This window comes from Melospiza melodia, chromosome 28 (assembly GCF_035770615.1).
Source record: "Melospiza melodia melodia isolate bMelMel2 chromosome 28, bMelMel2.pri, whole genome shotgun sequence".
Lineage (NCBI taxonomy): Eukaryota > Metazoa > Chordata > Aves > Passeriformes > Passerellidae > Melospiza > Melospiza melodia.
Genome location: NC_086221.1, coordinates 3072701 through 3302169, shown reverse-complemented (window position 1 = coordinate 3302169; position 229469 = coordinate 3072701). Strand labels below are relative to the sequence as shown.

The 229469-nt window shown below is 50.5% G+C and overlaps 2 protein-coding genes across 2 annotated transcripts; both read left to right on the top strand.

The window, feature by feature from the left end:
• The first annotated feature begins 6061 nt into the window (after positions 1-6061).
• On the top strand, positions 6062-179201 carry LGR6 (leucine rich repeat containing G protein-coupled receptor 6). The gene is made up of 18 exons (XM_063178014.1): positions 6062-6258; positions 71886-71957; positions 84597-84668; positions 97487-97558; positions 120801-121016; positions 130756-130827; positions 148501-148569; positions 150277-150348; positions 152058-152129; positions 153149-153217; positions 154211-154282; positions 157804-157869; positions 160265-160336; positions 163011-163082; positions 164133-164258; positions 168282-168442; positions 175101-175181; positions 176667-179201. The coding sequence occupies exons 1-18, from the start codon at positions 6062-6064 to the stop codon at positions 177902-177904; spliced, it is 2871 nt and encodes a 956-aa protein (XP_063034084.1). The 3' UTR covers positions 177905-179201.
• Positions 179202-199025: 19824 nt separating this feature from the next.
• On the top strand, positions 199026-228998 carry KLHL12 (kelch like family member 12). The gene is made up of 12 exons (XM_063177720.1): positions 199026-199109; positions 199359-199556; positions 206445-206598; positions 207382-207599; positions 210735-210884; positions 213105-213219; positions 216600-216706; positions 218212-218407; positions 219877-220035; positions 221561-221659; positions 225858-226044; positions 227461-228998. The coding sequence occupies exons 1-12, from the start codon at positions 199026-199028 to the stop codon at positions 227585-227587; spliced, it is 1794 nt and encodes a 597-aa protein (XP_063033790.1). The 3' UTR covers positions 227588-228998.
• The last annotated feature ends 471 nt before the right edge of the window (positions 228999-229469 follow it).

Below are 229469 nucleotides of genomic sequence, written 5' to 3'. Positions count from 1 at the left end.
CAGAGTGCCTTTGTCTGTCCTGCTGAGTGGACCTCAGCTGGACAGGAGAAAGAATTTTATAGATAAAATACAATAAACAACCTTGAGATTGAGAACTGAAGAGCTCTGACTCCTTCGAGCACCAGGCTGGGAAAAGAGACTTTCTAATGCATCTTGGGGTCACTCTGAGCAGCTAGAGTCCCAAGACAGACCTGGTCCAGAGCAGGTGCCATTTGTCCAGAGTCTGGAGCTGACAGGTGAAGTTTGGAGCTGCCCAGCAGCACAGAATCTCCCCAGTGCTGGGGGTCTCAGCCCAAGAAGGAATAGTCCCAAACCCCTGTGTCCTCAGCTCTGGGCTGATGGCACAGGAGGGAGGCTCAGGATGGGACAGAATTGATTCCATGGAGAAGAGCAGAACATCAGCCTGGGCACACTGCAGGCCATGCCCTGATGGCAGTGCCCAAGCAAGGGCTGGGCTGAGCTCTGCTGGCACCACACCAGCCTCACCCTGGAGCTCAGCACAGCACAGGACTGTCCATCCTCCCCATGGATGGGCAGGGCACCAGGAACCTTCACAGTCCCTTGGAAATGGTCCCTGGGTGTCCTGTGTGTGCACAGGGACACAGCCCCAGGACAGGGCACGGGGTGTCACCCACAGCTGGTGGCACAGGGCTCCAGGGCACTGGCCTGAGACAGGAGGAGGGAAGTTAAAGCCATGGTGGGGGTGCTGTGGTGCTGCCCACAGAGCTTCCATGGGTCCAGGAGTGAGTCCTGCCTCAACCCTCACATCTGGCCAGCACATCTGCATGGTGCTCCCAGCACAAGGTGAGCCTGTAGACACCTCCAGTGAAGCTCCTCCAGCAGCTGTGGTGGGAGCTCCTCTGTTGTAGTTGAGACAGAGACAACACAAAGCAACACACTCCATTTCAAAAGGCTTCAAACTGTTTTTATTCCAGCATTCATGCTTTTCATGCATTCTTACAAAACTCATCAGCTTACACTTTACTCATTGATCAGGAAAGGCAAAGTGCTCATTGGAACAGGCACTTGCAGGTTTCTCTTATTTATCCTTTTTTCTTTCTTGGTTTCTGTGTCAATGACCTTGTTAGAACATTCTTTCGGGGTAAACATGGATCCACTCCTCAAACTTCTCTGTGGCTCACAGGAGTCACAGTAAAACCTCTCCCACCCCTCATCCCAGGGCAGCCCAGGACAGGGATTTGTCCCCCAGGCTGTGCCCAGTGAGTGCCATGGCTGTGCCACCAGGGTGTGTCTGTGGCACAGCCTGTGCTGCTCCTGCCTGACAGGAGGCCGGGCTGGTGGTGATGATGATGATGATGATGATGATGAATTTATGGCCTCCCACCCAGGGCTGCAGTGGAGTCTGCAGCCACAGATGCTTACAGAGGGTGTTGTGGGAGCTGTGGTTGAGATGAATAATTTTCCAGCCCTGCAGCTCAAGAGCCACGAAACCCAGAGGGGGACAGAAAGACAACAGAGCACTAAAACAAAACAAACCCCTGGCTTGAGCTGCCCACTGAGTTCTGGGCCATGTTGTTCTTCATGTTTATCCTGCTCCAGATGTGCAGCATCCAACCATTGCCCTCCTCCATCAGTGCAGGGGCCAAAACAGGGCAGATGAGTAAGATTTGCCTGTTTGGGGTGCCCTGACTTTGACCCTCATTCATGGAGAAAGTTTCCCAAATTTCAAGGCAGACTGGAATCCACAAAATTGTGAAATAGATTACAGAGAGTAGTGCAGGTGTATCACTTGGTGAGAAATTGAGGTTTTGGAATTTTTAGTATGTTCTGGATGGAAGCAAGATGGAGGGCACAGGGTGTCCTCCTGTGTTTCTTCTTCATGCTTCTTCGTCCTTCTTCTCAATGGTTTTGGGTGGCATTTTGTAATTGGGCAGAAAAGTCCCACTGCAGGCTCTGTGGGATCAGTTACTGGGTTAAAAGGGGAAATAACCCAGTTGTCAGCTCCTAATTGGACAGTTTAGTCTTAGAAGACCTTGTAACAAGAGATTGTTGGCCATTTTGTGCCTTCTAATGGAAAGCTGCAGAACTCATGGTTGTGATACTGTTTTAATAAGAAATAATGAACACCTGAGTCTGAACATGAACTATTGTCCCAAGTGCCTTCAATCCAGACCCAGAGAAACTGATACCACCCCCAGGAGAACACTGCATTGATCTGAGACCATGGAGAAGCTTCCAAAATTGATTGGTGAAACTGGGATTGTGGGTGTGGAGTTTGAATAGAAGTGTGTGGTATCACAGGGCGAGAAAATTAGAGTTTAAGGGTTTGGAATATAGCAATACCTATGGAGCAAGATGGAGGTTGTAGGGCAGAGGATGCTCCTTCTTCTTCACCTTCTTCTCCATGGGTTTGGGTGGTTTTGTGTAATTGGACAGAAAATCTGCATTGCCAACTTTGAGTGATTAGCTATTGAGTTAAAACTGAAAATAATCTAGGAGTCAGTTCTTCATTGGATAGTTTATCCTTAAAAGACCTTGTAACAAGAGATTGTTGGCCTTCTAATGAAAAGCTGCAGAACTCACAGTAGTGAGACTGTTTTACCGATAGGAAATAACGAACACCTGAGTCTGAACATGAGCAATAATCTCAAGTGCCTTCAGTGCAGACCCAGAGGAACCCGGCAGGGGCAGCGCTCTCCCCTCGCTGCCGCTAGAGGACAACACAAACACGGCTGAGCTGCAGGAAAACCCCAACCCCGAGCAGCACGGATCCCTCTGAGCTGCAGCTTCAGCCAGACAGGGCTGGAAATTACACTTCCACCCCCGGGGAGCTTATTCGGAAATTCCAGGTTAGCCATGTGTAGTGGTTTTGGTTGGTTAATTCGAGATTTTATTAATTTTGAGATTAATAAATTTGGTTTCTTGGGGTTTTTTTTTCATCTTTAACATGGGTCTTTCATGGAGGTGTGTTTAGTTTTTCAGGGGTTCAATACTTATATAGATAAGTATATATATATATATATATATATGTATATACTTATATATATATGTATACATATATACTTATATATATGTGTGTGTATATATATATATACACTTATATATGTGTGTGTATATATATATATATACACTTATATATAGTGTGTATATATATACTTATATATATATAAGTATACTTATATACTTGTAGTATATGTTACTTATATAAAGACTTTTTGTATAACTTCTTTTAATTTTTTCCTATGTTAAACTATGAGACCATGGAAGCATCCAAGCTCTGTGGAGCAAGTAACTCAGTCTGCAGACCCTCAGTTTTGCCAGGATCCAGGTGACACGCTGGAATAAGTGATGCTTTGGATGCTGGCTGGTGTTACAAGATCTCAAAGAAATAAGACATGGGTATGAACCACCCCAACCAGCCTGGAATAAAAAGCAAACAGAGAAGTCAAAGTGAGGCATGTGGAGAAAAGCTCTGCAATGTCAAGACCTGCAGCTCCACAGAAATGTGAAAATTGCAGTCAGAACCTTCCTGAGGAAATGATCACCCTCAGCTCCAGCTCAGGGGCTCTGTCCTCCCTGGAGAGGACATGAGGATCCAAGGGAGTTCTGAGCTTTGATCCAGCTGCATTTTCCAGGGAGGATGAAATCTTGTTTGGGCCATGAAAATCCACCTGGATTTCACCCCCAGCTCCAGCTCAGGGGCTCTGTCCTCCCTGGAGAGGACACAAGATCCAAGGGAGCTCTGATCCAGCTGCAGTGAATCCATGAGGATTCTAAGCCATGAAAACCCACCTGTCCTCCCTGTAAATGACATAAGGATCCAAGGGAGCTCTGAGCCTTGATCCAGCTGCATTTTCCAGGAAGGATGGAGAAAGGAGGATGGAATCTTGCTTGGGCCATGAAAACTCACCTGGATTTCACCTCAACCTACAGCTCAAGGGTTCTGTCCTCCCTGGAGAGGACACAAGATCCAAGGGAGTTTTGATCCAGCTGCAGTGAATCCATGAGGATTCTATCTAAACCATGAAAACCCACCTGGATTTCACCCCCACCTACAGCTCAAGGGTTCTGTCCTCCCTGTAAATGACACGAGGATCCAAGGGAGCTCTGAATTTTCTCCAGCCCAAATCCCAGTTCCTGGCTGCTGCCAGAGCATTTCCAGCCTTCCCAGTCCCTGCCAGTGTCCCAGAGCTGGAGGGGAAGCTGAGAGCCCCAGGGACTCATCCCTCTGAGGAGGGCTCCTGTCTCCCCACCAAGCTTTTGTGTTTTACACTTGGAGCTGTCAAAAGACATTGCAAATGTTTAATTAATGACATCCCCAGCACTGTTCATGATGGAAGCGGATTAATTCCAATTCAACCAGTTCCTGCTCCCAGACCAAAATCCTCTCTCTGCTTTGCTCTGCTCTGCTCTGCACTGGGGGATGATCTCTCCAATGACTGCAGCAGGCTCAGGGAGTCCTGGAGCTGCAGGATCTGAATTTTGCAAGTGAAATACTTCAGATCCAGCATCATCCCAGCCAGGAGCCCTCAGAAGAGTCTGTGCATCCGCCCTGAACCCTGAGCTCCATCTCAGCACATTTTTGGGGAGCGGATCCTGCTCTCACAGGGCTCAAGGCACCCCAGCCCTGTGAGCTGGAGCTGTTTCAGTCTCCCCCTGTGCCAGTTCCTGACCCCAGATAACACTCCAGCCTCCTTTATCCTGCGGTAATGGGGATGTCAGTCAGGAAACTCTCATGCCAGAAGGAAAGGCCTGTTCAGAGGAAGCAGGGCTGTGAGAGCACCCTCAGTCTGTGCCTTGGCCATGGGGCACTTTGCCATTGCATGGGTACAGGGGGAGTGATTTTCTGGGTGCACTTCGCAGCCACCCAAACCTGGGCCCTTCTTCCTGTGCCCCATTCACCTCCTCCATGCAGGGTGAGAGGGAGGAACAAACCAGGGTCCAGATCCCCCTAAACCCCCATGGACAGCTTTTTTCTGTCTTCAGGTGAGACCCACGTGCAGCTGCTGTCCCTGTCACAGAGGAGGTGCTTGGCTCTGTACAGAGATTTGGGGTGGTTCAAGCTGTGGGGCCAGGCTCTCCCCAATCCCTCAACCCCCTGCCATGGGGTGACAGCAGTGACCCCTCCTGAGGGCATCACAGTGACACTGACAGTGACAGCCCATAGGTGGCATGAGAGGGGACACAGGGTGTCAGAACCCTTTGCTGGGCAGGTGTTTGTGCTGCCCCAGAGCTCAGCAGCTCCTTGGCACAGCATCCTGGTGTGGTGCCCATCCCACACGTCCCAGGACACTGTGAGACCCTGGCAGTGCCCCCTGCTCAGCCAGGCTGTGACACAGCTCCAGGTGCTTCAAACCCCCTCTCAATGGGTTATTTCTCCACTTTAGCCAGGGTTAGGAAGAGCTCTGGAAGGAGCCCAGCCCCTCTCCTGCCACCAGTGCTGGGCAGCTCCTGCAAGCACAGCTCAGACACCTGGGCAAAGCCAACACAGCACTGTGTCCCCCATGGAGCCCTGTGACACTGCTGCTCCATCCCAGGCTGCTGGAGAGGGACAGCTCAGGACTGACAGACAGACAGACAGACAGACAGCCTCGGGCATGGTCCCTGCCAGCAGAGAGCTGCTCCTGAGCTCCTCAGTCCCTTCTCCCCTGACGTTCCCGTCCCAGCTGAGTTCAGCACCCAGCACAGACACTCAGTCCTTTATCTGGGGTTCCATTTCAGCGTCCCCGAGTCCGGAGCCCCTGAAGTGCCTTGGGTGCTCCTGCCTCGCTGCTTCACTCCCCTGCCCTGCTGGAGGCAGCTCTGCCTTCCCCTGCCCTGCTATCTCACAAAAACACGCTTACAAAACAACCCTGCGTCCTGGAGCTATGAACAGGTCTTTATTTGTTGAGGTTCCTTTTGACTTTTTTTTTTTTTTCCCTTTCTTCCCTTTGAATGAAATTCCTGCCAGCTCTTAGAGAGAGAGAGAGAGAGAGAGAAGGAAAGAGTAGAAAGTTTAACTCCTCCCATTGGAGTGTCTCACGCCCCTGCCCAGCCCTTGAAACCCAATAACCAAGATCATTCAGCGATGCCTGCGCATCCCCGGAGCTGCCCGGTGCCCATGGACGGGCTGCTGCTCTTGTGGGGCATTGTGCTGGCGGGCAGTGCCCGCTGCCAGGCGGTGCCCGCCGAGCCGGGCGCGCCCTCCTGCCCGCCCCAGTGCCACTGCGAGCAGGATGGCATCGTGCTCTCGGTGGATTGCTCCGAGCTGGGGCTCTCGGAGCTCCCCGCCAGCCTGAGCCCTCTCACCGCCTACCTGTAAGTACAGCCTGACCCCAAACCCTCGCTGCTGCTCTTGGCGATGCTTCCCCCGCAGCCCTCCGACAGTTTGCAGCTTTCCTCCGCGTTGGAAGCTGGTGCCACATATTCTCGAAATTAAATTTCCTGTGGAAATTAGAAACCAAGCGAAATAACGAGGGGAAAGGCAGCTCTAAGGGCAGGAGCTGCCAGGCTCCCCTCCTCCCGCAATGTTTGCGCTGCGATGTTCTGCTCGCTCTGCTCCGGGATTGCAGCGGACCCTGAACTGACTTGCCGGGTCGATTGTGATTGTCTGAGCACATAATGGAGCGTTTTTACACAGCAATTAGCGCGAACTGCTCTGGGATCCTTCTGTCAAGCGTTTCAATAGCTGCAATAACTCAGAGCTTTGCGGGGTTCGGGTTGTGCTGGCCACCAGCAGTGTCCGAGCTGCCTTTTTAAAACGAGTATTAAAGGAAGAGGTTTGGGGGGTTGGTAAGTGTTGTGATGATTTATGTATAAATTTTATTGAGGAATTATTGATTATCTGAATGTTTCATGCCCCGAAGGGTTAATTGACAGAGACTGCTGCGTTCATTTCTAGCCCCGAGGTGGTCTCGGTGCCATCATTCTGGTGATGGCCGAGGATCCTGATAAATGGCTGTAGAAAATCTCGGGGTTTAAGCGGGAGAGGAAACATCCCTCTCAGGGGGACAGGTTATCCCTGATGCTTTCCGAGCTCGTACCCAGCGCTGCAGCCGCGGCTGTTTGGCAGCGGGCTGGGCAGGAGCGCGGCATTCCCGGCCCGGAATGCTGCCAGGGCAGTGCCAGGGGAAGCCGTGTGTGCCCTCGGGGAGCAGCCCCGGGCAGTGCTGGGCATGGATGTTCATGCTGTGCTCACTGCCTGGGGTGGCACACAGACCATAGGGATGCTTTTCCCAGAGACGCAGGTGCTCAGCTGTCAGAGCACAGCACCCAAGCCCGCCCAGGAGGGGATTTTGCAGAGCCAGGTGAAGCTGTCGGTGCAGGGTGAGAGCTGCTCGGTGCCAGTGCAGGGTGAGAGCTGCTGGGTGCCCCTGCTGGGTGCCCCTGCTGGGTGAGAGCTGTTCTGCTCCTCCCGCTCGCCTGAGGAGCGCAGTCTTGTGCAGCCACTGGATGGCCCGAGCTGCGCTGGCTTAGCTGGGAGGGAAATAAGGCAGGAGAAGGACGATGCTCGCTGGAGACCATGAAAGATGAGAGAAACATGCAGGCTGTATTTCCCCTGGGAGAGGGAACCACTTGTGGCATGAGGTGTGAGTGCACAGAGCTGTCCCTGGGGCTGGTTTGGAACCGGCTGCCCCACGAGTGAGAAGTCACAGGCGAATGTGGGAGAATGCACAACCTTGCCCGTTCCTGTGGGGACAGGGGCAGCCCCATCGGGCATCCCCTTCACCCTGAGGTGCCGCAGGATGGCACAGGATGGCACAGGATGGCACCCCGTTCACCCTGGGGTGCCACAGGATGGGGCGCGCGTTGGTGCCACTCCTCAGAGAAGGTGCTGCAGGTCGTGCCCGCAGGGCTGTCCCTTGGGCTGGGAGCTGCACAGCTGTCCCACGAGCCCAGGGACATTCCGGTGCTCCCGGAGCTCAGTGCCGCCGTCACCCTGCCCACGGCGGCAGGAGCAGGGACACGGAGCGCTGGGACACGGAGCGCTGGGACACGGATCCCCGTGCATGGACCGGGGGGATGCTCGGAGGTGCTGCCGGCCCGGAGCGGTGCAGCCGGGCGCTGTCACAAATGCTGGATTTCAGCGGGGCTGGACCCTCGGGACAGCCTGGGGCACCCCGCGCTTCGGGATGCTGCCGGTGCTGTCCCTTGGCCGCGGCCCCGTTCCGGTGTCTGTACCGGACCCACTCCCCCATGGGCTGTACCGGCTCCGTTCCCGTGTCTGTATCGGCCCCATTCCCGGTGTCTGTACCGCTCCCGGCGTCTGTCCCGGCCCCGCTCTCCGTGTCTTTCTCCCGTGTCTGCACCGGCCCCGTTCCCCCATGGGCTGTACCGGCTCCGTTCCCGTGTCTGTATTCCCCATGTCTGTCCCGGCCCCATTCCCGCGTCTCTTATCTCCCATGTCCGCGCCGGCCCCGTTCCCCCATGGGCTGTCCCAGCCCCGTTCCCGGTGTTCCAGCCCCGTTCCCCGCGTCTGTCCTGGCCCCGCTCCCCGTGTCTGTATCCCCCGCGTCTGTCCCGGCCCGTTCCCGGTGTTCCAGCCCCGTTCCCCGCGTCTGTCCCGGCCCGTTCCCGGTGTCCCAGCCCCGTTCCCCGCGTCTGTCCTGGCCCCGCTCCCCGTGTCTGTCCCAGTGGCGTCGGGGGAGCCTCAGTGTTCCTCCTTCCTCTTTGGGGAAAACCGACCCGTCTGGTGCTTCCCCAATAACCCTGCCAGGGAGAGAGAGCACCGAACGGATGGGATGGAGGTGGAGAGTCAGGACGAGCTGGGAATGGCTGGAGCAGCCCTGGAGAGCTGGGGTTCCTCCCTGCGCCTGCCACTACTGTCAGCGAGTTGTGTGAGATCAGCACCCCAGGTACAGGTGGGGGGTTTGTCACAGCAAATCAGCATAAATTTTGTAGGAAGTGTGGATATTGGAGTGAGATCTAAGTTCTTTGTGGAAATACAGGCTTGAACTCCACATTCAAATATGTAAAGAAATGCTGGAGTGCTTGGAGAGCCACAAGGGCTGAAGAGGGAGCCCTGGGAGGGCAGCAGGAGCACGGAGCTGGTGGGCAGCTGCTCACAAAACTTCCCGGCTTCTTTGCTCCGTGCCCTGTGCTGTCAGCAAGCCACTGGCACTGTGAGAGCAGCATTTCCTCTGGAGCAAAAGAAAGGATCAGTAATCACCCTAGGTTAGACACTGCCTCACACTAATGAGCTGGTGTCCCTGCCCCATCCTGCCGGTGCTGTACCCACCCCCATGCCCGTGTCCCTGCAAGAATCCCGACCGTGCTCACTCCTGCACCTCTCTGAACATGACCCCGATCCCATCCATCCCAAACCAGGTGTTTTCAGTGTGAAAATTCCACCACTGGTGAAATTGCAGCTGTGGTCCAGGAGAGGGGGGAGATTTCCCCTTTAGCTGAGGTGCCGGTGCCATCCTGCGTCACCCATCTCTGTCCCTCAGTGTGTGTCAGAGCTGCTCTGGGGCTGCAGCACAGGGGGCTGGAGCTTTTGGGGCTCCCTGGAGAGAACTGCAGCAAGCTGGGGGTGCAGGAGAGTGGAGCTGCATTGGGGAAGGTTCCTGTGCAGCAGAGAGGCCAGTGTACTAAAGGGCTCACAGGAGGATGGGGAAATGGGAAAAGCTTCTTGGTGCTTAAAATATTGTCATAGCTGGGATCCCTGGCACCACTGCCCACCCTGCACGTGAGCTGGAGGAGCAGCCCCAGCTCAGATTGCCCAGGGAATCACAGGGTCTGGTGCAGTTCTGTCCCCATGGCTGTCACCAGGAAGGTGCCTGAGTTGGGTGCAGGTGCTCAGGGCAGCCCCTGCCCCAGGAGGGGTGAGGAGCAGTTAATGAGCAAGGAAAAGTGGCAATGATGCAAAACGAACAAGCAAAATTAAACCACCAGCCAAGGGTTTTCTAACGTGAGGCAGCTGGAAATTACCTGTTCCTCATAGTCACGTGGGAATATTTAACATTCAAAATATGCTCAAAAGCAAAAAAATCAAAATTAACAGAGAGTGGACTCTTTAAAAATTAACACCCAAGAGGAAAAAGAAAATCAGAAATACTTCACCTGCTTTGTAACAATTTATAATCCTGACCCCCTCAGTCCCATGTACCTGGCTACCAGCCCCTGCAAGGGGGACAGGTGGCAATGCTGGGGTGTAGTAAGGATCTCAGCTTGCTGAGGCTGCTCCTCTTTCACAAAAAACCAAAAGACACCGTGTTGGTTGTGCCTGCCAGGTCCCCCCAGGGATGTGCTGGCCTGTCCAGCTGTCACTTGCAGGAAAGAAAGGGAGAATCTGTCTCAGCAGAGAGCACCTTGGGATGGAAAGGCAACACCAGTGGTGCCGTGGCCACGAGTGGACATCAGCTGGGCAGGGAGCACAAACGCCCTGACCCTGCACAGGTCTAGAGGGATGGGACAGGTTCTTATCCCCAGCCACATACATGGGGAGGTACTGGATGGATTGCCCAGATATCCTGGGCTGGAAGACACTTCTGGAGGTCTCTTATCCACATTCTAATGGGTCCATCTTGTGAGGCTGGTCAGGATCTCATCCAGCTGGCAAACCTACTGAATAATCTTAGGAGTATCCCGAAGAGTCCCTCACCTTTTTCTCATTCTTTACAATCCCATGTTTCCTAATATCAAATTGCAAATCCCTATGGTTCTTTTGTGCCTATTACCTCTCATCCTTGCCCTGCACAGCTCCTATGAGATGTTGGCTCCAGCTTCTCTGCACCCTTCTAGTCAATAGTTAAAGAGAGCAGTAACACACTAACTATTGCTCCTGGTTTTGTGAAGACTGATCAAATCTCTTGGTGTGGGACAGAGTGGGGCAGAGTGGAGATGTCTTGGTTTGGAAAGCCAGAAGTCTGCTAAGGAAGGCAGGAGCCTCCCCTGAAATGGAGAATGGAAACCCTCCCCACCCCTCGGAATTGCTATAAATTTTAAATTAAGGAGTTCTCAGGCAAAAATATGGGAGCAGGAAATAACAGTTCTTTAATAGGGAAGGAAATAAAAAGATAAAATAAACAATGCAGTAAGCCAAAACAACACTGACAGAGTCAGAACCCAACCTGACACCCTGTGGGTCAGGGTGCTGGCAGCAGTCCCATTGGAATTGTGGCTCAGCCCTCCTGCAGTGTCAGGGCTGGTTCTGCTGGAGCAGGGATCCTGTAGAAAGGTGCAGTCTCTTCCTCTGAAGATCCAGGGGAAGAAGAGGCAGCTGCTGTTCCTCTGGGCAATCCAGTGCAGAAGCTGTGCTGGTGTTCCAGAATCTCCAGATTCTATCCGGGTAGGAATGCTTGGCTCCTCCCTCTGGGCTCCCATCTCCCAATGGGATGCTGTAGTTCTTATCAGCCATGCACTGACATTCAGTAGCTGTTATCAGCAGATGTCCCCCTGGCAGGAGGATTGGGTGTGGAAGAGATAAGGAAAACTGCCCACTGAGCAGAAGTCAACTGCCATACAATGGCAAATGGAATCCAACTTGCTTGGCAATCCAGGACAGGGGAGCACAGCCCTGTGGGAGAGGGGAAGGCAGATGTTGCAGGGGGAGATGAGGGGCACAAACCTGGAGGGTGCCACACACCAGAAGCCCCATGGCTCAAAGCTCAGCTGGAGGAGCCATCCCCCCTTCCCAGGGGTCTCAGGTCTCCCCAGCCCCACAGAGGGGTCAGTTCTGCTGCTCTGAGCCCATCCCCAGAAACACCAGTGCCTGCTGTGATCCTGGCCCTGCACACCTTGCTGTGGAGCCAGGCACAGCCTGCAGAGCTGTTCTGTGTCCTGGGAAACCAGCAGGGACCTGGGACAGGACACATCTGATGGGGCTGGCAGACCTGGGGCAGGACACAGCTGATGGGGCTGGCAGACCTGGCAGGACACAGCTGATGGGGTTGGCAGACCTGGGGCAGGACACAGCTGATGGAGTTGGCAGATGTGGGGCAGGACACAGCTGATGGAGTTGGCAGATGTGGGGCAGGACACAGCTGATGGGGCTGGCAGACCTGGCAGGACACAGCTGATGGTGCTGGCAGATGTGGGGCAGGACACAGCTGATGGGGCTGGCAGATGTGGGGCAGGACACAGCTGATGGGGCTGGCAGGCCTGGCAGGACACAGCTGATGGGGCTGGCAGATGTGGGGCAGGACACAGCTGATGGGGCTGGCAGGCCTGGCAGGACACAGCTGATGGGGTTGGCAGACCTGGCAGGACACAGCTGATGGGGCTGGCAGATGTGGGGCAGGACACATCTGATGGGGTTGGCAGATGTGGGGCAGGACACAGCTGATGGGGCTGGCAGATGTGGGGCAGGACACAGCTGATGGGGCTGGCAGGCCTGGCAGGACACAGCTGATGGGGCTGGCAGACCTGGCAGGACACAGCTGATGGGGCTGGCAGACCTGGCAGGACACAGCTGATGGGGCTGGCAGACCTGGGGCAGGACACAGCTGATGAGGCTGGCAGGCCTGGCAGGACACAGCTGATGGGGCTGGCAGACCTGGCAGGACACAGCTGATGGGGCTGGCAGACCTGGGGCAGGACACAGCTGATGGGGCTGGCAGATGTGGGGCAGGACACAGCTGATGGGGCTGGCAGACCTGGGGCAGGACACAGCTGATGGGGCTGGCAGGCCTGGGACAGGACACAGCTGATGGGGTTGGCAGACCTGGCAGGACACAGCTGATGGGGCTGCCAGGCTGCTGCTGCCACAGCCGGAGCTGGGGGAGGGAAAAGCAGCAGGTCCTGGCTGCTCCCAGGTGTCACCAAGCATCTTGTGTGATACTCCTCACTCCCCACACTCTTTCCCTTGAGCAGAATGGGACCAGGAGCCTTCAGGGCTGTTCTCACCTTGCAGAGACATTTTGAGACCCTGTCTGGAATTTAGCATCCCCCTGGGAGTCTGGGGCCCTGCTTCACCCTCTGAGGGCATCTCCTCTGAGCTGCCCTCTGGAATCAGGTGCCCCAGTGCCCTGACAGGGATGTGCAGGAGACAGGGATGCTTTGAAGCTGAGAAGACACTTCCCATGTCATACAGTGCTGGGTGCAGCACAGGGCAGAGTGAGGAAAGGTGCCTTTTTCTTGATATTTGCAATGCCTAAAGGGCCACAGAGCAGCAGGTGGGTGAGGCAGCAGGATTGCAGGCTCACACACAGCTGGTGCCTGCAGCAGCACAGCAGCAGAGCTGAAGGAGCTCCCCCCAGCCCAAACCCCTCCCTATGTGCAACATCTGCCCCTTGCAGCCCCCCTGTGGCAGAAACAGCCACCAGAGCCCCCCAGCATGGGGAGCACCCAGGAGCTGCCCCAGGAGCTGGCACAGCAGGATGTGGGGCTGCCCTGGGGAAGCCTGAGCAGGCAGGAGAGCCCTGGAGGGTGTTGGGGCTGAAGGGGTGATTAAAGCTCCCTGGGGTTCCCTGCAGGGGTGACAGGGACCCCTGTGTGCCTTTAGGACACTCACACACCCTAGGGAGAAGGAGGGAGAAGCCAAAAATGCAGAGAGCACAAAATCCCAATGCAAAGTGTAAATAAATCCTTCCTGGGGTCAGTGCTGCCCTCCTGCCCCAGGTGATTGTGTACAGACCAGTGAGCCACCATCCTGTGCCCGATGCATGCCCAGTGCCAGGGCCCATCTACAGCTCCTTCTTCATGCCAAGGTCACCACAGGAGCCCCAGGTTGCACCAGGATCCATCCAAACACACCACAGAGGCACAGACTCACTCCCAGACCCTCCCACTTCTCAGGCCACAATGCAGCCCAGGACTAACAAATGCTGCCACAGCTGGCACCAGACTGTGGGTGCTCTCTGACAGACCTTCCTCCTGCTGGCAGACTGATAGGAAGAGCCATTCCTGCCCTGTTGTGTCAGTTTGGAAAGCCAGGTGTCTGCTAAGGAGGGCTGGAGCCTCCCTTGAAATGGAAAATGTAACCCCCCTCCCTCCAAATTATTATAATTTGGAAATTTAGGGGCTCTCAGGAAAAGATATGGGAGCAGGAGTAACAGTTCTTTACTAGTGAAGAAAATTTTTAAAATAAAATAAAAAATGCAATAGTACAAACAAACACTGCCAGAGTCAGAGCAGTCCCTGCCCCCTGTGTGTCAGGGCAGTGTCCCAGCCCCATGCCACGGGGGCTCAGCCCTCCTGCAGTGCCAGCTGTGGCTCTGCTGCAGCAGGGATCCTGCACAAGGGGGGAGTTTTCCTCTGCAGCTCCAGGGCTGCTGCAGATGGGCCTGGGCTCCCTCTGGCCATGCAGGGCAGCAGAAAGCTGCTCCTCTGGCAGTGCAGGGGGCAAAGGCTGCTGTGCTGTGCCAGGCTCAGATTGGATCCAGGCAGGAATGCTTGGCTCCTCCCCTGGGCGGAGCATCTCCCATGGGATGCTGGGATTGGATCAGCCCTGCAGGGACACGCAGTGGCCCATTAAGAGAAGATAATAAATAATGGCCCATTAACAGCAGATATTTCCTGGAGGGAGGACTGGCTGTGGGAGAGATAAAAAAAATTGCCCTATGAACAGAAGATAACTACCCCACCTCTAACAGATGATGATAGAATATGCACTTATCTTACACTTATACACAATCCAGGATGCCTGTACAGTCCAAAGCCCACAATCTCCTCCTTGGGAATGCCTGGGAGAAAGGAAACCAAAGCAGGAACAATGGGAAATGTTTATGGGCTTGGGATTGTGGATGAGGGAGATAAAGCTGGTGAGGGACACTTGAAGAGCTGGGCTCTGCACACTGCAGTGCATTCACAGGTTTATATTCACCATTTATCAGCTTTGAGGAGCTTTTTTCCCCCCCACACCTGAAATATCAAGACTAAGAAGGGTTTCCTGCTTTCAGGGATTTGGGTTCCTTCAAAGGGACTCTAGAGAGTCCATCTGCTGACTCCATACAGGCACTCCACAGGGACACAGGTGTGCTCTGCATCCTTGCCAGCAGCAGCCCAAAGACTTTAGAGGCAGGCAGGGATTCAGCTCCCTTTGCCCAGCACCTCAATCACATCCTCAGGCTCTCCCATGGGTGACAGTGGCTTTTTGCTGTGAGTGCCCCAAGGGGGAACATCTCCCAGCACTCCTGCTCAATGGCACTTTGGGATTCCTAAATGGGCAGGTCCAAACCAAGGACTGACTTCAGGGAGAGCTGCTGGCACTGAATCCAGGGCTCTGGCTGGTGTTTCCCTCTGGAGCAGGGAGATGGGCACTAACCAGAAACAGGAATTCCTGTCCTGTGCTCCCCAGCCTGCAAGGAGGAGAAAACCAAACTGAGAAAATCTGAGACCAGGCACAGCTTGTGAGAGAACCTGAACAGCACCAAGGGAACAGCACAGCTCCTCAGCAAGTGTTTCCAAATGTTCTTTTGTGTCGTCTGGGCAAGTTGGAGCTCCTAGGCCAGCAGGAGCTGAAATGCCCTGGTCCCCTGGCAGTGCTCAGTGTGCCTTCATCCCTGCACTGAGGATGATGAGCATGATTCTGCAGATGCTTGGTGGCTGTGAGTCTGGACTCCAGGCTCAGGGCAGTGCAAAGACTCCAAACTCCACAGCAAGCAGACAAAATAGTGGTGAGGGAGCCCAGCTCAGGGGGGCTGGAGGGAGTGAGGGGTGGGTGGGAGTGCTCAGAGCAAAATCAGAATTGCAGGGCCATTAATCACAGAGTCCCAGAACAGTCTGGGTTGGAAGGGACCTCAAAGATCATTTCATTCCACCTTCCACCATCCCAGGCTGCTCTAAGCTCCATCCAACCTGACCCCAAACACTGCCAGGGATGGGGCAGCCACAGCTCCTTTGGGCACCCTGTGCCAGGGCCTCAGCACCCTCACAGGGAAGAATTTCTTATGAACATAAAATCTAAATGTGCCCTCTGTCTGTGGCAAGCCATTCTCCCTTATCCTGTCACTATCTGCCCATGTAAAAGTTGCTCTCCCTCTTTTCTTTAAGCCCCTTTAGGCACTGGAAGGGGCTATGAGGTCTCCCCAGAGCTGCTTTTCTCCAGGCTGAGCCCCAGAGCTCTCAGCATGCCTTAATAGTGAAGTCAGTCCTGGAGCAGCCTGAGGAGCATGTTTGGTGGGATGGTTTTCCAAGCAATATCTCATTGAATTGAAAAGGAAAAGCTTAATGAAAATGGACAGTGCTCATGGGGCTGTAAACGGTAGAAATGTAGTAACAAGTTCAGTCAGGAGAGATCATTTCAATGTTTTCATTTCATGGTGTCTTTCTAAAAAAGGGTTTCCATTTACATATTTTCACCTGCTGCTGTTACATTTACCCATAGGCCATTTAATATTCACATTGCAGGACTTCAACACTACCAAATCAAAACATTTTGCTGTTTTTTGAAACACAGTGTGGTTTTTTTGTTGTTGTTGTTGTCCTATGCTAAATATTGACATGCTGGCTCTTTGTTCTAGGCCCAAGGGAAAGGAAGTTCAGAAGTCTCTGAATTTCTAGTGAGTTTCATGACATTTCTTCCCATTTCCTCCTGCTGCTTCATCTCCCAGGCCTCTTTTCTGCCACAGGCTCTGCTCCCTTCTGCTCTTGATGCCACGAGGTTTGGGTCCAGGAGTGTTCCCTTTACCTGGCTGCTGTTTGCCCAGGGTGGGTAGGGCTGGCATTAAGGGGATGCTGGGGAGGAAACTGGTCCATGAACAAGGGGTGTGTCACAGACATCTTTTATGAAAATCCTTTCCTTAGGATTTTTCCTCCTGAGAAGCTGGGAGGCCTCAGGAACAAAATGTAAACAATTGTTATCTGCTGCTGTGGAATGCAACAGGTGCATCTGTGATTGGTCTCATGTGGTTGTTTGTAATTAATGGCCAATCACAGTCAGCTGGCTTGGACTCTCTGCCCGAGATGCAAACCTTTGTTATCATTCCATTCTTTTTCTATTCTTAGCTTAGCCAGCCTTCTGATGAAATCCTTTCTTCTATTCCTTTATCACAGTTTTAATGTAATATATATCATAAAATAATAAATCGTGCCTTCTGAAACATGGAGTCAGATCCTCGTCTCTTCCCTCATCCTCAGACCCCTGTGAACACGGTCTCAGGGGTGCATCCCTCAAGTCCTTCCAGATACAACACGCAGTGCTGCAGGTGATAATGCAGGGGACAATGCAGATAACAATGCAGGTGACAATGCAGGTGACAAGGGCTGGGCCTACAGTGCCATCACACCCGAGACCTCCCCAGGATCTCAGTTCCAAAGCAAAGAGGCTTCTCTTGCAGGGCTGGTTGAAGTGGTGGTGAGCATCTGGATGTGGGCAGATCTCTGACTCTTGGTGGGGACACTTTCAGATACCACAGAATTCTGGAATCTTCTGAGCCAATGAATAGGACAAATAGGAGGTTGGCAATGATTAGGATGAATATGGCGATTAGGAAGAATAGTAGGTAGGTGAAAAATTTTGTAATATAAGAGTCTGAGGCCATATATCAGGTTGCAAATTGTAGCATAGATCATGGTATCAACAGTGCAATGGGGAAGAAGGTAAGGGAGTAGAAGTCTATTTTTAGGCTGATGGGGATTTTGAAGTTTATAATGAATTTTCATTCTCAGAAGGAGGTGAGGCTTTCTGTTCTGGAGTGGATGTAGCTTGCTATTGGGATTAGGCTGATCAAGAAGGGAGGGACCCATGAGAGAGGCTGAATTCAACTCCTGCACGAGGGGAGATGCAGGACGGCTCTGCCTCATCCCAAAACCAGCAACTGGTGCCCAGATCACCCTGGGATGGAAGAGCCAGGGGACGGAGAGAGGGAGGGAGCCAGGGATGGAGGGAGCCAGAGGATGGAGGAGCCGGGGGATGGAGGAGCCGGGGATGGATGGATGGATGGATGGATGGATGGATGGATGGATGGATGGATGGATGGATGGATGGATGATGGATGGATGGATGGATGGATGGATGGATGGATGGATGGATGGATGATGGATGGATGGATGGATGGATGGATGGATGATGGATGGATGATGGATGGATGGATGGATGGATGGATGGATGATGGATGGATGGATGGATGGATGGATGGATGGATGGATGGATGGATGGATGGACGGATGATGGATGGATGGATGGATGGATGGATGGATGGATGGATGGATGGATGGATGATGGATGGATGGATGTATGGATGGATGGATGGATGGATGATGGATGGATGATGGATGGATGGATGGATGGATGGATGGATGGATGGATGGATGGATGGATGGATGGAGGAGCCGGGGGATGGAGGAGCTGGGGTATGGAGGGAGCCGGGGATGGAGGGAGCCGGGGATGGAGGGAGGGAGCCGAGGGATGCAGGGAGCCGGGGGATGGAGGAGCCGGGGATGGAGGAGCCGCGGGAAGGAGGAGCTGAGGATGGAGGGATGGAGGAGCCGGGGGATGGAGGAGCCGGGGATGGATGGAGGAGCCGGAGATGCAGGGATCTGCTGCTGGCCGGTCCCAAGCTCCGGGCTCCAGCCCGCCCAGCCCCATCCCGCTGTTCCTCTCCTGCACCGCCCGGCTTTCTGCAAGGTCCTTGCAGCTCAAAGCCTCCCTCGCTCCCCCCGCTCCCTGCCCGCCCCCCGGGCTAAGCAATGTGCCACAGCCTCCCCTGTCTCCCGCCCTTTCTTGAAGAATAACCTCATAAATCTGCCCGGGGCAACGCAAACACTGAGCTCATGGCCCTTAGATGTGTGTGGGAGGAGCTCTCGCCGGCGATTAAAGCAGTTGAAGGTTTGCTTTGAAAAGCGCTTTGATTCTGCTGGGGGCTCCGGTGCCAAAGGCAGCGCCGGGGCTGCGAACGCCGCTCCCCCCCCGCACCTGCCTGGGTCAGGGAGCAGCGGCGGCCCGGGGGAGGAACGGGAGGGACCGGGAGCACAGGGACCCCTCGGGGAGCACAGGGACCCCTCTGGGGACGGGGGGGCACAGGGACCCCTCGGGGAGCACAGGGACCCCTCTGGGGACGGGGGGGCACAGGGACCCCTCGGGGAGCACAGGGACCCCTCTGGGAGCGAGGGGAGCTGAGGGACACCTCGGGGAACAGGGGGAGCTGAGGGACCCCTCTGGGGTGCAGGGGGAGCACAGGGAACCCTTTGGGAAAGGGGAGAGCCCAGAGACCCCTCTGGGGAGCCCAGGGACCCCTGTGGGGTGCAGGGGGAGCAGAGCACTCCTGGCTCTGCAGTGGGAGCCCAGGGATCCCTCAGGGAACAGGGGGAGCCACGGGACCCCTCGGGGAGCAGGGGGAGCCCAGGGAGCTCTTTGGGAGCAAGAGGAGCACAGGGAGCAGGGGAGCACAGCGTTCCCAGCTCTGCAGTGGAGCCCAGAGACCCCTCTGGGAACAGGGAGCATCCTCTGCCCACGGCAGGGCAGTGCCTGGGACACGCACACACAGCCAGGGTGTGGAATGGCTCCCTGCCTCTGGAACTCGCTGCTGCTCCTCAGGTCCTGCCCCAGGGGCTGGGCTGGGCTCAGGGACGGGGTCCTGCCCCTGGGACAGGGACTGGAGGGACAGGAGAGGAGACAGGAGAGGGGTCACTCTGAAAAGTGATGGGAAGGGAGAGGGCAGGGATGGCAGGGCTGGGAGGGGATGGCATGAGTTTGGTAGGAGCAGGAAAGACATCAGGAAAGGTTTTTGTGAGGAGCAGCAGGACCAAGGACAAACGTCCTGCCAGGCTGCAGCCCGTGGGGAGGCAGGAGCTGTGCCAGAATGCAGAGCAGGGGCAGGATCCAGGGAAGCTCAGGTGATGCCTCCAGTCCTGCAGGGATGCATCAAGGACCCACAAAGGGCTCATGTAAAACCATTCCCAGCTGCACCAGGCTTTGCTGGCAGGGATGAAGGAGGGCAGCTCCCACTCTCCTCCCCTCCATGGATGGACAGGTCTCTCAGGCTATCCACAGCTCTCTGTCTCCCTTTGCCTTGTTTGCAGCCTTCCTGTGGCAGTTTCAAGCCCTTTGAAGGATTTGCAAATGAAAAGCAGTGCCCATGGGAGTGGAGCAGTGGAACACACCTGTAAGGGCAGGACATGCTGTAGGGACAGGCTGTCTGTTCTGGTGAGCAGCCACAGGCCCCACTACAAAGAGAGCCCGGGAGACAGGATGGTTTCCAGCTCTGAACATCCCCGTGGGGCTCCAATTAGGAACATTCCCTTGCTTCAAAGGGAGGGTGAAGCCCAAGCACCACGTGTCATCCCATCAGATGTGCCATGGTGGGAACAACAGGGCTGCAAGGGAGCAGAAATTTGGCAGGGAGGCCAGGGGCAGGCAGGCATGGGCTGCCCTACACCCAGGCTGAAAGGTTTGGTGAGGTGACACTGAGTCCTGAAGGCCTTTTGGGACATTCCCCCTTGTTTTTGTTTGGAAAGCCAGGTGTCTGCTAAGGAAGGCAGGAACCTCCCCTGAAATGGAGAATGGAAACCCTCCCCACCCCTCTGAATTGCTATAAATTTTAAATTAAGGAGCTCTCAGGAAAAAATATGGGAGCAGGAAATAACAGTTCTTTAATAGGGAAGAAGAAAAATAAAAGAATAAAATAAATAGTGCTGTACACTAGAACAACACTGCCAGAGTCAGAACCCAGCCTGACACCCTGTGGGTCAGGGTGCTGGCAGCAGTCCCATTGGAATTGTGGCTCAGCCCTCCTGCAGTGTCAGGGCTGGTTCTGCTGGAGCAGGGATCCTGGAGAAAGGTGCAGTCTCTGCCTCTGAAGATCCAGGGGAAGAAGAGGCAGCTGCTGTTCCTCTGGGCAATCCAGTGGAGAAACTGTGCTGGTGTTCCAGAATCTCCAGATTATATCTGGGTAGGAATGCTTGGCTCCTCCCTCTGGGCTCCCATCTCCCAATGGGATGCTGTAGTTCTTATCAGCCATGCAGGGACATTCAATAGCTGTTATCAGCAATGTCCCCTCCTGAGGGAGGAGTGATGGTGATCACTGAGAGAGAGATAAGGAAAACTGCCCACTTGACAAAAGATAATCTGCCATACAGATGGTAACAGAATAGATCTTGCATTGCAATCTGGAACTCCCCTGCCTGTGCCACCTCCCAGCACTGGCTGTGCCAGCATGGAGCAATGGGGGCTGTGGCAGTGTGAGGTGTGGAAGCACAGGGATCTCAGGGACCTGCAGGGTCAGAAGGCACGAGTCACCTCCCCAAGGATGTCACCTGATGTGGGGATGGCTCTGGGTATAATTGTGTCTTGAAATTTCAAGAGAATTCATGTTGTGGGTATTTCTCAACTTCAGTAAAGCAAATATTCATCTTTGCATGAAACCTGCAGGAAAGACATTTGCACCTTTAGATAGAAATTCATCTTCTGTCTTTCCCTGAGGATGCAAGAAAAAATTCTGGTCACAGGAAACAATCTCTGCAGTTCTGCTTTGTCCCTGGTTCTGCGTCCCTGAAAGTGTCCCCCTGCACCAGCCCTTCAGGGCTTGGGGGCTGAGAAAGGAAACAGCCATGTGAGCACTTCATCTTGGAATGACAGAATGGGTTGGAAAGAACTGGAATGCTCATCCTGTTCCACCTGACTGCCACGGACAGGGACACCTTCCACTGTCCCAGGTTATTCCAAGCCCTGTCCAGCCTGGCCATGGACACTGCCAGGGATCCTGCCCACCCTCATAGGGAACAATTCCTTCCCACTATCCCAATATCTCTGGCAGTGGGAAGCCATTCCCCCTTGTCCTATCATTCCAGGCCCTTATCCCCAGTCCCTCTCCATCTCCCTTGGAGCCCCTTTAGGCTCTCGAAGGGGCTCTGAGCTCTCCCTGGAGCTTTCTCAGGTGAACACCCCCAGTTCCCCAGCCTGGCTGCAGAGCAGGGGGGCTCCAGCCCTGTCAGCAGCTCTCAGAGCCTCCCCTGCCCTCCCCAGCATCTCTGGCTCACCCTGGCTCAGGACACAGCCAGGAATTCTGTGCTGCTCACGCTCAGCTGGCTGCTCCCAGGGAAGGATGAGATGCAGATCCACAGAGCTGCTCTCTGGATCTCTTCTCCTGGGCACAGGGGCTGGCAGGGGTCAGATCATCCCAAAACTGGAAGGTCCCCTCATCTACCAAAGGACAGAGATGCACCTTTAGGCTCAGGTGTGTGAGCAAAGGCACCACAGCCAGGACAGGACCCTGAGCAGAGGTGCAGGTGAGGTTTGTGCGCTGCCCTGATTGCCTGTGGCAGTGTGCTCCATGGATTGATGAGGTCCTGCTGCACAGAGAGATTTGATGTGTGCCCTGGTGTTCCCTGTGTGTCACCATAGGACATGAAATAACACGATGCCCACACACTGCTGTTTTCAAGGTAAAAAGAGAAGTTTATTTTCTGACTCTAACATTTATAGAATTCTAAAAGTGACAGTAGATTAGAAAGTGAAGGTGCTGCCTCTCCAGTGACACTGAACAAAAGCCAGGACAGGACCTTGATTAGAGGTGCAGCTGAGGTTTGTGTGCTGCCCTGATTTCTTGTGGCAGTGTGCTCCATGGATTAATGAGGTCCCGTTGCACAGAAAGGTTTGATGTGTTCCACGTGTGTGTGCCCTCATGCTCCATGTGTGTCACCAAAGGACACAAAAACCACGATGTGCACACTGTTTTTTTCAAAGTAAAAAGGGAAGTTTATTTTCTGACTCTAACATTTATAGAATTCTAAATTCTAATTCTTGTAGATTAGAAAGTGAAGGTGCTACCTCTCCAATGACATTAAACAAACAGTCTATCAAATTACTCTTCTTTCATAAAAGAATACAAAACAATAACTTACTTACAGAAAGTTTGTTACAAAAATGTAAACATCAGAAAGCCTAAAAAATCTTTAATAATCAAAGCAACATGTGCTTTCTAGAGCATGGAGCAGCCCTCCTTTACCTGTAAGTTCTCTGCAGCTCAGGGCCAGGCAGCAGGTTCCTGTGCTGCAGGTTGTGTTTGCAGCTGCTCCTGTGCAGGGAAGTGCCTGCCAGTTCAGGCATTGTTGTGCTTTCATGTGGTGTAAGACAGCAGAAGATTTATTAGTGACAAAAGCATGAATGCTGGAAGCTGTGATTTATTGAAGAAGGGGGAGAGGAAATGTGCAGCAGCCCATGCTGGTTAGTGTGGTGTGCCTGAGGTGAGCTGTGAAAACCGCCCTGCTCCTCCATGGAGAGCTCTGGGGAGACTGTGGGGTGCATCCAGCCCCCTTCAGGGGAGATCTAACAGCACACAGATGCTCTGGGGAAAGGGTTTCTCCTGGTGAATGTCAGAACTCAGTGCATCCCTCCGGGTGTCCAGAGTTGCCCAGGACCCCACTGGGGGGCTCAGAGACCCTGGCACACAGCCCAGAGCACCTGGGGATTTGATTGTGACCCCTGGAGCAAGCTGCCAACTTTGTATGAGGACATGAAAGTCACAGAAGTTTAAATAGTATAATAATAAAATTATCACAGGGTGAAAATGTAGATGTTAGGATTTTTGGTATGGGGGTTATGGGGACAAGATGGAGGGACTTGGGCATGTCCAGCCTTTCTTCTTCTTCTTCTTGTTCTCCATTTTCTGCAGTGATGTTGGCACTTTGGGATTGGTTCAGAGTAGAAGTGCACTGTCTAACACAGGTGATAGGTATTGGGAATTAAGTGTAAATATGTTATATGTAGTTTGTAGTATAAAAGGACAACACAGAGTGCCTGTGGCTGCCCTGCTGAGCAGATCTCTGCTGGGCAGAAAGAAAATTTTATAGATAAGAATTAATAAACAACCTCAAGACCAAAAAGTGAAGAGTCCAGACTTGTTCTTCAGTTGCACGTGCTGAAGCAGAGACATCCTGCACATCTCAGGGCAGTGATTAACAACCAAAACCTGAGAGATGAAGGCACACAAGGACTCAGAGTTTTGGGGACAGGTGTCCCACAAGCTTGTGTGCTATAGCTGGGAGACACAAAGGACAGTGCAGCATGAGGAACAGGTCTTCAGTTCTGTCCCAGCCTTATGGTTGACCCCAAAACTCTTCTTTTCCTGTGCCTCAGTCTCCCCATCTTTAAAGCACTACTAATAACCCCTTCCCAACATGCTTTGAGATCAATTGCTCAAACTGGTGCTCTGGAAGAGCTAGAGACTTTCCAGCCACATGTCAAGATAAAATACCTTCTAGAAGTTTATTAAAAAGTTCTTGAGCTTTCCATTTGTTCAGCCACAAAACGAAGAGAAAAGCACCACTGAACTCTCAGATTCAGTGGCTGCCTTTCATGTGCACTGACCTCATCACTGACGGAGCAGCCACAAGTCAGAGCAGCTGCTCAGAAACTCCTCACAGCCAAGGCAGCAGCTCAGAGCAGGGAGAGAAGCTCTCAGAGATGCTGTAAAGCCCAGTTCTGTTTTCTGTAGGAAGCTCCCTTATTGCAGCACAATTCCTCCTGCATGGATGGGGTAAATAGCAGCTGGTGCAGCTCTTTGCTGAGCCTAAAAAGGAGGGAAAAGGCTGGCTCAGGTTAAACAAGTAGGGATGTTCTCTTCAGGTTTCCCAAGCAATTAAAACTAAACCAAACCAAAACACAGCAAGTTTTCTCTGACTATCCCCAAACCATTTTGCTTTGACCCAAACCAGAGTACTTTTCTTTTTTGAGTCATCTGAAAATCTTTGAACCCTTTAAAAAAAAAAAGGTCTTACAATGAAAAATGCCACCATTTCCCCCAGACTCACTGATTTTTTTAGTGGAACACAATTTTTCTGTGAACTTACTTTTGACCAAAATGCTGTGGGCTCCACCTTGGCTGGAAGTCGCAGTCACCCAGATGAGTTTGTGCTGTCACTTGCTTTTCCTTTCAACAACATTTCTGTCTTTTCCCCTCCCACTGCACAGACACAAAGGTCCCATGGGAGCATCACCCTCATCCCAGGGCTGTGCTGAGTTCCCAGGGACACTAAAGAGGGGCTGGGAGAGGGAAGGGAAGAACCCATGAAGGCTCTTTTTAGCTTCAGAGAGCTGCTCTGACTACCTCTGGCTACTGCCAAGGCACCTTTGAAACACCTTTGAAACATCTCCAGCATGTTGGGCACCATGATTGGGCTGCAGGGGAAATCCACATTCCCTTTGAAGTCTGGATACTTGAACAGTCTTAGAATTATAGGGCTGTAATGTGCAGGAATGTGTGGGGCTGTAATTGTGACTTAGATCCTTGGATGAAAGGTGCTATGTACATACAAAAGGTATTATCATTATTGCTACCATTATTACGATTATTATTACTATTATTATTGCTATTATTATTATTATAGGCCTGCAATATGTGGATTGGAGATGAAAGTAGCACCAAAAGATCCTGAAATACAAGATGTGTCTTAAGGAAATTTCAGCTTGGAGTTGGGTTTTGTCTACACAGGAAAAGTGGGGCTGACTGTCTCTGCTGCACTGACAGCTCTGGGGTTTGATGGAAGAGCTCCTGAATGCAGCCATAATCCCCAAATCTGAGTTCCTCTGGCCTTTGGAAGGGTGTTTCCAGTCGGAGCAATTCCAGAGCAGTTTCAGCATAAAAAGTGAAAACAGACATTTTCACCATTCTTTACGAGACGCCCTGATTGCTCTGTAGAAATCACAAAATCAGTCCCTGGTGTTTGGGCCATTCAGTGTGAGAAGTTTGGGAGTTGGTGTCCTCACAGGCCTCAGTGTCAATTCCTTGTCTTCTTCTCTGCCTCTGTCAGGGTCAGGATTGAAAGCACTTAGAATGATATTTTGTGTTAGGACTCAAATGTTTATTATTTCTTATCTATATAACAGCCCCAAAAGCAGTGAGTTCTACAGCATTTCACTAACAAGCTGCAAAATGGCAAACTATCTTTCTATACAAGGCCTTTTAAGGCTAAACTGTCCAGTTAAGAAAGGACACCTAAATTATTTTTACTTATAACCCAATAACTAATCACACAAAGTTGGCAATGCAGACTTTTCTGTCCAATTACATAACACCACTCAAACCCATGGAGAAGAAGGTGAAGAAGGATCAGCCACCACCCTAAAACCTCCATCTTGCCTTATATATGTTACTATAATTTAAAACCTTAAACTAAGTTTTCCACCCTGTGATATTACACACCTCTATTCAAACTCCACACTCGCAATCCCAGTTCTATCAATCAATTTTGGGAGCCTTCTCCGTGGCCTCAGGTCAAATTCTCTTGGGGGTCAGTGCCTGTCAGCAGAGAAAGTTTAAAATTCTCAGCGACCAGGGCTGAGCAGCTCAGAGGCTGCAGTGGAGGCTGGAGCAGGCTCCTGGTGCCGCTGGGTGTGGAGAGAGCTCCTGTGCCCTGCTCCTCCTGCACTGCAGCAGGGCTGGGCCCAGAGCTGTGTCCTGCCCTCTCCAGCCCCTTCCAGCACCCAGCACGCTCTGCCAGGGCGGTCTGGATGCAGCACATGGAGAATCACAGAATCACTGGGTTGGAAGAGACTTTCAGGATCATCGAGTCCAACCCAGCCCCAGCACCTCAACTCAACCCTGGCACCCAGTGCCACATCCAGGCTTTGTTAAACACACACAGGGATGGGGACTCCACCACCTCCCCGGGCAGCCATTCCAGAACTTTATCACTCTTTCTGTGAAAACTTTTTCCTAATATCCAACCTGTATTTGCCTTGGTGCAGCTTGAGGCTGTGACCTCTGGTTCTGTCAGTGCTGCTGGAGAAAGAGCCCAGCCCCAGGTGAGCACAGGCACATTTCAGGAGCTGTGCAGAGTGATAAGGTCACCCCTGAGTCTCCTTTTCTCCAGGCTGAGCACCCCCAGCTCCCTCAGGGGTTCCTCACAGGGTTTGTGTTCCCAGCCCCTCTCCAGCCTCGTTGCCTCCTCTGGACACACTCGAGTGTCCCAATGTCTTTCCCCAACTGAGGGGCCAGAACTGGACACAGCACTCAAGGTTTGGCCTCACCAGTGCTGAGTAGAGGGGGAGAGTGACCTCCCTGCTCCTGATCCAGGACCAGCTCCATCCTTAACATGCTGTGGATCTGCGCAGCCTTCTCCATCAGCTGCTCCTTGGTCCTGCCCCATTCTCATTAACAGGGGCCATAAGTGAGGCCAGGCACTGGAGGGGACTCCCCAGGACAATCCCGTGGGGGTTTTCTCCTGTCACAGGCTCTGCAGAGCATCAGGTTTCACTTTCTACCTGAACCACAATACCTGACTCACGCTGGGGAGCGGGGGAGGATGAGTCAGGTCCATCCGCAGCAGTTTTTCCATGGCTAAACTCCCACAAGAGCGACCTGGTTCCTCGCAGGAAAAGCAGCACCAAAAGATCCTGAAATACAAGATGTGTCTTAAGGAAATTTCAGCTTGGAGTTGGATTTTGTCTACACAGGAAAAGTGGAGCTGACTGGCTCTGCTGCACTGACAGCTCTGGGGTTTGATGGAAGAACTGGGTCCTGGGGGTCCAGCAGTGCCAGGGAGGAGATTATCATGGCAACAGTCCCCTGAATGGGGAATAATTGCCATTATTCATGCTAATGAGTCATAAGCATTGACTTCATGATTGCAGAAGGCTGATCAATTGCTTTATTAAGCTATACTATATTATATTATACTATTAAGAAGAACTCCTGTCTGCAGGCATGATTCCCAGATCCGAGTTCATCTGGCCTTTGGAAGGGTGAGATGGATAAAACAAGGGAACTTTCCTCACAGGAGGTTCAGCCCTGCAGCCCCACGACAGAAGAAGTCGAGATTCCTCGGTCGTGCTTTTCAGGGTTTATTTTTCCTTATCAATTCCATTCCTTCTCTGACCTGCTGAGATCTGTCCAGCAGGTTGGGTTGTGGCACAGTGACTGCCCTTGGGGTGGTGTTGGTTTTTTATACTAAGAACTACGTGTACTTTATTTACAATAATTTTCCAATACCTATCACCTATGTTAGACAGTCTGTCTCTACTCTAAACCAATCCAAAAGTGTCACCATCACAGCAGAAGATGGAGGACAAGAAGGAGAAGAAGGACAGGACATGCCCAGATTCCTCCATCTTGCCTCTTGAACCTCCATTCTAAAAATCCCAAAATTCTACATTTTCACCCTGTGGCAAATTCACTATCAGTCTACTCAAACTCATGTGGCTTGTAAATCTTCACACAAAGTTGGGAATTATTTCTATGGGTTAAAATCAAAGGCACAGGTGTTTGTGACTCTGTGCCAAGCTCTCTGAGCCCCTTGCCAGGGTCTTGAGCCATCCAGGACAGCCAGAGGAATGTCCTGGGATCTGACCACCCACCTAAGGATAAGACAAAGCAAGAGCTCTGATGCCTTGTGGGTTCCTGGTGGCACCACAGAGTCTGCCAGCTCTCTGCTCAGGGGAGCAGACACGGCTGAGAGGAGCCAGGTCCCAGCATCCCTGACACACAGCCTGGCCTCCCGAGGGGCTCCAGCACTGCCAGACCACGGCTGGGCTCGGCTGGAGAGCCCCTCAGCCCAAATCCCTGCAGGCAACTCCTGGTGAGGAATGCAGCTGGGATCCATCTCCCACCTTGGGCTGTAAGCCCCAGCCAAGCAACGAGTGTCAAACAGTAATACCGTCTCAGGATTTGGTTGTTAATCGCTGCCCCGAGATGGGCAGGATGTCTCTGTTTCAGCCCACACGTCCAAAGAACGAGTCTGGACTCTTCATTTTTCGGTCTTGAGGTTGTTTATTAATTCTTATCTATAAAATTTTCTTTCTGCCCAGCTGAGATCTGCTCAGCAGGGCAGCCATAGGCACTCTGTGTTGTCCTTTTATACTACAAACTACGTATAACATATTTACACTTAATTCCCAATACTTATCACCTGTGTTAGACAGTGCACTTCTGCTCTAAACCAATCCCAAAGTGCCAACATCACTGCAGAAAATGGAGACCAAGAACAAGAAAGGCTAGACACAGCCAAGTTCCTCCATCTTGTCCCCATAACCCCCACACCAAAAACCCCCAAATCTACATCTTCACCCTGTGAATGTTCTGTTATTACGCCATTCAAACCTGTGTGACTTTCAGGTCCTCATACAAAGCTGGTAACTTGTTCCAGGGGTCATAATCAAATCCCCAGGTGCTCTGGGCTGTGTGCCAGGGTCTCTGAGCCCCTGACAGGGTCCTCAGCAACTCTGGACACCCAGAGGGATGCACTGAGTTCTGACAATCCCGACTCCCTCTGGGCTGATTCACCCTCGAGCAGGCAGCACGGGCTGGATAGCTCAGTCCTTCACAGGGACAGAGTGTCCAAGTACCCAGGCTGCTCTCAGCCCCTGGCTACCTTAGCAAGCATAACAGATATCAGCTCTTTAGTGATTATCAGCTCTCTTGTGATTCCAGCTCTTTGCTTGCTCAGGCACCCAGGCAAGTTGGGAAGCAGATGTGAGAGAGGACAAGGAGAGGTCCTGGTGGTTCCACAGCAATGGTTTTATTGAAGGGTCTGTGAAGGGTTCCAGGATGGCTTTTCTAACCTGAATGGGCTAAACAGCCCCTTTTTACAGGGTATAAGGGGATCCAAACTTGTCCAATAGTAGGGGTTAGGGGAAAGTGACCTATGGGGTTACAGAGATAAGCTGGGGTCTGAGAGGCAGAAGTCAGGAGCTTATTTTGCTATTTCATCATGACTCAGCACTTCCTATCTTTAAGCCTCAGCCCTCCATGGGGCCATAGCAAGCTCGGAGCCTGCTACCAAAGAGCACGGAGCTGCTCCCCGCTCTGCTGTCCCAGACTCTGTGCCTGTAAATCATGGCTGGTTTTTGGGAGGCAGGGCTGCAAGGCTGCCTGGCCACAGAGATCCTGGCTGTTCTGGCTGAGGTGCTGGCAGGAGCAGCATCTCCCCAGGGCAGGGCTCAGAAATGCCTGGATTGTCAGCACTGGCACCACAAGGGACGTCTGCCCGCGTCAGAGGGGAGGAGTGACAGCATCCTGTCTGCCGTGCGTCCCCACAACCAGGATGCATCCTCTGGGTTGGAGCCTCAGCTTCTTCTGGCTGAACTTCACAGCTGCTGTTTTTGAAATGTCCTCTCGAGAAGGCCAGAAGTCCAAAAGGCATTTTTCAAAAGCTTTCAGCCATAATGTTTCTTTTTGGGAAGTCTTTGGTCTGAACACAGATAATTATCAGCCAAAAATTGCTGAAAACCACCAGCAATTTTCAGTTCTGATAAAAATGCTATTCTCCATTTTACAGTGTCAACAACTGTTTTTTGCTCCCTGTTCATCACATTTCCTGCAAGAGGAGTCAAATATCTCCAGGCAGCTCTCCCCTGGGATCCCAGCAGTTTACCCATCTCTGTCACCCAGCATAGTCCCTTCTCCAGGACTGTTTCTGTTGCCTCCAGAGATGCAGAATGCTGCTCTGGCCCAGGGTCTGAGCTCTGTGGGGAAGGCAATGACATTTATGGAACTGGCTGGACTGTGCTTTGCTGCACACTGGGGCTCAGCTCAGAGAGGAAAGGTGAGCTCAGAATGGTGCTGGCTGACAAAGTCATGGCAGCAGAGGGCAACAGATTAGGTGGGGAAATCAAGTTATAAAGCCCATGGGTACACGTGAGACTGCAGGAGCAGGAAATCTTGCCTGATGAAGCTGATGGGGAGCAGTCTCTCCCTCTATGCCATGAGCTTTTCTTTGCAGGCAGCCCTGTTGAGACAAAGACAATACAGAAGGCCATTTTCAGAAGGCTTCAAACTGTTTTTATTAGAGCATGCGCGTTTTTTATGCATTCTTACAAAACTCATAAGTTTACACTTTACTCATTGGTCACAAGAAACAAAGTGCTCATTGGAACAGGCACTTGCAGGTTTCTCTTATTTCTCCTTCTTTCTTCCTTGGTTTCTATCCCAGTGACCTTGCCAGAAAATTCTTTCAGGGGTAAACATGGATCCTCTTCTCAGACTTCTCCATGGCTCAAAGGAGTTGCTGTAAAACCCCTTCCACACAGCCCAAGATTGGGACTGAACTGCAGCTGATGGAGCTGCCCAGAAGGAAGGCAGGTGGGATGCTGAGTGGCTCCTCAAGGGTTATTGTGCAGCAGTCCAAGAAACAGAAGAGCTGGTGTGGATTGGGACTTCTCAGAAGAGATCTCCAAACAGGGCAGCACAGGTCTCACTCTGGCTGCAGTGCTGCCAAGATGAGCTGCAGCCAATGCAAGGCTGACTGGACAGGGTTGTCCTGGCCCTGCAAGGCAGCTTGTGCCTGCTGATCCCTCTCCCCAGCAGGAGCAGGGAGTGTTGTCTTACATATCGTGAGCTCTATTATCATTATGGTACAAGGATTTCATATCACCAGAGTTTTGTACCTCCTCAATGTTTCTCACAGGCAGCTCCTCTAAGCAGTGACTGCTCCTAGTCCTTGCAGTAACCATCTGACTCCAGTTCCCACCAATCCACTCTTTTATACCACTGTTCTTATTTGCTACAGGTGTGGCCTGTTATCATCAGGCCTGCTCCTAATCTTTAGTAATTGTTTCAGCTGCAACTCTTTAGGGGATAACATTACATTCTATACCACCTTCATTTACCCATACTGTATCCCCCTACAAGGGAGAGAATCAGAAAGACAACGCTGAGAACTCCCATGGGTCAAAACAAAGGCAATAGTTTAGGAGGGAGAGCAAAGTTGGGTGTGCAGGAAGAACGAACCAAGGGGATCTTGCACTGCTTCCCACGCCAGGCAGGCGTTCCCAGGGGAGCAGGGCTTTGTCACACCTCAGGGCTCCTTGGGAAGACAAATGTCAATGTCAGAGCCACAAATGTGCCCCCTTTCTGCCCTTTTCCCCACAGCTTTCAGTGTGAGCCTGGTGCCAGAGGAGGTGGGACACCCTTTTGGCCAGCTCAGGTCACAGCTGTCCAGCTGTGCTCTGTCCCTCTCACATGCACCCAGACTGCTCCTGGGGGAGAAGAGAGGGGGAAAGCTGCTGTGCAAGCCCTCCTCAGCACAGCCAGGGCACTGCTGGGGTCTCAGCATGGTCACAAACCCACACTGCAGCACCCCATGGGCTGCTGTAGGAAAATTCTCTCCATCCCAGCCAGGACCAGTTCCTATCCCCATCAACTCACCCAGCTCCAGCTGCTTGCACTTCTCCACAGGTTTCTGCAGGCTGGTGTGGAGATCGAGGCTCTCTTCCCAGATCCTGTTATCACCATGTTAATTCATGGCCACAGCAGATTAGAATCAGGCTTTAGCTAATCTGATTGTTGGTCTTGATCTTCCAGAGCATGGCTGCTGTGAGCAGGATTCTTCTCAATCTTGATAAATCAACCCATTTCTGATAAATCAATCTGACTTATTCACTTTATATCTCCTTCTTTCTGTAATGATTTTCATCAGCTTTGTGACACCCTCCCTGGCTATTTTTCTCACAACAGTAGAGATGTAATATTGATGCCTGTAGCTCAGTCCCACAGTCTTGCCCAGAGTCCCATAAAACATCACCAGCCTTCTGGGGTAGGGCCCAGACATACCATCATTTTTCTAAAGGTCCAAATAAAAATTAATATTAAGTTATGACATTCTTCTGCTTGGCAGATGTGAGGGACTTTTGGATCTGTGCAGTTTTGTGTCTGAGCTCAGAAATTTTCCATGGTTCCTTGGCCAGCCCTTCTATTCCTGACAGAGACTGAACTTTCACCAGACCCACCAGGCTCATGGTGGGACATAAAAGGGCTTTTTGTACCCTGAGACATTGAGGAATCCTGGCAGGGGGTGACCTGTGACAGGGTTCACAGGGGTTTCAGGTTGAGGGAAGAGATGAGGATCTGACTCCATGTTTCAGAAGGCTGGATTTATTATTTTATGACATATATTACATTAAAACTGTACTGAAAGAATAGAAGAAAGGATTTCATCAGAAGGCTAGCTAAGAATAGAATAAGAAGGAAATGGTAACAAAGGTTTGTGGCTTGGACTTTCTGTCCAAGCCAGCTGACTGTGATTGGCCATTAATTAGAAACAACCACATGAGACCAATCACAGATGCACCTGTTGCATTCCACAGCAGCAGATAACCATTGCTTACATTTTGTTCCTGAGGCTTCTCAGCTTCTCAGGAGGAAAAATCCTAAGGAAAGGATTTCCGTAAAAGATGTCTGTGACAGTGACCTCTCCCAACCTGCATGGCTGCAGCTCTTAGCACAGGACAGAGCCCTCAGATTGTGCTGGAGGAGCTTTGTCCCCCTTTTGTTACCCATTGTTTTTCTCACAACGCTCCTCATTTTAAAGTTCCCCCTTGGCTAGCCCAGGTCTGGGATGTGGGACAGATCTCCAGGGCTGGGACCAATGCTCTCTGTGCTCTCTGAAACAGAGCTCCAGGTGCTTTCTGGCAAGGCTGAGATCTTCAGAAGGGAGAGCACGAGCAGAGATGCTGCTGTGACCCAACAATGCACCACAAGGGGAAGGGTCTGGGGCAGCAGCTGGTCAGGGGTGGCTGAGGGGGCTGGGGGGTCTCTGAGGGATCTGGAGCTAAGGAGGCTCAGGGGGGCCCTTCTGGCTCTGCACAACTCCTGACAGGAGGGGACAGCCAGGGAGAGTTGGGCTCTGCTCCCAGGGAACAGCAAGAGGAAACAGCCTCAAGTTGAATATTAGAGAATACAAGGCTGAATATTAGGGAGAAACCCTCCCTCAAAGGGTTGTCAAGCCCTAGCAGAAGATGTCCAGGGCAGTGCTGGACTCACCATCCTTAGAATTGTTCAAACGATGTGTGCATGTGGCACTGGGGACATGGATTAGTGGTGGCTTTGGCAGTGCTGGGTTAATGGCTGGACTTGATCTTAGAGGCCTTTTCCAGCCTCAATGATTCCATGCTTCTGTGATCAAGCAGACCTTAGAGGAGAGCTGGTTTTGCCCTGGCACAGCACTGAGGCTCCTGTGAGGCACTGGAGTGCCCATAGCTCAAGCAGACAGAGACTGCACATGTCCAGAGCAGCTGGGGGGCTGGAGGACAGACTGTGACACAGACTGTGACAGTCACACCTGGCAGGACAGACTGACACAGACTGTGACACCCGGCAGGTCACCTGCAGAGCCACGAGCTGTGTGCCAGGAGCCCTTCCCCAGAGCTGTGGGAGAAGCCAGGAGCAAACTCTGCCTGCTCAAGGAGGAGGTGATAAGACCCAGATCTTCCAATATGGGCTTATCCCTGTGCGGTACAGGCAATTCTGGATAGCTCAGTGCCTCTTGGAGACAGAGTGCCTGGATACCCAGGCTGCTCGTAGCCACTGCTGCCTTCAGCAAGCTCAGTGGATTTCAGCTCTTTAGTGATTATCAGCTCTCTTGGGATTCCAGCTCTTGCTTGCTCAGGCGCCAGTGGGCTCGGGGGAGAAGCAGCGAGAGAGAGGAGAAGGAGAGGTCCTGGTGGTTCCACAGTGATGGTTTACTGAGGGGTCTGTGAAGGGTTCCAGGGACGGCTCTTCTTCTTCTGAATGCCCTAAACCAGCCCCTTTTTATAGGGTACAGAGGGATCCAAACTTGTCCAATGGTGGGGGTTAGGGGAAAGTGACCTATGGGGTTGCAGAGATAAGCTGGGCTCCGAGGGGCAGAAGACAGGAGCTTATTTTGCTATTTCATCATAACTCAGCAATTCCTATCTTTAAGCCTCGGCCCTCCATGGAGCTCTTGCAAGCTCATGGAGGCTGCAACAAGGAGGGAGCAGGGAATCCACCTGCCCAGCATCTCCTCAAATGCAGGTCCCAAGCTGCTGGGAAAGGAGCAGGGAAAAGCCTCTGAGAAAGGAGCAGGGAAAAACCTCTGGGAAAGGAGCCTCTGTGGAGGCCAGGGATGAACCACAGCAATCCTTGCCCTGTGGCCAGTGCAGCAGGAGCTCAGGGGGACAGAAGGGGCAGGGAGCAGCGGAGTGCCCTCCTTCCTCCTCTCAGCCTCTTGGGTTGTACCTGCAGGGGTGGAGGTGCCTGCATTAACCCTCCCTTGGCCAGCTGCTACTGGGACGTCCCCAGCTGGCACTCAGCAGGGTGAGCAGAGCTGTTTGCCCTGTGGATTTTGGAGTGGTGAGGCTGCAGAATGTGTAACCTCCATCAGCCAGGAGCCTGCCATGGTGTCTGATGGCTTTCTCTGTGACAGGAAAGGTGTTTCACTGCCCACATTCCTTACAGGGTGTCCACCAGATGTTCCCTGGGAACACCTGGGGGCTGTTTCCCACAGGTGGATCCTGTCAGCTCCAGCCTCTCAGATATTGTTATTTTGGAATATTGCTGCCTTTTGCTGTTGCTCACTCTGGTGAAACTTGTCTGGACAGGACAGATGATCTTTTGGTGCATGAGCAGAGGGAATGCCAGTGAATCACCCACAGGGCATCTGATTTCCAGACATGGCCCACATGCTTCACTGCCGTTCTCCCAGGAGACCAGGCCACAGGTTCTGGGCTCGTTGCACCATCAGTGGAAGGGAGGGAGCAGAGCTGGCACTCAGGGCTTTCCACCAGAGCAGGCAAAGGCTCCCACATTCTGCAGCTGCCACGGGAGCAAAAGGGGCTGGTGGGATCTCCTCTCTCACTCATGAGGAACATCTGGGCCAGCTCCCTGCCTGGAGCTGTGGGAGGAATAAACAGCAGGAGCAGCCTGGTGTAGGGGGATACAGCGTGGGTAAATGAAATTGGTATAGAGTGTAAAGAGTTGCAGCTGAACCAATTACTAAAGATTAGGAGCAGGCCTGATGATAACAGGCCACATCTGTAGCAAATAAGAACAGTGTTATAAAAGAGTGGATTGGTGGGAAATGGAGTCAGATGGTTACTGCAAGGACTAGGAGCAGTCACTGCTTAGAGGAGCTATCTGTGAGAAACATTGAGGAGGCATGGAACTCTGGTGGTATTAAATCCTTGCACTATAGTGATAATAGAACTCATGATATATAAATATGTATAAGACAACACCTGGTGCTGTGGTGGGGAGGGTCCTTGGCAGCTCTTTCCACCTGAGAGCCCTGCAGGTCCCCTCTTGGTGGTTGTCAGTGGTGCCAGTGTCCCCAGCACTGTGAGGATGGCCAGGGCTCTGGAGGGCAGCTGCATGTGGCATTAGGCACATGGGGACATGCAAGGGCTGGGTCAGAGCATGGATCAGGCAGGAACTGCCTCCCCCCAGAGCTCTGCTCCCCACTCCTGCTCTGCCCCACTGCTGTCCCACCCAGTTTGCCCTCCCTGCACCAGGAGGAGCTGGGTAAATCCAGTGCTGAGCCCTCGGGCCCTGGTCCAGCACGTGGCAGCCAGAGGTGGGGAGTTTGCACAAGTTCTGCTCGTGATTTCCCAACCCAGGAGAGCACTGGGGCCTGCCCACAGGTCTGCCAGGGTAACCCCCTGCAGTTCCAAAACTCCCTCTAATTAGTGAACCTTCCCATTACCAGTCACAATGGAACAATTCATTATTAGTGATGTGTGCAGGCCCTGCATTCCTCTGGCTCTGCTGCCTCTGCAGGAATGTGGGGACTGATCTGAGGAGATGAACCCATCTCATCCGCGTCCTCCTCGGTGATTTAAGAGTTTGGCTCTCTGAGTCTTTGGCAATTACCTGCTCCTTAATCCTCCTCATCCACCAGCTTCCAGGTCATGCAGCCAAGTGGATTTGCACTGAATCACATCTGTCAAAAGAAGGAATTAGAAATACCCTGCTAGAGGGTCCCTTCACTGTTGACCCCACAGCAACCAGCAGGGGTGTGAAAGCATGAGCTTCCAGCCTTCCTGCCAGTGTGAGCGCTCACACCCAGGCCTGCTGTCAGAAAATCCTGTTTCCCCCTAGAATTCTCATGACTTAGTGGTGCCTGTGAATCTCCTCTGTTTAAGTGCATTGTCTTCTGCAGCTGTGAGGGAGCAGGTTCCAGGATGGGTGGGATGGAGGGGAGCAGGTCCCAGTGCTGGCAGGCAGGATGGGCAGCCCTGGGTGCCCTGAGGGGCTGCAGCTGGGTTTCCAGAGGGAACAACATCCTCTGATCACAGCAGGGAGCTGTGTCCCAGGAATAACTTTATTTTCTCTATGTAGAGGGCACCATGCCTAGGAAAGAGCAAGGTGACTTATTTAGTGTAAAAGTTCTGTTCATTTGCACTCCTCCCATAAAGGAATTGCCTGTCTGGCTTCTCCTCAGAAAGGCATGGCCAAGGACTGGCTTTGCTAAGAGTGCTTGTGTAGGCAGCTGGCCCTTCATACTCCTCCTTTCCAAGCATTTTAGACGTTTCTAAACGTCTGAATGTGGAAAGGGGAAAAAAGCACTCCAACATGGACACATGGGACCTTTTGGCCACGGGGACATGGACACTTGGGACCTGATGGCCATGGGGACATGGACACTTGGGACCTGATGGCCATGGGGACATGGACATTTGGGACCTGATGGCCATGGGGACGTGGGCATTTGAGACGTGTTGGCCATGGGGACATGGACATTTGGGACCTGTCTGTGGTCCTGGCAGCCTGACACTGACCGGTGGATCTGCCTCAGCCCTGTGTTCCCAGCTCAGGGCCCCTCTCATGCAGAATGGCCCTGGAGACAGCAGAGTCACTGCCGTGGTTTCCTCGGGGAGCTGTGGCTGTGTCAGGGCTGTTCCTCAGGAGGGCTTTTACCTGTGGGACAGGTTTGTTTGTGTTTTACTCCTTGTGCCCCAGAGCCTGGCTGCCTGAGGGGTGCAGGGGCAGGTGGATGCCCTTCCACCAGCCCAGGCTGCTCCAAGCCCCATCCAACCCAGCCTGGGACAGTTCCAGGGATGCAGAAGCAGCCTCAGTCCAGCTCCTCATATGAAGTCCCTCTCTGGCAGGTGGCCACCCCTGATTTATTCCCTCTGTCACTGCAGGAGCTCATGCACTGCCTGTGCCTGCCCTCAGAAAGGCATGGCCAAGCCTGGCTTTGCTAAAACTGCTTGTGTAGGCACCTGGCCCTTCATACTCCTCCTTTCCAAGCATTTTAGATGTTTCCAGTCTGTTTTCCTGAACGTGGAAAGGGGGAAAAAGCCTTCAGGACCTCATCTGACACTCCCATGCTGTGCTGTGGGTCTCCACTGGAGCAACTGCTGAAACCAGAACAAAATAGAAACAGAGATGGTTTTCCAGGCAGAAATAAGGTCTGTGGGACAGGGAAAGGCTGGATTAGAGCTCAAAGCAGGGATCAGTAAGAGATGATTAATTAATTATTAAAAGAGGGCAGAGATTTGAGGAGCTGTTGGCAGCTGAGTGTAGGAAGCTTTTGGGATTATTGGCCCATTATTTATCATGCAGGTCCTGCATTGTTGGTAGGAGCTTCCCTGGACATGGAGGCTCTGTAGAGACTCCATCTACCACAGTGTGTCCTGCATTTCCCAGTGTCTGATGGATGGCAAATTTTCATGAGATTTCAGTGCCTTTTCATGAGTTCTCCAATGTGCACAACTCTCAAAGCAAAGAAATGCTGCCCTGTGAGCTCCCTTATAATCAGTATTTTTTTGGATTTGACGCTCTGGAAGGTCCCCAAGGTAGATGAGAGGGAGGGAAGTGCTTTTTCATGGGGATTCATGAAACAGAGGAAGAACTCAAAGCAGCAAAGATGTAATTTATTGGGTGGATCTGGGCAGAAATTGTGAAAGGTTCCCCACAAAAACAACAGTTACATTTTTAGATGAGAGTGAAGTTTGTAGGTGTTTTGTCTAGACTGTCTCTTCTTTTGATGAAGTTGGAGACTCCAAACAATGAAAATCTGGCTGGGCTTTAAAGACTCCCTTTGATATTTTCAGAAGGGACTGTAAACCCTTCTGAAGACAGAAGGGTACAGAAGGCACAGTCTGGACTAGGTGAGAAATCTGGCCTTTTGTAATTTAGTGTGCCAGAGATGGAAATAATTGATAGACCTCAACCTGTCAGTCCAGACAATTGTAGAGATAAATGAAAGGAGGAATGCTATGGGAAGCAGGATAAAATACACCTGGTCAGTCAAACAGTGCAAACCAAACCATCACCCCAGAGTTTAGTTTAGTTTCTATATTTACCCATTACCTTAAAGAGAATACATAGCATTTTAAGGTAATAAGATAAGAAGTTCTTTCCAAAACATGGATTAAATTAATGCAGCGAGAAATCCCAGCAGACAGCAAGTTTACAAATTAAGGAAAGCTGAGCTGCTCCTTAATAGCAGGAGGGTAGGTACACAGTAGAAGGTGCATTATCTTAATTAAGCTGATTAATAAGGCCAATAAAAAGCCATTCTGATTCCATGGAGGTAGGAAATGTAAGCTTACATCAAAACATCAGCTAAAGAGAGCTGGTGTGATTACAGATGCAGAGGCACCTCCAGCTCCTCAGCCTTGATCTATTGGCAGGGTTTGGCCTATAAAACACAGTCCTGGCTGTCCCCAGGCATGCTAGGCTGGTCAAAAATAATAGAGTGAGAAGCTTCTAATCTCTGAACAACCTCCTGGGTCAGAAACGTGGCTTGTTCATACCTTGAACCAAGCATTCCACTGCGGGCTCCCAGCCAGGGCTAGCAGGCTGATGCGAGCATCACACACCACAGAATCAGGAACCTCCTGGGCTGGAAGGGACCCACCAGGACCATCCAGTCCAGCCCCTGCCCTGCACAGACACCCCCAAATCCCACCCTGGGCATCCCTGGCAGTGCTGCCCAAACACTCCTGGAGCTCTGGCAGCCTCAGGGCTGTGCCCATTCCCTGGGGAGCCTGGGCAGTGCCCTGTTGAGAGTTTTTTGCAGATTGAGGTGTTCTTGCCAGACAATGGCTATATTCAGCCGATGCACAATCCAGCCTGCTTGTGCTAATGGACAATGGACACGTTCACAAACAATGAATAATGGACATATTCAGAAATGGGGTCGGTATATCCTTGAAAGAGATACAAGAAGAAGAATCATCAGGACTCAGCAAGTTTGTCAGCAAGCTCAGGAAAGTGAGCCATGAGTGGGCCAGACGACCACAGCAAGACGTGTGAAAAATTAGATGATCCAATCAGCATTCTAATTTAGACATGTGAATAGCTAGGATTAACCAATCATGTATTAGCTAGAGACACGTGAACAGTAGAGATTTGTTATAAATATAGTCTTTTTAGGGATGATAAATTTGGCTTCACTGGATGATATTGGTTATGGTGTGATGTCCCTGAACCTCCGCACCCCACAGTGCCAGCACCCTCTGGGGAAGAACCTTTCCTGAGATCCAGCCTGACCCTGCCCTGGCCCAGCTCCAGCTGCTCCCTCAGCTCCTGTCACTGTCACAGAGAGCAGAGCTGCCCCTCATGAGGAGCTGCAGCCTGGGATAACCTCTCCCTTTAGTCCCCTCTCCTTCAGCTGAGTGACCACAGCTGCTCCTCATGGGACCCCTACAAGACCCTTCACCATCCCAGCACCCTTCCTGTATATGCTAACAGATTTAGATTTTTTTCAGATTGTGCTGCTCAAAACTGCCCCAGCACTTGAAGTGAGGCTGCCCCAGAGCAGAGCAGGACAATCTCCTGTGGTGATCACATATCCTCTGAACAGAGAGAGACAGAGTTCTCTCCCAAGATTTTCCTGGGAAGGTGTGAGAAAGCTCAGAGAAGAGAATGAGGAACAATTCTTATCTCCACTTGCTGCACCTGTGTTGTTGTGCACATGTGGAATGTGTTATGGAGATTGTTTATCAAAGGGTGGTTTCTTAATTGGCCACTGGATGGTGTTTGGATTGATTGACCAATTAGGTTAAAGCTGTATTGGACAGGCTGTAAGGGTTAGGAGTTTCTTAATAGTATAGTATAATATAGTATAGCCTAATAAAGGAATTGATCAGCCTTTTGCAATCATGGAGTCAATGCTAATGACTCATTAGCATGAATAATTACAATTGTTCCCTGTTCAGGGGGCTGTTGCCATGATAATCTCCTCCCTGGCACTGCTGGGCCCCAGGACCTGCTGGCCCTTCTGGCTCATTGACTTGCCATGGCCCAGGAGCCCAGGGTCCCTTTCCCTTCCTGCTCTCCAGCCCTCATTCCCCAGCGTGCCCACACACCCAAAGTGCTCCATCCCAGGTGCAGAATCCAGCACTTGCCCTGGTTAAAACTTCGTTGTTCAGCACAGAGGAGGAAGGCCATAACTGAGGCCTTGCAGTACCTTAAGGGAGCCTGCAAGGAAGATGGAAAGAGATTGTTTATGAGGGCCTGGAATGACAGGATGAGGGGAAACTGCTTCAAAGGGACAGAGATTAGGTTTAGATATTAGGAAGAAATCCTCTGTGAGGGTGGGCAGGCCCTGGCACAGGTGCCCAGAGCAGCTGTGGCTGCCCCTGGATCCCTGGCAGTGCCCAAGGCCTGGCTGGATGGGGCTTGGAGCAACCTGGGACAGTGGAAGGTGTCCCTGCCCATGGCATGGGGTGGAATGGGATGATCTTTAAGGTCCCTTCCAGCCCAAACCATTCTATGATTCCATAATTGTTCTGCTCACTCATCTGCTGAGCTCTCTGCAGGCCCTATGTGTCCTCCCAATTTAGTGTCACCAACAAACTTAATTATACCTTCAATTACTGCCTCTGAGTCCTTTATGAAGCCATTGAATGGTGCCTTGCATGGGCAGCTGGCTTTGCTTGAATACTGTGAGCCATGAGTCAGCAAAATCTTCTTTAGGGTGGCTGAACAGTTCACAGTGACAAACCCCAGGTGGTTTAACTCTGACCTCCAGGACTGCAGACCAGAGCTGGTTGTAATCCAAACCCACTTTCTGCATCTTTCCAACAGGCAAAAGGCAAGATGGTGAGCAGAAAGATGATAACCAGGAGAACAGAGTGGGTTAATGGTGGCTGAGTTTTGTGACCATGGTGCTTTATCCTCCCCAGTGTTCCCACCCTGGCTGCAGGAACTCATCAATTGCTGCTAATTCTCCTGAGTTCAGCTGCTGTCATCACCAAGAATAGCTCATTTGGGAGCAACATGTGGCTGAAAGGTCTTTACCTGGCTGGAACTGCTCCTCCAGCACAGTGAGAAAGAGCTGCTTTCACAATGACCTGGTGGGAAGGGTCTGTGGGTATTATGAATGGGACAATTATAAAAACCTGTTCAAAATTATCCCATATTTCCTCAGCAAGCAGGGCGTGATTTACCTCCACCTAAAGCTCCCATCCAAACCAGGCAGCATGAATCACACAGTGAAAGGACTGGTTTCTCCCCATGGGACAAGAAAGGAAATCCAAAGTCTAGCTCAGATGTAGGCATGTACATCCTAAGCTTCTAAACTGAGGTGGTGACATTCAAACATCCCCCTCTTTAGTAAGTCCAGAAATGGGAAGATTATTTGGTGAAGTCTTTAATTAATTGGTGATAAAAGCTAATGAAGCTAAGAAAGCACTGGAACCCAGTAACTGTCTTTGGCGTGGCCACGTCTGTGATTTCTCAGAGCTCATTTCCATTGCCTCTGGGGAGCTGAAGCAGCCCAGGAATTTCATGGAAAACCTTTCAGAATTTTACCTCTCTAATTTGGCATATGAATTTGTGACAACTCAAGTATTCTGGGACTGATATTACAAGCTGCTCTGGTTGGTTCATGTCCTGTGAAAAGTACAATGCTGTTGTCCAAGAACATTATTATAAAGGAATATAGTAAATCTCCAAAAAACATAATTAAAAATTTTGCAAGGTAACTGCAGCACTACACAGGCCAAAGGGCATCACCAAATACTCAAGTTTGTTTCTGGTCCAAAAGATAATTTTTGTTTTATCTTCTGAGGATTCTCTTGCCAAACTTCAGATGTCTCTGAGCTGCAGTTTTGTAAAGACATACCCTACAATCTAATTTTCAAGATCAAGAGTAAAGCTCTCTTTTCTCATCACTCTTAGCTGATTTCCCAAACCTTGATGTACAATGGAAATAAGCCATCCTCCTTGCCCACAAAGAGAATGTGGCACAGCTGAGGGACACACAACCCCTCTGGCTCTCAGAGCTGTTCTCCAGGTGCTTTCATGCTGGTCTGACAATGGATAAAGGAAGCCAGATCTCCTCCCAGGGCAGTGTGGTCACCTGCCCAGAGGTGGGAGGAGCAGCCTTGTGTCTCCACAGCCAAGTCCTGTGTTGGCAGAAAGAAGCAGGACTGGTCTGACTCACCCAGGCTGGGGCAATGCCAGGGACCTTCCTCCCCAAATCCTGGCTGGGGTGACCTCACTGCTGATGACAGGCTGATGGAGACAAACCTCAAACATCAATGTTATCCCCTCACTCCTAATGGCTTTGGGAATTTTATGATTGTGCAAAGGGAGTCAGTCCCTTGTACCCCTTCACATGATTGGGAAATGGGGCAAAGGAGCCAGACAACTCTTAATAGCTAATTGCTTTTTCTCTGTAATTGCAGCCACTAATAATATTTCCAACACAGGAGGTGCAGGCAATCCAACAAGCCAAAAGGTGGCAGGGATGGGAAGAGCTGCTCAAACACAAGGCCATCACCATAAAATTAAATCATTTTCTTAGTTTTCCCCTGAGAACAGGCTGTGGGTGCTTCCCTCAAAGTCATTCTTAATGTGGACAAATGTGAAAACAAATGGGTAGGGTGAATAACAACAAATATCAGGTGGAATTCACACAGCTCCTAAAGGCATCCAAATTTGAGGGTATTGACCTCCTAACCATTGTGCTTAGCCCAGTGCTTAAACCTGTTCTGCTGCCTGAAAAATGCAAGGGGACAAATTCAACATCAGCTTTCAAAAAGCCTCCAGGGGCAACCCAAAGAATCACAGATCCTTAAGCCCATCAGATGGAATGAAGGTAGAAGCAAGGAATAGAATTAGTAGACTAAATTATGAAAGGTAAATTGGTACGAGATAAAAAGAGGAGGATCTGAGAAAAGGAAACCATTCATTGAAGGTGCCAACAGGCATCTGGTCCAACAGAAATTAGTGGCTGAATTTACAGAGTCTCCAAAATGAGCCCACATCAAACTCTCGTAAAGGGATTCAGTTGGTATGGGCTGGTCACTGGTAAAGAGAAAGGAAATGAGAAAATGATCAGGGGGCATTTTGGGAGCAGAAGGCAGGAGGAACCAAGAACTGGGAGAGCATCACAGAAATCTGTGCCTGTTCCAGGTGCCAGAGCTCTGCCAGGAGAACAGATGAGGGAAAATCAGTTTTGAGAAACCCAGAGAGCAACTGGCACCTGTGTGCACCCAGCATGGGCTGCAGGGCTGTAATGGCCAGCCAGGAGCAGTTCCTGCAGGCAGGTTGAGAAATGTGCCAGCTTGGTGCTCAGGGTGATCAACAGGCAGGTGTGGAGGGCTGGGAGGAAGCCACAGCAGAGCCAGTCTGTAAAGCCTGGGTTGTGGTCTATAAAACTGTGTGGCAGCTCTGCTGAAGTCGTAAGGAATGACCCAAAGTGGTGCCTGCCCTCGTCCTGATCTGCAATTAAATCCAAATCTCACAGGCTCAGGGTCCAGAGCTCACAAAGGACATGGCAGAAGAAAGAGAGAAGTTGTAATTCTCTGTCATCCCCATGAATCAGTTCCGTGCTCTGGTCTCAAATCCCTGCTTCCCCTGCTGACTCCAGCAGGTCCTGCTGTACTGCTCCAGCCAGTTCCACATGCTTTTGACTCAGGAGCTTAGGAAAATGTTCATTTTGCCAGGCCTTTCCTCCCTTTGCCGCTCAGAGCAAGTTCCCACGCTGGGAAGCACTTTTGTCAAAAAATTCAACTTCAGAAGTTTTCAAGGCTGTTCTGGGTGCAGGGTTCTCTCTCTCTCTGTGTGAACTGACAGTGGAATGATCATAAAAGTGAATATAACTGAGATACAGAATTGGTATAAATGAAATTATAAAAGCATGGGTTACTGATCCCATCATGATGATATTACAGACTAGTTCTGGTAAATTATGTACCACTTCTCTGACTCTTCTGCCTTTCCAAAATATCATTAACTTCACAGGAACCATGTCCTGCTTCCTTCCTCCTGTTCCATGCTGGGTCAGACAGCCCCAGGTCCCTCTGAAGGATCTCTCTCTGGGTTGTGTATTGGTTTTTCATGGCCTGGGTTTTGGTATCAGGGGGCTACAGGGGTGCCTTCTGTGAGAAGCTGCTGGAAGCTTCCGCCATGTCTGGCAGAGCCAGTCCCTGATGGCTCTGGAGATGGACAGGCTGCTGGCCAAGGCTGGGCCAGTTAGAGAGGCTGGTGACACCTCTGTGACAACAGATTTAAGAAGAAAGATAAGCAAAAACGTTGATTGAGCAGTTTTAATTTCAGCCAGAAAAGAGCCAAGTGAGAATATGGGAGAACAACTCTGGAGACACCAAGGGCAGTGGAGAGGAAGGGCCAGGATGGGCTCCAGGCACCAGAGCCCAGATTCCTCTGCAGGCTGTGGTGAAGCAGCTCTGCCCCTGCAGCCCATGGGGATACAAAAAGATGCAGAGATTCCCCACAGCCCATGGGGATCCACAGGGATGCAGAGATCCACCCACAGCCCATGGGGATCCACAGGAGGTGCACAGATCCACAGGGGATGCAGAGATCAACCAGCAGCCCATTGGTATCCACAGGGATGCACAGATCCAACCACAGCCCATGGGGATCTATGGGGGATGCAGAGATCCACCCACAGCCTCTGAGGATCCACAGGGATGCAGAGATTCCCCCCTTATCCCCTGCAGGAGCCCACACAGGGGTGGGTGGATGCCTGAGAGGAGGCCAGGATCCCCTGGGAGGTCTGTGCAGCAGGAGAAGCCACAGGGCACTGACTGACCCAAACCCCCATTCCTGATCTCCCTGCACTGCCAGGGTAGGAGGTAGGGCTGGGAAGGACAAAGGGTGGGAGGAAAGTATTTTTAAGGGCTTATTTACTGCTCATTATCCTGCTCTGGTTTTGTTTGTAATAAACTAATTTCATATCTCTAATTAGAGCCTGTTTTGCCCATGACAGCTACTGATGAGTGACCTCTCCCAGGGCATGCAGTCTGTGAGCTGCCCAGCAGATGTTCCTCTCCAGCCATGGAGAGAAGGGCAGCCAGCTGTGCAGGTGGGGGACACGGGGACAGTTGTGAAGAGGGACATAAGGAGGTCTGAGAACCACTGGCTGGCAGCAGAGCAGGAACTGGGAACAGGACAGTGTGGGCTAAGAGCAGAGGCAGTGTGGGTGTCTTGACTTGAAAAGCCATGTGTTGGGATCTTTGGCTTGTCACAGTGACCCCAAGATGTGCTGGAAAGTCTCTTTTCTCAGCCTGGCACTTGAAGAAGGAGTCAGGGCTCTTCATTTCTCGGTCTCAAGGTTGTTTATTTGATCTTATCTATAAAAAATTTTCTCCTGTCCTGCCCAGGTCCATCCAGCAGGACAGTTCCAGGCACTCTGCCTGCCCCCAGGGCAGTGTTATGTCTTTATACTAAAAACTACATGTACAATGTTTACAGTCACTTTCCAACACCTATCACCTGTGTTAGACAGTGAGCTTCTACTCTAAACCAATCTGTAAGTGCCAACATCACAGCAGAAGATGGAGGCCAAGAAGAAGAAGGAGAAAGGCTGGACATGCCCAGATCCCTCCATCTTGCCTCCTGAACCCTCATACCTAAAACCCCAAAATCTACTTTTCCACCCTGTGATAAAACTTCACTAATATTCTACTTAAACTGTTGTGGGTGGCAGATTTTCATACAAGGTTGGTAATTTGCTCCATGGGTCATAATCAAACCCACAGGTGTTTTGGGCTCTGTGCCAGGGTCTCTGAGCCCCCTGGCAGGGGTCCTGGCCATCCTGGCCAGCCAGAGGGATGTCCTGGGTCCTGACAGCCAGGTGTCTGCTAAGGAGGGCAGGAGCCTTCCTTGAAATGGAAAATGTAAACCCCCTCCCTCCAAACTGAGATCAGTGTGATCTCAAGCCATAAAACCTTCATTGAATTGTCTCTGCCTGTCCAGCTGCAAAGGGGAGTGGGTGAGCAGCTCCAGTGGGTGCCAGGCCAGGCTCAACCCATGACAGCTGGATTCAAAGTGCTCGGTATATTTGGTGCTGGGGTGCTCAGAAATTGAGTCACTATGTCAACAGGAACCGCTGGTGCTACTTCTTTATGAAATCCAGACTGAGCTGAGGTGCCTACAGGGAAGCTGAGCTCCTCTGAGAATCTGGCTCCAAAACAAGCAGCTCCTGGCACTGTTCCTCCAGGCAGGAGCTGCTCAATGGGAGAGGGAAGTTTCTGGCTTAGGGATTTTTTAAGTGGCAAAATGCACTTTTGTCCTCAAATTGAATATTTCCTTCAGAACATGGTGGTGTTTGCCAGAACGTCTCAAGTTTCCATTGGGAAAATGAATCATGAGGAATTGACTGGTGTCCAGTCAAGGAACCAGGCTGGGTCAAACAAAACCATGTTTGACTTCACAAAGACACTAAAATATATAATGGGAATCGCTTGGACCTGTAGCTCAGATAATCCTGCTAACAGGTTTCCTAGTTGGAACCCCAGAGTGTCTGTGATGTGATAGACACATTGCTGCTGGAGAACTGCTCTCTAGGTAGAAAACAGAAAGCAAATGTTGTATTCAAGCTTTGCTGTTGCTCTGAAAAAGACACTGGGAATATTTCAGTCAGCCTTGATCAGATTAGCTGGCTTTTCACCAGGTCCTTTCTGATTCCTGGCTGGTGGTCTTTGTAAATGGAGATGGACAAACTGTAGGAAACAGAAAAATAAATCCTAGAACAATATATTCCAATTGTTCTCACAAGCTGAAAGGCAGGAGCATTTTTTCTCAGCTGAAGACAGTGTTTTGTCTGAACTGATTTCAAGCAATTCAGTCTATTTTACTATGTCAGTTTGCATGAAGAATAATGTTTTCCAAGGGTCTTTGTAAAACCAGAGCATTTTAGTATTTCCAGAGTTTTGCAGCCTGTGCCTCCACAAATTAGAAAACATAATGCTCACTTGCCAAGTCTTGAATTATCATTCTACAAGAGCATTTGGCAAAGAAAATATCAGTCAACCCCCTTTTCTCTGTCTCTGCAATGGGTTCATTGCTTTGTCCCATCCTCTGGTGGCTCCCAGCACAGCTCAGAGGGAAGCAGTGACTGCCCAAATATTCTCTGGTGAACACTGGCGTGGGCATGTGGAGCTCCTGAGCAGAGATTCCTCATCAGGAGCTATAGTACAGGACAAGGAGCCATGGGTTTGAGCTGAAAAGGGGGCAATTTAGGTTAAATATACTGAAGAAATTCTCCCCTGTGACAGTGAAGAGGCCCTGGCACAGGATGACCAGGATGAGCAGCTGTGGCTGCCCCATCCCTGGAAGTGTCCCAGGCCAGGCTGAATGGAGCTCTGAGCAACTTGGGATAGTGGGAGGGGTCCCTGTCCATGGCAGACAGGTGGAACAAAATGAGGTTTAAGGTCCCTTCCCACCCAAACCAGTCTGGGATTCTGGGATTCTGTTGGGGCACTGACAGATGGAGAGGCTGTGGCACATTCCCAGCCCCATTTCACAAAAACATCCATGAAAAGCAGCTTGATCCAGCCCTGCCAACTGCCAGGAACAGTGTGGGGAGCACTCCTAGGGCCCTTCAGGACAGTGACCTTTGGTTGTGGCTGTGAGGAACAGCTCAAGGTGATGTGTGGGCACAGCTGGCTCACAAATGGGCACCTGTGCAGCCTGCTGAGGAGACACCAGCCCTCATCCATCACTCAGCAGGTGAGACTGGGCTCAAACTGGGTTCAGACTGGGTTCAAACAATCACTCTGGGGCTGTGTTGGTGGTTTTAGATTTCCCCAACAACATTCAGCAGTTGGGTGGGTCATGGTAGCTGTGTCAGCTCTCAGCACAGTGTAGAGGCTTTCTCTTTCTCTGTGCCTAAGTCTGTTGGGGCAATGAAATGCTTCTGATCGCAAAGCTGAGTCCAAAACATGGGGAGGAAATAACACAATCGCTGTTTTCCCCCAGAAACATTTTGCACAATTGAGCTGCATGAGATAAAACCGGCAAACTGGAGTTGGGTGAGAGGGCTGGCCCAGCCTAGGGTGATGCTCCTTGTCTCATTGGCATCCAGAGTTTCCTCCTTCCACCCTAAAGTGCCACAGGGACCTGAAGCAAGTCAAGCCATGGCTCTAAAGATGGTTTATTCACAATCTGGCTGCCGGCAGCTGTTCCAACCATGATAAGGAGTCTGCCCATATCCCAGGGTGCGTGGCCACATCCTGAGTGGGAAGGCAGTCAAACCCCAAAGCATTCCCTGGATTGCCCACACAAATGTCAGTATGTCCAAGGTCAGCTCCACTCAAACAGGGCAGAGGACTCACCTGGAGTTGGGAATAGAGCAGAGCCTTCCTGTGCCTCCACACTGCGGGACCCCACTCCTGTCTGCTGCCCTTTCTCTGCTGCCTGGGGGCTACAGGAACCCCCCCTGGCCCAGGCTGCACAGAAAGAACAGCCAGCAACACTGGGGATTATTCTGTGTCCTGGGGAAAGCAAAGAACAAGGTAGCACAGTGCTGCAAGGGGGGCTGCAGAGGACAAGAGGTGCCCACTGCAGCCAATGCCTGTCAAAGCCCCGAGCAGAGAGTGCAGCAGTGCTGGAACACAAATGAGAAACACAACACTGTGCCTGCCCCACAGGCCTGTGTCCAGCCTGCACCTCCTGCACACAGAGTGGCTCCCAGGGCACAGCAATGGGGATGTGCCTTGCCAAACATGTATGAGGGATGTGCCCTTCACACCCATCCAGAAGCTGCTTCTCTCCTGCACCTCTGGGTTTTTGGTTGTTGATTGCTGCCCCGAGATGTGCAGGGTGTCTCTGCTTCGGCCCACGCATCCAAAGAACGAGTCAGAGCTCTTCACTTTTCAGTCTTGAGGTTGTTCATTAATTCTTATCTATAAAATTTTCTTTCTGCCCAGCTGAGATCTGCTCAGCAGGGCAGCCACAGGCACTCTGTGTTGTCCTTTTATACTACAAACTACGTATAACATATTTACACTTAATTCCCAATACCTATCACCTGTGTTAGACAGTGCACTTCTACTCTGAACCAATCCCAAAGTGCCAACATCACTGCAGAAAATGGAGAACAAGAAGAAGAAGAAGAAAGGCTGGACATGCCCAGGTTCCTCCATCTTGTCCCCATAACCCCCATACCAAAACTCCTAAAATCTGCATTTTCACCCTGTGAACATTTTATTATTATACTATTCAAACTTCTGTGACTTTCACATCCTCATACAAAGCTGGCAATTTGCTCCAGGGGTCACAATCAAATCCCCAGGTGCTCAGGGCTGTGTGCCAGGGTCTCTGAGCCCCCCAGTGGGGTCCTGGCAACTCTGGACACCCGGAGGGATGCACTGAGTTCTGACATGCACCCAGACATCAAACACTCAGTACAGGGCTGGTGGGCAGCAGAGCACCTGGTCTGGTGGTGCAGCAGGGCAGGGAGAGGTCAGACATCACCCAGGTGTCCAAGGATCCAGCAAGCCTGATCTCTGCTCCTCACTGGGTTATCCTCAGTCTCTCATGGTCTGCACAGCTCTGGACTCGCTCTGTTTGCTTTAAAGAAATTCTTTGCTTTCATTAGGGCTTCTATCTCCTGCTCTCAGTAAGCTGGTCTAGCAAGACTGGGATCTGGAGTCTTGCCATAGCTGGGCTTGAGAGAGAGGGCTGCAGGTGGAAGGACTCACACTGTGGTGCACTCCAGCACTATCAGCTCGCAGGTGCAGCTCCTGGCTCTTCCAGACTATGGAAAATGCCTCAGAATGCAGACACTGCTGCAGTGCTCCTCATCTCCCCACATCCACAGAGCAGGATAAAGTGCATGAAACATGGACTGGGCAGATTTTTAACTCCCCAGAAGCTTGGTCTTTCCTGGGAAGAACCAAAGGAAAGGTGAGGGTGGCCCCAGCAAGCTTCAAGGCTGGACAGTGCACTGGCCCATAGCATCCACTGGCCCATAATCAATGCAGGACCATCAGCTCTGATGGCAATAACAAAGAGATGTTGCTCTGTGAAAGTCTGCATCTTGTTAGCACAAAATACTTTCTTCTTTCCATTTTCTTCTGGTGCAGGTCAGTGCCTGGCAGTGCAGTGGGGCACCACAGAGGGAACCAGCAGATGATCCACCAGCCCTCAGGGGCTGTTTGCCATTTAGCTGCCTGAACACTGGGCAGCTTGGCCTCAGGGAAGGCAGCTTTATGGTACATGGACAGGGTTTGGACAGTGCTGTGGGCAGCAGAACCCCTTCTCTGAAAGCCCTGAGGGATCCCAGCCCTCTCCAGCACATCTCTGACTATTGGATTTGTAGGGTGCCCCGTGGCAGGAAGGAATGATGAATCTGACTCCATGTTCTCAGAAGGCAAATTTATTATTTTATGATACTATGTTATATTAAAGAATACTATACTATACTATACAGAAAGAATACTTACAGAAAGCTAAAAGGATAACAAAAATTCCTGACTCTCTCCAGAGTCTCAACACAGCTTGGGCCTGATTGGCCAATGAGTCAAAACAACTCACAGCAGAATCCAATGGAACAATCACCTGTGGGTAAACAATCTCCAAACACATTCCACAGGAACAAAACCGAGGAGAAGAAAATGGGATAAGAATTGTTTTCCTTTTTCTCTGAGGCTTCTCAGCTTCCCAGGAGAACAATCCTGGGTGTTGGACAAGATGAGACAGGAAAGCCTTATAAATATGATTGGCTGGCTAAAGATTTTAAGAATATGGAAACTATAAGTGACATTGAAATGAAAGCAAGCTTTGAGATCCCTCAGTTACTGAACAACTGGAAAACAATGGTGTGGCCAGCTGAAGGTGATCCCCTTTTGATGGAACAACACCCTCTGCTTGCAGACAGGCCCAAGGGTCAGAGCAGAGCCTGCCAGCTTGGCAGAAGGGGCCCAAAGAGGAGTTTTTAGGGTTTAAAATGTAACACAGTGTGGTAATGTCATGATTCTTATAGGCTGTATGGAAATGCTATAGGATTTGTATCTTGTACTAGATTGGTTTAGTGAGAATTAGAATATTCAGCACAGAAAAGGATTTATTGTATTGTAATGGGAACCTTGCTCTCTTACAATCTCTTACTCTCTTATCCTCTCATCCCCTCTCTCTCTCTCTCACCCTCTCTGCCCCTCTCTTCTCTCAGCCCTGCTCCAGCTGTGGCTGGCAGCTCCCAGCAGGGCCCTGCACCCAGGCCCTTTGCAATAACCCACAAGTTCCCAGCGCTGGCTGCAGAGATCTCTCATCTCCATCCATCCCCACTGTCCTACCCCCAGTGCTCCGACAGCTGGGCAAAGGGATTTTTCAGAGAATGTGAATGTGACACCCTGACCAGCCTGCAGCCTGAATGACACCTGCACCAACAGGCTGGAAGCAAAGCTGACACCCCCAGCATCACAGCAGCCCCTGGAGATCTCCTCCCCACCCAGCTCTCCTTGGCCCTTTCCTGCTTTATTCTGTGTTTTAATGCATCGGATGTTACACAAACCCACAGATTGTTCTCCCCTTTGTGCTGGGCAGACAGACAGGCTCCCCAGACAATAGACAGGCTTCACCTGTGGCTGGGAAGGAGAGGTGGAAGATTTACTGCCATGAGGTAATCGGCTGGAGGAATTTGAACTTTCTTTGCTTCCGGAACTGCCTCCATTGTCCTGCCCTGCCAGCAAAGCAGAGCCAGGGAGGGTCCCGAGCACGGGGTGCTTGCAGCAGGCAAAGTTTGCCTTTTGAGCACCAAGGTTTGCCTTTTGAGCACCAAGGTTCACCTTTTGAGCAGCAGCTGCATTCACAGATGGCAGCCAGAGCCTGAATTCTTGTGCTGGGAAGGTTTCCTGCCCCTGGGTGCAGCTTACCCCACCTGCTTTGACACTTCTTTTGCCAGATTTCTCAACCATGGCTGGTTGGTGACCCCCCTCTTCCTTATTCAGAGCAAAAAAATGTCCCAACCCTCTTTCATTTACCTCATCAGTAAGAATTAAACTTCTCCTTGATGCCTTTGATAGTGCATTAGGACATGACAGGCAGCATCACAAGCCAGATCACACAAGTGTGTGGGTGCATGGTGAGAAAGTCAGTGCAAGAGGTGAGGTCCTGTGGGCTGTGTGAGGTGAGGAGGGATCTGTTTTCAGCTAGGAAAAAACACTTTTGCAACTCTCAACTGCCCGTGGTGCTTTTGAAATCCCTTCCCTTTGTGGTGTGGGTGCAGCAGGCACAGACCAGGAAATGCTCCAGCAGCAGCACCAACACCTCATCATCCTTTCAGGTGCAAACACCACTTGGTTGGCACCCAAAACTTGAGGCTGCCACATTGCTTGGGCTCTGGACTGCTCCAGCCAGGTGCTGTGTCTCTCCTGAGTGGCTGATTTGGCTCAGTATGCAGCTGCACAGTTTTATCCACCTTTACAGCCCCTCCTGACAGCGCTGCCTCACCGAGTTTTCCAAGCTCTGGGTTGTGGCCCTGGACACAGCTGAGAGAGCTGGTGAGAACACAAACAGGGAGCTGCAGGGTGATGTGTTAGGGCCCTTCAGCACAGCTCTGCACACACACTGCCAGCAGGAGCACTGCCATTATCAGCTGGGCACAGCCTGGCAGACAATCTGGGCAGAGGGCGGCAGTGCCAGGGGGAAATGCTGGGGACAGCCCCAGCCTGGGGCTATGCACCCCCCAAAGTTCTGCAGCTGGATGCTGGGGGGAGGCAATGGATGAAATCCATGTCCAGACTGATGCTATGGCCTCTGACAGCCCTTCCAGGGGTCAGTGGAAGATGCCCAGGGATATCTCATCTCTGCACCTCACACCAGCCTTGTGGTTTTCCACACCAGGACCAGCAGGAAAGCCAGTGCTGCTCAGCTCTTGTAAAACTCTAGATCCAGGACTTCATTGATACTTAAAGAGCTATTTTAAATTTTATTTGAGCTTCTGAATTGTGTCAAATTCTGTTTCTTTTTTCTTTTCCTGACTCTGTCCCCATATGCAAGCTCAGCCACTAGAATTCAGGCAAGGATTGCCTGTGAATCCCCCAGAGCCTGTTCTTCTTCCTTAAGTTAAACTGATACCTCCTTCTCACTCTGCAAATTCATCCTCCTACACAAAATAAAGGGAAGGCAGAAACATTTGCAGGAGCAATTTTATTTTTTTTCGAGTTTTCATTTACTCAGAGTCTCATGATGAAGGAAAACACTTCATGCTGGCCTGGCCACCAGCAGAGGCTTGTCCATCCCCATGGCTCTGGCAGCAAGGCTTTGTCTAACAGGCTCAAATCCAGGTTCCAGAGTGAAGTGGGCAAGCTGCTGAGCACAGCGTGCCCCAGCCCCTCCACACCCCTCCTGTGTGGGTGTTGAGTGGCCAGCACTGGCTTCAGGAGCATTAGCCTTGTCACAAGCTGACACCAAGGGCTGGTGCAAAACCCATCCTAGGACAGCCCCATGGACAAGTTGTCTGTCACAGTGCTGGAAAAATGTGGCCTCAGTTGGCCTTTCAATCTCAGTGCTCTCCTCTGGCTTTCAATTTTCAGTGCTCTCAACTGGGATTTCAATGCTCAATGGTCTCCTCTGGCTTTCAATTCTCAGTGCTCTCAGCATGGCAGCACAGGGGGCTGGAGGGCAGGGGAGAGGGCTGTGGTGTCAGACCTCAATGCATCCCTCTGGGTGTCCAGAGTTGCTGAGGACCCTGTCAGGGGGCTCAGAGACCCTGGCACACAGCCCAGAGCACCTGGGGATTTGATTTTGACCCCTGGAGCAAGTTACCAGCTTTGTATGAGGACCTGAAAGTCACAGAAGTTTAAATAATGTAATAATAAAATGATCACAGGGTGAAAATGTAGATTTTAGGATTTTTGGTTAGGTTTTGTAGATTTTAGGATGGGGGTTAGGGGGACAAGATGGAGGAACCTGGGCGTGTCCAGCCTTTCTTCTTCTTCTTGTTCTCCATTTTCTGCAGTGATGTTGGCACTTTGGGATTGGTTTAGAGTAGAAGTGCACTGTCTAACACAGGTGATAAGTATTGGGAAATTAAGTGTAAATATGTTATACGTAGTTTGTGGTATAAAAGGACACACAGAGTGCCTGTGGCTGCCCTGCTGAGCAGATCTCAGCTGGGCAGAAAGAAAATTTTATAGAAAGAATTAATAAACAACCTGAAGACTGAAAAGTGAAGAGCTCTGACTCTTTCTTTGGACACGCGAGCCAAAACAGAGACATCCTGCACATCTCGGGGCAGCAATTATCAACCAAAACCTGAGACTGGGGCAGAGCAGGAGCCCAGCTCTGGGTTCCTGCCACTCCACCCAGATATTTGGGGCAGGATGTTGAAGAGGCTGAGCTCTGATCAATGTGTCATGCCTCTGGCAGCAGGCAGCACTGCCCAGCTCCCAGGAAACAGAAGAGGGCAGTTTTGTGCACTTCTTTCCCAACTGACCTAGTTAATAGTTGGCCATGCCACGAGCTGGAATGGTTTGAACAGCTTTTGGGACAGGTTGAATACAATTGAAAACCAAACTTCTGGTCCATAAAAGCACCTGCCAAGCCCAACTCTAAATATAAATCATCTTCTGTGCCAGACCATCCCAAGGCAGCCCTGCTCCAGAGTGAATTATTGCCTTCCCTTCCTGCTTGAGTGCATTAAATGTACTCAGCTCTGTCATGACATGGTTGTTCCTTCTCTGCTCTTTTTGGCACAGAGAATTCCACCTCCAAGACAAGGGGCTGAAAGGCAAGCCCTGGGCACTGCCTGGCTGCTCAGCAGATGTTGGGTTAGGCCAGGTTTTCTCCTCTCAAGGCAGCCGTCCTGCAGTTGTGCTGCTGCTGCTCTTTGCAATTTTCAGGGCCTTACTTGAGTGTCTTTGACAATCCCAGTCTGCACAGGTAGCCCTTTGTCTAAACAGCTTCTTCTCACACTCGTGACTAAAGTCATGACACAAACCAGACTAAAACAGCAAAGTGCAAACCTTGAGGGAGGTTCTGCTGCCCCATCATTGCAAGGGGCAGCTCCTGTCAGGGCAAAGCAGGGGATTAGAGCCACAGGATTGTAGAATTACATAGAATTGTAAATCACAGGCTGACTTGGTCTGGGAGGGACCTTAAAGCACATCTGACTCCAACTCCCCTGCTGAGATCAGGGTTAGGGTTCCACCAGCCCAGGCTGCTCAGAGCTGCACCCAGCCTGACCCATCCTGTATCCTTGTGATACTCCTCCCTGCTGGTGGAGAGCATAACCTCAACTGAGGGCACCTCAATCCATGACAAAAGGCACAGGCACAGGGCTCTTATTGCCCCACAGCTCTTCCTCACCTGTCCTGTTTCTCTCAGCCATTCTGCCCAGGGAGGACCCTGCTGACCTGGCTGCTGGGGTTCAGAGCATACAGAAGACAAGAGAACAAATGGGATTGAAAGACAAGAGACACAGTTGGGATTGAAAGACAAGAGACACAGCTGGGAGGTGTCTCTGCCAGCTCTGGGCTGAACACAACCATTGCTCTTTGTTTGCCCAAAGTTTTGACCAAGTCTTTGGGACTGGATGCAGTTTCTCCCCTAGGGGAAAGCTCTAAGTGCTGTCTGGGAGAGCCTGTGGTGTCACAGATCTCTGTGGCCACAAGGCAGGATCAGCTCAGAATCAAGACCAAGGTTCCCTCAGTGCCTCTCCTACACTACCTGACACCCAGAAATGGTAACTTGCTTGTGAGCAGCAAAAGGATCCCCCTGCAATGCCAGGGAAACCAGGCTTTTCTCTGAGTGAGCTTCCCAGAGCAAAAACTGCTCTTCCTCAAATGCAAAAGTGTCCAGGCAACAGAGATATTAAAAAATTCTAGTTTTTGAATGAAAACATATTGGAGATGTTTGAATCTGAAGTGAAGGATTTTGTTTCAATTGGGGTTTCATTTTACTTTTGATATTTCCAAATTCAGCCTCGGGTTAGTTTGTGCAGGTGCTGCCTGTCATTAACTATTGCATTGTCATGGCTTGGCTTTTAGTGAATGAAATGTTTTGATGTGAGCATAAAGCATTTCAATCAGCCATTCAGACATTTTCAACTACAAAATTTATTAGATTTGGTCCCCTGTAGGATGTTTCCAAATTTTGCCTACTTCCAAGTAGTGTATCTTGGTTTGGAAATACAGGAGTCTGCTAAGGAAGGCAGGAGCCTCACCTGAAATGGAGAATGTAAACCTTCCCCACCCCTCTGAATTGATATAAATTTTAAATTAAGGGGCTCTCAGGCAAAAATATGGCAGCAGGAAATAACAGTTCTTTACTAGGGAAGAAAATAAAAAGGTAAAATTAAACAATGCAGTAAACTAAACCAACACTGACAGAGTCAGAAGCCAACCTGACACCCTGTGGGTCAGGGTGTTGGCAGCAGTCCCATTGGAATTGTGGCTCAGCCCTCCTGCAGTGTCAGGGCTGGTTCTGCTGGAGCAGGGATCCTGGAGAAAGGTGCAGTCTCTGCCTCTGAAGATGCAGTGGAAGAAGAGGCAGCTGCTGTTCCTCTGGGCAATCCAGTGGAGAAGCTGTGCTGGTGTTGCAGAATCTCCAGATTCTATCCGGGTAGGAATGCTTGGCTCCTCCCTCTGGGCTCACATCTCCCAATGGGATGCTGTAGTTCTTATCAGCCATGCAGTGACATTCAATAGCTGTTATCAGTAATGTCCCCTCCCGAGGGAGGAGTGATTGGGAACACTCAAAGAGAGAGATAAGGCAAACTGCCCACTTGACAAAGGTAATCTGCCATACAGATGGTAATTGAAAACAACTTGCATTGCAATCTTCAACATAGTGACAGGCACAAACTGCACTAAGATTCAGCAGTGCATCTACTCCAACCCTCCAGTTCTCCTTTACTGTTCACTTGCCACTCTCAGGACTTTGGGATCAGCCTGTCCCCAGGGAGTTGGTGCAGATGTGGTACTTTGCCATAATATGGTTCAATAGTTGTTTTTGGTTTGCTGAAGGCTGTGTTTTTGATAAACATTCGGGCCTTGATGGGTTTGCCTAGTTCCTTTCACAGGTTTTAATTTTTCTCAATGGACACTCCTCTGTCGGGTTAACAAGATATTTAATACTCTGCTTGTTTGATTTGTTGTATATTGGGGATTTGTTAATAATGTACGGATGCAAGCTTGCATCGTAGAGGGAGGGCCTTGGTTACTCATTCTAGCATTAATTCTCCTATTTAAATATAGGTTGGTCTGTTAATGAGGGGGGAGTCATAAAGTTCTTATATTTTTGCAGTGTGGAGCTCTAACACACTCTTTGTTGATGGCTGCTTGACTGCCCACAGTGATATGGTGGCATTTGGTTCAATGGACTTGATGATCTTGGAGACCTTTAATGACTCTGTGATTCCATACATGGTTTGGTGTGACTTCATGCATGGTCTGGTGTTACCCCCACCAAAATGTGGCTTCCAAGGGGAGAGGCAGCCTGGCCCAGTAGTACCTTCTCCCAGTTCTCCATCTCAGCAGCTTTTCCCTCACTGCTGTAGCCTTTCCCCACAGTGACTGACACCTGTCAGAGCCTTCCTCTGATTTCCTGCCGGCCAGAGAATGACAGGAGGAGCTGTGTGCTGCCAGACTCCTCCGTGTGATGGAAGTGAGCACTCTCAGAGTGCTGATCTGCACTTCTGGCAGTTCCAGGCTGTGGAGCTCCTGCCCTGCAGCCACAGCCTTGGCCAGCAGTTCTCTATGGTCACTGGGGCAGGGCTGGGGACAAGAAGGATCAGCTGCAGGGATGGGACAGCCCTGGGGTTCAGGGCTGGCAGCAGAGAGGTGTGACAAACATCTTTTATGGAAAATCCTTTCCTTAGGATTTTTCCTCCTGAGAAGCTGAGAAGCCTCAAAAACAAAATGTAAACAATGATTATCTGCTGCTGTGGAATGCAACAGGTGCATCTGTGATTGGTCTTGTGGTTGTTTCTAATTAATGGCCAATCACAGTCAGCTGGCTCAGACACAGAGCCTGAGCCACAAACCTTTGTTATCATTCTTTTCTATTCTATTCTCAGCTGGCCTTCTGATGAAATCCTTTCTCCTATTCTTTTAGTATAGTTTTAATGTAATATATATCATAAAATAATAAATCAAGCCTTCTGAAACATGGAGTCAGATCCTCATCTCTTTGCTCATTCTGGGACCCCTGTGAACACCCTCACAGAGGGAGGATGTGAACAGTGAAGAGAAACAGGACAGATGTGGCTGCTCTGGGCCAGATGTGCAAGGAGCTCTTGCACAAATTAATGGTGGGCACACAGAAGGAGTGCACGAGGGCTTCCAGCTCCCAGTACAGGTGGAACTCCCTAATCCAAGTTCTGCCTTTCCTTAGGCTTCCAACTGATACTTCTCCAGAATATGTGGGGCCAGATCTGCTCTGTGCAGAGCTGGTGCAATCACAGGGAGGCTGTGGGTGACAGTGGCTGCAGGAACCCCATGTGCAGCTGGAAGCTTGTCTGTGTGCAACCCTGTGTGTTCCCGCCCTCAGCCTGCTCCCCAGAGGAGACCCAGAGCTCTCAGCACAGGTACCCAGGTGGTCTGCAGCCAGCCCCAGCCAGGTACACACCCAGGAAGCACTGGGGCCACACCAGGTCTCCAGCACAGCCAGCCTGTCACTCTCAGGTGTTTGCTCATGGAAATCCACCCAGAGCCTCTGGGAGCCACAAGAAGACAACTTTCAATAACCTCTGCTGCTGTGCTGCCCTCAGCCTGCCTGGACACACTGGCTGGTACTGGCAGTCAGTGGTTTAGGCACCTTTGAGCCAGATGTAGCACTGAATAGCCAGAGAGAGATTTATTCTGTGTTATTTTGTCTTGCATCTTTGTCTTGTGTCTGTATAGAGAGACTCTATACAATTCTTTACCAGCAATTTGTACATAAAAAGCACATCCTCCTACTGCACATTGTCCTACTGCATCCAGCCAGCATCCTGCCTCTGTCACACCCTCCTCAATCATCTCCTGCAAGCAGAGGAGTCCTGCATGTGTACATTGGCCCATATCCTTACACCCTGTCCCATCTCCTGTTCCTGTCTGCTTCAGTGTGGGGGTACCAGTTATGGGTTTCTCTGGCTCTGGACTAAAGGCACTTGAGATGATAGCTCATGTTCAGACTCAGGTGTTTGTTATTTCTTATCAGTAAAACAGTCTCACTACTGTGAGCTCGGCAGCTTTTCATTAGAAGGCACAAAATGGCCAACAATCTCTTGTTACAAGGTCTTTTAAAACTAAACTGTCCAATTAAGAGCTGAGACCTAGCTTATTTTCCCTTTTAACCCAATAACTGATCCCACAGACCCTGTAGTGCAGACTTTTCTGCCCAATTAAAAAATGCCACCCAAACCCATGAGGAAGAAGGAAGAAGAAGGATGAAGAAGAAACCAAGGATGACACCCTGTGCCCTCCATCTTGCTTCCATCCACAACAAACTAAAAATCCCAAAACCTCAAATTCTCACCAAGTGATACACCTACACTACTCTCTATAATTTATTTCACCCTTTTGTGAAATCCAGTCTATTTTGAAATCTGGGAAACTTTCTCCATGAATGAGGGTCAAAGTCAGTGCTCCCCTGGGGGTCAGAGCAAACAGAGAAATATTCTTGGTGCTCTGGGTTTCCGTACATCAGTGTCTGCTGTTTGGTACCCTTTAACAAGCCTTGCTCTCTAGGTGCATCAGTTCTCTCCCACGACCATTTCCACAGGAATTTATTGCTGTTCCCACCATGTGGCTCCGAGAGTGGTTGGACCATTGTGCAGGTGGCACCAGGTGGGCTGTAAATAAATCCCTTTATTCTGAGCATTGGGGCAAGCTGCCCAGAGAGGTCTGGGAGCTGTGGGCAGGACCCAGAGCAGGCAGGGCAGGCTGTAGTGGGTAAGCTGCTTTCTGAGGTGCTGTGGTGCCAGAACAGCTCCAGTCCGTGCAGGAGCCTCTGCCAGGGAGCTTCTGCCTGCCCAGAACAGCCCTGTGGCTTAAACCATCCCTGGCTGATCTTGAGCTGCTCTCCTGGTTCCAGAAGTGGGTTAATCTCTGCAGTATTTGGGAGGGCACACATTTCCAACACCCGTTTGGTTTCAAGGATCCTTGCGTGGGGAATGTTAGAGATGCACCAGTTGTGTTGATTTGCTGTTTGCTGCTCCTTGTCTTGTTCAAAAGGCTTTGGCTGGGCAGCAAAGAGGAAGATGCTGCTGGGTTCGCCTTCCCTGGTAGCCGTTCCAGGTTAAGACAATAATTCCTCCCACAGAAGGTATTTTGTGCTCAAAAAGTCTGGCAAGGGGGGGATCTGAAATGCAGCAGAGACCTGGAGGAGGACAGGGAACAGGCCCCCAATCTGGACACAAGGGGATGTGAGGTTCCTTTCATATTTGCACTTTCATTCTTTTTCATTCATGCTTTTCTTGAATGAATTTCTTCCTTCAACAAAAGAATGAGGTTCTTTTCATTCTCTTTCAAGAGTCTCCACTTTTCATAGTGGAGACCATTTAGTTGCCAGAAGTCAGGATGTTGCTGGGCTGTGGCTGCTCCAAAGGACATGGTGGGAAGAAAGGACATATACTTGCAATCTCATTTTTTTTGCTTTAAAATATTGTTCCTTGCTCTCATTCAGGCCCCAATATTTCTTTGTAGTTTAGAGGTTCTTTTAGAATGAAAATGTTAAGATTGACCCAGCTCATCCACTTACCAACTCTGAACCCTATTAAGTTAGGCTGACATGTAAAAAGAGTTTTAAAGAGTTTGGGAAGCCCTGCTTTGACATTTTCTGGACAGAAAGCATTTTTCTTTCAAATTACTTCTGGTTTACAATGCCCTTTCTGGGATGATTTTTTTAATGTCAACACTGAAGGGGGGGAAAAAAACAACATGGATTTTATTATTTTGATCAACCCAAACCAATTCCTTCTGGACCTCTCTTTCATGGCAATCACCAAAAACATGAACTTGCAGAATGGTAACAGAAAAGAAAAATTGTGCTTCTTGCCCAACATCCAACTCAAAGCAGACTGCTGCCCTGGCTGCTCTGTCTGGAAGTGAAAGAGGGAATGGCAGGGGCTGTGTCAGCCTCTCCTGTTTGGTGTGGAGTGTAGGAGCATCGGGGGTAGGACGGTGGGGATGGATGGAGATGAGAGATCTCTGCAGCCAGGGCTGGGAACTTGTGGGTTATTGCAAAGGGCCTGGGTGCAGGGCCCTGCTGGGAGCTGCCAGCCACAGCTGGAGCAGGGCTGAGAGAAGAGAGGGGCAGAGAGGATGAGGGGGTGAGAGAATAAAAGGGTAAGAGAGTAAAAGGGTAAGAGAGCGAGGTTCCCATTACAACACAATAAATCTTCTTCTGTGCTGAATATTCTGATTCTCACTAACCAATCTAGTACAAGATACAAATCCTATAGCATTTACACACAGCCTATAAGAATTATTACATTACCACACTGTGTTACATTTTAAACCCTAAAAACTCCTCTTTGGGCCCCTTCTGCCAAGCTGTAGGGTCTGCTCTGACCCTTGGGCCTGTCTGCAAGCAGAGGGTGTTGTTCCATCAAAAGGGGATCACCTTCAGCTGGCCACACCATTGTTTTCCAGTTGTTCAGTAACTGAGGGATCTCAAAGCTTGCTTTCATTTCAATCTCACTTATAGTTTCAATATTCTCACAATCTTTAGCCAGACAATCATATTTATAAGGCTTTCCTGTCTCATCTTCCCCAGCAGTGGGAGATTCCCCATGCCCAGCTCTGTGTGATGGCACAGAAGCCACCACAGCACTCACACAGGCCAGGGGGTGTCAGTGCCTCTCGTGCTCCCCAGAGCTGCACCCAGCCAGAGAAGCCATCTGCTCCCTGCCTCCTCACAGCTCCAGGGCTGGGATTGTCTCCCCTGGGATTGTTCCTTGGGAGCCAGGACAGCTACAGACAGGAGACAGAACCAAGGGGAAAACTTCCATGGGTTCAAGGAGTGTTTGGACAATTCTCAGGCACATGGGGAGATCCTTGGGGTTGTCCTGTGCAGGACTTGACTCCATCCTTGTGGGCCCCTTCCAGCTCACGATATTTTATGATTCTGTGATTCTATGACACACTGTGCAAAATTTACAATTTTGCTATTTAGGAGGAGTGCCCTTATGCTCTGATCCAGGTCTCATTCCTGCTCCTGGCACAGGGGCTGCTGTTCTCATCCCTCTCTCCTCCACCTGGCTGCAGCCAAGTGCCCTGAGCTTCCACCTGCCCTGGGCTTCACCCCACATCCTCCTGCCTCCCCCTGGCAGCCCCTGGGCTGCAATAGCAGCCCTGACCTGGCAGAGGTTTCTAGAAGTGATTTCTTCTGTTTCCCTCACCAGCCACTCCCAGGGGCAGAAAGGCACCAGTGCCCTGCTCAGCCCCTTACTGCTGCCCTGCTGGAGGGCACAGCCAGGCACAGGGCACAGCCAGGGCAGGCACAGGGCACAGCCAGGCACAAGGCACAGCCAGGGCAGGCACGGGGCACAGCCTGGCACAGGGCACAGCTAGGGCAGGCACAGGGCACAGCCTGGCACAGGGCACAGCCTGGCACAGGGCACAGCTAGGGCAGGCACAGGGCACAGCCAGGGCAGGCACAGGGCACAGCCTGGCACAGGGCACAGGGAGAGGTGCAGGAGGAGCAGCCAGGGTGGCAGAGCTTTACCTGCCCAGGGTCACTGCTCCCACTGCACAGACCCAGCTTCTGGTACAGGAATGGCTTTAATCCCACCCTGGCAAACTGGCCTTGGCTGAGAGTTCATTATTGAAATGTTGTGGAGATCTGGGCTAGGGCCTACACGTGGGGGATGATCTGAGATGACTGATCTATTTTCAGACGTGGAGAGGTGGGAGTAGAAACACGTTCAGCTCTTGCCCATTGCAGTGATACGGGATTGAAGCAGTGCTGGTGCCTCCAGATATAGTGTGATGTAAATGAGCTCTGAGTGCTTTGATCTCTTTATCTTCCCTTTCTCCTTCTCTTTTGGAGACTACCTTTAGTGTAGTTTTGAACCTGCAGGCTGTTAGGAAGAATTTCAGCTGGTTCTATGGCTCCAGGTACCATTTTACCATCAGCCCCAGCTTTGCCCCAGGCAATTCAGGCATTTGTGGTGACCTTGGAGATTTCAAGATAAAGAGGAAAAGAGATAGTGAGAACCTTTATGAATCACTCTAGTATAATGTGAAGTATTTCTGAAACCATCATTTATTGCCTTTGGGCTTCTTTTCTGGTGGTGTAACTGTGCATTTTTACTGGATGCTAATGAGAGTGGCCAGGAGAGAGGCACAGACAGTGCTCAGCACCCAGGGATTTCAGGGTGCTTCATTCCTTACAAGAACAGGCCTAGTGCTGGGCCTTTCCAGGATAAGGATGGGAATTTTGGTCTGGTTTGTTCAGTTCCCCATGAAATCAGACTGCTGGACTGGGAGGTCTTAATGCTGTAATTGTGCAACTAATTAATCGAAAGAATAGCAGGTCATTAGCTTCTCCTCACAATCACAAAAATTTCTGCTCACCTGCCTGACTGTGAGGAAAGAGATTTTCATGGTCCAGGAAGCCACAGCTTCAGCACCAAAAGTGAGAGGAGCTGGGTTGAGCCTGGACTGGGGAGAGAGCACATTTATATCCTGAACATCTTGGAAAATATGAACATATTCATCCAGCAGAGCAATTTAGGGGCTGAGAGGACAGTCACCATCTGGGATTCTCAGCAGCTTCAGTAGGCTCAAACCAGGATCCCAGTCAGATTTGTCCTTTGGGGTCACTTTGCCTCCTTACAAACAGGAAGCAAGAGTTTCATTTCCCAAAATACTGGAAGTCTTCTCCAGTGACTGGGGCCATGGCTGCCCTCATTTCCAGCTGTAGCTACACACCCTGGAATTCACTGAGGTACCAGGGAAGGCAGAGGCCCATGGGGTGCCCCACTGTGGGCTCTGTGAAGGTCCAGGAACAGCAACCTGAGCTTGCAGAGACCTTGCAGAACAAAATTCATGAAGGCAGCTGCAAGAGCAGTAAGACAGAGGCTTCCTGCTCTGCTGAGTGACAGTGAGACCTATGTGGGGCACCTCAGGGGACTGAAGATAAGGACCAGAACTTCTGCCCCTTTGGAGTAACAGAGGTGGTTGGGGAATGTCTTCTCCCAGGCACAGGCAGGAGTTGCTCTTTCTGTAGGAGAATCTCTCTGCCAGATGTGCAATTTTCTATGGACAGATGCACATCTAGCTCTGAGGTGTCTCTGCTTGGCCTCAGCCAAGCCCTACACCTGCAGGTTCCCCGTCAAACCCTCCTGGCTGAGCACCCTGGTCCTGTTGTGTTGTTCTAGGGGGGCTTCAGCCTGTGTTGCTTTAGGTCTGTTGGCTTCTGCTTGCATTAATTGTGCTTGCATTAATTAATTGCAGCCAATCTCTGAGGAAACACTTTGCTTTGTGCCTGGGAAGACACATCAGGAGTGTCTTGGTTTGGAAAGACAGGAGTCTGCTAAGGAAGGCAGGAGCCTCCCCTGAAATGGAGAATGTAAGCCCTCCCCACCCCTCTGAATTGCTATAAATTTTAAACTAAGGGGCGCTCAGGAAAAATATGGGAGCAGGAAATAACAGTTCTTTAATAGGGAAGGAAAAAAATAAAAGGATAAAATTAACAATGCAGTGCACTAGAACAACACTGACAGAGTCAGAACCCAGCCTGACACCCTGTGGGTCAGGGTGTGGGCAGCAGTCCCATTGGAATTGTGGCTCAGCCCTCCTGCAGTGTCAGGGCTGGTTCTGCTGGAGCAGGGATCCTGGAGAAAGGTGCAGTCTCTGCCTCTGAAGATGCAGTGGAAGAAGAGGCAGCTGCTGTTCCTCTGGGCAATCCAGTGCAGAAGCTGTGCTGGTGTTCCAGAATCTCCAGATTCTATCCGGGTGGGAATGCTTGGCTCCTCCCTCTGGGGCTCACATCTCCTAATGGGATGCTGTAGTTCTTATCAGCCATGCAGTGACATTCAATAGCTGTTTTCAGCAGATGTCCCCTCCCTAGGGAGGAGTGATTGTGATCACTCAGAAAGATAAGGCAAACTGCCCACTTGACAAAAGATAATCTGCCATACAGATGGTAATTGAAAACATCTTGCCTTGCAATCTGGAACAAGTGGGCAGCTTTAGATGCCTTGGGTTTGTGACAGGGGCACCAATCCTGCTGTCCCCAGAGGAGCATCCTCGGGATGCTGCTTAGGCAAAACTTGCAGGGTGTCCTTCATGCAGCCCCCTCAGCATAAATTCCTGCCCTTTTGGCCCAGAGCCTGCAGGTCCACCCAGCCCTGCAGGTGCCTTCTCTGCCTCCTTCAGAGAGGCTGCACAAGGACATCCACAGCTCCCCATAGGGACATCCACAGTTCCATTAATGCAGCCCCCAACAGGTTTTGGGATATCCCTGGGGGGCTGCAGGGCCCTGGATAGCCCAGCCCTGCTCAGCACAGCCTGTCCCAGTTCCCAAACAGCTCCCAGCCACAGGCCGCCTTAGCAAGCTTGGGTGATATCAGCTCTAGTGATTATCAGCTCATTTGGGATTTCGGCTCTTTACTTGCTGAGTGCCTTATGGCAGGGAGAGAGAGGAGAAGGCTGTGTGAGGTTCCACAGGAGTGTTTTTATTGAATCTTCTACCAAACTGGGCAAAAGTAGGGGTTTTTATAAGGTACAGGAGTTTTAGAAATTGTCCAATAGGAGCGGTCGAGGGGACTGTGACCTACAGTCCTACAGAGAGATAATAAAGGGTCTGGAGGAGCAAGAAGGGCTTCTAAGGTCCAGTCATCATCACTGGGCATTTCCTAACTTAGGCTGCTGAACACCATGGGGGCATGGGTGATATCAGCTCTAGTGATTATCATCTCATTTGTGATTTCAGCTCTCAGCTTGCTGGGTGCCTTGGGCAGACACAGGGAGAGAGGAGAAGGCTGTGTGAGGTTCCACAGGAGTGTCTTTATTGAATCTTCTGTGAAGGTTCTCAGGGACAGCTTTTCTGCCAAACTGGGCAAAAATAGGGGTTTTTATAGGGTACAGGGGTTTTGGAAATTGTCCAATAGTAAGGGTTAAAGGAAAGTGACCTATAGAGTTACAGGGAGATAAGCAGGGGTCTGGAGGAGAAAAAAGGGGCTTCTAATGTCCAGTCACCATCACTGGGCATTTCCTGTCTTGGGCTGCTGAACACCATGGTGGCATTGCAGGCTCTGGGTCTGCTATACCCCATGGCTCAGAGCACCCCACACATCCTGCCCAGCAGTGATGCCAAGGCACCCTTTTATCTCTTTTCTCCTATGACCCCTGAGCTAAAACTCTGTGCTCACCATCTCACAGCGTGGCAGGCAGTCCCAGCAGTGAGCCCAGCACCGTGTGTGTGTCACCTCCTTTTCTGGTAAAGGAAGATCAGCTAATCAGTGAATAATCAAAGGTTGTTCATGAAAGAAGGTGACATCAAAGCAAACAATTTAAGGAAGCCCTCGAGGGCCAGAGGAGTTGTAAGGTCTGAGGCTGAATCACATGAGTTCAGTTTCCATGAACTGTGTCTCAGTTTTCCTGCAGGTACAAGTTAGAAATGCTTACGATAAATGTTTAGAATGAGTTGGGGAAGGGGGGAAAGTTAAATCACACTAATTATAGCCATGATGGCTTTGGTGCAGTGCCATTTGAAAGCATAGGTGTATCCTACACCCAATGCAAGAGGTATTAAAAGGCTTCTTGGGTAAGCAGGGTGATACGAGAGCAGAGTTTCAGTTTTGGGAGTAGTAGAGTAGTTCACTCTGCTGGCTGCATTCCCGACCACAGCCATGAAGGGTGATTTGACAGCAAAAGAATTCCTGCTTTTATTTGATATTTTGTAGAGAGGACAGACATGGCAGTGACAGGGGAAGGAGAAACAGGGGAGCTCTGGGACAGGAGAGGGGTGGCTTGTCCCAGAGCACCAGTGCTGGGAGGTATCATGAACTCCAAGGCAAGAATCTGACAACTCCTCTGCAGGTCCTGTGAGCCTGGGTGAAGCTGCAGCACCCCATTTCTTCTCCTACCTTTCTGATTTCTTTTAGAGTTTAAGGGACTTTGATTTGAATAATTTGTGCATTTCTGTACTGTGTGCTCTGGTACAGAGCTCACCTTTGGAATGGTTTCTGCAGTGCAAATGGCAAGGGCCATGCACAGACACGAGCAATCCAGAACTTATTTGGCTTCCCTGGAAGGGCTCTTCTTCCTTCTTCAGTCACTCAGAAGAGAGCCCTAGCTTGGAAAGCCAAGGTCACTGACACAGCTGGGAAAGGTCAGAAGAGCTCCTGACCCATTTATCCATGGATCCCTCTTTATTCTGCTAGGTGCTGCAGAAAAAAAATAATCCAACAAGGTTCAAATACTGTGGGTTCCTTTTAAATGAACTGAATGTGGCTGACTGAAGTAACCACCCCCAAACACTTGAGGAGATAAACAGCTCCTCTGATTGCTCTGACAGGAAGCATTTCCACCCTTGCATGTGTTGGGGATGTGCATAACATAAGAAACCTTACTAAGAGGAAAATCACAAGCTTGGGAAAACACAGCAACAAGTCAACAACATCTTTAAATGAGTAATAAGTCAAATATTTACTCCCACAACACTTCAGGCAAGAATCCTGTGCCTCAGCTTTCACACAAGCATGGACAGCCTGTGGAGAAACATCTCGTACTTTTGTGGCTAGAAAAATCACCAGGTCCAGGGCTGTGCTTGGGAAGTTTATTTCCAGCCCTTGGAGGAATTTGCTCCTCCTTCACACCATTTGTCCTTGCACATTCCCCGCTGTCCTCACGCCAGGGCCAGGCCAGGGATTGCAGCACCCCAGGTCGGGTGTGATGTCCCCTGCTCTGGGGGTCCCTGCAGGTGTCACAGTGCAGAGTTCATGGCAAAACTGAGTCCCTGGAACCTTTGCCTTGCTGTTCATTAGCTGGCAAAGCACTGCCAGGATCTGCCCTTTTGGGGTGCCCCTTCCAGGGCTGTCAGCGGAGATGTAATACACTTGAATCCTGCAAACCACCAGAGTGTTCAAACAGCCAAAACAGCAGCGACTTTTAAATAAATTTACTCAAAATATTTTCTATGTAACAACCTTGAAAAAAGGCTGGGCTCTTCTTCACTACCCAAAGAGATGGTGGGAGAGACCCCCTTGTCTCAGACCTGCCCGTGGCCAGGAGGGGGGCTTGGAAAGGAAAACAACATTCTGTGGAGCTGTGAGGCTGCAGGGTGATGGGATAAGGGCATCTCTCCTCTGCCTTTTGGAAGATTTTTTCAAAAACCAGTGTATTTTGTTCCTTTTAGGTCTGGATTTTCTCCTTTTAGGTATGGATTTTCTCCTTTAACTGTGGATCAGGGCAGGAGGAAAGTGTCCAAGGCCAGGTTGGATGGGGCTTGGAGAAACCAGGGAGAGTGAAGGTGCCCCAGCTATGACAGGGGTGGAATGAGATGAGCTTGGAGGTCCTTTCCTGCCCAAACCATCTGGGATTCTAAAAGATAATAAAAGATATTTTATTATTTAATAAATTATAGATAATATAAATTATAATAAGATAATTACAATAAGATCAATTATTATTTTATATTCTCCCATATCCTCAGCCACCCAGAGCCCTGCTGCTGTTTGGGACTGATGAGTCCCATCCTGATGGGTCCAGACTGATGGGTCTGGACATCCCTGCAGCCACCTGGACCCAGCCACTGTCCAGCTGTCCCCACCACACCTGGGCACACAGAAATCACTTCCATGAGGCTTGGAAAGTGCCAGGCAAGGGGTATTCTCTATACTACCAGCAGAAGGCAACTTAAGGAATATACCTCAGAGTTTTGAGGAGATCTTGGATGTTTCAGATCTGTGTTTTCTCTCACAGTCTTTCACTTTACATTATTTTTCGTTATTTTCACATTGTTCCACAACATGTCAAAACATCAGACAGATTCATTACAACACAAACAGGAGACACTTTGATGTAGGAAAAAAAGATGTTTTAATGGGTGCTAAGTAGCAACTGCCCTTGGGGGTTTTAAAATAAAAATAGAAGCAGCACAAAATAATATTTTAACCCTTGTGTCCCAGGATCACCAAAATATGGAATGCAGCATTACACACAGAGCACTGCAGGCAATAATTTTCTTTTAGCACTCATTCTGAAAACAGAATTTTGAATTCTCATGAGTTTTTGGTGAGTTTTCTACTACTTCTTTGGAGAAGAGAAAGTTATAAAGGAAAAAGTAAACTTCTTCAGGAGTATTTTTCAAAAGGGCTCACAAAAGTTTGTGGTTTTGTCACAGGACACCTCTCCAGAGAATATGCAAAGACAGCTTCCAACCTTCCTGGGGTGTCACCTGCAGCGACACCAATGCCAAATGGAGCTGGTTAGAACATGGTGGTTTGGGTTTTTTGGGGAAAGTGGTCAAAATGTAGAAGCCTATGCCCCCCAGGTGTTCTGCTCTTTACCAGCAAAACTCCAGCATTTTTTACTGAGGAATACAAAGGATCTCAGTACATTTTTCAGTGAAGCAATTTCCTCCCCAGAGCCCAAAGCCAGCTGAGATGCTGCAGATCATTTGCTATGAGACCTGGGGGACCTCAGGTGCTCTGAGCAGGTGGAACAGCTCAGAGAGGTCCCTCTTGCATTGCTGGGCTCTCCTGAGGGGATTTTCTCCTTCGTGCTTCTGTCCTTGTGCTTGGCATGAGCCTCTCCAATGCCAAGGCATTCCCAGTGCCCTGGCAGGGCAGGGCAGGGCCTTCCTCAGGCTCACAAGTCTGTGAGATTCACAGAAGGAAAGAGTAAATAAATTGCCTTTATTTGGTTGTTGTTTCTGCTCATTTTCCCATCACACCCCTCAGGCTGTGCTGTTCAGTGCCAGGAGGAGCTGAGCTGTGCCCAGTGACAAAGAGCAGCCCCTGTGCCTCCCACAGGGCTCTCAGCACCCACAGACACTGCCCAGGTGCTATGCTCACCAGGGGATATGCCCCATCTATTCCCATTGGGTTTAACCACCCCAGCTTTTAATTCTGTCTCATCTTACCTCAGCTTTAATGGTCAGTGCTCCCTTGCTAACCTGGACCCAGCCTGGTCTAGGCTGGGGTGAGCAGTGTGGGTTTCTTCATGTGCAGCTGCTCATGAGGGCTATCAGACCCCAAGAACAGCCTGGAAACATCCCTGTTTTCCCCAAATACCAGCTTGTGCTCTGACCCCAAGAACAGCCTGAAATATTCTTGTTTTCCCCAGATACCACCTTGTGTATTGACCCCAGGAACAGCCTGGAATATCCTTGTTTTCCCCAATACCAGCTTGTGCACTGACCCCAAGAACAACCTGAAAATATCCTTGTTTTCCGCAGATACCAGCTTGTGCACTGACCCAGAACAGCCTGGAATATCCTTGTTTTCCCCAATACCAGCTTGTGCATTGAATCAGCTGGGACAGACTGAGCTGCTCTCACACCCTCAGATGGGGAGAGCTCTGCTCAGGCAGCTCACAGTGACTGTAATGGGCAGAGGACTTCAGCACCACCCTGGACCCTCTGGGTACCAGCACAGCCTCCTCCAGAGGCTCTCTGGAAGCCAGGCAGAGGAGATGAGCCCTTAGCTGGAGATGGTAGAGTGAGACAAGCACAATCAGCCGGGTTCCTTCACCTCCCAACCTCAGTTTGTCACCCACAGAGCCAAGCTGTGCCCCTCAGTGCTGTGTGCTTCTCTGGTTTGTGCAGTGTAGAGAAAGGCAGTCCAGTGGGATGGACACCTTCTCTCATGGGCTGCTGGCTCCTCAAAGGCAGATGTGTGTCCTCACACTGGAACATCTCCCTGTGGGGGCTGGCATGGCCATGGTGACAGAGAGATGCTCCTGGGCCCAGGGACATGCTGTCCTTTCCAGTGTCACGGGGTGTCCTGTTCCCTCTCCAGAGCTTGTGAGACAGCAGGACTGCTGATGCTGTTGGGAAATGTCCTAACTTGCTTCAGAACTTGGAGGAGCTCAGGCAGACCACCCTGAAGGAGCCAGCTCTCTCTGGCTACTCCTCTCCATCCATCCCTCTGCAGGCAGAGCCTGGGCTGTGATCAGATGTTAACACTGAAATGCTGCTTGCAGAGGCTTCTCACCCTCCCACCGAGCACAGAGGGGACCCAGAGCCTGGCACTGAGGTTCATTCTGTGCAAACTACTGATCAGAAACCTCTGTGTTTGCTCCCTGCCAGAGACCTGAGCATGAACAACATCAGCCAGCTGCAGCCGCGTGCGCTCCGGCACCTGCGCTTCCTGGAGGAGCTGTGAGTACGGGGTGCTGCATGGGCAGGGGGTGCTGTGGGGCTGGGGGGACACTGCACAGGCTCCTCCAGCACTGCCACCGCCTCCAGGGCTGCTCCTGCAGCTGCAGGCTCAGCTGGGAGTAGCCTGTGTGGGACAGGGTTTGTTTGCTGCTCCAGTTATGGGGTTCTGCTGAGGTTGTCACCTTCCGGCTGAGGTGGTGCCAAAAGCCAAATAAAAAAGGACCTCATCTCTCATTCAGAAATCAGCACTGTACCCTGGGGCAGAGCCAGCAAACAGAGAGTTTCACTCACCCTTCAGCAGCCAGGGTCTCCCTCACAGCCTCCTGCAGCCCAGAGACACACAAGCCCCTGGGTGCTTCACAGGGTCCCTCAAGGGTCACACACAGTTCCCAGGGGTGTCACACTCAGTCCCTCAGGGATGTCACACTGAGCCCCCAAGGATGTCACATGCACCCCTCAGGGATGTGACACGCAGTCCCTGTGTCCCCAGGGATGTCACACTCAGCCCCCAAGGATGTCACATGCACCCCCCAGGGATGTCACACACAGTCCCTCAGGAGTGTCACACTGAGCCCCCTGGGGATGTCACACGCAGTCCCTGTGTCCCCAGGGATGTCACACTCAGCCCCCCAGGGATGTCACACAGAGCCACCCTGCAAAACTGAAACCCAAAAAGCTTCCCCCAGAGGCTGAGGTGTCCCACTGAGGTCTGAGCAAACACACTCAGGCACAGCAGCAGTCCCAGTCCTGGGGATCAGCATGTGGCTGTGTGTCAGTGAAGGAGTGGCCCCACTTCTGAAAGTGTGAAAATTAACCAGCAGCACAAGAAACCACTGGAATCCTTTGTGAGCCCCAAAAAAATGGGAGGCCAGGGGGCAGAATGTTGAGGTTGACCATTTCTGCATGAGTAAATTGCACCTGTATGGTCTTACTCCACTTGACCATGAGAAATACCTCCAGGTGTTATTCTCATGCTGTTGGTACTTTCAACACAACAGCTTCTGTTGGAAAACACAATTTCTTCAAAACACTGTTATTGCATTCATGAAATCCTAATATTAATGCTTCATTTGATGTGTGTTGTGAACTTACTGTGTATATAAGTTACTGCAACTCAATCTGCCTAAATGAAACAACTTTCACTTCTCTGAATCAGATCTTGCTGCCACCACAAGGCACAACACTGGCATTTCATAAACGGTGTTTTCCAAAATGTCAGAATTATAGATATCACCCTCACACCTGTGGCACAGGGTGCTCAGAGAAGCTGTGGCTGACCCTGGATCCTTGGAAATGTCCAGGGCTGGGTTGGATGGGGCTTGGAGAAACCTGGGCTGATGGAAGGTGTCCCTGCCATGGCAGGGGTGGAATGAGATGATCTTTAAGGTCCCTCCAAATCCAAATCATTGTAGGATTCTGTGATTTTATATTACAGGTTTTTACTTCAAGTGGTCTTGTAACTGATCACCATCTATCTGTATTTCAAATTCTTTGGAATTGTAAGGACCACAGCCACCCCAGCAGGCATTTGCAGGCTGGAAACATTTTTGATCGTCTTCTGGCTTTGGAGCCAGAGCTGCCCACAGAAGTGGGTTCTTCAGCACTTTGCACCCATCTTGCAGCCTTTCTCCTTTCATTTTATCAACATCCACATTGAAATGTGGGCACCCAGCACCTTCACTGGGGGTGTTGAGGCTTCTCACACACTCTGTGCACAATTAGCAGTTGTCTTGCTGCAAGCAACCGTGTCCTGGTTACATCATGCACAAACAGAGCAGCCTCAACCAGCAAGGAATAAATATTCATAGGTTCCAAAACAGCCAGCTCCCCACAGCCAAAAATAATTATGAATGAAACAGGCAAAGGGGAAAAATTTAAAGAGGAAAATCTGAAAAAATAGTTGGAAGTTGTTAGATAATATTTTACTGGAGGTCCAGTGTGTCACAAGTCCTCCTTTGGAAAGGATTGACATCACAGTTAAGGGAAGAAATGCAAACTGCAGCATCATATACCTGTGCATAGCAAAGTGTCTGCTTGGATTTGATAGCAGTAAGATAGTAATCCTATTTATGGAAATCAAGTAATTTATATTAAATCAAGCAAGGAAAAAATTTTATATATTATGGCAAATTAAAAGTGATTCAACAACAACAGCTGGACAGGGACAGTTTGTACAGCATTCACAGGGCTGTCATTGACCAATAATGCAACTTGCCTGGCATTTCCCCTGCTCTTTTCATTTATATCTTCACCAAATTTTCATCCCACAACATTACATCAGGACCATGACATTCAGGCTGGGATCACCCTCTGTGCCAGGACACGCATAAGAATCAAGCAAACAAATCCTGCTTGTTTAGACATCCTCAAGGGAAGTTTGCTCAGGTTTCACAGCTCAGATCTCTGCTGATTTCATCTGCCTGGGACACATTCCCAGTGTCTGCCAGGGTGACACGTAACACACCAGCCCAAGCCCTTTGTCTTCATCCCCATGGCAGAGCTGGGACATGCCAGAGGAGTGAGGAGCAGAAAGCTCTGCTGAGCAGCAAGGGACAGCCCAGGTACCCCAAACCCACCATCCCAGGGTCTCCTGGGCAGGAGGGAGCTCTCCCTGCCTGTCCCCTCCAGCAGGGAAGGGCTGACAGTGAGGAGGGCTCTGCAAGTGCCTGTGTTCAGGTAGATGGAAAGCCTTCAGCAGGTTTCTCACCCCTAGGGATTTTGGGTGGCTTTATGGCCCCAGTTTGCCTCCTGCACAGAGTCACAAAGGCACAGAGTGGTCTGAGGTGGAAGGGACCCACAAAGATTATCAAGAATGGTCTGAGGTGGAAGGGATCCACAAAGATCACCAAGTCCAACCCCCAGCCCTATACAGCACCATCCCCAAGAGTCACCTTGTTCCAAATGCCTTTTGAACTCTGTCAGGCCTGGGGCCATGACCAATTCCCTGCCCTGACACATTATCAGGCCAATCCTTGGGTCCTGTCACTGCTGACAGAGAGATCAGTGCCTGCCCCTCTTCCTCCTCTCTGGGGACTGAACAGAACAAATGGCCCCAGATGCTCCTCACACAACTTCCCCTCCAAGCCCTTCATCATCCTCACTGCCCTCCTTTGGATGCTCTCTGATAGTTCAATATCTACAGCCTTAGGTTCCCTATTACCTGCTGGAGAAACCAGGTGAGTGACAGGCTGGAGCAACCAAAGACAAAATTTACAAAATTCAGTTCAAGGTGAACTAAAACTGATGTTCTGGGGCTTTGGTCAACCCCAAAAATTTCTTTTAGCCTGAGAGAGAAAAAATAGTTTAATCTTCAAGTTACCTCTTAACATTTAGTCTTTTACTTTGGGAAAAGCCCTAAAAGAAACTGGTATTTCAAATTATATTTGCTTTATTGCCAAAGATACCTTAGGTGCTTGAACCTTATGAAAAAATCAGAGGTTCCTCAGCAAAAAATTTGCCAAGTTTAACCCAGATTTTCAAATCTCCTTTTTGAGATTCTATGAAATTATCAGAAACATCCCAGGAACTCTTGACACCTCTTGTCCTTTATAACCTTAATCTTCTTCAAGAGTCAGAGAAAGCCCAGGTTCCTCTGGCTCCTCCTCATGGTTCTCCCCGCCTGCTCTCGCCCATGATTCTCTGATTCCATCTTCTCTCTCGTTAGATTTAGCCACAGTAGCCCAGGGTCCCATGGAGGAGAGCTGGTGTTTCACACCTTTCACCACTTCTCCTCCTTCTGTTCCTCTGTTTTAACACCCCCCCCAGGCTCCTCATGCAAGTGAAGTTTCCCAGAAGTCAGAGATCAGCTGGGCTTATGGCTGAGCTTGTGCATTCAGCTGAGGAAAAGGAATTAACGGGAAAGGGGAAGAGAGCTGCAAAAATGGGTGGATGCAGCCCCTGTGTCCCATGGACAATAAAGACAAAATGTGCCAGGCTTCACTGCTGTGGAGCCCTGCAAACCAGGCTGTGAGCCCACCTGAGCACATTTTTCCTCTGCACACTGGGTGGAGGCCTGTGAGGATAAAACCAGAGCAGGGTCCTGAGGACAGCAGAGCCATCCCCCAAGAGTGCCACTGTGACACCCAGCCAGGCTGTGTCCCACAGGGCATTTCTGCACTGGTTCCTCTCTGCTCTGCACACCAAACGTGTCCCCATGGGATCGAGAGGATGCTGTGGTTAGGGCACAGATGAGGGCACAGGGACTGCTCCAGCTCACTCCATGTGTGCTCTGGGTAAAGCTGTTTTCACTGCCAGAGGTTCACTGTCCAGGGATGAGAGCAGGCCCTCAGGTGTGCCCTCTGGGCCGTTTGTATTCACTGAGAGCTGCCCAGGAAGGTGTTGTGAGTGCAATTGGTTCTCATACTCAGGAGATGCCCAGAGACCAGATCCTCCAGGCTCAGCTGCCTTTGGTGAGGAGTGGGAGAGGGGCCTCAGTGGCCAATGCACCCCTCTGGCGCCCAGCCTCCCATCCAGAAACAGGAGAGGGTGCATGAGCAGGCACAGTCCCAGCCCAGGCACTCACCAGACATTCCCTCCAAAGAAAACCTGCACACATAGAGGTGTTCAGAGCTGGGCCTCACACAGGCAGGGAACAGCCCAGAGTTTAGTATGTCTCCTCTTTGTTTCTTTCCTTTTTTTCCCCCCCTTCTTCTTTTCTTTCTCTCTTTTTGGCAGCAGGAAGATTGTTTAAAGTTGCTAATAAATTCCACTTAATGAAGCCTGAAAAGCCAGAGCTGGGAGCCAAGAGAAACAAGAGCAATCAGTACAGAAGGAATAGAAAGAGATCTTGAAAGCCGGCCTGGGAATAATAACATGTTGAAATGTGTTCGCCGGCGAGGGCTTTGTTACCGCGCTTTGAATCCAAGCGCGAGTGCTTGGTGCCAAGAGGGGAAACTGCAGCCAAAGGCAGGTGTTCATTGCCATTCACCTCTTGCTTCGGGGCACAGCGGCAAGATCAGACCCCTTCCCAGCCACTGGCTCTTTCACCTGCCTGTTCTCGGGCCCCGGGGGCAGAGGGACTCACCGGCATGGGGAGCAGGCTCAGCACCGCGCTCAGCACCCGCTGCTGCCTGCTCTGCCAGCCTGGGGAACAAGAAATGGCACAAAAGCAAAATGAATTAAAATGCAGTGTCCTGGTTTAGGGCAAATTTGGGAGAAAACCTCCAAAAGGGGGGCCCCTCCAGAAAGCAAACCCACGTGGCCCTTCCCCACAACTGGGTCGGGAAGGATTCCTTGGAGAGAAGTGGAAAGAATCAGTTTTTTTAACAGGCAAAGCGCCCCCAGCACACAGAATGAACAATAGCAGGTGACAACACTCTTTTACTGCTCTGAAAAAGATGACAACTTCAGAAAGTCTCTCTTGGGGGTGGCCTCTCTGTTATCAGTCCCTCCAGCATTGGGAATGGCTGCTGCCCAGAGCAGGCCACGCTAGGCCACAAAGTGCAAACTCTCGGTGTTTCCCAGGTCCCAGTCCGGAGCAGGCTTGAGTAGGTCCAAAAAAAGGGAAAGGAGAAACCGTCAAGGGAAAATTTGGGCTGCTTAGCTAAACTAACTAATGAGCAGAAGCAAAAAGCAAGAGCAAAGCAAAAAGCAAAGCAAAAAGCAAAAGCAGTACCATGTACTGCCCTGTCTGTGTCCCACCAGCCGTGGGGGAGGGGCTGATAGCAAAACCAAAACAAAACATTCGCTCTTCAGAGTCAGTCTTGAAGACACAGGACATGATATCCAGCATAAACAGAACACAGGAATGGGGATACAAGCATCATAACATCACCCTAGGACATGCAGGCATGGGAATGCAGCAGCCCTCCTCTCCTGCTTGTACCTGTGAGGGAATCCCCCTCTCACTCCCCTTCCCATGTGGTCCAATGGAGCCATCACAGCTTATGGGGCACCAGGGCTGCTCTTGGCTACCCTTGCCTGCTGTTAGAGCACCCCCAGCCCCCCATCAGCCTCCAGGCATCTGGAACATCCACTCTGGGGGGCTGTTCAGCACAGGCTCTCACTCCAAGGCACTGTCACACCTGGAGGAGGCAGCACTGTAGTGGGGCATGGCTCCTGTGAGAGTGACAGCTCCTCTGTGGCAGCAGGGCTGGCATTCCTGGGCAATGCTCACATGTGCTGGCACTGCGCTGAGCAGCTGCTTCTGGAGCAGTGCAGTGTCTGAAGTAGGGGACTCCTGAGACAGCAGCTTTGGTGGGGTTTCCATGACACATCATGCTGGACAGGTGTCATGGAGACACAAATGCTTGTAGGGCCATGAAATTATTTTGCCATGCTGAGATTTGGAGGCAGAATCCACAGCAGAATTCACTGCTCCCTTGGCAGTCACCTTGCCTGGCATAGCCCTCCACTTCCAGGTGGCCATAGCTAAAGAGCTGCAGCTCTGAATTCTTGGCCTCTGTGGTTCCCCCAGGACTCTGCACAGCTCCTGTGCAGAGAAGGCAGCAGGGCACAACTCATTGTCATAAAGGAGACCAACTCTGGTTGATGCAGGACTTTCTGGCACCAGTCCTTGGCAGAGGATGGTGCTGCTCCATCAGTTCAGTGGGTGAGCAAAAGCACAGAGAGAGTTAATGGATAATTCCTCTGATGAAGCCTTCCAAAACTCATCCCTGTGCATGGGGTGAGGACTGTCCTTAGCAATGGCCAAGGTGCAGGAGAGAAGGGCTTCTAAGGGGTTGTCTATCATGAACATTGACCAATGAGGCCAAGATATTGCAGCTCCCCAAATGAAATTCAAAATATTTGGAAATTTTAGAAATTTCCATTCTATTTCTACTCCATTTAGACCAGGGAGAGTGTTCAGCAACTGAAAAATCCTTGCTAGGTGGGATAGCTGGCCCCAGTTTTCCTGAAAACTGCTTTCCATGTGACTAATTATGTTCTGGGTACCCCAAGTGGGGCACCAAAAGTAGAGTCAAAAGTGAAAACTGCTCTGAAGGTTTGGAGGGAACAAACAGAAAACCTTTGCAATTTATAATATAAAGAGATGGAGTGAAGGTTTTCAGTGTCCTGTTCATTAAGGAGCTGTGTCTCACTAATATTACTTGGCAAATGAATGCAAACTGGCTTGCATATGAGCATTCATGTGGGTTGAAAACTGGCTTGAGGACCATAAACAAAAGAACAAATGCGATCAATCTATCGAGTTGGAACAGGCACTGAGGGGGCACAGCGAGCAGGGCTACAAACAGGCACAGTCTTCTCCTCAGGGATGGAGTGAGACAGCACAGACCACATTAGAGGCATCTTCAGGAGATACCACACTAGGACCAGCTGCAGATTCCTGTGTGAGAAGGAAGAGTCCAGGCCTGGCCCTTTCCTCAAATGCACCATGTTTTCACTTGTTGACTTAATTGGCTTCATTCCTGCTTTGCACCAGCACAAGAACAAACCCAGGCATGACACGGGGCCTGTGGTCCCCTGTGTGCCATGGGGAAGGCCCAGGCTTGGCAGGATGACACAGTTTAGGCAGGAGCATGGAGTGTCTGGGCACACTGCCTCGAGAGGTGAGTGCTTGAGAAACCACCCTGAGCAGGAGATCAAAGGGGCGGCCGACACGCTCAGTGAAACTTTGGCAAGGGGAGAATTTCACTGGGATATGGACACACATGTTTGTCCTGTCCTGCCAATGGGCAACGTTCCTGCCTCCTAATGTGAGTGATAAGAGCATCCCTGAGCTGCCTGAGCACCTGACATGAGCCATCTTGCCCAGCACAGCCTTCGGGCGTGCCATGGAAGTTGCAGCATGACCAAGAAGCCCAAGATACAGGAGGGTTGAGCCTGTGGTAACTGAACAGCAGCAACCATACAGTGGTAAACCATGAGTTTGTTCCAACTTGGAGTGTATTGGGAATGCAGATCAAAGCCTGGAGGAATGTTCCCAGAAATCACGGGAGTGGTGGAAGGGGAGGCGGGGGGGCAGGATCTAAAATCCACCACGAGCTCTCTGAAGCAAGCCAGCCATATCCAGCTGTCACCCTCCCCTTCTACCTGCCCCTTCCCTCCTTCTTCTATCAGCCACTTTTTAAACGCAGAGCTTTCTCTTTCTCCCAACCCCATGTCACAGTGTAAACTTCAGGAGAACAGGACATAACACTGAATGAAGTCTGTCCTAAAAAGAGCCCTGAGCAGGCCTAGAGCTGAGCCCATGTGGACCAGAATTTCAGCCCTGCAAGAATAGCTCCTCTTCCCTGTGCTTAGGGCAAAGGCAGTGCCTTTCTGTCCTCCTTGGTGGGGTTATTCACCCAAGCTCCTCCACAGAAGGAGTGAATTAGGAGCTGTCTCAGGGGATGTCACACTGGCAGCATCACTTCAAATGTCATTGTTCCATTTTAAATGGAAAGGAAAGAACCATTTCACTGCGTTTCCTGTGGGATCTGAATCCTGCAGATATATTCAATGGGTGCCTGTCTGCCAAGCAGGGGGATTTCTGGAGAGTTTGAGTGAGAGGGACAGAGGGAACCATGGACCTGGAAGAGTGCCAAGTGACCATGGACAGAGGAAGGGTCACACACAGGAAGATTTTTATGTCTTGGGTCTCTGACATGACCTGGCACAGGAGTTAATGGCATGGAAGCAAAGGATGGTCAGGAAGAGGCTCCAAGAACTGGAGCCCCTCTGCTCTGGAGCCAGGCTGGCAGAGCTGGGGGTGCTCACCTGGAGAGGAGAAGCTCCAGGGAGAGCTCAGAGCCCCTGCCAGGGCCTAAAGGGGCTCCAGGAGAGCTGGAGAGGGACTGGGGACAAGGGATGGAGGGACAGGACACAGGGAATGGCTCCCACTGCCAGAGGGCAGGGGTGGGTGGGATAATGGGAAGGAATACTTGGCTGTGAGGGTGGTGAGGCCCTGGCACAGGGTGCCCAGAGCAGCTGTGGCTGCTCAATCCCTGGAAGTGTCCAAGGCCAGGATGGACAAGGCTTGGAGCACACTGGGACAGTGGAAGGTGTCCCTGCCATGGCAAGGAGTGGAATGAGATGAGCTTTAAGCTCCCTTCCATCTTAAACTGTTCTGTGGTTCTATGATATGTTTCCAGTGCTCACCCTTGACAGGACACCCCAAAAGGCTCACCCATTCCTGGTCTGCTCTCAGAGAGGTGGCACAGCCATGCTCCCCTGCCTGGAACACCTGGAACACCCCCAGCAGCATCAGCACCTGTCCTGGAGGTCCAGCAAACCCCACACCTCCAGACCCTGTGTGCACAGCCAGCCATGCAGCCCTCTAGGAAAGGGAAAACTCAGCCTGTGTGCACAATCACAGAACTGTCCCACCTCCCAGCCCCTGCACAGAAGTGGGCAGAGCCTATGTTGGACCCCAGTGACACTGTCAATGGCCTTGGGAGAAGAGTTCAGAGACGTGGGTGGGGTTGGGGCCTCCCTTTGGGCCTGCTCCTGGCCTGGCATGGACCCTGACCCTGGGGAGAGGAGCTGGGCTGCCCCAGGGGCAGGGAGGAGTAAAAGGCATGGAGAGAAGAGCCAGAGACCAGAGGTGAGCCAGGGACAAGGCACAGCCTGGTGCAATATGGCCAAGGACAGAAACATCTGCAGCAGCAGTGAGGCACGGGGCCTTATCTGGGGCTGGGGGTGCTTTGGGCCTCTAAATTCACCTGAGAAACCTCTAATTTCACCCAGTGAAAGCAGGGCATCTGCTTCAAAATAACACAGAGTTATTTCTCCCTTATGTTCTGTGTTACCCACAGAGCTGAGGTGCCACCAGCTGGCTCTGCAGTGTCCCACCAGCATCTGGGGCTCCCTGGCACCCTCTGAGGCTGGCGGCCCCAGCTGGGGCTCCATTTCAGCTCCACATTCCTCTCCTGTTAATCCTGGAGGTCCCAGATCCATTCAGGGAGCTGGCAAACCCTCAAACACACCCAGGGAAGTGAGCAGGGAGGCACAGAGTTGCCAGAAGAGGCACTTTGGGCCTGGAATAGGTGTGAGCAGCCTGGAGCTGCAGGAAGGTGAGGACAGGCAGGCAGGGAGGAGAGGAGGATGCAGGAGCAGGCTTCTAATCCTGGGGGTCCCAGATCCATTCAGGGTCCTGGCAAACCCTCAAACACACCCAGGGAAGTGAGCAGGGAGGCACAGAGCTGCCAGAAGAGGCACTTTGGGCCTGGAATAGGTGTGAGTGGCCTGGAGTAGGTGCGAGCAGCCCAGAGCTGCTGGGAGGTGAGGACAGGCAGGCAGGGAGGAGAGGAGGATGCAGGAGCAGGCTTCTAATCCTGGAGGTCCCAGATCCATTCAGGAACCTGGCAAACACTCAAACACACCCAGAAAAGAGAGCAGAGAGGCACTTTGAGCCTGGAATAGGTGTGAGCAACCCGGAGCTGCGGGGAGGTGACGACAGACAGACAGCCAGGGAGGAGGAGGATGCAGGAGCAGGCTGAAGATGCCTTGCAGGAACACCTCCCCTCCAGGCAAGCACTGCAGCCTCCCGGACAGCACTCCCTCCCTCCCATGTGGAAATCAGCAATCAAAAGCAGCAATTACCCCAAATCACAGCCCCTAAGTGACAAATAGCCCAGCCTGCCAGGCGGATCATGTGCTGCAGGAGGCAGGTTCCAACCTGCTCTCACACATTAAAGAGACGACCCTGTGCTGTTTGTGCTGTCAGAGGCCTCATTATGGGAGAGATTTTCTGCAGATTCCCGAGGGGAGGGAGAGCTCAGACACCCACACGGGCTCTGCCACCGGTGAGCCTGGCTGCCCACAACACCTTGGTCCCCTCGGTGACCTCTGCAGAGCCCTGGATCCCTGTCAGAACCCAGGACATCCCTCTGGCTGCCCTGGAGGGCTCCAGCCCCTGCCCAGGGGGCTCAGAGACCCTGGCACAGAGGCCCAGACCCATTTGCCTTTGATTTAGCCCTTGGAAAAAACAATTACCAACCTTTATATGAAGGATTACAATCCACGACAGTTTAAATAGAATGACAGTGAATTTATCACAGAGTGAAAAATAGCTTTTTGAAGTTTTTAGCATGGGGGTTCAGGGGGCAAGATGGAGGAATCTGGGCATGTCCAGCCTTTCTCCTTCTTCTTCTTAGCTTCCATCTTCCGCTGTGATGTTGGCACTTTTAGATTGGTTTAAGGTAGAAGCTCACTGTCTAACATATGTGATAGGTGTTGGGAAGTAATTGTAAATATTGTACACGTAGTTTTTAGCATAAAAAGATAACACTGGCCTAATAATACTAATAATAATACTAAAAAGTTTTTATATTTTTTAGTATAAAAAGATAACAGGGGCAGGCAGAGTGCCTCTGACTCTCTTGCTGAGGGGACCTCGGCAGGGCAGGGGAAAGAATTTTATAGATAAGGAACAATAAACAACCTTGAGACCGAGAACTGAAGAGTTCTGACTCCTTCTTCGAGCACCAGGCTGGGAAAAGAGACTTTAACACATCTCAGGGTCACTGTGAGCAGCAGAGATCCCAAGAGTTCCCCTGCACTCCTCCAGCCAGGATTGCACTGCTCAGCCTCCACACCTGTCTCCTTCCCCTAAAAAATGCCTGAAAAGAAACAAGAGTTTAATGAATACCTTTGCCAGGTCTGTGCTAAAAATCTTGGGTTGTTTGTGCCCAACCTCTTGGGCCTGGTTTGGACTTTCTGTGAGAATGCAGATGAGCCTGGTCACAAATGATATTCACTGTCTCTGTTTTGGAGATGCAATATTCCACTCCAAGTCAAGTAGACAAGATTCTTGCCCAATTGTAGTGGCAATTTGGGGTCCTAATCAGGTTGTTGAACTGTCTTTATGATTTCTGGATGATGGGGGCTGGGACTTCATCCATGTTTGTCCTCAAAACAAGAGGAGAAAGAGAAAAGTCACCTCTTTTCTAGATCAAGCCTAGATTCAGAAGTTCTGGACTTCAGTCCTGGCTCAGCCACATGCTCCCACCATAGTCCTGATGGTAACAGTGATCCAGTTTCTAATGGCAATGAAAAATGCAAATACCTTTTAATTCCTCAGCTTGCTCTGGACCTTGTTGAATTTTGAATTCTAAGATCAGGTGATGCTGTACAATGGCAAATCCCACAGGTTTCCTTCAACAAATTCTTTCAGGAAATTCTGAATGTTCTCCCCTGCTCTTTTCTCTATGTCCCAGATACGTCCCATTTTCCATTGTGATGCTGCTCTTTGCTTCCTCACCCATCCCTTTGGCCCTCATTCACCAGCCAGGATTTAGGGACAGTCCTAAATCCATGAGCAGAAGCAGCTCTGCCCTGCTGCAGTCTCTCTGCCAAGGCTGGCATGGAGCAGGGTCTGTGGGCTGCTCACTGCTTGTGCTGTATTTCTGTGCTGGGCACCTGTGTCTATCCAGGAAATAGCTTTGAGCAATGAGCTGTCTCTGGATGCTGAAAATGCTGGATTCAGGTCTGGCAGAGCTGAGATTTTCTGTGCTGCTCCTCGGGCTGGGCCAGGGGATGCGCTGGGATTTTCTTTGCTGCTCCTCAGGCTGGGCCAGGGGATGATGCTGGGATTTTCAGGGGATGATGCCCAGCTCAGGCTTGTGGCCCAGCTTGCAGGTGCTGCAGCCTCCCCTGGAGGGGACAGTGCAGCATGGAGGAGTTGTGAAGCCTCTGCACACAAGGACTGTCATCACAAGGATGCTGACACATGACTGCCTCTTCTTTCCACTGCAGGCGCCTCTCTGGAAACCAGATCTCCAGGATCCCAGGGGAAGCTTTCTCTGGCCTCTACAGCCTGAAGATCCTGTAAGTAACTTATTCCTCTTTGCAGGGCAATCCCTGTCCCTGCCTCTCCCCAGCCCCTGGCCATGAGCAGGGACCTGCAGCCATCCCGAGGGGATGCAAAGCTTCAAGGTGTGGGGTCAGGTGTTAAACCCACCCTGGCAAACATGCCCTTGGTGATTGAGGAGCTCTGTCCCACTCCACTGAGGAGCTGTGTCCCACCCAATGGGGAGCTGTGTCCCCACCCAATGAAGAGCTGTGTCCCACCCCAATTGGGAGCTGTGTCCCCCCTCAATGAGGAGCTGTGTCCCCCCACAATGGGAGCTGTGTCCCCCCCAATGAGGAGCTGTGTCCTCCCCAATGAGGAGCTGTGTCCCTCCACAATGAGGAGCTGTGTTCCCCAAAATGGGGAGCTGAGTCCCCCCCCAGTGAGGAGCTGTGTCCCCACCCAATGAAGAGCTATGTCCCACCCCAATTGGGAGCTGTGTCCCACCCCAATGGGAGCTGTGTCCCCCCACAATGGAGAGCTGTGTCCCCCCCCCAGTTAGGAGCTGTGTTCCACCCCAATGGGGAGCTGTGTCCCCCCACAATGAGTAGCTGTGTCCTACCCCAATGAGGAGCTGTGTCCCACCCCAGTGGGGAGCTGTGTTCCCCAAAATGGGGAGCTGAGTCCCCACCCCAATGAGGAGCTGTGTCCTCCCCAATGGGGAGCTGTGTCTCACCCCACAAACTGGGCAGGTCCCCCTAGGGCATGGTGTGCCCACAATGTGCCCTGTGAGAATCTGCAGAGGTTGACATGGTGCATAAAACTCACCAAACCCCCCTCAAGTGGTGTCCCCCAAATGTGGAGCCCAGACCCCAAACTGGTCCCTTCTGCTCTGCTGCTCTGTTGGGGCTGGGTTGGAGCAACTCCAAGGTCCAGGTACCTGGGAAAGGGTAAGCTGGGAAAGCTGCCCTCACCACAAAGCCCTTCACAGCCCAGGAGGCCTTTGCAGGGCTCTGGAGTGACCTGGGAAAGGTTGGGATCCTTGGGCAGTGTGACCTAAGGGATCCCATGGAGGCAGCTGGACCCTGGAGCTCTGCAGGGTATCCCTGCTCAATAAAGGCCATTGCAGCTAACTCTGCTCAATAAATGTCAGCGCAGGCTAACCCTGCCCAATAAAGGCAATTGCAGGCTAAACCTGCTCAATAAAGTGACTGCAGGCTATCCCTGCTCAATAAAGACCATCACAGCTAACCCTGCTCAATAAATGTACCCGCAAGCTAACCCTGCTCAATAAATGTCACTGCAGGCAGCACCCACCCCTGCTGCCCAGTGGGGAAGCTCTGAGAGACAAATCTCCTCTGGAAACTTTGGAATCCCCACTCATCTGAGCTGTCTCTGCTGTGGTACCCACACTCACCCCTTCCCAAGGTGTCCCACTCCTCATGGAGTTACTCTGTTCTTGTGTCCCTGTGACAGCCCCCAGGGTCTGTGCAGGATGTTGAGGTGGGAGTCCCTTTCTCCCTGAGGAACCATCTTAAAAATCTTCTGCAATAAACATTTCATCCCCAAGGGGATGTTTTGAACTCAGCCACAATGTGAAATTGTTGTAGCTGGTCCAGTTTATGCAGAGAGAGCAGGTACAAACCTGCTCCCAGGATTAGAGAGTATAAGGCTGTTTACTACGTCTTCTGAAGATGTAAAGTATGAATCCTGCCCTAAATCTCAGGGCTTAGAGATTTATCCATCCCCTGCATTAGGCAACAAATCAAAGGAACTGAGGAAAAACCGCAGCTCTCCCACCCAATTTCAACAAGAGGAGCCTTCTGCTCTGGGGACGGGAGCTTTTCAAGGTGCTTTTGATCAATTCTGTTTGTGTCAGACCTGGGTGAGGGCAAATGCAACTTTCCTGGAGCAGTGCCTCCCTTCAGAGCCCCATGGGGAGGTGAGGGTGAGCTCTGCCCTAGGACAGGGCCACAGGCAGCAGGGACAGGCTCACCAGGGACCCAGAGGCAGCAGGAGTGAGGGATCAGGGCATTTCACCTGGAAATATTGCATTGGGAAGCTTGGGGAGTGAGGGATCAGGGCATTTCCACCTGGAAATGTTGCATTGAGACCTTGAGGAGTGAAATAGAAAGTTCATGGGTGGACCAGTGTCTCACCCCACTCCAGGGCATTTCACCTGGAAATATTGCATTGAGAAGCTTGGGGAGTGAGGGATCAGGGCATTTCACCTGGAAATCTCCACCAAAACCACACAAATATTCCCCTCTTCAGAGGGTATCTGGAGATGGGGATCTGAAGACCCCATGAGACAGGAAACGTCAGAGAGATGTTGAGATGTCAGGTATTAAAGACAGGAGCATGGAGGAAAGTCCTGTCTCCTCACTCTAGGCAGAGGCAAAGCACTGAGTTTATACTTAACCATTCTGGCTCTGCTGAAAATCAAGGGAGAAGAGGACTCAGAGAGGGCAAATCACCCTTCAGGCTTCACACTGAACCTCCCTGGGGTATTGGCCAGTGAAGGGCTGCTGGGCTGGGACCCTCCTGCCCTGAGACACCACCTGTGATGCTTCTGCTCCTCCTGATGCTGGGCAAGCCCTGGCCAGGCCACGCTGTCCCACCTGGGCCCTGCCCTGCAGGACACGGGGCAGCAGCAGAGCAGCAGGTGACAACAGGCAGAAGGATGGGGAAATGCCAAATCCTCACCTCTGGGGAGCCTAGAATAGAAACTGCAGGGCTGGTAGAAGAGTGGGATGGATGGGGCTCCCCCAGCCATGTCCCCCTCCTGCAGCTCCTGTGCTCAGCTGGGCCCTGGGCAGCACAGGGGGTCCCAGGGCTCACAAGGGCCCCTCCAAGCCTCTGCACTCTGGCACTCACAGCTGCTGCCCCTCACAGCTCCCTGCCCCTCTCATCCCCCTCTGCCCCTGCCTGGGGGTCTCTCCCCTCCTGCTGGCCGTGCTCGGGCCAAGGGCAGGGGCAGCGAGCACCAGGAGCTGCTTCTGCTGCCCCCAGAGCCCCTTCCCACGGGGGGCACGCTGCCAGGCTGCTGGCACCCCCCTGCTGGGGCTGGCACCCCACAGCACGTGGGGCTGCTGGCAATGGGCCCTGCAGCTCCATCACCACGGGCTGAGCTTCTCCTTCTGAGCTGTGCAAGGGCCCTGGGCGCCCCAGGGATGGATCCTGGGGGTTCTCTGCAGCCCCTGGGGTGGAAACCTCATCCAGGTGGGCAACAGGGACCAGCACAGCCCCTGGGGCTCCTGCTCCTGCAGAGGGATTTGTTTCTGCAGCCCAGGTGTGCTGGGGAGGTAAACCCTGGGTCCTGCAGCCCAGTGAGAAGGATTTAGGTTCTGGTGGTGAACAGTGAATCAGATGAGGTTGTGACCGTGTTCACAGGGGTCTGAGGATGAGGGAGGAGACGAGGATCTGACTCCATGTTTCAGAAGGCTTGATTTATTATTTTATGATATATATTATATTAAAACTATACTAAAAGAATAGAAGAATGGATTTCATCAGAAGGATGAATAGACAGAAGAATAGAAAGAGAATGTACAGGCAGATTTCATTCTCTCTCCCTTGTCTTGGCAGACCCCTTGGCACCCCACAATGTGTACATGACAAACCAGGGCTGATCCCCATCCCTGCCTAAGAACAGAAAAAGAAAGAATGATAACAAAGGCTTGTGGGTCGGACAGAGAGTCTGAGCCAGCTGACTGTGATTGGCCATTAATTAGAAACAACCCCATGAGACCAATCCCAGATGCACCTGTTGCATTCCACAGCAGCAGATAACCATTGTTTACATTTTGTTCCTGAGGCCTCTCAGTTTCTCAGGAGGAAAAATCCTAAGGAAAGGATATTTCATAAAAGATGTCTGTGACATGAGGTCATTAACCTGGAGGAGAGGGGACTGAGAATGGACACAGACCTTCAAGGACAAGGGGAGGAGGGTGGATGCTCACAGTGACTGCTCCACCCATGAAGCTCTTATTTCACAAAGTTCCTGCTCCCTCAAAACAGGAGCACTACCAGACCCCACACCCCTGGGAGCATTTCACTTTCAAAAGTCTCTGATGGTTCTCCTGGCCTGTCTGCAGTGGGATATGGTGCTGCCATGGGCTCTCACTACAGCTGCTGCTGCAATGAGTCAGGAAATCCATCATCTCCATTTGTGAACACGAGGAATAGCAGGTTTTGGAGTAGATGGCAGCAGGGATATTGGGGATGTTGTGTTTAGAGACATGGGTGCTGTGTCCCAGGCTGGCTGAGGTTTGACAATTTGAGAATGGCTGCCCCAACCATGACCAGCTGAAACCTGGGCAATTCAGCAGCTGACTCACAGCAGGGTCAAAGATCTTCCCTCTGGTGGCAAGGGAGTCCCCTGAGGAGGCAGGCTGATATCTGGGGATGGAAACAATTTTCTTGGTTTAATTTTAGTGTGCTAGAGCCCTAGGGCTAATTGCAATCATGTGCAGGTCCACAAGTAAACTCTCACATGCTTCTTGGGCTGTCAAGGGGCCTGGTGCTTTCCCAGTCTTCCCAGAGAATCAGTTTATGTTTAAAAAAGGATGGGAAACACCCTGGGAATTCCTCCACCAACCCGCCTGTGCAGATGGTCTCTCCCTGCCCTCGGAGTGAATCCCAGAGGTGCTGCAACCTGGAGCAGATTCTTGGCTCTGCCTCCTCTGGCTGCTTCACTGCACAAAAACCACCTGGAAAGTGGCCATGGAGATAGGCCTGTGCAGAAAGCATGCAGGGGTACACCCAGGGAAGCAGGTGTGTGGAAACCTGGAAGGGAGCAGGGCAAGAGCCCAACCAAACACCGTGCCCCAGATCTGCTGGGATGGGCTGGGGTCTTCATGCATGGAGCCTGGAGCCACCAAGGGCAAGGGTCTCCTCAGCCCCCTCAGACAGGGCAGGCTGACAGGGGGGACGGTGGACAGGAGCTGCTGCTCAGGGATTTTCTGCACTGGCAAGTCCAGCCCTATGCAGAGACTTTGGGAGTGCAGCTCTTCTGGGGCTGCTCTGCAGCACCCACCTCCTCTCCACAGGGCTGATGCTCCTCAGTGCAAACTTCATTGCCAGGATCACTGGAAGCCACTCCACAGCCTGCTTTGATCCCTCTGCAAGCTCCTTCCCTTTCAAAATCAACTCCTTGGTCCATGCTCTCCCTTTCCAAGGTGGCAGAATATGCTGCTTAATGAGAATATCTGGAAAACTGGGAACTTCTCCATCCTTCCAGAGCTCCTCATGAGCTGCCTGGATGCTTCTCACCTCCAGGTGTCCTGCCTGGAGCTCCATCAGCAGGAAGGTCCCATCCCAGCTGGCCATGGGCTGACTTGTGCTGCCACAGCTTCCCAGACACCCCAGCCTTGCTCAGGTGTCCCTGCACAGCCAGGAGTGCTCCTGCTCTGACTCGTGGCTAAACAGGCTGCACCAACAGCAGGGCTCTCTAGCCAAGAAGGAATCCCACACCAAACCCCACGGGGAAATACTCCAAGTGCAACCACAACCTCACCCCAAAGCATGGAGGGCAAAATGCCTGAGTGCATCCTCCTGGCTGCAGACCCTGCTCCCACAGCAGGCCCACCCTGGCACTCCATTCCTCAGCATGCCCCAGCCAGCCTGGGGGAGTGTGCAGAGCCTGTGCTGCCCAGCCTGCCTGCACAGCCCAGGGTGTGAGCACTGCCCAGCTCTGTCCTGGGGTGTGAGCATTGCCCTGCCCTGCCCAGGGTGTGAGCACTGCACAGCCCGGGGCGTGAGCACTGCACTGCCTGGGGTATGAGCACTGCACTGCCCAGCACTGCCCCAGCATTGGTCTGGCCAGAATTGCCCTGCACTGCCCAGGATGTGAGCACTGCACTGCCCAGCACTGCCCAGCACAGCCCAGCTCTGCCCCTGCCCTGCCCACCACCATCCAGCACTGCCCAGCACAGCTTAGGGGGTGAGCACTGCACTGCCCAGGGTGTGAGCACTGCCCAAACTGCCTGCACAGACTGGGGAGTGAGCACAGCACTGCCCAGCACTGCCCAGGGTGTGAGGACTGCACTGCCCAGCTCTGCCCAGCACTGCCCAGCTCTGCCCAGCACTGCCCAGCTCTGCCCAGGGTGTGAGCGCAGCACTGCCCAGCACTGCTCAGCACTGCCCAGCTCTGCCCAGCACAGCCTGGGGTGTGATCACTGCCCAGCACTGCCCTGCAGTGCCCAGCTCTGCCCAGCACAGCCTGGGGTGTGATCACTGCCCAGCACTGCCCAGCACTGCCCTGCACTGCCCAGCTCTGCCCAGCACAGCCTGGGGTGTGATCACTGCCCAGCACTGCCCAGCACTGCCCTGCAGTGCCCAGCTCTGCCCAGCACAGCCTGGGGTGTGCACTCAGCACTGCCTGACCCCCCTCCCAGCACACCCTGCCCAGCCCTGCCCATGGTTCATCTCCTTATATGGGCAGGCTGGACAGGAGTGGCCTTGCTCAGCACACACCACAAGCCCTGGATGGGCCCTACCCAATGCCCCCCTCACCATCCCCTCCTCTTTTCCTTCTCAGCAGTGACCTCAGGAGCTCCTGAGGCCCAGGACAGGTGCTGACTCACCTGGTGTGTGAGCACACATCAAACAACATCACCACAAAAGTCAAGTTGCCCCAGGATGGCAGGTTTGGAGGTGGCTTGGGACACTTCAGCAATCCCTAGATAGACCCATCTCTTGGCCAGCCCTGAGCTGTGCAGTGCAGAAATGGCTTTGAGACAAAGGGAATGGTGTGGCCCATCCAAGAGACGCTCCCTTTGGGAGGGAAAAGGAACGTGCAGAGGTTGGAATGCCTTTAATCCCCATGCATGGGCTCCAGGCACAGTTGCCTCCAGCAATAACAGCCCTTTGACTGTGCTGGCTGAGTCACTTCAGCCTCCCAGGATGGGGACATTTTATCATGCACAGGCCTGCACCTCTGAGGGCTGTGTGTCTGCTGAGCTCTCTTGTGCAAGGATCCTGCTGTGATGGGACCCGATCCCAACATTTTTCTGGTCGTTCAGGCGTGGCCCCTGCCAACAAACAATCCTCCTGCTTGTGAAAATGAAACCCCACCTCTGAGGAGCTGTGATTTACTGTGGTTCCAGTCAGGCTGCTGTGGGCAGCAGGTGGAGTGTCCGTGTCTGCTGGTGTCTGGTACCACCTGAGCAGTGCCAAGTAAGGTGACAGTGCTCCATCCACACCTGGGCTTGAGCCATTGCTGCTCTGAGCAGTCTTTGTCATGTTCATCAGTGTCCTCAGCCTGTCCAGAAGTTGGCTCATCAACCAGCAAGGTCATAGAATCGCAAAATGGTTTGGATTTGAAGGAAGCTTAAGGACCATCCCATTTCACCCCCTTCCACTGTCCCAGGATGCTCCAAGCCCCAAACCTGGCCTTGGACACTTCCAGGGATCCAGGGGCAGCCACAGCTTCTCTGGGCACCCTGTGCAAGGGCCTCACCACCCTGAATAAATTCTAAGAAAAATTAGACTCAGCAAGTGAGAAATCACATCAACTAGACCAGGATTGCTCCATGCTTATTATTCCACTTCACTGGGCTGCAGGACTCAGGGGTTTATCTCTCCAGCACACCTTGGCTGCAGAAACAAATCCAGAAGGATTTGAGCTCTGAGGTTGTCTCTAGGCTGCTCTGAAGCAGCACCTTGCTGTAGGAAAGCCAATGAAATCCAGGGATTTTGTTGGAAGGCAGGAGCTGAGGGGGAGGCAGGAACAGACAGATGCTGACAGACAAAGGCTGAGGCCAGTGTGATCTGGGATCTCGGGGTTGCTGTGATTTTGTGGACTGAGGTGCAGCCTCACAGACTGTCTGTGCCTCAGGCAGGCACCCTGCAGCAGAGATCCAGCACCCTGGGGTCCACACAGACCCTGCACCACCCTCCCTGCCCACACCCTGGAGAGCAGCTTCCTACCCTGGGGGCAGCAGGAATGTGGGGAGGAAACATAGCCTGCCCCAGGCTTTTAGGACCATGAGTCAGGAGGCGACAGATGATTGATTTGAGAATTGTTCCCTCTTTTCAATGCTGCTGACATTCAATGGTGCAGTGACCTCTTGAAGCAGAATGTGTTGGCCATCCTTGGATGCTGCAGGTGGTCTCCTCAGTGAGCTGCAGCATTGTCTTCCCCTTTCTTACACAAGAGCAGCACCCCAAAGGGCAAAACGCCACAACTTAGACAGGGAGGGACCCAGCAGCCCTGTCCCAGCTTTTCAGATGCCCTGCTGTCCTCAGAACCCTTTTGCCATGCTTCTGTTTTATGGTATGGAGCATAAACCAGAATCAGAACCAGCTCTAACCCCAGGAAGGAGGTGGCACAGAGAGCAGGTGTGATCCTGCAGGTGTGTAGGATCATCCACCTGGCATCTTCCACCAGGTTTTGGTACAATTATTTGAGCTCTTCCCAAAATCATGTTGTATGTTGTTTATGAAAAATAAACAACAAGTAATATGCAAGAGTGGTCTAATGTGATGTGTAAGGAGTGAGTGCAGTGAACAGGGCCTGATGGGGGCTGTCCTGTAAGAGAAGCCATCCTGGGACATCCAGGGATAAACACAGCATGTCTTCCCCTGCTAAAACCTGAGCTCCCTGTAAGAACAGCTGGAGCTTTCCTGAGCTTGAGGCCCAATGAAGAATTTCTTGTTTAACACCAGGGTGGCCCTGTCCCTAGAATATTATCAAACTCTGTTTGGAATTGGTTTATGGTTTCTCTGTGTCATGCTCTGATGATGAGTTATTGGATTCATTATGTGCAATGTGAAGTGCACTGGTTCTTGTCCCAGTCCCAGCATCTGAAAACTTCTCTAGCTGCTGTGAAAAACAGCATTGTCCACCACTCCAGTGGTTTCCGAGGTCTCTGAAACATCTTCCTTAAATATTGTTTGTCTGCACCAAAATGGCTTCATTTTGGAGCCAGTCCATGCTGATGGTGGTCTGGAAAGTCTCTCAGTCTGTTTTACTGCTTGGAGGAGGGACTTGTACTGAATGGCAGGCAGCAGGATCCAGCAGAAGTGTGACAATGGGCTTTGCTTTAGTGCTGACTTCAGATACTTCCAGTGACCAACACTAAACACCAGGCTCACATTTCAGAGAGCCACTGAGATTCAATATTTGTCCCACCAAAACCCTGAAAGCACTTTCTGAAGCCTCACTCTGTATCTCTCTGTGCCCAGCTCTGCATCTTCTTGATTTTTAACACACATTAATTATTATTCCAGTTCACTGGGCTGCAGGACCCAGGGTTTACCTCCCCAGCACACCTGGGCTGCAGAAACAAATCCCTCTGCAGGAGCAGGAGCCCCAGGGGCTGTGCTGGTCCCTGTTGCCCACCTGGATGAGGTTTCCACCCCAGGGGCTGCAGAGAACCCCCAGGATCCATCCCTGGGGCTCCCAGGGCCCTTGCACAGCTCGGAAGGAGAAGCTCAGCCCGTGGTGATGGAGCTGCAGGGCCCATTGCCAGCAGCCCCACGTGCTGTGGGGTGCCAGCCCTGGCAGGGGGGTGCCAGCAGCCTGGCAGCGTGCCCCCCGTGGGAAGGGGCTGTGGTGGCAGCAGAGGCAGCTCCTGGTGCTCGCTGCCCCTGCCCTTGGCCCGAGCACGGCCAGCAGGAGGGGAGAGACCCCCAGGCAGGGGCAGAGGGGGATGAGAGGGGCAGGGAGCTGTGAGGGGCACAACAGAGGAGCTGTGAGGGGCAGCAGCTGTGAGTGCCAGAGTGCAGAGGCTTGGAGGGGCCCTTGTGAGCCCTGGGACCCCCTGTGCTGCCCAGGGCCCAGCTGAGCACAGGAGCTGCAGGAGGGGGACATGGCTGGGGGAGCCCCATCCATCCCACTCTTCTACCAGCCCTGCAGTTTCTATTCTAGGCTGCCCAGAGGTGAGGATTTGGCATTTCCCCATCCTTCTGCCTGTTGTCACCTGCTGCTCTGCTGCTGCCCCGTGTCCTGCAGGGCAGGGCCCAGGTGGGACAGCGTGGCCTGGCCAGGGCTTGCCCAGCACCAGGAGGAGCAGAAGCACCACAGGTGGTGTCTCCTGCTCCTCACACCCCCTGCAGTTACCCCCAGTGTCTCTGTTCTATCCCAAGAGCACTTCTGCCCTGCCCAGGCTCTCCTGTTATTCTCACTAGCCCAGGCAGAGCTATAGCAAATGCCCAGCTGTATTTGTGCAGCCTTTTAGCCCTGTTCATCTATGGAGCTGTCTTGGTTTGGAAAGTCAGATGTGTGCTAAGGAAGGCAGGAGCCTCCCCTGAAATGGAGAATGTAAACCCTCCCCACCCCTCTGAATTGCTATAAATTTTAGCTTTAGGGGCTCTCAGGCAAAAATATGGCAGCAGGAAATAGCAGTTCTTTAATAGGGAAGAAAATAAAAGGTAAAATTAACAATGCAGTAAACTAAACCAACACTGCCAGAGTCAGAACCCAGCCTGACACCCTGTGGGTCAGGGTGTTGGCAGCAGTCCCATTGGAATTGTGGCTCAGCCCTCCTGCAGTGTCAGGGCTGGTTCTGCTGGAGCAGGGATCCTGGAGAAAGGTGCAGTCTCTGCCTCTGAAGATCCAGGGGAAGAAGAGGCAGCTGCTGTTCCTCTGGGCAATCCAGTGCAGAAGCTGTGCTGGTGTTCCAGAATCTCCAGATTATATCCGGGTAGGAATGCTTGGCTCCTCCCTCTGGGCTCACATCTCCCAATGGCATGCTGTAGTTCTTATCAGCCATGCAGTGACATTCAATGGCCTCTTATCAGCATCCTGGACGGAGGAGTGGGTGTGGAAAAGATAAGGAAAACTGCCCACTTGACAACTGCCATACAGATGGCAAATAGAATCCAATTTGCTTGGCAATCCAGGACAGGAGCCTTTCCCTCAGTTTCTCTGTGGAATTCTGCATTTCCCAACTGCTCTTCCACACCAACCTCTCTCCACTTATGTGCAAGTTGTTGGCAGGAATGCCAGGTGAGATGCTGTCGATCCTTAATCATGTTCTTCATTTGGAAGGGAACCATTTATTAAGTGTGGCCTCTCTGTTGCCCTTTTGTACCAAACACATCTTCTCCCCTGCCCTGAATGTCAAAATTTAACATTTTACTAAAGGAAAGCATAAGTTATGGTAGCTGGTGTCTATTCTTTCTTCTCCATTCTTATGCTCTTTTACTCTGTATAAAAAAGAAATTTTGGCACAACTCATTTTTCATGAGCTACTACTGACAGTTCCTCATTTCCTTGCTCTTTCTTCTGTGTTCATACAAATAATTTACTGGTAAGTCCCCATTTTCTTCCAGAAGTCGAAGAGTTTTGTGCCCTAAAGCTTCCCTTTTTTAAAGGATGCCTCTTTCAAATTTTCCTTCCTCATCAGACTCTGAATCCTTGGCAGAAAGGCTGCAGTCACTGCAATGGGTCCATGTTCTTTGGGCTGCCCCTCACCACTGAGACCACGACACTGGCAGTAAATTATGATAGGACCCTAAACACCACTCCCTTTTTCATGCCATCTCCAATCACTCTAAGGAGGTCTTTGAGTAACCTTTAGGCACTTCCCCAGGCCCAGCTACCTTGCTGGGATGTGTCTGTCAGCCAGGGGAGCTTGTGTCAGAGATGTCCCAGCTCTGGAAGGAGCAAAGTTCAGGACAGAGGCATGTCCAGAGTCAGGAACAGCCTTTGCAAAGGTGCTGAGGTGATGGCAGCAGTAAACTCAGATGTGTGGGGCTCCAGTGGGTCAGGGAGAGAGGATTGTGTCTGACCAGGTCTGGAGCAGCCCTTGGAGTGTGGTTCTCACTCTGCCTCCATGCCTAGAGCTGTTCACACACCTACCCCACCCCTGTGTCGCTGTCGAGGCGGTCACGGCACAAAGCAGAGACCACAAGCAGCCTCAGATGGCAACTCTTTATTATTGAACATGGCTGACCTTTTATTCACTTTCTAATTGTTTATACTTCTTTTACCTTAACTATTGGCTACAATAAGTTAACATAACACTATTGGTGAAAAGCTACAGTGACTTCAACTAACTTTCTAAAAATACTTCATCTCTTCTTATCTTCAGTTCTTCACTTCTCTTGGTGTCTTTGATTACAGCCTTGAGAGAGCTCCTTGTCAGCTTCTTCTTGCTTCTTATCAGCTTCTTCTCGCTCCTTTAGCTAACAGGCTTGCTGTTAGCCCCTTCCACACCCCTGGGTGCACTGTCCCCTTTGTCTCCTCCTTTCCCATTCCTGTGTAGGTGTCCCCATGTTCATGGCCCTCCTCCATGCCCTGCACTCATTTCCACCCCTGAGGCTCCTCCTGGCTCCTGCCTGTCCAGCCCACCAGCCCCAGGCACCTGCTCTCTCTGCAGCCTCTGGTTTGGTTTTTTCCACGGCAGTTCCAGTTCCTGCTGCCAGCTGTGGGGTCCCTGAGCAAACATCTGTGAGCAGCTCCTCCTCACCCTCAGTGCCTGCTGTGCCTCAGTGGGGTAGGAAAGCTGCCCAGGGCTGGTTTCCATCCCCTCTGGAGGGAACCACTGAGGGAACACACATGGGCAAAGGCTGCCTGACTCCAGGATAAATGTGGGACAGCCTGGCTCAGAGCACTGGTGTCAGTCTGGGGTAACAGAGGCACATCTGCAGGGCAGAGGCCCCTTTGTGCAGCACCAAACTCATCCCTTGGCCCTTCTGCTGCACCTCCTGGGCCACACTGGGCTGCAGCTCATCTGCCAGCTTACCTGCCAGCCACCTTTTAAGAGCTCTTGCTGGCCAAGTGATGCTTTCCAGCCTTTCCAGCAAGAGCCCAGAACAACTTGAGAAACAAGCAGCAGCATCCTCCATTTCATGTCAGGCTGTTTTTGTTGGGTTTTTAACAAAGTTTTCTTTTTTCTAATTATAGGATGTTGCAGAACAATCAGCTGAGCAGCATCCCTGCAGAGGCACTGAGAGATCTTCCAAATCTCCAATCTCTGTAAGTCATTAAAAATCAATGCTGCGAGCTGCACAGTCCCTTGGGTACCCCAGGCTTCCCAGCATTTGAGTCATTAGTTCCTTTGTCAAGGATGTTCTGTTCCTTCTTCCTTTTCTTTTCCAATTTATTCAAAGATTACTGTCACTTAGAGTGGAAGGGAGGGGAGGGCAGTTTTCAAGGAAGAAACACTGTCTTGGTGGAGGATGTTGAAATTACAGCTCCCCATGTGTGCATTGTGATGAAAAGGCCACCAGAGCCAATGCATATTTCAAGGAACATTGGAAAATATCCACCCAGAGAGTCTCTGTCCTCTGCACTGTGGACCACAGTGGGGAAAGGACCTGCCAGGGAGCACAGAGCTCAGTCTGGGCTGGCAAAGGGCAAATTGGGCTGTTTAACCCAAAAGGAGGATAATTGTGGCAGGGTAGAACTGCTTTAAAGACTTTAACAATTCAGCCCTGTGATTGTGCTTTTCCTGTACCCACAGCAGGTCTGTGCTCCCGTGTTCCCTAAAAATCACAGCACTTTGGAATTCTGCTGTTTCCCGAGTAGGGGCGGAGTTGAGACCAGACCTGGGAGTGCCAGTGGATTTAGGGAAGGTGTGTTTGGTGCAGGGAGCACAGCTGAAGCTTCTAAGAGTGTTTGAGTTGGGCTGAACCACTGCAAATCTGCCCTTATCCCTTAATCCTTAACTTCAGTCCCAGGCTTACACAGCCCTTTTATCCCAGAAATGTTTTCTGGCAGTCTCCTGCTTGGAGCAGGACTATCCCAAATACTCAGGGGGCAGCTGCAGCTTTGTCTCTTCAAGCACAGAGATTCCCCTCTCACTGGTAGCCTGGAGCTGCTATTCCTGGGGAAGAAACTTTTTCTCAAGTCCAACCTAAAACTCCTGGAAGGAAATTTGTGGTCATTACCCTTTGTTTGATCACCTGGAACCACCCTGAAGGGCTTGGCTCCATCATCTTTGCTTGCAGGCCCTTGGCAGTTCTCCTCTCAGACGCTTCCCTGCTCCTTCCATCTCTGCTCATGGGGAAGTGGGACCCTGCCTCAGCCACTGGACCTGTCTCATTCCTCCTCATCCTCCTTACACTGGGCACAGTTCTTCATGTGTGGCCCTCCCAGTACCCAGTAGGAGTTTCTGTAAATATGAATTTAAATATTAATTTGCAATGGGGGTGTTGGCTGTGCAGGATGCGAATGTTCTTTCTGCCAGAAGAGATTTGAAACATTTGTTGTTGAAACATCACTGGCACATGGTTGTGGTTATTATTAAATAGTGTTGACATCACCACCAGTGCCAGAGTCAAGACCCCCACTCCAGGGATTTTGAGATCAGGTTGTTTTCCAAGTGATTTCTCTTTCAAGGGAAGCATGGCATGGAAAGTGTGCTGGTTCTTGGTTTCTTTTCTGCCTCTCTCAGGGTCAGGATTGAAAGTGCTCAAGATGATATTTCGTGTTCAGACTCAGATGTTTATTTTTTCCTTATCTATGTTACAGTCTCACAAGCAGTGAGTTCTGCAGTATTTCATTAACAAGCGACAAAAATGGCCCCATATCCATCACTAAAAGGTCTTTAAAGGATAAACTATCCAATTAAGAAATGACACCTAAATGATTTTTACTTTTAACCCAATAACCAACCTCCCATGCCCTGCAATGCCGGTTTGTTAATCCAATTACACAAAACCACCCAAACCCATGGACAAGGTGAATAAGAAGGAACAGCCTCTGCCCTAAAACCTCCATCTTGCTTTATATATATTACTATATTCCAAAACCTTAAAGTCTTAAGTTTTAGGTTTTACATGCTCCTCTATTACCGCGCCTGAGTGGGTCGCAGCTGGTGAGAGAGAGACGGTGAATCTTGTTTCTTGAATCAGAAGGCTTGATTTATTTATATATCATATATAATACATTATTACTATACTAATAGAATATAGAGAGAGGTTTGCAGAGCAGCTAGGCTAGGCTAGGAATAGATAGAAAGAATCTATAACAAAGTTGTGTTTAAGGACTGAGTCCCTGGCTTACACTTTGTGATTGGCCCTTAATTATAAACAAAGAAAATGAGTTAAGGTGCGTCCCATTACATTCTACAGCAGCTGATAATAATCGTTTACCTTGTCTTCTGAGGCCTCTGGCCTCCAGAAGACGCAGAAATCCGAAAGAAAGGATTTCTGTGGAGAAATGTCTGTGACACTCCTCTATGATATTACAGAGGCCATACCCTATGATATTACCTACCCTGTGATATCACACACTTCTATTCAAACTCCACACCCACAATCCCAGTTCTGTCTTTCCATTTTGGAAGCTTCTTCACGGCCTCAGGTCAGTGCAGTGTTCTCCTGGGGGTCAGTGCCTGCCAGCACAGAAAATCTGAAATTCTCAGCATCCAGGGGGGTTCCAGCAGCAGGTCACAGCCCCAGGAACTGCCCCAGAACACCCCTTGCCCTCAGCCTGTCTCTACTGTGCCCTGCAAGTGTGTGACAGCCATCAGAGCAGAGCCAGCCTTGCCTTCTGAAGGTTCTGCCACAGCCTCCAGTGCAGCTTTGGCTACCAGCCCTGGGGCATTCACTACTGCCAGGGCTGGGAGGTTCACATGCTCCATGTCCTCAGCCCTCAGCACCTGCCAAAATACCACAGGGCAAATGCCAACCACCCCAAGAAGACACCTGCAGCACTCTGGGGTTGTTTAAGGGGCAGGGTGGGAGGATCCTTGTGTGAATTAGCACTGAGGTACCTGCTCCTAATGCATCTTGAGGCCACCTCACCCAGGGTGGTTTTCCCAGGTGTCTCCAAAATGGGTCAGGAGCTAAGGCCAGCTGGGTTCCAGTGCTCTTCCTGCAGAAACTGAAGAGTAAAAGCAAATTTTTGGAAGAAATAAGCTGCTTTAGACAACCTGAGGGAGACTGGGCTTGAAACCTGCCTGCAGTGAAACCTGCCCTGAGCACAGAGAGGACAGGAGGGAGCTGTTCTCCCGGGTGGGTACTCCACAGGATGGTTATTCTCCAGGGAACAGGCACAGCCAGCTCTGCCCTGCATTGCACCACACCAAACTCCTCTTCTGCCTCCAACCTGACTTCTTTAAAGTGTGGAGGGCATGTGCAGACAAAGGTGATGATTTGCACTTTCATATAATCACAGAATCATCAAGGTTGGAGGAGACCCTCAGGATCATCTAATCGCCACCAGCCCAGCACCACCACATTGATCCCACACCACATTCCTGAGGGCCACATCCAGAGACCTTTGAACACCTCCAGAGACAATGATCCACCACCTCCCTGGGCAGCTTATCCCAGTGTCTGACCACTCCTTCAAAGCAAAAATAATTTCTAATATCTAATCTGAATCTCCCCTAGAGAAGCATAGGGCCATTTCCTCTTTTCCTATCCCCACTCCTTTTAGGCAGCTGTAGAGAGCAGCTTTCTCCTCCTCCCACATGAGCTGCCCTGCAGAGACTCTTGGGCTGGTGAGGTCCCAAGAACCAGGTCTGGTGACACAGCCCAGTGTCTGAAGAGGAATACAGGGCTGAGATGCTCTGCTTGGTTTCCACTGCCACTCCAAATGTGGCTACTCACCTCAGACCAAGAGACTCCATGCAGGTCTGCATTGAAGTGATTTTTCCCCCCTCTTTTTCAAATATCTGAGTCATTTTCCACAAGTTTATGAGACTCCTGTGTATCCATTGCCAAAAACTTTGCCAGCCTGGAACACCTATAGGTCACCCACAGCTCTGTTTTCAGGAATTACCGGTCAGGCCATGTGAGCCCCAGTGTCTTTGTGCTGCTCAGAGATTCCTTTTTTCCATTCAGAAGGGGAAGTGGCTTTGAGGCACACCATGACAGCCCAGACTTGTGTGGCACTTGGTGAAATATTAACTCTGTGTTTGCATGTTGGCCACACATCCTAAGCAAGCAGGACAGCAGGGAAGGGGTGAAAATGGGAGCCAACAGGAGTGGGGTGGAACCAGCACCAGACAGAAAGGGATTGTGTGGTGGTTATTTTCTTGCTCTTTCAAGTGTTTACATTTGGTGTCCATGTTTGTCCTTCTGGGGTTCAGGCAGGATTTGAAGGGAAAGTGGGCATCCCTCAGGGACAAACTGACACAGCAGAGGAAAGGCAGATTCTTAATGACCAGGTCTTTTCTCAGGATTACAACAGAAGCAGCAAAACCAAATCAAGACTGAGAACAATTGCTTTCAGCTAAGTTCTATCAGAAAAATTTGCCAATCAGTTCAAGAGATGAGGTGATCAGACAAATGGGACAGAAAGGGATGCTCTAGCCGCTGTGGGACAGAGGCAGGCTGGCATTCACTGCCTGCACAGCACAAAGGTAGATTTGAAATGCAGCAAAAACCTGTGTCAGCGAACTCCAGTTGTCTCCAAATGTGGCAGCTGCCTTGGCTTCAGGGCATTTAGAGAGGATGAGACAGGACACATCACCCAGGCCTTGGAATTGAGCTGCAGGGTCCCTTTGTGGCACTGCTGTGGTCCAAGCCTGGCCCCAGGCAGGAGGAGCATCCAGACCTTCCCTGAGTCCCTCTGATTGCTGGCTGAGAGTGCTGGGCAGGGCAGGCAGCTCCTGCAGGGTGCATGCACAGAGATGAAGAACCAGCTGGAAATCTGCAGGGAATCTGGGAGTCCCTGACAGCAGGAGATCAGCTTCATGTACCTGCTCAAGGAGAGGGAGGCCAGGCAGGAAGAAACTTCAATAAATGCTCTCACTCAGAGGGCTGAAGGAAAGATATTCCTCATTTTTATCCAAAGGGGAACACTCTGACTCTCCCATCTCACTGAAACTTGCCTGAACCATTTTTTTCTGGTTTGCTGTCTGTCCAGTGAAGGATCTTCAGTAACTTGGGCTCCCAGGGAGCCAGTGTGCCTCATCTAGAGTTGTTAAAATTAGTGTTCTGCCAGTGCTGGTTTGTCACAGACATCTTTTATGGAAAATCCTTTCCTTAGGATTTTTCCTCCTGAGAAGCTGAGAAGCCTCAAAAACAAAATGTAAACAATGGTTATCTGCTGCTGTGGAATGCAACAGGTGCATCTGGGATTGGTCTCATAGAGTTATTTCTAATTAATGGCCAATCACAGTCAGCTGGCTTGGAAAGAGAGTCCGAGCCACAAACTTTTGTTATCATTCCTTCTTTTTCTGTTCTTAGCCAGCCTTCTGATGAAATCCTTTCTTCTATTCTTTTAGTATAGTTTTAATATAATATATATCATAAAATAATAAATCAAGCCTTCTGAAACATGGAGTCAGATCCTCATCTCTTCCCTCATCCTCAGACCCCTGTGAACACAGTCACACTGGTTCCACAGAATGTCCTTTGTGACACAGAATGTCCCTTGTGACACCACCCCTGCCATGTAAAACACCTGAAGTCCATGGGTTGGCAGCTTTGAGGGAGCTCCTTACCCACAGACAGGTCCCCAGGTGCTGATGCAGGTTGAAGTGCCCTGTGCAGAGTGATCAGAGCCAGGGCACAGTCAGAGCATGAACTCTCTGCTCCAGAGCCCTCAACCCCAGGAAAGCCTGGGGCTCTCCTGCAGTGCACCTGCACCCACTGTGCCTTTCACCTCTGGCTTCACGGCAGCCTGAACACAGGGCTCCAGCTCGTCCTCTGCACCAAGAGCAGGGGCTCTCTGCACCTGGGGCCTGCTCACATCTGGCTCTAAAACACATTCTGTCATACACATTTAGTTATAAATCTGTCTTGGTTTCTCACTCTGAAAGGAAATGAGCTTGTAATAGCCACACAACATTTTTTGTCTAAATGTAACACATTGATCTGTAAAACACAGATAAAAAAGGAGAAACACAGGTGTCACAAAGACCATGCTTACACTGTTCTGCTTCTCTTCTTGCCTTCTGATGGGGACCTGTCTGTGGGTAAGGAGCTTTCTCAAAGCTGCCAACTCATGGACTTCAGGTGTGCAGAATTTTTCATGGCAGGGGTGGTGTCCCCCACAAAAGACATGCTGTGCAACCAGCACTGCCAGAACACGAATTTTAACAACTCTTGATAAGGCACATTGGCTTCTGGGAGCCCAAGTTACTGAAAGTCCTTCACTGGACAGACAGCTGTCGTTATAGGACATGAAAGAACACAGGCTCACACTGCTGTTCTCAAGGTGAAGAAAAAGGGAAGTTTACTTTTTGACTTCAACATTTATAGTTTTCCAAAAGTGCCAGTGGATTGGAGGGTGACAGTGCCACCTCTCCAATGACACTGGACAAACCAACAGTCTATCAACTTTCTCCTCCTCCATAAAGGGATGCAAAACAATGAGTTATTTACAGAAAGTGTGTGAGGAAGTTTGCTACAAGAATGTCAACATCAGAAGGCTTAGAAAATCTTAAAAAACCAAGGTGACAGCAAACCAGAAAAAAAATGGTTCAGGCAAGTTTCAGTGAGATGGCAGAGTCAGAGTGTTCCCCTTTGGATTCCTGCTCTTGGACATTCCCATTGCCCTGTGTGATCCCCACATATCCTTCCTAACCAAGGAAGATCCAGCTCTGAGTTCTGGCTAATAAATAACATTTCAAACATGGTAAGAGGGCTCCCTCCTGCAAACTCTCCCCGGGGTGCTGTGAATCCCAGGTTTCCATCCATCCCACATAACTCTGTGCCAAAAGGGCATTGGTAGGTGTAGGATGCCATCATGCCATGTTCTGACCCAAAGCTTGGCTGCTCCAGCTTGGACCACTGGGTATCACCAACCATTGGTCATCAGGGACCTCCTGTGGTCTGCACCACCCCTCCTGAAAGGGGGTTTGGCTTTCCCCAGCAGTATCCATGGGTCATTCTGTCCATGGATGTCAGCCAGTATGAGGAGGCAAGTGCACACCCACCCAGACAGCCCCATCCACATCACACACCCCTGTGCTTACAAAAACCCCTCACCAGGTCCTGCAAAGCTGCAGCCATGCCCAGACCAGAACCAGAGCTGTCAGCTCCAGGATGGGGACACATCACTGTCTGGAGCTGTCAGGAAGGACACCTTGACAGCTTTCTCTAGATGAACACAAAGAGGAATTTGGATTTCCAAAGAAAAGTCCAAGCTCTGGAGACCGAGCCTCCTATCAAGCACGAGGGAGCTGCTTCCCAGCAGGTTTGATTTATCTGGAAGCGTGTTGGGAAGGCCAGTGGGGAGGATTAGAAAGAACACGCACACCTGATGGCAATGCTCTGAGCCCTGCAAGGGCTGCCAAGGCCTTACATAATGCTCAGATGCAGTTGTGCTCCCCTGGCAGAGTGTCTGGCTGCCAGTGGTTTGTAGGTGCAGTAACAACATACCATGTGCATGCTGGAAGAGTCGTGTGTCAGTCTAATTAACGACTTTGTGGTTTGTGAGCACTTACCTAAAGCAGATGGGCACTGTGTCTGTTCCTCTGCCAGGCAGAAAGAGTCCAAGGTATTTCAAAGTGAGCAGGTGCTATAAATTATAATTACCAAGCTTGTCGAGGTAGAGAAAGCAGAGAGAAAAGAAACCTGGTGGATTAAGAGATCAAGATAAACTCCTGGTTTTTTCTTTTTCAAGTGCCTATGGAAAGCTTTTTTGAGAGTTTCTTGCAGATCAGCATTTTGGGAAGGTGTTTAGCATGTGTCTGGCTCTTGAGCGTGAGTGTTGTCTATATCAGCCTGGGGGGGTAGGGAGGATTTACTGCCAGGCAGAAGAGTTAAACCTCAAGATCCTGCACCATGAGACTGAGCTCCCCTTACCCCTTTTCCACACTGCACTTTGGGTTTTCTCTCTCTGGCAAGATGCTCCATTCTGCTGGCAAATCAGCCTTGTGGTTCATTCCCTAGCTCTATATCCCACAAGGATTGACTCTCCTGCTGTTGGGCTTGATGGCATCCAGGAAAACAACTTGTGACTGTGTCCCCATCTTCTTCTGTCTCTTGGCAACTCCTCCTGTGTGCAGAAAAGGAACTGCTTCCCTCCTGCCAGCATGTGCCAGTGCCCTACAGCCAGCCATGCTCTGCAGCCAGGGCAGAGGCAGCCACTGCCAGCCCCAGCGTGCAGCAGCCCCATTCCCTCTGGTCCTGGCCTTGCCCTCATTTTATTTCCCCTTTCTCCATCACACTCTTGCCTCCCTCTTGAATATTTTCAGAATTCTCCTGCCACTGTGCCACGAACCTGCTTTTCCCAGCTGAAATCAGATGGTTCCCCTGAGCAGCTCTCTGGTCCCATCAGCACCATCCCCACCAAGGGCTCGTTCTTGTTTGTGACTCTTGTGTGACAGCAGGGCTGTGCTCTGCTCATCTGGCCTTCACAAGCTGAGGGGGTGCAATGTGGAGGAGAAACTCTGCCATAAATGTTGTTCTTAAAAACACTGAAATCATCTTCCTGCTTGCTAAAGCTGTAATTTCCCATTATATTCTGATTTCCCTCCAGCTGTACTTGACCCATAATCAATAAATGCTAAATCAGCCTGACATGTAACTCCCTGTACACAGTTTAATTGTACCTCTAACTAAAACAATCCACTTCCTCCATCCCATTAGTTTGCCACCATTTGGACTCCTGTGGAAATGCAATAAAGGCTGCTTCCTCCCCTGTCCCTTAAGGCAGGTAATTCTTTTCGTACATATGGCCAGAGATTAAAATGCAAAAAAATGACTTATAGCAATTTGAGAACATGTGGACTTTGATGTAGACAAAGGAGGAAGGCTCTCCCCACCAGATCAGATTCTCACAAGCATATAAATTCTTATGACAGAAGGAAGAAAAAAATTCCTTTGGAATCAACATGGCCTGAAGAGCTCAGTCTGTTCATTCCTCATTTCACTTCTTTGATCTGTTTGAGATTTGACAGTTTGCTGTTCACAGCAATATTCCTCTCTATAAATCACAGGTGATGCTGTGAGGTTTGGGGAAGGTGTTGTTTCCATGGGTTGTTTAGGGGATAAAAGCTGTGGACAAACTGACACCTATAAAGTCAATAAAGCACAGCAGTGACCAGCACCCTGCTGGCACACGAGCTGTCTTGTGGTGAGCCCACCTCAGCTCTGATTGACTGGCTTCAGAGTCTTTCTGGAGCACAAAAGGAGGCCAGGGAAGAGCAGTGAGGTTGCTCTGATGGAGTGCATGAGGATGGGCTGGAGCAGAGTGACTGCAAATGTTTCCCTGGTGATTGCTGCTGCTGCTGAGCACACAGGACCTTGGATTTCCCCTCTTATGGACTCCTCTGCAGCAGGGAAATGAGCCCAGGGTGGGCATCACAGTGCCAGCACCATGCTGTCCTTCCACTTGTGAGGACACAGGCTGGTCAAAACCTTCCCATCCCAGCTCTGAACTCCCCTTTTCCCTGAGGCCCCTCTTCCAGCTCTGGACAACAGCACAACTGAGTCAGAGAGTTCTGTCCCCACTCCTGTTTTCACAATCCTGATCTCCATTTTGGCACTTCAGGCTTTGATAAGATTTCTCCAAAGGAGATAGGCTGGGAGGGTCCAAGAGCAGACATTCACCACATTGAAGTGACCACTGCAGGCAGATGTGCCACACATCTGGATGCACTGAAGTTCATTTTCAGGCACTGATGTAGCCATGGTGTGGTGAGTCTTTGCTCAAGTTTGGTTGCTGCTAGTGCTCCTTGAAGCTGGGTGGAAGCAGGAGACTCTCTGGCTGCGCTGCCATGATCCCAGCTCCCAGGTACAGCTTGCACAGCCTGGGATTCATCTGGAAATGGCACAGTGGCTTGTGTAATTGAGCCAGTGCACAGACAGGGAAGAGATGATGCCATTTTGTTTCAGGTGGGCTGATGTCCCTGGAAGGGACTGGTGTCTTCTCCTGAGGCGACTTCTCATCATTTGATCCATCAGTGATAAAGCAAATTCAGAGGAATTTCTGATTTTTGGCACAACCTTTGAACAAATAACATTATTCTGGTTCTGTGTACCTCGGGCTGTCCTCTAACCTGCCATGCCCTGGCTCTTTCCTCCAGCCAGGCTGAGCTGCCACTGCAGCTCTGTGTTTATCACCAGGACTGGCAACAATAGCTTAGCAAGATCAGACCAGGTTTCAGGAGAAAAAGTGCATTAGAACAGAAATGCAGTTCAACATTCCAATTTTGGACTCATTCCTCTGTTTACATGGGCCTGAACCAGGTCTGGGTTCAAGAGTATCCCTGAGTGGGAAACAAAGTGCATGGCTGGACCTTATAGGCTGTTCCAGCAGCTTTCTTTGCCATTCTGCTCATGTCCCCATGCTGTTCAGAGTGTGCTCCCCAGAACCTCTGAAAACCATTTTTACTGCAGTGATGAGCAGCAATGTACTTTCAAGAGGCAAAGTTGGTAAATCCACTTGGCAGATCATGCATCACTCTCTTTTATTGGGGCAAGACCTGTATCTTGGTCACTGTGCTCTTGCTAGGACCCAAGAATCAGCTCCCTGCAGCCCACAGGTGACAGCAGGGGGATCAGCCACTGTGGTTGGCACAGCCACAAAGAACCCTGGGCCAGCTTTGCAGCAGGGATGTTGAGTGCCTGGGACCAGGGGACTGTGTCTTTGTGCCTCTGCTGTAACTGGGGTGCTGCATCCTTCTCTCATGGTGGAAGATCCTAAAATACTGCCAGGGAGGAGATCAAATTCTTCTGAGTCACCAGCATGGCCTCACTACACAACCTTCCTTCCCTTTGGATAAGTTTCTGCTGTGCCCACGTCTCCCTCAGGCAAACCAGGTGGATTTGTCTCCCCTGACCGTGGCTGGCTAGATATTACCTCACCCAGGAGCAGTGGAAAATGATCAGCATCTGCAGAGGGTGAATCATCTCTGTTATCTCAGAGCCCTCTCTGGGGCATGAATCACTCTCTGGAGGAATCTGGTTTTCTCTTCTGGCTATAGAAAGACCCTACAACTGGTTTTTTATTCACTGTGTGAATAAGGCTGGGTGAGATGTGGTTTTCCTACACTTGGAAGGCAAAGGAAAAATGTCCCTGTCCCCACTCCTCAGTTTTATCCAGCAGAATCAGCCCCCCAAGCTGGCACACCCCATCAGAGCACGGTACCAAAGCAGGGCTGAGCATCTCTGCCCCCCACAGTCCCCTGCACATCTGTGTAGCCCTCAGGGAAATCTGTCAGAGGAGATCATCTCACCCTAAAAATACAAATGCAAGGAGCAGCTTACCCTCTAACCAGGGAGGAATTTATCTACACTCCAGAGCTGGAGGGATTTGAATTTGCAACTGCTGTTCTCAGAGCAAGTCAGAAAGGAGGCATGGCTGCTGGTGCATCACAGACATAGATTTTCTTTTTTCCTGCCAGTAGGAGGAACTCAGCTGGTCAGATTTGATCTTTTCTGCTTAGCAGTAAAAAACCATGAAATGCAATGTGGTTATCCCAGTACAATGGTCTCAATGGCATTTTTAAGAGGAAGATTTAATGACCACACACAAGCTGTTGAATGTATCATCCTCAAGGAGCAGTTCACTTCAGCAGTGCCACAACAAATCCTTGCTGCATTTGTTTTCCATTCATTACTTGCTGTTTTTCAGCAATGAGTTGCTGTGAAGTTTATGCAAAGGCAATGTCCATGTATCTCATGCTTGTAAGTGTCAATGCTGTGAACGATCCTAGGATTTCTCTCCCAGGAAGACAAGAGTGCTGTGTGGTTTACCAGGCTAACAGCTAAAAGTTTAGCAAACCTCAGTCAAGAACTGGAAAATAATACAGAAAAAAGCTATCTGCATGAATTGGTATCTCCTCCAAGGATGGTGTGTGGAGATACAAGACAGAGAAACTGCCCCAGCTGCATCAGCTGCCTCAGCTGTGCTCACAATGTGTAAAAAGCAGCAGCTTCCTTTCTTTTGAAATCCTCTCCTGGAATGTGCAGAGTAGGTCATTCAGGTCCCAATGACCTTAAGTGGGGCCAGCATGTCCATGATGGCATCTTCTCTCTTGAGACTTCACTTTCCAATTTCCCCATTCACTGAGCTGGTGGTTGGCAGCACTTGGAAGGGGGTGATGGTGATGGGGATGGGGATGATGGTGATGGGGATGGGGATGGTGAGGCCCTTGCCATGCCCCAGCACTTCCAGAATTCCTACTTGTGCTGCCAATGAGGAGGTCCCAGCACAGGGGGTGTTTGGAGCTGTGCTTGTCCAGCAGTGCCTATTCCTGCCTGGCTGTACCCTCCAGGCACTGCAGTCACCTCCAGACTGCTCTCTGTTGGCTGTGGCAATGCAGCGGGGGCCCCTGGTGCTCACATATCTCCCCAGATTGTTTCCCCCTTTCTCTGCCCACACTGCAGTGACTGCAGAACCCACTTTTCAATAAGCAGAGGTCCCTCAGAAGAGACTCTGACACACACAATGAAACTTGGCTCCAGCTTCACACCCTCCTCAAACACACGGTCACTTCCCACCTCTGGCTGGAAGAGCTTTCAGGAAGTGCCGTGGCTGCCCCCAGTGTGTGTCCTGGGCACATTGTGAGCGCTGAATAAATAACAATCACAGCTCTCATCCACACTCCTGCCTCATAAAGCCATAAAGAACGTTCCGATGTGTTTCCGTTAAGCTTGTCATGGCATAACCCATAAATGTCATGAACCTGAGCCCACCCACCCACCTGAGCACCCAGGCCATGCTGTGTGTCCCGGGGGATGGCTCAATGGAAATGACAGACAACAGTTGTTCCACACAAGAGACATGTCAGTGCCAAAGGAAGATGTATCCCAGGTGTTCAGGCATTGGTGTGTAAGGAGCGGTGGTTCATCCACAGCTCCTTACACACCAATGAGGAGCTTCAGGCAAACTGGAGATAGGGAGATGAGCAAGGAATGGACACACTTAAACTGGCAACATCTGTCATAGAATGATGGAATCCTGGAATGGTTTGTGTATAAAGAAACCTTAAGGCTCAACTCGTTCCACCCCTGCCATGGTCAGCGACAGCTTCCACTGTCCCAGACTGCTCCAAGTCCTGTCCAACCTGGTCTTGGACACTTCCAGGGATCCAGGGGCAGCCACAGCTGCTCTGGGCAATCTGTGCCAGGGCCTGCCCACCCTCACAACCAAGAATTTCTTCCCAATATCCCATCTAACCCTGCTCTGTGCCAGTGGGAAGCCATTCCCTGTGTCCTGTTGTTCCATCTCTTGTCCCAAGTCCTTCTCCAGCTCTCCTGGAGCCCCTTCAGGCCCTGGAAGGGGCTCTGAGGTCCCCTGGAGCCTTCTCCCCTCCAGGTGAGCACCCCCAGCTCTCCCAGCCTGGCTCCAGGGCAGAGGGGCTCCAGTTCTTGGACCATCTCCGTGGGCTCCTCTGGACCCACATAAACAGGCCTGTGTGTTTCTCTCTGAGGGCCCAGGGCTGGACCCAGCAACAATTGTGCCCAGATCTGTTCAGAGCCCTCTCCCCAGAGCTCAGCATGTCCTGTTCCTTCTGTCCCAAGGGCTGCTCTCCCTCCTCTTGCCCAGCTGCCCTGTGCCTGACAAACACCATGGTTCCCATGCAGGCCCTGCTGCTGGGTGGGCTCTGAGCCACCCTGCTCAGGCTCCAGCTGCCTCCTGAGCCTCCTCCATTCCCCTGGGCCTGGCACCATGGCCAAGGGGGCAGTGCCAGGACCCAGGGAGAGGCTGGTCGGGGAGCTGGCACAGCTGCCCAGCTTTCAGCAGTTTCTGTAGCTGCACAGAGATTTTGGCAATCCTTCTTGCACCGTTCTGACCTGAGGGGTTTTGGAGGTGTTTGCAACCGGGGATAACAAAGCCCTCTTGTCTACACCAAAGACACTTTGTGTGGAGTCTAGGTATTGCTCTGATTTCATTTCCTGAGCATCCCTCGTGGAGAGCTTCCCACAGAAACATGCCCCATTGAGTCAGGAGGGAAGACTCACTGCAATCCAAACAGAGCCCTGCAAACTTTCTCACCGGGTCCTGTTCCACAGCCAACTGCAAACACGTTTGTGTCTTGAACCTCCATTCACTGCCTGGGATGGTTTTCACAAGTTTCCAGCTGGAAATGGAGCCAGCCACCACTTGTGAGTCTTGCTGGAGGGCTGAGAGCCTTTCTGTGGCACAGCAGGGATGCAAGGTGGAGGAGCTGGCCTACAAGGCAATAATGTGTCATTCACAGAATCATAGAGTGCTTTGGGGCTGAAAGTGACCTTTAAAGGTCATCTAGTCCAATCCCCTGCAATGAGCGGGGACACCTTCAACTACACCAGGCTGCTCAGAGCCCCATCCAGCCCTCAATGCTTCCAGGGAAGGGACACTTCTCTGAGCAGCCTCTGTTAGTGTTTCACCATCTTACCATAAAGAATTTCTTCTTTATATCTAGTCTGAATCTCCCCTCTTTTGGTTTAAAACCATCACCCCTTGTCCTATTGCTACAGCCCCTACTAAAAAGTCTGTGCCCATCTTGCTCATAGGCCCCCTTTAGACACAAGAAGGAGCTCTGAGGTTTCCCCTCAGAGAAGATGAGCCCTCTCTTCTCTCTTCTCTCTTCTCTCTTCTCTCTTCTCTCTTCTCTCTTCTCCAGGCTGAGCAGGCCCAGCTCCCTCAGCCTGTTTCCAGAACAGGAGGGCTCCAGCCCTCAGCATGGCCTCCTGTGGGACCACTCCAAAGCTCCATTTCCCCCACTGAATCTACAATTCATTATGGCAGCAAAGACACAAGAGGCAGGCAGAAATTTAACCCAGCTTTCCCTTTCCAGGTGAGTACTGCAGTCCCTGGCTGCCTTTGTCCTCTCCCAGGTGTTATCAGTTGATAGAAGAACCCTGTTCCTCCCTGGGTTCCTTGGGCAGGCTCAGGGCCCCGGAGCCTCTGTGTGCCAGGCCCCAGAAGGGCTGAGCAGGCACAAGGAGCAGCATGAGAGAGCTGGAAGTGTGGCATTGAGGACAGAGTGGGCTCGGGCAGGGTGACCCCAGAGCTGGCAGTGTGGCACTGGGGACACAGTGGGTTCAGGCAGGGTGAGCCCAGAGCTGCCCTCCCTTGTGGCAGTGGGGGAAATGGAGCTGTTGGAGTGGTCCCACAGGAGGCCATGCTGAGGGCTGGAGCCCTCCTGTTCTGGAAACAGGCTGAGGGAGATAGGGCTGCTCAGCCTGGAGAAGATAACGCTCTGGGCAAACCTCAGAGCTCCTTCTTGTGCCTAAAGGAGGCCTATGAGCAAGATGGGCACAGACATTTTAGTAGGGGCTGTAGCAATAGGACAAGGGGTGATGGTTTTAAACCAAAAGAGGGGAGATTCAGACTAGATACAAATAAGAATTTTTTTACAGTAAGATGGTGAAACACTAACACAGGCTGCTCAGAGAAGTGTCCCTTCCCTGGAAGCATTGAGGGCTGGATGGGGCTCTGAGCAGCCTGGTGTAGTTGAAGGTGTCCCTGCTCATTGCAGGGGATTGGATTAGGTGGCCTTTAAAGGTCACTCTTAGCCCCAAAAAAAAGCATGGGCAGGAGACTTTTCTCCTTTTCAATGCCTTTATTAAAAGTGATCAGCTTGGATGGGAAGAACCGACAGGTCCACACTCATGCCACTGCTGCTCTCAGGAATGACTCAGAGGAGGAGGAAGAGTGCAGTTTTGTCCACTGGTCTGTGGGCAGAGCTGGGGGCTCCATCCTCATGAAAGCACTGGAAAATCTCTGGATTTTCTGGTTTAATATTTGATGTCCTCTGTCTAGCTGACATCTTTAAGTTAGGGTGAGGGGTAAAAAGGCCTTGGCAGATACTGGATTCTGTTCCTCACATCTGTTCATCACTTTGATTCATCAGTTTTGTGTTGGCTCGTTGTTTTAGGGGTTTTTGGCTAGGTTTGGTGAGGGGTCTCTCCCGTTGCATGCTGGATCCGATGTCATTTGCATGTCACTTTGATGTCCCTTCACCTTTTGGGTGTCATCCTCTAGGAAGCAGCAGGGTGTCACTCGACAAAGAGGGAATTCTTAACCATCAACAACAGGTGATTACAATAACAAACAGTTAGAACTCTACCCTGGCAGCAACTGGCCCAACCTGTTAACTCTGCAACCTTTAAAAAAAAAATGGGGCAGGTGTTCTACTCATAACAGTGGGGACAGAGTGGGCTCGGGCAGGGTGGCCCCAGAGCCCTCCCTGCCCGAGCCCTCCCTGGCCGTGCCCTCAGCAGCTCCTGGGGCTCCCCAGGCAGCTCCTGACTCAGGCTGGGAGCTCTGCCTGAGAAAGGAGCTGAGCTCTTGGCCCCAGTCATGAGTGAGTTATCGGAGAAGTGGAGCTGCAATGACATCACCTCCTTCTTATGTTACTACAAGGAACTTAGATCCTATTATGGGAGAGGAGGTAACTCAATCGAGCCTTTCAAGATAAACTCAGACAGGAAGAGAGACACGATTGCCTGGAGGCACCAATTAGACATTTCTGGTGAGCTCAGCCCTGTTCAGCTGACACACGTGTGTGCTCTGGGGCCAGGGAGGCAGGAGCTGCTCTCTGCTGTCCCTGGGGTGGGATGGCAGGGGTGGCAACCGGTGCTGCTGGCTCAGCCCTCACACCTTCAATGGGCACAAATCTCCCTCCAGAATGAACTTTCTTTGTGTTCCGTGGTTTGCTGTGCACAGGGAACCACAGAGGAGCTTCCTGCTCTGGAGAGAGCACCTGCACCACTCAGTGCTGTTTATCTTCAGTGGCAAGTCTCCTCCAGCTTTATCAGGGAGATAACAGCTCAAAGTGTTGCAAAAAATACTGTGAGGATGGGCTCACAATATTTTTTGCCCCTGTGGTGACTGGGCTGTGGGGAACATCCCAGCCTGTGCTGCAGGGCAGTCAGTGGCCTAAGACATGCAGACAGACAGCTCTCACTGACTCTGATGTGTGTGAGGAAGGAAAAAACAGCAGCAAAATCTGGGACATGTCCTGGCAGCATGGTATTGAGCATTTCTGTTGGTTTCCAGGCTGCAGCTCCCCCTGTAAAGGCTTCACAGCCAGAAGGAAACGGTAAGAGATGGGTAAATTTGCTTCTGCCAGTCATAGGGTGAGGCATTTGCACCACATCTGTTAGGGAACAGAGAGACTGGTTCTGGTTATCCCCTGGTTGTTCTGGTTATTCTGCCAGTTATGACACCAACAGCTCAGAAACACACTTGTACATCCTATGAAACACTCTGGGAGCATTTCTGGAGAAAAGACAGTTCTCAGAAACTGCTGGGTCTGTGACACAGAAAACACAAGATCAGCTCAGGATTAACACAAACCTCACAATTCATTCACTGCACTGAGGACTGCACAGACCCCACCCCTGCCAGACCTCCCCAGTGGCTGCACTGCTGGCATTGATTTGTCTTCTGGTCACTGGAAAGGAGGAATCTTCCACTCTTGACCTTTTCTCCTTAGAAAAGAACTTCCCTGTTTGCCTGTTCCTTCTAGAAGTGTTCCTGATGCCACCATCCTCTCTGGACTGCTCCAGACAAGGCAGTTGATTTCTCCACAAGCATTTCTCAAACACAGACAACATTCAAGCAATGAAGGGGCTCTTCCAAGGCATGTTGGAACTCAGTATGAAGCTGACCTGAAAACATCCTGCCCAAGGAGGAAACACTTCTATTTCTCATCCCACAAGGTTCCACTGCCTCCCCAGGGCTGTCACTCCCCAGCAGCAGCAGCAAAGGAAGCAGCTGGCAAGATGAGCCACACTCACATGTCGAGCTGACCTGGTGCTCTCACCATGGCTCTGCAGAGATGTGAACATCTGCCCAGGGAAAAAGCTGCCTCAGAGCAGTGGGCTGTGGATGTCCTTGCAGGCAGCTCCCTCTCTCACTGCCCCTGAGTCCCCAGGCCTGAGGTGGCTGCAGGCACTTTGAGGACCTGAGTCAGTGTCATGTTTAAGCCATATAATCACCCTGTAACTCTCAGCAGCAGATGCAGCTCTAAAGCCAGAAACTGAGACTTTGAGCAGCTGCTGGTTTTCATAAGCTGTTGTTCTTGAATGTCCCATTTAAAATCAGCTCCTTCTGCATGTAACAGACAGGCCAGTGCTCAGCAGAGCCTTGCTTGGGCCTGTGAAGTCACTTGGAAGCATTGGCCATGCTGACATCTGGAGTCCCTGTGTGTGATGCTCTTTCCAGACCCATAGCACTGCTCAGAGCATGGGTGGGATGAGCTCCTCTCCTGAGCCATCCAGCAGCTCTGCCAGAGGTGCCTTCCTCTGCAAGCAAGCAAAGGGTTAAAGCTTGCAAGGAAAACCAACAGAGTGATTTGGTGAAACAAAGATTAAAACATCTCTGTGGAAGGTGAGGAGCCAGCCCTGGCCTGTGCTGTCTCATTTACCCACTAATCAGCCCAATTACCTCAGGTATAAATCATAACACAAAACACTTACAGAGCCAGAGTCACACACTGAAGAAAGGAGAGAACTGTTGGGTTGGTTTTTGTTTAGTATAATTGATATAATTACTAACAACCCTGTGCCAAGAACTTCAGCTTTGCTGCTTCCAGAAGAGAGTAGAGAGCTGTCTGAAAGCCATAGCAATTAGCAATCCCCAGATGCACAGCTTTTATTAGCAAGAATGCACATCTATTGCAGAAAGAGCCAGCAGCTCCCTGAGGAGCAATTAACCATCCCTTGGTGCCAGGAATGCAGCTGTCACTGAGCCCATGTCCCCTCAGCAGGGCTGCAAAGGCAATGAGGAGTCCTGCCCACCATGCTGCTTGTGAAATGCCTTCACCAGGGCACTGCCTTGTTCCTCATTTTAACTTACCTGGTTCCAGATAGGTGCATCTTGCTGTGCTGTGGTCCAAGCAGGCTGCTAATTCTGAGACTTCTCAGGCCCAGCTCATTGTACCATGAGAAAATCTCCCTTTTGCTCCGCTGAGGAATCTGAGCTCTGATCTCCACACTCTGGAGCAGACTGACAGAAATTACATGGCTGGAGCTTCCCAGAAGGTGAACCCAGAGAGTGTCTCATGGACAGATGTTGGGGAAGATGAATCAGGAAAGTCTTATAAATATGGATGCCTGGCAAAAGATTTTGAGACTATAGAAACTATAAGTGAGATTGAAATGAAAGCAAGCTCTGAGATCCCTCAGTTACTGAACAACTGGAAAACAATGGTGTGGCCAGCTGAAGGTGATCCCCTTTTGATGGAACAACACCCTCTGCTTGCAGACAGGCCCAAGGGTCAGAGCAGACCCTACAGCTTGGCAGAAGGGGCCCAAAGAGGAGTTTTTAGGGTTTAAAATGTAACATAGTGGGGTAATGTAATGATTCTTATAGGCTGTATGGAAATGCTGTAGGATTTGTATCTCGTACTAGATTGGTTAGTGAGAATGAGAATATTCAACACAGAAGAAGATTTATGGTATTGAAATGGGAACTTTGCTCTTTTTACCCTTCCTTGTTCTCTCATCCTCTTTACCACATTCTTGCCTTCTCTCTCTTTACCTCTCTCTTTACCTCTCTCTTTACTTCTCTCAGCCCTGCTCCAGCTGTGGCTGGCAGCTCCCAGCAGGGCCCTGCACCCAGGCCCTTTGCAGTAACCACAAGTTCCCAGCCCTGGCTGCAGAGATCTCTCATCTCCATCTGTCCCACTGTCCTACCCCCATCACTCCTACAGACAGCAGCCACACATCACACCTCGCCAGGAGGTGCCCAGGCAGCCCTGCAGAGCTGAGGAGCAGCAGAGCTGGGGTTATCTGAGCCCTGCAGAGGTCACCTCTCACTGACAGGAGCTGTGCAGTCACAGAGCTGCGGACACACGAGGATGCAGCATGTCCACAGCCAGAAGCCATCCAGAAGTGTCAACAAACTCCTTGGATGGATCCAAGCACTCAAAAGCCTCCACCAAGGATCCATGAGGAAAAAGGGCCTTTCCTGGGTGTTGCTGAACAGCCACAGAGCAAAGCCAGCAGCATTCATGGTTTCCCCAGGTCCTGGGGCACCATCACAAACCAAACTCCTTTGTGGGTCAGACTCAGGAGGTCATGAGCAAAGTGGGATGGAAAGTTGGACATGGGCTCCACCTCGCTCGCTTGTCCCTGTTCCTGTCCCTGTCCTATCCCTGTCCCTGTCCCTGTTCCTCTTCCTATCCCTGTCCCTGTCTCTGTCCCTGTCTCTGTCCCTGTTCCTGTTCCTGTTCCTATCCCTGTCTCTGTCCCTGTTCCTCTCCTGTCCCTGTCCCTCTTCCCATCCTATCCCTGTCCCTGTCCTATCCCTGTTCCTGTCCTTGTCCTATCCCTGTCCCTGTTCCTGTCCCTGCTCCTGTTGTCCCTGTTTCTGTCCCTGTCCCTGTCCCAGCCCAGCCTGGTGTACCAGCCTCTGGCTCCGTTTTAGCATCTACATTTCTGAAAGCTTAGTTTGGGTTTGAGAAATTATAACTACCCTCATGGGTATTTTCATCATCTGTTCTTTAATTAATTAAACTTGAAACAGAGCATTCACTTTAAAACAATTTTCATTAAACTTATAGGGATTTGGATGAAAGAATATCTCTGGGAAAAATAAGCAGTGCTGCTTTTTTTTATTATTATTTTAACAGTTTATGATGCCAAAACCTAACAGAATTCTTATGCCGAGGAAGGAATGGAAAAAAATAACAAAAATTAACATTTTGTGCAGAAGTTTTAATTTTGCTCAAAATGTTCTTGTTTGTCCAAAAACATTTTGGTGGAATTTTCAAATAGAATACTTAGCCTTACTCTGAGCTGCTGCAGGGTTTGCTTTTCTGATCTTTATTCTTTGGAATTGTTGTCTCAAGTAGATGAATGATGTTATTATCTGATTTGTTTGTAGCTGTGGGGGCAGTAAGTAAATTGGGGCAGAACTTGCAGTTCCCACTTCTCTCAACAGGAAAAATCAAAATCCATTGTCTTGTGTTGGCCCTCTGAGCAAGGACACAAAACCTGTGGGAGTGGAGCTTTGGGTGTGATGTGCTTTTGTGATGGTCTCAACTGAACAGAATCACAGAATCAATCACAGAATGGTTTGGGTTGGAAGGGACCTCAAAGCCCATCCAGTTCCACCCTCTGCCATGGCAGGGACACCTTCTACCATCCCAGGTGGCTCCAAGCCCTGTCCAGCCTGGCCTTGGACACTTCCAGGGATCCAGGGGCAGCCACAGCTGCTCTGGGCACCTGTTTCCAGGGCCTCACCATCCTCTGAGGTTAATACAATAAAGTGGAAAAATGGGAATAATGGAATAGGGTTTAACCCACCCTGGGTTATCATTCCAGTCTAAGGTGATGCTGCACCAGAGCTTGTACTCTGCATTTTAAGGACATTTTTCTGAAGATCTCAGGAAGGTTTGACTGCACTTCCTAACCAGGTACAAATCTCCAGATTTGTCCAGCCAGGGCAGGGAATGCTTCTTTCTGTGATGTAGGGAAGGTTTGTTTCCCAGGATTATCTGAGAATTTCCCCCAGGAAATACCATCCACACTCCCTTGCAGAAAGCAAGGCTTGCACCCAGCCTCTCCCCTCTCCCACTCATAATGGGGCCTTTGGTCTCCTGCAGTTATTGCAGTGTCCTTAAATTAAGAAATGTTGGTACTCTTTGAAAAAGGGCTATACCTGGGGGGTAACAGTGTCTGGTGTTCAACTTTCATCAAAAATATTACTTTATATAGTCAAGAATACTAATTTCTTAACCACATTCCTTTCTGGAGGATCATTGATTTGAAGGCTGGGCCATGACAACTCTGTTAACTTCCTTCTCTCTTGCTTTGATAAGAGACAAAGTGCTTTCTCTCTGCAATTTGAATTCAGAGATCCCTGCCTTAGATAGCTTGGAAAAATAAAATAAGCTCTGTTGGCTGTGGATGGAAATTTAAATTTTGTATAATTGGTTCCTGGTATTTCATCCAAATCTGAAGTATTTTCCTCTTATAATTTGGTTTCAAAATCTACAGATAACACATTGTATCCTGCTTACCATCATTGCAATAAAAGGTCTTTAGAGAGATGATTCCAAAACCTAAGTTTTAAAGTTTTTTCATAATAACCTTAATATTTTTTGGCTTGTCATTCTATTTTGAAACAAAAACAAATGTTCAAAATTAAAATTTCTCAGCAAATTAAACCTCATATTCAACAGGTTTAAGCTTTCCACAATGATTAAAAGAAGCAATTGGCAAATGGAGGGGAGGAGAGGCCCAAAGGTGTGACAGCAGAGCACAGGCTCAGCTCCTGCCCTGTGACACAGGGTCTGACTCCTGCACAGGTACCCCTGGTGGTTGGGATCCCACAGTTCTGCTCCATTTGCATATTGCAGTTAATTGTCCAGTTACAGCTTTTGCCCACGCAGTCCCATCCTTCTTGTTTCTCTCTCTTCATTCCATGTTGTTTTTTCTCTTGGGCCTGAGATTTGGATCATTTGTGCTTGGTCCCCAGCTGGAGAAGGAATTGTTTTGTCTCCCTGCACTGTGAAGAGAGCTTACAATCCCTTTATATGAAGCCCAGACACAAACACTAAAGCAGCACAGAATCTGAAAAATAGAAAAGCCCAAACCTGAGGTATCACTAGGCAGTGAGCAGATATCAGTTTCTCTGGGTCTGGATTGAAGGCACTTGAGATAATAGTTCATGTTCAGACTCAGATGTTTATTATTTCTTATCAGTAAAACAGTCTCACTACTGTGAGTTCTGCAGCTTTTCATTAGAAGGCACAAAATGGCCAACAATCTCTTGTTACAAGGTCTTTTAAGACTAAACTATCCAATTAAGAACTAACACCTAGATTATTTTCCCTTTTAACCCAATAACTGATCCCACAGAGCCCTCAGTGCAGAATTTTCTGCCCAATTACAAAATGCCAAACCCATGAAGAAGAAGGACAAAGAAGCATGAAGAAGAAACCCAGGACAACACCCCCATCTTGCTTCCATCTACAAACACTAAAAATCCCAAACCCTAAATTTCTCACCAAGTGATACACCTACACTACTCTCTATAATCTATTTCACACTTTTGTGGATTCCAGTGTGTCTTGAAGTCTAGAAAACTTTCTCCATGGATGAGGGTCAAAGTCAGTGCTGCCCTGGGGGTCAGGACACCCTAGAGCAGACAGAGAAATATTCCCAATGTGCTCTGGGTTTCCACAGGCAGACATCTCCCAGCACAGGTGGGAGAATCACAACACCTTCTCATGTTAATCACTATTTACAGCCCAGTCCAATCTCCCTGGCCATCAATCCATCCCCTACTTACAGCCCAATCCAATCCATCTCCTATTTACAGCCCAGTCCAATCTCCCTGGCCATCAATCCATCCCTTTCCCTTTGCCCAACACCTGAGGAAGGGCTTTCACTGATCCCCACCCTGTTTCTCTCCCACGCAGCCGCCTGGATGCAAACCTCATCTCCGTGGTGCCCGACAGGAGCTTTGAGGGGCTGCTGTCCCTGCGTCACCTGTGGCTGGACGACAACGCGCTGACGGAGATCCCGGTGCGTGCCCTCAACCACCTGCCAGCGCTGCAGGCCATGACCCTGGCCCTCAACCAGATCTGGCACATCCCCGACTTCGCCTTCCAGAACCTCAGCAGCCTCGTGGTGCTGTAAGCCTCCTCCAGTTCTTATTCCCTTGGCTGGGACAAGGTGCTGCCCAGGGGTTCCAAGGGGCAGAGGGTTTGTTCCCCCTCATTTGATACGAATTGCTAAATTTGCCTCTTTTGATTTTTGACGTTTTCCCCACTTTTCAGTGAAGAGCTAGAAAGCTCCCTGATATAATCCAACAAATGTTTTGTATTAAAAAAAAATCAGTAACTGGAAACAAAAACCAGATTATTTTCCTTGAAGACTCAAGCAACAAAAACCTCGTTTCTTTTTGTCCCTCCAATCCCTGTGTTAAAACTACAGGAATTTGTAGCAACATGAAAAAAATAATTAAATTGCAACAATCTGCAGTCAGGTCAAAAAAGTAATATTTTAATTCCTTGGAAAACATACCAGCTCACTCCCTTTCCTCCCCCACCCCCTTTTATTACCAAATACGATTTTAAACCAAAGGTCTAACGTCAACACCTTGTCCAAGCCAGTGCCTGCTTATTTGCATGAGTGTGGTACATCTGCAGGTCAGATGTTCTGCGGTGGTTGCTGTCCAGTTCTTTTTGTTAGAATCTCCTGGCCAGAATTGGGAGCGCTGGGGACAGCAGCGCTGCTCCAGGGATGGAAAAATTCCCTGGGGAGAGAGAGCAGCGCTGCTATGGGATGGAAATGATTCCTGGGGAGAGAGAGCAGCGCTGCTCCGGGATGGAAACGCTCCTGGGGAGAGAGAGCAGCGCTGCTATGGGATGGAAACGCTCCTGGGGAGAGAGAGCAGCGCTGCTATGGGATGGAAATGATTCCTGGGGAGAGAGAGCAGCGCTGCTATGGGATGGAAATGATTCCTGGGGAGGGAGAGCAGCGCTGCTCCGGGATGGAAACGCTCCTGGGGAGAGAGAGCAGCGCTGCTATGGGATGGAAATGATTCCTGGGGAGAGAGAGCAGCGCTGCTCCGGGATGGAAATGATTCCTGGGGAGGGAGAGCAGCGCTGCTCCAGGATGGAAATGATTCCTGGGGAGAGAGAGCAGCGCTGCTCCGGGATGGAAATGATTCCTGGGGAGAGCAGCACTGCTCCAGGATGGAAATGATTCCTGGGGAGAGAGAGCAGCGCTGCTCCGGGATGGAAACGCTCCCTCCATGGGCAGTGAGACACCAAACCAGGCACAACCTCCGGCAGAAGGGAGCTGATCCCTCTGGCAGCTGCTCTGGAGGGGCATCCTTTCTATCAACAGATTATTTTCCCTTTAAGAGGAACTTCACATGTGCAAATTGGATGGTTGTTACTTCTTTGGTGTTGATTAGCAAGTTGGAGGGTGATTGCCAAATGCTTTAGCGCTCCTCTATCCACATGAAATGCCACCTCTAGTTTGGTAATTTGTACTGATAGCAGGGTGTTAAGTAACCTCAGCATGTAGTGCCTTAGTGAAAGTTTAGCAATTATTTCCCTTTCAAAATTTAAAGTGTTTACTGAGACCATCCAGCATGGAAAGTGCTTGGACAAAGCACAGTTCAGAGTTTTATTAAGCATCAAATTCATCTGTTTAGACAAAGCATAAAGGCTTATTTAGGAGAAAAGCAAAAAGCAACTTGAGAAAAATCAAAAAAGTAGTTTTCACCCACAATAGTGCTCATTCTCTAAGGCAACCCCTGGCCACCATAATGCAACCACTTCAGTCGGCTTTAATAGCTCACTCAGCGGGTGAGCTGACATTTGGGGTTTCATTTCAGCCTCCAAAGCATGCTGCTTTCATTCCGGCTCATCCCATACTGTGGGCAAGAAGCAACTCCTTAATTAACCAGGCAGGCTTGAGAAATAAAAGTCATTGACCATTAGGTCACAAGGGAGGGAATAATGTCCCACCACACACAATTGGAAGGGAACACATGTGTGATCCTGCCAGGCTCTGCGGGACACGATGCTGCATTTTTGTGGGATCACAAGTGTTTGGCAGAGCTGGCCCCATCAATCTCTCCCCTGCTTCCATGCAAGCCCTTGTCAACACATCACCAGTGGAAAGTCACCCAGTGTCCCTCCTGTGTCCCAAGCAGGGACATGTCCCTGCTCCAGACTCACCCACCGAGCTGACAAGCCAATGTTCCCAAAAGGCAGCCAAGCTGGAGAGAAGGCATTCCCCACCAGGGTGCAGCTGGTCTGTGGCCTTCCTCTGCAAAAGTCTGGGTTTGCAGGTACATGGAGGACCTGCCTGCTGCTACAGACACAGAACTCCCAGCTGCAGGGTTAGACTGAGCCCCTGGGGAGAAAGGCAAGGGCACAGGGGCTGGGCACAGGGGAAACCCTCATGTGCAGCCTGGTCAGGACTCGGGGACACAGAGGGACATGGCTGAGCATGGATGATCACAGCTGACCATGGCTGACCACGACTGACCCATGGCTGACCACGGCTGACCATGACTGACCACAGCTGACCATGACTGACCACGGCTGACCATAGCTGACCATGGCTGATGACAGCTGACCATGGCTGACCATGACTGACCACAGCTGACCATGACTGACCACAGCTGACCATAGCTGACCATGGCTGATGACAGCTGACCATGGCTGACCATGACTGACCACAGCTGACCATGACTGACCACAGCTGACCACAGCTGACCATGGCTGACCATGGCTGACCATGGCTGACCACAGCTGACCATAGCTGACCATGGCTGATGACAGCTGACCACAGGTGACCATGACTGACCACAGCTGACCATGACTAACCACAGCTGACCATCGCTGACCATGACTGACCACAGCTGACCATGGCTGACCATGACTGACCACAGCTGACCACAAGTAACCACGACTGACTATGGCTGACCATTACTGACCATGGCTGACCATGACTGATGACAGCTGCCATGGCTGACCATGGCTGAGCATTACTGACCACGACTGACCACGACTGACCATGGCTGACCACAGCTGACCACATCTGACCACAGCTGACCACATCTGACCACAACTGACCACGGCTGACCATGGCTGACCACAGCTGACGATGACTGACCACAGCTGACCACAGCTGACCATGACTGACCATGGCTGACCACGGCTGACCATGGCTGAGTGCAGGAGGCTCCCAGGTGCGTTGTTCCTCCTCCACACCCCTTGTGCCCTGGGCAGAACCATTTCACCATCCTGCACTGCCACAAGCACTGACATCAGAGCCTCAATCTGGAATACTTTAAAGATTTGGTGGCTGTAATAAATGACACCTTTGCTGAGGAATTCCCTGATCTTATTCCCATCTATTGCTGCTGCAGGCTTCGAGCTAGGGCTGCAGGCTGTTCAGGGAGCAGAGCCCCATGTTCATCACTCATCATGAAATCCATGACTCTCTGTAACTGGCACCATCCTTTCCCAGCTTTAATAACAAAGGCTCCATGAGCTGGGGTGCTGGCACTGTGCTTTGATGGCAGAAGAGAGGTGGATATTTGATCAGGATACTTCATGGGAATTGGTGGTTACCTTCCAGTCTGATCTATTCAGGGCCAAATGTATCTTAGAAGCTGCACACAGAAATAATCCTGAATACTTTTCAGCTGATGGTTTGCATGAAGTAAAGGTTGCTTTATAAAAATCATCTTCTTTCTTGAGCATAAGAGATTTTTCATTCAGCAGTCAGCATCTGAAACCCCCATGCTGCTGTGCTGACAGTCCAATGAAGTGTCTGACAGCAGCTCTCAGTAGTGTCCCTCATTTCCTCTGTCAGCTGAATTCAGCAAGAAGTCTCAAGCCAGGAATCACAGCACCTTTTGCAGTGCCACTCTTCAGAGGGGTTCTCAAGTAAAATCTTACATTGCCAGGGAATCCCCCATGCTGCAGATGTGTCCTTGCTGCCACATCTCTGCAGTGGGCTGCAGTTCCCTTCTTCCCTGCTGTCACCAAAGGAGCTCTCAGCGGAGGTGCTGGGATGTGTGTGGGACACAGAGCCAGAGAGAACTTTCCAAAACAGGCCAAGAAGTAGAGAAGTTTGCCCTGTAATGAGGGACCTGGATAGAGAAAATCTTCAAGTAGTTTTACTTTCATCACATAGCAGAGAACCCCTTAAATTAGAGCAAAAGAGGTCAAAACCCAAATCCTTCCTTGTTTGGGTCCACAGGGAGCCTTGGCCCCTGGAAGCCTCCAGGAATCATTTTGGCCCCATAATGGGAGCAAAAGAGAAGCTCCACTCCTCTGACCTGGCCCTCACCTTTGCCTACCTGGTCAAAAAAGGACTCTGGGAAAAGTTGTTCTCATGCCCTTACCAGTTAGTTTTGTTTAACACCCTCTAATTCTTGTGCTGTGTGTCCATCTCCTCTGTGCCACTGCTGGATTTGTCATGTCTACTGCACCCTTCCCTCAGCTCAGCTCTTCCAGTCCCCATCCTCTTACCTGGTTTGCAACATGGAATCTCAGGATGGTTTGGGTTGGAAAGGACCTCAAAGCTCATCCTGTTCCATCCCCTGCCATGTCAGGGACACCTTCCACTGTCCCAGATTGCTCCCAGCCCTGTCCAGCTTGGCCTTAGACACTGCCAGGGATCCAGGGGCAGCCACAGCTGCTCTGGGCACCTCTGCCAGAGCCTGCCCACCCTCACAGGGAAGAATCTCTTCCCAACATGTCACCTAAATCTACTCTCTCTCAGTTAAAAAAAAATCTACCTTCTTTTTCCCTTGTCCTGTTGCTACCTGTCTGTGTAAAATCAGAAGTCCATTCTCATATTACACTTATTTTTTCCTTCACACCTTCAGGTGAAGAGACCAACTCTGTACACTGCATCAAAGCCAAAAATTAATTCTGGTTTATATCATGGTACAATGCTGTTCTGTACCCATTTTCCCTCTTCTAGCTATCCCTGTCACTTCATTTGCTTTTTTTCATATCTACTAAGCACCAATACCTCTCCCCTGGAGATGTATAAAAGCCTGACAGTGTGTGTGCTCATAGAGGACTGGTTCTCCCCTCTGTTGCACTGGGCATTCACACAACCTGAATATCAGCTGACAATTTATTGTCAAGGTCACTCAGCAGCACCTTCCAGCTGAAAGTGTGAAGACAGTAAATGAAGGATCTTTAGTAGAATTCCTCTTTCTCACAGATTTTGTCATTAAAGGACATGATGCAGCTCTCTCTCTAACAGAATGTTTTAGTGACTAGAAGAGAAAACTTGTTTGCAAGACTCCTGGGTTCCCACTCTCATTCTGTCCTTGTTCTGGTGGAACTCTGGCTGAGACTTTCAGAAGGGATCACTGCACTTCAGTGTCTTCCTAGCCCAGGAGGAGCCATCAACACACCCCAGCTTCCCAGGGAAGCTGATCAGTCATTCCAGTGCCATCTGGGGCCTCCCAGCACCCAAAGCCCAGCCTGGAGCAGGATGAGCCCGCGAATCCCTGCCCTCACCTGTGCAAGGGGGTTACCAGTGTCTCTCTGAGAAGTTGTTGGGAACTTTGGTGCTGGCAGGGAGTGCCAGGCATGTGCACTTCATTATCACGAAGAACAATATTGCCTGGGACATCTGGGTCCCATTCATGAGCCTTTTTATTGGCAAAAGTGCCTTTTCTCTCAGAGGACCAAGCTTGCTGCCTTGGCAAAAGTGGATTTCCTTCTCCAGCACTTGAGGAAGAAGCAAATCGTGCTCCAGTGCACCCTGAGAATGTCATTTCTGATCGAGCTTTATTCTTCACCAGACAAGCCTCATGCTGGTCCTCCAGTAATGGAAACAATCCATGGAATTTGCACCATTCATGATTTAGATTTCTCTACTTATCCATGGCCAAGTTGAGGAAAAGGACAATTTTGCCACAATAAAGATGGAAGCTCATCATGGCTGTGGCTCGTCAGGGGGGGATTCATATGATGTCAGATTTGAGCTTGGTTCAAATCATCTAATGCAAATAATTGATGGAAAATGTTTGCATTTGTCCTTTTTTAAAAGAAAAAAATGAAGTCATTAAAAATGAAAGCAATGGCAAATCCACCACTTCTCTTTGTAGTCTGTTCCAGTGGTTAATCATCCTTAGTGTTAAAAAAAACCCCACTCATATTTCCCATTTAAATTTTCTTTGGCTTTGACTTCAGACATTTCTTCTTATTATTCTTTTCTCTGTTAAATCACAGAACCATTTTAGTACCCAGTTTTTAACCAGGAAGAATCCTATACATTACACTGCGCTCATCCCCTTGATCTTATTTAATAAGCTAAACAGATTGAGTTCTCTAAGTCTTCATCCTATTTTTTTCCAGCCCTTGGATCGTTTTTGTTGCTCTTCTCTGCACCCATTTCAGTTCATTGACATCCAGTTAACAGTGTGGGTATCAGCACCACGTTTGTCCTGCCAGATCTGCTTTCAGCATTGTTCAGTGTTGATAAAATTTCCCTTTCCTTGCCCATAGAGACAAACACCTTCATTAAAGCGGTATTTAGGCACTAGTTCAGCTTATTTCCTTTCTGTGTAAGACAAATGTGCAGTTCCCTTGGAGGTGGCATTGCCAGAGTTGAAGGGGCTGCCTGTGTTGGGTTGTCTCTCAAACTGTTATCCAGGACCTTTGAATTCACTGAAAAACTAAATGGAAAAGGAAATCAGATGAAAACTGAACAAATTTCACTAAGGGTGCTGCATGAAAGATGAAGGGAAATCCCATTTATTCCAAATTTATGATAAGAAATTGTTGGCAAGGAGAGAAAATCTTCTTTCTAGAGGCTGTTGCATGTTTCTTATTGCAGGTCAGAATTAATCCTGTAGGGTTTGATTTTTTCCTGCTTTGTTTCTAAATTCTCACCACCTGAGGCACCAGCCAGGCTGCAGCCTCTGTCCCCAGCCCGTGTGGGATTCTGCAGCCGCTGTCACTGATGTTGGTTTCAGCAAGGGCTCACCAAGGAGCTCACTCATCCCACGGCAGGTGGGAGCCCTTGTGCTGCTGCAGGAGCTCCCACCCTGCCAGGGCTCAGTGTGGCCATGGCTGTTCCTGTTTCTGATGGAGGTGCATGGCTGAGAACAGCCAGCCCACAAAACAGCAGTGACTGTCCTCATCCTGGGCACAGCTTTCCATGGATATTTGCCCAAACCCATCCTCACCCCATGGCACTGACCTGCAAAGGAAGAGACCCAGCTCCTAAAGCCCGTTGCCCTTACCAGGGTGACAGATGGGTTACAGCAAAAGCGTAAAGACTTCCCATGTTTTTGCATCACAGGGGTTGTTTATAGCCCAGAATCAAGCACCTTGAGCTGCTATCAAACCAGCTGAGCTGTAATTTACAGGGCAGAATATAACGTTGTGTGGGCTGAGCTCAAATTGACAAGCACTGGTGATGTTGCAATTCCACTTGTTAAAATTTGTTTACCAGGGGAGAAAAAATGAGGCAGGATGGAAGGCAGGAACGTCTTTTCAAGTGTTTACCTTTCCAGCTCTCTTGTTTCTATTATTGCCATGTGGTTGGGTAACTCTAGAGTTCAACTTGGACAGCAAATTTTTTTATAACTCCCTTTTTTGGTCGTTCATAATTTTCTCACCAACAAAGAACTTCCTTCGGATGATTTTCATTACTCTGCCTCCAAACAAAGCACTCTTGAGCCAAATATAAACACAGCAGGTGATTGCTTTTCTCTGCTGTCTCCTTGCCTGGCTGCAATGATAGCAGTCAGCTGGGCAGCGTGTCTGAGCTCAGACAAGGTGTCCAGTCACACCATCCTGACAAAGCTCCAGGGAGCATCCAGAATGCTGAATGCTTCCCTGGCACTCAGCATTCCCTTGTTCCCCACTGTCCCCTCAAACCTGATATGTGATTTTTGTGGTACCTCTTCATGTGATCCCACAGCAACTCCAGACCCCAACCCTCTCTTTGCCAAAGGCAGTATCCAGTGGCAAAGGAGCTCAAAGTGGTTTTCAGCACCAGCTGAAGAGAAGGCAGCATGACCAGAAGTGCTAACTTTTGATGGAGGAAACCGTCTGGGCACAAACTTCTTTTCTTGTGACAAATAGAAAATTCTCCCATAAGATTCTCATTTTGATCTCAGGCTTCTTTTCTCCTCTAAAAGTCACAATCCAAGTTTTCTTGCAGGCAACATCCTTTTCTTTTTTCCCGTTTGCTCAAAGGAGCAAACATATTTTATCAGATATCTTCCCCTTCCCTTCCCCTTCCTCTGAAATGTTTGTATGTTCTCATCCCAGTGACAAACATCCTTCTCAGGCTGGTTTCTGTTTTGCAGGTCCCTACCAAACTGCCCTAGAGCCTGGCTAGGGCAGCACTCCCAGCTTCCTCCTGTTTTACCCTACAATATTTGGCAGTGGGAGCTGTCTGTGCTCAGCCAAACAGCTCACGCTCAAATCCAGGTGGAGGGAGAGATTTTTCAAGCTGAGACACATTTAGATCAAGCAGCAAATAATGAAAAAATCATTGATGCACCTGCCAGGATGAAGCCTCCCCCAGGCTCTTGGGAGGAGGCAGCAGCATTGGACAAAGGCTGGTGCATCCCTTGCTAGTGCTACCATGGGCATGGGACAAAAGGATCCCCAAAAGGAGAGTGGTATGGGAGCAAATCACCATATGGACTTGGTGTTAAAAGAGAATCTGAACTGATGAGGAAACCCCTCCTGAGAGATCTTGGTGGGCAGTCAGCACACAGAGCATCACCAAGGGGGTGAAGTGCAGGCTGGTAGAAGTGCAGACTGGGCAGCAGTGGGTTGTCTTCTCCTGTTTTCAGCAGACTTTTCTCAGACTGCTCACAAGAAGTCTGTCCATGGACTCAGAGGTGCCTTTGACTGGAATTTCAGAGGGAGATGCACAATTAGCTACAAGTCATAGCTGCAGAAGAAGTGATATGGAAGAAGCACTGAGATGTGCACACATACACAAGAGTCTGTGATAACCCAAGACGAGGAATCCAGGAATTAAGGCCTTGGGTTTGCCAAAAGACTGAGACAGGGGAGTGAAGGATTCATGGAAACACAGAACCCAGAACTCCAGAAACTCATCACCTACAGAGCTTCCAAGGCAAAATTACCCCAGGTGGCTTTGCAGGGCCCCCCAGCACATGGCTTCCCAGTGCCAACGTTAAGGCTGGGAGCTCCCAAGCCTGTAAGCAATAGATGTTTGTGGCATGTAGCAGCAGGATGAAGGGGAACAGGAAAAAACTATTCCTATGGTGCAGAGAATGTGCATCAGCCTGTGGCATAGCCCCAGCACTTCAGCCAGGCACTCTGAAGCACTGAGCTGAAGACAACTCTCACTGCAATCAAACTGGAACTGGTCCAGGAGCTGGCAGTGTTTTCTTTTTTCCTTTTTTTTTCCCCTTTCACATGTGAAGATAATAAACTGTGACTAACAGGATGATTTTGCATTCAAAGTCTTCTTGCTGGTACTAAGACTCCAAGGAGCCCAAATACAATTGTGTCCTTAGATAGCACTCAGTGCCCATGAGCAGCTGGTGAAGCCACAGATGGGCTGAGCCCAGGGTAAGGTGAGCTCTAGGGTATTTCTTGAAGCTTCTTGCTTAAGCATGTTCATCCACAGCCACCTGGCAGCTGTGAAGGTGGAGATCTCAGGGAAACTCCTACATGAGCCTGGAATTCCTGAGAGGAGTGGGAGCTCAGTAGCTCTGCAAGCACTACTGCACCCAACATGTGTCTCATGGGGTAAGAGAGGGAACCCCATAAGTGCCCTTGGCATCCCAGCCCAGGCAGTGCTCAGCTTACAGGATGTTCTGGACCAGAGGAAAAAGTCAGCCTGCACCCCCAGTGACCTTCTCTGTTTTGTCCACAGGCACCTGCACAACAACCGGATCCAAAGCCTGGGAGCCAACGGCTTTGATGGGCTGCACAGCCTGGAAACCCTGTGAGTGCCTGTTTATTCTCTGCTCTAAAAACAGGGGGTGTGTTCATCCCCCAGCACAGCATGCATTGTCAGATTAACCCCCTTTCTGACCCACAGATGGGGTAACTGAGAGGCATTTTAAAAACTTTTATTTTATTTTATTTTCGGTCTCATGTGAAGGGTGAGACAATACAGATGTTATAATTCACAGCATCACAATCAGAAGCCAACTATTTCCTAATTTCAATACATTATAAGTGTTTCTTGGCTTATCAGCTTTTTGTCTTGCCATGCTGCAAATGCCTTAAAACCAATTATCTAAAATTACCCCTTATGAGTCCCACTACAATGCATCTTTCATAATTCTATTTCTCCACAGTATCCAGTCTTATTTACAAAACCATCCTTTGAAAATCATTTCTAGTTCCATTTATCTCTCAACAATGTCCTGTTCCATAACATATCTAAGTCAACATTTCTTATCTCAAAGTTTACATACAGATACACATTATCTGAGCCTTCTGTCAAGCTTTAAGAAGTCTCTACAAATCCATTTCCACATAGAGGAAAGGGGGTCAGCCCTACACATGTCCCTGGTCCCCAGGCACTGAGGGCAGCAGCAGGGCTGGCTCCTAGCACCAGTGGATGCTCAGGGCATGCCAATGGGGGAGTGAGAGTCTGGGCTTTCCTCCTGTGCCTGTGCTGCTGCTGCAGGGGGATATGTGCATGTGGGCAGGGTGGATAGCAAGAGGTTCTAAGGCCCTGGACACCATTCCAGTCCAGGTGCAACCCCAAGAGCTGGGATGCATTCCCTTCTCAGGGATTGTGTCTCCTTCCTCAGCACATGGGCATGGTCCTAAAGCCTCCCAATACCTGACCACCAAAGTGAGAGGCTGACTCGAGTTTGGGGCATGTAAAGTCCTCTGGGGTCTGTGGGGTATCTCTGTGGGGATCTCTGAGGGCAATCTCTGAGGGGATCTCTGAGGGGATCTCTGTGGGGATCTCTGAGGGGATCTCTGAGGGGATCTCTGTGGGGATCTCTGTGGGGATCTCTGAGGGGGATCTCTGTGAGGATCTCTGTGAGGATCTCTGTGAGGATCTCTCTGGGGATCTCTGTGAGGATCTCTGTGGGGATCTCTGAGGGGATCTCTGAGGGGATCTCTGTGGGGATCTCTGAGGGCAATCTCTGAGGGGATCTCTGAGGGGATCTCTAAGGGGATCTCTGTGGGGTATCTCTGAGGGGAATCTCTGAGGGGATCTCTGAGGGGATCTCTGTGGGGTTATCTCTGAGGATCTCTGTGGAGTATCCCTGAGGGAATCTCTGTGGGGATCTCTGAGGGGATCTCTGAGGGGATCTCTGTGGGGTATCTCTGAGGGGATGTCTGAGGGGTATCTCTGTGGGGTATCTCTGAGGGGATGTCTGAGGGGTATCTCTGAGGGGATCTCGTGTCTGCTGGCATCACCCGCAGCCAGCTGATTTCATTGTGCTTGGTGTGGCTGGGAAACAATCCCTCAGAAGACTGCAGGGAGGATGGGAATCAGGAATGAACTCACCTCCAGGACACACCTTCAGGAAGGTAGATTGAGATCAGATAGTTGGAAGAGATTCTTGGCTGTGAGGGTGCTGAGATCCTGGCACAGGGTCCCCAGAGCAGCTGTGGCTGTCCCATCCCTGGAAATGTCCAAAACCAGGCTGGACAGGGCTTGAAGCAACCTGGGATAGTGGAAGGTGTCCCTGCCATGGCAGGGCTGGAATGAGATGGGCTTTGAGGTCCCTTCCAAGCCAAACCTTCTGTGATAAGCAGCAGGGAGCTCACCCTGAGCTCAGGGACAGTTTCATCCCACAGCCTGGCCACACATTCCCTGTGCTGTGACAGCTGCATGAGCGGCCTGGGCCTCATGTGCTGTGCATGGGCCCAGGAGGAAACATAAACAAGCAAACACATGAATTGGGGCTCTGAAAGACTGGAAGAGGTGCTTGATGCCTTCAATTGTGCAGAAATATGTCCCTTTATGCAGGCTCGGGGTCGGAGTCAGGCCCTCAATTCCTGCCAGGAGAACCAGGGGGTCCAGGTCATGGCAGGAGGAGATGCTGCTTCCCAGCATTCAAGTGCCACTCAAGGAGACAGGGCCCCTCTGTGCCCAGCGTGGTGCCAACAGCAGCTATCAGGCAAGAGTGGCAGCAGCAGGCAAACCCCTGGTCCCCAGACACACTCCTCAGGGCACGACCATGACACACATTGTCTCTGCCTTGCAGACTGGCAGATCCTGTGGCCACCCAGAAGGGCTCAGCTGGGGAGAGGCTGAGCTGTGCCAGGGGTGGGAGGCTGATGGATGGTCTCCTCTGGTGACCCACGGGTCCCAGCTTGGCTTTCTCCCCAGTCATTTCTGGTGGTCACAGGCAAATGTGTGAGGGCAGAGCTGTGGCACCCAGGCAGCACAAAGGCAGGAGCTGCAGGAAGAAGCAGAGAACTCGCTGATGGAAGAAAGCCTTGTTTGGGCTGTAGCAGACATGCAGCAACATCCCAGCCTGCATCTGGGCAACCCTTCTCTGCAGCCAGGGTGGTTAGGGATGCTGCTGCCCATCCCAAGCAGGATGGAGCTCCAGAGGAAAGGATGGCCCCTTGTTTGCCATGGGAAAAACTAAAGGGTTTCATAGCCCTGGGAGATAATTCTGTTTCCACAGCCATTTCTGCTGAATGCTCATTTTCCCTCTCTCCTGCTCCCACTCTCACACTTTTTTTGCTTTTTGCGCCCATATGAGATGTCACCCAGCACCTGGGGAGCTCCGTGTCCCCTGCTGCTGCTCCCAGTGCTTGCAGGGCCAGGGCTGTGCAGCAATCTGGGGGCTCTGCAGCTCTGCAAGCCCTGTCTCTTCTCTGCTGATCAGGAGCCCTGGGAGGATCCAGCCTCCAAGGGAGGTCCTGGTGGAACAGGGCTCTGCTGTGCCCAGGCCCTGCAGAATGGATGGGTGTGAGGGTCCCACAACCCCAGGACAGTGTTGGGGCAGAGAGCTCCAGACTCTCCTCCATGTCTGATTGCTCTGAAAAAGGGTCCTCCAGAGCAATGAGAGGCCTTCTGCTCCTCTTGGCCTGAACACCCAAGTCTCTCCTTTGGGCCAGCAGGAATTCCAGCTCAGTGACCCCTAAGGAATGGGTGTTCCTCAAGTGGAGCCACCCCTATGTCAATCCTTAGCACCCACCTATCTGCTGACCAAAGCTGGGCAAGCTCTGCAGCTAAAAACTGCCAAACTTTTGGCTGCAGTGTCCCAGCCAAGCTGCTGGACCTGCATCCACCTTCCACCTCTCAGCTCCTGTGCATGTGGAGACGATTATAGTCTCCACATTTATCCTTTAACTCAGATTATGATTACATTCTGTTGACAGCACTTAGCACATTTTCTTGGCTTGTGGAGGCCAAACCATGCTCTCAGTTACCCCGTGGGTGTTACCTCCTGGAAGGCAGCAGGATGGTAAGGGTTGGTGAAGACAGAAATTTCTCCAGGGTTCCTAAAATGAGTATTTGTGGCCAGATGCTGATTATAAACCAGGCACAATAGTTGAAGAACTGTAATATTTGAATGGAAAACATTGTTTCAGGTTTTTCAGAAGAGCCTGGGAAGTTTTAGGTGCAAAAACCTCTGTCTCCCTAAGGGAAATATTTCTTCTCATATTCAGCTAGACAGGGAATCTTCTATTTTTATTAAATGCCAAAACCCTGAGAGAAGCAGCAGGCACTGCCCCGTGCAGGTCTCAGCAATGTGTGAGCTGCATAAGTACAACCACACTGCTCACCTGCTCCAAGTCCCAGCATTTCTGCAAAAACAGATCCCAGTGGAGCATCTTTGTTCTTGGAGAGGGCTTGGCCCTGATATTTCAGGAGGGCAGCAAATCTAGAAAGAGGTGAAGCCAGATGAATGACTTCACATTTCCCTTGCATTGACCTGCAGCTCCTGTGCACAAGTCAGCTCTGCCAAGTGTACAGTGTTCTCCTCACTGATGGGGGACAGGCAGATGTGCAGCACCCACCAGGCCTCAATGAGTCAAATACCAGCATGAAACTGGAGAAAGCAGCTCCAAGAAAATCTTCTCTGTCAGGGCAAGACCTGGCTGCTCCCCAGCCGCCCCCCCAGCCTTCTCTTTCTGGGAAGGAGAGCTGGCAGGTAGGATAGGCTGGAAGCAGCTCAGAGTCTGGGCCAGATTCCAAAGGGGTTTCGAAAGAGCCCTGTAAAGCAGTGAGATTCCTTCTCAGCTCCCACCAGCCTGAGAGATGGCACAGAACAACCCTGCAGGGCTGTGGGAAGAAGCCCCAAGCTGAGCCATGGAACCAGGAATTAGATGGTCAGAGTGGGAGCAGCTTGGCATTTTTAGCCCTTTCCCAAAGACATGGAGTAAAAGGGAGTGTAAATACCCTGATGTGACACATTCTTCCTGTAGCCACCTTGGGTGATGACCTCAATCCTCCACACAAGGTGTAAGGTCAGGGGATGCCCACAGGAAATGCAGGGAGGAGGCAGCACTGCCCTGCTGGTCATGGAGACCATAAACACCAAGGGAAGGACATCCATCACCCCCTGGCATGGCTAGAGGTGGCCAGGGTGAATGTCTGGACCATGGCAAACAGCCTGGCACAGCAGGGTGAGGGTATCCTGAGAGGGTGAGGGATGGGGAGCTGAAATGAAAAAGAGCCAAGAGGGCACCATCTCTTGCAAGAAGTAGGTGCAAGGCATGCCAAGAGCTGAGACTGCAGACACAATGCTCTTTGCATTGCTCCCCTGTTCCAGATCTCCCCTGTCAGTCCTGCCCCATGGTGTATCCTCCTTTGGGATGTTTAACTCCTGCTGAAAACATCTGGCAGCATCACCTGATTCTGCCATTTGGATGGAAAGATCTTGACTTCTACATTTCCTGATTATCCTAGACTCAATTTCTCAGTCTTTAACAAAGCAGCAAGAAGGGCAAGGGGTTTAGACATCTGCAAGTGAGAGATGTCTCTGCCCATGGCAGGGGTGAAAAGAGATGATCTTTAAGGTCCCTTCCAACCCAAACCATCCCATAATTCTGTGATGAGATTTGTGTGTCATAAGCCTGGTGAGTAGAAGTATTATGGGTAAGCTGATGGAAGCAGTTCAGCTGCAGCCAGGAGCATCCCTGCAATGGCAGAGACTGGTTTTTGGGAACAGCAGACCTTGTGCTCAGGGCTGGGGCAGAATGCTAGGGAGGGCACGGCTGTGGTTTCAGAGGAACAGCCATTGGAGATCCCATCCCAGTGGCATTTTCAGTGAGTCACTTCCACAACTGCTTTGGTGGAGGGTTTGGGAAGATCCATGAGATGGCCCTGGGATAGGATTTCTCCTTTGAAGAAAAGGAGGAAGCTATTTATTCTCCCATCAGACTGTTTTGTCCAAGCAGGAGAGGGTGGTGGTGGCCCTGGGGACTGACTGTCACACGCACACACAGCAGGAATCCTGATGAGGATGAGAGTCCCTGGGGGCTCTGGTACAAGGTAGGAGGCAGCAGCAGTGGCTCTGGCAGGTTGGTGCTCTCAGGCGTGGCTCAGCTGGGCTGGCAGTGCCAGGCAGCACCTTGGCAAAGCATGTGCAGGGTCCCCACCACAAAATCCACCTCACATTCTGTAGGAGCATCGGGGGGTAGGATGGTGGGGATGGATGGAGATGAGAGATCTCTGCAGCCAGGGTGGGAACTTGTGGGTTATTGCAAAGGGCCTGGGTGCAGGGCCCTGCTGGGAGCTGCCAGCCACAGCTGGAGCAGGCCCAAGAGAGGAGCCCCAAAGAGAGAGAGAGGGTGAGAGAGAGAGGACAAGAGTGAAGAATAAGAGGACGAAGTTCCCATTACAGTACCATAAATCTTCTGTGTTGAATATTCTAATTCTCACTAACCAATCTAGTCCAAGATACAAATCCTATAGCATTTCCATACAGCCTATAAGAATCATTACATTACCACACTGTGTTACATTTTAAACCCTAAAAACTCCTCTTTGGGCCCTTCTGCCAAGCTAGCAGGGTCTGCTCTGACCTGCTAGCTTCCATATTCTCAAAATCTTTTGCCAGGCACTCATATTTATAAGGCTTTCCTGTCTCATCTTCCCCAATAACATTCCCCAACACCTGCTCAGAGCTCTGTCTGGGGCTGCTGAGGCAAAGGGAAAATGCACAGTAAGAGCTGTGGCCCTGCTGTGGGCTCTGTCATGGACACGGCTGGGTCCCAGGGAGCAGGGACAGTGCCAGGGCTCCCCTGCCTTGGCATACTCACACAGCCAGCCCCTGGTGCTGGCAGAGAGCAGAAGCCAGTCCTGGCAGTGTCCTGCCGTCCCAGCCAGCCCCAGCAGCGCCAAGGTCACTCCTGGGGCACAGGCAGGGCTGGGGAATCAATGGCTGCTCCCCAGGACCAGCTCAGAGTGCTGGAGGTCTCTGGGCTGGCGCCAAAATAGGAACAATCTGCCCCAGAAGTGCTGCTCCTCTGGGAAATCTCCAGCCTGTGTGTGCCATGGACGTGCTCAGGGAGGCCACGCAGCCCTGCCCATCCCCTCCACCTGAGATGACCCCGCTGTTTCCTCTCTGCCTGGATTCTCCCTCCCCCTCTGCATCCCTGCCAGCTCCTCCGCCCATCACACAAAGGAGATAAATCACTTGGAAAGAGCAAACCTCCATTCATTTAAAAACCTTTTAATTTATTTTTAAAAAATAGCACTAATAAATTAGAAACGTCTCCCAGAAGGGCTGAATCCAAAACCCTCTGGCTCCAGGCACTTTATCTGCCTAACCTTGCCTCACAGGAAATGCCCTTACCACAGCACCCATCCCATTATCTGGGTAATTAGTCGAGTCTGTAAATGCAGAGCAGAGCTGGAACCTACCAACTCCTCTGGAGAGCTGGATTTTCTATGGGAGAGAAAAAAAAAAGAAAAGAAAGTAAGAAAATTAATATAAAGTACACCTTGGGCAATGAAGGCAGGAAGAAGGAAATGGGAAATATCTCCAGCACAGCTCATACAAGGGTTGTTTAACACTTTAAGGGCCAGGCAGGCTTTGCTGTTTTCCCAGAAAACTGTCTGTCAAATGGTACCTTGCTCCTCATGTGGATCTCTCTCCATCAGCATGTTTAATTTGAAGCCTTTTGTGCAGTCTCTTGATGTTAATGCCAAATCTGTACAACTCCCAAAGCAGCTGATGGATCTGACCCCTCAAGGACACCCTGTTTGCTGCACTGAGCTGCTCTGGTACTTCCTCAGCATCCTGATGCTACAGTGTCAGCACAGCTCCCTAGGCAGTTCAGCAGAGCTTGCTTGTGTGATCCCAAGCTGCCCTGCCAGAGGATGGGAGGGACTTCAGGAGAGGCTCAGTGTCTTGGTTTGAAAAGCCAGGTGTCTGCTAAGGAGGGCAGGAGCCTCTCCTGAAATGGAAAATGCAAACTCCCTTCCTCTGAATCATAATTTTTGAAATTAAGGGGCTCTCAGGCAAAAATAGCAGGAATAACAGTTCTTTATTAGGGGAAAAATCATAGAAATGCAGAAACATAAAGCAACACACACGGAGTGAGAACATGCCCTGCCCCCTGTGTGCCAGGGTGGTGTCCCAGCCCCATGCCATGGGGGCTCAGCCCTCCTGCAGTGCCAGCTGTGGCTCTGCTGCAGCAGGGATCCTGCACAAGGGGGGAGTTTTCCTCTGCAGCTCCAGGGCTGCTGCAGATGGGCCTGGGCTCCCTCTGGCCATGCAGGGCAGCAGAAAGCTGCTCCTCTGGCAATGCAGGGGGCAAAGGCTGCTGTGCTGTGCCAGGCTCAGATTGGATCCAGGCAGGAATGCTTGGCTCCTCCCCTGGGCGGAGCATCTCCCCATGGGATGCTGGGATTGGATCAGCCCTGCAGGGACACTCACTGGCCATGGACAGCAGAGATCTCCTGGGGGGAGAGTTGGCTGTGGGAGAGATAAAGAAAAAACTGCTCCATGAACAGCAGAGAGCTGCCCCAGCTCTGACCGATGGGGATAGAATTCACACCCCCAGCCACATCTTGCAACCTAAGGCACTCAGGCACCCAGGCTGAGGGGATGGAGAAAGAAAGGGGACATGTGGATTTTTGGAAAGAGGGCCACAGCTCAGGGCCCTGGCTGCACAGGTCCCTGTGCCCAGCACAAGAACAGAGCTATAAAGTTCATTGACTGCTCCGATCGCTGTATAAGTGGAAAGCAACTTTTCCAAACACTCAGAGTCACCTATAAAACTGAAATGACAAACACACCTGGCACTGACTGGGTGTCCCTGGGACCCTCCTCCCAGAGCTTCTCCCCCTAAGGCTGATGCCTGGACTACTGGGAACGTGCCCTCCCTGGTGCAGCTCAGCCCTGAACCTGTCAGTGCCTTGTAACAGGCTAAGCTTTTGCAGAGCACAAGCCATATCAGACATGATATTCTGCAGGTTTATAAAGAAAAAAAGAGAGAAAGTGAAGGCAGTTCAGGTGAAAAGGTGGTTCTGGAGGTGCTGCACTTTTCCACAGCTCTGCTGTAAGGCTCATCTCCATTGCAGGTCTCTCCTTGTTTTCCCTTTGCCCACCAGACCCTCACACCCCCTCCTGCTCCTGAGCAGCTCTCCAGCCTGCCTCCCCCTGCCACTGATACTGGGGCTCTCCAAGCTCCAGCCTCTGAGTCTGCACACGTGCTGTGACCATCACAGATCCTCAGCTCCTCTGCTCTTGGCCCAAAGCCTTTCCCTGTTGCCAGAGCCTTTCCTGGAGCAGCTATCCGTGCCTCTTCCTCCCGAGCTGTGTGATGTGAAGTGGTGCCTATGCAGGCAGCCGAAGGGCAGCAGAGGCAGCTGGGGGGCACGTTTCCACCATGGATGTGCTGATGCACAGGAGCTCTGCTCCCTCCTGCCAGCAGCAGAGCTCCAGGGGCTGATCCCCAGCCATTTGTGCACCTTGGGGAGCAGGTAGAAATCCCCAGCTTCTTTCCTGCAGTTGGGGAATGCTCTGCTGTAGAGCAGGCTTCCCTGAGCTTTGCCTTCCTCTCCTTTCCCTCCTCCCTGCCTGCCTCCTGAGCCATCAGCTCGTGGGTGTTTCTGTGTGTCCCAGCACCCAGAAATGAGGTCCCTTTGTGTCTGAATGTGCATGGCAGAGGGTTAAATACATCAAACATTTATCCATCACCTCTGCCAGTCAGAGAGCAGACAGGAGTCCTGGGTGGAGCAGCCACACTCTGGACACTGCTGGGATGTTCAGTGGGGGTCAGAGCTGCACTGGGAGGGACTGGTGGCTGCAGGGGTGCAAGGCACAACCCACAGACAGTCAGCAATGGGCCATCAGTGCCACAGAAACCCTGTAAAGTGCTGCAGAACCCTGTCAGGGAGAGGCTGGGACATTTCCAGAGTCTCTGAATCCTTGTTCAGAGACTGCTGCTTGGTCCTGGCAGGAATCATGTACCCCAAGTACCTGACAACCTCCCCACAGTGGGCAACTCATCTCTGCTTCTTTGGGACACACATGCACTCCTCAAGTTCCATCATAGCCTGGCTTCTCCTTATAACTGGCAAAAAAAAGGGGTTTTCTAGGGCATGATTCATGTCCCTGTGGAAACACTGACCCTAGCAGATGAATCCCATGGTGGGTCTTGTCTCTCTGTGGTGCATGTGAACATCCCCCTCTTCCTTTAGGGGATGGGGACGTTGCCTGGAGCCAGACAAGTGCTCTGGGTCCTTCCACATCCCCCTTCCCTCCTCTCAATGCTTACAGCACTGGCAGCATCTCATCCCCCAGGCCAAGTTGGGTATAGTGGACATTTTTGTCCTCTATATGATGAGGACAAATGATGCATTTGACTTTGAGACAATGATGCATTTGACTTTATTTTATTAGAAGGCTAATTAATTACTTTATTATACTACATTATTTTATATTATATTACACTATGTTATATCTAAACTGAATTTGCTCAGCACTCAACTCTGCACACAACTGTACAGAACTTTGTGACTGTCAGCTGATAAAATATAACTATGATATAACTATAATTTAACTATGATATAACTATGACACAACTATGATATAACTATAATATAACTAGATATAACTATGTTATATTATATTTAAACTGAATTTGCTTAGCACTCAACTCTGCACACAACTGTACAGAACTTTGTGACTGTCAGCTGACAGCCCGACACACACACCCACCTGGCCCTGATAGGCCAAGGAAATAAAACACTAATACTGTGGGTAAACAATTTTTATATTGCATTCTACTTTTGCACAAACACAGGCACAGCAAATGAGATAAGAATTGTTATGATCATCCTCTGAGGTTCAGAGAATGTGAGTCTCAGAAATATTCTTGGGGATTTGGCTTTGCTTTTCTCTGTGAGGAGAAATGTGGCTACACAAGGGCACGCACACACTGCTGCCACCTGTGGTAATCACATATCCTCTGAACAGAGAGAGACACATCTCTCCTAGAATTTCCTGGGAAGTTATGAGAAGCTGTGAGAAAGCTCATAGAAGAAAATAAGAAACAATTCTTATCTCCACTTGCTGCACCTGTTGTTGTGCACATGTAGAATGTGTTATAGGAAACCGTTTACTAAAGAGTAGTTTCTTAATTAGACACTAGATAGTGTTTAGATTAATTGACCAATTAAGTTAAAGCTGTGTCAGACAGTCTGTAAGAGTTAGAAATTAATAGTATAGTATAGTATAGTATAGTATAGTACAGTATAGTGTGATATAGAAGAATAAAGCAATTATTCAGCCTTTTGTTGAATAATGCTAATTATTCCCCATTCAGGGGACCATTGCCACGATAGCCACTGCCAGGAGAGTGGGCTTTGGGCTGGTGCTACACAACATCAAGTGTTGCAAGCATTCAAAAAACCACTTAGGGTGCTTAGGGACATGTTCTAGTGTGGGGTTAATGCTTGGACTCAATGATCTTGGCTTTTCTAACCTTAATGAATCTGTGATCCCATAAAATACAGCACCAGATTGTGCAGTTATTTTTCATATTTGAACTGATCTGGCAAGCCATGACTGGATGTATGGAGTCTGGGTAAAGCTCTCTGCTCAGTACTGGGCAAGAGGTCAAACTACATGGTCACCATGGCCCCCTTGGGCTTCCAGACTACCAATTAAATCATTTCCAGTGCTTGATTTGTCCACAGTAACCAACACAACTAGCAGAGGCAGCAATTACATTTATTGGCAGCTTGATGAGGTGCCAGCACAGGACAGGTGGAAATGCAGGTCCTCAGAGAAGGCTGCACAAAAAGTCCCCTCCAGGCACCACGGTAACATCTCCAACCCCACTGGGACTGAAATAGTCAGCAAATGTCCCATCTACAGCTTCTAATCTCACTTCATCTTCAGGTTTATTAGCTGCAAATTTGTGGTGTTTTGTGGCTTATGGAAGAATTTATAGTACTATATAATTTTTTTTTTTGGCTTCCTGTGTGGAACCACTAATAGTCCCTCACAGGCAGAAAATTGACCTGAGACTCTTTCCCCTCCTTGTCTCCTTTTGGCATGACTGAAGATATTAATAGTTCCAGCCTGCTTGCTGTCAACTTCAAATCACCCTGGCAGTTAAAGCCCAAAATAACAGGGCCTTTGATGTCAACTTACTTTTATTTCTAAATAAACAACAGTGTTGGTTAAGATCTTCCAAATATGAAGCTATAGGCTCCCTCTAGCAATGAAAACAGTGGAAAGCCAGCCAGTTCACTGTGTCTTGGGCAGACTGGGTGACCTTTCAGAGGCTTTCATCTCAAGCAGAAGAACAGACAAGGCTCCTCCTGCCATCCCACTGCCGTGCTAGAGCTGGTAGCTTTGAGCCTAGCTCAGGAAAGGGATTATTCACAGCCATTGCTCTTGCACATCAGTTCTGAACCTCTTGCCTGATTGATTTCACTTTCAAACGCCCTTGATAATGGGGAAATCTCCTTTATGTCATGCTCATTATTTTTAATTTATTTTTGTTGTTGTGAGGATTCCCTATTGCTTGGCATAGCCATGGCCATGGTGAGTTGCCATCGTTCCACCAAGGAATGCTGCCTTTGATTTCCTTTGTGCCAAAAAGGACAACACTCCTGTCCTTTTAAAAAAAGGAGGAGAGAAAAAAATTCCTTGTGTTCTTTCCCTGAGTAAACAGCAGAATTCAGGGATTAATTTGGGGCTGGCTGGTCCTTTCCCTCGGTTGCTTTTTCTCCCTGATTTCTAATTTTGTTCCTGGGTTCTTTGGGAGTGCAGGAACTCCTCATGGCACAGAAAGGGATATTTGAGCTGATCCAGGGGAATATTCCTGGTGTTCTGGATGAGAAACTGATGAAATCAAAGTGCTGGGGAGGGAAGTGTTGTCCTTTAATCATTCCTTTAATTATTCCAGGAAGACAATGCCTGTGCTGAGGAATTTTCCTAATCCTTGGGATAAGAATGAGGGAAAATTAAAAGGAAATTACTGTGCTGAGTTATTAAGGATGAGCAACAACCAATGAGTTTTTTCATGTGGGGAACCCCACAGGTCACACACAAAGTGACAGGAGAGCAGACAGGAGTCCTGGGGGGAACAGCCACACTCTGGACACTGCTGGGATTTTCAGTGGAGATCAGAGCTGCACTGGGAGGGACTGGTCAGACTCCAGGGCTGGGGCAGCACTGCCAGGTCCAGCTCCCTTGAGCCAAGAGCCCTCCTGGGCCACCCCAGCCCGTGCCCCAGCAGTGCAGTGGGAGCAGTGATGTGGCTTTTTGCAGCTTTCCCTGCTTCATCCCAAACCTGGCAGCAGTGGGAAGGTGGCAGAGTATGGAGCTGGGCAAGCAAAGCATTGCCCAAGTACCTCAGGGAAGGCAGGAAAAGGAAGGGAACCCTTCAAGGTTCAACCCTTCCTACATCCACCAGCTCCTGGAGAGGGTTTGTGATTGGTGAGCAGTTCTCTGATGCTCAGGACAGGAAATTTCATTGCCACTGGAGTCAAAAAGCAAAATCATCCCTGAGCCACCGAGTTGTGAGTCCTTCCAATCTGAGTCCTGGGGAAGAAGCTCTGGAGATCCACCAGCAGGAACATGGGCTGGGCCAAATTCCCCATTGACAGCAGGCAGAGAGGAGATGTCTGGGCCAGATGGAGCCTGACAGCACCTGTGGAAAGACCTGAGGACTGGATTTCACCAAATGAACAGAAACTTCCCCATGGACAGGAGCACTCTGGTGGGGGTTGAATGCTGTTTCTGGGCCATTGCTTGGACCAGGGCCCAACTCCAGTTCTGTGACAGAAGAAGGGACATGTTGCAAATCAACAGCAACTCCAGCGTTGGTAAAGGAGAGAGAATGTTCATCTGACTCCATGGATATCAGAAGGCTAATTAATAACTTTATTATACTATATTATTCTATACATCTAAAACTGAATCTGCCAAGCACTCAACCCTGCACACAACTGTCACACTGCACTGAATCTCATGACTGTCAGCCCACAGTCCCAACACACACACACGCACCTGGATCTGACAGGCCAAGGAAACAAAACACCATCACTGTGGGTAAACAATCTCCATGTTGCATTCTACTTTTGCACAAACACAGGCACAGTAAATGATAAGAATTGTGTTTTCTTTCTCTGAGGTTCAGAGAATGTGAAACCCAGAAGTATTCTTGGGAAGATGTGCCTTACACTTCTCTGTGAAGAGAAATTTCTCTGTGAAGAGAAATGTGGGGCTACAGGGACAGGGAAATTTTTTCACATCATGGTTTGGGTGTGGGCTTTGGGAAGAGGGGCCCCACTGCAGGGAAGAGATGGCACCTGAGGGCCATCCTGAGTGCTGGTTTCTCCCATCCCCCTCCATCCAGCGGAGCCCCATGAACTGGGCAGAGCTGGGCCGGGAGCTGCCCTGGGGACACATCAGGGCGACAGCAGCACTCCATCCAGAGCTGCCACCTGTGAGCAGCACCAGGGACCTGCTCCCCTCAGCAGCTGGGCTCTTTCCAGGAGGGAGGCTCACCTCCCCAAACCCAGGAAGCAGGGCAGGAGCGAGCACAGGCATTGTCTCCTCTGAACAGAACAGAACGGGGTCGCTGGCAGCTGGGGTGCAGCAGCAGCACTACACCTGGTTGCATTTCCACTTTCCAACAAGCCCAGTGGCTGCCAGCATTCCAAGATGGGCTTTGACCCAGCAGGAGCTGCTGAACACAATGAATGCTCTTTGTATGTGTCAAGTGCAGAGGGGAGGGAGGCCCCAGGAGGCTGCCAGGGCTGGGAGCGCTGTGTGTTCGCTCAGGAAGAGCTGGTCCTGCACGTACTTGCTCACATGGGGAGGTACAAACAGAACCTTCATCTGCTGATGAAAGACCAGCCTGCCTGGAAGAGGTGCAGGCTGGAAAGGAAACACATTTTTAAAGACAGGAGCAAATATTACAGCACGATGAATTATTCCCTGTAAATAATACCAGTGGCAGATCTAAGATCCCTTGTTCTGTTAGTGAATCACAGGTGAGCCAAGGCTCCTCTCTGCTGGGAAATACTTTCCATCTGTTGGCAGCTCACAGAAAAACAGCCCTGTGCCATCACAGGAAGCCTCCACAGTGGCAGTGACAGTGCAGTGATGGGCTGAATGTCACCCGGGGCTGGGATCACAGAGCCTCTTCTCCAGGGACCATCCCTTGGCATCACACAGGCTCATCCCAGCCCCAGTTTGTGGTGCAGGGGAGGGAAGTGGCACAGGCAGACACCCAGCCTTGAAAGACCTCTACAGCTCTGTGGAATCTCCCTCTAATTTCAGGGAGTCACTGTAGGGTGAAATTTTTAAAGGTATTATGCACCTTATGTTCATAATTTGGGGCTGTCAGTTAACTTAGGCTGCTAATGCCTCTGATTTCAATCAGTGCAGGGATCTGGAGGTTAATCAGATTTGACTGATGCTTTGAAAGTTTCCATTGGGGTCCTGCCTGCACTTCCCATTTCTTGTTCACTTGGGAAATCCATTCCTGTATCTTCCTGAGCAGCAGAGATGTGTCATTACCAGTCCTGCCCCTGGTAACCAACCCTGTGCAGTGAGAGCCCTCAGCCAGGCCCTGATGGAACCTGGCAGTGCCACCTGCAGACACTGGCCAAGAGCACCCAAGCAGCTGATAGGGGGCTACAAGCCAAGAGTGAGGCTATCAGCAGCCATGTGTTGGGCTATTTATCCTTGAACAGATCAATTTGGGCTCAAACAGGGAAGTCTGAGGAAAAGCACTGATCTGCTTGGAGCAGGATGAGAACAGAGTGTGCCAGAGCAAGTTCAGGGAGAGGCAGAGCTCTCCTGCCTAATAGATGTGAGGAGGGGACATCACTCCTGGGACAGATACAGCAGCTTCAGGTGTGCTGGGACCCTGCCACCACTCTGCAGGGCTGGCACTGGGCAGGCAGAGCTCAGGGTCTCACCAGCCCTGTGCTCCTCCCCTGCTGAGTGCCAGCACTGCCAGCTATCAGACAGCAGGAGCCCTGGCTGGGTCCTGCAGGAGCAGATTCATCAGCTCAAATCTCTGCACAGAGTACCTGCACCCAGATCCCTGTGTAATAACTGAAGGAGGGAAAACTGCCCTCAGTGTCAGGGGACAAACCCTGCCACACCAGGAGCTGCCCCAGCACCTGGGCTTCTCAGGGAATCCAGCAGCAGGATCTGGTGTAGACCTTGTCAGAGCTAAACCTGACAAAATCCACCCACAACAACCTCGTTCCATATTTTTCTCTTGGGTTTGTGCCCTATCTTGTAATTGTGTGATAAGCATTCCCTAAGACATAAATCATATAAACTGGAAGTCCTGGAAGGACCTATTTGGAGAGGCTCTCTGGGTTGATTTCCTGTGTAAACACCTCCAGGGCAAAGCTGAGCTGGTGCCATGGAGTCGTTCCCAAGAGGGGCACTGGTAGTGAGAGAAGAGGTAAGAGACAAGGGGGCCAAGAGAGATCATAACATAATGACCAAGCCTGGGCCAGAGGATGAGAATTACAGGGTAATTGGGCAGCAGCCCATTGCTGTGTAAATGCTCAGTTATTTCTGTTCCATAAACCACAATCCAGGTTACATGGTAATTACTTTGAGGTTCATTAAGTGTAATTATACAGTAATCTCCAGGAGCCAGTAATCATGTTCCAAAGTATCTACCACTTAAAACTTGAGTGTCATGCAGGTAGGAAGCAGTCTCATGGCTTTCAGACTTCAGTGAATTGCAAAGTGGGATGGCCAGGACAGGGCCAAATGTTACTGTGACAGCTGAAATTGCCTTCCAAGGAGAAAGTTTGGCATGTTAGAGAAATGCTGCACACCCAAAGCCCAGCCAGTCTCCATGGGCCCCCTCCAGCCAACAGCAGGATTGGTGCCTTTGAAGGGCTGCCCCTCCCAGGTTGCCAGCTGTGGAGAGCCTGGTTCAAGCATGGCTTAAAGAAAGAGGCCATGAAGGTATACAGCTGATGGGAAAGTAAAAGGTAGCTGTAAAGCAGCAGTTCCCAGGCTTGATTTTGTAAATAACTAGGCTCTCAGACACCTTTTCTATAAACAGCAGGATTCTCAGACAGTCTTCTCATAACAGTCCTTGGCTGCTCTGGGAACAGATATGAAGGTTTTGAGAACTTTTCATATCACAGTGAGAACACTAATTTTGGTTTCAATAAACAACCACGGGTATTGTAAACAAAAGGAGGGGTTAGAGTTTTCTCTGTAACCTATCGTGAGCTCGGATTTTGCAATATGCATGAAGTTAATTAACACTATTATAAAGGGTGACTGATTTGATCAATAAATCGGAGTCGATGCTGATCAACAACAAGATGGGTCGTCTCCCTTCGCTTTCAACAGCCAGCGGTGCCCCAAAAGTCAAATAAATCCTTTTCCAGAGGTTAAGCCCATCCTTGGAGAACAAACACAACTCTTGAGATTTCATTCAGACTCAAATGTCTCTTTTAGTTGCCAAGTCAGGGTAGGTAAATTCTACACTTGTCATTACAACCAACAGAGTATATTTTATTTATTTTACTACACAGCAAATTAGAGAATGCTCAGCAGTGTCAGTACTTCTTGCACATCACTTCCAGTTTTGGCTCATAGATTCCAATGTGGGGTTGGCTCCAACCATCAGAAGGAGACCTAAGTCCTCCCACAGACTCCTCTTGCCGCTGTTCCCAGTCACAGCATTGTCCCAGTGGCAGGGACACTCAGTGTCCCCAAGATGGGGAATGAGCAATGTCCCCACTGGGGAATGGCCCCTGATCCCCTCTGCACCACAGAGAAGCCCTTCATGGGCCCCACACAACTGATGCTGCTCATGTTTCTTGTCCTTCAATCAACCCAATTTTGACCTGGAGAGCCAAGAAAAATTACTGAGAGCCAAAGGCCCAGGGCTGAGCTCCTGGGAGAAGGGGCCAGGGCCCTCAGGAGATGGGGAGCAGCTCTCCACTGCCCAGTGCTGGGCACAGGACACTTGGGAGGAGCCCCCTGGCACAACCATGGCTTGGTCTGGCTCTCACCTGGCAGTGCTCTGAGCAGGGAATGTTCCTGCTGCAATATTCCTGCTGCGGGAAAGGGTGAGATTGTGTTTCCAGGCAGTGGCTGGATCAGCATGGGAGGAAAAACCTGTCTCCCACGTTAAGGACCAAGTTCCCAGCTTCAAAGGTCAAGTCCCTACAGAAATGTTAATTAATGCTTTTCCCTTCTCTGTCTTTCAGGGATCTGAATTACAACGAGCTGCTGGAATTCCCCGGGGCTATCAGGACACTGGGCCGACTGCAGGAGCTGTGAGATTTTCCTTTTATTCCTTTTCAAACCCAATCCCTGTGGGAGAGTGACCAATAAAGCATCGGGTGTGCTCTGACTGGAGGAGAGCACTCAGTCCAGGCCTTTCTTCTCCTTTCCAGCCTTATCCACTGCCTCAAAGTTTATCCCCTCGATTTCCATCAGCCCTGCCCAGCTCCCCATCAGCCTCCACACCTCAAAGGGGAGTGGGATTCTGTGCCTGCCTTGGAGCAGGTTCCTCCTTCTGCTCCTCCCTCTCCTGTGGCATCTCAGGGGCTCAAATTCCAGCTGTTCTCTGGCTGCTTCTGATGTCCATTCCCTAGTTTGGGACCACAACCTGGACTTAAACTTGATATTGTGAGGCCACTGTTTCTGCAGGCATTGTGCCACCTCCTGTGCCACCACTGTGCCACCTCCTCTAATGCAAAGAAACTTAGGATAAATTTATAGGATAGCTCCCTTAGGATAAACTTATAATAGGGAATTACCAGTTTATGACCATTTTAGTGGGTAGCTCTCCTTCCTCTAACGGGTCAGCCTGGGAGACACTAAAAATAAGAAAGCATCCCAGTTATCACCCACAAAGGTAGAAGCCCCAGGGTGGGGTGAGTGATGTGGATCCACAGTTCCTGTGTCACACTGGTGGGACAAAAGCAGCTGCTCTCATGTTTCTGGGAGCCTTGGAGTAAAAATCTGACACTACTTTTTTCTTTACTGGAAGAATTCTCATGAGATTTCTGTGTTCAGCCCAATATCATCATTACCCTCACCTTCAAAATGAGAATAAGATCTTTAATCCCCTCCAATATGGCTTTTTAAATGCCTTCACTAAAGAAGAGGCAAATTCCAAATAGTCATCAACTAATCACCTCCTCTGGGATAAACAACTTGGGCATCACCCAGATCTTGGTCCAAGTCCTGGACAGACACAGCAGCCTGTGACTGCCTTTGCTGTACAGGAGGTCAGACTGTGCCCACAGAGCTCTCTTCTGCTGAACAAGTTTGCTGATAGAAATTTTCACAGAATTCACAGAATCACTGGGTTGGAAGAGACCTTAAAAATCATCGAGTCCAACCCAGCCCCAGCACCTCAACTCAACCCTGGCACCCAGTGCCAAATCCAGGCTTTATTAAACACCCCCAGGGATGGGGACTCCACCACCTCCCCAGGCAGCCATTACATAATTTTATCACTCTTCTTGTAAAAAACTTTTTCCTGATATCCAACCTAAATTTCCCTTGGTGCAGCTTGAGATTGTGTCCTCTGGTTCTGTCAGTTGGTTCTCAAGCTTAACCAAAAATATCCCAGCTACAAATCCTTTAAAGTCACAAGGGCTGATAATTCCTGGCACACTCTGGTTGGCAGCTGTGGGGCTGTTATGGAAATCATCCACAAAAATTGTAGTTCCTGGTGGATAGAAAATGTTGTATTTGCTTGTTTTTGTTTCCTGACCTGTAAAGTGTTAAACCTGAAGTCCTTGTACCCTTGGTGGGGTTGGTGGAGTCACATATGGAACCCTCACAGAGTAAATGCAGCAGATTTTGCCCTGCCAAACCACAGACCTTGTTCACCTGCTGGGATGATGCTGCACCTGGGAAGGAGCCTATATCTCCTATTTGATTGTTATTCTGAAGGCTCTCTGGCTTTAAAAGTGTTGAGAAAAGAATGTTAATTTAATTAATATCAAGATATTTGTTTCTCCCAACAGTGGTTTTCACAACAACAACATCAAAGCTATTCCAGAGAACGCATTCGTTGGGAATCCCCTCCTCCAAACAATGTAAGAAAATTAAATAATGTTTCCTACATCTTTACATTGCCCAGAAAGGAGCATTTCCTGCTGTCTTTAGTTGGGATTTCTGACAAATGACAACAATCTGGTATTTGCTATCCATGTGCCAAAGCAGGCTGAAATTGCTGCTTCTGGGCTCCTCCTCAGAACTGCTGTGGGTTCTCCTTTCAGAGGACAGTGTTGCCTCTGAACACAACCTCAGCAAAGCTGGTGAGAGAGAAGTAATGGCCATGGGAGTGAGGGGATGATTCTCTCCCCCTCAGGAAGACAAGAGATCAGTCCCAAGCTCAGGATCTTTGAGGCCCTTGGGTGCTGTGGGATGTGAAGTTTGGGCATCCTCAAGGCTGAGGATTTCCCTGCAGCTGACATTTGCTGATAGCAAGGGAGGAACAAAACACAGGTGGTCTGCATGGAAACCACCTAAGCGCTGGCTGACATCTGCTGCTGTTTATTCCTTGTGCTCAGAAAGCTGCTGGCCAGCTCCAGCAGCAGCCACACGTGTCAGAGAGCTGGGACTGCAGATCCCTGTGTGTCTGCCCAGACCTGGGACACAAAGCTCTGCAGATAAACACACCCAGCTGTCAGGTCATGTCTGCTCTGACCCAGGCACAGTTAGGGATTTTTGGATACTTCTCTGAACCACACAGATCTTGAAAATCATGTGACAAAAGCTCTGCTTGTCCAAACTGGACTTAAATTATAGAAATACCAATATCTGGGAAGCCATGGTGACACTGGGTGAAACCATTCAGTTCTCCAGCCAGAGCCACCAGCCTCATCCCATCTGCTTGGGCAGCATCCACAGGGTGATGATGAGCATCTCCCAGAGTGTTCATCTCCCCATTGCATCTGCCCATCTAAAGCCTTCCACTGTTGTGACCATGTTCACAGGGGTCTGAGGATGAGGGAAGAGATGAGGATCTGACTCCATGTTTCAGAAGGCTGATTTATTATTTTATGATATATATTACATTAAAACTATACTAAAAGAATAGAAGAAAGGATTTCATCAGAAGGCTAGCTCAGAATAGAAAAAGAAAGAATGATAACAAACGTTTGTGTCTCAGACAGAGTCCGAGCCAGCTGACTGTGATTGGCCATTAATTAGAAACAACCCCATGAAACCAATCACAGATGCACCTGTTGCATTCCACAGCAGCAGATAATCATTGTTTACATTTTGTCCCTGAGGTCTCTCAGCTTCTCAGGAGGAAAAATCCTAAGGAAAGGATTTTTCATAAAAGATGTCTGTGACACAAAGTTAGTGGGGAGGAAGTGCTTCTTGTAGGAGGTCACCCAACTCCTCCCGCATCTCACTGGGTCCTAGAAGAGGTCACTGCACTGACTGTGACAAGTGGGAAAGGAGCTGGTGCTCTGTGTGACACCACAGGACGTGACACCAGTTCAAGGTGTTTGTTTCTCAGTAGGACTGAAGAAGGGTTTTACACCTTTCCAGCCCATCTGGTTCAGCAGGACCCCAAAGGGGCCATTCAGAGCATCAGGAGACCTCAGTTGTAGCAATGTCCAGCCAAAAGAGGCCATGGAAGAACCTGTGTTTATCTGGGAGCAAGAATTCCTCACAGCCCAGCTGCACCTCCTGCATGGCTTGCTGCTGGTGGCTCTGGGGCTCTTGACCTGTAACAGGACCTTCTCTTTGTGTGCAGCAGACTCTGACCTGTTCCTCTTTCCCATTGCAGCCATTTTTATGACAATCCCATCCAGTTTGTTGGACAGTCTGCTTTCCAGTACCTGCCAAAACTCCACACTCTGTAAGTTCACCAAGCCCATTCCCAGAGAGGTAACACCCAAGCCCTGTGTACTGGGCACCTTTGTGGCCTCCTCCCTCCCTTTTTCCAAGCCCCTGTGCCAACAGAGGACCATGAAACCTCTTTCTTGTCCAACCCCAAAGGTTATTCTAAGGAACAGACACTGCAGATGCTTTCTTCTGAGGAAGGTTAATTTTGAAAGGGCATTTTGGAGCCAGCCACTAATTCCTCCTCCCCACACAGCTGACAGGCACTGGGGCTTTCCAGGGTCTCCACAGCTGTGCCAGGAGCAGCAAAGTGCCATACACAAGTGCCACAGCTTTTTCTGCTGCTGCAAAATTGCCCAAACAGAAGGACACTGAAGTCATCTGCCTTTCTCCACAAGATGGAGAAGTGGAGGAACACGTCCCAGCACCATGGCACAAATGATGTTACAGGGCAGCTGGCAGTGGCACTGCCTCCTTCACAGGTCTGGCCCTGTCCCTGCTCTGGGGCCACCAGCACAGGCTGGGCACCACCTGAACCACAGCAGCTGCCCCACTCTGGCAGTTCAGCCAACCTGTTGTGGCACAGCACTAAAAATACTGAGGCAGAGGCAACCTCATAAATCTCTATTTATAAGCCTCACCCAAGACATAAAATAAATCATTCAAATAGCCCTGCATTCTTTAGATCCAAATGCATAGACCCAGGGAGGCTTGGGTGGGATGCCCTGCTTACATTCCCCATGGTAATTGTTTGGGGTTTTTTTTATTTAATTTGGGTAGAGATGGTGCCAAGAATGTCAGTGGCTGGGAGAGGCTTGGAGCTTGCCAAGCCTCCCTGCATGGAAGCCCCAGCTCCATCCTGCTGTATCCACACAGTGTCTGCTCCAGCCACAGGGACACGCTGGGGCTGGGCCCTGATCCCATCTGGGTGTGAGGAGCAGATTTGCCACCCTGGCTGGTGGGTCTGGAGGCCTGAGCAGCTGCAGGTGCCTCCAGGTGCTCTGCCCACCTCACTGCAGCCTCGTTTCTCCGCAGGTCCCTCAATGGAGCCACGGACATCAGGGAGTTCCCAGACCTCAAAGGCACCACCAGCCTAGAAGTTTTGTGAGTGGCACCTCTCTCCCTCTTACCCTGCTAGCTGTGCTCTTCCTCCTCCAAGGTGCTCCAGGCTGTTTCAGTGAGGACAACTTTCCCAGTGCTGTGCAGTGTTCAGCTCTGCCTCTCCCTGGTCGCTCACCCTTCTGCTTCGTTTCACCCCTGTGGCTCCTGAACCAGCTTTCCTCCCTGTGAGTGGCTCTCTCGGGACTCTTGAGTGTGCTCCAGCCTTTTTTTTTCATTTGTTTGTTTGTTTTTTCTTTCCTCCCCTCCTGCACCTGTGAGTGCAGTGCTTCTGCTGCACCCCAGTGTCTCTGCCCATACTGGAACCAGCACCATATTGCAGTTCAGAAACATCTGCCACCCAGGCTGGGGCTCCTGCAGCTGCTCTGGTCCCCTCCTCGTGTCCCCAGGGCCTTGGAGGACACACTGCACCTGGCCACACATGGTTCTGCTCTCTTGGACACTATCCCCATGCTGAGCCCAAACTGGAGCACCCCTGGCAGGGTGTGGCCTGGCCCTGCCATGTCTTGGGGACACAGGGACCATCCATCCATCCATCCATCCATCCATCCATCCATCCATCCATCCATCCATCCATCCATCCATCCATCCATCCATCCATCCCTCACACACAGCTTCTGAGCAGTCCTGGCTCCAGGCGTGTCCAGCCTGGACAGAGGGAGCAGGGGTGGCAGAGAATGCTACAGAGGCCACTGCCACCTGCCCCCAGCAAGGCCACGGACAGCTGTGAATTCAGTACTCAGCAGTGGCCCAGAACTCTTCATGGAATGGCCCAGAGCTCTTCACATTCACCTTAGCCCGGTCCAGCAGCAGTGCCTCTTTCCAAAGCTGCCAGGCAGGGTTTTATCCTCTCCATGTATTTTATTGCCCTACTGACATTGTCTCTCCTGCCACTATCTGGGGCTGGGCTTTGGGGTCACAGAGTGTGTGTGCTGACTGCCAGCAACAGCATTTCTTCTCTCTCCTCCATCCCTGCAGGACCCTGACCCGGGCAGGAATCCATTTCCTCCCCAGAAGGATGTGCCAGCAGCTGCCCAGCCTCCGAGTCCTGTGAGTAACCCGTGCCTCTGCCTGCCTGGTCCTTACAAAGTGCCCTCAGGAACTGGGCTTTCCTTTTGTCCAGCTCAGGGAAAGGGCCAGCTGTGGGAGACCCTCCTGTGGTTCTTGCTCCCATCGTTTTTCCATGCAGAAATCTCCACCTTCTCCATCACTGCTTTGAGCTCTTGCTCGTTCTTGCCCTTGCTGCTCCATCCCAGGTGCTGCTCTGGTCCCAGGGCTGCACCAGCACCTCCTCCTTGCCCTGCACCTTGCAGGGGGAGTAGACAGAGAACAAAAGCAGATGGGTGAGGATGGCCACAGCCCTTCACAGCTCCTCTCACCCCAAACACAAGGGGGAAATCACCTTCACCCTCTGCCCCAGCTTTGGCTTATTGCAGCTGGAGCTGCAGCAAGTGCCATCACCTGGAGGAAGGATCCTGTTCATATCCCAGGAGGGATCAGGTCTGACCTGATGGGGACCTGTGAGGCCACAAGGCCTCATTTCCTCACCTGGGGCAGCACAGCCAGGTCAGGGTTTTGCTTGGTCTCTGTTTCTTTGGCTCTGCCTGCTTAGCCAGGCACTGAACGATGCTGAGGGGTCATCTCTCTCCTTTAGCCTGGTACATGATGAAATCAACATCTCAGAAAGGTTCTGCATCATCTCAGGAATCACATCCCTGGTTCCTGAGATCCTCAACTATGTTTGCAGTGAAAGACATCCTCAGGAAATGAGTCATGAGCCAGATTTATACAAGTTTGCAGCCTTAGGGCAACAACAGGCTTGCCTCTCATCAGTCTTTATACAAGCAAGCTGAAAAAGAAAACAAGTTTGTTCCAGGAAAGCAACAGGAGTGAATTCTTGATCACAGAAATTGGAAACAAGAGTAAAACATAAAAATAAAAGAAGACAATTTGTAACTTAGGAGATTAGAGGCTTTTGGTTCCAGATGTCCCTGTAGGGAAGATCTCCCATCTTTAGACATCTGGACCAATTCAATGGATGAGTTGCTATGAAAGTGCAGCCTTTGGGCTGGCCCAGGCTCTGGGTCCCAGAGCTCTGTTTATGTTTGCTGTTATCAGACTGCAAACCCTCACAGCAGAGCCTGTTCCTTGTGCCTGCCCCCACCACCCTGTGGGACAGTTTTATTGGGACACACCACCTTGTTCCTTGCCCCTTGTTGCTCTTCCCTAGTGAACATTCCTGACATTAACTGCATTGCTTTTGGGTTTGGAAAGAGAGCGTGAGGGCCAATGTTTTTGCATGTTCAGATCTCTCTTGCCTTTGAAATGCCTCACCCCTGTCCCCACAGAGCCAGAGCTGCTCCCTGCAGGTCTCTGGGCAGCCACAGGAGCTGTGGCTGTGACACCTCTGGCCATAGATGGCACAGGTACAGCTGCATTTGCAGGTGTGGATTCTCTGCAAGGACCCTGCACAGGGACTGTGGAGCCACTGCAGGGGCAGAGGGTCACAGCCATCCTGGGATGCCCCACACAGGCAGGGCAGCCTTGGGCATCAACCTGGCATCATCTTGCTGCTTCTATCCGGAGCTCCTGCTCAGGGCACAGATTTTGTGCAATCGTGAGGTGGAAGGGACCCACAAGGATCATTGAGTCCAGCTCAGAACGCCCCAACAATCCCACCCTGGGCCTGACAGAGTAGTCCAAATGCTCCTTGGGCTCTGAAGATTTGTCTTTCTCCTCAAGCAGAAATAGGTGACACTGCCCCGAGCAGAGCTGAAGTCCCTTGGTGCCATCAGCACCTTCATCCTGGTGTGCTCCCAACAGAGCAGGAGTGACTGAGGCTGCTCTGTTTGTAGATTCTGGGCTGCACCTGGTTACCCTCAGTCTGGAGGAGCCAGAAAAACTCCTGGGGCTGGTTCTCCCCATCACTGTTAGCTACGCTGCAGCCCTGTCAAGCCCAATGCATTGTCACAGTGACTGAAGCTAAGGATTTTCTCCATCCTGGGTGACAGCCTCCAGAGCCAAGCACAAACCTTTTGCTTGCTTTTCCCTCCCTCCTCCTCTCCACCATGGAAAAATGGTGGTGAGTGGGTTGGCAAAAAAAAAATAATTGAAATATTTGAGGAGCAATCTATTGGCAGAAAGATGGAAACTGAGTTTGGAAAGTCGGCCGAGAAACCACATACAAAACTTTACCCTGGGGTAAATTTCCCTTGAACAACCACAAATCCAGTCTCTGCTGGTGGGGAAAGAGCTGGATTTAAACATTGCTCCTTCCTCAGTCTGTTTCAGCTTCAATAAATTCTCATTAAGCTGTGCCAGGGTGGGTTTTCCTCTGACTATCAAGCCACTCTGGATGCTGACAGGACACTGAGCCATGAACCAGTGGCAAGAGGAGTTCGCTGCAAACTGCTTTCGAATGACAGCACTTGAAAAAACAAGGACCAGGGGTTGCCAAAGTCTGTAATGTCCTGAACCAAATCCCTGCCAATGGCACAACCCCTTCCCTGACCCTGGGACAAAGCCAGGAAAGGCTGAATGGGGAGCAGGCAATGGGCAGTGGAGTTGCTGTGCCAGGAGGGAGCTGGTCAAATCCTCCAGGCACATCTGCAGCTTGTGCAAGCTCTGGCACATACATCTCTGTGCTGTGCCCATGGAAAGCAGGGCTGGGCATGGCAGAAGTGACACAGGAGGGTTTCTGTCAACCCACGACACTTTCCCAGCTGATTTGAGGCTGGGGAGGACAAGCCCACCCCAGCTGTACCAGCAGCTCCATCAGCCTACAGGCTGGGCAGGGAGCTGGGCTGGGGGTGGGTGAGTGGGGAAATCACAAGGCAACCCTCACCTTGCACAGAAATCATAGGGCAACCTTTACCCTGCACAGAAATTATAGGACAATTCTCACCTTGCACAGAAATCATGGAGCAATCCTCACGCTGCACAGAAATCATGGGGCAACCTTCACCCTCCACAGAAATTGTGTTAGTGTTCACAGGGGTCCCAGGATGAGGGAAGAGAAGAGGATCTGACTCCATGTTGCAGAAGGCTTGATTTAATATTTTATGATATATATTATATTAAAACTATACTAAAAGAATAGAAGAAAGGATTTCCTCAGAAGGCTAGCTAAGAATAGAAAAAGAAGGAATGAATAACAAAGGCTTGTGGCTCAGACAGAGAGTCTGAGCCAGCTGACTGTGATTGGCCATTAATTACAAACAACCACATGAGACCACAGATGCACCTGTTGCATTCCACAGCAGCAGATAATCATTGTTTGCATTTTGTCCCTGAGGCCTCTCAGCTTCTCAGGAGGAAAAACCCTAAGGAAAGGATTTTTCATAAAAGATGTCTGTGACAAGAAATGATGGGGCAGCCCTCACCTTGCACAGAGACACCCAGAGCCAGCAGCAGCTGCAGGGAGCAGATCCCACTCTCTGGGTTACCAAAAGTGGAGCTGTGCAGGATGAAGTGAGGTCACCTCGTTCTCAGCAGTACCTGCCTTGCAAGGGAGGGCTCAGGGGCTCTGGCTTTTGGCGTCCCAACATTCCTGTGCTGTCCTTTCCCTGCAGAGAGCTGTCACACAACCAAATTGAGGAGCTGCCCAGTTTCCACCGGTGCCAGCAGCTGGAGGAGCTGTGAGTATGGAAATGTCCTTGTTTGTGCTGTGCTCTGGGGAAAAGGGCTGCTTTGAGGAGAGGGGTGGTTCCCACCCACAGAACTCCCAAGCACTGGGGAAGTTGGGCATTGTAACTCACTGTTTGGAGTGCAAATGGACCAGAGCTCCACTGTTGGGATCTTTAGCTTGTCACAGCGACCCCGAGAAAAGTTCAAAAGTCTCTTTTCCCAGGCTGGTGCTCAAAGAAGGAGTCAGAGCTCTTCATTTCTCGGTCTCAAGGTTGTTTATTGCATCTTATCTATAAAATATTTTCTCCTGCCCTGCTGAGGTCCGTCCAGCAGGACAGTTCCAGGCACTCTGCCTGCCCCCAGGGCAGTGTTGTGCCTTTACACTAAAATCTACATCTACAATGTTTACAATTACTTCCCAATACCTATCACCTATGTTAGACAGTGAGCTTCTACTCTAAACCAATCTGTAAGTGCCAACATCACAGCAGAAGATGGAGGCCAAGAAGAAGGAGAAAGACTGGGCACACCCAGATTCCTCCATCTTGCCCCCTGAACCCCCATTCTAAAAACCCCAAAATCTACTTTGCCACCTTGTGATAACTTCACTAATATTCTACCTAAACTATTGTGGGTGGCAGATCTTCATCTAAGGTTGGTAATTTGCTCAAACCCACAGGTGTTTTGGGCTCTGTGCCAGGGTCTCTGAGCCCCCTGGCAGGGGTCCTGGCCATCCTGGACAGCCAGAGGGATGTCCTGGATTCCCACACTCCACTCTGCCCCTGTGCACGTACAGAATAAAAATACATCCCCTGTGCACACACAGAATAAATAAAAATACATCCCCTGTGCACAGGAGCTTAATTCAGGCCCTGTCAGAGGTCCCAGCCACTTCAAACAGAAATGGGATGTGACAACACCGAATTCCCTTCTCTAACTCCAGCCCTGCTATGAGCTAATCAAAAATGGGTTTATGTCCACCATAAACATCTTCTGCTCCAAGGAGGGGTCCATGCCATGGGCACAAAGCAGATTTTGTCCACCCTGCCCAGGGCCAGCCCCTCCTCAGTTCAGGGGGATTCCTTCCTCAGCTCTGGAACTGGGTCCTCTCCAGGCCCCAGGAGGCACTGCTGCTGCTCTGAGACAAAGTTATTCACACTCAGCTCAAAATGTGGCTCTACACTTCAAATAAAGCACAAGTTCTTGGCCTTTTTGAGAAAAACTCTTAAAAAAACCAATCAAGATAGACTCCATGATTTTTCACAGAATTCTGCTACCTGGAAGAACACATGTATGGGAGCAGCATCCCCATTAAAACCCCACAGCAGAGGTTGTCCCTGCTCTCTGTAGCACCTTAGCCTGGATAGTCAGAGCAGCTCATCCAGCCTCAGCAAACTGCACATTAGAACACTGTGAAACTACATGGAAATGAGAGCACACAGCCCCTGCTGCTTTTTGTGGCAGCTGTGAGAGCACCCCCAGGAAAACGTTTGAAAAAAATAAAAAGTACACCAAAAAAAGACAAATGTTCAAAATTTCAAACCTGTAGTTTCACATATTCTGCCCGAGTTCCTTCTTACAAAATTTTACAATATGCCAAATTCAGACTTGACATTAATATAGAATCACATTAAATCCCAGTTTTTGGCTAGTGAAGTCAAATAGATTATACCTATGTATTTCTAAAAAGATTAATATCAAATTAGTATTAAATATTAAGTATTAATATTAAAATTAATTTTTTTTTCTTATTAAGGGACCAAAATGAGGTTTTGGTCAGGATACAGGATGTCTCCTGAGGATGTGGGGAGTGTGTAGGTCAGTCACAGATTCTGTGTGAACTCTCACCCTGTTTTTTCCCCTTCCCAGGGGATGAAGAAGCTGGAAAGGGGATGTGCAGGGCTGAGGCACTTCATGTGCAGATGTGGACAGTGGCTTCTACAAGACATCAAGAGAATTCCTCATGAAACACTGAGATACCTTCAGCCCTCAAACCTTCATCCTCCCCCAGGCAAAGGGCAGCACCCCATGGTCCTTCCTGAAGGGTCACACAGAGCTGCTTGCTGACCACTGGCTCCAAGCTCCCAGCTTTTCCTCTGGAAAAAGCAGTCTGGAGGCTTAGGGCAGAGCAGAGTGGGAAACCAGTGTGGGTTTGGGGTTAACAGGGCACCTTTGGCCACTGCACATCAACTGAGTCATGATGGCATCAAAAGCAGAGGCTGTCTGAGCCCTGGCGCTGCTGTAGGAGAGAATGGCTTTTCCACATTTTCCTGCTCATCCTGTTCAGCTCCTGAAATCAGAGTAGGTCTCCCAAGCACTGCAACTTCCACAGTGACAGTGCTGCCCTGGACAAAGATCTCCATCACTGCCTTCAGCTCTCTTCTCAAACCAGTCTCTGTTTTCCAGGGGTCTCCAGCACAACAAGATCCAGGAGATCAGAGCAGACACCTTTGTGCAGCTGCTGGCCCTGCGCTCCATGCAAGTATTGCCTGCCAGGGAGCAGCTGGGGCTGTGCTGGGGAGGGGGCTGTGAGCCCAGGGGGGCTGGGGGAGCTCCCAGCCTGCCCCTGTCTCTGCTGGGAGGATTTTCTGTTGAGTCCCTCTGTAGGAGCATCAGGGGGTAGGATGGTGGGGATGGATGGAGAGGAGAGATCTCTGCAGCCAGGGCTGGGAACTTGTGGGTTATTGCAAAGGGCCTGGGTGCAGGGCCCTGCTGGGAGCTGCCAGCCACAGCTGGAGCAGGGCTGAGAGAAGAGAGGGGGAGAGAGGATGAGAGGGTGAGAGAGTAAAAGAGAGTAAAAGAGTAAGAGAGTGAGGTTCCCATTTCAATACCATAAATCTTCTTCTGTGCTGAATATTCTAATTCTCACTAACCAATCTAGTACAAGATACAAATCCTATAGCATTTATACACAGTCTACAAGAATCATTACATTACCACACTGTGTTACATTTTAAACCCTAAAACTCCTCTTTGGGCCCCTTCTGCCAAGCTGGCAGGGTCTGCTCTGACCCTTGGGCCTGTCTGCAAGCAGAGGGTGTTGTTCCATCAAAAGGGGATCACCTTCAGTGGCCACACCATTGTTTTCCAGTTGTTCAGTAACTGAGGGATCTCAAAGCTTGCTTTCATTTCAATCTCACTTACAGTTTCCATATTCTCAAAATCTTTTGCCAGGCAATCATACTTATAAGGCTTTCCTGTTTCATCCTCCCCAACATCCCTCTTCCATTCCTCCTTAGGAAGGAGGAGGGCACAAACCATCCTTTGGCTTCCCCTGTGCCTGCAGATCCCCCTCCTTACCTGCCCCCTCGTGCCCACACCCCACACACTGCCAAGGCAGAGCCCACATCACAGACAGGCTCCTGAATGCCAGGAGAAACCCAGGGCAGTTCCTGAGCGCCCCTGAGCTCCAGCACTCCTGTCCTACACAGGCAGGTTCTGGGCCACGCACTCCTGGAACACCCATCCTGTTTGGTTTGAAACTCCTCAGCAGTTTGTGTTCCACAGGTGCACCCAAGCACCTCCCACACACACAGAGTCCCCTCCCAGGTGCCAGGCAAGGCCCTGAAGGGCACCCCTGGCTCTGTGCCATCTAGGAAGAGCCCTGACAGTCTTTATTTGCTGTTCTGTTAGGAAGTGAGCTAAATCCCACCAAACCTGCTCCCATGGTGCAGCAATGTGAGTGCCATTTAACAGTTCCTGGGATCCCCTGAGTGTCACAGACACCGAGGTTACACCTGAGGTGTGGCAGGTGACACTGCAGACACCCAGGGAACCTGAGCAGGCTGCCCCAGCCCAGTCACACACACAGAGAAAGCTCTGGCAGCTTTGGGTGTGTTCTGGTCCCTGGGAAAGGATCCATCCCACCCAATGTCACACACCTGAGCAGGTGTCTCGGCTCCCTTGGAGCTGGAGAGATGAAGTTTGGCCTGTAGCCAGCCTTAGGGCAAGAAATGTGTCCCAGTTTGCTGGTTCCCTCTGCCCTGCCTACAGAGGGAGTGGAGCTGTCTCACTTGGATGGAGGCAGAGCTTTCTGAGGGGACTCAGTGAACCCAAAGCATCTGTGCATGGCAGGAGACATTCCAAACTCAGCTTCCCCAGAGCCCTGGGCTGTCAGGGTTCCTGCTGCTGATTCCTCACCTTCTGGGGCTCAGGCTGGGCTCTCCCTGGTGGCTCCCCTGTCAGGGGAGACCCTTCTGGAGTGGTTTTGTGTCAGGAAAGAGAGATGCAGTGGATTGCTTCAGTCTTCAGGTTCCTGTTTATTATTAGCTTATTTAAAGTTTTGCACGCTGTCCATATCAGGCTCAGCACACTGGAAAAGCACCACAAAAATGGCCAACAATCTCTTGTTACAAGGTCTTTTAAAGCTAAACTATCCAATTAAGAACTGACACCTGAATTATTTTCCCTTTTAGCCCAACAACTGATCCCAAAGAGCCCCCAATGCAGACTTTTCTGCCCAATTACAAAATGCCACCCAAACCTATGAAGAAGGAGGAAGAAGAAGCATGAAGAAGAAACCCAGGACAACACCCTGTGCCCTCCATCTTGCTTCCATCCACAACACACTAAAAATCCCAAAACGTCAAACCTCAATTTCTCACTAAGTGATACAGCTACGCTACTCTCTAAAATCTATTTCACACTTTTGTTGATTCTAGTTTTTCTTGAAGTTTAGGAAACTTTCTCAATGGATGAGGGTCACAGTCAGTGCTCCCCTGGGGGTCAGGGCACCCCAGAGCAGACACAGAAATATTCCCAATGTGCTCTGGGTTTCCACACTGGCCCTGTCTGCCTGTGCCCCACCCAGCACTGTGACTGCACTGGGGATGCTCTGGCACTAAGGCATGACCTGTTTGGCATGTTGGCAAAAGACTCCCAAATTTGCAGAAATTAAGCCAGGAAAGAACATTTTTCATGGATCCTTTCCTATTGGTCTCAGCAGAGGAGCTCCTGCAAGGCAAACTCTTGTGCCCTCTGTTGGAAACCATCCAGACACAACCCCAGACTTGTCTGTGGGGAGCTGCAATGGGACAGAAATTGCTGCTGACCAAGGGGCTACAGATCCCACATGTGCTCCCACCAGGGCCTTTGTCAGCAGCTTCACTGCCCTGCTCTGCTCTCTTCTTACTGCTGTGTCCTTGCCTTGCAGAGACCTGAGCTGGAATTCCATCCAGTTTATTCACCCAGAAGCCTTTGTGACCCTGCACTCCCTCACCAAGCTGTAAGTTGCAGGGATGTTTCTGTCACCAGGGATGGGGGGTATCTGAGCACCTCAGACTCACTCCCTGGGCTACCAGAACACCTGGGATTGAGATGTTGGATGACTGATGTGTTGAGGTTCATGTCTCAGCACTGATGTGGACACAACAAATCCCAAGGTTTCCTATTAATACTATTAACAAAGGGATGATGAAGTGCAGGAGGGGCCGTCTCCAAGATGCTCTCATCCTGAACACTAAACCTCTATTTCCTGATGCTTCCATAGATGCCTTTAAGGAAGATCAACAGGATGGGCTGTTTCTGCAAGAGTCACTGCAGACCATCTGTGCTGGCTCTGGAGGGCCCCAGTTCTCAGCCCCTGTGACAGTGTTCACAGGGGTTCTTGGATGAGGGAAGAGACAGGAATGTTGACTCCATGTTCAGAAGGCTTGATTTATTATTTTATGAGATATATATTACATTATAATTATACTAAAATGAATAGAAGGAAAGGTTTCCTCTCACAAGGTTAGCTAAGAATAGAATAGAAAAGAATTAATACAAAAGGCAGCTCTCTCAGACTCTGTCTGAGATTGCTCGGCCTTTGATTGGCCATTAATTATAAACATCTAAGATGGGCTAATCACAGATGGACTTGTTGCATTCTACAGCAGCAGACAACCAGTTTACATTTTCTTGCTGAAACTTCTCAGCTTCAGCAGGAAAAATCCTAAGAAAGGATTTTCACAAAAAGATGTCTGCAACAAGGCCCCTCTCTAAAACCCTTGGGTATTTGATGGGCTGGGACCTGCAGCTACTCCTGACCCACAGTGGAATGAGATGTGTGGGGCACAGATGTGCACAGGGAGGGAGATGCCACCCAGAGCTGCCAGCATGGCCACCAACCCCAGCCCTGCAGTGTTTATCTCCAGAGCTCCTGGCCTCAGAGCAGCACCAGCCTCATTTCAGCATCACATCAAGGGAGAAACTGAGGCAGTGCCCTCTGCTTGGCTGAGAGACCCCTGGCAGCAGAGCCCTGACCATGCTCTCCCTCTCTGCTCTCCCCTCACAGGGACCTGACTGACAACCAGCTGGCCACGCTGCCCCTGGATGGTTTGGCTGGACTGACCCACCTGAAGCTCCAGGGCAACCCAGCTCTCTCTGAGCCCTTCAGCAAGGAGAGCTTCCCCAAAATGAGGTACTTGAGGTGTTGGCTCTTTCCCTTCTGGGCTGTGTTTGCTCACAGCACTCAGCCTCCTGCTCTCCTGGCCCATCTCCTGCTGTCCCCACACTTCCAGGCCCATGGGTTGAGGAGGATCCATCTGCTGCTCGCACAGCTCATCTTGAATCTGTTCCATGGGAGAGCAGTGATGTGCTCCCAGGCCACCACCCCCACCCCAAACACACACACACAAGTGGAAAACGTGGAGCAGACCCAGCTCAGGGCTCCTCTCAATGGAAAACATTCCCAGAAGCAGTCCTACCTAATGACATCCAGGTTTTCTTCCATAAACTCTGCTTGTGTGGCCGTGTCTTGTCTGTTACGGATTAATGAGGAGCCTGGAGGAGTCAGGCTGATGAAGAAGAGGCTGCAGAAGGCTCAGAGCAGAGGGCTGTGCTGCAGGCTCAGACTTTCAGACCCTCCTTGGCTCCTGGGTCCCAGTGTGGCACCTGCCTTTGGGCTGAGACACCCAGGGTCCAGGGAGCACAGATTCCTCCCAGATGAAGTCATCTCGTGCTTGGGTGTCCCAGGGAGTTCCCTTCAAGCCAAGAATGCCTGAGCTGATGCTCCCACTCATCCAGGATGGGTTCCCAAAGCTGGAGCTTCTCCAGGTTACACACAGGGCTGGGGTCACTGCACCAACACAGGGATTAAAGCTCAGGCCTGAGGAGGAGTGTGGAGCTCTCCCTTCAGCTGCCTCTGCAGTGCAGGGCTCTCTCCTTCTGACATTTTTATTCGTGGCTAGGAAATGCTGCATGACTGGTTCCCAAATGGCAGGGGGTTCCAGAAGCTTTTGGAGGGTTTTCTACACCCAAGATCACACAACAATAGAATGGTGTGAGTTGGACAGAAACATTAAAGCTCATCCTGTTCCACCCCCTACTGTGGCAGGGACACCTTCCACCATCCCAGGTTGATCCAAGCTCTGTCCAGCCTGGCCTTGGACAGTTCCAGGGATCCAGGGGCAGCCACAGCTTCTCTGGGCACCTGTGCCAGGAATTTTTTCTCAATATCCCATCAAACCCTGTCCTTTCCAGTAGGAAATGACGATTCCTTGTCCTGTCCCTCCAAACCCTTCTCCAAAGTTCCTCTCCAGCTTTCTTCACACAGCCACAGAACCAGAGAATCATTAATGTTGGAAAATACCTCTGAGATCATCGAGTCCAACCTGTGACCTGTCCCCACCTCGTCACCAGCCCAGAGCACTCAGTGCCACCTCCAGTTGTTCCCTGAACACCTCCCAGGATGAGGACTCCACCACCTCCCTGGGCAGCCCCTTCCAATGCCTGACAAGCCCTTCCTTGAAGGAATTCCTCCTGATTCCAACATGAGTCTCATCTGGTGTAGTTTGAGGCCATTTTCTCTCTCCCTGCAGTGCCCAGAGAAGAGACCAATCCCCACCTTGTTACAAATCATCAGTTGTAAGGAGTGATAAGGTTGCTGCTGATGGGGGAGAGCTTCATTTTCTCCAGGCTGAGCCCCCTCAGCCACTCTCCATATGATTTACCCTCCAGACCCTTCCCCAGCTCCATTTCCCTTTCCTGACTGCAGCCCCTCCATGTCTTCCTTGGAGTGAGAATCGGGCACAGGACTGAAGCTGCACCTTCACAAGTGCTGAGCTCCTTTAGGCACTGCCAGGGGCTCTGAGCTCTCCCTGGAGCCTTCTCTTGGCCAGGTGAGCACCCCCAGCTCTCCCAGCCTGGCTCCAGAGGGGCTCCAGCCCTGGAGCAGCTCCGTGGTCTCCTCTGGACCTGCTCCAAGAGTCAGTCCCTTGTGCAGGGTGGGTCAAGTTCAGCACTTCCAGGGTGTTTCTCCTCTAAATTAGTTCCATTCACATCTCTTGAGCTGATTTGTGTTTGCAGCAGAGAAACTGAGCCTGCAGCAGTGCTTCAGTGAACCATGCCAGGCAATGGAGCCATTAACATTCCCCAAATTTGGGGTGCTGCCATTAAGCAGCCTTCCTCTTGGGGCATGTCTGCAGGAGTCATCTGGGAGCAGTTCTGAGCCTTGCTGGGAGGAGCTGCACCTCCCTACCACCTTTCAATAATAGGATCTAATTTGGAGCTTATAACAGGAAACAAGTTGTATACAGAATTTCCAGACCCTCCCGGGGCTCGGCCAGAAATGTTTGGGAACATAAAACAAAAGCATATTTTTAGAATATAGAGTTTTACCATATTTACTGATCTTGTCAGAGGACCTTAATTGTCTGAAAAACCTGGGGTTCCTTTGCCTTCATCAGCAGTCTCCCTGACTTGCAGCAAAGCCAAAAATGCAGCTGCTGACAGACAGGCTGGTATTGCATCCAGATGATGCTCAGCTGCTGCTGAATTAACCTTCTAATACATACTATAATTAGCAACTATCAATTCAACTTTTGAGTAGAAATCAGACATTTTTAAATAACTTGCTTCACTTGGGAGACCTGAGAATTCCCTGCCTGAGCTGGGACTCCTGGAAGTGGAGTTTGAAGGTGCCCTCAACAGCAAGCAAGGGGAGCTTTGCTCTAGGGAAGCTTCTCCCCTTGAAGGAGGGAAAGGATGCCTGGGAAAACATGGCCTTGGGGTAAAAATTGAAGATCATTTCTCTCCATTGCATGTTGGAGAGAGGGGCTAGTTTATTCTGAGGAGAACAGCAGAAGGGTTTTTAGGAATGTGGTGGTTTAGGAATGGTATTCTCCAATTTAGTGTTCCTGCTAAAACCGTGCACCGCTCGCTCCTCCCCAACTGGAGGCACAAAAGGCCAAGATCATGGGTTGAGATAAGAATAATTTACTGGAAACAGCAATGAGATAAGACACAAACACTAACAGCAACAATATTAATAACAAAAAGTATAAGAAAAGAAAGTTATTTACATGGAAAGCCCCCAAAAACAAACAAATGCCAGATGGCTCCTCCACCACATTTTCTCCTTTCCCCCTAGCCCCCAGCAATGAGTGAAATGGTACAGAATAACCTCTGGGTCCTGGCCATGCTCCCTCACACCTCCTGCAAAAATTAACCCTGTTCTGGCTGGAACCAGGACAAGGAACTATCTGGGAACTGTAGAGCAGTTTCCAAACCTGGTGTTTGACAACATTCTATTGACTGACAGTTCCTTAAGCATCAAAAGTGGTGCAGAGACACCATGGGCTGCCCTGGGTCCACCAAAGCAAAGTCCCTCTCCACTGTAACCATCAGCACACAGACCAGCTTTTGTCATGTCAGCAGCACAGGTACCAAAACTGGAATGATACAGATAACATCAGCATGGCTGCTGCACAGAAATTCGTGAAGTGTTCCATGGTTTTTTGACTCATCTGGTTAGAGCACGGTGCTAACAGCACCAACAATGTGGATGTGATCCCTGTAGGGCCCATTCACTTCAGAGCTGCTCATGATGACCCTTGTGGGTCTCTTCTGGCCCAGAATATTTTGTGACTCTGTATAGATGAGTTTCATCTTTGAACAACTGAAGGAACTAAGCAAAAAGTCCAAAGCAATGGAGAGTCAGGCCATGGAGGGGACATGTGGGGTGCGGAGGTTCAGGGTCATTACACCATAACCAATATGATCCAGTGAAGCCAAATTTATTACCCCTAAAACACTATATTTATAATAAATCTCTACTGCCCACGTGTCTCTAGCTAATACGATTGGTTAATCCTAGCTGTTCATGTGTCTAAATTAGAATGCTGATTGGATCAGCTAATTTTTCATGCATCTTGCTGTGGTCGTCTGGCTCACCCATGGCTCACTTTTTTCTTACTTTCCCAAGCTTGCTGACAAACTTGCTGAGTCCTGATGACTCCTCTTCTTGTATCTCTTTCAAGGATATACAGACCCTATTTCTGAATATGTCCATTATTCATTGTTTGTGCACGTGTCCATTGTCCATTAGCACAAGCAGGCTGGATTGTGCATCAGCTGCATATGGCCATTGTCTGGCAAGAACTCCTCAATCTGCAAAAAACTCTCAACAGGGACACACCTTAAAGTTCTGCTTTCCTCTGTGCAGAGTCCTGGAGGTGCCCTATGCCTACCAGTGCTGTGCCTATGGGAGCTGCAGCAGCTTCTTCAGGGTGTCCAGCCAGTGGGAGGCAGAAGACATGGCCCCTGAGGAGGAGGATCCCCACAAGAGGACCTTGGAGTTGTTCCCAGGCCACGGTGACAACCACTGTGAGTAGACAGCCTGCATGGGGATCAGCCTGGGCAGGGCTGAGGGCTGGGGTGCCATCCTGCCTCTGCAGGGCTGGTGCCACTCTCAGAGGTGACACTGCCTCAGGGAGGGCAGGCTGAGCCTTCTGCAGCACAGGGGGCCCATTGCTTGGAGCAGGCTCCTTTGGTGACCCTGAGTGGGACAAAGAGTAGGTCTGGCACATCCAAACCTTCTTCAGCACAGGGGGCCCATTGCTTGGAGCAGGCTCCATTTCTTGACCCTGTGTGAGAGAAAGAGTAGGTCTGGCACATCCAAACCTTCACAATGGAGCCAAAGGACCTGCAGCCCCCACACCTTGGGCATGTTTGTCATTTCAGCCTTGCTGGCCATGGAGGGAGGCTGCTCAAGGCACTGGGTGGTGGCTGAGGCTACCTGGGACAACTGGGCTTGGTCATCTTGGTCATTAGGCTTCTGGGCAATGTGGAGCCTTTGGCAGGACATCAATCTTTGTTCTTGCATCATCTAGAGGAAGGACCTGGGATTAATCTGAGTAAGAGAATGAACTCAAAGACCTGGAACATCCCTCTGACTGGAGGCAGAGAGAGCTGTCATCTCTCTCTTGGGTGTTACAGCCAAGGCCAGGGTTAGGTGTGACAACAGGACATGCTTGGGGCACACAGCACAGGGACTGACCAAGGGAAGGGAAGGAAAGCTCCATGGCTGAACAGCACTTTCTGTCCAGGAATCTATTTATTCTGTGCTCCAAAGTGCAGCTCTGCTCAGACTGCCTGAGGCCAGTTCAGGAGCCAGCAGAGTCCAAGGCACCTCTGCACTCCCAGCCCCACAGCACAGCAGCAGCTCCAGCACCAGGCTGGTGTGACCCCTCTGCAAGAGAATCTCAGAATAGCATAAAGGAAAACATGAACCCCTTTGCTTCCTCTGTAACTGCTGGAGAGTGCAAACATTTCAGAGCACAGCCTGGATGCTAATTCTATTTATATATTTGTGTAAATACAATGCACTTCCGAGGCCTCTTGAGACATCCTGCAGGCAAATCCACGTGGTAGCTGGAGAGTGAGAGAGGGCTGTGCCCTGCAGAGCCCTGACCCACCTGATCCAGGAGCTCTGGAGCTCTGGGCATCCAGCCCTGCTGCCCTGCACAGCCTGGGCAGGCAGGACTGCATCTGAGGCACAGCCAGACCCAGAGCTGCTGGACACTGCTGTCAGGAAAATTAACCACAAACACCAGGGGTTTATGTCCAAAGGGAGACAGAGGAGTCCTTTGACTTTATTTGAATAAAGGGAGAGGCCATGGGGCATTCCCCTGGGATCTCTCAGATTTTTAGAGGACGCAGCCTCCTTTTTATCCCAATTTCCCAGCTGCATTTCCCTTCTCTCTTTCCCCATTTCTGAGGTACTTGAAAGTACTTGAGGTACTTCAGACTTCCCAAAACACCTGATACCGAAGATTTCCCTCCAATGTACAACCCCCCCTTTTAATTTTTAATTCTTATGGAATTTAGGGGTTTTTCTTCCCCATTGTTTCTTTCATCTTTCAATGCCTAATTTCATTTATCAGCAAACCTGAAGTTTATTTGTAAAAGCAAATATCTTTTTCCATTCATCAATCAGTGGAATCCTTCCCATTGCTTCTTTTATCTACCAGCAGACCCACAGCTCGTTTGTAAAGACAAATCTGCTGTTCCTCTCATTGTGTTCTGGGCAGGATGACCAAGACACTTTGTGACAGAGCCAGCAAGGGACCCCCCAAGCCCTGTGCTGCTGCTCCTGCACTGATCCTTCCTGACAATGACCTTTAGACATGCACAGAGCGCAGCCAGAGGGCAGCCAATGTGATTCCTGCTGGCATTTGTGGCTCCAGGAAGCATGTTAGACTTGGTGGTAACACTGGCCAGACAGCACAGAGGAGTCATGTTTCAGTCATTGCTGCAGGATTTCATCTGAGCCAGGTCACTTTTTCCATCATTAATGCAGCCCATACTGTGGCAGTCCTAGAGCAGATAGTTGTGGGGTTTGCCCAGCAAATTATGGCATTTGTGGGAAGATCTTGTTTGTGACAAGGGGCCACAGAGCTGCTTTTGCTCGGTCTTTGATGTGCCAAAGGATGCTCTCACCTGGCCCTGTCAGCAGAGCAGAACCTACCCCAGGCCTCCAGGCCAGTCCCAGCACCAGGAGGGGAATGCTGACTGATTCCTGACTGATTCTGAGATGTGCCAAATGAGGATATTTACAGCTCATAAAGACTCCTATTTTCAGATGTTAAAGCATTGGATCTGTTTTGGAATATCAAAGCACAGAGGTGCAAATTTGAAATGCACAGGAACACCATTCCTTGTGATGTGCAGCTTTTGCAGATGACTCTGCAGACCTCCAGCAGCAGGGTCTGCTCTTGATGATATGGGGTTTGTGGTATTGCTGTTTTGCTTAATTAATCATGGCTTTATTTCTGTTCCCTGTGCTTCCTTTCTGATGGCCACTGATGGCATTTAGCTGGGTTATATGAACCTTGTAACACTTCCTCATTAAAGAGGAAAAAAGCTCCCAAACATTCCTTTCATGCAAGAGGGAAAGTGGTCAGCTGGAGAGAAAATACCTCAGGGTTGTGTGGCAGCAGGTCCAGCCAGGCTTGTCAGGGCACTCAGGATGCTGTGGGAGAGCTTGGAGAGGGACAGGGAACGTTTCCAGAGAGCTCTGTCCTCTCAGCCTTGTGCATTGCTTCCCAAGTGAGGGAAGAGGTTCCCAGAACCTCAGGCTGGGCAGTGCAAGGCAGCTCGTCCCAGGCAGCCATGCAGGGACAGGAAAAGGCTCCAGTGCCCTGCCCTGCCCTGCCTGGATGTGGCTCCTACAGCCTCTCCTGCTCCATCCCATCCCCATCCCATCCTACAGCCTCTCCTGCTCCATCCCATCCCCATCCCAGCCAAGCCCAGCCCTGAGGGAGCCCCTGACCCCAGACCCAGAGCACAGGTGGTGCCACAGACCCCAGCTCTTCCCCATCCCCCCAGGGCCCTGGGTGCTGGGAACTCCCCCTCAGCACCTGAGTGTGTCCATTCTCATATGAGTAACACCCACCTGGGGCCCAAACTAGAGTGGTCAGTGCACATCTCACCATTCAAACTGTTTGTCACCTTGCCAAAATGGATAGTTAAGGTCTCATTTCCAGCACTTTCAATGTTTGGGATATCATTGAATTCTAGAATGGTTTGGGAAGAACCTTGAAGCTCTTCTTGTTGCCCCCGTGTCATGGCAGGGACACCTTCCACTGTTCCAGGTGGCTCCAAGCCCTGTCCAACCTGGCCTTGGGCACTGCCAGGGATCCAGGGGCAGCCACAGCTGCTCTCCAGCTCTCTTGGCACCCCTTTAGACACTGGAAGGATCCCTAAATGCTGGGGCCTTCTCTTGTCTAGGCTGGGCAATCCCAATTGTCTCAGCCTCTGGATTACAGCTGGCAGTGTTTAGCAGACATCCCCTGCACCAAGTCTGCCTCTGTGGCTGACCAGGAACCCAAGGATGGCTCAGGGACCTGCCCCCAGCACAGCCCCCAGCAGCTCCCAGTGGTGCTGCAGAGGAGGGCAGCAAAAGTGCCCTGGGGCACTTCCATCACCATCCCAGCACCTCCCTTGGGGACCTCTGGTCTGAGGAGAGGAGGGGGATGAATTCACTTACAGCATGTGTTTGCAATGATGGAACAAAGCTGTGGGAAGGGAGAAGGGAGCACATTGTGTGATATCCTGGGCAGCGGGACACTGCTCCCCCAGCCCAGCACCTCCAGCAGCCTCTGAAGTTAGAACTGAGTTAATGTTAGAATGAACTTCTGCAGCCACCTGCTGTAGGAGCACCAGGGATGGGAAAGTTGGGATGGACGGAGATGAGAGATCTCTGCAGCCAGGGCTGGGAACTTGTGGGTTATTGCAAAGGGCCTGGGTGCAGGGCCCTGCTGGGAGCTGCCAGCCACAGCTGGGGCAGGACTGAGAGAGGAGAGGGGCAGAGAGGATGAGAGGGTAAGGGAGTAAAAAGGTGAGAAAGTGAGGTTCCTGTTGCAATACCATAAATCTTCTTCTGTGCTGAATATTCTAATTCTCACTAACCAATCTAGTACAAGATACAAATCCTACAGCATTTATACACAGCCTATAAGAATCATTACATTACCACACTGTGTTACATTTTAAACCCTAAAAACTCCTCTTTGGGCCCCTTCTGCCAAGCTGTAGGGTCTGCTCTGACCCTTGGGCCTGTCTGCAAGCAGAGGGTGTTGTTCCATCAAAAGGGGATCACCTTCAGCTGGCCACACCATTGTTTTCCAGTTGTTCAGTAACTGAGGTATCTCAAAGTTTGCTTTCATTTCAATCTCACTTATAGTTTCTATGTTCCCAAAATCTTTTGCCAGGCAATCATATTTATAGGGCTTTCCTGTTTCATCTTCCCCAACAACCTGCAAACCCTGCAGGGTCCTCAGAGATACACCTCTACTTCTGCCATTCAAAAAGCTACTCCAGACCCCAAAGAGGATCTGCCCAGGCCTCTTGCAGCCACCCTCACACCGAGGAGAGGGCAGGGCCCTGCCAGCTATGGGGCTGCCCTGGCTGAGACAGACAGCACTGAGCAGGGAATGAGCAGGCAGCACTAAGGGGAAAAGCATTCAGCCCAGTGTTTTCTGTTCCACCCCTTCCTCAGCAATTCTGCTCCTCTTCCTCTCACTTGACTTTTGGTACAGGCAGCTCCTTTCTCATGGAAAGGGCACTACTGGCAAAGAGGCTTTTCTCATAAGACCTCAGAAAGTGAAGGCACCTCAGCAAAATTCAAATAAATAACAGCTTCTTCAAAATCAATGCAGCCTGCCTTGCTGGGACACAACAGCCATTTTCCTTTCTCACAGCTCCCAGGCTGGAGAGGCACTGGTTTCGAGCAGACAGAGGTACATTTTTCACTTTGAATCCCACTGTGCTGACTAAGGATTGCTCTGTAATTCCCAGCAGGCTCAGTAATCCAGGCAAAACAAGAGATCATCCTTCACTTCAGGAAAATGTTTAACCTGGGCTTAAAACCAGGCTTTGAGGAGAAAATGGATGGCACAGGTTACACTTTCCCAAGGGCTGGGTCTCAGCAGAGCACAGCAAGGCAAGGCTGTGTCTGTTTTATTTGGGTATCGTGACTGCACATCACAGCCTCCGCACTGTGGCTGGAAAAGACACTGGAGATTTATAAGACTATAAAATACAAGGATGAAATATTTTTCCATCCCACTGTGAGGGTTTCCTTGCCAGGCTCCAAAGCAGCAGTAATATTTCAATTCTTACACAGACAGATTTTAAAAATGACCTTTTTTTCCAAAGCTCCCTGAAGCCGAGAAAGCCATGAAGCTTGTCAGGAGGCACTAAAGATAGCACGTTATTTGTCATCATCCTTTAATCAAATAATCCCAGTCACATTTTCAAACACAGGCAGGGAGCACAGCTCTTGAGAGGCACCACTTCTAAACAGATTAGACACATCAATCCCACTCAGGTCAGCCTTATCTGTGGGCATTTGCCTTCCTGGCCAGTGTCTAAGCTGCCAGGTGCACACCTGGGCTCCAGCATCAGTCCATTCATCCAAGAGAGAGCTCATCCCACAGCCACAGATCCAACTCTCTGGCTACTAGGTTGTAGCAAGAACAAAACCACATCCTTTCCCTTTCCTCCTGCTGGTAGAACACCCTCCCAAACTCTCCACTGGGAGCTGGTGCCACAGCTGGGAATGGGGCAGCAGGACAGAGCTGTCCTCACCGTGTCCAGCCAGCAGGACTTTGGGAACAGGAGCAAGGAACAAAGAAGAAAAGTCGTGGATTAGGCTGAGAGGATGCCATTCACCCTGGTGACAGCCTGCACTGAACACACAGCTGAGGGCTCAGCCCCATCCCCTTCCAGCAGCTCCTTCTCAGCCAGGGGCTCTGCCTGACCCTCAGCAAGCCCAGCCTGGCTCGGGGTGCAGAGATGCTGCTGCAGGGCTGGGCTCTGCAGCCTGGCTGCACAAACCCCATGGCTGCAGAGTCTGCAAATCCCTCAGCAAATCCTGGGAACATCCACGATCAAAAACAGGGCACCACAGTCCCAGGATTTTACAGGACATAAAATAACACAATAAATGTTGTGTTCCCTTGTCTCTTTGCTGAGGAACTGCTTGGTGGTGGTTGCTGCTGACAAAACATTTGTGCTGCAAGAAGAGGCTGATGGTTCCCTCTGAACAAAGCCCCAAAATCCCTGTTGATGAACAAATATTGGACAAGGCCTGCCCAGAGAGCTCCCATGGAGAAGCTGCATTTGAAGGCTTTGTGTTCTTTAACCACACAGGCTGGAGGATTTCTTTACTTTTAATAAAGAGTGCTGGGAGGAGGGAACCACAGTCCCACAGCTCTGGGATCTGGGGCTCTCACACTTCAAATGTTGAGAGCAACCTAAAAACAGAAGGGTTGGCTACACTGCAACCCACCAACGTTTACAAGATCTTCTCCCTCTGCAGCAGTGACTGCAGGGGACAAACTGCACACCAGCAGCTGCTTTGAACTGGCTGGGAAGGTCTGTGTGCAGGACAGGCAGCAGGAAAAGCTCCTGACCCACTTGGCTCTGATGGTTCTGCTGGTTCTTATCTGAGCACCATTTCTTGTTCTTTCCTCCCCAGATGACCTGGATGCAGATGATCTTCAGCTGGACCTTGAGGAATCCAAGCTGCACCCCACAATTCAGTGCACACCAAGCCCAGGTGAGCAGCCAGGGAAACCCTTTGAACAGAGTTGGGATCTTTGAGCTTCTCTCAATGCCCAGGATCCCCCACGACCTTACAGATCAGAAAGGTTGGGCTTAGACCAAGTGGGGGACAGGTGAGGAGTCTCCTTCTCCCCCTTGGATGCAGCTGCTCTCCCAGGTCAGGAAAACCAGAGCAGGAACTCCAGGTACCACCAGCTCCTCCATCCACTGACCTGCTGCCCTCAGCTCTGGTTCTCCTGATTTCCTGACACTCAGCTTTGCCTCATCCAGCCTGGAATTTTGCATGGCAGGCCTTGTCCTTGGTGTCCTGATCACACCCATGGCACTGCAAACTGCAGGGACACTTTGCTCTGTGTCCTGAGGAAGGGGAGGGGAGGCACTGGGCTGCACATGCTGGCTGGGGCTCAAGGAAGTTTCCTTCTGATTTTGTCCCTGTTCATAGCTCAGTGGGGTCCTACACAGGCACACCTGGAGGCTGCAGAGGTCTGGTTCCAGCCAGCCTGCTGTGGGACACTGACAGGGACAGACTTCACCAGTTGTTCCACTGAGTTTGTTGCAAAAGGAATAAGATTTCAGCTGAGGGCATGTCCTGCTGCCTGGCACTCTGAGCTTCACCTCCTTAGAAATGAAAAAGCTTTCTCCATTTCCCCTAATTATTTTGCTCTCTACCACCTAAAACTTCTACCACCCTGCTTTTGTTTTTGCTGAGCCACTCACTCAAACATCCCAACCCCTCCCCTCAAACATCCCAATCCCTCCCAGAGGCAATTTTATACCATTGCCCACTCTCTTCTTTTTTCAGGTTCCAGACCAGTTATCTTTTTACTCCTCCATGACCTTCCCTTACTCACTTCCCCCTCCATACACTTCTATTCTTTCTTTCTCCTGACACCTTCCATGTTCTGCCTGCCCAGACCCCTCTGTCCCTTCCCTGCCACCCCAGCTCCCTCCCTCTCTCCCTCATGCCCAGGCACTTCACCTCCTGGTGCTCATCCCCATTCATGCAGAGTGAATGAAGAGGTGCAGACACCTCTTAGCCAAGGTCTTGAGTGCACAGAGAGAGGCTGGCAGTGCCAGAGCAGGATGCAGCATCCTGGCAGATCTCCACACTCCCAGCTCCCCGGGGGAACGTGAGGAGGAGCAGGGAATGGCAGAGGAGCCCAAATAACAGGCTCACGCCAGAGGAGTCTGCAGTCATGACTTTTTTACATTTTAGGAGCACTGATCAGTTTGTTGCTTTTTTTATTTTATTTTGACCCCACCCTGCACCTTCTTCCCACCCTAGACAAGATCTGAGAGGGTGCCAGAGGCACTCCAGTGTGAGGGCAGGAGCACAGGGGAGACCCAAGAGGCAGCTGCAGAAGAGGGGGGACAATGTCATATTTTCCAAGGCACTCATGTGGCTGGTGGGGCCAGGAGAGGGCTGGAACTTGGAGAGAGGCAGTTCCTGCTGGGTGTAACTCTGGGGTTTGTCTTGCAGGTCCCTTCAAGCCCTGTGATCACCTGTTTGAGAGCTGGATCATCCGCCTGGGAGTCTGGCTCATCGTCCTGGTCTCGGTGCTCTGCAACGGGCTGGTCATCCTGGCTGTCTTTGCCTCCCCCAGCTACCTGTCCCCGGTGAAGTTCCTGGTGGGCTCCATCGCCGGGGCCAACCTGCTGACGGGCATCTCGTGCAGCATGCTGGCCCTCGTGGACAGCCTCACCTACGGCCGCTTCGCCCGCTACGGCGCCCGATGGGAGACGGGCGCGGGCTGCAGGGTGACAGGGTTCCTGTCCGTGCTGGCCTCCCAGGCTGCCATCTTCCTGCTGACCCTGGCTGCTGTGCAGTGCAGCCTCTCGGCCTCCTGCGTGCGGGGATACGGGAAGTCCCCGTCCCTGGGCAAGGTCAAGGCCGCCGCCTGTTGCTGCCTCTTGTTGTCCTCTGTGGCCGCCATCCTGCCTCTCTTCTCCATTGGGGAATATGGAGCATCCCCTCTGTGCCTCCCATACCCCATCCCAGAGGGGAAACCCAGCAGCCTGGGCTTCACCGTGGCCTTGGTGATGACAAACACGCTCTGCTTCCTGACCATCACGGGCACCTACATCCGCCTCTACTGCAGCCTGCTCAAGGGGGAGTTCAGCGCTGTCTGGGACTGCGCCATGGTCAAGCATGTGGCCTGGCTGATCTTCACCAACTGCCTCCTCTACTGCCCAGTGGCCTTCCTCACCTTCTCCTCTACCCTCAATCTCTTCCTTATCACCCCAGAGGTCATCAAATCCATCTTCCTTGTGGTCCTGCCCCTGCCCGCCTGCCTGAACCCCTTGCTCTACCTGCTCTTCAACCCCCACTTCAGAGATGACTTCCGCCTGCTGAGGCAGAAAGGGCAGGACAAGAGCAGCTTCCCCCAGTCCTGCAGGGCTGATGACATGGAGAAAAGCTCCTATGACTCCACCCAGGCTCTGGTGAACTTCTCTGACATCGACCACATGTGTGAGACACCTGATTCCCTGGGAGTGCGGCCCATCCTTGACAGCTACAGCTTCCCCTCCATGGCGCTCATCCCCTGCCAGCAAAGGGTGGGCACCAGGGGCAAGGAGAGGGGCTGCTCTGAGCACTGCCCCTGCCTCAATGACAGTGAGGTGCTGATAACTCCAGAGAGCCGGGATCTGTCTGGCAGCAGCCTCCGGATAACCTTCTTCCCCTCCCCAGCCACGCCGCCCTACACATCTCACTTATAACCCTGCTGGGAGCAGCCGTGGGAACGGCCCCACAGCCCACACCGAGGGCCAAAACCAGTGCCCAGGGGCCAGCAAGGTGACACAAACGGCTCCCTGAAAAGCACCAGTACAATCTGTCTACCCTCATCCCCATCACACCTGCCTGGGCAACAGGCACCGCTCTGCCAGCTGCCCCTGGCCTGGAAGGGCTCTGACTGAGCTCCAGACACTCAGGGCTGGCCATGGGAGGAGACAATCCCTGTGTGAGTCTCACTTCTGCTAGGAACTGCCTGGGAGAGAGCCCCCCTGGCTCAGGAAGTGGGTCAGGGAAAGCTCCTCCTGCCCACCCTGCAGCATCACCAGCCAGGAGGAGCCTGCAGCAAAGCCAAGCTTGTGTTCCCAAGGCAGAGACCTCTTGGCCAAAGCCATGGCTCTGTGGCAACCCCTGGAAATGGCCACCTGTGAGGACATGGCCACCCACAGGAACCCCAGGCCTTGTCCTCTAGGGCTCTCTGCAGGTCCCACACACCCCTGGAAATGGGCTGGTGCCTGCCTCACACCACCAAAAGCAGCAAATCCATGTGTACACCTGAGTTTTGGACACCTCTACTTTGGGAATCCCCATTCATTCGCTGGGAGCCTCATGGGTTGGACACAACCCTCACTTCCAGCCAAGCCCCGGAGCTGGGGATGCTCAGCCTTTCAATCTGACCCACAGAGTCTCACAAGGGGTCTCTGAAACCCACAGCAGCCAAACCCAAACAGTTCCCAGAGAATCCCATGTGCTCTGCCTGAGGTCACCCAGCAGCACCAAGCCAAGGCACCCAAGGGCACAGCAGGCCCCCTCAAACAGCACAGCACACCTGGGGCACTCCTGTCTGCAGCCACCTGCTCCTGGTCAGACATGGTGAGAATGGGGTCTGGCTGCTGCCTCCTTGCCCCCAAACCTCACCCCTGGAAGAGGCTCTTGGTTCTGGGTACATGTCCCACACACAGTGGAGCCACTTTGGGCACTGCATGTGCCTTCTCCTGTTTTAAGGGCAGGCAGCTAGTGTAGAAGGAGGAAAGAGAAATCAGCATTGTGGGATGGTGGCATCAGGAGGACACAGGCCACTGGGAACAGCCTCAAATCCCTTCCCTGCCGCTCAGGGATCTCCCAATCCTCTGACTCCATCACAAACCCTCCCAGTGCCCCCAGTGCAGCAGGGAGCCCTGTGCTCAGGGCTCAGGCCTGGGCAAAGCTTTGGTTCTGCTGACGTTACTGCAGCTGTTTGTCACTCATTTTCATGAGATAATAAATGAGCCCTGTTGCTGACCAGTGGCTGGTTTCTGTCCTCTTTCACATGAGGAGACCTTGGTGGTTCCCTTGGCAGCTGCTGTGCCTTGGGTGCTGTCTGCACTGCCAGAGTGAGAGCTGAGAAATTGTGTTGTGTCCATGTGAGTTGGTACCACCCTCCCCAGCCCTGCTCTCAGAGGGAAGAGCCAAATCACCTTCATGCAGCAGCATTGTGGCACCAGGTGCCTCTCCAGGTCCCATGTGAGACCCTGTATCCTGGGATCTGCTGCTCAGGGGTTTGAGTTTGTGACCAGGACAGATCTGTGGCATCAGAGTGCAAGGACATCATGTAACAGAGTCTATGCAAAGCCAGACTCACCAGACAGATCCTGGCTCTGCTTCCCTCCTCTGCACTTGAGGCCTGTGGTCTTATCTCAAGATGAGAAACTTGAGAGATACCAAGAAATCAGAGGAACAAGATCCAACAATTAGAGAAGAGGGTGGGACCCCCAAATTTAGTGACAAAATCCAAAGCTCTGCTACAGTCTTCAGGTGGGAACTGTGAAAAACATGGCCTGTTGTGAGACTTGAATCCTGATCCAGACCTCTGATATCCTACACGTGCTCAAAATCTGTTTTCATGTTTGGCTCATTAAAAACAGAGCCAGGAAGACCGTGGGTGATAATGACAGGGCTGGTACAGGTGAAAGCACTGCCCTTCCCATGAACAATTCCTCCAGGAAGCTGTGGAAAAGTCCACTGTGGGTCTGCATAAAAGCTCTCTGGATTGTGTGGGTGTCCTTGATCAATGGGGGACTTCCCACACCCTCTCCTCCCAGATGAAGCAATGGCCAGCAGCCCTGCAGGGCCTGTCTGTGCCAGAGCCAGCCCAGGACAGCCAAAAGGAGACCCTCAGCACCTCACTCACCCCTCAGGGCTCCACAGCAGATGCTGCCCATGGATGTGCTGACCATTACTTGAGCTCACCCAGGATCCCCACTGCACCCTTTTTCTGCCTCACTGATGTCTGCAGGCATGGAGGGTGTCCCCAGTGAGCAAAGGACAGGCTGCAGAGCATCTCTGGGGAAGGAGGGACAGACAGAGCACCAGATCACCCCAAAGGGCCCTGAGCCCCAAAAGCAGACATGCTGCAAAGCACAGGAGCTTTTCCTCACTGCTCAGGAGGAAAGAGTCCCTTGGCTCCCTCCAGGGAAGCTCAGTTTCCTCTGAAAGCCAATGCCCATCTCCTGGCAACTCAGGAATTGTCAGCTCAGAGAGAACAAAGCTCCTTGGAGCACTGCTCAATGCACCAGCCAGGATTCTCTTACCCAGCTCCCATGGGCACGGAGCCCTCCCACACATTGCTGCTGCACAGGCAGTCAGGGGAGTTTAGCTGAGCACAAGCTGGCCATGGAGCAGGGATCTGCTTAACTGAGCACAAGCTGGCCATGGAGCAGGGATCTGCTTAACTGAGCACAAGCTGGCCATGGAGCAGGGATCTGCTTAACTGAGCACAAGCTGGCCATGGAGCAGGGATCTGCTTAACTGAGCACAAGCTGGCCATGGAGCAGGGATCTGCTTAACTGAGCACAAGCTGGCCATGAAGCAGGGATCTGCTTAACTGAGCACAAGCTGGCCATGGAGCAGGGATCTGCTCCCTCTGCTCCCTCTGCTGCCCAGGCCACAGCAGCCCCTCAGAGCCCATGGCAGCAGGCACAGCCTGAAGGCCTCTCTGGGCTGTGCTCCTTGCAGGGCTGCTAAGGGGAAGGAGGGAGCACAAACACAGAGCTGTGTTGTACAGTTGCATCCTGTACTGACCAAAGAGGTGCCCAAGAAACAGTGAAATGTGGATCTGCAGGAAACAGAAAGCAGCACCTTTCTATTTCTGCTTCAGGCCATAAATCCAGAGTATGAGCTCTCTGGAAAATGCTCATTGAAATGCCTTTCCCCACATCTCTAACAGTGTACATGTCTTTCCACTCTACCAAGCACTAACTTCAACAACTTCTTTAAAAAATGTAAAAGTAAAAGCAATCCCACACCACTCCACCTCCCTTCCTAGCAGCTGGTGTGGTCCTTACTGGTGCCACCCTGCCCACCTTGTGGTACCTGGGGTGACTCTGGGCTCTGCAGGCAGCACATTCCACCTGGATTGGCCAGTCCCACACCCATGCTGGAGTCAGCTTAGACTGTGTCACCCACTTCTGGCCACCAGCACAGGTGTGAAATGACCTCAGCAAGGCCAGAACACAGGGAAGTTCTTGCTCCCCATCCTCCACCAGCAAGAGTTCATGAGGCTGCTCTGGTCAGGTGAGACCCCACCTGCAGCTGCCTCCACTTCTTGGGCTACCAACACAAGGTAATGTGGACCTGTGGGAACGGGTTCAGAGGAGGCCACCACACTGACCACAGGGCTGGAGCCCCTCTGCTCTGCAGCCAGGCTGGGAGAGCTGGGGGTGCTCACCTGGGGAAGAGACAACTCCAGGGAGAGCTCAGAGCTCCTTCCAGGGCCTAAAGGGGCTCCAGGAGAGCTGGAGAGGGACTGGGAACAAGGGATGGAGGGACAGCACACAGGGAATGGCTTCCACTGCCAGAGGGCAGGGGTGGGTGGGATATTGGGAAGGAATTCTTGGCTGTGAGGGTGGGCAGGCCCTGGCACAGGGTGGCCAGAGCAGCTGGGGCTGCCCCTGGATCCCTGGAAGTGTCCAAGGCCAGGTTGGACGGGGCTTGGAGCAACCTGGGATAGTGGAAGTTGTCCCTGCCCATGGCAAGGAGTGGAATGAGTTGAGCTTTAAGGTCCCTTCTGACCCAAATCATTCAGGTTCCATTATTTTAAGTGGAGCTAGGCTGGGAGTCCCACTGTGATAAGGCCACAGTTCTGAGCTGATGGACACACTGCAACAGCCCAAGTGGGCAGGAGGGCACTGAGGTGCTGGGCCAAGCTGCCAGGGAGGAGGCTCAGGCCATTGTGGGCTGCATTCTAGCTGAGGAGCAGTGTTGGGGGTGGCAGGGTGACAGGCACAACTGCTCTGGAAGCCATTGTCAGGGCTGGGCACCTCTGAGGTTTCCCCTGCACGTCAGCAAGGCACTGCCAGGACAGCCTGAAGGGCAGACATGGCATGTGTGAGGAGGATTTTGGCCCTGAGGGACCCGGAAGCATTGTGTGGCAGGACAATGTGGAGGCAGCGTGCAGGCACGCTCAGATGTTCATTTTCCCCTCGTCCAGCCCTCCTGGCTGGAGATGTGCAGCTCCTCTGAAAGAGAGCCAGCAGAGCAAGCACCCTACGGGATTGTTTTTCAACCTCATTGTTTTTTCCACCAACACTGTGATTTCTGTAAGACTGGGCCATGATTGGGAACGTTTGGGAGGGCAGCACGGCTGTGGCCACGGGCGTGCAAGTGATGAGGAACAAACTGTGCATGGGGTGGCAATGTCTGACACTGACCTCCTTGGAGGCCAAAGGAAAACAGACATTTTGGAGAATGCAAGGCCATCTTCAGCACTGGGATGGACCACACATCAGGTCTGGCAGGTGACCTCAGCAGTTCCAGGTCAGATCTGATCTACCAAGGGGTTAGCACCTTGTTCCTGCTCTCCAGTGACACAAAACCACATTCACTTTCTCAGGAAATCTCTTCCATTACTGCCCCAGGCCTGATGGCAATTCCTAGACTCCTGTTCACACAACACTTGCTGGTTTGAACTCCTAGAAGCAAAACTGAAGAACTTCATCTCAGCGTTTTGTCTGTGAACATTTTCTTATCTGTAATTCCTGCTGGGATCTTTTCCCTGCCATCCAGGCCCCACTTTTCTCCATATGGACACTGTGCTCCCAGCTCTGAATCCCCACACATCTCTTCCTTCCATCACAGATCCAGGACAGGGCTGCTGCTTGGTGTGGTCCAGAGCAGGAGCATCACAAGGATCAAACAGATCAGCTTTTGTTCTCCAAGTGAAAGACACTGTGTTCTTCAATCTGTACTGCCCATGGTGGAGGCTTCCCTTGTATCTGCTCCACTGCATGGTCTCTGTCAGAGTTTCAAGGTGAAACAGTCAAAGATGGGCAGACTGGCACAGGAAAAGGTGAGATCTGGTGGATGTTCTCACAGAGGGCTCAGCTACAAAAGACACAGGGTTGTACCCCAAGAGAGCTGGGACCAGGGAAGGGCATGGAGCAAGAACCTCGTGGTGTCCTGTGCTGGGTAAAGGCCACATGGCCCTCATGCAGCCAAGAGCTGCCTGTCCCCAGAGCCTTCAGGTAGGAGCACAGTAAGTGGGGATCCCAGGGCTAAAGCCTCACATCCATCTGAAATTTGCCTTGCTCCAGCTGGATGTTTCCCACAGGCAGAGGAGGGGGAGGCAACACTTTGAGAGGTGATAGCCAGGAGCATGGTGCAGAGATTGGAGGTCACAGACATCTTTTATGAAAAATCCTTTCCTTAGGATTTTTCCTCCTGAGAAGCTGAGAGACCTCAGGGACAAAATGTAAACATTTATTATCTGCTGCTGTGGAATGCAACAGGTGCATCTGTGATTGGCCCATGTTGGTTGTTTCTAATTAATGGTCAATCACAGTCAGCTGGCTCAGACTCTCTGTCCGAGACACAAACCTTTGTTATCATTCCTTCTTATTCTATTCTTAGCTAGCCTTCTGATGAAACCCTTTCTTCTATTCTTTTAGTATAGTTTTAATATAATATATATCATAAAATAATAAATCAAGCCTTCTGAAACATGGAGTCAAATCCTCGTCTCTTCCCTCATCCTGGGACCCCTGTGAACACGGTCACAGTTGGAAGGGGCTGGAGAGTTCACAGTCTGCTCTGATTCCTCTGGCCAGTACACTCTCCTGTTCTGGGAAGGATTCTGTTGGGAAGCAGAAGTATCCTTGGAAATATTCTGCTCAGACCCCTACATTTTTTCAAAATTTTTCACCTACCTACTATTCTTCCTAACCGCTATACTACTTGACCCCAAACACTGTGGAATAATAACAATAACAATAACAATAACAATAACAATAATAATAATAATAATAATAATTTTAACACTTATAACTGAAAAAGGGCCATGAACTTGGTGAGTAGAGGCAAAAATTGGCTCCTCCTCTCAACAAACATCATTCTACATCCATGTTTACACCACAGTGTGAGAAAAGCTGATCCTGAATTGCTGCCAGTCCAGGTATAAAACCCAGTAGCCACTCCACACCACCTAGGAAAGGTTTGAGGTTAATTCTCAACAAAAACAACAAAGGCCACTTTCAATATGGATGCTGCCCTGAACCAGCAAAGAGAGGAGGATGGAACCAGATGAGTTGTTTTGGTGCCACTGACAACTTTTCCCAAAATGAGCTGTTCAGGAAACTACAGCCTTCAGCAGCACAGCTAAATCAACTCTAATCCTGAAGCAGATGGTAAATTGAGTCCAAGGTTGCCACTGAGGTTCAAGGAGTGCCCAGAAGAAGTTCTGGCTCCTACACATCTGGGCTCTTCCTCCCCTTTGCTGTCCTGCCCCATGAAGCCAGTCAACAAACAAAAAAACAATTGCACCAAAAAATCTGCAGTTGTTTTACTCCAAGCCCTTGGGGGAAAAAGCCTTTTATGCTTTTAATATTCTGGTTTTCTCTTGCAATTTTGCCAATTGAGTTAATCAATTAAAATAACTGGATTATTTTCCTTGCCTAACCCTGCTAACCCACCTCTCCTCTTCCTTCTCCACTCACATTTAGACCTTTATTTTCCCCCTTCCTCCTCCCCTTTTATTTAACTCGTGTTTTGGAAAATTCCACAGCTGGAATTTCACATTTTCTTTTGTCCCCACGTTGGAGACATTTGAGAAAGACAGTGAGGGCAATGTCTCAATGGGCACAGTTACATCAGGGGCAAAGGGAAAGGACACATTAAGGCAAAGCAGGTTCCAGTTCCTGAGCCTGGCTTACCCTCCCCTGCCTTGCCATGACTGCCTGGCTGATAAACCCTCCATTCATCCCCATCTCTCTGACTTTACTACATCACTTCTTCCTCTCATTCTTGTTTCTGGGAATGCATTCCTGCTATGTGCATGCCTCATCACCCGACACAGAATAAAATCACTTGTAAGAGGAATAAAACTGCCCTGCACATCTGAAGGTGGCCAGTGTGAGTTGAGTGAGCAAAGCCTTGAAGAGTCCAATTCTCTCTTTTGACAAGTGCTGGGGCCTTCATTCCAAGAAAGACATTGAGGGGCTGGATCACCAGGGGAGGTTCAGGTTGGACATCATCAGAATAAATCAGGTGAGACTCCATTTTCTTCATGGTGGAAGAAGCCCATCCTTTATTCACATAACTCATTTTTATACAGTTTTACAGACCTCATGTGTGACTCCAATTGGTCAGGAGCTTTCTTGCCAATTACTTTATTGTTAGTAAAAGGTATTTTACTTGTCTATCAAATCTCTCTACTGTTAAGGGGTTTACATATTTTCTTCACTGGTTCTGATGGGATAGGTTTAATGTTTATGGAGGGTTTTTTTACCTAGGAATAGATTGTTATGTTAACAAACTGTTCACACCAGGATTGCTTTCACATGGACACTTGCAAAGTGCTAGCTGCGCTTAGAAGAAATGACAGGCCAGCCATCCATCCAACTGAGCAGGTCTGATTTTTTGAGGCCTTTCTTTTATAATTTTTCTACCATACTGCAAGAGGACATCAGGAGGGATTTCTTTCCTGAAAGATTTGTTAAGCACTGGAAGGGGCTACCCAGAGAGGTTTGGAGTCCCCATCCCGGCAGGGTCCAAAGAACACGTGGAGGTGGCTGGTGTCTCTAGTGTCTTGGTTTGAACAGACAGCTGTCTGCTAAGGAGGGCAGGAGCCTCCCTTGAAATGAAGAATGCAACACCTCCCCCCTCCAAATTATTATAATTTTGAAATTAAGAGGCTCTCAGGGAAAGATATGGGAATAGTAATAACAGTTCTTTACTAGGAAAATTAAAAATACAAATGCAATAAAACAACAACAAACCACTGCCAGAGTGAGAACAGGAGTTGCCCCCCTGTGTGCCAGGGCGGTGTCCCAGCCCCATGCCATGGGGGCTCAGCCCTCCTGCAGTGCCAGCTGTGGCTCTGCTGCAGCAGGGATCCTGCACAAGGGGGGAGTTTTCCTCTGCAGCTCCAGGGCTGCTGCAGATGGGCCTGGGCTCCCTCTGGCCATGCAGGGCAGCAGAAAGCTGCTCCTCTGGCAGTGCAGGGGGCAAAGGCTGCTGTGCTGTGCCAGGCTCAGATTGGATCCAGGCAGGAATGCTTGGCTCCTCCCCTGGGCGGAGCATCTCCCATGGGATGCTGGGATTGGCTCAGCCCTGCAGGGACACTCAGTGGCCATGGACCGCAGAGATCTCCTGGAGGGAGGGTTGGCTGTGGGAGAGATAAAGAAAAAACTGCCCCATGAACAGCAGAGAACTGCCCCAGCTCTGACAGATGGTGATAGAATACACACTTATCTTACAATCCAGGACATCTGGGCTGGGTGACAAGGTGGGGATTGGGCACAGGTTGTACACAATGACCTCGAGGTCCTTTCCAATATCAATGATTCTGTGATTCTGTGAATAAGGAACATCCCAGAGCCCCGGAGGCTTGCAGGGAACGAGGGGTTTGAGCTGACTGTGAGGTTGCTCCAGAGCCTCTCCAAGAGCACTACTGGAGCAGGCTGAGCAGATCTTTGCCTGTCAGAACAGCCAGGCTGGGGCCCTGTGTGCTCTGCAGGGAGCACAGGCAGGGATGGGGATGTGCTGACAAGGCAACTGGAGAGGGAATGGCAATTCCCAAGAGAGCACAGGCCCATCACACAGAGGCATTGCCCTGTCCCAACATCCAGGAGCCACTCTGGCTGTCACTGTCCCACCACCCGAGCTGGGACCAAGGTTCCTCTGCAGCTGCATCCCCACACTCACCAAGTGACTCCAGATTTTCTCACCAGCTCCATCCTGGGTTTCCCATCAGGGGACTCCATGAAAGTCTCAAATGTCCAGATCCTTACAAGAATTTAATTATGGTACAACAGCTAAATAACAAACTAACAGCTTGAGCTGGGGCCTCTGAGGAGGCACCCCAGAGAAAACTCTGAGCTTTTATCCCATCACCGTCTAAGGACAGGAAAATCTGGGGGGCCTTGGCTCCTGCCATGTCTCTGAGTGTCCAAGTCCATGGCCTGGCCACAGGACCCTGGGCCCTTTGTTGTGCAAAGAGTCAGCATTTCTCAGCTTCTTGCCTTGGGCTCTGGCCCTCAGAGCTCCACTGCAGCTCCATGGCAGCTCCAGTGCCACAGGCACTGAGGGCATTCTCTACCAGGCCACTCCTGTCACAGCAGTGGTGGCTGCTCCTGAGGCTGAACTGGAGCCTGGTCCTTTGGATTCTACTCTCATCCCTCAGAAGCCCTTACTTGTCCCCCAGATCTCCATGGAATGAGTGCACTGAGGTGAGGATTTTTGGAAAGCCCCTTCTCTTGCAGGTTTATCTGAAAATTCCAGTCTTCAAACAGCAGACACAAAGTTGGGAAGCCACAGCCAGACACCACACATGCTACACCACCACCTTCCTCATCCTCCCACGTGAGTAAGAAACAGCAAAAAGACTTTGCATCAGAGAAGTTGTACTGCACAGGCCGCTCCACATCTCCTCATCTCCCTTATCCACAGGCAGCTACAGATACCTTTAGCAGTCAGTATAGGAGAGAGGGCAGAGAGAAAATCATGGAATCATAGAATGGTTTGGGTTGGAAGAGACCTTAAAGATCATCTGCACAGGAGTCTGGAGAGGCACATCATAAGAAGAAGTGTTGGAGGAGGAAAGCCCTTGAGGTCTGTGGCACAGATCACAAGGAACAGATGCTAAATCCCCTGGCCCAGGTGACTCACAGAACCTCACGCCCCTCTACACAGCAGCTCTGGCAGGAGGTATTTCCTTCTCCAACTGAACTGGAGCTTCTGTCTTGCCTCCCTCCAGTGCTTGCTCCTGGCTCCTGACATTTCACATGCTCAGAGATCTCTTTGCCAGCTCTTAGCAGCAGAATCCCCCACCGGAGGTACTCAGTGCTCTGTCACTGCCTCATCAGTGATCAGGAGCACAGACACATTCTCTAAGCTCTTTTTCCTCCTTCCTAGCAGTGTATAATGACTGCTGTTAACAAAGCCTTGGGGAGCTTATAGTGAAGTGAATTTATCAACCAAGTGAAAAAGAGGAAAAAATCAGTATATAAAGTGCTTCATCCTTAACTGAGGGTCTGTGCTCCAAACACTGTGCCCAGGGATCCAACCCTCACCTCTAAATGCCTTCCACATGCTCAAAATTACAGCAGAAATTGCAGCAGCCTCACCATGTGCTCACCACGGGTTGAGATGCAGTTCACCTTCCAGAAACAGGTCTTTCCAACCTGAAAGTGGTTTTTTTTTAAATACAAATATGACATTTTTGCTCCAAAGAAAGTTTCTGAAAAGGGAAAAAAAAAAAAAAAAACAAAAAAACCAACAGAACTTACCAGAAGTTAGAGCTCAGTCAGACACAGGGAATAAAGAATGTTAGCTAAAGGCTGCTGAGCTGGATGAGATTCATCTCACAGCCATCAAGGACAGGCATGCCCAATCTTCTGCCAGAGCCTGGTTCTATGGGGACTCTGGGTGCACACCTCCATGGGATGGACCTTGAGGAGTTAAAATAAAGAGAAAATATAAAGAAACTTCATTTTCTGACAATCCATAGTATTGGGAACTTAATTTTCTGGTGAGTTCATTTTTCCTATTCAGTGTGATCTCCTATTTACCAGAATTTCAGGGACAGGAGGTATTGCTTATAGAAGAATTATGACTTTTACTGCCTATAGCCCCATAAAACTTTAAAGCACACGATGGCAGCAATCTTTCCTGCATAAAAGGCCTCCTATCCATTTCCCACCCCAACAACCCCATCACTCAGAGCACAATAACAGCTCCATTGCAATGCTACAGGCAAAAGAAAAACCCTTATGGCTTTCTTAATGAAACCTATACAAGGTGGGCATCACCATTTCAGTCTAGAGGGAGCAGGTGTCCAGAATCCAATAGCAACAGAGGAATCTACAGAAAAATTTTGCAGATATCAAGATTCTCAAAGCATCAGCTTTTTCAATAGTGTATAGGGAAAGAAACCTTTGCCTTTTTCATTTTATTTCCCTTCCATCCAGACCTTTTTGTGAATGAACAAATAAAATGTGAACTGACCTAGCTCCATATTCCCTGGACCTTATCTGACTAAAACACAGACTGGTTTAGAAAATACATTGTAAAGGATTGAGGGTTGCAAAACACAACTAAAGGAAGATTCTCCTGGCCCTGGTGAACTACACAGGGATTTTGGAGCACTGTCCCTATGCAAAGAAAGCCTGTAAGCAAAACGTGTTAGTAAAAACAGCAGTACCAGACAGAACACCTCTTAGTGGCAATTTATGATTTTGAAAAAATTTAGACTGTCCCAGATGTCCCAGATGCTGTAACAGCAACCAGCCTGTCCAAGGGATCTTTTAAAGGTTCTACACAGGGCAAAGTTAAATGTTAAAAAACTAATATAATATAATATAATATAATATAATATAATATAATATAATATAATATAATATAATATACAGAACCTACATACAAAATAAATACTGGAACATTTATGGTCCTCAATAGGATGTTTAGATTAAACTCAAATACAGCCCTTTATGCAGAGAGATAAAAGAAATCTAAAACAGTTTTGGTCAGACTAGGGTTCTGGAAGACCCCAGTCTAACCCCCTCCCCATAGCTAGGATAACCCCAAGGCCAGAACAGGCTGCTCAGCACCTTCTCCTGGTAAATTCTGAGCCCACCAAGGATAGAGATTCTCCCAGCTTCCCAGGACCTGTCCCAGAACTACACCACCAAGGCCAGGTCGGACAGGGTTTGGGAAGGTGTCTGTGCCCATGGCAGGGGCTGGGAAATGATGAGCTTTAATGTCCGTCCCAACTCAAAGCATTCTGTGGTTCTGTAACACCCAAATATTGCCCTGGTAAGGTTAGAGGGACCCTCATCTCCTGCCTCCCCGGGGGTTTCAGAAGAAGTCCCCGGGATCTTTCCAGCCACACTCACACACACCCGGAGCTCCCGGAGCTCTCCCAGCGCTGGCGCCGGCTCGGAACTGCCCTGCCCTCGTGTGGTGTGCGGGCACTGCTGCAGCTCCGACACACACAGACAGACAGACAGACACAGACACGGAGAGACACACACAGACACACAGACAGACACAGACAGACAGACAGACAGACAGTGGGACACACACAGACACACAGACACAGATACAGACAGACACACAGACAGACACAAAGACGCAGACACACAGACACACACACAGACAGATACACATGCAGACATGGACAGACAGACACACACACAGAGACACGGACAGACACACACAGATACAGAGAGACAGACACACACAGACACACACACAGACAAATACAGAGAGACAGACGGATAGACACACAGACACACACACAGACACACACACACAGGCTCAGACACACACACACAGAGACACAGACACACACAGACAGATAGACACACACACAGACACCAATACAGACAGACAGACAGATAGACACACACAGACAGACACACACACGGACACACAGACACACAGGCACAGACACACACACAGACACACAGACTCACGCAGACAGACACACACAGACATACAGACACACACACAGACACACACACAGACAGACACACACACACAGACACGCACAGACAGACACACAGATATGCACAGACAGACACACAGACACACACATACACACAGAGACGCACGGACACACACACACAGACATACAGACCCACAGACACACACACACAGACAGACACACAGACACAGACACAGACACACACACACACACACACACACACACACACACACACACACACAGAGACACACACAGACACACACACAGACACACACACGGACACACACACAGACATACAGACACAGACACACACACAGACACACAGACACACACACACACACACAGACACACAGACACAGACACACACACACACACACAGACATACAGACCCACAGACACACACACACACAGACACACAGACACTCCACAGCCCTGCAGATCCCCATGGATCCTCACACCATTGCAGGGGGCTGTGCAGTTGTGCTGGTGACACTCAGGCTCAGGGCTGTGCCTGACACATCCCATCCATGTGACGCCCCCCAACAGACTCGTGCCATTTCAAGCTCACTTCATCACAGGAGGTTTTCAAACTGCTGCTCAGACCACCCTTGTGAGGCTTCTCTTACAGTATTCCTGAATACATCCCCCAATTCCAGAACCTTGGTATCCCAAAGTCATTTTAAATTGACTCAAAGCTCTCACCTAAAGGACAGAAAAATTTGAAAAATTATCCAAAGTCTCAGCCCAGGAGCCAACAATTCTGTGACTTTTCTGAAAGCTGGAAAAAAATTCTGAACTACAGACACAGCACACCAGAAACAACAGCCAAAGGCAGTTATGAAAATACATAGATCTAAGGTCCCAGCAAAGAAATTTATCACAAGTCTCAGAGATCCCATTAAAGGGACATTTAGAAAATGCCCTCAGGGTGTCACTGATGAAACAATTGTGAAAATCATCAAGGCAATTGTAAAGCTGCCCTAGAGTCAAAACCATATGGATTTACTGGGAACATCGTGGTGATTGTAAAATTGCCCCAATAACATCACATAGAAGCCATTTTGGAAGTGATCTGTAATGTCAAAGCATAGCAATAAACACCTCATTAAAAGGACCATAAAAAAAAAACCAACTAAAAAATCCCACAAAGCATCCAGTATTAAAAATCTTTTGTGTGATATTTGGAAGTATTCTCATGGGGGCCTTTTGAAGGGATTTGTACAATGATCCCTCCATTTTTTATGGTTAGGTTTACAATAGTTCCTCTGTGGGAATTTGGGCTTACTCTTGATAGCTCCTTGGCAGTGTTTTTGGTCTCCTCTGTGTGTTTTCACAATAGTTCCATGATGGAGGTGGGGTATTTTTACAAGAGGCATTTCTTAGATTTTTGGAGACAGTTTACATAATGGTTATGTAACGGTGTCTTTGGGAAAGATCAGAGATGTGATTTAAAGGCCTGAGTGATGTATTTGTGAGTTTTCCCTGTTAAGTCACATTCACTGGACCCACTTCATGCTGTGAAGAGCAAAGTGGAGACAACCACAGTCACTGTGACCTCATGGAAAGGTAGAACAGCCATACTGTGGGCAGCTGGAGATGACACTACCCTGCCACTCATGGGAGGAGCAAACTGAATCTGCCACGAATATTTCCATTCATGACTGCAACAATTCCCAGCAGATCACTGAGATCAGCAGCCCAGTCTGGATCCCTCTTCCACCACTGCCCTGACAGCGAGCATGAGTTTCTCCCACAGGGATGGAGCTGACTTGCTCCACAGTGCAGCCAGATTGAAAACCACTGTATAAGAAGTGAGGGATCAAAGAGTGTGGCTTCTTCCCTCATCACAGCCACAACAGTCCTGCCCATCCCAAACTGGTAAACCACTGCTGAAGAAGAATCTGGAGCTCCCTGCTGCTGCTCAGACTTGAAGGAGAGCCTGGGTGCATATTGGCCTGTTTTTCCAGGAATATCAGTTTCTCTGATATAAGAGATCGCCTCTTCCTTCTTTCCAGCTGAAGAACATCCATTGGGTAACTGGACTGGAAGAGAATAAAAACATTTCTTAACACAGGGCTTGCAACAGGAGCTGAAATGCAGTAACTGAACATTTCTCCTGGAAACTGCAGCACAGGAATTGAGAACAAGCTCCTCAGATGAGCTGTTCCAAGCAGGAGCTGAAAACAGGAGGCACTTGGCAGTAGCCTTTGAGTGCCTCTGGCTGGTAAAGGATTATCCTCCAGAGGATTAATGTTCTCAAGAGGATATTCCCAAATCTGGTGGTGGCTTTTGTTAGTTTTGACATAAGAGACTTACAGTCAACCCAGTTCCAACATTTCTTCCTCTGCCTTCCCCAAACCATCCTTCTCCCACAGCACCACAATTTTGCATGCCCTGCAAGCACTGAGAATGGGCCCAGTGTGGGACCAAAGGGATCAAAGTCCTGGAAAAGAAGGAAACTTCTAATAACAGAAACTTCAACAGAAAATATTTTCTCTGTGAATGAACAATAAAACACATCAGTCTTGTGTCTACAAGTGCATGAGCCTCCAAAAAACTTTTTATACCTAAAGTATTTCAAATAAATCTTTTTTTTTATCAATCAGAATTGTTTGTAATGGTCCTGCCTGTACTCAGGCTAAAGCTCTCCTTGCTATCTCAGGGGCACATTTGGTTTGAGTCTCCAGAGTTCTTGCACACCTCCACTCCTTGAACAGTGCAGTGCCTGAGTCACACAGGCCCTGTGAGTTCCTGAATGTCCTGGATTGCCAAGCAATATGTATTTTATCACCTGTTAAGAGGTATGGCAGGTGTCTTCTGTTCAGTGGGCAGTTTGCCTTATCTCTTCCACACCCACTCCTCCCTCTGAGGGGACATCTGCTGATAAGAAGCCATTAAATGTCCCTGCATGGCTGATAAGAACTACAGCATCCCATTGGCAGATGTGAGCCCAGAGGGAGGAGCCAAGCATTCCTACCCGGATATAATCTGGAGATTCTGCAACACCAGCACAGCTTCTGCACTGGATTGCCCAGAGGAACAGCAGCTGCCTCTTCTTCCCCTGGATCTTCAGAGGCAGAGACTGCACCTTTCTCCAGGATCCCTGCTCCAGCAGAACCAGCCCTGACACTGCAGGAGGGCTGAGCCACAATTCCAGTGGGACTGCTGCCAACACCCCGACCCACAGGGTGTCAGGCTGTGTTCTGACTCTGTCAGTGTTGTTTGAGTTTACTGCATTGTTTATTTTATTTTTTTATTCTCTTCCCTAATAATGAACTGTTATTCCTGCTCACATATCTTTACCTGAGAGCCCCCCTTAATTTCAAATTTATAACAATTCAGAAGAGGGGGTTTACAGTTTCCAGTTCAGGGGAGGCTTCTGCCTTCCTTAGCAGGCTTTTCAAACCAAAGCACTGAAGGTGGCTTGGATGCACCCTCAGTTCTTCCAGAATCCATCTGTCTGTTCCTTGAAATCCTTGTTCCTCCCTGTGGCAGACTTACACTTGTCCAAGCCATATCAATCACCTTCCCAAGTGCACAGGTGTGGGAGAACAACCCTCCCCAGGTTACTCTGCTGGGCAATGACAACTGCAAGGATTGTTATCCCTGAGAGCTACACACAAGGGAACAAGGGAGGAGTGAGAGGGATTCCAGCTGGGATCCACAAAAACAGCAAATGCAAAACATCTCACACTGGGCATCTGGGCTCTGCACTGCTGTGCCCAAGTAAAAGGGTCTCACTTGTCTTTCTAAGAGAAAGAGTGAGTATGTCTGGGAGATAGAGGGCTGGAGCACAGCCAGAGCAGCTGTGCTTCCTGGGGATCTCATCTCAGTGTCCTTAACCTACAGGACCTGCAGGCACAGACTCTGTGTATTCACCTTGATTTGCAGAAAACCAGGTTTGCTTGGCAGTGTGACAGCAGCTTCCCCAGCCTGGCTTGTGCAGGAGACACTGAGCCAGGACACACTGCAGGCTTGGAGAGCCAAGAGTGTTCCCACAACTGCTGGGAACGGTGTCCCTGATGTCCCAGCACAGGGCTGGCAGAACACCTGAGTCACCAGGGAGTGTGTCTTGGTTTGGAAAGACAGGAGTCTGCTAAGGAAGGCAGGAGCCTCCCCTGAAATGGAGAATGTAAACCCTCCCCACCCCTTGGAATTGCTATACATTTTTAATTAAGGGGCTCTCAGGCAAAAATATGGGAGCAGGAAATAACAGTTCTTTATAAGAGAAGAAAATAAAAAGATAAAATAAACAATGCAGTACACTAAACCAACACTGCCAGAGTCAGAACCCAGCCTGACACCCTGTGGGTCAGGGTGTTGGCAGCAGTCCCATTGGAATTGTGGCTCAGCCCTCCTGCAGTGTCAGGGCTGGTTCTGCTGGAGCAGGGATCCTGGAGAAAGGTGCAGTCTCTGCCTCTGAAGATCCAGGGGAAGAAGAGGCAGCTGCTGTTCCTCTGGGCAATCCAGCGCAGAAGCTGTGCTGGTGTTGCAGAATCTCCAGATTCTATCCGGGTAGGAATGCTTGGCTCCTCCCTCTGGGCTCACATCTCCCAGTGGGATGCTGTAGTTCTTATCAGCCATGCAGTGACATTCAATAGCTGTTATCAGCAGATGTCCCCTCAGAGGGAGGAGTGATTGTGAGCACTCAGAGAGAGATAAGGAAAACTGCCCACTTGACGAAAGACGACTGCCATACAGATGGTAACAGAACACATCTTGCCCTCCAACCTGGAACAGAGTGCCATGTTTGGGTCACAGCACTCTGCAGGAAGTCCTGGGAGCACAAGTGCTGGCCTGAGCAGCTCTGCTGCAGGTGAGATTCAGTACCATCTGCCCCAAAAATCATGGAACACAGACCTCAAAAGCCATTTCACCACATCCCAACTGCCTCTTCACATAAGCACAGCACAGGTGGCTCCTCCACTCACTGGGCTGGGCCTGTTCCAGTGGGTGGAGGTGTCTCAGTCCAAGCCATTCTGAGGGAGAAACCCAAAATGAAGCTACAGATAAAGTTCTCCCAAGTTCTTCCCTTGCACCATACCAGGTGGGAGCTTTTTATGAAATCCCAGAGGGCGCTTCAAGGACCAGACAAGTCCTATCTAAACAAACCAAAGAACTTGGCTTTGGACATTAACCCAGACCCAAAGCACAACTTAAATCAGAGGCCTAGAGAGCTGGTCCCACCTCACTCAGAGCAGAGCCAAACCAACAACACATCAGGTGGCTCAGAGCCTTGTCCAGGTACATGTAGGTGTCTTTGGAGCATGGTGTGTTTGTACAGAGTGTTCTAGATAGCATCACCACTGTGGGGTTGAAATGCACTCCCACACATGGGATGACATGTTCATTTTCAAAGCCCCTGCTTTACTTATTTGCTTATTCTGAAATATTTGCTTATTCTGAATATTTGCTTATTCTTAAAGAACATTGCTGCAGTGAATTTATTTGTACATTATTTCTGAGCCCTGTGATGCACCTTGCTCTTGTTTACACAAATTTGATCATTCTAATTTCTCTATTTTAGTTCCTTTTTCCTATTTCAATAATATTTATTTAAAAGGATAAAAAATATATGAAGAACATTAATGTAGAGAGCAATGCAATATATGTCACCGTTCAAATAAGAAGTACCTAAATTAACAAACATACAGTAAATTGTGTTGTGCTTTTCATCCTTTGAGATATAACGTTTTATTTCAATGTGCAATTTTTATCGTGGCTGCCTTAATTTTCCTCGGATTTTTTTTCTTGAAAAAAATCATAGATTAATAGATAGAGCACCTGAGCTGGAAAGGACACACGAGGATCATCCAGTCTAACCCCTGCTCTGCACAGACACCCCAACAATCCCACCCTGGGCATCCCTGGCAGCTCTGCCCAAACACTCCTGGAGCTCTGGCAGCCTTGGGGCTGTGCCCATTCCCTGGGGAGCCTGGGCAGTGCCAGCACCCTCTGGGGGAAGAGCCTTTCCTGAGATCCAGCCTGACCCTGCCCTTGCACAGCTCCAGCTGCTCCCTCAGCTCCTGTCACTGTCACACAGAGCAGAGATCAGAGCTGCAGCCCCCCCATCGGCTCTGACCTCAGGCCTCAGGGTGAACAGACCAAGTGCCCTCAGCTGCTCCTCGTGTGGCCCCTCCAGACCCTTCCCTATTTCTGTGTCCCTCTTTTGGACACTCTCCAACAACTTCAGATCTTTCTTACATTGCAGTGCCCAAAACTGCTCCCAGACTGGAGGTGAGGCTGCACCCATGCAGGGGGTGGGGGAGCCACCCATTGTTCCAAACTGGCCTTTGGTACTCCAGGGATTTCATCTGTAGCCTTGGGCAATCAGCCCCAGCTGGACACAGAGGCTGAGTGTTGGGAAATGAGGTGCACAGAAAGCACAGAGCAGGCAAAATGCTGCCTCTTTCCTCTGTTCCTCCAGGCTGTATCTCCCATGCACTGAGTCTGCTCTCACACCCTGGTCACACATCCCTCCTGACTCTGAGCTCCCAGAGGAACAGTGATGATGCAGTCTCACACAAATACTGGTACCTGCCTCCAGAACAACAATTTCTGCTTGAGTTTGATCTAGAGAACGAGGAGCTGCTGACTCAAAAATCCCCTGTGGAAGAGCATCTGCAGCTCTGAAGGCAGTGGTAAACTGCCCTCCTTGCCAAACACTGGATTCTCATCTCCAGCTGCTGGATCTTGCCAATCCTTTGCTTCTTTAGCATTGTTGAGGTCAAACAAATCCTCCAAATTCTCATTCCATGTACAGCCTCCAAACACTGACCCTGGTTCTTGGAGGACAAAGCTTATGAATTAATGATCAGCCTGCAGGCCAGGATAATATCTCAACCTTCATGTACAGATTCCTTAAGTCATACTCTGTTCTACATTTAGCTGGGAATTTATCTCAGGTTGTTGACAATGACTGTACACCTGACTGTATGTATGGATTCAGGTTTTAAAATTCATCCCCAGGCAGGCTTGGAAGCAAGCTCGAGGGCAGGAGGGGAGCGGAGGCGGCTCAGGGCTGTCAGCTGGAGGCGATCTGCCGGAGATGTTGAGTTGTGTGTGTGGGAAGAGCTCAAAAATAGTATTAATTTAAAAATCCTGGGATTCTAGAGCAGGCTGCCGGTGCCTGGCTCCCAGCTTGGCAGAGCCAGATCCAGGGATTCACCCAGCAAGAGCCACACCAGGGGAAGGAGGCAGCTCTGCAAGGGCTCTGTGAGGGCTCTGCTTCAGAGCACTGCAACAGGGAACCCAGAATCATGGAATCACAGCATCATTAAGGTCAAAAAAGCCCTCTAAGATCATGGAGTCCAACCATTCCCCCAGCATTGCCATATTCACCACAAAACCATATCCCCAGGGGCCACCTCCACACATATTTTGAACACTTCCAGGCATGGTGATTCCATCATTCCATGCTCACTGCCCTGAGCAGTCTGTGCAAGGGCCTGACCACCCCTCCAGGGAAGAAATTTCCCCCAGTATCCAACACGAACCTGCCCTAGCCCAGCCTGTGTCCGCTCCCTCTCCTCTTGTCCCTGTTCCCTGGCAGCAGAGCCCAGCTCCCCCCAGCTGTCCCCTCCTGTCAGGAGTTGTACAGAGCCAGAAGGGCCCCCTGAGCCTCCTTTTCTCCAGGCTGAGCCCCGTTTTCTCCAGGCTGAGCCCCCTTTTCTCCAGGCTGAGCCCCCATTTCTCCAGGCTGAGCCCCCTTTTCTCCAGGCTGAGCCCCCTTTTCTCCAGGCTGAGCCCCCATTTCTCCAGGCTGAGCCCCCTTTTCTCCAGGCTGAGCCCCGTTTTCTCCAGGCTGAGCCCCCATTTCTCCAGGCTGAACCCCCTTTTCTCCAGGCTGAGCCCCCTTTTCTCCAGGCTGAGCCCCCATTTCTCCAGGCTGAGCCCCCTTTTCTCCAGGCTGAGCCCCGTTTTCTCCAGGCTGAACCCCCTTTTCTCCAGGCTGAGCCCCCATTTCTCCAGGCTGAGCCCCCATTTCTCCAGGCTGAGCCCCTTCCAGCTCCCTCAGCTCCGTCCCCCCCCGCCCCTCAGTGTCCTGCGGGTCCCTCGGGGGCCGCTGGGGGGCGCTGTGGGACCCGCCCCGATCTCGTTGCTCGGCAACCGCCCGGCACCCAGGGGCGGGGCGCTGTGCGCGCGGCGCGATGACACAATCAGAGCGCGCGGCAGGGGGAGAGGGAAGGGCGGGGGGAGGCGAGGTGTGCGGGCCGGGACCTCTCCCCGCGGCGGTGAGTGCGGCCGGGCCGGGCCGAACCGAGCCGAGCGGGACCGGGCGGGGCAGGGCGGGGTGAGGCGGGGCCGGGCCGGGCCGGGCTGAGCTGGCGGCTCCGGGCGGGTGTCGGCGCGGGGTCGCGGTGGGCGGGGGCGCCGGGCGGGCGGGGCGGGCGCTGAGGGCGGGCGCTGAGGGCGGCGCGGCGGCAGCGCCCCCTGTCGGCGGCGGGCGCCGTGCCATGTGGCCGTGCTGGCTGTGCCCGCAGGTGCCGCGCGCCATGGCCCCCCCCAAGGACATCATGACCAACTCCCACGCCAAGTCCATCCTCAACGCCATGAACGCCCTGCGTAAGAGCAACACGCTCTGCGACGTCACCCTCCGCGTGGAGCACAAGGACTTCCCGGCCCACCGCATCGTCCTGGCCGCCTGCAGCGACTACTTCTGCGCCATGTTCACCAGCGAGGTCGGTGCTGCCGCCGGCCCTGGGTGCTCCGTGGGTGGAGGAGGCAGGGCCGCCCAGTGCTTGGGCTGTTCTCTGTTGAGCTGCTCAGCAGCTGGGCCAGGATCCCCCCGTGGGGGCCCAGGATCCCCTGGTGGTGATCCTGGAGTGCGCTGGATACTCCCCGTGGTTGCTCAGGATGCCCCCGTTGTGCTTCTTGTTCCCTTCATGGTGGCTGTGGGTGCCATAGGAACCCCCATGGTGGCCCTGGATATTTCCTTGGTCTCTGTGAATCCCCCTATGCTGGCCCTGGAGCCCTCTGGGTTCTGTCCTAGTGGCCCTGGAGCCCCTCGAGGTGATTCTGTGTCTTATGGTGACCCCAGAGCCATTTATTGTGACCTGGTGGGGAGTTAAGAGCTTGTGGCCTTGATTCATGGTCTGCTATGACCACCCTGTGCCCAGGGAGCTGCCAGGCTGAGCTGCCAAGCCAGAGGGTTCTGATACATTTCTTTATTTTTCTAGTACTGATTTGTGGTTTCCGTGGTTCCGGGCATCTTTCCTGCCCTGGCACAGCGCTGTGGGAGCCGTGCTGGGGATTCTGGGCAGCCCTTGCAGAGCAAGGGAGGGTGTTTGCTGATGCTCTGGGCTGCCCTTGGCACTGGCTGAGGGCTGGGCTGTGTGGGGGTGTCACTGGGGCTGGGGCGGCTCTGGGCCACCCAGCACATGTCACCTGTGAGCACCTTGGCTCTCAGCCCTTCTGTGAGATCTGCACTACCTGTGTGCAGTTTCCCTGAGTCACTGACAGGCACTGCCTCAGCTGGAGCTGGCACTCACTGCTGAATGTCAGATGCTTTGCCTGGCTTTGTCTTTATAAGTTGGAGTCAATCTTTGCAGCTTTTTCTTATGGAAGATGCTTTCCTTATCCTGCCACCTTGCCCGTGAGCAGGGAGAAACATTGTTCAGTAGCTCACAGGTCCTAAAGCCCTCCCTGCTAGCCCAAGAGTCATTGCAGCAGAGAGTGATTTTTTTTCTTTGTTTTACCCAGGCACGAAGGCTGTGGCAGAGCTCTCTGTGTGCCACTTAGCTCAGTGCTGTCAGGGCAGCAGGTGTTTACAGTCCTGTGCAGAGAAACCAAAATGATGCATGTGTGGCCTGACCTCAGACCAATATATTTTTTTGTCCATATCTTCATGAAATTTGTAAATTCATCAGGTTTGTGCTCTTTCTCTGCATAAAGGAAATGTAATTAGATGAAGAAAACACACAAAGCAGATTCAATCCCTGGAGGCTGAAGTTCTCCAGTACCTCTAGGTGTTCAGCAGTACAGAGGTGTCCCTGCTTCTCTGGGTTTGCCTCCACGTTCCTGCCAGTGCTTGTGACTTCTGGCCTTGTTCTAGGCAGTGTCACTCCATGTGCTCCAGAATGTTCTTTGTGGCTGCTAACAAAGGCTGGGGGTTGCTGTGCTTTGGGTCTGGGCTGTCTCTCCTTGCTTTGTTACACTCTTGTTAACTGTAACATCATTGTGACCTTCTTTCAGACATGGGAATCTTCCTAGGAAATTAAATTCTTCCTGGGAAAGCAGCTGTGCTCAGTGGGCAGAATTGCTTGCTCTCTCATGTTTCCACAGTGTCTCTACTTCAAGGGTTTCTTTTCTTTTGCTTGGTTTGTGTTTCTTCCAAACTTGTTTCTTTGTTATGGAAACCCTAAAGTGCCCAACCTGCCAAGGGGCAACAATTAGAGAGTGTTTGTGGGACACTTCCTTCCAGGAAGGGGCAGCTTGGTGAGCCTCAGAGTGGCCATGTTTCCTGTGTGTGTCAGGGCTGTGATGGGACAGTGCTTGGACACTCTCCAGGCCCTTGTGGGTGCAGGGTTTGGCCAGGCTGGGACTCCAGGGAGCTCAGAGTGTGTGTGTGTGTGTGCGTGGGGTGTCATGGGCTGACAGCCCCTGCCAGGGTTCCTCAGCAGTCCATGCGTTGCCTCCTGCAGCTCTGGAGGCTGCTTGGCTCTGGTGTGCCAGGCTGGGCTGCACGAGGCTTTGCTCAGAATTGATCTTGGGGTTCTGCCATGGGATTCCTGACCTTTTCTCCTGGGGTTATGTCACAGTGTTCCTGGTGTCACATCTGTGCTTAGCCAGTGCAACACTGAGACTGTCAGCAATGCTGTTGTCATAAAAAACTGCCTTTGCCTCTCTGTGTCTCGAGTTTCCTTCCTTCTCTCACTTCTGACTTTTAACATTTTAAGAAGTTCTCAATCTAGCTTAGTATTAATTCCTTCCCATTTTTTGTTCCCGTTTTACAGCATGAGGAGAAGCCACTGATCACCTGGTGAAGCCCAGGCTTTTTGCAACCCTTTGCTTTGCCCCTGTGCTGAGCAGTGTGGGAGCACTGAAACAGCATCAGTTTTACCTGCAGGGTTGTTCCTTGTAGTGAAAATTGCAGAGCAGTTTTATCTCCCCTGGATCTTGGCTGTGCACTGGCATTTGTCTTTGTTTGTCCAAGTTAACATAACTTGGGATCTTTTAAGAGCTGATTACTGGCTCCACCTCAGAAGGAAACTGTTCTGTCTTCTCTTGGAGGCTGTGTTCTAGAAATTGAAGTGTTCTTTCCCCCCAGAACAGAGAAATATTATTCTGAAAGTAAACAACTGGTGTTTCCAGGTTCTTACATGGTCAGCTTCTCTGTGCTGTGATTGCTCTCCAGGGTACAGTGAGCCACACATCAGCACTGTCATGCCAGCAGTTCTCTCCCCCTGTGAGAAGAAATTGGGGTTTATTCCAGAGTACTTTTGTGGATCTGCATTAGTAAGAGCAAAAACAAGAAGTAGCCTTGGGTAAGAAAGGAGTTGCAAAATTTTAGACCCATTCTCTTGCTTGATTGTCGTGGTTTAGCCCCAGGCAGCGGCCAAGCCCCTCAGAGCCCCGTGCTTGCTCCCCCACCAGCAAGATCAGGGAGGGAGTCAGAAGGGTAAAAGCTGGAAAATTTGTGGGTTGAGATAAACACAGTTTAATATGGAAAGCAAAAGCCACACATGCAAGCAAAGCAAAACCAGGAATTCACTCCCTGTTTCCCATGGGCAGGCAGGTGTTCAGCCATCCCATGGAGAAGAGGGCTCCAGGACATAGCAGTGACTTGGGAAGGCAAGCACCATCACTGCAAACATCCCTGCCCTCCTTCCTTCTGCCCCCACTCTGTGTGCTGAGCATGGTGTCAATGGCCTGGACGTGCCTTTGGTCACTTTAGGTCACCTGTCCCAGCTCCCCACACACCCCCAGCCCCCTTGCCAGCCTGGCAGTGTGAAAAGCAGAAAAGGCCTTGGCTCAGTGTGAGCACTGCTCAGCAATAACAAAGACATCTCCATCATCATCCCTGCATTCAGCACAAATCCAAAATACAGCCCCATGCCAGCCCCTGAGAGGGGAATAAATTACCCCTGCCAAACCCAGCAGAATGATTTATGGGTGGAATGGAGAAAGCAACATTGTGTCTCACAAAAGAGCTGTAACCTCAGCCCCTGCCTTAAGGCTTTCAGCACCTTGGGTATCTTGAGGCAACACTCCTGAGGCCTGGAAGTGACTGTCCTTAGCTGTTTTCCTGGATGCTGTGGTTGATTTTGGGATCTGTACTGCTGCACACTTCCTATGTATGGGCTACTTTACTCCCTTCAGGGAAAGTGAGCACAGCTCTGATATTAAACAGCAAAGTGGAAAACCCATCTGAAATTCTGACAGCAGAGATGTGGCTGGTGCCACTGAACAACCTCAGAAGTAACCAGTGAACACCTTGGAGAGGAAAGCTGCCTGGTCTATGTGTTGGTTGCATTGCATGACCATCATTTTGCATTCTGAATCCAAGGATGTGGCCGCATGGAGCAGGGACTGTCTGTGTCCCAGCAGCCCAGCACTGAGCACTGCAGGCAGTTCTCTAATGCTGGAGCTCAGCTCAGAGTCCTCATGAGTCTGAAAGGCTGAGAGAGTTGGGATTGTTGAGTCTGGAGAAGGCTCTGGGGTGGCCTTCCAGTACCTGAAGGGAACCAACAAGAAAATGGAGAGAGACTGTTTTCACTGGGGTTACAGGAGAAAGGGAAATGGCTTCAAACTGACAGAGAGGGTCCACAGAAGGTCCCTTCCAAACAAGACCAATCCATGATTCTGTGTTCAGAATCAAATTGTCTCCACACTGAGACCCTTCTTTAAGGTATAATGTTAGGATCCCAATTCTGCATCACACACATTAGATGAATTTACATGAAATACTTCCTTCCTCCTGGGCATTCTTATCATGTGAGTAAACTGAGCAAAATAACAACCAAGCAGTGGAGTCTAGCAGAAGTACAAGGGAAGTAGGAAGTGGTAATCTGTATGGTATTGGTGTTGTCCTTGTGGTTTGTGTTGTGGTCACCAATATACAGTATGTGCATGGTTGGTTGATTGTGGGTCAGGAGCTTCTTTATCAGCTCCAGCTGATGTGTGAAGAACTGATGCTTACAGCTAAATAGAAGTTTGTAACATCTTTGATCCTAAATATGTATGGTCTGTGTCTTCGTTTGCTTATTAGAATCATCTGAATATCTTGTCTGATCAGTTCTGAACTTTGGTGGCACCTGTGTCCTTGGTGGAACAAACAGCTTAGTCTTGGTTCAGGAATGTTTTGTGTGGCCCAAGGCAGGAACTGGTTTTAGCTTCTGAATGCAATGCCTGGCCTGTCACACAGCAGGTCAGACAAGGTAATTTGCTGTTCCTTCCCAGCTTTGGAAGCCATAAAGGTTGTTCACTGAGTCAAGAGAATTGAATTCCCTCAAATTCCCTCAAGGGTCACCCTTACCTCCTGTACTTCTGTGCAAGTGTGTCTCTGCATGATAGACAGGGCTCAGTCCCAGCAGATATCTCTGCTGTGTCATGGAGTGCCTCTGCAGGAGGAGCTTCCACTGCTCTTATTTTCTGTTTCTGTGTCACCTCCTTTTTCCCCAGCTGTGGCAGATGTGAAGCTCAGTGATGATGTTTGGCCATGCTTTCTGCTCCCTGAGCCTCTGCCCAACTGGCTGTACCAACTTTGGGCTCATTCTTGGCAAGAGAAGCCACTGGCTTTCATCTGCATTGTGCTTGCACTGGTGCTGACTGCTCCAGCAGCCAGGGGCTGGTTTTGCAGCATGCCACAGGAAGATCATTATCTCCTGAGGTGCAGCCATGCTGCTGAGCTGGCAGCAACTGCAGGGTGTGATCAGTGAGCCCACCAGCCAGTCCATTGGTCAGGAATCATCAGGTGCTCTGCCAGCAGCTCTGTGCTGGAGGCACTGAACCATGAAACTGATGCTTTGTGAAATATAATCTGTTTTGTACAAATTTGATGGATTCACAGAATTTGGTGTTCCCAAAGATTGACCATGGAGAGGATAATGTTCCTTGGAAAAAATGATTATTCCAAAATTAATCATAGAGGTGATTAAATAGTCGGAGGACAAAGCCTGGATTGTGTAAGTGCCATCACTGCACAAACTGTCATTTTACTTTGTTTCATTTTAGGAATGAAGTTCACCACAAGCTTGAAGAATGTATCAGGATACTGACAAGTTGAGAAAGCTTTTTCTTTGGCTTGGTTTTAGAGAAGAGTGGTGAAGATGTCCAGGTGTTGGAAAGGAAAATTACAAGTCAGTAGAATTGACTTGTTCAGGTTTAGGGCTGGACATGCTCAGGGAGAAGTTACCAAAGCTCAGGCAGAAGGATGTCCTACTGATAGGGGGCACAGAGGAGCCAAATTTCTGGGCCACAGAGACACTTGGCAAAACTCCCAAAATAAGGAAGAAATTGATAAAGCCAGCTCAGCAGCTGTGCTGAGTTCAGCTCTGAATGGGCAGAAGGTAATGCTGGCAGGGGCATGTCCAGGCTGCTGACTCACAGCCACCAACTGCAGAAGTCCTCTGCCCCAGAGGAAGAGGGAGACTGAGCATGGGACTAATTAGCATCAGAAGCAAGGAAATTGTTAACCAATAGAATATAGAAGGCTAATCAATAAGAGAACTACTCTTAACCCTAGTAACCCTCTCCACCCCCATCCTATTTCCACTTCTATCCAACAACCTCAAGAACACCCCCAACACAATTACAAACACAGTCAAAACCTCCCTCTTGATCAGCCTAATCCCAATAGCAAGCTACATCCACTCCAGAACAGAAAGCCTCACCTCCTTCTGAGAATGAAAATTCATTATAAACTTCAAAATCCCCATCAGCCTAAAAATAGACTTCTACTCCCTTACCTTCTTCCCCATTGCACTGTTCATATCATGATCTATCCTACAATTTGCACCATGATATATGTCCTCAGACCCCAATGAACATTATTGCCTTTGTTTGCTAAAATGTATTAATAGTAAACAGGCTGCCTTTGGGGATTTGGGGACTTTGGCCCACAGCCCCCCCTTTCTTTACTGAAGTGAAATGAATCAAATACCCAGACTCTGGGTGTGGATTGGCCTCTTTCACACGAGGTGAAAGAACCTGGTTTGGACCAACATTTAGATGGAAACTCCATGGGAACTGCAGCATGTCACACACATCTGGCTCAGGGGGGAATTCCCTTGGAATAAAGCTTGGAGTACTGCATGGAGGAGAGTTTAGTTGTCTTGCACAGGTGACACATGGGATCTCTGCTGACTCAGATCTCAGCTCACAGGTTTTACTGTGCTGTGTGACTGTCCTTTTGATCCATGAACAACTTTTGTCTCTTACTCATTTCTATAAGTGAATTCTGTAAGGAAATTCCCTCCTTCCCTATATCCTTTCAGTGAGCACCAGAATAGAAAAGACAAATCTCTCCTGAAAGCTCTGACAGATCTTATTTTCAAACGTGCTGAGGGTTGTGGGCTTTCTGATCACATTAATGAAATATAAAGCTGTGTCTCCCTTTTAATTTACAGCTTTCAGAGAAGGATAAACCCTGTGTGGATATCCAGGGCCTGACAGCCTCCACCATGGAAATCCTGCTGGACTTTGTATATACAGAAACTGTGCATGTGACAGTAGAAAACGTCCAAGAATTGCTTCCAGCAGCATGTCTGCTTCAGCTGAAAGGTAATTGAAGGATTAGCACAAATTGCATCATTGCTGCTGTTTAGAGATTTGGTTTGTTTGTCCCTCTGTGCATGGAAGAGAGGCTGGGGGAGGAATGATATTTATAAGTAGTTATGTCCAACTTCTCTTTTCTTGTGTGCTGTGGTCTCATTGGTGGAGGAACAGATTTGGGTGCAAAACAAAATGGTAAAACAGGTTCCATTCTTTGGGCTACTGTATTTCTGCAGGAGGATTCCCAAGAGGAATTGTGAGCTGTATAGCACATAAATGTTACGGCTCAGTTAGATTATTATAATAAGCAATCCTGGATGCCATTTGACCTGCCCTCACAGTGTGTCTGGGTCAGTAACAGACTGGTTGCTGTCATTGCACATGCACCTATGGAGCTATCCCAGACAATTATCCCAAATCCCAGACAGCTTACCTAAAAGTTATCACAGACCTAGAAATCTGGTGCCATATCCACTGGCAGACACAGCAGTGGTTTGTAATCCATGAAGCTGAGTACAACTCACATTGGAGTATTCCTAGTATCAGATTGATGTAATTTTTTCATTGGAATGGAACAGTCAGAGCTCACACCAGCCCAAACACGTGGTCTGGCTGCTCCAAGTATCTTCAGTCTCCAAAGCAATACATGCATGTGGATGTTTCTGTAGTACTTTTACTTGTTGTTCTAATTGGATTTTCATTATTGCTTAGAACTTTTTTTTGAAGGCCTTGCCAAAGCAGTGGATTGATAGTAAGTGTGCAGTGCTCATTCACCCCTCCAATTTTCCATAGGTGTGAAACAAGCTTGCTGTGAGTTTCTAGAAAGCCAGCTGGATCCATCAAATTGTTTGGGCATTCGGGATTTTGCTGAGACACACAATTGTGTGGATCTAATGCAAGCTGCAGAGGTCTTCAGCCAGAAACATTTTCCAGAGGTGGTTCAGCATGAAGAGTTTATCCTCTTAAATCAAGAAGAGGTTGAAAAGCTCATCAAGTGTGATGAAATTCAGGTAAAACCTGAAAAGTACCATTACTGTGCAAAGCATTGAAATAAAACATTGAAACCAGTCAGTAATTAGTCCATACTTCTGGGATGGACTCCTCACACAGTTCCTGAATTTGAAATTTAATTTTCAGGAGGCATCTATTTTTCTTTTTGCTAGTTTGTAATTTTATCAATGCCATGTAGTTTCTCTGTAAGAATTTGTTGTCACACAAGTGTTTCTTGCAAGTCAACCACAGCGAGTTAGTTCCCTTTGCAGAGTTATTGGCCCTCATTCCCTCCTTTCCCTGGAGAAGATAAGTTGTCTCAATGCCTACATTTCAGCAATAGCCTCAAGCCTTAACTTATGTTTGCCTGCTGCACAAGGAATCCTGGGATGGTGCAGGGTGGTCTGACTCTGCAGAGGATTTTAGGGAGATTTAGTTCCCTGAAGGTGAGCTTTTGGAGGGTATGCTATGTAACTGGAACATCTCAAATGCATTTTTCCAACTTTTCTGTGAATAAGTTGAACATTCCCTGGTAATGATGAGAGAACTGATTATTTATTGAGGTGGATTTTGTCAAGAGGTGATGTTCACTGCAGTGGAAAGGCTTGAAGCAATCACTGCTCAGAGTTCAGGGGAACAGGAATGCTTGGAAGCAAAGTATGGGATATCTTTGATGGCATTCCTGAAAAGCCAGTGCAGGGGCAGCCAGAGGAGAATTGTTGATGTATTTCTTGAAAGTGGTCTTCAGCCATGCCAACATCCCCTTGTTAGTGAGGCTACTTGAGAAAAACCATGTGAGGCAGTGGTGAAGGACCCAGCTCTGGCTGAGTGTGCTTGGTGTTTGACAGGCTGCAGTTTTGTGTTGTGAGAGGCTGAGCTCCTGTGGCCAGTGATGCTACTGGGAGCAGAAAATAATGTGGAACTTCAGACTGACCCAGCCAAGTTTCTTGGGTGATCTGCTCAGGAAAGGTGACATTCCCTGTGGATTGGAAGGGCTGGTTCAGACCTTGCAGCAGGCAGTGTGGTGGGCATGCACTATTGTACCTTGAGAACATGTGACAAGTAGGGCAGGGCAGGGCAGGGGATTCTCCCCTTCTTCTCTGTCCTTGTGAGACCTTACCTGGAGTGATGTGTCCAGGTCTGGGGTTCTCAGCACAGGGAACACAGGGACCTGTTAGAGAGGGTCCAGAGGAGGCCTCAGAGATGCTCTGAGGGCTGGAGCCCCTCTGCTCTGGAGCCAGGCTGGGAGGGCTGGGGCTGTTCACCTGGAGAAGAGGATTCTGCAGGGAAACCTAATATAGGGGCTTATAAAAAAGAGGAAGAGTGACTTTTTACATGGGCAGAGAGTGATAGGACAAGGATTAACAGTTTTAAAGAGGAGAGATTTAGATTTGATGTTGGGAAGAAATTCTTTCCTGTGAGAATGCTGAGACAGGGTGCCCAGAGCAGCTGTGGCTGTCCCATCCCTGCAAGTGTCCAAGGAGCAGGAGCAACCTGGTCTGGTGGAAAGTGTCCCTGCCCATGGCATGGGTGGAATGGGATGGGTTTTAAGGTCCCTTCCAGCCCAGACCAATGTGGGATAAGGAGCAGATCTCTGTCCTGCTGTGCCAGCACAGAGGTGCTGTGTGGAATCAAGAGTGTGGTAAGGGAACACCCTCAGAAAATCTCTGGGCTGCTCAAGAAGTGCAATGACAGGTCCTCAGTGTGATCCTGCATTTAGTGTTACTCATCATTTATCAGAAAACATAAATGATTCAATGAATGGTAAAGCTGTTAAATATATCTGAGGACATTCAGTTCAGGAGGGAATAAATCAACACAGGATTATTGCATTTAAAGAGGAGGTGGGGAAATTGGAAACAATACAGTAGTCTGCTCTCCTTTTGTGAGCTCTAATTGTCCTTCCCCTGTAATTCCAAGAGAAAGAGGCCATTCCAAGTTACAATGTAACAAATATAAAACAATGGTGTAGAAGAATGCCTTACATAATTAACCTCTGTGGCTCCCTCCTTCAAAACATTCTGCCTGACAGCTTCAAACTGGATTTCAAAGGGGACCAGTCATAGGCTGGTGGGAAGGCTCAGTCCTTTCATCACAGGCTCTTCTTTTATCTTCATATTTAGTCTCAGTTAACAGACTGTGTGATAATAAATTCATGTCTGATTTCCTTTTACGTTGGATGATCTGATAGATATGCAAGAAGAAAACAGAAGAAAACAAAGTCTAAGTAATATATAAGTAATAAGTAATATATAATGCTTATATATATATATAAGTACTTAGTAATATATAATTCTTATATATATAAGTTATAAGTAATATATTATTCTTATATGTATATATATATAAGTAATAAGTAATATATAATTCTTACATACATATAGGTAATAAGTAATATATAATTCTTTTATATATATATATATTTACAATTCTCTTGCTTTTGGTAATCATAGGTGTCCAAAGCATCTGTGGTTCATTACAGGATCAAATTTAGATGATTTAGTCAGTGTAATCTCCAGAAGTAGTGTAAGCACCAGCATGTGCTGGTCCTAAATGGAGACAGAAATAAACTACTGATAAAATAAAATAAACAGTAGAAATAAGCAGTAGCATTCATGCCCTGGGATTTTCCACTCTGAAATCCTTTGTAGTTTTTAAAAGGTGGATTGAAACCTTCAATGTACCTGCTCTGGCTGGAGTGTCCAAGGGGCAGTGCATAGGCCCAGGGCTGCCAGGGCCTAGGGCAGACACTTTGCTGTGCAAAGGAAACATGATTTAATCATCTCTTTGATAGCCCTTTGAATTTTGCAGGATCACAGCTCCTGCTCCAGAGAACTGGGGGAGCTGTCCTGTGAGTTCCCACTGACAGTGGATGGAGCTCTCAGCTCCAGGCTCTGCTCTGCACCATAGCACTCCCTGCTCTGGGACTTGCACTGCCCATGGTTGCTCTCAGCTGCAGGGGAAAAAGCGAACACAGGTTTAAGGAAAAGAAAGCGAGGGAGTTCACTGTGGTTATGGGGCTTTCCCTAAGGCACTCCTAGCGGAAGTGTCCCGCTCCCCTGCGGGCTGTGAAGCAGTGCAGCAGCTGAGCACTCTGTGCTCCGTGCCTGTAGCTCCTGCTGTGCTGCCCCTGATCAGGATGTGCCTCTGTGCAGGTGGACTCGGAGGAGCCGGTGTTCGAGGCCGTGATAAACTGGGTGAAGCACTCCAAGAAGGAGCGCGAGGCGTCGCTGCCGGAGCTGCTGCAGTACGTGCGGATGCCGCTGCTCACGCCGCGCTACATCACCGACGTCATCGACACCGAGGTACGGCCAAGGCCCCCCTGCCCCAGAGCAGGCTGTGCCCCCAGCAAGGCAGTGCTACCCAGACAGCTCAGTGCCTCTTGGAGACAGAGTGCCTGGATACCCAGGCTGCTCGTAGCCACTGCTGCCTTAAGCAAGCTCAGTGGATTTCAGCTCTTTAGTGATTATCAGCTCTCTTGGGATTCCAGCTCTTGCTTGCTCAGGCACCAGTGGGCTCGGGGGAGAAGCAGCAAGAGAGAGGAGAAGGAGAGGTCCTGGTGGTTATACAGTGATGGTTTTATTGAGGGGTCTGTGAAGGGTTCCAGCAGTGGCTCTTCTGCTGAATGCCCTAAACCAGCCCCTTTTATAGGGTACAGAGGGATCCAAACTTGTCCAATGGTGGGGGTTAGGGGAAAGTGACCTATGGGGTTGCAGAGATAAGCTGGGCTCCGAGGGGCAGAAGACAGGAGCTTATTTTGCTGTCTCATCATGACTCAGCAATTCCTATTGTTAAGTCTCAGCCCTCCAAGGGGTCTTAGACAATTCTATGGAGTCTGCTACAGTACAGCAGCCACTGCTGCTCCTGCCTGGCCTCTGCTAGCCCCAGGATGGCTGCAGAGCCCTTTCTCTGCTGCAGTTTGGTGACACTGTGCAGCTGTCCCTGCTCAGCACATCACTGCTGCCACACTGAGCTGTTTGCTGTGCCAGCAGTCACAGGATCCTGCTCTGCAGCCCCAGGGTGCCCTCTCCAGGGCCATTAGTCAGCTGTCTCTGCAGATATCCACAGCACCTTTCTCTTGTCATCTCTCACAGTCTCCAAGTGCTTTCTGCCTTCATTCCCAAGCACTGGCAGGTCCCCTTCCCCAGACTGAGGATTGCTGGCATTGATCTCAGGAAGGTCATGGCTCCTCAGAAGGTGTCTGAGGTGCAGATGGCCAGCCAGTACCTCTGAGTGAGAAAGGCAGCAGCTGTGTGGGTCCAGGACCAACACACAGCCAAGAGCCATGGCTAACACTGCTGCTTTGTGTTCTGGGGTGCTGCAGAGGCAGCCCAAAATGGGGATGTTGCAAATTGACAATTAAGCTTTTAAGTGCTAATTCATTTCCAGACAGGAAGTGACCCCAGGCAAGATTTTAAAGGAAGGCCCAGAGAAGGTCAAACCAGCCTTCAGGTTAGATGGTGATAGGATGTACTCAAGGGTCACCAGTCCTTGTCACCTGACAGGTGCTGAATGGTGAATGACAGACATTTCTCTATGTCAGGAAAAGGCTGATTTATCAACAGTCATCTCAGATGTGATAGATTATGGATTTTGTTAAATCAGGACAAACTAATGGGCTCTTGTGTTAGGTTGTGCCAGAGCTAAAGGGTCTTCAGTCAGATTATTGTGGTCCACTTCAAACTGAAATTTAAGCTAATGGAAAAGGGACTGGTACCAGAACAAATAGATCTGTTCCAAATCCAGCCTGAGCCAGAGTGTGTACAGCCCTCAGCTCTCAGAGTGAACGTGGAGGGTGACCTGTCCAGTCTGGCAGTACCACACACTGGTGGCACATCCTCAGCTTGGGGCAGTGTGGAGAGTGGAGTGTTGGCCCCATGTGGCTGCCTCACACAGACACCAGGAACCTGTAGAGGTAAATCTGAACCTACTGAAGCAGCATGTACACCCAACAGCCATGGGAAAATGAGTGCTGAGCTGAAAGGAGGTTGGTCCAGGCCCTTGGCTAGGGAAGGGAATTACACAGCATTGTGCAAGGAGATGAGGCTGTCCTTGAATGCCCCTCACTCTTCAACAAGACCTCAGTATTCCTGTTGCCTCTTCACAACTCCATGTCCCCGTGTGCACAGTGATCAGGGCAGTAAATCAGCTAAACAGTTTCATTGTGCTGTGCTGTGCCTCTCTTCTCCAATGGCAGGTGCAGGACAGGTTATGTGGGGCAGAACAAGGGTGGTTGCACTGCCAGTTCCCCTTCCTAGTCATACTTCTGCTGGCTTAAATGGAGCAGTAGTGGCTTTTCCTTAGTGTTCCAATGCAGCCATTTTCTTTGGGGAGCTTTCAGTGCCAGACTGTGAGGATGGAGCCAGATCTGCTCAGCATCTTCAGTTGCCTTTGCATTTCCCAGGGCCCGCACACGAGTCCTTTTCATGCTGTCTGAGCTGATGAGAGTTGGCTTTAGGACAGTTCTTCTGAGGTTTCTTAAAATACATTGCATGTAGCAGTGACTCATGTTTCTCCCCTGCCAGCCCTTCATCCGCTGCAGCCTGCAGTGCAGAGACCTCGTGGACGAAGCCAAGAAATTCCACCTTCGGCCCGAGCTCCGCAGCCAGATGCAGGGACCCAGGACACGAGCACGTCTGGGTGAGCAGCAGGGAAAGGGCCTGAGAAGGGGCCAGGGCACTGGCAGGTGTTGTGTTAGCCCTTTTCTAATGCCTTGTGACTGTGTTGGTGTTCTTCACAGCAGTAATTTGTCATGCCGTGGTCCCCGGTGGACAGAGAGGGGACTGGACAAAGGGCAGAGGTGCCTCTTTTATAGAGTATGATTGTTTAGTGCCAATGTGGGGTCTAGCTGATTGCCTTTAATCCCAGGCCCTGCTGTGGCCTCAAAACCAGTCTCCTGAGTACCTGGTGCCTGCAGATACATTTGTCCCAGCATGCAGCTGTCCAAGAAGCGTGGGAAGAGTTTCTTCCTATCTGAAGAGGTAGGAATCAGAGTTCAAAGTAGAGCTGTGAGGTGAGCGGCAGTTGCCTTACAGTGACAGCAAGCTTCCACAGCAAATTGAACAGGGGAAGGTGCAAGGAGGTGTTGGGAGAGTAGCTAAGAATTAGAAAAGTACAAGGCTGTGGCTAATTTTAAGTTTTGTACTTGCAAGATAGTGTGTCTTTGAGTCTAGCTGTAGTATGATAACAAATAGTGAAAGAGATATGAGAAAAGAGAGATGTAACTTTTAAAGAATGGGGAAGAGCTGATGTTGTAGTGTAGCTAATAGCCAGTATAAATTACAGAGTATTTATGAGCTTATTACTTGTTGTATAAGTGTCTGATGCTTTTTTAATAGACGAAGCTTGCTGTTCTCACATTGAGAGTCCCAAGTTTTCCCTGCACCCAACAAATAGCTCATCCCTGACAAATAACTCATTCTGCAACAAGGAGGGAGATGGAGATGTCCCTCTTCCCCTTCAGAGGTGCCTTTTATTTTCTCACTAGCCTTGTTAAGGCAAATAAATGATATCTTCCTTTATTTCTGTAACTTCTACTAAGCATGGTCACTGCATTGTACAGAAAATGTTTGTCTTTGGGCTATGAGCACTCAAGAGCAACATAAAAGTAGGACTGACCTACAGAAGAAGGAAAAGGATTTTACTGGCTTCTTCTGTGCCATGCCTGTGTCCTGGTGCACTCCCAGGGCACTGCCATCAGGGACCACTCTCCCTGCAAGGAATCCTCCCTGTGTGTCTCCAGTGCTACTGCAGGTGTGGTGGAGAGAGATTCCAAAATCCCTTTGTGGCCTTTTTTAACCACAAAAGGAGGAGGGCAGGTCAGGTTTGTCAGAGACACCCTGATCAGACCTCTCTGGCCTGAAGGAAATGTTGTTATGCTGTTCCTGCCTAGTCCAGGCCTCAGCACATTCTGTGGGAATTCCTGTGCCAGTTTAAAAGAGCTGCACTTCAGCTCAGCCTGTCATGGCATCAGCCTTCCAGTATCTGAAGGGACCTCAAAGAAGCCAGAAAGGGACTCTTCATCAGAAACTGCAGCAATGGGACAATGGGGAATGGTTTCACACTGAAAGAGGGGAAATGTAGGGAAGAAATTGTCCCTTGAGAGGGTGGTGAGGCCCTGGCACAGGCTGCCCAGAGCAGCTGTGGCTGTCTCATCCCTGGAAATGTCCAAGGCCAGGCTGGATGGGGCTTGGAGCAACCTGGGATAGTGAAAACTGTCCCTGAACATGGAATGACGCGAGCTTTAAAATTTTTTCCAGCACAAACCATTTTGTGATTCTGTGATTTTAGAAAAACAAATTTCATTTTATTCTTAGTTGAAATACTTCGCCTGATAAAAATGACATTAAAAAACTGTTTTATTGTCTGATTGTATGGGTTAAAACTGCACATTATTGTTGAGGTTCATGCTTTGGATTCAGCCCTAGCTGTTTTAATTGATTCCATACCATCTGATATCAGCAATGGGTCACTTTCAACTGTGATCAAGGCATGTATTAACTTTCATGGGAGGAGCTGAATTGATTGCACTTTTAGCTTTCTTACTGGAAGGGGGGCTTTCCAGGATGTTGGAGCTCTTGTGAATCCTTCCCAGTTATTTTTTATATTATTTCTTCATCTGAGGTGGCAGCTTTTCTGCTTTGTGACAGAGAAACTCTTGTTAAATGTTTGTTGTTTGATGTTCAGTCCTTGTGCAACGAAAGGCTGGACAGTCCTAAATTCTAGTGATAAACTCCCTGTTCCAGAAAGGGCCAAGGAGTGGAGGGGATGCTGAACTGTTCTAAACCTGAGACAGAAGCCTGAGGCTTCCAGGCAGGGATTAGAGGGGAAGTTACAACTCTCCAGGTCACAGCTGTTACTAACAGTCATGGAGGAAATAAGATAAATTCAGGGAATTAATCTCAGAGAAAATAGAGGGAATGCAATTTTGAAATAAAATACACAAGATTTAAGAGGCAATTCCTGGGAAAATATTTAATTGGTTTTCCAAGCTTCAGACAGCCTGACTTCTTTCTCAGTTATGTGGTGAACAAAGTCCCCTAAATCAGGTCTGGATGTCACTTGAGCCCAAGAGGAGACTTTGTGTTGTGAGGAGGCTGCAGGGAAGCAGCCATTCTCCTACAGATTCTGTGGGGTGGTGAGAGGTTTTGGGAAAATAGCAGAAAGGATACAAAAGGAGATATAAAGGAGTGAATTTCACCACCTGTCTCTGAGGCAGCTTGTCTTTTCAAAGAGCCTCTGATGTTAGGAGAAACAGCCCTCCAGCAGCCAGCTCCTAACACCTCAGTCTACTGTCTGCCACATGCTCTGAAGAGTTTCTCCCTTCTCTTTCTTACTGAGCACAGAGGGAGTGAGTTTGTGAGACTCCCCAGGATGAGGTGAGAGATGAGGAATGTGCCTCCATGTTCCCAGAAGGCTGATTTATTATTCTATTCTATTCTATTCTATTCTATTCTATTCTATTCTATTCTATTCTATTCTATTCTATTCTATTCTATTCTATTCTATTCTATTCTATTCTATTCTATTCTACTATACTAAAACTATACTAAAGAAAGAGAAAGGATACAGACAGAAGGCTTAGCAAGAATGAATAATAAAAACTCATGACTGACTCCTCAGAGTCCAACACAGCTGATGGTGATTGGTTATTAAGTTAAAACAATTCACATGAAACCAATCAAATGCATCTGTTGGTAAACGATCTCCAGACCACATTCCAAAGCAGCAAGCACAGGAGAAGCAATCAGATAATTATTGTTTTCATTTCTCTTTGAGGCTTCTCAGCTTACCAGGAGAAGAAATCCTAGTGAAGGGATTTTTCCAGAAAATGTGACAGTGACAAGGGAGTGTGAGTGCCTGAGCCAGGTTAGGTCCCTCCTCCAGAGCCAAGACAAAAACAGGGATTTAGAGGCAGCTTTGTGCCAGGGAAGGCTCAGAGTTTCTCCAGGTTGTTCCCCTGAGGTGACCCTGTGGTTGTGAAGGGATTGACTTGGCTTTGCTGTCCCTCTGTCCCTCAGGAGCTAACGAGGTGCTGCTGGTGATCGGCGGCTTCGGCAGCCAGCAGTCCCCCATCGATGTGGTGGAGAAATACGACCCCAAGACCCAGGAGTGGAGTTTCCTGCCGGTAAGGGAATGCTTCTGAGCACCACTGGGCTGAGCAGGCTGTGAGCAAACCCTGATCTGCAGCACCAGCTGGATGACAACCTCCTTGGGCTGTCCTGTGCAATCTGCTGAGGATTTCTGACAGAAATTCTTTAGAGATTTACATGGTGAATGCAGAGTGACTGAGGGAGAGGGGGTTGTTGTCATAGACCTGATCAGCTGAGCCTGCAGAGACCCACATCTTGGCTGTGGGAGTGAGAACTATCATGTTTCTTAGTGAAGGGGTGTGAAGCTTAAGGTTAGTGATGATAATTGGAATGTCAATAGGAACCGTGTAATCAGTGCAGTCTTAAGGCTGCTGCATGATCCCACTGCTTGCAGTGTTTTGGAGCATAATGGGAAGAGAGAATTCCTGCACTGAGGAATATTCCTACTCAAATTAAAATCACCTTTATCTGTGTGAAATGGTGGAGAACTGCCTCTTCTTCAGTACCACCAGTCAGGGCAGACTCAGTATCACCTGGTGTTCCAAGATTCTGATCTTTTTTGGAGGCTAAAAGCTTCATCAAATATTCAGATTTTTTTCCCTACTTTTTCCCATTGTAATAGGAGGCTAACAAAATCATCCCAAATGCATCAGAGGTTATGCAGCAGCACAGGATAAATGACATTTAGTGTGAAATATCTGAGTGCAGAGAGACACGGTCCTGAGAAGAGAGCACAGCTGGGGAAGGCAGGCACAGTCACTCAGACTTTGCTCTTTAAATCCTTAGAGCTGCCTCCCCTGGAACAGTGGCCATTTCCCACAGGAGCAGCAGGACAAGGTGGAAGAGCAGGGGTTGGTCTCCATGCCCAGTGTGGAGAACTGGCTCTTCTTCAGTATCACCAGTCAGGGCACGCTCAGTATCACCTGGTGTTCCAAAATTCTGATCTTTTTTGGGGGCTGATAGCTTCACCTAAATATTCAGAGTCCCTACTCTTTCCCATTGTAATAGGAGGCTAACAAAATCATCCCAAATGCATCAGAGGTTATGCAGCAGCACAGGATAAATGAAATATTTGAGTGCAGAGAGACACAGTCCTGAGAAGAGAGTACAGCTGGGGGGAGGCAGGCACAGTCACTCAGGCTGTGCTCTTTAAATCCATAGAGTTGCCTGCCCTGGGGCAGTGGGCATTTCCCAAAGGAGCAGCCGCAGAGGGTGAAGGGCAGGGGCTGGTCTCCATGCCCAGTGTTGTTTCTGTGAGGGGTTGGTCTCCATGCCCAGTGTTGTTTCTGTGAGGGGTTGGTCTCCATGCCCAGTGCTGTTTCCTGACCTCAGTGTTGTTTTGCTGTCACAGAGCATCACCCGCAAGCGGTGCTACGTGGCCATGGTGTCATTGCATGACTACATCTATGTCATTTCCCAAAGGAGCAGCAGCAGAGGGTGAAGGGCAGGGGTTGGTCTCCATGCCCAGTGTTTTTCTGTGAGGGGTTGGTCTCCATGCCCAGTGCTGTTTCCTGACCTCAGTGTTGCTTTGCTGTCGCAGAGCATCACCCGCAAGCGGCGCTACGTGGCCACGGTGTCGCTGCACGACCGCATCTACGTCATCGGGGGCTACGACGGCCGCTCCCGCCTCAGCTCCGTGGAGTGCCTGGATTACACCTCGGATGAGGATGGCATCTGGTACTCTGTGGCTCCCATGAACGTGAGGAGAGGGCTGGCAGGAGCCACAACCCTTGGAGGTACGTCCTGCTCGCTGCCAGGGTGTGGTGTTCGCACACCCTCTGAACAGAGAGGAGCTGTGAGACAAGCAGAGAAGAAGGGAAACACAATTCTTATCTCACTTGCTGTGCCTGTGTTGTGCTAAAGTAGAATGCAATATGGAGATTGTTTACCCAAAGTGAGGGTATTTTGTTCCCTTGGCCTATCAGGGCCAAGAATGTGTGTTGGACTGTCACAGGACAGTCACGAGAGAACCAGAGATGAGTGCAGTTCTGTGCAGTTGTGTGCAAGGGTGAGTGCATGGCAGATCCAGTTTAGATACAATGTACATAGTATAGTATAGTAAAGCAATTCATTAGCCTTCTGATGATGGAGTCAGATGCATCATTCTCTCTCCCCTTCGTCAGAGTCACCTTTGATTTGCAATACCAGGGCAGAGCAGCTTGTTCAGCTCCAGCCTGAGGTGCCCTGAGCTGCTGTGTGAAGAGTGGGCTGGCTCTGCGGGAGGAGGGGAGCCTGAGATTCTGCCTTCTCATCACTGGGATGCAGAAATGGAAAACTTGCCCACATATCCTGAGAGGAGCTCTGCCTCCGCTGCATTCCTGCAGCATGTATCTGTGAACTGGGGGAAAGGGGCTCTGGGAGAGATTATGGAGTGGGAAGCTCTGAGGGTGGTGACAGTGTTGGGCAACACTGAGCACAGGACAGCCAGTACAGCTGTGACCATCCAGCACTGCAGTGACTGGAACATCTGCAGGGAAAGAGTGAGGGCTTTGGGGAGGTACTGACATGATGCTCACCATGGGCAGGGTTTGGTTTGGGCATGGCAGTGTTTCAGTGGTTCTGCAGCATGAAAAAAAATAGCTGGATTGTGTTTATCCTCTTTCATCCATCAGCAAGAAGCAGATTTAAGGGCCAGATGGGACTTGTGTTTGTTTGTTGGGCCTGTGAGCCAGGCTGAGCAGCCTGGGTTCATCTTGGCTCCTGGTGTGCCATGGTCTGTTTTCTGTGATTTGCAGTCCATGCTGTAGCTTTGCTCCATGTGTGAGGGCCCTGGTGCTGCCTGCCCCTGGCTGACTGGCTGTGCCTGGGTGCCACCTCAGTCCCTGGCTGTGCCTGGGTGCCACCTCTGTCCCTGGCTGTGCCTGGGTGCCACCTCAGTCCCTGGCTGTGCCGGGTGCCTCCTCTGTCCCTGGCTGACTGGCTGTGGCTGGGTGCCACCTCTGCCCCTGGCTGTGGCTGGTGCCACCTCTGTCCCTGGCTGTGGCTGGTGCCACCTCAGTCCCTGGCTGTGGCTGGTGCCACCTCAGTCCCTGGCTGTGGCTGGTGCCTCCTCTGTCCCTGGCTGACTGGCTGTGCCTGGGTGCCTGTCTGTCCCTGGCTGACTGGCTGTGGCTGTGCCACCTCTGCCCCTGGCTGACTGGCTGTGCCTGGTGCCACCTCAGTCCCTGGCTGACTGGCTGTGGCTGTGCCCCCTCTGTCCCTGCAGACATGATCTACGTCTCGGGCGGGTTCGACGGGAGCCGCCGGCACACCAGCATGGAACGCTACGACCCCAACATCGACCAGTGGAGCATGCTGGGAGACATGCAGACAGCACGGGAGGGAGCAGGGCTCGTGGTGGCCAATGGAGTCATCTACTGCCTGGGTAGGTACCCTCAGCACCTCTGAGCTGGGCACAGCCTGCCTTTTTACCCAAGGGAACATTCAAGTGCTGCCTGAGCAGCCCCAACCTGTCACGTCCATGTTAGAGGAGGCTTAACCTCACTGGGCACTCACAGCTATGTGAGTGCTGCCTGACCTCACTGTGCCCATCACAATGGCTTGGACTGTAGCTGCCACATCACTGCAAATTAAACACAATTTACACATACTGCATTTGAGAGGTGGCAGGAGTGTGGAGGATAAGCAATGCCAGCTGAGGCTTTGTGTGGCCTGGGCTCTGAATGCCCAGAGATGAAGCAGGTAGCTGTGGGACAGGGAGTGCACCTGCAATGGTGGCTGTCGTGCTCCAGAAATGTATCCTGAGCTGTCTGTTCTCCAGCTTCTTCCTGTAGCACTCATTTCAGTTTCAGAGCACTACACCAGCTGTGAATATAGTGAGATTGCCAGAGGACAAAGCACTCTGAAGCTTCTGTTGGTCACCTTCTAGACCCCAGAAAAAGCAGGCCCAGCATTGCACCCACCTCTGTTGCAGTCCTGTTCCTGGGGAGTCACAGATCTTAGGCACTGGTTTCATGGAACCACGGGATGGTTTGGGTTGGAAGGGACTTCATCTCATTCCACCCCCTCCCATGGGCAGGGACACTTTCCATTCAACCAGATTACTCTAAACCCTGCCAAACCTGCAGCACACTGCTCCTTTGCTGGGCTGCACAGAGATTGTAGTATCTGCTTGTGAAACAGCTCCTGAGAGATCCCAGCCTACACCATTCAGCCTCAGCACAGACCTGGGAGCTGCACATCTGCAGGGCTGCACCAGCAGTGGCCTCAGTGTGCTCAGAGGCGGCTCCATGGGGCTGGCCTGGTTTGGTTTGGGGAGGTGATGCCCTCCCAGGGCAGTGTGGGGCAGAGCTGGCTCTGGGCTGGCTGCAGGATGCTCTGCCCCACCAGGATGGGCTGTGCTGATGGCAGTGCCACACTGTGCTTGGGGCTCACCAGGCATGGTACTGCTCTCTGCACAGAAAACATTCTCCCCTGGTGAACCCCATGGTTTGCTCCTGTGTTGTCCTACTAGTCCTAAGGTAAGGAGGAGGAGAAGTGAGGAGGTTCAGGTTAGGGTGGTGGTAGGGGATTGTAGTTGGGTGGCTCATGGTAGCAGGAGGAGTAGGGCAATTTCTAAGTTGAATAGGAAGAGGAGAATGGCTTCTAGGAAGAAGAGAATTGAGAAGGGGAGTCCAGCAGATCCCAGGGGGTTGAATCCTCATTCATATGGGGATAGTTTTTCTGAGTCAGGGGATATTTGGGTGAGTCAAAAGTTTAGTGCAGTTAGGAGGATGCTTAGGGCCAGTATAAATAGGATTATGTTTATTACTCTTCTCTGGGCTTAAACCAGATTCTAAGGATTGGAAGTCGATTGTAATTTCAGTACTAGAAGAGCATGGTACTGCTCTCTGCACAGAAAACCTTCTCCCCAGGTGAGCCCCATGGTTTGCTCCTGTGTTTTGTTTCAGGAGGCTACGATGGGCTGAACATCCTGAATTCTGTTGAGAGGTATGACCCCCACACTGGACACTGGACAAATGTCACTCCAATGGCCACCAAGCGCTCAGGTAAGAGCCCACAGTGTCACTGCTGGGTCAGAAATGACTCAGATAAATGAGTGACATACTCCATGTGTGTTCAGAAGGCTAATAACAATTTCATTAGGAACCCATTCCTTTTTATATTCTAGTTCACTATAGGGGACCTGATTGGTCCTTAAACCAAACCACCATCACCACTGGCTAATTAAGAAGACACCCATCTGTAAACAGCCTTAAGGAAAACAACTTATTACAAACACCACCTGTGGATTGTTTAGTACTTGACTATCATTCTTTCTCTCCAGCTGCCTCAGACCAATTCATGGGAAAGCTTATCTAGCTTTCTCTCTCTGACCAGATGTCACATCCACAGCCACAGTGCCTTGAGGTCAGTGTGTTTCTGCTGCACTGAGGGAGCAGTCACTGCTGCTGTGTTCTGCTGCCCTGGAGGATGCTCTGGCCCCAGTGGGTGGGTTGGCTTTGTGAAAGGATGATTTTACTGGCTTGAATTCCTAAGAGAAATATTAATTTTCACATGCCTCCATCCCAAGGTGTGTACAGAGGAATGCAGTGGCAGGATCACAGGTTACAGGGAGGCTGATGAAATGCTGGGTGACTTCCACAACCAGGAGCAATGCCTGGCATGGAGAAGAGCTCCCAAGGCACAGACTGACCCCAGTACTGGGTCAGCACTCAGCAGCTCCATGGGGCATGGTGAGGCCAGGTGTGACTGCCAGGCTCCTTCCCCTGAGCCCTGCTCTGGGCCAGCACTGCCACAGCACTGTCACAGCACTGTCACCCAGCAGTGGGCTTACACAAAAGGTGCAGTCACACCACAGTTATGCCCACCAGCTCTTCACTTGTCTCTCTGCCTGGTGTTCTATCCAAGCTTTAAGTTGGCACTTGTACCTAGGACAAAAATACAGTTTAAATCCTACTTTTGGGGTATCTTTCTGTTTAAACTCACCTTCATTTCTCAGAGGGGTTGTCATGGGGCTCCTGTAGCTCCTGTGTGCCCAGGTGTGTTGACTCCTGCTCTGTCTGTGTGCCTCAGGCCTGCTGCCCTGGCCCTGCCTGTGTGTGCATGGGAAGGTTGCTCTGTGTCTCCACCCCTGTGTGTCTCCCAGTGCTTACAGTTATGTGCTTAGACCCTCTCCAAATCCCTTTTGAAGTTGCTTTTTCTCTGCTTCTTGCAATAACTGGCCCTCACAGCACTGCTCCATGTGATCCCTGTGCAGTGGTCCTGGTTAGGGACAAGTACTGGGTACTCAGTAAAACTGGGCTCTGTTCCAAAACATTTCAGTTTTCTTGTGCCTGCAGTGGCATTCACCAAAACCCCAATCTTTAAATATTTATTCCTGTGACAGGGATATTCCTGTTAAGTGTTGGTTTATCTGCCAAGAGTGGATTTGATTTAGGAGTTGGGCACTTTCCACATCCAGGAAGGCCATACATATAAAACACAGGATGAGATCTGCAGGTTTTTCTAGGTCAGAGGCACCATGTGAGGTCAATCCATGAATCTCTAGGAAGCTTGTGGATCAGATGGCTTTCTCTAGGGGCCTGCTGTGGGCACCAGAATAGTCTGATTTTGGACAAGACCAGAGTTCAAGCAAGACCAAGTTCAAGACAAAAGCAGGGTTCAAGTTTTCTGCAAAAGGCATTTCCCAGGTCTGTGCTCCCCACAGGAGCTGGAGGCTTTAGTGTCTGTGCCTTGGCTGCAGCATGAGCTCCCTGGTGCCACCAGCCAGCAGGACCCTGGTGAGGCTCTTGTCCCCAGCACTGGCTCAGTGGCTCCTTCCTTGGCACTGTGACCTGGAGTGCCTGGATCTGAAACATGCCCAAGGGCCTTTTTTTGCTCAGGTTTTGGTGCTGCCACTCTGGTAATAACAGCCCTAACTACTCACACCTTAGGTTTGAGTGTTGGTGACCTGGGACCCTGCAGGATTTCTTTTGTCCCCAAAAAACCCTCTAAGATTTATCCACATGCAGGTGTTTGAATTCCAAGACCAGGACTAAGAGTAATCTTGCCTTTATTCACACAGAACATTTCTTCCTTGTTTCTTTTCACCTCTTAGGACAGGTTCTGGAGGGAGGCCCCCTCTCAGAGACCTTGGCCACATTGCATTGCTGGACCCTGATTTCCCTGATTAGGCCTGCATTTGGTCTCTTCAGCTCCTGGAGAGCCCCCTGGGCCAGCCTGGCCATTCCCAGCTGTTTTGGGGCTCTCAGCAAGGACAGGCAGGGAAAGGCAGGATGTGTTTAGAGAAACAGAACGTCTCTTATACCCTGTTTGTAAAGAAACAGATCCATGCCAGGGTAGCTGGCTCATTTCCTTCAGGATATTCATTAGTGCAAGAGTTCCCTGTGGATGGTGACAGCCTGACAGGGCTGACTGTGCTCCCAGGAGCCCCTGAGACCACCAAGTGCCTGGTAATGTCACAGTGTCCTCCTGTGCTGTACCTGAGGGGCTGCCAACGAGGAACCAAGGCTGGTAGGGGTTATTTGCTGCTGGTTTCATAAATTCCCAGTTGGAGCAGCATATTATTGTCTGCTTTCACTGTGAGAACACCTGTTCAGCAGCTGCTCCAGCCACCTCTGCCTCTGCAACAGTGTAGAAACCAGTTTTCATTTTGTCTTCAGAGGAGTAATGTCAGGGAAATCCCTCTCCAGCTTAGCATGGAGCAGTGTGCTTAGCATGGAGCACCAGGGAAATCCCTCTCCAGCTTAGCGTGGAGCAGAGTGCAGCTCTCTCCAGGCCACAGCCAGGAGCTGGGTGGCACCAGGGACTCAGAGTACCAGAGGAACCTGTCCCTGCCTGCCAGCAGAGCAGGCCTGGTGCTGCTGTGCTCACACACCTGTGCTCAGGTGTCAGCCCAGGTAAACTCCTGTGCTGCTGTGCTGCCCAGACCCCCCATGCCCCAGAGTCAGCAGTGTTTGGTGGAGTGAGGTGTTTTCATGTTTCATATTGGAGACAACAACAGAAGACACAGTTATCAGCTATTTTAGGGGAGGTACAAGCATAAAAAATGTCCTTTGGAGAGGGAGGAATTGAGCTGTTCACCTTGTGGCAGCGAGCCTGGTGCTGCCTGTTGTAGTGTGTTTTTATACTTTGTAATACTTTGAAGTAATTTTGTTTTATATCCCTGTATTTTTCCCAAATGGTTTCTCCCAGACTGTACCCCCCTCCCTTAACCTGTGTAATCCCTTTCCCTTGCTAAGATCATCCCCAAATCCCCACCCTGGCTCTCTGTCAATCACTCAGCATCCCATCCCTCCATCTAGAAGCTTCGATCCAGGATCTCGAGTGACCAGCCAGAGGCCAGGGGTCAGCCCCCCAAGCCTTGCCCCATACACTGTCCTAAATGTCCATCCCCCAGTACCCATTCCTTAGGGTCACTTATTGGTTAGTAAAATGTTCTCTACTTTGGGTTTGCACCTCCCTTTAAATGTAACCTTGGCGCATCTCCTGGGGCTCTCAGCAGGAGGCTCTCTGTGACCGTGTCCACAGGGGTCTGAGGATGAGGGAGGAGACAAGGATCTGACTCCATGTTTCAGAAGGCTTGATTTAATATTTTATGATATATATTACATTAAAACTATACTAAAAGAAAAGAAGAAAGGATTTCATCTGAGGGCTAGCTAAGAATAGAATAACAAAGAATTATAACAAAGGTTTGTGGCTCAGACTCTCTGTCTGAGCCAGCTGGGCTGTGATTGGCCATTAATTACAAACAACCACATGACACCAATCACAGATGCCCCTGTTGCATCTCACAGCAGCAGATAACCATTGCTTACATTTTGTTCCTGAGGCCTCTCGGCTTCTCAGAAGGTAAAATCCTAAGGAAAGGATTTTTCAGAAAAGATGTCTGTGACAGCCCCCTGAGGTGCAGGAGCTCCCCAGAGCTCCTGAATAAAACCTTGGATTAACCCGTGCTAAGAGTCAGCCCTTTAGCATCTACCAGTGTCTCTGGTGTCTCTTCTGCTGCAAAGGTGACCAGCCCAGGTGCCCTCAGTACCCTCAGGGCACGAGAGAACCCTCAGGACCCTCGGGGCACGGGAGAGCCCTCAGTACCCTCGGGGCACAGAGAGTGTCTCCCCACTGTTGCCCTCCCAGTGTCTGCCAACTCAGGACTGGCCGGGGTTCCTGAGAGGCTCCCTGAGGGACAGAGACACTGCCAGTTTCACTCATGGGTGTCACTGTGCCACCTTCTCTCCGCAGGGGCTGGCGTGGCTCTGCTCAATGACCACATCTACGTGGTGGGTGGGTTTGATGGCACTGCTCACCTCTCCTCGGTGGAGGCCTACAACATCCGCACCGACTCCTGGACCACGGTGACCAGCATGACCACGCCGCGCTGCTACGTGGGGGCCACCGTGCTGCGGGGCCGCCTCTACGCCATCGCCGGGTAAGCCAGGGCCCTGCAGCTCTGCATGCCCTGCAAGGGACCCCACAGCTGCTGCCCATGCCACGGGGCCTCTCCTCTGTGAGGGGAGACACCCACAGGGTCACTGTGCCCAACCACAGCAGGCAGCACAAAGGTCAGTGTTGTTTGCAGGAATGATGAATCTGACTCGATGTTCTCAGAAGGCTCATTTATTAATTTGTAATACTACATTATATTAAAGAATACTATACTATACTAAAGACTACAGAAAGTATACTTACTAAATAGTATACTATACTAAAGAATACAGAAAGGATACTTACTAAAATGCTAAAAATATAATAATGAAAACTCCTGACTCTTTGCAGAGTCTTGACATAGCTTGGCCCTGATTGGCCAAAGAGTCAAAACAACTCACACCAGAATCCAATAAAACAAATCTGTCTCGGTTTGGAAAGACAGGAGTCTGCTAAGGAAGGCAGGAGCCTCCCCTGAAATGGAGAATGTAAACCCTCCCCACCCTCTGAATTGCTATAAATTTTAAATTAAGGAGCTCTCAGGCAAAAAATATGGGAGCAGGAAATAACAGTTCTTTAATAGGGAAGAAAATCAAAGGATAAAATAAAGAATGCAGTACACTAGAACAACACTGCCAGAGTCAGAGCCCAGCCTGACACCCTGTGGGTCAGGGTGTTGGCAGCAGTCCCATTGGAATTGTGGCTCAGCCCTCCTGCAGTGTCAGGGCTGGTTCCGCTGGAGCAGGGATCCTGGAGAAAGGTGCAGTCTCTGCCTCTGAAGATCCAGGGGAAGAAGAGGCAGCTGCTGTTCCTCTGGGCAATCCAGTGCAGAAGCTGTGCTGGTGTTCCAGAATCTCCAGATTCTATCCGGGTAGGAATGCTTGGCTCCTCCCTCTGGGCTCACATCTCCCAGTGGGATGCTGTAGTTCTTATCAGCCATGCAGGGACATTCAATAGCTGTTATCAGCAGATGTCCCCTCCTGAGGGAGGAGTGATTGTGATCACCCAGAGAGAGGTAAGACAAACTGCCCACTTGACAAAAGACAACTGCCATACAGATGGTAATAGAAAACATCTTGCCTTGCAATCTGGAACAACCTGTGGGTAAATATTCTCCATTCACATTCCACATAAGCAAAACACAGGAGAAGCAAATGAGATAAGAATTGTTTTCCTTTTCTCTGAGTCTTTTCAGCTTCCCAGGAGAAAAATCCTGGGTGAAGAGATGTTTTCAGAGAATGTGAATGCCACAGTCCAGGGCCCAGGCAGGCAGGAGAGCAGCAGCCGACAGCAGTGGCAGCCTGGTGCAGGGGTTATAATTTGGGTAATTTGGGCTATTCCAGCCTCCTAGGAAGAGCTCTGAATGCCTCAGCCTCTTCCTCCAGCACCATCCTTCATGTGTAACTTTGTGTCCTGGCAGATACGATGGCAACTCACTGCTGAGCAGCATCGAGTGCTACGACCCCATCATTGACAGCTGGGAAGTCGTCACCTCCCTGGGGATGCAGCGCTGCGACGCCGGGGTCTGCGTCCTCCGGGAGAAGTGAGCAGAGGCAACTCACAAAGAAAAACATTCTAAAATGTCTCGGCTGGAGGAAGAGTCCCAAATGATTTGCAGTGACTGTTCTTGAGAGTTGTGGATGCTGTGGGAATAGGCACCAGAACAGCAGCTTTCTGTGCTGCTTGTGACTAGAGCATGTGCATAACTGTGTGATCTCAGCAGTCATTTGAAATCAGGGGCTCTGTGGGAAGCTGGAGGAAGGGGATGAATGGGTCAGGAGAAGCTGCACTCTGTGCTGTTCCTGTGGCTCAGTCTGTGGGCAGAGCAGATTGCCCCAGCCTGGTCTCAGGCAGCCTGGTGACCCCTCCCAAGGACATGTACATAGCCCTGGGTCACCTCTTCAGCCACCGCAGGACCCCGCGGGTCCTCGGGCGCTCTCAGCCGTGTGGATGTGTGAGGCTGAGCCCAGCTGCTCTTGTGTTCCAGCTTCAAATCATTGTGTACGTCCTGAATGTTGCAGCGTGCTCCCCAGCACTGCAGAGCCAGCCTGGGTGAGGTGTGAGGGCCCTGAGCTGTCGCTGTGTCTGCAGGGCTGCGCAAAGGAGTCGAAGGTTAAAGCTGTCAGCCCCTGTGAGCAGAGCCTGAGGCCACGGGCAGAGGCAGGGGAGGAGCTCAGTGCCTGCCACAGAAGCATCTGCAGTGTTTGTGCTCTTGATCAGGTGCTCAGCAAGGTTCATCACATCGTGTTTCCTCAAAAAGCTTGACAGCTCCAGCTGCAAATGATGTGTGGCACCGGGGGCTTGGCTGTGCCCCATCCTGTGAGGAGGCCACCTGAGCTGAGGCCAGGAGAGCAGGGACACAGTGGCTGCTGCCCACCAGGGTCCTGCTGGGTGAGGCACTGGGGATTGTCCCCAGACAGACCCGAGCCCAGCACACCTGAGGCAGCCTTTCACTCAAGTTCATTGTGTTGGTTTTCCTTTCATCTAGGATTTTTCTGCTTCCAGGGCTGTTCTGGAGTGACATCCAGGATTCCGTTTCGCCCTTTGTTATCAGCTGTTTATTCCCCTGTCTCATGACTCCACATCCTGTGACACTTGCTATCCCTGGCTGCCCCATGAGCCCAGGTGAGGCTCCACCAGTGGCTCCCAGCAGCTCATGGAGCTCTCCCTGCTCAGCATGTCCTGCCTCACTGTTGTGGGGGCTCAGGCTCCCCTCTGCCATCAGCTTGGCCCCACAGTGCCTGGGCTCCATGTAGTGCTGCTCGTTGGGCTTCCTGCTGACTCCTTGCTTGGGGACAGGGTGGGATCAGGGACGTGGTAGCATGACCTAATGATGCACTTTCAGCCAATGCTCTGACCTTCTGCGTTTGTTTCTATCACACAAGTGTTCTGTGGTTTCGTTTCCTATGTTTATTTTTTAATGAAAGTATAAAGAATAAAATATTTCCTGAGCCAGTAGGAGTTTAGCTTCTGTTCTCCACCTTCCAGACATGACTGACTGCTGTGTGGAGGGTTTGTGCAAAGCCTGTGCTAGACAGGCAGCTGCCCTCAGGTGTGTCTGCCCTGCAGCTTCAGCCCAGTGGTGAAAAACAGCTGCTCCAGCTGTGAGATCTGTGCACAGAGACCAGCCAGGCCTGGAGAACTCCCCAATGAGGGAATTTCATGCCAGGTCTGTTGGAGAAGAGCGTGGAGCACAGAGGAGGAAAAGATTGATGACAGTCAGCAGCAATAATGAATCATCAGGTGGCCAAGAAGGCCAATGACACCTGGTGTGTACCTGCCATGCTGTGACCAGTGAGCATCCCTGTGTGCTGGCACTGCTGAGGTCACACCTCCAATCCTGGGAGCAGCCTTGGGACCCTCACAAGGAGGACACCGAGGGGCTGGAGCATGTCCAGGGAAGGGAATGGAGCTGGGAAAGGGGCTGGA

Excerpts from the sequence above, each read along its gene's own strand:
- LGR6 (XM_063178014.1), top strand. The coding sequence starts at position 6,062 with ATGGACGGGCTGCTGCTCTTGTGGGGCATTGTGCTGGCGGGCAGTGCC. Across the intron at positions 157,870-160,264 it reads TGCCAGCAGCTGGAGGAGCT|GGGTCTCCAGCACAACAAGA; the intron begins GTGAGTATGGAA and ends TCTGTTTTCCAG. Across the intron at positions 175,182-176,666 it reads TCAGTGCACACCAAGCCCAG|GTCCCTTCAAGCCCTGTGAT; the intron begins GTGAGCAGCCAG and ends TTTGTCTTGCAG.
- KLHL12 (XM_063177720.1), top strand. The coding sequence starts at position 199,026 with ATGACACAATCAGAGCGCGCGGCAGGGGGAGAGGGAAGGGCGGGGGGA. Across the intron at positions 213,220-216,599 it reads CAGGACACGAGCACGTCTGG|GAGCTAACGAGGTGCTGCTG; the intron begins GTGAGCAGCAGG and ends TCTGTCCCTCAG. Across the intron at positions 221,660-225,857 it reads AATGGCCACCAAGCGCTCAG|GGGCTGGCGTGGCTCTGCTC; the intron begins GTAAGAGCCCAC and ends TTCTCTCCGCAG.